This window comes from Dermacentor andersoni, chromosome 1 (assembly GCF_023375885.2).
Source record: "Dermacentor andersoni chromosome 1, qqDerAnde1_hic_scaffold, whole genome shotgun sequence".
Taxonomy (NCBI): Eukaryota; Metazoa; Arthropoda; class Arachnida; order Ixodida; family Ixodidae; genus Dermacentor; species Dermacentor andersoni.
This window is the reverse complement of record NC_092814.1, coordinates 292,485,689-292,754,877: the sequence shown is the minus strand read 5'-3', so window position 1 is coordinate 292,754,877 and position 269,189 is coordinate 292,485,689. Positions and strand designations below refer to the sequence as shown.

Here is a 269,189-nt window from a genome sequence, read left to right as displayed (position 1 = left end):
GTGTCACATTACCAAATTAAATGGTAAAATGAACTGCGAGATGGTGCGTGCAAATTACTCTTGGGGTGTACCTTTCACGTTAGTGGTCCTTACCTTGTCACTTAGCCTGTGACAACGGACCTATAACCAACGCTTCAAACCCTCACGCTAGGAGCCATAGTTAAAGATATGATCCCTCCTTGTAACGTTGTACTCCGTAACTGCTGCCTGACCAGTCGAACAAGCACACCATGCTTATGCAGACAAGTAGCATAATGGTACTGCAACGGGGGTGTTCACCTAGCAAAAGGGTCACTAGTTATAGGTTGTAGCGCTAGGCTTAAAACAGGTCGGCGCTATATCGTAACAGGGAAGCAAGCACTTCTCGTCGTCTTCTTTTTCACAAGCACACCAGCACCATGCCCACTGCCCAGTGCCTTCAGTACAATCACTCCTCACCGAAAGAGTAGCCATCCTGGCGACCTAAGGACAGGGGAACCCGGGGGGGTCATGGCACTGCTTGAGCCGGGAGACGTGGACAATTTCCTGGCCCCGACGACGCTGGTCGGAAGGCGTTTCAATTGGCTCGATGAGGTAGTTGACCGCGGATGTTTGTTTCAGTACCCGATAAGGACCGTGGTACTTGGAGAGCAGCTTGGAGGAAAGGCCTGGAGGAGTAGAGGGCACCCACAACCAGACCAGCGAGCCAGGCGCAAAGCACGTAGCCGTAGTGGATGAATCGTGGCGAAGCTTTTGGCGCCACTGGTCCTGGGATGTGAACGAACGAGCGAGCTGGCGACATTCTTCGGCGTAAGCAGCCGCTCTAGAAACAGTCGTCCACTCCGAGGTATCTGGCCGATAAGGTAGAATCGTGTCCATTGTGCATGAAGGTTCGTGTCCGTAAAGGAGAAAGAAAGGGGAGAACCCAGTGGTGCTTTGCGTGGCGGTATTGTAAGCGTAGGTGACGAAAGGTAGAATGCGATCCCAATTCGAGTGGTCAGATGAAGCATACATGGCCATCATGTCACCAAGGGTGCGGTTGAAACGTTCTGTCATCCCATTAGTTTGAGGATGATATGCCGTGGTAGTGCGGTGAATGATGCGACACTCCTTTAGCAATGCTGCAATGACGTCTGAGAGGAAAACGCGACCGCGGTCGCTCAGTAATTCGCGAGGTGCTCCATGGCGTAAAATCAGGTTTTGCAGGATAAAACTGGCGACGTCTTTTGCTGTGGCAGATGCTAGGGCTGAAGTTTCAGCGTACCGCGTGAGGTGGTCGATAGCAACAATAACCCAGCGGTTGCCGCTTGGAGTGTTGGGAAGCGGACCGTATAAGTCAATGCCGACGCGGTCGAACGCGCGCGCGGGGCACGGTAAAGGTTGTAAGGGGCCGGTGGCATGTTGAAGTGGCGTCTTGCGTCGTTGGCATAGGTGGCATGACCGGACATACTGGCGAACGAAACGGTACATACCGCGCCAGTAGTACCGAAGCTGGAGGCGAGAGTATGTCTTTAATACACCAGCGTGGCCGCATTGTGGGTCGTCGTGGAACGTGGCGCAGATGTCGGAGCGTAGGTGTCGGGGTATAACAAGCAACCACTTACGGCCGCTGGAATTGTAGTTGCGGCGGTACAGCAGGTTATCTCGAATGATGAAGTGCGTGGCTTGGCGACGAAGCGTCCGAGAGGTCGGTGCTGGCGACTGGCTGGACAGGAAGTCAATAAGCGAAGAGATCCATGGGTCTTTGCGCTGCTCTGACGGCATGTCGGAAATGTTGAGGGCGAATGCACCGCAGGTAGAAATAGACGAGTGGACAGGACCAGAGGGCAGGGGTGACCGGGATAGAGCGTCTGCGTCTGAATGCTTTCGGCCTGAGCGATAAACAACGCGGATGTCGTACTCTTGTAGGCGCAATGCCCAACGGGCAAGCCGACCAGTTGGATCCTTTAGTGAAGATAACCAGCATAGGGCATGATGGTCGGTCACGGTGTCAAATGGACGCCCGTACACATAAGGACGGAATTTGCCGATAGCCCAAATGATGGCCAGACATTCCTTCTCAGTAACCGAGTAGTTCGCCTCGGCTTTGGTAAGGGTGCGGCTGGCATACGCGACGACGTACTCTTGGAAGCCATCCTTGCGTTGTGCAAGAACAGCGCCGAGCCCGACACCACTAGCGTCCGTATGGATCTCAGTTGGAGCAGAGGGATCGAAGTGTCGCAGCACTGGAGGCGAGGTGAGAACGCGTCGCAGTTCTTGGAATGCGTCGTCGCACGCCGAGGACCAGGCTGATAGGTCAGAACTGTCGGTGAGAAGCTGCGTCAAGGGGGCAATGATAGAGGCAAAGTTACGGATGAAGCGACGGAAATATGAGCACAGGCCGATGAAGCTGCGAAGCTCTTTTATGGTGGTTGGTTTAGGGAACGCGGATACGGCGCTAAGTTTTGTGGGGTCCGGAAGGATACAGTCTTTTGACACTACATGGCCGAGAATAGTAAGCGTACGAGCGCCGAAGTGGCATTTCTTCAAATTTAGTTGCAGTCCTGCAGTGGAGAGGCACGCAAGTACTTGCTCGAGGCGGTTGAGGTGCGACGCAAAGTCGGTGGAAAATACCACAATGTCATCCAAATAGCAGAAGCACGTTTTCCACTTCAGCCCTCGAAGAATGGCGTCCATCATTCGCTCGAAAGTGGCAGGCGCGTTGCAGAGACCGAACGGCATGACAGTAAATTCATATAGCCCATCAGGCGTTACGAAGGCTGTCTTTTGACGATCGGCCTCTGCCATTGGCACTTGCCAGTAGCCGGAGCGCAAATCCAGCGAGGAAAAGAATTCCGCTCCCTGCAGACAGTCCAAGGCATCGTCGATGCGCGGCAGAGGATAGACATCCTTGCGCGTTATTCGGTTAAGGCGGCGATAGTCGACGCAGAACCGAATGGAGCCATCTTTTTTTTTAACGAGGACAACGGGAGATGCCCAGGGACTGTTAGAGGGCTGGATGATGCCACGCTCCAGCATGTCGTCAACGTGCTGGTCGATGATACGGCGTTCAGCAGCCGACACACGATACGGACGCTGGCGCAATGGTGTTTGTGGACCGGTGTCGATACGGTGAACGACTGCGGACGCTCGGCCCAAGGATGGTTGGTCAATGTCAAATGAGGAACGAAAGCGTTGGAGGAGCTTGATAATTTCTGTGTGCTGCGCAGGTGTGAGTTCTGCGTCGACGGCACGAGCGAAGACGTCTACAGGGGCATCAGTCGCGGCGGGAGGAGTGACGGAACAAATCGGAAGTGATGCCGTATCACCAAACGTGGTGGCCAGGAGAACGCTATCGAAAGCTTCAGCGGTACCCAGGCACTCGCCGCGGAGTAGGGATGATGGGCAGGCGGACGGATTACACACGTAAAGGGCGGCAGAACCGTCGCAAAAAGTGACGACAGCAAACGGAAGCAGAAAGTTCCGGCGGCGCGCACAAGTGGCCGACGGTGTAAACAGAACAGATGAGTTTGCAGCAGAGTTACATGACACAGGAACCAGAGCGACGGACAAAGGTGCGATATCGATGTCAGAGGCGGCAACAACTTTAGGAGAAGAATGGTCGTCAGGGTCGAAGCACGGCACTGATAATGTAAGTTCGGCACGAGCGCAGTCGATAAGTGCTTGGTTGACAGATAGGAAATTCCATCCAAGAATAACGTCGTGTGACGAACGAGATAAGACGACAAATTCTATAACATACATAACGTTTTGAATGACAACCCGGGCTGTGCACGACGCTGAAGGCTGAATGCGATGCGAGGTTGCCGTACGCAGAGAAAGAGAGGTAAGGGGAATGGTTACTTTGTTCAAATTGCGGCAAAGCTTCTCACTAATAATAGAAACGGCGGCTCCGGTGTCGATAAGTGCGTGTACGGTGACGCCATCTACGGAGAGTTCAATTTCGTTCGCCGGGTTAGAATGAGGCCTTGAAATGTTCGACGTAAACGCAGTTCTTGCCTCTGGAACTGCGACTGTTAGTTTTCCTCTCGGGCTGGGCTGGGTCGGCGAACCATCGGGGAAATGGATCGGCGACGTGGGGAAGGTGACCGACGGGCATCGAAAGGGAGGCGACTGTAAGATGAGTCCGGAGGAAGGCTAGATGGGTCCTGACGCGGAAGTCGAGCAGGCCTGTAGCTTGAGGCGCCCCCACTGTTAGGTAAACGGGGGCTGCGACGGCGGCAGAATCGTGCTACGTGGCCCGGAAGATGGCAGAAATAGCATATTGGCCGGTTGTCAGATGTACGCCACGGGTTGACGACAGGGGCTCCAGTGGCCGAGTAAGGGACGACCATCGGGCGTGAAGGTGGCGGCGGCACATGGAAGGTGCCAGTGGCCCGGTAGGCATCAGCAGCCGGAGGAGCGTAAGGCCGGGCGACAACGTCAGCGTACGTTAGCGGCCCAGCTGCAGGCTGCGGAGGAGGGGCAGATGGCAGCGCCGCGGCAACTTGGGTCTGAATGACGTGGCGAAGCGAAGGAGCCAAGGTTGTCGACGGCTCGGGTGTGCTGTTCGCCAGAGAGAGTTGGCGGGCAACTTCCTGACGGATAAACTGCTTTATCTCCGGCATTAAGGCGGAGATGTCGGCAGCGTCGCGGCCGAAATTCAACGGAGATAGATCCGTGGTGTCCTGCTGAGCAGCGCGTGTTGATGCACGCTGCTTGCGAAGCTCGTCGTACTGCTGACATAGCTGTATGACTTCGGCAATCGTCCGCGGATTCTTCGCGACGAGCATCTGGAAGGCATGGTCATCGATGCCTTTCATGACGTGCTTGATCTTGTCAGCTTCGTCCATAGATGAGTTGACGCGCTTGCATAGCGAGAGGACGTCTTCAATATAACTGGTGAAGGTCTCGTCCTGGCGTTGAGCTCGACCACGCAAGCGTTGCTCAGCGCGAAGCCGGCGAACGGCGGGACGGCCGAAGACCTCTGCCAAAGTCGCCGTGAAAGCCGACCAGGTGGTAAAATCGGCTTCATGATTGCGGAACCATAGGTTTGCCACGTCAGTCAAGTAAAAGATGACATTTGTGAGCTTGGCCCGGTCGTCCCACTTATTATAGGCGCTTACACGATCATATTCGGCGAGCCAGTCTTCCACGTCGTGGTCGTCTGTGCCGCTAAATATTGCCGGATCGCGCTGGCGGATCACGCCAGAACAGACGATGGTGGGGGGCACGGGAGCAGCAGCATGGGACGGTCCTGGTTCATCCATTGGAACAGCTGGTGGTAGCGTTCGGCTGCGGAGTTCCAGGATGTAGAAGAGAAACCCAGCACCTCCACCAAATGCAACGGGGGTGTTCACCTAGCAAAAGGGTCACTAGTTATAGGTTGTAGCGCTAGGCTTAAAACAGGTCGGCGCTATATCGTAACAGGGAAGCAAGCACTTTTCGTCGTCTTCTTCTTTTTCACAAGCACACCAGCACCATGCCCACTGCCCAGTGCCTTCAGTACAGTACGTATACATTCAAGCGAATTGACCATGAACTGAAATATTGGAACAAGGGTCGTACAGCACGATAAGAGACAAAAATGAGCGCACCAAAAGTGCGCGTAATCTGTGAGCGTGCCTCCTTTATTCGTGAAGCGTTACGCGGAGCGAACTTGTCAAATCAATTTAAAAGGCATGCGCTAACACAACGCGTTCTTTGCCAGCGCCCGTTCCCAAGTTCCTACACGCACTCCTTCCTCTACCCTCCCCATCCCATCCCAACAAGTGGCGCTAACAAAAGTGTGATTAACAATTATTGTAAAGTTTTATATATGGGTCATTCCACGCCAACTGTCCCAACCTTGGCGCTCGACCATCAGCGATTTCTTTGAAAAAAATTGAGGACTATCTATTTAAAGCAACAAGCCTTTCTGTGAAACATTTTTGTGGAAAACAAATTTTCAGCACCGCTAGGAACATGTGAAGTTTTTTAGAAAGCTCGAAAGTATGAGTCGTAAAACGCACTGTCAAAAAATTGTTTTCTTCTTAAATTAGGCGAGCACACGATTTTTCCTTGAGAATAAAGATAGGCTTTTCACTTAAAAAAGGTGTTATCGATATTTACGCTTCCGTGAGTTTTTATACGGCACTAAATATGCAAAATTTGGTGCATATTGGGAATTTTTTTGCAGAAAGATAACTTTTACCGAAAAGTTAGGTAACTAAAGCTAAACTAAAAAACTAAGAAATGTTTCATAGTAACTAATTGCCAGCAAGTTGTACTGTAAGTGAAAAATAATTTAGGACGAACATAACGTGAAATAGCCTGTACAGCTGGCGACAAAGTTGCAAGAAAGTTAGTTTCGGCCTAATTTTTTAATTATGGGGTTTTACGTAGCAAAACCACTTTCTGATTATGAGGCATGCCGTAGTGGAGGACTCCGGAAATTTTGACCACCTGGGGTTCTTTAACGTGCACCTAAATCTAAGTACACGGGTGTTTTCGCATTTCGCCCCCATCGAAATGCGGCCGCCGTGGTCGGGATTCGATCCCGCGACCTCGTGCTCAGCAGCCCAACACCATAGCCACAGAGCAACCACGGCGGGTAGTGTTAGACTACGTTTAGTCGTAAATTTAGCATTGAGGTGGTCGGGGTAAAAATTCGCTAAATAGCTTATATATTAGAAACATTCATTGTGTACAAACTGAGAAAATCTTATTAAATTACTTTTTTGCTTTAGGTAAGTGAAATATTTTTCAATTTGTGTTATACCGGCCTCGGTGCTTGCACGTGTCTCCCCTTCGTAGGAAAGTGTCCTAGCGGTAAGTAGAACTTGCGCGGACGCAAAATTTCCTGAGCCGATGTAGGAGCATCTAGACAAGATAATCAGCTCCTCAAGTTTTTAGGTGAGTGCTCTATTAGAAATTATTAGCCTAGCCAATAAGCCCCAATAGAGCGAATTTAACCGGATGTCGCCGTACACCGACGGCCTGCATAGGGTCCTCATGTGGCATCGGAAAGTTACGCCGGTGAGTACAGAGTGCAGTTACGTATACTAATATTTAGAAATGGGCGAAAACTTTGTGAATGAGAAAACAATCTGTTGCTTTATGACGGAAAATATGTAGCAAATATCAGCCAACACAATCGTGTTTTAGCGACCATGTTATCAATGATGTTAGAGGAGTGATGTCGACTGGTCATTAAATCTTTTGGCATGCTTGAGTTTCAACGAATGCATTTAAAAAGATGTCGGAAAGAAATAAATACGTTTAGTTGCTCGCCCTCTCTGTCTTTCTTGTAGTTAAATGTTAAATTCGGACCGAATGAGACAGTCCGCTGACCTTTGTGAAGCGCAGGATTTGACATCCAACCTGCGATAACTGAAGAAGAAAATGGGAAGGCTCGTTCGAGTTATCGACTGTAAAAAGGTTGCGCCCCGAATCAGCGGTTCTGCAGCTCGCTGGAGCAGATGGGCGCGAAGTTTGAACTTGCATTGTTACGAGCCACCGGAAGTGTGTGCTGCCGACGCGCGTCAGAAGAAAGCCTACGAAACTTCTGTAGCAGCTTTAGCGAAGCAGACGCGCTCCTGTTTTTTCCGTGGCACGTTGAAGAAGACGGCGAAGACCCGCGCCGTGATTGCTTGAGTGTATATGTTGCTGGCTGACACTCACCCTCACAGGCCCAAGCAACTTTCAGTCTTACACAGCACACTCCAAAGTCAGCTTTTTTCGCGGACAAAATGTGCTGCGAAAAAGACACCGGCGGAAAAATCTCGTCTCACTTTTCAGAGACCGAGAGCAGCAGCGAAAGCTTCGTGAGCGCGGTCGCTGTGGCAATGTTGACATTTGGGGTACCCGTCCCAGTGCTCCTTTGAGAAAAACAGCACGTGATTTCCACCACACTCTCTCCAATACGTTCGTGGTGGTCGTGACCTGTCCTGGGTTTCCTTCCTCCATGTCGGATGCAACAAACGTGTGCAAAATCAATAGCATGCGTTTTTTTATTCATGCGTTCCGACAAATGAAAGAAGGAGTGCGGCCACTCTAAACACGCATATAAAGAAAGGCTATTGAGCACAACCGCGAAGAAAAGTATCTGATGCCCTTCTTATTCTATAACGCAAAAGTGGCACAGTCAAAACTGTAATCATCTAGGCGGATCTGGATGAGTCTTTCCACGCTTCAGCATATATAGTCTGACTTCTCTGGCAGATATTACCAATAAAAGTTCTGCTGTCTTGCTAGAACCACTACAGAAATACATTGTAGCTGTAGGTACCGGAAATATTTGCACTTAATATTTCCCTCCTTTTATTTAAAGCAATTATTGTGGCCTGTTAATGCCTAAGAGACCTCATTGTTACCTTATTCTGAACATTGCTGCAAGAAGACCACCAGGGGAAGTGCAAGCATTGAAACATACTAGGTTTTGTGTGAAAAAATATAATGCATCTGAGGAGCATAAGAACGCGTTTTAGGATCATAGCCACAACCTTTTTACAGTCGATAACTCGAACGAGCCTTCCCATGTTTTTTTTTCAGTTATCGCAGGTTGGATGTTAAATCCTGCGCTTCACAAAGGTCAGCGGACTGCCTCATTTGGTCTGAATTTAACATTTAACTACAAGAAAGACAGAGAGGGCGAGCAACTAAACGTGTTTATTTCTTTCCATCATCTTTTTAAATGCATTCGTTTGAACTTAAGCGTGCCAAATCATTTAATGACAAGTCGACATCACTCCTCTAACATCATTGATAACATGGTCGCTAAAACACGATTGTGTTGGCTAATATTTGCTGCATATTTGCCGTAATAAAGCAACAGATTGTTTTCTTATTCACAAAGTTTTCGCCCATTTCGAAATCTTAGTTTACGTAACTGCGCTCTGTACTCACCGGCGTAACTTTCCGATGCCGCATGACGACGCTATGCAGGCCATCGGTGTACGGCGACATCCGGTTAAATTGCGCTCTATTGGGGCTCGCGTTTTTTATTGGCTGGGCTAATAATTTCTAATAAAGCATTCAAGTAAAAACTTGAGGAGCTGATTATCTTGTCTAGATGCTCCTACATCGGCTCAGGAAATTTTGCGTCCGCGCAAGTTCTACTTACTGCTATAGGACACTGTCCTACGAAGGGGAAACACGTGCAAGCACAGAGACCGGTATAACACACATTCAAATGTTTTTCTTGCCTAAAACAAAAAGTTATTTGATAAAATTTTCTCAGTTTGTAGAGAATAAATGTTTCTAATAAATACACTATTTAGCGAATTTTTACCCCGACCACCTCAATGCTAAATTTACGACTAAACATAGGCTAAAACTAACTTTTTTGCAACTTTGTCGCCAGCTGTACAGGCCATTCCACGTTATATTCGTCCCAAATTATTTTTCACTTACAGTACAAATTGCTGGTAATTAGTTACTATAAAATATAGTCTTTCGGTAAAAGTTATCTTTCTGCAAAAAATTCCCGATTTGCACCAAATTTTGCATATTTAAAAAAAAATTATGAACTTTTACGTGCCGAAACCACTTTCTGATTATGAGGCACGCCGCTGTGGAGGACTCCGGAAATTTCGACCACCTGGGGTTCTTTAACGTGCACCTAAATCTAAGTACACGGGTGTTTTCGCATTTCGCCCCCACTGAAATGCGGCCGCCGTGGCCGGGATTCGATCCCGCGACCACGTGCTCAGCAGCCCAACACCATAGCCACTAAACAACCACGACGGGTGTCTTTTTTTTTTGCATATTTAGAGCCTTATAAAAAAAAATCACGGAAACGTAAAGATTGGAAACAGCTTTTTAAGTGAAAATCTTCGTTCTCAAGGAAAAATTCTTGGGTGCGATTGAATACCATGCCTTTCGAACGCAAAACACCAATGACCCAGGCATCTGCAAATGCTTTACGCGACGCTGGAGCACCGCTCGATACGAAGGGACGCCGCGCGGATCAACTGGGTAAATGTTGTTTGTAAAAAAAAAAAAAAAAGTCGCAGTTTCGTTCGAAAGGCGAAGCATCGATTGCGATAGCAAATTATAAGACAGCTATACGAAGTAAGGATAGTAGTTTTATAAGGCGCATAAAGTTGTAAACATTCGCTTACTAATAGCGTCCTCGATCACCCGCACCGGTGCGCACCGGGGCGCCTTGGTGCGCACTTTCATCCTCGATCAACCGCACCGGTGCGCACTGACCATCCTCGATCACCGGAAGCGCACCCTGTTGGAGCGGTTTTCTGTTGCCCCGTTTCGCACCGAGAAAATCGGCGGTGCGCCGGGGTGCAATCCCAGCAAGCACTGCGGGACGCGCGACGTGCGTGCGCACTGCCGACTGCAGAACCGCGGAGGCACTGGCCCGATAGCTGCGGTTGTTGTAACGGAGTTGACGGAGTTAGCTAGTGGAGATGTCGGCAATGAGAAAGGAAGCGCTGCTAGTTGCCGCAATCGATGAGCCTTTTTCAAGTTCGTCTGACAGCGAAGATGACATGCTGCTCGACCTCGTCCAAAAACAATGTGGTGAAGAGCGGCCGAAACTCGAAAGGGGACAGGTTCGTTGAACGAGTCGTCAGGATTAATTATAAGATCTATTGGTGTTTGCTTGCAACCACGTATGTCGGAGCACGCAGGTTGACAAGGTTCGAGCGCTTGCCGCAGATGCTCAGCACCTGCAAACATGTGCGCGCGCACGTTTTGCGCGCCAGGGGCAAAGTAGCGCTGCATGCAAGCACCCTGCACGGGGTGCAGTTTTGTCCTCGATGTTGACCCTCCGCAGTGCACCACCACCGCGGTGCAAAGCGCACCATTCTGGTTTCGGGGCAACCCCGGGGCAAGGTAATCGAGGACGCTGTAACTAAACAAGTATGGTGCCACGGGTGCACATGTGAAAATGAAGACATCGCGCTCGATCACCGTGAACCTCGCTGTCAAAGCCGTGGAGTGAGGAAACGCGGCAGAAGCAGCGAGCGAATTGGCCTTCGTGTTGTATATCGCTTCAACGCGAACGTCAAAAGCACAGCGCATACGAAGCTACCGGCACTCGGTGCATGCACGTGCTTTGTCCACATCGCAGATCGCTTTGAAGATGAGGCCCGCGCGGGCGCGCACTCGGTCCACAATGGAGATCGCTTTCAAGGTATGGCGCCCGCGCGGCTGCGCCGTAAGCACCAGCTGCCAGAGTAGAACGCCCCTCGCCTCCACCCCCGCACCTCGCGCGCAAAAGAAGACGGCGCGCTCCCGCCCCGCCTTCCTCCCTCGCGCGCACGAGATTGAGCCGCGATCGCCGGCTGACCCTCGCAAGCTTTCACGCGCACATACGGCGTACGGCGCAGTCGACGATGTTATCGTGTTTGGACTTTACACGAAACATCGCGGCGACGGCAGAAATGCGCTTGGAGTGTCCATATAATTGCTATCATAACAAAAACAAGCAGCGAAGAACCGAAACAGGCGCGGTCTAAAGGATATCGACAGAAACCGTCAACTGGGCAATGGTGCCACGATGATGATGATGATGAAAACGTTTTATTGAAAGGAAAAGGGGATAGGAGTTAGGAGAAGGGCAGTCGGATTCTTATTCCGGAATTCCGTTGGCTAAGGCCGCCGCCCTAGCTCTTTCCACGAGGGCTCGCTGGTCCCCGAGGGTTGAGCTGGACAGGGCTGCCTCCCATCCTTCCCACGTTGGCTGTTGTATAGATTCTAAGGCACTATTATCCTGGCAGGCCCCATACCATATGGTACAAATCTGCTTTCTGCCCGCATAATTTACACTCGGCCGAAAAGGATTGTGGCTCAATAGCATGTAGCTTGACTGGGTTATTAAATGACATGGCTTGTAATCTTCGTAAAATACATTCTTCTGATTTATATAATCCCTTGGTCGGGCACGGGTATTTTCGTCGCGATAAGCGCAAATGATGTAATACATCTGCATAAGTTATTAATGGCACTGGGAAGTCCGAGTCTTCGGGGATGGAGGAGGAGGGACCCCGGGGGAGAAAGCTCGGGCGGCAGCGTGTGCATACTCATTTCCCTCTACACCCTCGTGACCTGGCACCCAAATCAGCTATTTGCGCGAAGCGAAGACCCCAGAAGAAAACACTCTAAAAAGTTTCACGCTTAATCTCACGCTAAACTCTAAGTTTAAGCGTGATACGCATGTAAATGAGGCACGGATGACGTTTCAAGTACCACGTGACCGAAAATAAGCGTGGCATTCCTTCATGTAAGCGTGAGGACAAGACTGCGTGCCATGGTTCGGTCGTGTGCGAGCGTGAACCATCGCGCATATAAAACAATTGGCTGAAGGCTTAGCTTGGTTAAGCCTGGAAGATTGAGAAAGCAATACCCTTAGCTGCGCCTTGGTTCGGCTGATGGTGTGGAGATGGTTGCCTTTGTTAAACTTATGGCTATACATCATCCGACATAGCGCAAGGCAGCGCGCCGACCACTGCGAGGAGCCGAGCTGTAGCCCCATTTATCCACCTAGCGTGACGTCACACCAGCGAGCGCCCCCTCTCTGTAGCGCCGCAGCAGCGGCGCGCAAGGCTTCGCCTCCACCATGCGTGCGTCTATTTGTCGTACAAAAATCCCTCACGTGACCTGATCCTAGGTGCCTAGGGACAGCATCGTTTAAGGATTTTTGAGAAGGCGCGATGCTGCCGCCGAGCGACGCCGTGGCGTGTTCGTCCTCGGCGTGATCGTTCTCTGGGCCGCGCGTTGTTCAACATTGCTCATGTGATTGTACGTGCGTTGCTTGGGTGTTGGTTGTAGGTTGTGGGGATGCGCGACTCTCACGCATCCCCTGATATGTTGTTTTCCCGCACGGCTCGCGTGGCCTGGCGCCCGCGGCGGTCGGAGTGGTACAAGCGCGGTGCGAGAGATGGCGCGAGTGTCGCGCCGCTGCGGGGTTACTTGGGTGCGGAGAAGACAAGGCGCTCTCTCTTGGATTCGGGACAGCGAGCGGGATGGACGTGCCGTGCCGCGCGTGCGCCAATCCATGCTTCTGCGAGACCGTCTCGCGTGGCCGCCTTCGAATGCGCCACCATTCGCGTGACCGTACACGCGAACGACCAGGCGTTGGGATCCAGCATGGGGCGAACATATTCGCTCGCTATCCGGTCGCGGTTAGTCGGACTTCTAGATTCGTCGCGCGCCCATCGGCATGTTTTGGGGATAGCAACTCGGCTAGCAGGCATTGATCTATGAAAGGTGCAATAAATGCCCTTGTGATTGTTTGCACTACTGTGTTGTCGTTCCTTTGTCCCAAGAGCACGGAGGAGAACCCCACAAGGTTCTGTGTTACTTGGCGGAAAGCCGTCAGTAGTGGCGGTGCGGCTTTGGCCTCGGCGAGCTCTGGCAGTACAGAATCTGCGTTGCGTGACCCGTGCTTTCTTGAGAACCCGGCGGTGGTGACAATTGAAATATCGAAGTGGCCTAGCGCCTCGGCAGCGAAGTTCTGCGAACCGCGATGTGGCGTCGCCGTGTCCGACTTTGCTTAACGGACATCGAGGGATGTGCTGCTCGCTGCAAGTCATGTAAATGCAACTGCGTCGACCTCCCACTGTTCGGCGCTGAATGTGTGTTTAAAAAGAATTAAATTATGGGGTTTAACGTGCCAAAACCACTTTCTGATTATGAGGCACGCCGTAGTGGAGGACTCCGGAAATTTTGACCAGCTGGGGTTCTTTAACGTGCACCTAAATCTAAGTACACGGGTGTTTTCGCATTTCGCCCTCATCGAAAATGCGGCCGCCGTGGCAATGTGTGTTTGGTGTGCTGTGCTTGAAATGAGTGGTGCAGCGGGGATGGCGGAGGAGCAGAGTTTAGGGGCTCCGTTTGCGCGTTCACAGACGTGTGCTCCCGTCTTGGTCTCATTAGCGGCTGTCGCGGGATTGTGGTGTGCTAGCTCCTTGCCTAGAATGAAGTTTACGACGCTAACACACAGCATGTTCACGTTTTTCCGCGCTATATGTCATTTGCATGACGGCCGAGTTGAAAACGAGACATATGTCTGTCTTCTTTGCGTTTCACAGTAAAATATTTAGCGCGCACAATTGACAAGGACAGAGTGAAGGGGGACACACGAGCGCACTCTGTCCTTGTCAATTGTGCGCGCTAAATATTTTACTATGAATTAGTACCAACTCGCCCAACTATCAGTTCTGCTGCAGCTCTTTGCGTTTGTGTGTTGTAAATTACTTTCTGTTGTGCACGTTCTGGGAATCTTATTACGCAAGGAGTGCGAACGTAAACATAAACACATATGTGTGCTGAAATTTTGAATTACCCATAATACCCTTTACGACTGATAAGTGGGCTACACGGCTTGTGTGAATCAGCTACCGTATGTTGCGATGCTCTTCCGTGTGGTAGACTGATGCATGATGCGCGTTTATTGCTGTACTGTTGTAAAAAACATTTGTTTATTCACTCAATACAAATGTACGGCTTCTTCGCCGCAGTAGATTTTAGTCACGCGGTGAAGCATACTAAAAGTGGGAGGGGGCCGCTATCAGCCAGCATAGTATGTACACTTAGGCGACCTGAGAGGCGGCGGGTACGCGAGTGTATGATTAAAGAACCCTTATTTTGTCCACTGACAGTGGCCCATTTTCACTTTTAGTATGCTTCACCGCAGTACATTGCTTAGGCTTCACCGCGAAATATTTGCGTATTGCGAGAAAGGTAATCATAAAAAGCCTAATTATGCAACGTTTCTTTTGTAGCTTGCTACACCGCAATACAGGGGTGTAAATAAGCATCGTGCAGTAAAGCATACTAAGAGTGGAAAGGGCACATAGGTTTACACTGTGCTCATTATTTTCAATTGTGACATAATTTGCAAGTGCATCTGTGCTCGTGGTAACCTTCATTACAATTCTTTGTACATTACAAATTCATATTGCAGGGAAGCTTACTAAAGCACATTCGACATTATGGTACGTGTTATTCACCTTCAATGCAGGAGCACAATACGGATTCTTGCCCCTGCTTTTGGCTGGACTGCACATGCTCTTTGAGAATTGATTCATTTCATTGATTCATTGTTTGATTAAGCGCGAGACCCAGCAATGGGTAGCCCAAATATAGATTTGAGAAAACCAAAACGAATTCAGCAGTAAGAAGCTAAAGGGTTGTTTTGGTGCAGACCAGTGACCAAGTCCGGATATGAAAGAGGAGGAAGAAAGCCGAGTCTTTCCACTTCAACACTGGGAGGCACAACTCCCACAAATAAATACAACTCTTACTTATTTGACTTTTTTAAGGAGATTACCGACTTGCATTGGCAAGTGTTCACTTCAACAAACACTGCATGAAGTAAGCTTCCTGCGCATATTTCACCAGCTACTGCATCATTGTTTCACATTATGAGTGAAACTGCAATTTTCTTTACGCCACAACTTGCCCAATTTTGTGTTTTGCAGTAGGATGTTAGCAGTGCTATTAAGGCACTGAAATACTCATGAATAGTAGAGAGAGAAAAATAAAAGAAAGCAGTGGCTTTTTGTGCATAGACTATGCATACACCTGGTGCTCTTATGGTCATTTTTTCCGTATCCGCTAAACCATTCTAAACAAGGAAAGTTTATACACAATTAGTTTATACACAGACCACAACTAAACCACAGGCATCGTTGGTAAGCAAAGTATATTTATTCGGTGACATTTTCTGCAGCCCTGCTATTGAGCTTTTCTTCCTTCCTTTTCAGCTGTGCAGGTTCATTAAGAAGTGATGAGAAAGTTTGACAATTTTAATAGTTGCAAGACTTAGCGAAACCTTTTTCAGGTTGGTTTTTCTTGGTTATCAGACTCCGCACATTGCATTTTAAGGCGTGTTTTCTGTGTTTGTTGCTTTCTCTTTATGGGTAGGGCATGTCAACATTTTTTACACCATGTCAAGTATGTGGTGCCATAGACTTGTGGCGACACACTCCGCGCATATTTCTGCGCACCCTCCGTCTTATCATCTGGCCCAGCATAACACAGCTGCACGCTGGACTGCATGGTCGATAAAACAAAGCGCCACCGCCACGTCACCCGAGGTATGCGTCACCGACGGTGGCTATAAAAACAGGCTGCCTGGCTGAGAAAAACCGCTTTTCTACCTTCCGCTACTGGGACGAACGTAGCGTTGGTATGCCCGTCCGCTGCCATCGTTAGTCGAATAAAGAATCGTTACGTTTTTATGTTGGGATTCGTCCTTCGGCAGACACGACATCCCACAGACTGTTCTTAGATTCTTTACAATATGATGTCGGTTTTTGTGTCCAAGGCCGTTTTACAGCGTGAGTGTAGCATTTTGCTAAATTTTGCTTCTGTCACCCAAGCTTGAAAGATTGCTACTCACTGCTGGTGGCATGACACATGTGACATTTCTTTTTCAACAAAAGGGAGTCTGTCACTTATTCTGTGCACTGGTTGCCTTTTGTCTCTTTGAATTGCAATTTGTTGCCTATATTTGCTCTTTTGTTGCATTTTACATTAAGAATGGCTATCATAATTGCCATTTAACCATATTGCACACAATGTGAATGATATGTAATTGCACTATAGGGCCACCATAAATATAACAGAAGTTAATTCAAGAATGGTGCCTTTGCATGGTGGTGCAGCCATGAATTGTGGCTATAAGGTACCAGCGCTGCAGGTAGCACTGCTTCTGCAGAATATAGTTCAACTCTACTACTTTCAAACATCATTGTGTTTATCTGCATTTGTATAGCTCCAGTTCCTGTGAACAACACACATCTGGTGGAAGAGTGGCTTGCACCTGCAGTTGGGTCCAATGAATAGCCAAATTTCTGCCCGTTTTCATGTCATTAGCATATTAGTAAAGGCAGTCGTTTTTATAGTAGCCCGTTTGCCCAGTGTAGAAGCAGCTGCAGGGTGTCAGGATCTCATACAAATCTTCAGCTTTGCAGGGGACACAGCATCTGGCACACAGTTTGTCACTGGCCATGTATTCGGAGCAAGTTGAGTTCTCACTAGCAAAGGGAGAACCAAGCTTGTTGGATATGAAGTAAACGGCCTGTATACTCGGTGGCCTTCTTCATTTCGTGCGACATATGTGGTTATAGCGACCCTTGTTTTAAGCACTTCTTGTCCAGCAGCGGTCGTTTGCTTTTTAAACACTCAGGGTACCTTTCAGCAAGCTGGACAGGAATAACACTGAAAAACCAGCAGATGTTAATTGTCCCACTTATCTTGCGAAGCTTCGTACAGTATGATGAGGGCGTAAATAAATGAGGGTGTTCCTCAAGGCCTTGTAGCACATGTCACGAGTTTGGAGCAATATGATGTATAGCACTTTTTTGATCGCATGCTATAGTTTTAGCAGGTGTGGCCATGGTTGAAGTGCAGTGCAAGGTCAAGAAAACAGATATCTATGAGCAGCAGCCTGGTAAAGGAGACTCTGGGAAAACTAGTGGGAAGCCTGTTGAACATCTGGTTGACCCACTTGCTGGCTCCATCAGGCAAAGTATGATGAAGAGAAGGAAGTCATCAACACATCAGAAGGTTTTTACATATAAACACTGTGCTAAGGTCATAACATGCCAACAAGTCTTAGTGCGCAGGCTATGCACGACCAACTACATATGCCTTCTGCTCGGACATTGCTCATTGTAACTAACCAGGATGCAGTGGACAAAAAAAAAGAACAGCAGCTCCATTAATTTGGTTTCACTGGTATCAACAGTGTTTTGTAAGTGTACATTGCCATACTCCCCAATGCCTTCTTGGGTGACATCAGCAAGGACCAGCTTGAGGCAAGGGGTAATAGACGTGTTTACAAGCTAAAAATGCATGCATGCATGGAGAGCACATTGTGTCCAAAAAGTAGGCACTTCACAGGGGCACTGGAGAAGGAACAGATTAGTAACAGTGGGCAAAGACAAGCTACTAAACACCCAACACTGTTGCCATGTAACGACCTCTGAAACAATCCCTCTTAAAGAGGAAATCATCTTTGTGCATCTATAAAGAGGGCAGATGGGCAAAGCCCCTTCAGTAAATCTGCCAGCTTCAAAAGCCCACTTTGCACATTCAGAATGCTTCCTTATTACGACTTTGCTGGGTGCAAGCATTCTACTGTCCAAAAGCTGTCATTGAGAGCACTGTTGGTTTGGTGGCAATACAGTTCAGAAGCGATTGCAACAAACCTCCCTTCCTAGTTGGCCTGGATGCTCACGGTGCTTATGAAGCAGCACCATGAGGCAAGCAAGGTGAACGGATGCCTCCAAGCCCTTGTTCGTTTATCCCGCTGTTCTGTTAGTAACAACCACGAGACTTGAAACCAACAAGCTCAAGTTCGGCATTCGCGTGGTTACTGCAGAGGACTCCATAAAAAGCGCAAAAACAGAAAGCTCAAGGGAAAGAATAAAGCACCATTTAACACTTAGTATTGCTGCAGCCCACCCCCTTCTCTTATTTTGTCTGGTCATGCTACATCTTTTTACTATAGATAGGCATGAACTTAGGTGATGTTCCCAATCAGTGTCCAATTTTTATATACACTATGTGCTGGTTCAGAGAGGCTCGAAAAACTGCAATGGAAGCTTCAAGTAGAAAAGGTGCCTAGAAGAAAAAAAAAGTTGTGCTGCAACCATCTCGGCAATATCTTGTCCCCTTCATAAAAATTGTGCTTTCATATCAACTTGAGCCCTCCAGTTTAGAGTAAAGTACCAGTGCACTTATGAACAATGAATCAATTCTCATAGAGCATGTGCAGTCCAGCCAAAAGCAGGGGCAAGAAACCGCATTGTGCTCCTGCATTGAAGGTGAATAACACATACCATAATGGCGAATGTGCTTTAGTAAGCTTCCCTACAATATGAATTTGTAATGTACAAAGAATTGTCAATGAAGCTTATCACGAGCACAGATGCACTTGCAAATTATGTCACAATTGAAAATAATGAGCACAGTGTAAACCTATGTGCCCTTTCCACTCTTAATATGCTTTACTGCACGATGCTTATTTACACCCCTGTATTGCGCTGTAGACAGGCCGCCATTGGAATATGAACCTGGCAACGTTTAACGCTAGAACGTTATCTAGTGAGGCGAGTCTAGCACTGCTATTGGAGGAATTAGAGGGCAGTAAATGGGATATAATAGGGCTCAGTGAAGTTAGGAGGCCAAAAGAAGCATATACAGTGCTAAAAAGCGGGCACGTCTTGTGTTACCGAGGCTTAGCAGAGAGGCGAGAACTAGGAGTCGGATTCCTGATTAATAAGAACATAGCTGGTAACATACAGGAATTCTATAGCATTAACGAGAGGGTGGCATGTCTTGTTGTGAAACTTAATAAGAGGTACAATATGAAGGTTATACAGGTCTACGCCCCTACATCTAGTCATGATGACCAGGAAGTCGAAAGCTTCTATGAAGACGTGGAATCGGCGATGGGTAAAGTCAAAACAAAATACAGTATACTGATGGGCGATTTCAATGCCAGGGTAGGCAAGAAGCAGGCCGGAGACAAGTCAGTGGGGGAATATGGCATAGGCTCTAGGAATAGCAGAGGAGAGTTATTAGTAGAGTTTGCAGAACAGAATAATATGCGGATAATGAATACCTTTTTCCGCAAGCGGGTTAGCCGAAAGTGGACATGGAGGAGCCCGAATGGTGAGACTAGAAATGAAATCGACTTTATACTCTGCGCGAACCCTGGCATCATACAAGATGTAGACGTGCTCGGCAAGGTGCGCTGCAGTGACCATAGGATGGTAAGAACTCGAATTAGACTTGACTTGAGGAGGGAACGGAAGAAACTGGTACATAAGAAACCAATCAATGAGTTAGCGGTAAGAGGGAAACTAGAGGAATTCCGGATCAAGCTACAGAACAGGTATTCGGCTTTAACCCAGGAAGAGGACCATAGTGTTGAAGCAATGAACGACAATCTTATGGGCATCATTAAGGAGTGCGCAATAGAAGTCGGTGGTCACGCCGTTAAACAGGAAACCAGTAAGCTATCGCAGGAGACGAAAGATCTGATCAAGAAACGCCAATGTATGAAAGCCTCTAACCCTACAGCTAGAATAGAACTGGCAGAACTTTCTAAGTTAATCAACAAGCGTAAGACAGCGGACATAAGGAACTATAATATGGATAGAGTTGAACAGGCTCTCAGGAACGGAGGAAGCCTAAAAGCAGTAAAGAAGAAACTAGGAATAGGCAAGAATCAGATGTGTGCGTTAAGAGACAAAGCCGGCAATATCGTTACTGATATGGATGAGATAGTTCAAGTGGCTGAAGAGTTTTATAGAGATTTATACAGTACCAGTAACACCCACGACGATAAGGTGAGAGAGAATAGTCTAGAGGAACTTGAAATCCCACAAGTAACACCGGAAGAGGTAAAAAACGCCTTGGGAGCTATGCAAAGGGGGAAGGCAGCTGGAGAGGATCAGGTAACAGCAGATTTGTTGAAGGATGGTGGGAACACTGTCCTAGAAAGGTTGGCCGCCCTATATACACAATGCCTCATGACCTCGAACGTACCGGAATCTTGGAAGAACGCTAACATAATCCTAATCCATAAGAAAGGGGACGCCAAAGACTTGAAAAATTATAGACCGATCAGCTTACTGTCCGTTGCCTACAAAGTATTTACTAAGGTAATCGCAAATAGAATCAGGAATACCTTAGACTTCTGTCAACCAAAGGACCAGGCAGGATTCCGTAAAGGCTACTCAACAATAGACCATATTCACACTGTCAATCAGGTGATAGAGAAATGTGCGGAATATAACCAACCCTTATATATAGCCTTCATTGATTACGAAAAAGCATTTGATTCAGTCGAAACCTCAGCAGTCATGTAGGCACTACGGAATCAGGGTGTAGATGAGCCATATGTAAAGATACTGGAAGCTATCTATAGCGGTTCCACAGCCACCGTAATCCTCCACAAAGAAAGCAACAAAATCTCATTAAAGAAAGGCGTCAGACAGGGAGATACGATATCTCTAATGCTATTCACAGCGTGTTTACAGGAGGTATTCAGAGACCTGGAGTGGGAAGAATTGGGGATAAAAGTTGATGGAGAATACCTTAGCAACTTGCGATTCGCTGATGATATTGCCTTGCTTAGTAACTCAGGAGACCAATTGCAATGCATGCTCACTGACCTGGAGAGGCAAAGCAGAAGGGTGGGTCTGAAAATTAATCTACAGAAAACTAAAGTAATGTTTAACAGTCTCGGAAGAGAACAGCAGTTTACAATAGGTAGCGAGGCACTGGAAGTGGTAAGGGAATACATCTACTTAGGGCAGGTAGTGACCACGGATCCGGATCATGAGACTGAAATAACCAGAAGAATAAGAATGGGCTGGGGTGCGTTTGGCAGGCATTCTCAAATCATGAACAGGAGGTTGCCGCTATCCCTCAAGAGGAAAGTGTATAACAGCTGTGTCTTACCAGTACTCACCTACGGGGCAGAAACCTGGAGGCTTACGAAAAGGGTTCTGCTGAAATTGAGGACGACGCAACGAGCCATGGAAAGAAGAATGATAGGTGTAACGTTAAGGGATAAGAAAAGAGCAGATTGGGTGAGGGAACAAACGCGGGTAAATGACATCTTAGTTGCAATCAAGAAAAAGAAATGGGCATGGGCCGGACATGTAATGAGGAGGGAAGATAACCGATGGTCATTAAGGGTTACGTACTGGATTCCAAGGGAAGGAAAGCGTAGTAGGGGGCGGCAGAAAGTTAGGTGGGCGGATGACATTAAGACGTTTGCAGGATCAACATGGCCACAATTAGTACATGACCGGGGTAGTTGGAGAAGTATGGGAGAAGCCTTTGCCCTGCAGTGGGCGTAACTAGGCTGATGATGATGATGATGATGATGATGATGATGATGATGATGATGATGATTGCGGTGTAGCAAGCTACGAAAGAAACGTTGCATAATTAGGCTTTTTACGATTATCTTTCTCGCAATACACCAATATTTCGCGGTGAAGCCTAAGCAGTGTACTGCGGTGAAACATAGTAAAAGTGAAAAGGGGCCACTGTCACTGGACATAATAAGAGTTCTTTAATTATGCACTCGCGCACTCGCCGCCTCTCAGGTCGCCTAAGTGGACGTACTATGCTGGCTGATAGCGGCCCCTTCTCACTTTTAGTATGCTTCACCGCGTAAGTAAAATGTACTGCGGCGAAGAAGCTGTACATTTGTATCGAGTGAATAAACAAATGTTTTTTCCAACAGTACAGAAATAAACGCGCATCGTGCATCAGTCAACCACACGGAAGAGCGTCGCAACATACGGTAGCTGATTCACACAGGCCGTGTAGCCCACTTATCAGTCGTAAAGGGTATTATGGTTAATTCAAAATTTATGACACACATATGTGTTTATGTTTACGTTCGCACTCCTTGCGTAATAATACTCCCAGAACTTCCACAATAGAAAGTAATTTACAACACACAAAAGAAAAGAACGCAGACATATGTCTAGTTTTCAACTCGGCCGTCATACAAATGACATATAGCGCGGAAAAACGTGAACATGCTGTGTGTTAGCGTCGTAAAATTCATGCTAGGCAAGGAGTTAGCACACCACAATCCCGCGACAGCCGCTAATGAGACCAAGACGGGAGCACATGTCTGTGAACGCGCAAACGGAGCCCCTAAGCCACTCTGCTCCTCCGCCACCCCCGCTGCACGGCTGCACCACTCGTTTCAAGCACACATTCAGCGCTGAACAGTGGGCGGTCGACGCAGTTGCATTTACATGACTTGCAGCGAGCAGCACCTTCCTCGATGTCCGTTATGCAAAGTCGTACACGGCGACTCCACATCGCGGTTCGCAGAACTTCGCTGCCGAGGCGCTAGGCCACTTCGATATTTCAATTGTCACCATGCACCACCGGGTTCTCAAGAAAGCACGGGTCACACAACGCAGATTCTGTACTGCCAGAGCTCACCGAGGCCAAGCCGCACTGCCGCACCGCCACTACTCACGGCTTTCCGCCAAGTAACACAGAACCTACAACCAACACACAAGCAACGCACGTACAATCACATGAGCAATGTTGAACAACGCGCGGTCCAGAGAACGATCACGCCGAGGACGAACACGCCACTGCGTCGATCGGCGCCAGCATCGCGCCTTCTCAAAAATCCCTATACGATGCTGTCTCTAGGCACCTAGGATCAGGTCACGTGAGGGATTTTTGTACGACAAAAAAGTCGCGACTGTGCGACCAACCGGTTGGTCGCAGCCTCGGGGGGTCGGCACTGCGACTGCGATTTTCATCGCAAACGACGGAAATCGCACTTCCGGTGCGACGAAAATCGCATCATGTGAAACAGGCTAAACGGTAGTGATCGCGCGAAACAGCGTGCCCATATTAATTTTAGCCGGGTTTCGTGAATCGCAAGACCTTGACAGCTTTTTTCGTGGAAAGAATTTGGAGAAAGGAAGTCGTCTATTTGAAGTAGGGCACGTGTACGACGTGAGGGAAGTGCTGAACTCGCACGGATCGGAAGTGACTGCTAGGTGTATTCGCAAACGAAATTTATGACGTTTTTCACTGGTCGATTCGGAGCAGGATTTCTTGCTCCGCGGCAACGAACCCGAATTTCACTGGTCGATCTGGAGCGGGTTCGCGCGTTCCACTGGTCGTTTCGGATCAACTCGCTCCGCGCCGGATCGCTCTCACTTGCTCCGCCGCCGAGGCGCGGATTCGGGCGGAAATAGCTCGCGTCACTTCCGTCTTCAAGCGAAATCGGTACCCGGTTGGTACGCACAACATTGTGTTGCTTCGCAAAATGGCTGCGTTCGGTGCTGCTGCAGTGCTCGCGTTTAGCGATGATAGCTCGGACGACAGCGATTACGAAGTGACGCAGGTGCTGTACGAAGCCTTCTATGCACGTTGTCCATGCACAATCCTTGCGGGCGCGACATGGAAATGACGGACTATGCGACTGCCACGGTCAAATTACACACGCGGGACGGCGAGTTTGGTTGCCGTGGAAACGTACAGAACGGAAGTCGGGCATGGTTTTCGGAACCGGTTCGTGCGACGCGTGCGACGTGTACGCAGACTTCCTGTGTGATCTACCGCGGAGCGTTTTTGCGCTCCGCTGGCCGATTCGGATTTGTGAAACCCGAGCCCTCGCTCGAGGATTTCGGCGGCCGCTCCAGATCGACCAGTGAAAAACGCCATTAAATCACCGCATCAGCGAGATGCGTGAAGCTCAGCGTAAGTTACTTCGTTATATACGTTGTGGACGCATAAAATTATAGGTGACATTGATTCTTGCAGATCGGCGACAGCAGACAAATCTTAGCGGGGAGCTGCGATTGCCGTGCTGGCATCGTAGGGAAGTGCAAGCACGCCGCGGTAGTTGCCCTGTACATACAGGACGGCAAATGCGACTCCAAAACATCTCAACCAAGGACGCGGGGCGTACCAACGTCTCGTGAGACCTAGCCGAGGTATCCTAACGTTGCTCTTCCCAAAGGCAAAAAAAGTGAGGAACTTACCAGTTTTGTTAGACTACGCTAGGAAAATATTTTCGCCCAAGTTACTGGAAGTCCGACACTTTTTATGTTGCGATTTTTCAGTGCGTGCAAAGGAGGTTCCCATAAACCACGTCGTCAAATATTTTGGTGATCTCAACTGCCCTCTAGTTGATATGCTGGGCGCAGAAGGGTGTATGCCAGCTGAGCCAGCTGCAACCCCTCCTGTAGCTCTCAGCAAGCCCTGGCGATGTTTGAATGGGAGAGGATTGGGAAAGAGTTCCACAGCTTTACTTCGGTAGAGTGTGGAAACAAATTACTTTGTTTGTTGCGTATGCTGGTACGCACTACAGGTGTCCCGTTGCTGCCATCGTTGCTGTAAAAGCAACGAATTCAGCGTTAACGCATTTGGCATAACGCCGGAACATAAAACAGTCTGCCGTCGGACAAGCGCGATCCAGCATTGACGCCGTTCTACTTCATACGGTCGGCTCGGAAACTTGCAAAACTTTGTTCCTAGTGATTTGGTGTAGGTGCTGTTGCAGCCCACTACGCAACAGCTCGGGTTGCACTTCAATATTGCTCAGAAAAAGCAACAGCTACGCGCGAAAGAGTGCACAGACAGGCATTCCGATCGCAAGCGGGCCGGTCGTATCCTGCCGGGTGCGCGCTCGCCGCCGCGAGGGGCGCCCTAGTAGGCGCGGGAACTACGTTACAGTGCTCTAGAATATTCTAGAGCACTGTAACTACGTTCGCAACCTGCCTATACTGTTCACAAACTATACCAAAATGCAAAAAGCAGTTAATGTACGTGCACACTGCGAGACAACACAATGACGTTTGTTGAGGGAGGGATGGTGCGAAGTGCATGCAGATGAATGAATGACAAGAGCTTATGCATTTATTTATTTAAATACCTCGCAGGCTGCAAGGCTGTAGTATTAGGTGAGGGGGAATAAAAAAAGTAGTTACAAAAGGAAGAAGGGCACAACATCATAAAATACTGAACAAGCAATAACAGAAAAAATTGCCGCCCATGCACCCCGTACAGATGGCAAGCCCGTGAAGCTGAAATGTGCAGGTCCACTGTTTATCACTGGGTTAATTCCAACGGTTTATTAAAGTCTTTTTCAATTATTCGTTATGCCTGTTTCTTAATGAGGTTACACACACGTTTGGCTTGGGTTTATCACATTGTGTATTTGAAATGCCACACATCACGCTTCGCATAATTACCATCGTGGAGGGTGCAATGAGTGGTTCATTGTATTATTCCAGCGGGTTCATCAAAGTCTTTCTGAATTATGTTACGCATTTGTTTTTGTAATGCGTTAATCATAGTATTTATGACCCGTTTATGCACTGTAGTTACCAAGTGACACACCGGGGCCGCACATTTCATTTAATTAAATACAGGGACACATTTTTGAACCTATTGCGAAGTCGGAGAGAGAATGCTGCACGCGCGCTCTGCTAAGACAGAGAAACGACGTCACTATCAGTGTAGCCAATGGCCCATCACACCTTTGCTGCAAGATAATTATGTCATCATGATATTGTCATAACCCTGTCCCCTTCTGTGTCCTTTCCCTGCAATAATACATAGATAAATACATATATTTTGAATTCATAAGCATTTCTATGTCTACCCAACGAGAAATTTGTCTATCCGTCACGTAAGATGAATGCAATGGCTCATAAGGGCATACTAACTTCTAATTAAAACGTTTATTGTGAGAATGCAGTGATTTATCTGTTTTCTTTCTGTAACACTTATTTATGTTTGGTTGCATCAAACGCCAATTTTTGCCTTACCTTCTTGCTGTCTTTCTTTTACTGGTAAACTGTACACATTGCCTCATTTTCACAATAAATCTTAGTTGGAATATAGCCCTCATCCCTCTCTAGTGTCATCCTGTTGATACTGCTTCATGCTATGCGCCCTTGCAACATTAATGTGTATGGGTGCAATAGATTTGGATGTGAAATCAGGGCCTTGTGTGGGGTCATTGTTCTGTGCAGCCTCATGGATTCATTAAAATGGATTCATTTATAAAGGTTACCAGAACGTAGCGCCACAGCAAGAAAGCCCGATAAAAAGCAGTGCCTGATGAAACCGAACAATCAAAAACAGGAGATAAAAATACAAATAAATATACAAGTTCAGAGAAAAAAGCCATATGATCACCAACTGTGCATGCGACTACCTTCCAATAAACAAGTTTTTTTTTTTTTTTTTCAATGGCATGGAACTGGAAGATTGCGCTTGCATAAGCAAGCTGTCAGTCTGTCGGTTGGAAAAAGAACAGTGTTTCTTGAAAGGTGCTGGCATGCATGATTAGCGATTGTAATTTGATTTTTCTTACACACGGAATTTTTATCTGTTTTCTTTCTGTAACACTTATTTATGTTTGGTTGCATCAAACGCCAATTCTTGCCTTACCTTCTTGCTGTCTTTCTTTTACTGGTAAACTGTACACATTGCCTCATTTTCACAATAAATCTTAGTTGGAATATAGCCCTCATCCCTCTCTAGTGTCACCCTGTTGATACTGCTTCATGCTATGCGCCCTTGCAACATTAATGTGTATGGGTGCAATAGATTTGGATGTGAAATCAGGGCCTTGTGTGGGGTCATTGTTCTGTGCAGCCTCATGGATTCATTAATTACAGCGCAACAGAAAGACAATAGACAAGAACGAAGTGAATGTACAGAGTGCTTTGATCTTGTCCGTCGTCTTTTTTCGCTGTAGTTAATAATGAATCCATGCCAACTCATCCAGTTTTCATGTCTTGGGCTCATGAGCCCAGTTGTGTCCTAGAATATGTGCATGGCTATGTATTGTGTAATTTAATTTCTTGGCCTCCTGGTGCTTGCAAGTCGCATGTCAACCTCCCAATGTTCCCCGACAACCTTGTGTGATGTGTAGGCCCCAACAGTTTCTGGTGAATGCATGCAGGCATGCAGAATGTTGTAGTCTGCAAATGTGCACTGCAAGTGCTACTTTGATTGCTCTCAGTTCAGCTTTTCTGGTTGTATGGTATTTAATCTTATGTAGTATCATACTACTGTTACACTGTTATTGCCACATCAGTGTATTATATGTGCCTGATGTTTCTGTCATGATTAGCAACCTCTTCTGTGTTTGGCAATTGAAGATAGTCTCCTGGCCTAATTGTTTACCCCCATATTGCACAGTATGGGCCTGTTATGTTTCAAGTTCAGGTGCTCCCGAGGTTGTTTCTGAAGGGAGTGGTAGATATCTTTGCATCTCACATGCTAGCTGGCATAGTATCTTGCAACCAGGTTTTGAGGCAAAGAATTTGGGCCGCAGACTGCAATTCTACTCTGTCTACGTGCTTGTTCGTTTGCTTTCTTGTAGAGGTCTTCAAGCATGGTAAAGTTGGAAAGACCCGTCAGTACCTAATGCTTGTATTCAATGAGTTGTCTTTTTTGTGCACTGCTGATAAATCATACCGTACAATGCCTTAGACACAAGTACAGCATCTGCGATTTTCCACAGTATCCGCTCGTCCACCACCCATGATATTCAGTTATTATTTTCACTGGGTGTAGAATTTGAGTCCAGGCATGGCATAATTGTTTCGCCCATGTGCTGGCTCTGCCATTTTGGTCTTACACTAGCCAAAGATTTGGGGCTGTTGACTTGCGGATATATTTGTCCAGCTACGTGAAGCACAATGTGCAATCTGGGGTACTTCTTGATTCTGGTCTTATTACTGATGTCGATGTAAGCTGACTTATCAGAAAATGAGAGGCCAGACTGGCTAAGGAAGTCTGCCATGTTGTTGAGAGCTTGTTGCATCATGATTTCTGTATAATATAGCTTTCCCATTGACTGTAGTACACGAGAGTCTGTAGTACTTCTTGTAGTATGCCTGTGTTGGTACAAGTGGGCGAAATTTACCTCCAACCTTCACCTGAAACTTTCTAGTCTTTCAAAACGTTACAGTTTAAGTTACATGCCACCATTTTTTTTTTGCTCATCGTTCCTCCTATTTACAGTAGCATGAGGTACTATATTAAAAGCCTCTTCACTCTCTTCATTCATTCATAAGTGGTATAATACAATGCCCTCTAATAAAATTATTGCTGTTTATGGCCCACTCATATCTAGTATGAGCATTCATGTCTTTTGACATTTGTACATCTGTAGAACCAGCTACCTGACAGTGTTTACTGTACTTGACCATGTTTATTTGTGCAGTGCTGTTGAACAATAGATATTGCAATGAATGTTTACACATTCGAAACATCAGGAAAGATGCTTGTTATACAATTGTGCCCTTTGCTTTCGACTGGTGTTAGATTTTGCATATGCATGCCCCCTTATGCAATAGTCTTGCAAAGTTTAAGGTTCAATAAATGATGAACTAAATAAAAGCACAAGAGCTTTTTTTTCACCTATGACTCCCATAGAAATGCGACTGCCACAGCTGGGAATTCAACCCCTCATCTTGTGTTAGCAGCAGAATGCTATAGCCACAGTGGCAGGAGAATAAATTGAACAATTTCTTTGTCTATAGATGTTTTTTTCTTGCCTGTATGTAGGTAAAACTTGCAATAAGTGTGTCAGTGCAAAAAAAAAACTGTTTGTGGTCGTTAACTGAATAAATTGCACATTGTGTATATTGAAATGCAGAAATTTCTTTTAAAATCCCACGATTATATGTTCTTGCAAGTAGCATGGTACTTTTACTACTTATAAAGGTAGCAATCACAGAAGATATTGTTATAAGGGTTTACACACTAATAAATGTGATCACAAACTTATTAGAAACATGTAAAGCATGGAAGTTTCTGCACACTTGATTAGCTGTGGACGTGCAAGAACCGTTTATACTCAAAAACATTCACAGAAAGGGATGCAACTGGCTGACTTCACTGCAGTTTTGATTTACTTTAGCGTGTCGTCTTGTACCGTTTCGTCTACACAAGAACAGGCTGTTTGCCTGCTTTTCGCATTGTTGCACAAGTTTTACATGATGGTGCAGGAGGCTGCGTTGTCACTGTGCCACTACAGCAAGCCAATAATTTATTACTGTAGAGTTAACTACCATTCAAAGCAAATGTTAATACATGCAAGTAAGGATACAAAGTCCGCAATATATTCAAGATTTATTGGTTTGTGTTGTTATGATTGGGGGCTCGATCCCATCGCTTGTGATCAGTTGTCAAGATTGGAGTCGGGCATGAATTAGAAGGTAGCTGGCCCATGCCGTCGTCCAACTTATCCACGCTGAGGACGTTGATGAAGGGAAGGACTGCTTCTCATCGAGAACGAGGAATATGGGTTTATTTACAGTATCTACATCAGTCTAGCATGACTGCTTAGAAAAGTACATCAGCCTAACATGACTGCTTGAGAGAGTGCATCAGTCTAACATGACTGCTTGAGAGAGAGTCAGTCTAACATGACTGCTTGAGAGAGTGACCTGAGCAGCCGCACAACAGCGGTTTAAAAACACTCGGTCCTCCCCCGATACCCAGGTGACGGAAACGGCCGTCCAAGCACCGTTGGCGAGTTGACCAGGCACCGTAGGGGAGACGAGGTACCGTAGGAGAGACGACGAGGCACCGTAGGCGAGTTGACGAGGCACGGTAGGGTAGACGACCCGGCACCGTAGGGGCATTTATTCCCCGAGCTGCAGAACGCCCGCCGGCTGCCCATTGTCTGGCGTCTTGGTTGGCGCGTGGGAAGGGGTCTCAGTAGACGTTCCCGCGGGCTCAGTAACACTAGTTGGTCCGCCGAGCCCGTTTAGTCACAATGGCGACTTCTTCAAACTCGGCTCCCGCGACGGAGAGTCGAGGACGCACGTATTGTTGTTCACACACAGTCGACTTAGTCACGCCGTGGCTAGAGGTTTGCGGCGACGCTCCAGGAAAGTTGCCGCCACTGTCGCAACTGGCCGGCAAAACTTGCACTGCAGCTGGCCGTTCTTAACAGTGTGCAGGAAAAAATATTCTCCAGAGAAGAGAACGTGCATGAAACATTCGAAAGCAAATTGATGGCGCTGTTTATTCGAGCCATTGAATTAATGCTATCGCAGCAAATTTATTACGATAGCCTGCATGTTTGCCATCTCAAATTTAATAAGTGAGGTAAGATGATAACCTTTCAAGATGCATCGGGAAAGTCACGCTTGGAAACCAACAAGAAAATGCAACTCAACAGTACAGCGTTCAGCACAATGTTGAAAGTTCGGGTACTTTGCTGCCTTGTCATTGCCCTTGCCGAGGTTGAAATTATTTAAGGTGCTCCGTACGCGCGATTTTTGTATGCTACTCAACAAACGAAAATTGTGATGACCCCAAAAGGCCATGTCGTCTCGTGGGGATCGAACACCCAACTCGCAAAGGCGTACAAAGCAAAAATGAAAATGCACTTCATTTGCTGCGTAGCGTGTCAACGAACGCATAGAAATGGGAGAATGGAATCTGCGGTACAAGTTTTTTTATTTTCCCTTCGCGTACGTATCGAATTCGGCAACCACGTCTGCGCACATTGCACTTGTTGAGCGAGACGCCATTTTCCAAAACAAACCGGCGAAATAGCTCAGCACAATTTCGACGGAAGATCGCCGCGACTCATGCAGTTACTCTAGAGGACAAGCTACCCATAGGACCCAGCATAGCGTTTCTCACTATAACACCTAGAGGGTAATCTGGCGCCACCGTCTGTGGGAGTTTCTTAAGGGGGCACCGTGCCGTCATGGGAATGACGGTATATGTGTCTGCGAGGCTCGTGTTGTAAGAGGCTTCGTCTAAAACGTGGATATGGCTACGCAAATAGCGCGTTCTTGAAGTAAAATCTTCATAAAATGTTTCCATTCACGCATATTACATCTTTACTCACCCACGATGCATGACCAAGCGAAGAAAAGCAAGGACAGACGACCAACTGTTTCAAAGCGAGCGCGAACCTTGTCGTCTGTCCTCCAACTTTAGCGGCCCGCTGATACTTTTTACGTAACATGTAGTCGTACACACAATAACAAGTTCTCATAGTTAAACGAAACATGTTTTCGCGTAATAATAAAGCTAAAACAGCTTTTCACGTGCTGTTCTAGTAGAAGATGAATCATTGTGACAGACGGAACGGTACTTGCCAAGCGCGTCTTCAAGGTGTCCTGTCTCTACGAGAACGATGCCAATCCGAATCCACAATATACCGGCATTCCCATGCATACCACAGCGCAGCAGCGCCAGATTTCCCTCTAGGTAATGTAGTGTAGCGCAGCAATGTTGCCATGCGCTGAGGTTGCCAACTCCCGAGATGCTTGCTAAACTTGGTGACAGTAGTCAGTTTTAATCTGGCAACCGTAGCAGCACGGCGTTTCGCGTTTCGCTTGTGTGTGATGTGCTGTACGTGCAGCAGTGTGTTCGGGCTTTACAAGTTGATTTTTTATTCTATGTAGCGGGATGGTGTGGGTGTGATCGATGTTGGCTGTGCAGGTGGCAGTTATGCAACCGAAGGATGATTTTGTTGGAAGTTTCTGGCGGTAGGCGGTGTTCAGCGGTCACGCCTGTTGCAGGAGTGTCACTCGACGAGGTTACGAGTTAGGAGCTCGAAGCTGTGATCAGATTCCTCGTTGGCATTCCATAATTTTCTTCGCACGGGCGTGGTATGTTGCAAAAAACGCTGGGCGCTTTTTTCGTTGCAGGGTGCTTTTCTTATCGCGACAATAGATCCCGATAAACGAAAGTCTCAGGAGAGCACCTGAGATTATAATAAATTTGGCGGCGCAGGAGCTCCAGGGTACCCAAGGGACAGCGTGGGGGGGGGGGGGGGGGGGGGGGAGGTCAAAGCACGAAGCAGAACGGTACGTAGGTGGGGTCCGCCGAGGCAGGTGTGCCAGGGAGTCTTCGCACGGACAGCTCCCTTGGCACGCGCAGCAGTGCCTCGCAAGGTCGAGACACTCTAAAGGCACTCGCGCCCATGATCTTTCTTTTACCTCGGTGCAGTGAGCACGATTAAACAAAATATGGAGGGCATCTGGTGCAGTCGCGAATGCGAGTCATGGCATATGTAGCTCGCGTCGCCTGGCATAGTACTAATATCAGAGTTTGTTATATGAACTTTATACATAATAGACTTTGTTACAGTATATTAAAGGAATGGGTCTAGAGGACGGTGTTTGTACGTTTTTTCGTACCACCCTAATCCTATACCCCCCCTACACACACACACACACACACACACACGATTGTAAGTCGACCTCATTTATAACATTTGAAAATATGAAGATGGGGGGGGGGAATCGACTTACAATCGAAACCAAAACCTCGCATCGCAAAAAGAAGCGATACCAACGGGATATCAGGGGAGCTAACACGTTGTTCCAATTTTATGTAGCTTTCCGCTATCCCACGCGTTTTTTCGCTTTTCGGAAGGGTTTTTCAACATTTGTTTTTGTTTTACAGCGCACACAGCAATCATGTGGGGGTGTCGGTAGTTCATGGAAGTGCCGCTGTTCTATTTGCGGGGGCACCCCCAGAACGGCGGCGCTTGCGGGGAGTATCAAAGCCTCGACCCAGGAGAGGACGCTCCTGTGTCGAGGCTTCAGCGACTCCGTTTGTAGCTAAGTGCTCTCTTTTCTTTTTATTAGCTGATGTTTTTGAAGTTTTTTTTTTTTTTTGCATGGAGCAGGAGCGCAAATTTTGAATTCGTACCAGCTTTGTCTAGGTCTGGCGGTTTCCCTCGTTAGGCCTAGGTGCTAGGCGGGACCTATTTGATAGGCTTATTTAACTATCTCAGCTAGCCCTTCGAAGTGATTTGGCGGACTTGCTCGTTGAGCCTAAAGCCCAGACCACACGTACGCTTGCGGACGCGCGCAAGCTCGCGTTCACGCGCCCACGCATGCGCACACGGTGCGGCATGGCTCGTACGCGTCGAAACGCGGCGTGATCTCGGGGAACAGCTCCTCTCTGTTATCGCGCGCTCATGGCGCGCTTGGGTTGCCTCGCGTCGGCGCGCCTGGCTACGCAGCTACGGCGCGGAGCGCTCAACTCTCAGTGAAGCAGATTTATATCGTACAAGAATGTGGTTCTTCCTTCCTTTTTGCACTGATCTAACAGCTATAAAAATATAACAATTACGTTTATAAATATCGAAGCATCTTGAAACGCTGTCAGTAACAAAGTACGAAGCGGCGACTGCCGAGGCGTCTGTGAGTGAGCGCGCGCTATCGCGCGTCTTTGTGGATGCAAACCACCATATTACTCGCGAGGCGCGGCAGGCGCTAGGCGCGCGGACGCGAGCTAGCGCGCGTCCGCAAGCGTACGTGTGGTCTCGGCTTAAGGACGTAGGCCTAACGATGAAACCAAAGAAAGGGAAGGCCGCGGGGGACGCGGAGCAAGTGCAGTGCGACGAGTGCCTGCGCTGGTGCTCCCTCGATCGACGAGACCAGTTTCCAGAGCTTAGCAGACGCGGAGGAGCTTTACGTGCAGGCTGTGCGAAGGGGTCAGGGACGCAGTCCAAGAACTGGAAGGAAATCGGACAGCCGAGTTCGAAGAGCTGAAAGCAGACCTGAGGGAGGAGCGGGAGAAGCGGGTAGCTTTGCAGGCGAAAGTCGCCGAGTTGGTCAAGGTGGAGGCGGTCCAGGCCGCGCAGTAAGAACCGTGGCCGAGCTTGGAGAAGAGAAAGGAGAGCAGAACTGCGTAGGCGGCTCGATGCGCTTGAGACGCGGGCAGCGGAGAATGATGGGTCGGGACACCAAGCCGGTGGCAAAAGCACAGAAAATAGGGTAGACCCTACAGGCGAAATGGGAGGCAGGGAGCCAGAGCAAGCGGGAGTCGGCTCGCCGCCGGTGAATCGGCATAGCTAGTTATAGTGAAGCAGCGCAACACGCCCCGAGTGAGGCGACGCTGCAGCCACAGGGGCGCCAGCGAGCGCGAGGAGAGGAGGGGAACAAGCTAACCCCAAGGAATGAGCTCATAGCCAATGATAAGCATAACCTGTAAGTTAGGAGGGAGGGAATAATAATAATAATAATAATATTTGGGGTTTTACGTGCCAAAAGCACTTTCTGATTATGAGGCACGCCGTAGTGGAGGACTCCAGAAATTTTGACCACCTGGGGTTCTTTAACGTGCACCTAAATCTAAGCACACGGGTGTAGGAGGGAGGGAAAGAATGCCCTAGTACTTATCGGTGGTGATTCAAATATGAGGAGGGGCAAAAGAGCTATAATGGAGCGTGCAAAGGGTGATAAGCGGGTAGCAGTCGGGACGTCCCCAGGCGGGACAATGGACTCAGTACTGAAAGAAACAAAAAGCGAGCTTTCTGAGAATGTTGCAGAGCGCAATTTGGTAGTGGTAGCGGCGGGGCTAAATGATGTCTTGAATGGTGAAGCTGCAAAAGTAGTGGAACGATTAGCGGAGGGAGTTGACGATGTGCGATAGCACAGCAAGTCCAGATCGTGGTATGCACAGTGCCGGAGGTGCAAGGAAGGAACGGAGCAATTGCCAAGGACGTTGCGGCTGTTAATCGTGAGATAAGAAAGCTAAGCCAGGAGAAAGGATTTGAAGCGGAGGGAGTTGACGATTTAAGGGCGATAGCACAGCAAGTCCAGATCGTGGTATGCACAGTGCCGGAGGTGCAAGGAAGGAACGGAGCAATTGCCAAGGACGTTGTGGCTGTTAATCGTGAGATAAGAAAGCTAAGCCAGGAGAAAGGATTTGAAGTGGCAGACAAACAGAGAAGTGCATAGAGCAGGCTTTGGCAGAGGCTTTACACGAGATGGCATCCACTTTAATGGAAGGCTAGGAGCCGAGATCGGCTGGCGCCTGGCAGGTCGGGCAGTAGCTTCTTTAGGGGGTCCACTGTGCCTCAGGGCGTAGGGGTAGGTAGAAACAGTGTACAAAGTGCAAATAGAGGCTGACGCCAATAAAATGGCCACTAGGAGGTCCCGGAAGAAAACTACAAAGAAATTTAACACCAGGATCAGGTACATAAACATGCAAGGTGGTAGAAAGAGAGCGAGGTGGTTAAAAATAGAACAGCAGTTAAAGGATGAAGAAGTGTATACGTGCTATGCGAAACACATCTCAGGGATCTAGAAGACCCACCGTTTATTGAAGGCTACGTCTGGGAAGGGAGCAATAGAACAACAACGGAGAGGAAGGGAGGAGGAGTAGGTATGCTCATACACCAAGGAACAAATTGGCAAAGAATAAAGTTAACTTGCAAAGAACATGTCTGGGTATCTGGTACAATTGCCGGTAAAAAGGCATGGCTAGGAGTAGTTTATTTAGGGACAGGGGACAAATGCAGGCAAGAGAACAAAGATCTAGTGAAGTGTCTCGATGACGATGTAAAGCAGTTTGGAGAAGGTGCCGATATTTGTCTGCTGGGTGACATGAATGGCCACATCGAGGATCTGGATGGATACACAGATTGTAATGGGAAGTTGATGCTAGACTTCTGTGAGCAACACAACCTAGGTATAGTAAATAGAGAAACTAAGTGTGAGGGACAAATCACGTGGGAGTCCCGTAACAGACAAACGACCATTGACTACTGCTTAATGTCGTAGGGGTTGTACAGCAAGCTCGCAATAATGGAAATAAACGAAGAGGGGAAGTACAGCCTCGGAAGTGACCATAAGCGTATTAGTCTACAGTTGGGAGCCCTACTCAAACGAGAAATGCACGGAAGTCAAAAAGAGTACGCAAAATTAAATGACGCGCAAATAGCGGCTGGCATAGAGGAAGCAATAGAGAAACATCCCATGGAAAGGTGGGATTATAATCAGTTAGAACTACTCATTAGTACAAAACTAAAAGTAAAAGGAGTAAGCCGCTGGAGAGGAAAGAGGAAGCCACGAAGTTGGTGGAATAAGGAAATTAGAGAGGCCATCAAACGACGACGGTGGGCATCTCGGGAACACAGAGAAGCAAAGAAGGCGCAGTTATCTGAAGAAGAAATAGGCCAAAAATGGGAATATTATCGACAAAAGAAACAACAAGTGCAAGTCCTCGTCCAGGCTAAAATAAAGCAGTCCTCTGATCGCTGGCTGGTTTAAATTCGCGATGCAACTAAAGGGGGTCAAGAAAATTCTGGAACCATATAAGCTGGCTGGGTAAAGCTAATCACAGAAAACAGGAACAGATTTACGATGGCGAAGGAAATTGTTTAGAGGGAGATGACGCTGTGAACTACATTGGTTCAGTTATAGCAGAGTCATTTAGGAAAGACGATAGAGCAATCGCCCCAAGTGAGGGAGCAACACAGAATAACGTAACAGAAAACAGCTTAGAACTGACCAATCTTAACTGGAAAAAGGCGGAAGCAATGTTCCAAAATGCACGTCCGCGGGGATAGACGAAATTCCAATCAAGTTAATTAATGAACTTGGCCCAAGAGGCAAGGAAACGCTGATAAAAGCATTGGAGGCAGGCATAACAAATAAGCAAATTCCGCACAGCTGGAAACAGAGTAAAATGAATTTGATTTATAAAGGGAAAGGTGATAAGAACATAAAAACCTTCCGACCAATTACGATAACATCAGTTATATATAGGCTGGCGATGCAGGCGGTGAAATTAAAAATGCAGTCATGGGTAGGAAGTAATAGCATACTCTGAGAACTTCAGAACGGGTTCAGAAGTGGTAGGCGCTTAGATGATAGCCTGTTTGTGCTTACCCAGTGCATAGAAATAGCTAAGGCGGAAAATAGACCTCTGTATTTAGCCTTCCTGGACATAAGTGGTGCGTACGACAACGTGAACAGGGAACTCCTGTGGAGCATATTAAAAGCTGAAGGTATCGGTCATGAGGTAATTGATTTTCTACAGGAACTATATCGAGAAAATAATGTTGAAATAACATAGGAAGGAATTAAGAGTACGACAACTGTCGAGGTTCACAAAGGATTAAGGCAAGGTTGTCCTCTATCACCACTGCTGTTCATGCTTTATATGATAAGCATGGAAAGAAGGTTACAACGAAGCAATCTAGGGCATAATCTGTCGTACAGATTAGGTGAAAAGGTTGTTGAGCAACGACTACCGGGTTTAATGTATGCGGACGATATTGTACTGTTAGCAGATAGCCAGGAAGGTTTGCAAACTCTGGTTAATTACTGTGGGGATGAAGGAGACAGTTTAGGTTTCAGTTTTAGTGCAGCTAAGTCCGGTGGGATGTTTTTCAACGATACAACTGATCAGGAGCTTACAATACAAGGCCATGAAATAACCCGAGTGGCCGAATACAAATATCTCGGGGTATGGATAAATAAAGGGCAGATGTGCACGGAAAAGCACGAACAGTCTCTCATAGCAAAAGGGCGAAGAGATGCCGGGATAATGAAACATAAGGCATTGTGGGGGTACAACAGGTATGAGGTACTGAGAGGTATTTGGAAGGGAGTAATGGTGCCGGGGCTTACTTTTGGGAATGCGGTCCTGTGTTTAAGGGAAGAGGTTCAGTCGAGACGAAGTAAATCAGAGAGCTGTGGGAAGGTTAGCACTAGGTGCCCACAGGAAATCCACAAATGAAGCAGTACAGGGAGATATGGGCTGGGCATCGTTCGAAGCCCGGGAAGCTCAGAGTAAAATCCTATACGAAAAACGTCTGAGGAAATTGGACGATAACAGGTGGGCAGCTAAGGTATTTAAATACCTATGCAGAAAGAGCGTTGACTCACAATGGCGGAAAAGAACTAGGAAGCTAACCAGTAAGTATGCCAGACACGAGGACGAAGAAAGACATAGCATTAAACGACAGGTTAAAAACGCAGAAGGTAAAAATTGGATAAATTCAATGGAAAAGAAGCATAGTGTGGAACTATATCGATACTGGAAACAGCAGATCAGGAAGGAAGCGTTTTATGATAACTCAAGAGGCAGTGCCCTACTCTTTGAAGCTAGATCAGGATGTCTTAGAACGCGGAGCTATAAAAAGAAATTTAACGAAGAAGACACATGTACTGTGCGTGGTAAATATGTAGAAACAATGGAACACCTCATACTAAAATGTGATGGTATCAAGCCCGATGTCAATGCGGCCACAGTCACCCTTCCTGAGCCCCTAGGGTTCAGAGATAATAATAGTCAGGTAAATAAATATGCGGTGGAAATTAGCAAAAGGCGATTGGAGCATTGGTGGCTCAAAAGCAGAGAGGTGACATAAGGTTAAAAGGGTAGGAAGACGTATTTAAAGAAAATCGAGAAATTCAATAACTCGCAACACAGATAAAAATAAAAGGCAAAATAAAAATCTGAGCATGGTGGCAACTGCCATCGCCCCGTTTCAAAGGGGACGCTCCTACCTTCCATCCATCCATCCATCCAATAGTTCATGGAACAGCAGACACCGCTCGCGGCTCGCGTGTTTCTTTCCCTGTAGCTCTTTAGTTTCATCCGTTCGATTTGACTGCCAGCCATGTGCTACTTGCATGCTTCCTCAGTCATCGTGAGTGCTCCGAGCCCACTAAACATTCGGCACTCGTTCACAGCGGTGTTGAAGAGGGCTGCCATCCTTTACACTGAAGAAACAAATAACTGCGCAGCAGTCCGCAAGTTTGATGTTTCTTAATGGGTGGTGAGAGAGTGGCGACGGCAGTGATGCAAAATTTTCACCTGTGAAGGCAAGCGTAGAGGTTTCCGTGGGCAGAGGTCGGGACGCTTTCCGGAGGTGAAGGCCAAGCTTGTGCTGTATGTCGCCAAAATGCGTGATCGTTCCCTGCCAGTGACGTGTGACATGGTCATGAGACAAGCCTGGATCTTCGCCTTTTAAGGACCTGCTCCGCCGAGTACGAGTGGCTAGCGGCAGAAGACCGCGAACTTACAACAACCGGGCATGTCAAAAGAGCCTCCTTGACGGCTCTGTGTGGTTGGGTGCTTTTGGCGTGGACTTGTGTATGTATGCAAATGCGGAATTTCGCTGGACGGCGGTGTGCTTCGGAACCGTAGCAGCAATGACGATAGCAGCACTAGCGAGCAGTAGTCTAGTGACCATGCCAGGTACTAATAAATTTTCGTTATGGAATGCGCCCACAGTTATGCTTTTCTTTTTTTCCCTGACACGCGATATGGGGGGGTCGACTAACAGTCGTGTAAATACGGTACTCTTTTTTTTTTCTACATGTAACATACAATTCCTTCCCATGACGGATTGACCAGTTCAAGCTGTCATTTTGTCAATAACTGTCATAGAAATTACTGTAATAAACGCAATTCCACAATGGGATTGTTTACTTTTATTTTTTATTGTAACACTGAAAACTACATAGAACCTTATTTTGTATATGTGAGAGAAGTATAGGCCTTTTGCACATGTGGATATCACAAGCTTAATCCAGTGTGCAATACACAAAGTAGCTGCTACAACATGAACTGCATTGAGGGCCACACAGCACATACACAATTAAAGGAGAAAATATAGAGGGAAGCTTCAAAATACACTCTGTAGCACTGCAAAGTATAACATATATTGTATGTGTACACTAAATATTCAAAAAAGCAATGCATCAATGTCCCATTTGCCTTCAAGTTTATTTTCAAGTTTAAGTTTACTGAAGTTTATTATGAGCATATGTACAACAGTAATCTGCTGACACACCCGCTGTTCGAGGTGTGCTGGCTGGCTGCCTCAGCGCAAGAAAAAGAAAAATTGGGTGAATGTCGACACTAGTGCCACTGCTTCTTGCCTCTGACCTGCACGTGCCTCCACAGCATCTTTGTTGGTGAAGTCTGCACAGGTGACCAGGCGTGGCGAGGCATAGGAGCCATCCTAGAGAAAGAGTATCATTTACACGAAGAAGTGGCAGTTCAGATTGCCTGTCGCTTTCCCTCAAATGCTTCCTTAGCAACTAGGGTGACACACCTGCAGTCAAGGTGGCTGTTCCGAGGTGTGCTGGCTGCCTAAACGTAAGAAAAAGAAAGATATTAGATCAATGACGATACCAGTGCTATTGCTTCTTGCCTCTTACCTGCATATGCCTCCAAGGACTCTTGGCTTACGGAGTCTGCATGAGGGACTGCTGTGGCTAGGCGTAGGCATTGTATAAGCAAAAAGAAAAGGCCATTCAAATGGGGAATTATGGAAATAAATGCAGTTCTTATGTCTGCTTCTTGCACTGTTCTCGCCTAAAAGTTTTCAAAGATAGTGTCCAGAATACACCAGAACTTCGACTGCTTTTGCTTTTTACCTGCAGGTGCTGCTGTGAAATCCTTAGTATGGCTGCGTGCAGCATTGTAACACTTGGTAGAGGCATTTGAAGTGGTAGCCAAAAATATAATGAATCATCCTTGTCTGCATGAATGCTTTCAATTTCTATATGCAGAGATAACTATCACTATTGGTGCAAGGCCTCCCACATCTATGCAGCAAGTGCCATAGCTCGAAACTGAATTTTTCCTTTAGTGTTTAGCAAGGTGTCTGATATGTCCACATTAGATGTGATCCATTTTGATCCACGATACAAATGCGTACAAAATTTCAGCTATTCCAACTTTACGCAACTGTACAATTACTCTCGCAATCGCGGTTACACAAACAAAAAGCAAACAAAGCTGAAACAAGGCTATTCTGGACAGTGTGTGTCGGGAATACTTATTATTAATATTAATTTTATTATTCACCACTGTTCAGGAAAGACAACGATAACTCATCCAGACCCATCCTGTGGGCTACGTGGCAGTTAGCGGTTCTAGCTTCACACTCATAATTTTCTTTTTGGTGGACCTCAGCGCTGCGCAGAAACAATATAGGACAGAGTAAGCCCAGAAGTTTGCAGAAAAGCAGTACGATGCGACCAAGCTCAGCACAACGGATGGTCAATCACCGATTGATGTCACCATCGCCGCAAAACATTGGGATGTACGATGCCTGTCATTCAATAATGCACAGACACGAGAACACTTCAGTCAAAACATTGCAGGGCTGCTAATAGAAAAACACTGACTTCATGAACTGTCACTTACCTCTTGATAGGCATAAGACGTACAGGCGCCGCGGAGATGGAACTCCAAAGCGCAATGGCGAAAACGTTCACCTGGAACTGACAAACGTTCATGCTGGAACCATAAAGAAAGAAGCTGGAACTCGTGAGCACATAAGACCACCACGTTCAGAGAAAATGTGCCAACTGAGTGCAGGGCGCAGCACGAGACGTTCATTTGAGGGATCGCCAGCTGTTTGTGCGCAGGCATAAGAGTGGGCGTGAGAGAAAATCTGGGGACTTTTGCTCCTTGAATATGATTCTGCCTAGGCACTACGGAGGTTTCTATGTAGGCGTTTGTCCCTAGGCGTGCCGGCGTTGCGGAGTGGGGTCGTTTGTTTACGCTAGGACGCTGGCTGCCGGCGTGGTAAAATAGGTGAAGCAGTGAAGCAGCGGGCCCTGACGGACGATTTGGCAACCGCTATGTCGGACAGACTGTCTCGCATCTGTGGCGCTCATGCTAACTCAATCGTGGCGGATCATAGCTTTCTCGTGCCTTACGCAATGTACCTTGTAAATAACATCACAGATGTTTCTGTGGGAGCAGTAGCAACTGTAGTAGAGCTCTGGCCGCATATATTGAAAATCCAGAAGGCAGAGCGCCTTAGCAACCACAGTTGAATGCAAGTGGGTGAAAGGCCGCCGGTGATGATGACTTACTCAGCACCAGCTCCGCAGGCGCAAGAAAGTCTGTCCGACGTACCTTCAGAGGCGAAGTTCCGACTGATGCTGCAGAAGTCACGGGGTGCGGTAGTGCTGAACTTAGCATCACAAGTTGGCGGCTTGATGTAATTATATTTACTCAATCGTGTTTTTTACCAACTGTAACAATGTGTCATTATTTCACATTATTGGCGGCGCCTCCAGGACACCAAAGCGGCCACGGGGACACCAAAGCTAGAACCTGGACTGGTCCGTGGATTGGGGCTTGCAGAGGCCTGCAAGCCCCAATCGAATCCAAGCACCCCCAGGGGTGCACAAGATCGGCTGTCCACTATAGCAGACAGCCAGTTTTTTATGTGAACACGCCCTGGCACGCTTCGGCCTCCGCGGCGCCAACCCTCGGGCCGCCCTGCTTTCACCTTCGATACCCCTGCTACCCCTTTGGGTGCCCTGAATATCATGCGCCGCCTGCTTTATTATAACCTCAGCTGCTCTCCTGAGGCATCCATATGCCGGTTACATGTGCCCTCCTGGAGCAGTGCTTGTAAAGAATGCAATCTATCGTCGCGATGAAAAAAGCAACCCGCGACTTATACAACACCACTCAGAACCTTGCCCCTTCAGACACAGTGATGACCAAATGGGGCGTCCGTGCCCCCTGCCTCAAGCCTGTTTCACATGCAAGCTAAAATGCTTGCAATTCCTGCCACCGCGATGCAGAAACAGCGGCGGCACTAGCGGCTGGAGTGGCGAGGATCAGGCAAAAAGAACCGTTCTGGCAAGTTTGAATTTCATCATGGCAGCACTGCTTCCGAACCAATGACAGCTCGCCTCGCCCCGTGACCAGCGAAGGACTAGTGCGAGAAAGCCTGCACATAGGAAGATGTTTACTTGCTACACGTGGTACAGGCAGCATGCCAGGATAGCTTTTCGACGAATTCCTAATCAGTGAGGTTTCAAAACGGCCACGGCTGTGGAATGTGAAAGACAACTTTCGCAATAGGGGAGTCCCTTTGGGAAGAAGTCGGGAAACCTTGCTAAAACACTGACACCGGTAACCAAAAAAGCCAGTTGAACTGCGAGACTGCCAGTGTTCTTTTATTTAATGCTGCGGACTCTTAAACGGCATGATGATGCTTGTGTTAAAAGTAATTTTTCTTGACTCTCTAGCGAAACACTGAAGCTTGTCGAAAACTCGATCTTTTTCGCCGTGCTGACTTCGTGTGGTTGCCATAATTCGCACAGAAGCGCTCTTCGTCTGGCTCCTGCGAGAACGCGTTTGTATGTATTTATTGCACTGTTTACGCACACATCACACGCTCCTTGGATTTTTTCTTTATTGCATGCGGTTGTTCTGCGCAGTCGAGTTGTGCAAGTATTGTTTTAATTATGCAGCTGTGAGAAAAAGAAAGCTGGCATTCCTTTAGTTAATTATGCGGAAGCTTTAGCTCGGGTGCTCCTATCTAAATACATGTAAAATATGCGTGTAAGAATCATCGTGTAGCGCACATAAATCCATTTCCATCAACACGCTAGCATCCATTATGGCACAGTACCGAGCTGCTCGCGAGTTAGTGCGCTGCATATGTTCCTATTTTTACAAAAACAATACAAAAGATAAAAAGTAAGCATGATTTAGATGCTTCAAGCGCAGGATATGCATCTATAAAACAAAAATTTGAAAAGCAGGGACAAAACAATGCTTGTGTTGGTAGTCGCAATGAAAGTCCCATGTTTTTTTGCCAGCAACATTGATATTCGCAGCGGCGAAAATCGCGCGGCCGCAATCCATGCGAAACAAAACCTCGCAAAAAGCTTCACAGCAACGCGCCGCTGGTCGCTCAATCGCTTACATGTGAAACAGGTTTCACCGCGTGGGACGCCATCGGCGGATCGTAAACAAACTCGACCGCACTCCATAATGCCGGCATGTCTAGGGGACAAACGCATACAACACGCGCTAAGAAACCTCCTCCGTAGTGCCTAGGCAGAGCCGTATATTCAAGGAGCTAAAGCCCCCAGATTTTCTCTCTCGCGCCTGCTCTTACTCACGCCTGCGCGCAAACGACTGGCGATCCCTCAAATGAACGTCTCGTGGGCGCACCAACCTTCAGGCATTCCGAGCCTAGAGAGAAGGGCGAAGAGATCCAATAAAACGGCGGCATTAAGTCACGTGACCGACTACGTGCAAATCAGCGCAAAGCGTGTATGCAACAGACAGTGGCGATTGGACTGGGTAAAGGCAGCCACAGCTCAAGTCTACGGCAGTGGTTGCAGCCGTTGCAGAGGTTGCCGTACTCCTCCATATGTTCAGAGAGCGTAGGACACGATTGATTCGGTTACGCCTTGCGGTATGTGGTAATGCATGGTAATGCGCAGCTGTTCTGGCGTTCTGCCTACTGCTCTGCAACGTTTCTTCCTGATATGCTCGTGCAGTTTCGGTCATTCATTGCAGCTTCTCCATTTATTGTCTGCATTGCAAGTTTGATCCTGAATGCAGCAGCCCCATGTTGCTGGTTGCCATGTCTTTCGGAACAGCATGCGCTGAAGGCAGCAGTGGAAGAGACTTAACATTCCGTGATATGATCATGTAGTATGTGTTTGACTGTGTTGGTCCCAGATATGGCTGGTATGGGACATCCCATTGACAACCTCCTACGGACATCCACAGGATTAAAGTTTTGGAATTTTGTTTAGATCCCAGAAGTCCAATCGTGTGGATGTCCGAAGGATGTCTTAAATAGGACATCCCAAAATTAATGTCATTATGTTATCCACTGGGTGTCCTGAGCGGGACTTCGACGCTCATATCTAATCAGGATGTCCAGAGGATATTCGTGGTCCAATGGGTAATTGTTTGCGAAAAACCCCTCATTCCACTGAAAACGCGCAAGCTTCGCATGGCGGCCGCTTGGGGCGTTAGTTGGTACGTGTCTGGAAAAGGTGGATATGAGCACGTGTGCGTTTCCTTCTTATTACTTTATATACTGTAATAGTATATGTGTATATATACTCAGGGTGTCCACCAAGTTGACATTGCCAAATTCCCCAAGTTTTCCAGGTTTCCCCTGAGTGCCTTTGCGAAATTCCCTGAGTGACCCAGAAATTTGTTTTATGTGAAGATGGGCTGATACCATGTCACCCGATGCTGTCACTCTAGCAAGCATGTTAAAAAAGAAGCAACTTAATCCAGTTTGAATAGTAAGGAGCAACGTTTACTTTGTTCCAGAGGAAAAGAGAAGGCAGGTGTTAGTAAAATGCACAGCGAATAAAATACCTTAGAAAAAAATGGTAAAACCCATTGCAAGTTGAGTCAAGCATTCCCAAATACGAATAAAAAGGAGATGCATAGAGAAGCAAATATTTTCAAATATGAGCTATTTCTATAAACTTATAGCAAGCTCATTGGCATGAGGCCCGAACTTTATAACAAGTGAGATTCTCTCAGCAGCTGGAAAGTCGACTTCAACTGACCAGACATTCTCTCAGCCCGTGCACAACGCCTCAGTGTTGTGTTTCACTGCTTTAAAGTGTTTATTTGGTTTGGATGATGGTCACCTGCATCTTGGCGTCAGCCACCAGTTTCTTGAGCTCAAGCTCCTTGAAAGAAGCAATGGCACACTTACTTTCCCGTTCATTCCTCATAGCGTAGGTACTTGGTGTTCTCATCCTCCCTCCGCGCGTGTTCGCCCCACTGACCATTTGAAGCATCCTCTTGGTCAGTTGTACAGTCAACGTCCGATTTTTCTAAGTTCCTAATGGCCGCGAGAACGTCAGAAAAATTGGGCAGTTCAAAAACAAGAATACGTCTTTTATTGCCCTTATGGGCTTAAATCGCCACAGGCACATCCAAAAAAGCTCTGAAGGCCTGCCAGTACACTTATTAGGCATATCGGTGCTCCTATTGTGACAGGAGATGACGGGTGCATGCGTGTATAATTAATACATAATGTGTTCAAGAGAACAGACTGGTGGGCTAGTTGGTACTACATAACTAGCGCTGCGTCTTCGTTTTCTTCTCTTGTCCTCGCATTTTTTTTTTTTGCTTTGTCTAAACATAATGTGTCCCGTAAGAATTGCCCTTCCCACACTTGTTATGCTTCACCGCAATGAATTTGCGTATGCTTCACCGCATGGCACGATTGTACTAAGGCGAAACTAAGTTTTGGAAACGGGCTTTATGCAACGCATCGTGCTTTCTGAGCATCGAAGCCATGGAATCGCGATGACCACAAAGGCGGAGTCGGTGCCATTGCTGACAGCGGCAATTCTTTCAATGAAAAACACGGCACCGAACGGCAAGAAGCTTAATAGCGAACATCGAAGCAGCTAGGCCTAGCGTTGCAGCGGTAGTGGCTACGGCTGCCATCGGATCTGCGTACGAGAGCGCCGGTTTGAGGACGCGAGGCAATCGAAACGGCAGCGGTGCTGGCTTTGATTGATGCCGTTTTGGACCTTCAGTCAGGGCAAAAAGTTCGGAAAATCGGACGGAAAAGGGTTCTTGTGTGCAAAATTTCAGATTTCAAGACGTTTCAAAACTTCAAGACTTTCAAGACGAAGTTTTCAGAGACGTTCATGGAGTACACTGGGGGGTGCCGCAAAGCCGTCCGAAACTCCTCCAGCTGATGACACGGCGTCAAAAAACATTCGTTGCGATTCCTCTTTTTTACTTGAGCCAGCATTACAGCGACTTTCGTTCACTTTCAATAAAATTGCAGCTAATTTTCCTTAATAGAAGCACAAATTCCCCGAGTTTTCATTTAGTATTTCCAGACTACTAAAAATCCTTGAGAATTCCCGATTTCCCGTTTGATAGACAACCTGATACTGCTTATACAGGATGGCCCACGTAACCAGAGCCAAGATTTTTAAAATTAAAGGCACGTCAGAAGCGAATTGAACCGAACACATACTATTCGCACTGGCCTACAGTGATTCAGGCAATCTTTTCTTTGCCCCATAACTCACCAAGTTTAATTACCCAACTTTTAAATTATTGGCCGAGGACCCGAAATGTGATACGCAATTTATAGAGCACCTTCAGAAACCACCGACTGAGCTGAGCTGTTCCCTGTACGATACGTCTCATGCAGTCCTTTTTTTTTTCCGCATTGCAAAGAAAGCCCACGAAATATGGAAAAAGCCACGTGACGAAGCGCTTGCCCAGTGGTATCGTGCTGCTCTTAAGAGTGCGTTTGGTGAACAAGGTCAGCTGCATCATGACTGGTGACGGGGAAGCGGGAGGGCATTCTTCATCTCCTCAGAAGTGCTCGGCCAGCAGCATGCATTTGCGTCGTCATCCAACGGAAGCTGCCGGCCCAGCTGCCTACAACCATCATAACGCCCTGCCACTTCCCCGTCGTCAGTCACGATGCAGCCGACTGTGTTTACCGAACGAGCGCTTGAGAGCAGCATGATACCACTGTGCAAGCACTCCGTCACGTGGTTGTTTTTTTTTAAATATTTTGCGGGCTTCTTTGCAACCCGGAAAAATATCGAGAGACGTACGCATGAAATGGCTACTGGCAAAGCAGATTGGTTGGAGACGATACCAGCCACAATATTAAAATGGGTGTAGTGCATGTCCACAACAGCACACCACACCACGCCATACTGTGCACTGGTCCATACACTCTTAGACAAACGTAAACCCTTTAGGATGCATGTTTGCCACACAATGATAATCGTCACCTGCACTCTTACACAAAATTACACCCTTTGGGTGGTACCTTGCCACACAACAATCGTCATCTGCCTTGTCTGCATTTCCTTTCGTTAACGCTGCGAGCCTGGTACTTCCAAGTCACGAACGGCATGCGCATTATCAGCATGACAGAGCATTCTCGACAGGAAAGTGGCGAGCGCACTGTTTTCAAGAAAGGAAACGCAAGCAAGACAGATGACAATTATTGTTGTGTGGCAAATATACATCCCGAAGAGTGTACATTTGTTTAAGAGTGTGCCTTGCTTGCGTTTGCCACCCTTCCTTCTGCCATGTACAAAATCACTGAAGCACTATACAGTGTAAAATAACACAAAACATAGTACAGCATGCACATGGCACACAACACACCAAGAAATAGAAACAGTGAACAGATTTATTTGCACCAAGCCAATTATGTACAAGCTGACTTGCGACTTGTAGGGCAAAGTTTGTAATGCAGAGATCCACTCGTTTTTTGAAAATGTCCACATTACTGACAGCAAATAATTTCACATAGTGCACAGTGCTTCTCTGAAGCAAACCTATCAGAAGTAAATGGTTCCCAATTGTTTCAGTCAACTGCGTTTTTCAAATAGTAACAAACACCTTTTCTGCATTTGACTTTTGCACATTCCCTCGCAAGCACCCCATTTCATAACAATTAAATCAATGAACACCATGAAACATAAATACAATTGTGACTAGTAAGGCACTTTTGCCACAAAATGGATATGAGATTGGATGGAATTTGCATGAGTAAATTACTGCCAATCAAGGTATGTATTAAAAGCTGAACAGTAAAAGAAAACTCTACAACACTGGTGCTTCATAAAACAACCCAAATACAGCTGAATTTTTTCATGCTTTCTCGTGCACATAGAATAAAATACCTTCGAGGGCTGTGAACAATGGAAAAAAGGATGCTAAACTAGGAAGCTGCCTTTATTAAAGGCAAATTAACCAGAGGAGAAAAAAGATGTGATAGCAACATTTCTTCTAAATGATTGCCTTACATGGGGAAAATGTAATGAAAGTACTTGCAGAACAAAACACAAAAGCTGAAAAACATGGCAGTAATGTACTGAGCACAGGGGGGTACTCTCGGGTCTCTTGGGAATTTTCGCATGAAACTGTGGCCTTCACAAGTAGAAGAGGCGGTCGCAGAGCAGAGGGCTTGGTTCCTTATGGATGTTATCACCAACCAGGTTGGCCAACTTGTGAGCATACTGATGAGAAAAAAAAAGAGCGAAATGTTACCATACAGTGAAGAAACGATGAATGGATGCGATTTGTGCGATGCAAGCACTTGAACACCCCGTCACTGGTTTTGCCTCTGTGGCGTGGCATGCTTTGGACAAACACTCAACAATCATACCCAACCTGAGCATACGAAAGCAAAATGGCGACAGAAGGCCAGAAGCATTGAGACTACTGCTGTACTGCTAATCAATGTGCGACTTAATGATGATGATAAGCAAGCGGTACTTTTTTTAACTGGTGGATGTCGGATGCTACAATATGAAATAAAAATTGTAGTGCCCTTTTCTTATTTACAGTAAAAGCTCGTTAATTCGAATCCTGCAGGAATGCTACGAAAATTTGAATTATGGAAAATTTGAACTAATGAAAGTCAGAGAAAATCAGCCATATTTGGCATGAAAACATCAAACCTTTATTGCTTAAAAAATTCTTGGACATCTTTTGTTTTTTTTCTTCTTGATAGCAATGGTGCAAAGTTCCTTATCCAATGCACGGACATAATGGAATGTATCTCCTTGGCCTTTCTGACAAATTAAGTACAGTCGCACAATGTTTAGAGCACCCATGACTTGCGATGCTGACTGCTGCACTGGTGCTTCCTCATCATTGTCATTTTCTGTGACACCTTTCATGGTGCCTCCCTCGCCTAGCACTTACGCAACGGTGTCATCATTAGTCAGCACACCACAGGCAAGCGCATTGCTGTCTGCATAGACAGTCCCTGAAGGTCACATCTTGCAACAGCTCATGCATTTTTGGAGAAATGGCCTCCTGCACTTGAGACAGTAAAGCCAGAATGATGAAAACAGTTCGCAACTGCAGCCACTGAGAGTTCGTCCCACGCAGCTAGCAACATGCGCTGCCTATAGTAACGCTTCACTGTCTTAATGACACCATGGTCCATTGGCTGAAGGACTACAGCAGTGTTGGGCGGAAGAAACGCATGCGTGACTGCTTTCAGCTTGATTTCAACTTTATGAACTGAACAGTTGTCAATAATCAACAAGATCTGACGGCTGCTCCATTCAAACTTTCTATCGAGCTTCCTGAACCACTCCTTAAATATATCTCTAGTCATCCATGCCTTCTGGTTGGACGCATATTCGGTTGGCAGGGTTAGACTATCTTTAAAGCAACGAGGCTTTTGAAATTTGCCAACGATTAGCAAAGGTACTTTTTGGTGCTGGTCACGTTGGCAGCAACCATGACTGTGACCCACTCGTTGCTCTGCTTACCGCCTGTGCAGTTGTCTCCCTTATATGTAATGGTCTTGCTTGGCAAAAGTTAAAAAAAAAAAGAACAATGCTGTCTCATCCACGTCGAAAATGTCGCTCGGTGAATACTTGCAGAGGTAGTCCAGTAGGACTTCACTTTTCACATCACTGATGTTTCGGCGTTGACAGCTTTGCTTTCACCAGAGATGGCGCAGAAGAGGAGATTATATCTGTCCCGGAAACGGTGAAACCACCCCTCACAGGCGGTGAAGTCGTCCTTGCTCATACGCAAAGCAAAGCCAGCTGCATTCGACATAACAACTGGACCATTCAATGGGAGATTGTGGCTCCTCGTTTCTTTAATCCACGCGATCAGCACATTCTCTACATCTGGATACTCTACTGGCCGATGTCTTTTCCTGTCGCCACTGAAAGATTTGGCTTCGTATGCCTCTTCAATAGATTTTCAGTTGCATAGGTACATTGAGAATGTGCACTGCGGAATGTCAAATTTCTGGGATACTTGAAGTTTGCTAACCCTTCCAGCATCAACTTAACGCAATATTTCAACTTTTCCCGTAAGTGTCCTGCCCAACCGACGACATGGTACAGTGGAACCTGCACGGTATACGCTGAAATGCTGCTCCTTCCACCCATCAATAAGAGAACAAAGAAAAATGCACTCGTGAAATGTGCCACAACCTCCTGCGACACTGGTCACTGAAGTACTCTTGTAGCTGCGCCAGCTGCGCGCTGCCGAGTTCCACAATATAGGTGGAGTCCGAACACATATCCCAAGTATCACAGAGATGCTTTCATTTGAGTAACAGCCACAAATCTCAAAGGCTATGCTTTTTGGTACTGAGCGCTGATAAACATCACGGCCGCCATGTTTCAGACATTGCCTGGCACTGCTTCTAGGTAGAACACCTCGCAGAGAAAGAGGATAGCCTCTAAGATGTAACATGAGAAGAAACATGCAGTTTCGCACCCGCGTTTTATCCTGAAGGTATTGAGAGATGGAGAGAGAACTAACCTGCAACAGAAGCATTGGCCATATACTGGCCAGGTGCAAACGCACCTCTCTCCTGTCAGGCCTAAACATAGGGCCACAGATGGAAAAAGCAAAGCTGCGCGGCCAATGCAGCGACATCAGCACCGTCAACGTGCTCCCGCGCATTAGCACTCTCCCCATCCATGATGGCACGGAGTTAACAAGCTTTTACTGTATTGTGTCAGTTCTGTGGGTTTAACCTTTCCCTGAAACACTTTTTTAGTTAATCATAGCATGGCCTCACAGCTTTCTCTCTCATCTCCACAAGCACACCAAAAGCTACACAGGGAGGATGGCAAGTGGGCAAGGCCCTACCTAGAAGTTCTTTCCCCCCCCCTTTTTTTGTAACGATGCTACTGCCAGTGCTTCTTTTGACACAAGATGGGCACTTGGGGGTGCAATCAGTGCACATGGTTGTCAGATTGTCTTGCCAACGAGCACCCTGTGGCAGCCACAGTATCTATGCTATGTAGCATGCCAGTGTGATCTCGGAGGCCACGCTCAGCAGACACAGCTATGTTCAACTGGCAAGTGTAGAACGAAAGTATCTATGCTGCGCTAATACTTTTTATGGTCTTCTTGATATCACAGACATTAATTTTCCATTTATTTAACTAACAATGAACAATTATAGTCTAATGTTCTTGGAATCGCAAGATCAGCCTATAACTGTTGGTGAGCTTGGCTGCTTGTGACGTGGCTGCTGATATTGCGAAGGAGAGAGCAAGCGACCTTTCAATGTTTTTGACACGAGATTGTTAATTCCCTGCTGCATGCGGTGCAATAATACTTGGCTCACATATTCACAGGAGCTTCGTCTACAGATTGGCAATGTTTTCTTATGTTCCAAAAAGAGAAACTGCTATTACAGCAACCTAGTATGCACTATTTCCAATCACGGAGGCCATGATGGCAGCCTTTACTGCAGCTGCAACGCTGCCTACATGGCGAGCCCCTGGTTATGCCTAGGAGCTGACATTTGTCGCCCATGGTAGCTTCACTATTTAAAAATATTCACCAGACACACTTAAGAATGCTTACATGAGGGTATGCGAAAGCCCTATAGTCCCTTCTGGTGAAGTGCTTTCAATTGATGTTTTCAACTTTATTTATGACACGACGCCTCCTTTCCACTAGGCCACACTTTTAGTCAGCCAGATGACGACGTGACGTGCACAATAAGGCACACCTTTAGTCAATCAGAACGGTAGAGCCATCATGGCGTTGGGGAAGCATACTCGTCTTGTACCCCGGAGGCCCGGGTTCCAAAGCCATCAATTTACTACTTTGTTTACAGGAACCTCCTTGAGAAATTCGACGTCAACCGTAACATTACTTTCTGCGCCATCAGCTATTTTTGGTACCGTCACTTGGTCAGACCGCTGCCACTGGATTTTTGCAGAATGGGGCTTATAATGCTTTCAGATTAAGATTCAATTTCTTTCAGAACACTGCTGCGCAAGATTTCTTGTACTCGTGAAAAAACAATAATAAAAAAATGCACATATTGTCGTGCTAGCCTGCATATTTTGTAATGCAGGGTGTCCCATGGAACTTTAGCCAAACTTTAGATATATGCAAATGCTACATAGCTAGACAAAACCAAGGTGAGGTTGTTTGCCATCGCTTGGAGATGCTCAGATTACTTCTGGCATTCCACCTAATTATATAATTAGTCTAAATTATTCAACTTCTCAAATATAATTGCATGAAAAGTGTAAATGAGAAAATTGCAGAGCAACAAAAAAACTCCTGATACAGTTTTCTCTTCCTCAATACATGCTACATAAAGGTGTTTTTCCGAGTGTGAAAGCAGCCCACAAATACACGCAAAGTGCCTTGAGCGGCCAGTTGCACGGCAATTTTGCATTATTCACAAGGTTCTTTCACGTAAAAACATTTATGTAGCACATACTGAGCAACACTATATCGGGGGTTTTTCATGTTGCTCTACAATTTTCTCGTTCACATTTTAAATCTAATTATAGTATTTGAGAAGTTGGTTACTTAAGACTAATTGTGTAATTAGGTGGAATGCAAGAAAAAAAGAACTACAGATCTCCAAGCGACGGCAAACATTACCATGGTTCTGTCCAGCTATGTAGCATTTGCATATATTTAAAGTTTGGCTAAAGTTCCATGGGACACCCTGCATTACAAAATATGCAGGCTAGCATGACAATATGTGCATTTTTTTTATGAGTTTGGCTAAAATTACGTCGGACACCCTGTACAAGACGCACCGTTGCATAAAAGGCACTGATAAAAATTTGGGGGGAAAGAAAACTCTTATACACCGGAAACTACGGCACTTTGTTACAACCATTTTGCCTATTACCTCAATATGTGGCCAATGACGTGCACATAATTAAACATGCAAAGACAGGCAGTATTGCCGTCTGCCAAACTGTTATGTGGCTGTGTATGCGATTAAATTCAAACAAAACAACGAAAACATTTTCAGTGTCTATGAGCAACAGCATTCTTGGCACAGTTTCAAGTGTGCTCCCTTATCAAAGTGCCATCAACACTGTTGTCCTGTGGAAGTTGATGCCAGATCATCACTCCAAAATGTCAAAAGTGTGACTTATAAAAAATAAAGCTTCCATTATCTTTCTCAGGCACTGGAAATACAAATGCACACATCAGGATAACAACCCAGAATCAGCAGTAAGAAAATCATCACATTAAAACTTGCTGCATTAATAAGCATGACATATGTTTGAAAACTATCACTAAATCATGGCTTCGCACCAGCATGGGCCAATTCTTGTATTTCGTGACTAAGTTAACAGCACGCAAGCTTGCGAAGGAAAAGACCCAATATTGCAGCATTTACAATCTGACCTGCACTTTTCAACTAACACAAGGTACAGTTACACTTCATTTTTTTCCCTGCTATGATATATCTTATTACTTCCTGAGCTCGGCCACTAATTCTAGCAGAGGAACCAAAGCATACGAACTTTTCTCTGCAGTTCTGTAACTTCCCTCAGTTTAGCATGCACATATTGCAAGAATTATCTCGATGCCTGTCATGAAAAACAAGCAGCTACACCAATTGAGATTCCCTCACCTTACCAGCAGGCTGACGTTTAAATGAACAGTTTACCTGGCAAGGAGCAGGCACACGGACACAACCAGGCCAGTTGTAGTACAAGTGTGTGAGCTTGTAAGTGAGCCGCTGCATCTGGTCAGGCGACAATCCAGTAGTGTTCCGTAAAACTATGTAGTGTGTAGGTGCCACTGTTCCCTGCCGTACCTTCTGAGACACCAAGAAGAAGTCGCACCTATACGAGGAAGATGGGCAGTCATAGTCATACAGGGACACTCACACTAAGCTCAGCCCATGCAGATGCAATTTATTTTAGGGTAAAAATGTAGCACATGAGATACTTCAATTTTTGATTAAAAACAAAGAAAGAAGTGCATCGGTGGTGCACTGACCTCATTGTATGAGTTGATCCTGGATATATAAAATGCAGGCATATCAAATTATTGTCTATACTGATCAGTCACAACAACCCCTTCAGAATCCCATGCAAAAGCAAAGCACGTCTATTGGATTCGAATTAGCTAGCGTATTCATAATGTTGAATGCTGTGCCATGTCTCTGCAAGTGCACTTCTCCTAACAGGGCAAGATCACCCGCGAATGCGGTTTAGTGGCGAAAAAAAAAACAACCAAGGCTACGCTTCACCAAACACAAGGCGTCGCAGTTAAAACTCGCTCTAACGAAACCTGATTTTACGGTAGCTTTTCTGCGTCGCTATGTTACAATTTACAGGGTGTCTACGAAGTTGACATTTCCAAATTTCCAGAGTTTTCCAGGTTTTCCCCAAGTGCCGTTGTAGAATTCCCTGAGCGACTGAGACATTTGTTTTTGTCAAGACAGGCCGACACCACGTCGCCCAATGCTGTCACTCTCTAGCAAGCATGCGAGCTTGAATAGTAAGGAATAGCCTTTATTTTATTCCAAAATAACAGAAGGAAGGGGTTAGTAAAATGCACAGCGAATAAAATGTCTTCGAAAGAAACGGTAAAACCCATTGGGTAAATAGAGTTGAACATTCTCAAATACGAACTATTTCTACCAACCGATAGCAAGCTCATTGGTATGAGGCCCAAACATTGTCACATGTGAGATTCTCTCTCAGCAGCTGGTAAGTCAACCTCAATTGTCCTGACACTCTCGGCCTGCGCACAACACCTCAGTGTTAAGTTTCAGTGCTTTAAAGAGTTTATTTTGGTTTGGATAAGGGACAGCTGCATTTCGGTGTCAGCCAACACTTTGTTTTTTGAGCTCAAGCTCCTTCAAAGAAGCGGTGGCAGACTTCCTGTCCAGTCCTCAATGCATCGGTCCTTTTTGTTCTCATCGTCCTCCTGCTGTGGATCCGCCCCACAGATCATTTGAAGCATCCTCTTGGTCAGTTGCACAGTTGACGTCCGATATTTTGAACTCCCTAAGGGCTGCAAAGATGTCCGGAAAATCGGACACCCCAAAAAAATGAATGTGTGTCTTTTGCTCCCCCAAGGATTAAAATTGCCACAGGCACGTCCAAAAAAGCTCTGAAGGCCTGTCAGTCCACTTATTAGGTGCATCGGTGCTTGTGCTGGGACAGATGGCAGGTGCATGCGTGTATAATTAAGGAATACATACTGTGTCCCGTGGCAGTTCCCCCTTCCCACGCTTGTTATGCGTCACCTAACATTGCTGTACTGAGGCGAAGCTGACTTTCGGGAACTGGCATTCTGCAACGCGCTGTGCTTTCCGAGCTTCGGAGTCAATCGAGAGGATCACAAAGGCGGAGTCAGTGCCACTGCTGACAGCGGCAAATTCTTTCAATGAAAAACACGGCATAGGACAGCAAGAAGCTTAATAGCGAATGTCGAAGTAGCTAGGCCTAGCGTTGCCACAGTGGTGGCTACGGCTGCCAGTAGATCTGCGCGCGAGCGCTGGTTCGAGGCAGCGAGGTAATCAAAATGGCGGCGATGGTGGCTTTGAATAATGCCATTTCAGATCTGCGGTCAGAGCAAAAAATCTGGAAAATCGGACAGCGAAGGGTTCTCGAGTCTGATATTTGAGACGTTCTTATACATTGATTCTACAGGGTACGTGGTGGTGCCGCAAAGCCATCTGAAATATCGGGAGTCCGGAAAGTTGGTTGTTGACTGTACACTGGCAACTCCTCCAGTGGGCAAAGCATCAGACTATTTGTTACGATTCCTCCCCATTACTCGGGCCAGCATTACCGTGATTTCCCTGATAGATGTGCAAATTCCCCGAGTTCTCCTTTAGTGTTTCCGGGCTATTCAAAATCCCTGATAATTCCGTTTTCTTGGTTGGTAGACACCCTGGGATAACATGCAATCCCTTCAATGAGTGGCTCTGGTTATTGGATGCTGCATTGAAGTTGTCTTACCACCAGGGGTGCGATCGGAGATGGTTGTTCGGCGCGTTCGTTCGGTTACCGGCGCGCGCGATTGGCCTACTCCGCGCCGACGTCGCCAGCCGCGGGGCGCCGCCCCGTTTTTGGTGACGTCAAAATGACGACACGCTCCTGTCAATCATCCGCCCACCGAGCATTTCGTCCGAACGCGACGGGAGTTGAGAAGTTTGGAGCGATCATACGGCTTCGCATGGCGCGTCTGGTGGATTGGATTGGATCCAACAGGCGGCCTTTTCGGCTTTCTTTCGGCTGCGGAATAGCACGTTTGAATCCAATCCATAGTTTAATTCGAGAAAATGGCGCTTCCGTTGGGAACTTTTGTTGTTGCGCTGGCGTTTCTAGAGGAAGGAGGAGAGCGGGTGGCGATGCGAAACGCGTTTGAAGAAATGGCAGAAAGTGAATTCCGGCGTCGTTTTTGTTTCTCGAAACAAATAATTCGTTGGTTGTACAGATAAATCGACAACATCATTGGTGCCAGCGAGCCACTGGAATGTTGTCGCTGCCCCTTGAAAAGTGCGCCACTCCTCCCGTCGTTTTCTTTTTCTTTTTTTCTTCTCGCTGTGCGCGACACCACCTAGGGACGACGCAAAGAACCTAATAGTTATAAATTGCAGTAGTGACACGTACTACTATTTGAAAACGTGTTTGGGCTTGAGAAGATAAAATACGTTTTTTTAGGTAACGATTTCATTCATTTGGAAGACGAGAAACATTTCGTTTTGTAGTATACTGTCTGCAAGCAGACGACAAACGACGGAAGTAAACTTCCGGGGAGGTCACCGCTTCCTGATTGGCTGCTCTCTCCGCCCCGCTGTCACAAATTTTGCATACTGCAACTTTGTGACGTTGCAGCAACTGAACAGAACGCGTATCGAACAAAATATCTCCGATCGCGCCCCAGGTTCCACAAAGAGTATGTTAGGGTTCCACGAGCAAGTAAAAACGAATCTGACCTCAACCCCATTTGAGCAAGGATCTGATGCAAACCACCACATGCCACTCCACATTTTGGAAGTCTTCATGGAAAGACCACAGCAGTAGCTGTTGTGAGGCAGTGATTGGTCATTGTAACCGAATATATTTTTCAGTAAAGTAATTGTAATCAGTTCCTTTTTTTTTTCTTTCTAATCTAATTTACAGAATGCTATTCTGAAACTCTACTGCACTGCACTTAAACATCCCCATCCAGCATTACGAGTGGGCATACCACTGAGACAAGCATGCTCTTGAATCACCCCTCGTGGAGTGTGCCATCTGCAAAAAGAGTACAATCACTCACCACTCTGTCCGTGTAACTGTATGGTCCACGATTGTCCCAGGTGTTGGGTTGTCCAATTCTTTCGCGTTCTAGGAAAAAGTGAAGGGGAGAGGGGGTTGATTGTTGGGGGAGCAGAAGTGAACATAATGCTGCACTAGTGTGCTATAGCATAGCCCATGGAACTACATCCCCATGTGCCTCGGTAACAGAAGGATACCTTACAGCTAAGCCAATGCCTGTCAAGCAAGCACTGCAACGAATGTTTGGCCACCAAGGAGGCAACATTCATCCAGTGTCAAGTTCCTCACAGCCAAATACATTATTCTGTCTCTAGTTCATGGGTGATAACACCTGTCCCATCAAATCAAATCATGGGTTTTAACGTAACAAGGGAACACACAGGATATAAGACATGCAGAAGTAGGGGGCTCCAGATTAGATGGACCACATGGGTTTGGTTGGAAGTGCACCCAAATTTTGGTATCACAGCATTTTTGCATTATGCCACCACCAGAATGCGGCTTTCATGGCCAGGAATAAAACCTGCAACCTCAAGCTCAGCAGCAGGATGCTGAAGCTGCTTGGCCACCATGGTGGGTTATCTTGCACTGTGAAACAAGCATTTTCTCAATTTTGCAGGCAGTTATATCCAAGTTAACATGCTCTTGAAATGCTGGACAAATCTATGCAACTGTTTTCATGGGTATTAACTAACGAGAACACTGAATTACTGCCAATTTGCCAATATTGACAGCCCGTAATGGCAACACTCCAACACCTTAATTCCAGGTTTCCCAGACATGCAGCCCACAAATATCTTTTGAGCAGCCAATGCAGCCAAATTCTGCAGTGCACTGCTTTAAAAACACTTGATAGTACTTCTACTGTTTTGGCATAGCAGCCCTCACACACCAATGTTGAACAGAGGAACCAGAGCGCTACCACAAAGGATGAAAACATGGAGGAAAAAAAAACGCAATAACAATGTGCCATATCATAGGCTTGTTCAAATATATAATCGTAATTCTTGAATACTCAATTTAATATTATATTATTCGATAATCATTTTGCCTTGAATTTCAGTATTCGGAGTGTTCAAATTGAACGAATATACTGTTTATGCATGTAAGCCACACCCGGAAATTACAACACGTCGGAAAGAAAAAAGAAATTTGTTCATATAATTCATGAAGGTAACTAGATAGAACGCCTAAATTCTTTTTAAAAACAGTCTCCATTTACAAATGCATGAATTGTGAACCTCGTACCTTCGGCCAGCCATTGCGCCCATACCTCTTCGTCGCCGCATATGGCTAAGTTTGCCTTAAAGGCAGTTTCACAGCAGCACAAGACGCACTGCCGTGAAACCACACCCCTAGGCAAAATTTGCGGTGCCATGAGGCCACACCAGTAAGTTATCATTTGCATGTAACCCACACCCAGATTTTATTAAATTTTAAAAATGCTCTTCATCTGTGCGTAAAGGCTTTTCATCTGTGCACTTGCCAAACAGACTGGGTTAAGCTCGCATTAAGCACAACACAGCATAAGCTGCCGGCATCATGCAGTCAGTCACACTTCACAACATTGCAACAACGTTCGACAGGCGAACAAAACATGCTCCTGCAGTCTCCACCACAAACTTTTATATTGACAAACACAATTAGCAAGAGCCTGTAAATGAAATTTTGAAAGAGTTGGAGTTGTAAGAAATGTTGAACTTGCATTTTTGCATGAAAATATCTGAATAACAACACTTTGAAAATAAGCTGACTCCAGAGATGAACTCGTTCCCTTTAAACGAGTGAGGAACTATTTTTCTTAAATTTGTCAACATATGGCTCTTATGTCGAAGTTTTATGCAAATGCAAAACTATTTTCTTCGAATTTATTTGACACTAGTAATTATCATTCACTTTGACTTTCCTTCTAAACAAAGTATTGGTATTCGCAGTAGCCTACCATATCACAATAGAAATAACACACAGACACACAAAGAAAGAAGCTTAATGACAATAGTGTTTAGTCCAAAAGAATGGCACAGTTAGGCATGCCTCATGCACACTTGCATAGTGGCAAGTGCCATTCTGAAAAGCACTGGGTTTTCGACATCGCAGTTTTTACCGGAAATGTCTGCCAAGTGCGAGGCAAGTAGTGCATAGGGTCAAGTGTGATTGCGGCAGGTTTTGCAAGCTTTCCACATTTTTGAAAGCCAACAGTATAGTCACCCAGAACATTGAAAATTTGTACCATCTCCCAGTAAAAAATTCTTGATTTTCATTTTTTTTTCTTTACCTCAATAGAACAAGCCCTCGTTGTGGTGCGACTACAGTGGACTTTCGTTAATTCGAGCCTGACGGGGCCGACAAAATTAACTGAATTATCCAGTGGGCAGATTTAAATATGCAGAAAAAACGTCAACACACTTAGCTGATTCACTGGGCAAGAGTCTAATATGGGTTGCACAATGGAAGGCAGTTTCCTAAAGTCTGCTTCGCCGCACGATCTTGTAAAGTAAGTTTCACTGCAATACATCCCGTTCGCGCGGTAAATCATAGTGATGCTGCAATGGCAATTTTGGTTTTGTATCCGACTGTACTGCACACACAATTTGCAGATAATCTTCTTTTAGGAGGAGGGGGGGAGGGGGGTATTACATTTGAATAAGTACTGTAATCAGACATTGCGAGATACAGCTATTGCTTGAAAACATTCTTTGAGCAGTGTCTGAAAATAGAAGTTTTCAACGGGAGATGATGTGTGTTCAACGCACTCGCATGCTCCACCGAGATGGATGCTGCCATTAAAGGAATCCCTATTGGGGTCACCATAGGGGTCAGGTGTGTGCATGCCGAGTGCTGCAGCAAAAATCCGAAATCAGCTCTAATAATTCTGATGGAATGCGAAGGTGTTCCCTCAGTGAGACATATAGGCAATGTACACCTTCCAGAAGTGCTTGGATTTATAGTCAATGGAAGCATCAACTGGTCAGCTATCGAGATGAGCAAGACATGTTTGAAGTATTGGTGGGGAAAAAAAAAAAGTAGGAAAGAGAATGATAGAGCTGGATCCCTTTTACAGGCATAGGTAGTGGTACAAGGTTATGAGGGTCTCATCCCTGCTCTTGGGACTAAGTAACGACAACACAGTGGTGTGAACTTTCACAAGGGCATTTATTGCACCTTTTGTACACCAATGCCTGCTAGCCGAGTCACTCTCCACAAAACATGCCGATGTGAGCGTAACAAATCGAGGAAGTCTGACTCACCACTACCAGATTGCGAGCAAATATCTTCGCCCCATGCTGGACACTCACACCTGGTCATTCACATGTACGGTCATGCGAAATTCGCGCGGTGTTCGGCTCCTAGGCCTCGCAAAATGGTCTTGCAGAAACATGGATCGGCACACGTGTGGAATGTCTGCGGCACTTGCCAACCCCGAGCCAAAGAGGAACAGCCTTCTCCCTTTTGTACCCAAGTAGACCCGCTGTTAGGTGGAGTTAGCATTGCAATGCTCACAACATCTCTCAAACTGGAACTCTGCAACCACACCGACCGCCGCCATAAAGCCGCATGGCGAAGCCACATTACAGGAGACAGGAGCCATGCGGGGAGAACATCATGGGACGTGTGAGAGTCACGCATCCCCACAAGGTAGATAGACAAGTTTGGAGGATGAGAAAAAAGTTGAAGACAATGTATACAAAAATGCTAGGATGAAAAGCATGTATATCATACATGATTAACTCAAGCAAGCTAGGCAACTTGTCACCGTCCCATTTCAAAGGGGGATGGCAATAAATCAACATCACTAGCCAAGTCAATTATCCATCGAAGGCTAATTTTAGGATCGAAATAACAAAAGTTTGCACAGATATAAATGCATGGGCATTGCCCAGGCACTTTGGTTAGGATTGCATTAACTGAAAAATTGAATTAACCAGAGTCAAATCAAGGGAAGTTTACTGTAGTTGCAGAACAAATTTCCTGCTAAAAGAGCTCCAGTCAACCCTTGTTCCATCAACATTGGACATGCAGCTTCTTTTAGAGGGACACTAAGGAGACGTATTAGTAGATTAGCCTCGTGCAAAGCCAAGAAAGGCCCTCTTACAGTGAGAAGAGGCTTGGTAAGCCAGAAAAGATACAAAAATAAAAGTGTGGTGCCACCACCTTGATGTTCGTGCACTAGCTCGCCGTGTCTGCAAGGTCTAAATTCTTTTTTTTTTTTTATCGGTAAAGATGGACTACACTGCATCCTAAAGGAGCCAAAGACAAACTTTGCAAGTTTAAAGGATCTCACTGAGCCACAATAGCTTAAAAGGGGCCCTGAAATTTTTTTTTTGAAATCGAGAAATACATTTATTGTTGAACTAGACTATTTCAGAAATACTTTGCAGCAAAAGGTGCTTCAATGCGTTCAGAAGTGGAGTTTTTGGCAATCAAAGCTCACCTTTGATCCCCTTCACGGTGCTCCCACTCATTCAATACATGGTACTGTGAAGGCTACAGCAGAATGGGGCATGCCCAAAGTGTTCCGTCTACTGAATGTCACCGTGGCCCCTGTTGAAATTTGATTTTGGATGTTCACGCAGATGCCACTACTTCAGATTTTGACACTTAAAATGTGCCATATATGGATGTCCTCAGTCAGCTGCAGTGTGCTCAGCGAGTGGGCGTGTCACTGCACCCCACGGCAGTTGCAGTATCTATGCTACATAGTAGGCAGAGCTACATGCAATTCCTGTGCGTGTGGGCAGCGTTTGCTTTGTGCCGGACAGAGCTGGAATGCACGCTCGCTCTCATGTGTTCCAGTCTGACCGTGCAACGTGGTGCAGACCGACTTTGTCCTGCAGATAGAAGTCACATCCAACTTGTGCATTTTGAAGCACTGTAAATAGACAGAGCCCCGTACGCAGCACGTGAGGTCGTGTGTACTTAGCAAAGCATACGCGCATGGGATGGCTATAGTAGGCCGGACGCAATAGTTGAGAAGGGGATTGCTGACTTGAGGAGCCGGTAATGTGCTAATCAGCACCGCCATATGCCAGCTTCTGAAACTGTGTAGCCAATATATGCCGCCATGAAGTCAAACCACAAGCCAGAGTCACATCTTCAGCAAGAACCATATTGAAAAATTCGCTCTCGTGGACACGCGAGAACATCCCACAGAGCCCACAGCAAACGCTACGCAGCTTTAGAAAACCTGTGGGCATATGCAAGAGACTGTGCGTGCTCCAGTGTACTGCACATGCGTGCTGTCGCTTCCGCGGGTTTCCTGCGTATGCATAACTGCTGTGGATGCCCAACTAAAACTGTCTAATAGACCACTACGAAGCTATGTCTGCCAAGGTGTCTAGCCAGGTACGGCCAAGAGTGAGCATGCGCTGGCAATCATACATCTGGTCTGAACTTGACTCATTTGTTACAACGCCTATCCAGATTGATAACCGCTGATCAATGCTTTAAAACGGCGATCGACGTGTTGGAGCCATTTCTTATGCACTTAACGTCACCCAGTCAGGCACTGGACATTTAGTATCAGTTTAAGTTCTTTGATGGACGTTTGTCAACTAATGTGCGTGTGTTGTCGTGATAAGGTAATAAAGGTAATAAAGTAGGTAATAAAGACCACCATCTGCAAAAATGCAAACAAATATGCTTGGATGCATAATTCTGGAGTCGCTCAGCTACATTGATAGAGATTGGTCCTGGAAAAAGGTGACTCCTGGCAAACTGGTGAAGTTGATTGGACTTCTCATCAGACCATCCTCAAAAGTTGCCCAAAACACAAAACTGCAAAATGTGTTACGAGGACTGCAAAGTTGAAAAAAAGAACAGACATTTGGTGCGAAAAGTGTGAAGTGCACCTATGCTTCACAAAAAAAAAAAAAAAAAAAAAATAACAGAAGCTGCTTCACCGCATGGCATGAGCAATGAAGCAGTTCCTGGTCAGTTTCTTTTTTTCATCTGAAGAACGACACTGTACTCGGCTAATATTTTCAGAAACTATGACTGGGTTATATATCTTTGAAATGCATACTTTAAGTTTGATATTAACGTATTTGTAGATGTTCTTTTGTTGCTCTTTTTATCAGCTGGCCATAAAAATGGCACATTCTAGAATTTTTGTGTTACCTAATCAATTTCTTTGTTTTGCAATGTATGTTTTTGGAAAAAGCATTTGATTATGCACAATTTGCTATGCTGCAATATGCACTGGAATATTATTTGTGGTGTAAAAAAAAAATTCTTTATAGGACCCATAAAGAATACAGTCGAACCCCGCTACAATGAACGCCGCTTCAATGGGGAATTGGAAATATTTCCAATTCCCCGTCAGCTAGCAATAGAAGTCAATGCAAAAAAGTTCTCGACACAACGAACAATTTTTCAGGCTTGTTTTCACTTCAACTAAATTTTCGCTCGGTTGAACTGGGCTTTAAAATTTGTTTTCGATAAAATAAACATAACCCCAATCATCTGCAATTTTTCATACATCCATGCCGCTTAGGTTTACCGAAAACGTGCGCCCAGTGCACCGTTGCCGATAAACAAACTCATGGAGGGGCGCCATTGTTTGGTGGTGATGACAATGTGGCTAGCCGCCTTGCGACAAGGGGCAGGCCCACTTTGCCAAGCGGGAGCCACAGCCAATCCATATCCATCCCAGGTCACGCGATCGCTGGCGCAACGCTGCAATGCAGATTTTCATTTGTGCTTGTGCGCTTGGCAGCATGGCGACAAAGTGGAAGTTTCTTTCCTTTGAGGTGAAGGCATGAATCATCAGCGAGGCTTTGAGCGGCAGAAAGAAAGGAGACGTTGCAGCAGAGTTTGGCATCTCCAACAGCACGCTGTCGACAATTTTGAAGTCGAAGGACGCAATCACCAGTTCTGCGGGGGCATCCGCCAAATGGAAGAAGTTGACTCAAGCTGCCCACGAGGATCTTAAGAAGGCGTTGTTTACATGGTTCCTCGACATGCGTGCCAAAAAAATGCCAATCAGCGGAAGCGTGCTGCAGCGAAAGGCACTGAACTATGCTTGCATGCTCGGCATTGACAATTTTAAGGCAAGCACAGGTTGGCTGACCCGCTTCAAGACCCGACACAACATCGTTGCGAAAGTGTTGTGCGGCGAATCTGCTGCTTCAGATGCCAATGGTGCAGCGACTTGGGTGTCATCTGCTTTGCCGGACATAATGAAAGAGTATGCCCCGTCCGACATCTACAACGCAGATGAGACGGGACCCTCTTATGAGCTGCTGCCCACAAAGACGCTAGATATGAAGGGCCAACCATGCAGCGAAGGAAAGCACAGCAAGAAGCTTGTGACTGCTTCTCTGCACTAACATGGATGGCACCGACAAGCGCTGCCCACTCGTTATCGGCAAGAGAGCGAGGCCTCACTGCTTCAAAAGCGGTAAGAGCTTGCCGGTAAGTTATTTAGCAAACAAGAAAAGAAATCCTGAATTATGCAGGCCATCTTCCGTGATTGGATCATAGCTTTCCATCATAATATGAAGGTCCAAAACCGCAAGGTGTGCTTGCTTATTGACAATTGCTCAGCGCATAATGTTGAGGACGTTGAGTTGGAAAATGTGGAAGTTCGCTTCTTCCCCCCAAACTGCACTGCTTTGATTCAGCCGTTAGACCAAGGCATCATTCACAGTGTGAAAAGTGCTCATCGGCAGCGGTTGATTCAGAGACTGTTGCTGAATGTTGACACCGGGCAGGAGACAAAAGTGGACTTGTTCATGGCCCTACAAATGATTGCTGCGGCGTGGACGGCAACCCGGTGCAGCATAATTGAAAATTGCTTTGCGCATGCTGGGTTTAAACCTAGCCTGAGGCTGAAGAGACGGCCAACTCGACAACGGACGAGGAAGACTACCATTTTGGAGTGGAGCCACCCGCTACAGAAGTTACTGCGGCGTGGGCAGCCCTTCGAGACACCGGAAATGTACCAACGGACATCAGTATAGATGAGTACATCGCCGTTGACACGGATGTAATTGTTCATGAAGAGTTGAACGACGGGTCTATCATTGAAGAGGTTCGCCGTAACGACGAGTCGTCGGACGATGAAAGTAATGCACAAGATGCATCGGTCCCGCCTCGTGCACTGGATGTAATGGGCGCTTTTGACGTCATTCGTAATTTCATTGGCGCCCACGATGACGACGTCGCAATGCAGCTGCTGACCGAGTGCAAACATTGTACCACAGTGATGATGACCAAAGGACGTAGGCAAACAAAGATGACCGACTTTTTTCGGAAATGAATGACGTTTTTGAGTGTGTAGTCAAATCTGACAGTGTTTTGGGTCAGATATCGTCACAACGAAATTTTTCGCACGTCCCGTGAGTTTCGTTGTAGCGAGGTTCAGCTGTAATCATTTTCTTGCGGTAACTAAAGATGTATGTTTCACATGGTTGGAGGCTAGTTGAGTGTTCAAAATTAGCAAGACCGAACGGCTACGTCACCTATAAGCAGGGTGGCCAAAATTGAATTCCTACGCAGATGGCCACAGCCAAGCATAAGCAGACGATAGTTTGCTTCTTCCAGAAGTATGCAAGTCTTATCCAAATTCGAAAGCAGATGCTTGCTCACTTCAGCCCATTTATTAAACTGCATCAATAAACATACACTCAACTGTAGGAAGAAGCGGACTGATCCAAGCACCCTTTTTGATTGATGTTTGCTATCAGCCAATAGCAGCTGTCTATGGGAATCTTGCATATGACAACGTAAGCAAGCCACCAGTCACTTTGAAGTTGGTGAGAAGAAGGCCTTGTTTGAAAGAGTGGTTGAGAAATATGAGACTTTGTGCACTGTTTGTGAGCTCGAAGTATCACACACGACTGCAAAATTTGGCTGAGATGTTCACAGCAATGTATGCTATGCACAGACTACGTTTCTTCACCAGGCCCGAGGGGTATTTCAGACCCCTTTTAAATAGCAAAATACACTTTCAAATCCATGATGTCACAGTGAGATGCCAAATAAAATTTAACCTTAGAACTTTGTTTTCTATTCTGATATTGAACTTGTTAACATAAAATTCACAAAAATATGTTTTGAAAGAATATTTTATCTGTCTAAACTGATTTAGTTTTTCTCTTTAGTGTCCCTTGTAGCCCTTTCCTAAGTCACTTGAGAGGGAGCCCCACTCACCAGCTTGGCAAAGATGCGGGTGTTGATGCGCTTCTGGACAACCACTACAGCAACAGATGGATTGTAGTCTGGGCTCACGCAGCTGAAAGCACTTATCAGTTGCTCAATCTCGTACTCGCTCACATAGTTCAGCTGCCCATCACCCACACCATCACGAAAGATGAAGATGCGATCTGGACGACGGTGGTTCACCTCGTAGAACTTCACCAGAGCCTCAAGGAAAGCCACTTTGAGGCAGTTGACGAGCTCTTTGCCAGGCTCCTGAAAGGCACACTTGGAGAACCAGCGTGTCATGTTGTGGTTCATGCTGGCCACAAAACCCAGCACAGACTGCCTGCCACGAGTGAGGTCATGGTACACGTCCACACCTACCACCATCACATTTTGCTGCAAAAAGAAGGGGAAAAGAGAGTCTCATGGCCTGCATGTTTTAAGAGACCAAGCACTACAAAATATGTGGCATGCAACTAAATTTGTCAATAAAAAAAGTATCAATATTGAAAAAAATTTTTGCTTCCGATCTGTAACTACAAAATCTAACATTGCCCATATTGCTTTTAAGCAGTATCATAGTTTTCAGTGCACTTTTTCAATGAGCCCATTAAAGGAGTACTGAAATATTTTTAACTTTTCTTTTTTGCTTTAAATTAAGGTTCCAGATTTCTATAGAAAAAATAATGGGAAGCCTCAGAGCACTTTAAGTAATTCAATACATAATAGCTTTTCTCCAGCTAGTTTCCGTTTCATTTCCCAGAAGGTTACTGTGTTGGAATATCATGACATAGAAGGAGTCTTAAGGGATCGGGACATTGCAACGTTTTGGCACTCACTCAGGCTCACTCGATCGCCTCCTATGCTGCTACTTGTTGTGAGGCCCAATTAGCAGCAATTAGAGCGAGCGAGACGAAGCAAGTGTCAAAATGTTACAATGTGTTGCTCCCATGTGACCACCTTCTGCGCCATCACAACACAACAAAGCAGAAACTAAACCGAAACTGGCTGTAGAAAAGTCATTACAATCATCGATCAATTACTTGGCCACCAATAATTCAGACAGGCACGACAGCTCCGTGCCACCGCCACTGACCCCATACGCTCAACATAAGAACAACCAAAATTTCAGACACCTGCAGCACGTCATTTGTAGCTGTCTTTCATCGGCTAAGCGCTGACTTTCTGCTGCTTCTTTGGCTGCTTCGCGCTCAGCTGCTCATTCGTCCTGCTGCCTAGCCTAACTGTGTTGCAGTGGTGGCTAACTTGTCTAAATCCATATTGGTCGTCTAGTGTTGCGTGTATACATCAGAATGCCGGTCTCAGTGTTTGGGATATTACTGGCGGATCCTGGCAGGATCGCCAGATTGTGATAGAAACAAACTTGCTATTTCCGTTGGGCCCAGGATCCTTTTAATAACGACACGGCAGACAGGAGCTTTTTACATGCAACACAGACTTTATACAGACACGCTCACACAATACAGACGATTTACATACACACAGACTAGAATTCGGAAGTCGTTTGTCCTTCTATATAAGGATGCGCCTAGCACTCGTGCGTTGTCGTTGTGGTGACCAAGACGGTTGTCGTTGCGTAGTGCGTCACCGTGTCGTCTGACACTTGAAGACAGCTGGTGTGTTGCTGGCGACGGCCACGTCTTGCGCGACGTCGCCGTTGCGACGTGGAAGCAGGGGAACAGCAGGCCGGCAGAACACCAGGCCACTGCTGTAGCTGGCCCGTAACGCCTGGCCTGTAACGCCTTGGCTGCTAGAATGTCTGGCTCGGTCGGCAGACAGGTAGCTCAGGCGTCCCGGTCCCCAGCAGGAAGCACTGCACCAGGCTTCTATAACAGCAGATCGCTGGTACGCAGGAGAGCCCAGCCACGAGTGGGATTTCCGACTAGGTCCGCACGATAGCAGGACACCCGGTCGCCGGTCATCGAGCCTTAAACCACCATTCTGCCAGCTGCCGTTCGAGACTTCCGCTCGCTCTCACGCTCTGCGCACTCTGCATGCTGCTTCCTTGTTGGTGGCACGTGGTCTTCTTCCGCAATCACCATCACCAATTCTCTTCTTGTTGTTGCCACAACATAATCATCATTCCAAGCTGGTCTTGTCACCGCCACACGCCACTATCCACATCATCACACCATCTCACCAAAAGATGTCGCCAGGAGAAAACATGGCGCTCCACGTTTCGGAAAAGGTCCATTGGCCGCTAGCGATGATTTTGTTCTTTTGCGTTGCACATTTGCAGCGCCCTGGCCGCACTTCCAGTATTGTCCGAACTGGCGGGTGCCCAAATAAATGCGTTCGAATTAACCATAGCTTGATGCCGTTAAATGATGCATACATCTGCCGGGACCAAAGGAAGAGTCGAATTATCAGTTTTTCCAAATTAATGAAGATCGCGTTAACAAAATTTTACTGCAAGTGCCTTAACAGGTTCACTGCAACAGCACTTTTGCAGTCCGAGAATATGCCACCCTTTCTAGGCTACTTGCGAAATAAGGATACTTAATTTCTGGAGAATTCAATCCAATTATTCCAAATTTTATGCAGCCCTATCCAGTCCTAATTATTCCGCATTCAGCCACCATCAAAATGTGGCCGCCACAGTTGGGAATGCGACCCTGTTAGCAGGAAACCGCCATAGTCATTGGAGGTGGATAAACACAAAATATTTAAAAATTATGGGGTTTAACGTGCCAAAACCACTTTCTGATTATGAGGCACGCCGTAGTGGAGGACTCCGGAAATTTCGACCACCTGGGGATCTTTAACGTGCACCTAAATCTAAGTACACGGGTGTTTTCGCATTTCGCCCCCATCGAAATGCGGCCGCCGTGGCCGGGATTCGATCCCGCGACCTCGTGCTCAGCAGCCCAACACCATAGCCACTGAGCAACCACGGCGGGTGAAAAACACAAAATATCCCAATGGTTTAGACTAACATGAAATTTCATGTAGATAAATATCAAATTGAAGCAAAATGCTAAGCTAAAATGAGTCTTTAATAATGCTGGTATCGTACAATTCAATGCAATTGAGTTTGCCCACCGTTTTCTCACTGTCATATTATTCAAACAGTCCCATCGTCCACTCCATGATTGGACAAAGTTGTTGGTGGCTGCAGAGCAATATTTGACTGGAAATATTCAAAAAGCCCAATAGTCACATAAGCTTACTAACTGGCACAGGCGCATTTCATATTCGCCCAATGTGCTCACCACGTGGTGCTATCCCGTACACCTACATTACAGTGCATTGTGCATTGTGTGTGTTGTCATTGCACTATCAAAACAAGTCTGCAACTAAAACCTACCTTTTCCAGCTTTTAAATGTTTTATAGTAATTAGGGGTGCTGTGATGATACTGACTCATGCCATTACAGAGCAGCTTTTGGAGCAGCCAAAATTGCATTTTGCAGCAGTAATTGGACTTTTGCTCCAAATGGACTTTTGGAGCAAGTTTATGAAAGCGATTGCAAGCTATATTAGTATATGGATCTTTTACAGTTGGCAAGCTATGTGAAAGCAGTATGTGCTTGCTGGTTCATAAATTAAACGTGACCTGGCTGCTATAAATGTATCCTTTAAGACAGTGCTCTGTAAAACATAGGTATGTTGATAATACAGCAGAGCCTAATGTGATAGGTACACCCTCCTTTACCTCCCTAATGGAATGCCAATATTTTATACCCGTCACAAGAGCACTTTGAGTAAGTGCACTTCGCCGCTAGTGTCATTCGCAGGGTGCCACACAGGAACGCTTAATGACACTTACTACAGACACACTCATCGGCGAAGCGTGTAGCCTCGTTAGCAATGAGTAACAAAAAAGTGATATTGAAGGCAGAGTCATGAGTTATTTTCAATAACATTTTTTTTATATTCCTAATGTAACAAGGTAATAAAATGTGCCACACTGAAAAAAAAAACAGCAAAAAAAAAAAAATACTCTCGCTCTCTGGCTGTTTACGGCCACGCTGCACAGTTGTTTGGCGGAACCAGTCATTTGAACTGGTACTGGTAAAGTCACCGTCGCTGCTGTCGCTTGTTTGTAAATGCTGTTTTTTACAATAACAAAGCGCTTTTGGGCACACATTTTTAAGTTAACAAATATATGGTTTGCCTTCCGACTCCCGATCACCACCGCCACCAATTTGAAAGACCACTTTTCTTTCTCGTATAGAAGCGCAGCACCAAAGTGACACTCAGCATGATGAAGTGCACTTGCTCAAAGTGCACTTTAGTTTGCTGGTGTGACACGCGTATTATTCTTTAATTTTTGAATTGTTCCCACAACACCATTATTTTCAGATTATACAAGTCTGCTAATGTTAAAATATTGGCAAGTTTGACAAAATTAATGCTATCTGCACAAATGCAGTGAAACGTCGGTGATACGATCATGCCTGGTATTTTGGGGTGATACGAATTCGCACAATTCCCCAGCCGAAGCGCACTGTATACTATGAGCTACATTTCAGATGTCTCAAACGCTCCCCCGAGCCAGTTCGGGTGATACGAATGACAGAGCTGCGACAGCTGCGACCACTAGCAGCCTAGCATGCCAAGGCAGCTCGGCAGGCGGACCGTGCACCTGGTGCACGGGGGGAGGCCAGCAGAAGGCAGCCGATAACACAGCAGCAACTGTGCGCACAGTACGGAGTGGAAACGAACCAGCGAATAGCGAGCCGTGACGGCTGCGACTGCCGGCAGCAAAGTGGTGAGGAGGCTGCGCTGAGCATGCCGAAGTGCAAGCTTACCATTAAACTTCTTTAGAACCTCATTGGTATTCAGTACAATAGACCGTCACTAATTGAGTAGTTTTGGAGGAAAAAAAGTCAATTGATTCTATTCAACGAAAATTCTATTGAAAAAAAAAAATTTTCCAGACCTTTACTTACTAGAACTGAGCTGAACTGAACTAATCAGTGCTGGCATGCCAACTTAGTCTTCCCTTTTGTAAGAGTAGACCATACTGTATATCTTGATTTCTATGAATCCGAGTTACTGATAGCTTGCGACATTCTTGTTATGCAATGCTAGGAGACTGCCGAGCTTGTGCAGCACCATATTTACGTGGCCAAAATTTGTAACAATTAGGAGGGGACGTGGCTTTGAAAATCAACTTCCTTATTTCTTTATGGATTTTGATGAAAATTGGCATAAATGTTTAGGGTGTCTCCTTGATGCTTCCATAAAAGTTTCAGAGCGATATCTTGAGAACATTTTATTCAATTTGTTGAGCAGAATTTTTCTCCCTCTAACTTTCTGGAGAGCCTGGGGAACATAAAAAAATGTGATAGAAGGCTTGTTAAGTATTGACTGCATAGCTAAATGCGTGCTGAAGGTCGTGACATTCTTGCATTTTTTTTTTCACAGCACAAATTTTTTGGAGTGCCATATTTTATGTTACCTTCGCATCAAGCACACTTTCGGGGTAGACGAATAGCCATATCGTAAACTTACAAAGGGTCAAGATAAGAAAGCGAGAATGTCACGACCTGCACTTTAGCCCAAGGAACGTGACAAAAAAAAACGGAGTCAAGATATGTTAAATGGTAACAAAGAAATCAGCTCCAGAAACTGAGCAGAAAGGCAGAAAAACAGTTTTGAGAAAACGGCTCTCAAAGTTTCACCTTCTCTTCAGTCCTCTAAAAGGCACCAAATTTGTAGTCCTTGGGGTGTTTTGTGATGTAGGGCTTGTACATGTGGCCTCTAGTCTGGTGTGTTCCCCCCCCCCCCCCCCACCCTTTTCTTTTTATAGGGGATTCTTTGCTGCTGCTGCTCTACAAAGAGCATGGTGCCTAGCTTTCAAACCAAGTGACGTGCAGAACTCGTATGTGGGCATGAATATAGTTCCAGTGTACATTCAGGCAGCCTGTACCCGCAAGGCTGCCCGATTGATAGCAATCTCCAGTACAATTAGTGAGGCATTTTTTTTTCTTTTTGGCAGAACTGATCATGTTACTGAATGAGGGCTCTGAGGGTCAGCAGTCATTGTCACCTGACAATGGCTGTGGAACTTAGGATCAGAGAGCCAGTGATAGATATGCAGCTGCTAGGTGCTTTCCAGAATTTTACTTTTGTATGATGCCTCAATCACTTCTGCAGCCAGGTGTGTGCCAGCTCAAGGGGCCTAGTGAACAGAGCTCATGATGAGGTTCTCTTTATGAAGGGGTGGTATGATAGATATTGCTACGAGCTATCGTGACAATATGATAATAGAGTGAACGTGCAATATGCTTGGTTGCGGGTCCGATGTGCCGATGTGCGAAACGCCTAGCCACAGATAGAAGGAGCCGACGCGCGATGTGCTTAGTCGCGCAGTTCGAGGTGCCGACGCGCGAAATGCCTAGATGCGGGCTCCAGGAGTGGACACTCGATCCGCTTATTCGCGCAGTCCGAGGTGCAGACGCGTGAAATTCCTAGCTGCGGGCTCGAGGAGTCGACACTCGATGCGCTTATTCGCGCAGTCCGAGGTGCCGACGGGCGAAATGCCTAGACGCGGGCTCGAGGAGTCAACGCTCTATGTACTTAGTCGCGCAGTCGGAGGCGTCGATGCACAAAATGCTTAGGTGAGGGTTCGAGAAGTCCACGCGCGATCTGCATGATCGCCGAGTCGGAGACTCCCTATGCGCGAAATGCTTAGCCGCGTGTCCGAGGATTGCGTGCGTGATGTGCTTGGTCACGAATTCCGAAACACCCGAGTGCTGAAAGGCTTAGCCACATGTCCGAAGATAGCACACGTGAATCTCGCGAAGTCCGCGTCGCCGATGCTCGGTATGCTTAGCCGCGAGTCTGAAACGTCCACAAGCATAGGGATCGGCCAAGCTACTGCGCTTTCCGCGTAGCGCCCGTTTTCACACGTCGAGATTACGGCGAGCGGAGATGTCCAGACTCGCGAGGTGCAAAGAGCCGTGCAGACGACGCGAGCGCCGGACCAATGACGAACTGCACTGGAGTCACGTAGCGGGCGCGGCCAATCGCAGACTGCGACACGACCTTCAGTCATTTGCTTTTGTGTGCTTGTTTCTGTATGGAGGAGGTAGCTGAAGCGGCATATTTGAAGACGAAGAAATGCGCTTTCTAACGAGACCAAGATGGTGGCGCTTGGTCGCGCTGTTCCGGAGATATTGTGGCTTTAAAAATGCTGTTCTTTTTTTATTTCCACGAGATTTTTCGCCACCTTGGCTGATAAAACAAATATTTTAGAGCACTTCTAAGTGGTTTACAGTGATGATATTTGAGTATCAGATAGAAAAAGGGTTATAGAAACTGAAAATGTGATATTCAAAAAATCAACTTTTTGGCAATTTTTCGCGATGCCAAAGCCCAACTCCCCCCTTAAATATTTAAAAGATTTTCTGATATTCGATTTGATATTTGGCTTTTCTTTCATGATTAAATCAGATATTAAATTTGAAACCTATTATTTGGTATTTGCCCACCCATAAAAGTAATGTTTAACATTCACAAAAATCATCTCAAGCATACTCTGCAAGATTTTCCTGCACTGCAGTTGAGCAAAACATTTGTCTTTACATTGCGAGCTGCAGTAAATTATCATGCAAGTAGAAAGAAGGCACATGCTTGCATGCCCACCATGGGAATGTCCACTGCCCAGAGCTCTCCGCCAAGCTTGCAGTTGATCTGCAGGGCAACTTTTTGTGTGACACTACGCAGCTTTTGCTGCTGTCCAATAGTGTTAGAAATGATGACTTGTGATGGCACAGGCATGTCCACACAGCACAACCGTTTCACTGCACTGTATCGGTCATCTCGTGATGTGGGAAAGATGATCACAATGATCTGCACCTGCACAAATGAAACAGCAGCTTGTGTACAAACCCATGACAAAAAGAAAAATACTACCATCACTGCAAATCTGCCAGGCCTGATTGCATCCCATACAAGATTTTGAAGCGTTATGCCAAATGAGTAGAGATAAATGCAGTATTTATATACAATCCTTCCTTTGAACAGCAGTGTTTGCCACCTGATCAGTTAGTGCAGTGGTGGAACACCCATTTGACCTTTTGGCTCACATCCTGGCACAGGTAAAACAGTGATTTGGCACAGTGAAAAGCATTTTTGGCACAGTGGTCCATACATCAGATGGTCTCAATTTTAACTGAAATAGTCAATTAATATAACGGAGCCAACTTTATGCACATTACCAAGGCATATGAAATAAAAATTGCCATACTAGTTTCTATAATATGTAATAATATGAATGACTTTCCCTGTGCGAATTTTGCGGTATAAAGATACTTCTATTTCTCCTTGCAACAGGCATTTGCATATACGCGGCGCTTCAAGCGAGCAAGAAAAAAAAATATGAAGAAAAGATTGTGAAGTAAAAGCATGTAAGGACGCCCTTGAGCATGCACTACTAAACCGAAATTAGTTAAAAGACAGTTTTTCTGACAGCTAACATACAAAGTCTCTCCTGCATAACTGTGCCATGGATCACTAGAAAGCTGTTTAAATTACAACCATGAGAATCTGCACTTCCGACCATGCACGGTTGCAAGAGAGGTCCCCCTAATATGCAAATTATGTGTCAGCAGTTGAGTATAAGTATTACGAGGCACTTACGAAGCACAAATAACCACACAGTGGCAGTACATTGCAACTTATGCTAAAGCGAAATGCAACAAATGAGCAAAAACTTACAAAAACCACAAATGGAGGAATGACGACATTGACATTGACTATATCCATCGGCTACAGCCACTCCAATGACTTGCAGGATGATGATGATAGCATAATTTAGGTTTTGGTTTCAGTTTTCATTTTTATGTTTTCTTTGGAGCAGGTTTGGCACAATTTTGCTCTAAAATGCCATTTTGGAACAGGAAGGTGCGAGGACTGCTCATGGTGCAATTTTGGAGCAATTGCTGTAGCTGTTCCACCACTGGTTAATGGCTAATGTTCAGAAGTTTGGAAAAAGAATAGTGTCGTAAACTACACGCAAACTTCAGATCCCTTGTAGTTGCGGTAACATACTCAAGCGCTATGAGAAGACTTATTTAGCTATACCAAGGCATCCAGTATTACTCCGAATCAGCATAAGCTCTATACTTAAGTAATCCCCTGTTATCCAAATTAAGCAGTTTATTTTTCAGAGGTAAGGAATGCCCCTAAAAACAAACATATGCCTTGACATGTCATGTCCAAAATGTTTTATCTTCCACACTTCAAGCTTGCCAATGAACGGCAGTAGAACACCACTGATATGTTCCACATTTGCACATTTTCTCTCGGTATAATGTCACTAAAGCCCTGTCCCAGCAAAGGGCTCCTAGATGCCAATTTCTGACAATAACCTTTGATATGTCATCGTTACCACACAATACATTAAGACTCGGGCGTATAATTACAAGAAGAACATCAAGTTTACAATGTATAAATAAATTATTTATCAAACAAAAACGTCAACGGCACTGGACACCTCAGATGCACACTTCAGACTACCACAAACGTGCACTTTCGAAACGCCACAGTCTTGCCAGGTGTAGTCTTGGCATAAATTTCATAAATTTTGTAAACCTTACAGCTTCGTCGATATTCAGTTGGTCTGTATTCAGACTCTGCTTTAAACGACTGCATGCCGATTTTGCCAATGACTGCATGCCAACGACTGCATGCCTTCAATGCAAGAGCGGCTAGAACCCAGCGCACACAAAGGTATCAGCTGTCTGCAGATCCCTTTCAACATACAGCGCACGCGACCGTGCAAAGTACGCACTTCTTGGCGAAGTCGAACCCGCCCTCCCTCCCTGCTTTCCTCCATATATGGCGTGTGATCGTCAGTTCCCCTTGCGTCCAGTCGCGAAGTGCGCAGTTGCTGCCAAAGCAAAGTGGCGCCTCTCTCCCTCTCATCGCCTCCAAAGGTTTTCGCGTGACGGAATACGGCGCGGTTTGCTCTCTGCTTTCTCTTTTGCACAGGCCACATTGAACCACGATCGTCGGCTTCCCTCGCCTGCTTTCACTCGCACATACAGCATACAAGTGGCAATGGTGTTATCAGCCTTGGACTTTATAGGGAACATCATGGCGACACCAACAGCAAAAATGCACCGGAGTGTCCATATAATTGTTATCACAATAAAAGTATTTTGAATTGTGTGTGTCTGTGCGTGCATGCAGTATGCACTCGTTACAACGGACCCGTGCACAACATACTTTTGGATATAATGGATCTTATTTCAGCCTTAGTTTGTTCTATGTATTTTATTAATGCAACAAAGTTAACTTCCAACAGACCGCGCTACAATGAAATATCGGCTACAGCGGACAAAATTAGCGGCAATTTTCGTCAAATTCGTGTGTATAAAATGGACGTTTTCCATATCGACATGGGCTGACATCAGATTTGCGAGGGTCGGCCGATTATCGTGGCTCAATATCATGCGCGCGAGGGAGGAAGGCGGGGCGGAAATGCACCGCTTCCTCCGGTCTTCAGGTGGCACGTTTCCTCTCCTCCGGCAGCTGCTGCTGACGGCACGGGCGCCTATCTTGAAAGCAATCTGTGATGTGGACAAAGTGCACGCCCACGTGGGTGCCGTATCTTTAAAAGCGATCTGTAATGCAGACAAAATGCGCTCAGTGCCAGTAGCTTCATACGTGCTGTGCCTTCGGCGTTTAGTTCGTGTTGAAGCGAGAGACAGCACGAAGGTCATTTTCCTCACTGCTGCTGCCGCACTTACGTGGATTAATTTGCTATTGCACTCGATGTTTCACCTTTCAACGAAACGGCAACTTTTTTTTTTTACTTTGGATGTTCATCGCTCACTCATTGCAATAAGGTTGTTAGACATTGCGAGAAAAGTTTCGGAAGTGAGGTGTTTCAGATATTACGGACTTCAGATAAAATGGTAGTCTTTTGTTGGATTATAAGAGTCCCTTGTAACGAGAGTCGACTGTGTGTGTGTCTACGTACACACACACACACACACACATGTTGAATTCCAATGGCGGAGTCGGAGCAGCCGACGGACTCCGCGAGCGAGCACTCGACTCTGGCGCAGAGCAACGCCTCCAGATCCGCGAGTGGAACACAACCTGCGCTGCCGGAGCAAGGCGGAGCAAGGCGGAAGCGGAAGTTCTATCACAGAGTTACCCAGGATACCTTGCGTGTTGTCATTTCCTTCCACTGTTTGCTCCCAGCACCGCCGCACCGGTCACTTGTCTCTTCAGCGCCGTTCACCGTTGTTTTTTTAAAAGTGCGGAATGGATATCTCGCCAAGCGTGCAGCAGCTTTTGCTTCCTCACAAGTCGTGACCGGTGGCGCCTCCCAGCAGACAAGCGTGGTAAAGGAAATACGTCACACAGAGTTCCGGTCCACTCCGCCGATTTCGGCGGAGCATCTTTTTCTGCTCCACGGACCGACTCCCGCTCTGAATCCCCTCCGACTCTCTCATTGGAACACCTTACTCCTGCCCTCACTCTGCCATTGGAACAAACTTGCTCCGAAACGAGCAGAAAAACTTGCTCCGACTCCGCCATTGGAATTCAACAACACACGCACACACCCAAAGGCCACATTCAAAAGCCATTTTTTGCACAAGATAGATTTTTGTTTACGTTTTACGTATGCCAAAATATTCATGAACATCTTGCAAAATAAATTCTATTCCTATCATCATTAGTTTGAGAGTTACAGCGAGTTTTCCAACCCATACTCCCAAATTGTGAAACCGAAACCACATTGCATCGGTACCGAAATTCAGCACTATTTTGCGCATACACACACACACATGCATTATATATATACAGTGCAGTCCACTTATAACGATATCGAGAAAGACGAAAAATATGATCGTTATAACCGATGATCGCTATATCTGGACTGCAGTTATTAAAAAAAAAAAAACGCGGAACATACCTTTGCAGCTTCGAATTCGCTACTTGCTCTAAAGAATAGATGATGTAGAAAGTAGGCCGTGAAAAACAAACTTTATTTCTAACGCCAATGACCGTGTCAAGGGTTAGGCGCGCCGAAATAGTCCAAAATCGCACTTGCTGTTGCAGCTGCTTCAGCTTCACAACCGCGGTGTGCATGGATTCCAGCTGCTGCGCGAACACTGGCGGCAATCGTTCAGCATGCATAAAATCAATTAAGGAGTCGATCGACGACAGTGCACTTTGCGTGAACATCGAGGTCGGGTCAAGGAGCCACTGTCAATCTCGTCACTGTCGCTGCTGCCGTCGCCACCGTCGCACAACTTTGCCGTCTGTCGAGACAGCACATCGGCGATCGCCTCGTCGGTGACCTCATCGCAGAACGAGGCAGCACTGTCTGCAGTCAAAAACTCCACCATCGACGCACCACCTGTGTCACCAGTAGGAACGAGCTCCCAGAGCTCGGTTATGTCAGCGGCTTCCACCGTGTTGGTCTCAGTGGGTTGGGGAAGTTCGTCCTTACGCACAAAGCCCGCATTTTTGAAGAAATTGGTGATGAACCACTGGTAAAGCGCCTCTTTAACATTGGCGTACAAAGGGTCTCTAACCCCTTTTCCGCTGATCGGCATGGCCGCTGATAGCTTCTGCCTTCACAATCGCGGTGCTCCTGGTTTTCAAGATGGTTGATATCGTTAACTGGGCGAGCTCATACTTCTTCACAAGGACGCTCACCTGAAGCCGCATCGAGAGTCCTGCAAAATATCCATCTTCGTGTCAAGCGACACAGCTTTGCGCTTTGTCGGCGCCATCTTCGAACTGGGTTGAACCGTTGGTTGCCCGCTGCTTCGGTGGCGTCAGCCTCCTATCGCGAGAGAGAGAGACGCGAGACGGGCGCCACCGCGCCGCATTGCTTGTCGCTTTTTGTTTTTGTTTTTTCTCTCTATCTTTCGGAGCGACTGTGGCCGACGCGCATGAAGCAGCTAGCGCCATCTTGTGGCGCGCTGCGCCTACTCAGCTATTCTCCGGTGCGCCGGGGCGGGGCGGGACGCGCTACGCGGTAATGGCGGCAGATACGAACTTACGGAGGTAAACATCGCCTCGTCTCGACATCGTTCGTTTCAGGGAACTAAGCAACGCAAATGTTACGATTATTTGGCACGGAAAACGCCGTCCAGACGGCAAAATTTTGATCGTTATATCCGATATGCGGTGAATAACCTATCGTTATAAATGGTTTTTTTCCCCATAGACCTAATGCATAAAATGACACTCTCATGTCGACCCATCGTTATAACCCATATATCGTTATATGTGGTATCGTTATAAGTGGACTGCACTGTATATTTGAGTATAGGTTGGAAACCTTGTTGTAACTCCCAAACTAATGATGATAGGAATATAATTTATTTTGAAAGATGTTCATGGATGTTTTGGCATACATAAAACGTAAATAAAAAGAATCTATCTTGTGCAAAAAAATTGGCTTTTGAATGTGGCCTCCCACCTTAGGCTACCTCAGTGCGTGTGAAATTTGAGCTTAATCTCTACGCAAACACTAACACACTAACAAACGTGATCGTACCATGTCACCATTCATGCAAAAAATGCAAGCGGATATTACAGCTACAAGTTATGAAAGCAACTCATTAGGCTAAGAAAGCGCAATTACGTTGTGTACGGGTCTCGAAGCTCATGCTACCGGTATACATGCAACATGTGCATCACTACGTGGAACGCGCGTCTCGGACAGACAGCTCGTTATATCTAAAAATGTCACCATCTAATTGCGCACATCAAAAAGCAAACATTCAATCTTGACAACAGAATTAACACTTTAAGACAGCGCATATATATACCCAGAAAAAAAATATAATTTCTAACTCAATGTGAAAAACACACCAAGAATAAACATAATCGACAAAAAGAAACTTTTGCAGACATTTTGTTCAGCAATAGGGGAACACCCCAGGCAGGAAACTGGTAGTGGGCTTCACCCCAAGCCACCTCAGGCTTCATTTTGAATTTGTGCAGGCAGCTCTCGCAATATGTGAACCATAAGTGTACATTTCATTTGCTTTATATCTCATGTGTGACACCATTGCAGCCAGATATTTTACATTCGTCGGTCTCATTTGACCGTGCTTTCAAAAGAAAGTGAGTCACGTGCCAAACTTCTTATGCTTGCTACCTGTCACTTCTTAAACGATGCTTGCTACCTGTCATTCAGTGTTAGCTGAAGACATCTAGTCAGAAGCTTTATACTCAATACTAAAACTCTGCAAGCTTTTTTTTTTTCCTGGTATGTCGCACGTAGGCAACACTCGTCAATAAAGGGTTAAGGGATCAACATATGTGAAAGGGAATTGACCAAGCTCCAATTGTATATCACCCAAACTACTGGCGAGAAACAGCCACATGAAATATGATATACTTCTTTGCAAGCACATTCATTCACATGAAAGGCGAAATCCACTTTTTCACTACACCCAGAAAAGAGAGTGACAGATTTCGTGAAACGCATCAAAAAAGAAGAAAAGCAAGCATATGGCCTGATCGCTGTGCTTGTCTCCTAAAACAAAAACACGAAAACTCAAGTAGCAGCAATTACATGGCTCATGAAAAGCTTGCATGATGGGACAGAAAGCACGAAGTAACAAAAGTTATAGCTAAATGCACAATATTTGCAGTCTGGAAAGTGCAATGTATGCAGAAGTGCACGGCATCTTTCACAAAACCGTAGCAGACTCCACACATCTTTTTCAGACAGCCAATCTGCTAGCGGCTAGCACTGGTCCAATCTGTTCACAGCTCAGAGAGCATGCGAACAGTCCGCAACTTCCGGTCCCTGAAAAATCAACGGGTTTCTAGTTGCTCTCAAGACTGATGGGCAGAGCTTCCGAAGCTGCCCGCAAAAACTGGATGCAGGACGGCGGTCCTAAGCAGCCCAGGACGATAAGGGATGGATAATAGAAAAGGTCTACTGTTTGCCACAACAGCTACGGAGAAAACCACAGTAACAATCGACGCGATCATAGATGGCAACTACACAGCTCTGAAGGCACACGGCCAACGCGGCGGTGTCATGCACAGCGGTAAACACAAGAATAAAGCTATAAATGCTCAAATTGGCATGAATATTTGATTCCCATACTGTCTCTGCTGATGACTATGGCAATGCTGACTCCCAGATTCATTCCAGTAAGATGCTAGCACAACTTTCACTCTTTTGCATCGCATATTTTTGGTGCTCCGCACTCACCATGCTTCGATGATTGTCCGAATTAACTGCCGTATGGCTGAATACGTCTGAATTAACGAGTTTCAGGCCATTATATAATGCATGCACCTGCCGGGAGCAGCAGAAAAAATTATCCTGGCCTGCCTGCCAGCAGCGCTTGCTCAGACAGCCAATCAGAGGCTCTTGTGCCCTCGTCGTGCAAGATGGTAGAAGTGTGAGTGGTCTCAAAGCTTTTCTGGTTCATTGTGTTTGGGCCTTGTGGACCTTCTCCTGCAGTGCTGCCGTGATTGCTAGTGCGAAGCAACAAAATTTGCCTTTCGCTGTGAAGCTCGAAATTATGAGTAGAGTCGAACGTGGTGAGAAGTTGGATGTCGCCGCAGTGTGCAAGATTCCGAGGAGCACTCTCAGCACAATCTTGAAAGAAGGAATGTTAGGACTAAAGCAGATAAACTCGCAACTTGTTGCCTGTCACACCCGACGCGTACGCACAGCGTCGTCGAGGTGGCTGTGTGCAAGTGGTTTATCCGAAATTGATTCAGAAGTGCCGGCTTCCGCGTGCCTGGTGCAGACTCTGAAAATTCTGATGAGTGCGAAGAAGCCATTGCCAGTGTCGCCGTAGTTTGGAGCGAGCTGTCAATTTCTGGAAGCCGTTGACAGATCAACAGTCACGAGTGTGTGAGTGCGGATCATGGTGTCGCGCCCACGGGAGAGCCCGAAAACGAAAACTACAATGCCGACAGCATACGGAGCACAAGTGATAGTGGACACAATGAGGAAAGCAACAACGATCCTTTGCCAACATCATCCGAGGTGATTGGTGCACTCGCACTAGTCCAGAGCTTCTGCGCAAATGTGGAAGGTTGTGGCCTCAGCTGCTTTGACTCTTTAGACAATGTGGAGAAAAGCATGCGTCACAAGCAGCAAAATTACCCAAGCAGAGGAAAATACAGGACTATTTCATGCGAAACTAAGCTAGTTTCATCAATAAAGTGCTTTTATGATGCCCAATTCTTTAGCAGGCTTATACTGAATTATGCCCTGTATCGACTTATAGGCGTTTTTCTTTTTTTGGCAAGTTCAATATAACCGGGTTCAACTGTACCAACATGTAACCTAAACACCCTGCATGGCCTGCCCCACACTGCCTGGCTCACCATAGTGTCAGATGATTGCTCATTGTAAGATGCCTATATGCTAGCATGCTACTAAAGCACTGATAGCATACAATGTCGACCGTTGAACTTTGAATTAGCCATAACACAGCGGTTATGGCAACACAGAAATGGTGCTGTGTACATACCATCTTGCTGAGCACGTCCTTGATGGCACGAACATATGAATCAGTGCTGTCATTGGGCAGTTCACGAAACTGTGGTGGCCGCACACTAATGCCCATAGAGGGGCACACCTTGGACATCATTTGTGTGAATCCCCGTGTACGCTCGCCGTCACGCCTTACGAAGATCACGACCCAGTTTTCAAGATGCACCTGTAAAAAACCAGACACCAGTGAGCAGGAGGGCTTAGTTTGAGTATTGTGCCTTATGCTGTATTGTGCCTTATAAATTAAATTGTGGGGTTTACCCAAAACAGCACAACGGATTACGAGGGACACTATAGTGGAAGGTTCTGGATTAACTCTGACCAACTCTGTAACATGCACCCAAATTTAAATACACAAGCGTTTTCGCATTTTGGCCCCATAGAATTGTGGCCAGGAATTGAATTCACGGCATGTTATGCTCAGCAGCAGAATGCTTTAACCAAAATGCTTGGCAACAAGCTTAGCCTACCGTGCCTCTACGCTGTTTTGTTCCTCATAATCTCATCAAGCTGTGAAAACTTTTAATTTGGCAAGGTGACTTTAACCAGCTTCGTAAAATTAATATCTCATCAAACGCCCAGTAATATGTGCAAGTGCAGATTAAAAATTAAATTCTGGGGTCTTACATGCCATAACGATTATGAGGCGCGTGTAGTGGAGCACTGCAGATTAATTTACACCACCTGGGTTTCGTTAACATGCACCCAATGCATGGTACACAGGCATTTTTGCATTTTATCCCCATCGAAATGCAGCTACTAGGGCAGGGATTATAAGTACAAGTTGTAGCACAGAGCTAATGAAATGCTCTGAAATATCAACTTTGGTAGCATACCAGCACACGAAACAAGGTGGGACACAAACAAGCACTGAACTTCCAACTGATCCCTTCACATTAGTGCACAATTTATAGTCAGATTGTATGATTCATGTATGTGCACAATTTATCGCCACATCAAGTTGACTTTACTTAAAACTTACTAAGAGAAAACAAAACAAATGCACGAGATAGTGCATCGCCAAGTACTATACCAACTACAGGTAAAAAGAAAATAAATTAAAAATAAAATAACAGTAAAACCTCATTAATTTGAAGTCTCCTAGACTGAAAGAAGAATTACTTTTAAGTGGGATTTCCAATTATCCGTAAAACAAGACATAAAAACCAGCCATAAACCATTATACAAAGGTGGCACACCTTTATTGACTGATGCTTACTACAAAGAACTACCATAAAATCAAAATTTCATATGCCACATGGTGTGCTGCTAAATTTTTCGGACTAATGTGCCCGCATGCAACATGTCGTAAACATAGCTGCCGCGAATAATGTTAATGCCGTTTATTCTGTCGCTTGTGCCCTCACTTTTGTTGAAGAGGCGGTTCCTTATCTTCCAAATGCTGTATGGCCCATGCGGCCACTGCAAGAAGTTTTGTCAACTTAGCACCAGACTGCAACTTTGGCCACCGACTCCCAATAAAGTCATGCTGGCTAGGCCAGGCTGGCGAGGGTGATGGGAGGGAACCCGTCATAGGAATTTTGCCCTTAATATGCTTGTAGACTGCATTGGAGATCGGGCGTGAGGTGTACACAGGCTGAACTGACAGCCTCAATGCATGAAGAGGAGTTTGGTTCAGCAGGCGATGAGTCGGCCGGCATAGTATCGGGAACACCTTTGCATGTGTGTTGGACAGAATGGCATAAGCTTGCGTGTGGAGTTGGACAAAAAGTCGAACCCACTTATAACAATATTCAAGTGCCACGAAGATTCCACTGTTATAACCGATAATTGTTATAACCGGGTTGCATGAAAAAATCTAAATAGGGGGATGGTAGAGCTGATGTGAGAAAACTATATAGGCGGGGAGGCCAGTGCCCCTCCCCACCACCTTCCTCTACCCGGCTTCTGATTGTGTTTAATCATTTTAACTGCTTCCTGGGCGCTTCGTTCGCATGTAACAAGCCGCGACTGTCGGTGTCAAAGAATGGCACTGCTTTCTGTTCTCAACGCAGTAAGCTTATGGTGCTCATCCTGGTTAATGTCATTAAACGTTTCTAAAATAAAACAGATATCTTTCACTCGTCGCACAGATCGCATTCCAACCACTTATATACTTAACGAGAATACTGTAGACCTAACAACAACATACAAGTACCTTGGTGTGCACCTTCAGTTTGACCTATCATGGCATCACCATATCGACCTAACCCTAGCATCTGCTAACCGCTCACTTGGTCTTCTCAAACAAAACCTCAGACACGCCCCTATGGACGTCAGACTCTGGAGTTTTGCGAGACGCGTAGCGCCACCTGCCGTTGCGAAGAGGCAGTAATTGAGTAGTGCGATGCCCGACTCTCTTGCTAAGTTGCCTATGCAGCTAGCGACTGCGAAACAACGATTTAACTAGATTTTGGTCCATATTGCGAGTGTTTTGCGCATTTAACACCCAGACAGAGAGCTATGGATTTCTACGACAGTCGGACGGGCCGCGCTTGCTGGCTCACTCTTCAGACTGATGGCGGAAACGACGGCAACCGGGATAGCTCCGCGCGCTACGAAGAAACGCCGCAATCGACGCTACTGTTGTGTTGTAAATTGCCATGAACGTGAAGGACGGAATAACAACGTTCAGTTTTGCCGATTTCCATCGCCATCGTATGAAGGGGAAAGGCGAGAGCGCTGGATACGGGCCGTTCAACCTGTTGGGTAATCGGATTACTTGCATTCCCCACAACAAAGCGGCTCGCATGAGAAAGTGCGACAATTTTGTTCTTCTGTAATTGTGTTGCATAGCCCTGACGGAGGACCGTGGTAACCAAGCGAAAACTCAAGAATCTGCAGCCGCCACTTCGCTGGTAACAGAAAAAACAATGTTGCGAACCATCCTGCTCAAGTGCTATCGATATCTCAACAAGGGGAATGGAGAGATTTGGCAGGTCAGCTTAACCAAACATTTTGGTTCGTTTATGAATTCAAAATCCTGTTCTAGAGCATCGTTGTATCGTGAGCTCATTTCTACTTTCGGTATTTTGTATGTTCTGCGCCGATACAACAAGCACGCTTCGCAATGGGCTGAGCCTGTTCGACTGCGTTTTTCAAATGTGAGCAATAAAGTTGCTGTAGCAGCACAGGATGTGTAATTGCGAAGTAACGCACGTGTGTAAAGAAAAATATTTCGCGTCTATTTACGTTTATTTGTGCGCGCTTGTTGCTCGAAGGGTCTGCGAAAAGTTCAAATTAAGGTACTGAGCGATTCTGTAGCTCCTGCGAGAAAAAAAGATGCAGCGCGTAGGCACTGTAGGAAGCTTACTTTCGTTATGATCGCGCGCTGTTTGCTGCCTTGGAAAACGTTTTCTGTTTGCTATCCTGGAAAAGACTATGAAAGGATTTACTCTGTAAATAATTGCGAGACAAAACATTAGTACCACCTCACCCCACGCAAGGCAGTGGGGTGAGGTGAGGGAGGAGGGGCGTTCTTCTCCGGCGGCTGCTAGGGTCCCTCAATGTCCTTCTTGCCCGCCGCTTCGTACAGAGTGGAGACAACCGCGGAGTCTACTACGGCGTTGGCCACGCAAACCGCGGACGCCATAGTAGATGCCTGTAGCGGACGCCGTAGGGACGCGTTGCCGGCGCTTGTGTGTCTTGAAAGCGGTCTGCGACGTGGCTAAAGTGCGCGCCTACGCGGGCCTCATCTTCAAAGCGATCTGTGATGTTTGCAGAGTGCGCGTGGTGCCGGTATCTTTGTATGTGCCGTGCTTTCAACGTTTCGTACGCTTTGAAGCGACATATGCATGGAAGTCAATTGGCTCGCAGCTGCTGCTGCGATTCCTAGCTAACTCCAGCATTTTCAGACAGTTTCCGCAGTCATGGAGTGATGTGTGTTCATGTTTACCTGTGTAGGCGCGACACTATGCTGGCTAATTTAGTTAAAACACGTTGTCGGGCTAGTTGGTTTGAATCCATAATAGAATGTGTAAGTGCAACTGAACAAGGACGTAGAAAGAAGCAGACACCCAAAGACAGCGCTGTCTCCGTGTGTCTGTTTCTTTCTACGTCCTCGATGAGTCACGATTACACATTCTATCATTTTTGATTTAGTTAGTAAGCAAATGTTTACAAGTTTATACGGCCGATAAAACTACTATCCTTACTTCGTACAGCTATCTATTAATTTGCTATCGCAATCGGTGCTTCGCCTTTCCGGCGGAACTGTGACTTTTTTTTTTATCGACAGAATGTCTGTTAAATAGAATGAAGTGCTTTTTTTCCCTCTGAAGGTGAAGAAATAGCAAAGTTGTTCTAAATATCAAGGGGGATTTTCTGTTTAATAGTTGGCCACACTGTGGTTAATAGCAATTTTCTATTGCTTAGGAAGTTTCTTCCAGATAACAAGAGGGATTTTGCATCTTCATGGCCAGATAGTCTCTATGGGTTATTGTCATCTACATGACAGACAAAAGTAGGGAACGCACATCATGTCACTCGGCACCACTCACGCGGTCATCAGCGCCGCATGGGTCAACCGCAGTCGGCGCTCACGGTAAACAGCTCTCAAATCAGGAGGCTCACAGCAAGTTTGCACAAAGGTCATCCATGCACCCGCTTTCATAGGAGAGGCGGTTTGTAGGCTTTCTGAGGGTCGTGCAACCAACCACTGTGAAACGATGTATGTTGATTTGATATGAATCCGCAACTTTAGTCAGTAACATCCGACGACACGTCTCCGATTAGGCTTGATGGAGTACACTGTGGATAATGGTGTAGCCATAACGAAAATTTGCCGCCGGCCGATGTAAAGCAGGCTGCAAACTGTGGGAAGCTCCTATAGGTAGCTCATCGGTGATCGGTCGCGAGACCATGCATACGGGTTAAACTGATAGACGTTAAAACGGCAATCGGGTTCGCAGTTGAGCAGCCGGCAACTACCGTGAGCATGCATGCAAAGTTCGCCTGTATTTTCACACATGGGTAGAAAGCTTCGAACTGTGTGAATCTGCATACGTGAACACTCTGAACTGTGAACATGTGAACTCGTGTATCTGATGCAATCACGTGCTTTCAAATGGTTATTTGGCCAAATCTTCACACATGCTTCCACACTTTCCACATACACTTCTTTTGTTGCTCCCTCTGTCCGTGTACCATTAAACATTTCGATCAGACCAGTCGACGTGGTCGAAGCTTGTACCAATGGATATCGTGCACCATGGGAATGCTGCCCATATCAAGGCACCGGCCACGGCTGTCTCATTCATCATAGGTACAGATTATTCAAGAAATTGAATCTAGATATTCAATGCAGACACTTATTCACATTCATTATGGGTGCCATCTGGTTTCAATTGTGCAAACTGCTTGCAGCAAAGCATCTATAGCGCCTTCCTCTGTGCCCGTTGCCAGGGGTTGCAAATTTGAAGGTTTTAATGTTCTTTTATATGATTATCTGCCCACATATTTTCTCCTTTTCAAAGTATTCTAGGTAGAGGCCTAGGTTATTTGCAGAGGCAGGCAGCTTGCATATGCAAAAATACAATCCAGTACAGAAGACCAAGACCTTTTTTGAAATCCATATGAAATAAATTACCAAGAGGAGCATTTACTACTTACAGGTTTGATCACAGAGTCTTGTGAGAGAAGACGGCCCCAGTCTGCTGTGCCATTATGATAGTGAGTCTTGGTTTTCATCATAACTTTCTCCTCTGGCAGGATGCGGCCTTCAAGCTACAAAAAAAGGGGAGTAATGGAGGGTCAGACACAAAGCTGCATATTGAATTTCACTCAGCTTTAGTGAGATTAGAAGAACTGGTGAGGCTTATACATTGCTGAATAACAGCCATGTCCTCTGCTATAGAGGTCTGCCTGATAAGAAGCAATACAGAAGAGGATTTTTAATCCATAAGGACACAGCGGGCAACATTGACGAATTCTACAGCATTAATGAGAGGGTAGCCGTAGTCGTAATCAAACTTAATAAGAAGTATAGATTAAAGGTAGTACAAGCCTACGCTTCAACATCCAGCCACAGCAATGAGGAAGTACCGTATTTACTCGCATAATGATCGCACTCGCGTAATGATCGCACCCCTGAATTTTATCGTCAAAATGCGATTTTTTTTTTATTTCCCGTGTAATGATCGCGCCCCCAACTTGCCGCAGCGATATGTCGTGTGCCAAGTCTAGCTAATAATGATCGCGCTTACTATCTGTCGTATGCTACGCGAACGACTCTTCAAGACAACCAAGCGGTCTGCACGCACCAAACATTCTTAAAGGGACACTAAAGCTAAACAATAAATCAGTTTAGACTAATGAAGCATTGTTTGAGAACCCTGCAGACAGTCATTTCAATAAAATAGTTTGATTATTAGAAGAGAAAATGAAGGTCCAAGTATCAGTATTTGAATTTCGCGCCGAAACCCCAGCGCCGGTACGTCAACGTGATGTCAGGGATTCCAAAGTATGTTTTTGCATTTGGGCCGCGTTGGCTGAATAAAGGTTCCCGAAACTTGCCATGTTTAATATTTGGTTCCTTTAGAGCACAATGTAATCAATCTCTACCGCTATATGTAATTAGCAGGCCCTAGAAGATGCCACCAAACTCCAAGACGTCACAGCCTCCAGGTGCGGGAACTTAAGTAGGCGTCACCACCAGTATTTAGTTCTTGCTCTTATTCTGGCTTACCAAACGTCTTATCGTTGTAAGAGTGGTGTTTTTGGTGTTGTAGAACGGTAATTTACTGATGTAGAAGAAATCATTTTTCACTTTAGTGTCCCTATAAGTAGATGACTCATTTCATCACTTTCCGTACTTCAATGACAAAAAGAGGTACAACCAAACTTTCCATTATTATGTGTAGGCTTCATAATGATTGTGGTCAACAACAAAAAAGATGCCTTTCGATTCTTCTCATTTGCACTCGTGGGCACGCAACAAATCGCGAGCAGCAACGATAGTAGCCATGTTTACACTGATACATTAAAAGTGTGCCCTATTAATACGCCGATGCTTGTAACACAGCTAAGATATTCGCCCACCCTTAGCAGAAACGTGTTGTACTAGGATAGTAGTGAAGACAGATGCCGCAGTTTCCGCAGCATGCCGGCCATGTGTTTCTATGTCACTGGCAGCTAAGCGCACCCATCTGTTTCTGTCCCCTCAAAGTGGACATGGCTACGTTATTGCCACAAACTTGCCGATATTAACGATATCATTCATTACTGATACGGAAGAAACTGTTTCAATGCACGTAATGTACTCACGAGAAAAAAAATAATAATGCGTTCGGCCTTGCTCCGCCGGCCGCCATTTTTGTTTTGGTGTCCCGCACCCAGCATCCCGCAGCAAATGCGGGACGAAAAAAAAATTTTTTTTTTCGCGGGAAATTTAACCCGCGTAATGATCGCACCCCTGAATTTGTGTCAATTTTTCTGACAAAAAAGTGCGATCATTATGCGAGTAAATACGGTAGATCAGTTTTATGAAGATGCTGAATTAGCAATGAGAAAAGTGCAAACTCGGTATACAGTAGTAATGGGTGACTTCAATGCAAAAGTGGGTGCAATGCAAAAGTGACTTCAATGCACAGAGAGTGTGTAAGAGTGGGGCTGAAGATTAATATGCAGAAGACAAAGATAATGATGAATAACTGAGCAAGGGAACAAGAATTCAGAGTGCCAGTCAGACTCTAGAGTCTGTGAAGGAGTACGATTACCTAGGTCAACTAACCAGAGGGAACCCCGAACATGAGAAGGAAATTCGCAGAAGAATAAAAATGGGTTGGATCGCATATGGCAGACATTGCGAGCTCCTGACTGGAAGCTTACCGTTATCATTGAAAATGAAGGTATACAATCAGTACATTTTACCGGTGATGACATATGGGGCAGAGACTTGGAGACTGACAAAGAAGTTTGAGAATAATTCAAGGACTGCGCAAAGAGTGATGAACGAAGAATGCTAGGCATAACTTTAAGAGACAGAAAGAGAGCAGTTTGGATCAGAGAGCAAACGGCTATAGACGACATTCTAATTGACATGAAGAGAAAAAAATGGCACTGGGCAGGCAATAGCTAAGAAGCACTAGCTGCTGCCACCAAAGGGGCAGATGGAGTTGCTACAGGACCACTGACTGTGACCCCTGTAGACTCCCGAGACCGATGTGGTGCGGCCCCCTGCCGCGCCACATTGGCATAGCTTACTTGAGGTAAGAGTGAAAGCCTCTTCCTTGCTTCGAAAAATGAAATCTTTTACTGTTAGAGCAATCACCCCCTTCTTCTTCCAACAGGGACATGATCGTGAATACGCTGGATGATCCCCTTTGCAGTTTACACAGCGTGGGGGAGCATTACAGTTTTCAGATGGGTGATCGTTGGCACTGCATTTCAAGCATGTTTCTTTGCCTCTACATGATTGTGATGCGTGACCAAACCTCTGGCACTTGAAACACCGCCTTGGGTTCGGTATGTATGGTCTGACATTTATCTTTAGGTATCCTGCGTCGAGAGAGGTGGGGAGAATACTAGTACCAAATGTAAGGATCACATGTTTGGTGGGAAGTTGTTCATTGTTTCTTCGGATTGTAATTCTTTGCACTTTGATCACATTTTGTTCTTGGAGCGCCTCGAGGAGTTCCTTGTCACTCAAGCTGAGAAAATCTTCCTCTGAGATAACGTCCCTGCAGGTGTTTAGGGAGCTATGGGTAGAAATCGTGACTGATTTCACCAATACTGGCGAGTTCGGACAGCTTTGCCACTTGTTCTTTGTTTCTCAGTTCTATAAGCAGGTCTCCGCTGGTTATTTTCGAGGCTTTATAGTCTTTGCCAATTTTTTCGATCAGGCATTTTGCCACCAAGAAAGGGGATAGCTTACGCATACTTAGTGTTCCTTCACTATGCAAGACGTGGTAACGTGGGAAGTTGTCTAGGTCGATTCGGAGGCTAAATTGAAAAGGTGCATCGGTGCGGCTTCTTTTCAGAGGCCGATCTAGAAGTCGCAGGAAAGCTTCTGCCATAACATGGCATAAAATTGGGTGGCGGTGGTAGCCACCCACCACCGAGACAAACAAGGGGACGCTACAGGTTCTGAGCAACCTGCAGACGCCCAGCTATGCACCCCCACTATAACCTAATGTATATAACCAAGACTGGATATATTACACACAATTAACCCTTGCCGCCAGGAAATTCGGAAGTAAGAAGAAGTGAGTAGAAGACAGGAAAGATTGAAAGTGAGAGAGAAAGAAAAAGATTCAAGAGGGGGACAGGAAAAGGCGACTGCCGATTTCCCCCGGGTGGGTCAGTCCGGGGGTGCCGTCTACGTGAAGCAGAGGCCAAAGAGGTGTCTTACCTCCGCCGGGGGGCCTTAAAGGTTCCAACACCCGGCATCGGCTCAACCCCCAGGATCCCCCTTTCCCCGGACACGGCTAAACCGTGCACGCCTACACGCGGGAGGGTCCAACCCTCCTGTGCTCGGGTACATGGTGTCGCAACACACCAAACGCCTGCTGACGCAGATGCCCCTATGGCTTCAAGTACATTTAAGCACATCTGCTGCACTGCTAGCAGGGATGCTTGAGGCCTCCTACGAGTATGCTTCATTTTACTTATGTGTTGATGTAATGCTTCCAAAGCGTTACGGCGTGGCTTTGCACTTACCCATATTGAGACACTAGACTACAGCCAGGAAGCAGCAACCTTTCCTACCACAAGTAAGTTTGTGTTCTCAAAGTCCTAAAACACGCATTTCAATGAGCACATAAACGAGCAATGCATAATGAAGCCCTCGATAAAATTTGATTGTCAAGCCACTAGAAGTACAACTGTCTATGTCCTGTGTCAGTAGTACCTTCTTTTTCCTATTCTGAAGTTTCATAAACCACGTAATGCTACAGCACCAACCTAACACACTTAACCAAGGTCCAAACGGTCAAAACATGTTCTTTCAACGTTTACGATGCCGTCACAGGGCTTCGACACTACACCCCGACACAAACATCATCCCAGCCACTGGCCCAGTGCACTATCGCCACTTCGAGCAACAAAACGAAGGCAGAGAGCTTTGCGTTGCACTGTCCCACTGCAGGTTATAGCAACTGCTCTTGGAGTGAAATCAAAACTGCCAGAAAATACTTGTAGACTAGTTTGCCAGTCAACAGAATGGCACTCCATAGCCTGTACTTCCCATAATTCCCATGATGGTTGAACGATCGCAGCGCCAGATTTCCCTCTATAGTTATACTAATATGAAACTCTACGCCACGGAGAAGGAAAAGTTGAGAGAGCACTGTGCAACACGATTGAAGCCAAAACGTATTGGCCCAACATGCGATCGTTAGGTCAGAGCACGCAGCAGGTTTTAGTGCTCCTGCTGTGCAGGCAAAGCCACAGCAGCGTAGCCTAACAAGCACACGTAGATTAGAAACGACTGGAAACCAAACATTCTCTGCCAATACACTGTTGTAAGAGGTCACACATGGTAGCAATATTGCAAGGGAAAAACGAGGAGAAAGGCTTCATGCAGAGTTCCCTATCTCAGGCTGGCTGTGCAATGTAATGCTCTCGCCTAGTTTATTTCCTTCCTTCATGCTGTCGCATAGAGACGGAGATGCATTCTGCAACGACTTATACGCAATTTCACGAAGATGATTGTATCAACACAGTCACCTGTAGAAACCGATGCGTCTGGTGCTGAGCTACATGAAATCTTGCAAAAGTTATTGTGCAAACTTCGTCGCCCATAGACCATCCACACGTCTGGTGCTGAGTGACGCAAAATCTCACAAAAGTGAGGTTTAGTTTTGCAGTGCATTTCCCATCTACGCTGTCATTTTGCTAAAACGAAATTCCCACAAAAGAAATTTTTTTCGTTTTCCCCATCGATTTTGTTAATGCAGGGTTCAGCTGTACAAACAAGAGCGTGCTGCCACCTTCACTCACATTCAAGGCACAGGACTGCAGCGTGACGCCCCAGTCGCCAAGCACCTTCATAGCATCCGGGCAATCATGCACTCTCTTCACATACTGGGTCAGGGAGTATTGCCGCTGATTTGGGTTCACTCTTGTGTGGCCTGCTATGTCCTACACAAAGAAAAAAGAATGCAGACACCGGTGACTGCACTGTGTCATGAGGCACTATGCTCTAGATCACATTACACAAGATTGGTGCATGCAGTACAACAAACATCATCAATGCACTGGTGCACAGGTTTTTAAAATTTGACAGATAAAAAGAAATGAACATGCAGCGCTTTAAGAAAATTTTTTTATCCTAAAGGCTCAGGTTCCACTAGGATTTGACAATGGTTAACTGAAACTTTTTTTTAATTCAAGGCACAACAACGTGGAATCTTGAACGAGGACACAAAAACAAAGCAGACAAGGACAAGTGCTGACTTTCAACTGGGAATCTTTATTGCCCACAAAATATATATGCATGTTATGGAGTTTAAAGGTGCCCTGAACCCCCTTTTATATAAGTCGAGAAATGCATTTGAAGTTAAAATGGACTATTTCAAAATTAGGTTGCCGTAAACAGTACTTCAGTGTCTTTAGCAGAAGCGAGTTACAGTCAACTCCTATTAATTTGAAGTCATTTCATTGAAATTTTCAGTTAATTAGAAGTGGTCCCACCAGTTTTGCATGCAACCCTACAAAAATATTGCTGAACAATTCGAAGTTAAAAGTCGCCCATAATATTGGTTAATTAGGCGTTACTTACCAATCAAGAACCTCAAGGCAAACAATTTTTTCAAATGCCAAAACAGCTCCCTGTACTGCACTGGTGCTGTCACCATCGCAGCTGTTCGCAGCACCATAACTAATCAGTAATGGAATGGCAGGCTAGTTTGTTTCCTTGTCCTTCGTCAAGTGTATGTCAGCTATACTTGGGTTTATTCCACAGGTGTTTATATGCTTCCCATTTAGAGTGTAGTCACGACGTTTGGTAGTGACAACTCGCGGCTCCTACCGAAAGTTTGACCTGGCGACAAAAGTGGAGGTTGTGAAAGATGTTGACAAGGGAGGCACCACCAAGCAAGGCATTGCAAGGAAGCACAGCATTAAAGTGCCCCTGAAATGGTTCGGACAAATTTTGTAGACGCGTAGGGTACAGCTAAAGTTAATCATTCGCACCACAATTTGTGTGAAACGTCTCATATTAAGAGAGCCACGGACGATTACGTTACCCTCCTCCATAGTCATGCATTTTCTCCTCAACTCGTTCGCCGAGTGATCACTGGCTCTGCGTCATGATGGCACGTCGTGTCGTCAACTTTCGGTTCTCTAGGAGCAAGCGCGCGAAGCCTCTCCAACCTCTCCGCCAGCTGCTTGGCAGTCGACCCCGAGCGACAGCTATCGAAGCAGCGCGCGTTGCCAGCATACAGTAACACAGTAATACCTTGTTTACTCAAAGTAGTAAAAACTGGAAAAAACTTGCAGATAAGCAAAGTTGAAGTAACTGCAGTGAAAAGTGGAGTTCTTCCAAAAACAATTCACCGCTACTCACCAGCTTTTCAACAAGAGCTTCTAAATTGACTCTTCGTAAAGGTTTCACATAAAAAAAAAAACATACCAGAGATATCAACCAGCTCCGTTTCACGGAATTCATATTTTATTCAGGGCAGAAAAACTGTAAGGATGGTGTGCTTGCGGTAGCACTTGGACCTAGAAAGGAGTCTTCTAACTGCTTCACACATCGCATGAGCCAATCCATAGCCGATCGTTCGAGCCACTGCACTGAATTTTATTTCGCCGAAAGCGAAGCATGTTTCTTATTTCAGCTGATGTCGGCACCTCTGGAGGCCCTTCATTGTCGTAGATTGTCTTCCCCGTCCCCTCCATTTGTAGCCATCCCAGCGATTTCGGCATCGGTAAATTCACATGTTACCGGTAAATCCTGCTCACATAGCAAGTACTCGTGAAAGCTCACGTCACTTTCTGTGGCACCGTTCCCGGTAAGTTATATTACTTGGCAGCGCCATCCTCGCCGCACTCATGCTCAAGTTGCCTGCACCACACAGTCAACGAAAAAATCCGTTCTGTGTGCGTTGAGTAGAACAAAATTAAAACAAATTACACCTCTGATGGTAAATCACGTGCATTGCATAAAGCAAACGAAACGACTTGCGTCAAGCGTGCTATTTTGCAGGGCCTGCCTCTATGCACGTTTCTCCCGTCACATGTCGTGCCACATGGTTGCTTGACAAAGTTGTTATGCCACTAAGTTCTAACTTCACACACGGGGAAAGTGTCCGCTTTGTGGTAGGCGTGGCAGCCGCGATCGTGCAAAGCTTGTTAATCAGTCCGGCAGCAGAATTTTTGTTCAGTCAAGATTTCAAGATATCCGCCATTTAGCTCAAAAATACTTCAGAGATAAAAGGCAATAAATACATGGCACGTATGGGAAATGGCCGATTTTTCAAGATATGCAAGTTCAAGTTAACAAGGTATTACCGTATGTTATATGACGAAATATAGCACACGAAAAGAGTGAGGAGTAGGCTTCTGCTGAAAAGAGCGTTTGAAAGGTGACTGTGCTCCATTTGCAAGCTTCACACGCCGCGCACGACTGCAAAATTTGTCTGCGACATTCACAGCAGCATATGCTAACCGCAAACTGCATTATTTCATTAAGTCCAAGGGGTGGTTTAAGAACCACTTTAAACAATTAGCATAGAAATAAGCAAGAACCACAACATTAAAATAACACTGAACAACATTTTAGCCTGTGTGGCTTTCTCACTTATTTGTTGTTTGTTTACCTTTGCAACACATACAGTTAAAGCTCGATATAACAAGCTTCAATATGGTTGATCCCAGATATATCGAACTCTTACTGTCCATATCAAACACTTGTAAAATTTTCTTGAAAATACCATACAAATGTATAGCGATGTTCTAAGTGGGACTGAATTTGAAACGGCACTGTTTTGGCAGATGCTGTCAAACAAGAGATTGAAAAGGGCAGTACATGCTATGAAGGAAAAATTAGCAGGGTGCTCTCAGTTTTGCTCGGTGCGCATATGGAGGGTCGTGCAAACTGCAGCCACTCATTATGAGCAAGATCAGATCGGCACTCTGCTTCAAGAATGTGAGAGGCCTCCCGGTCCGATACGCATTCCACAAAAAAGCATGGATGACACTCAATCTTTTCAGAGAGATCTTGTAGACAAAGGGTTTCTGCAAATGTCACTTTAGGCTTCCGGAAGCGGCCAAAACTAATCCAACCCCAACCTCTACTTGCAACAGATCTTTACATTAAAATTGTAACAAAACAATTGCAAAAGCCCCATCCACACTTAGCGTATGTGGTGTGAGTAAGCAAGTTTGCACGAAGAAGCAACTTTCCACAAAGAAGCAAGTTTCCGTAAAGAATCAAAAGTTGGTTGCAGGTGAATTTTTGAAAATCAAGTGTGAAACTATCTACAATGACAAATCTTATTTTAGAATACTGAACTTCTGTTGTTCTTTCATGCTACATCATAAGTCAATGAATTTAAGAATTTTTCATGCTTAATTAGCTCAATGAAAATGCAAAAAAGAGCATTTTCAGAAATTTTATGCTAAATGTCCTTAATGTTTCAGCCACCACAATATTTTTTCTCTGCTTTCACCTGTTGCTATAGTTTATGCTAAAAATATTTGAGGTTATTAAAAATGACTTACCTTGCAAGACAATTACTTCAAAATTTGGCAGAAATGACTTTTTTAATTAAGCATCAAGGCTCTCTGAATACAGTGGAGTCTCGATGATACGATCACGGCTAATACGAATTTTTCTGTGGTTCCGGCCGAGCCCCATTACTTTGCAACGTGCTAGAGAACGGTTGCTACGAATCAATTTTCGACCCGCGTTGGTTGATACGAAAATTACCGAAGACACTGTAAATTCTAAAGTGTGCTTGGCGAAAGCCAGACGCTGCTGCTGTCTGCGCTCTGCTTCCCTGGCTTTGCTGTTCAGTGACATAGCCAGTCGCTGCTGCCGTCTGCGCTCCAATTCATTCGCTTTGGTGTTCGGCGATATCGCCTGTCGCTGCTGTCGCTTTCGTTCTGCTTCCCTGCCTTTGGTACCCAGCGATCTAATTAGTCGCTGTTGGTGTTTCCATTCTGCCTCCCTTGCTTTCGCATCTGGTGACATGTTCAGTCATCGCATGCGCATTCGATCCTTGTTCTTCTGGCGTTCGCCGTTGGGGGAATCCGGCGTCCGCTGCAGCTTCCCCGAACCGCTTGGCGTGAAATCACTGGGCCGCTTCGGAGCCATGTGTCTCACTCACTCGACTGCAACGAGACGTCTGTTGAAGGAGCGGTGGTGCAGCTGCCACCGCCGACGCATGGCCGACGCGCGCACATGCTCATGCACAGCGGCACCCCCACCGGCGCGCTGGTTGCTAAGGAGGGGAGGAGGTTGCGCGGAGGAGAGGCCACAGTTGGCACGATTCCAGTGCACGGACGGACGCGACCGCGAGCATGAGCCGAAGCTTTCGCCTTAATAAACGCCGCCCCACCGACTGCCGCGAAAGACAACAGCGCGCAGTCACACGATTTCTCCCCTTCTCTTTCGGTGCGGAGACGCGGACGCGGCGCCGGACGGCACGGAGGCCGCGACTGGGCGCGAAGAGTTTGAAGCGGTGGCGCTTTTGTTGCTTTTGTGCTTCTCCATGTGCCATCGGACGGAGTAGCTGCTGTGCTTCGGACCGCGTTCTTTGTGTTAGACGTGGACAACGGCGAAGGTCCACCACCGGCAGCTGAAACGCTGCACGCGCTCGAAGTTCTGAGGCGTGCTATGGCCGCGGATGAAATCAGCGACGACACGTGCACGCATATTTATGGATTTAAACAAAGTCTGCTAAGTGACCTGACAACAAAAAAGAGGCAGAATGACATTAAAGACATTTTCTTCAAGAAATGAATACTTTTTACGTACGTGCGCCCGAGTGAGTTCACCTCTGACTTTAATTTAGCTAGTTTTAATTGTTTCGATGATACGAATTTCGGCTAATACGAATATTTTTCGTGACCCCGCGAGATTCGTATCATCGAGATTCCACTGTAGAAATATGTCAGACAGCTCATTATATGCACTAACCTCTCAGCTTGCAACCTAGAAATAATTCGAGTAAATTATGTACTACGAAGCAAGAAAAAAATTTTTGGTACAACCAATCTCACTGGTAGGTACTGTCGAACTGTGCTCACTGCAGAACACATACAATTTTCCCATACAAGTGCAGAACATGAAAAAAAATTGTATACTACAGTCGAACCCGACAATATCGAACCCGTTTACATCGAATTATTCTATATATCAAACAATTTCTGGTCACGGTATAGTCACAATGAGTATATATAGCAAAAATTACGCTTACATCGAACAAATATTGCAGTGACTCCCGATATATCGAACGTCAAGCGGCGGAAAAGTGCCCCCAGAAGTTGGCTTTCCCTCGCGGTAGCGGGGAAACCCAGCGGCGCGGCTCCATCCAACTGCTCTCCCTACCGTGACCGCGCTGCCTCGGGCTGTTCGGGCGAGCCGTCGACACTCCCCCTGTCGCGCATAGTGGAGTCTATTAGGCCACATCCTCCCTCTTTCTCTATCATCTTTCACTTGCCACCCCCTCTCCCCTGACGACGCTTCGCCGTGCTCCCTCACGGGTTGCAGAATCAAGCGTCCTTCCTTTCTTTAGATCACTATCTAGCGACACTCCCCAGCAAAAAATGATCCTGGCCCGCCTACAGCACTTGCTCAGACAGCCAATCAGAGGCTCTTGTGCTCTCTTCGTGCAAGATGGTGAAAGTGCGAGTTGTCTGGCTGCTTCTCTGGTTTATCGTGTTTGCGCCTTGTGGGCCTTCTCCCGCAGTGTTGCCGTGATGAAGTGGCAGAATTCGCCTTTCGTCGTGAAGCTCGAAATCATAAATCGCGTGCCGGTTTCCGCGTGCTCGGTGAGGACTGTAAATTCTGATCAATGCAACGAAGCCGTTGCCGGTGTTGCCGAAGTTTGGAGTGAGCTGTCAAAATTTCCGGGACATTCGAATCAACGGTGGACGAGTTGGTGAGTGCAGATGATGCTGTCGCGACCACGGTAGAGGCCGGAAACGAAGACTACATCGCCGACATCGTACCGAGCACAAATGAAAGCAGGCACATTGAGGAAAGCAACTACGGTCCTTTGCCCACATCCTCCGAAGTGATTGGTGCACTCGCATTAGTCCGGCGCTTCTGCACGAATGCGGAAGGTTGCGGCCTCAACTGCTCCGACTCCTTTGACAACGTGGCGAAGTGCGTGCGTCGCAGGCAGCGAAATTGCCCAAGCAGAAGGAAATGCTAGAAAACTAAGCTAGTTTCGTTAATAAAGTGATTTTATAAATGGTATGTGCCTTTATGACATCCAATTATTTAGCAGGCTTATATCGAATTATGCTCTATATCGAACTGACACGCGTTTTTTTGAGAGTTCGATATAGCCGGGTTTGACTGTATAACTGACACAGTAAACAGCTTATGTGCCATTGGTAGGCAATACATAATCAAGTGCCACTGAAGTGGCACACACAGCTATACAGAAATTTAGCTGATAGAGCTCCATTTGTTTTGGGCAAATGACGGCAAATGCCAAGAATGCTCACCTTCATAATCCGGAAATCGGCACGCATCTCATCTGTCAGGCCCGTCAGTGTGCAGAGTTCAGGCACCAGGCACACCAACCGTGGCTCCTCAGACTCCTGCAATAAATGAGGGGGGGGCGGGGGAGCAACATAAATCTGTTTCTTGCTTTTTTTTTGCATAAAACTCTGCATATTATGTGTTTTATCATAATTTGACATGCGTAATCTCAGTCTTGTACAGTGGAACACATATTGTACTACTTTCTCGGGACCATGTGAAAATGTCATAATCCAACCAACAAATTTCAATAATGCACGGCTTTGTATGAGAGAGCTGCACGGATCTTCCATTTGAACTATACCTAATACTCTGCAGGACTCTGAAACCAAAACCGCCAAAGAAGCTAATGCAAAAAATATTGCAGTGCAGCTTCCAATCATGCTTTATTGGAGAAACTTAGCATACTGTGTACCGCATTATGCATCCACCAGCATGCTAGAACATTCTTTTCTCACCTACGTACTTAAAAAATATCGGTCGGTTTCTAATTGACTTTCTTTCGAGACACACAGCAAGAACTTTTCGCATGGGTTATCGTGTGAGACAGGACGTGCGTAATCTCAGGTCGCATAATTGAGGTTTTTAATCCAATGATGAGGAGCAGACGCTTATCGGAGCTGTCCACGTTCGCGCAGAGAAGAATTGTTATGCGCTTCTTACTCTGCTTGCCTCCGTGACATTTTTGGCCCTTCAAATCTAGCGTCCGTCATGGAAGCATCTCGTAAAACAATCTCGTTTCATTGGCGTTGTATACGTCGTGGGCTTCGTACTCATTCGTGATGGCTTCCAGAGTCTCGCATCCAGTTTACTGTGCCTTCCTTGTTACCACTTGTGCATTTTCCAGAAGTCACTTTGGCAGCGATGTTGTGTCTTGCTTTAAAACGGCTCAGCCAGCCGGCGCTCGCTTTAAAGTCATCGTGCCCCAGTAGGCGTGCAAAGTCGACGGGGAGTGGCCACAGTCTTGTGCTCCCCACGTGCTCCATTCTCCAGCGCACCACCAAGGTGCTGTCTTTCGATTTTAAAATGGTTGACAGGGAGCTGTATGGTATCCCAAACTTGACAGTGATAACAGTTTATTTTTTTCCGGGACTACACTAATTCGGTGTAAAACTCGGGACAGCAGAAAATCTAGGGACGCATGCATAACCGAGGTTCCACTGTATTATATTCGGGCATCAGGACTTTATCCCATTATTTTGCACACCTAGTCATGGTTTCCATTTTGAAACATGGAGTAAGCAGCAGGCACCTATTGCCATCAGGCGGTGCAGCGCAAGTGGAAGACTAAAACCATGAGCGGCCATGTCCGCCATGCCGAAACATTTGCAGAGGTCAACATACATATCACAAGAACCATCAACCCGTTTCCCCAGTGTCAAGCTGCACGATGGCAGCCAGATTTTGGTCTATGGGGAGAATGACAGTGCCGCGAAGCAGTCCGAATGATCAAGCATGTCCTAATTTTTGGAGCCCGAAAAATCAGTCGGCGACTATTTTTTTCATAACCTCTTGTACATACAACGCCATGTAATTAGAACCTAATGTAACGAAGTGTGTATGCAATTTCAACATACCAAAATTTCGCTTCCGCAGCAAAGGACTATCGTTACAATATATGGACACTTCCGTGGGCGCAGATGGTCAAATGAGTGAATTACATGCGGCTCCTTGCAAACATACCTCTCAAATCGCGTGCAGCATGAGTGACCACTGAAGTGAGCCCGCATCATGTTCCGTATAAACAAGTGCGATAAGATCTTATCGCACCCCACACACTTTGTGCTTTAGGTGCGAGTGAAAGTGTGCAAGGGTACGAAAGAAAGATGGTGGCTTCACGCACCAGTGCCCACGCAAGCAAAGGGAAAGAGGGGGAAGGAAGCGAGCTCACGGTAAGGTGATCAAGCATGTGCGAGGGGCGGGACAGGACGGGGGTAAGTTGGCACATGCATATTGTGATATCTGGCAAGCGTCTCGGCCGTGGCTGCGCATGGCTGTAAGCATGGCTGAGTGCATATGCAGCCGTGCACCCTGCTTTAGAGGTAATCGGCCACATGTGCAAAGAGTGAGTGTGCCGAGATGGCGTGGCATCATGTAAGCTGTCTTCCCACGCGTTTAGTAATAAAGGTTGCATAATCTTGAGTTTCAGTGACCTGCTGGAGCGAGAGGCAGATGAAGCATTCGTTCCCTGCTGCCGGTGCTTTTCACGATAGCATCGTCCCAGTGCAGGTGATGCTATCAGCCGCGGGGACGGAGTGCACATGAAAGTGTGGCTGGCTTCACTTAATTCATACCGCCTATGTGAAGATATTGTCAACGTGGCACAAGACCATATGATTTGTTGCTGACTCTCAAATTCATCAAACTAAATAGTTTTCTCATTCAAATTTGCTTTTTTAGATTGCCCAATAATTAAGCAAATTCTGCAGCCCCTTCCCATGCAAGAAAAATAGACTGGTGGCTGTACTTATTTGCATAAAAGGTTGAATTTCAATACAACGAAATTTTGATTTAACAACGTAAATTGCCGATTTTACCTACTTCGCTATACCAAGGTTTAACAGTATTCAATTCCCGAATCAAATTATTCGAACAGCTACTAATCGATTCGAGTATTTGTACATCTTTAAAACCCTTTGTACCAAATAGGAGATAAGTGTCCCACTTTGTTATGTGCACAAACATGCTTCTCAGTGGCAAATGGGCACATTTAGCTCATTTGTTTGATGTTGCCTTTCATCTTAATATTTCAGCAGTTCATGCGTGAATAGTTTTCGGGGTGGGTACTAAGTGGCGACAAGCATGCAAGAGCTAGAATAAGCGTTTTCATCTATGAAACGAACACTAAATTTTGCCCACATCTGGTCACAAGAAGGAAGTTTTCAAGGTACCCGACAAAAAAAAAAAATTACGGGGTTTTACATGCCAAAACCACAATCTGATTCTGAGGCACGCCTTAGTGGGGGACTTCGGAAATTTGGACCACCTGGGGTTCTTTAATGTGCACCAGAATCTAAGTACACGGGTGTTTTCACATTTCGCCACCCCTCGAAATGCAGCCGCCGTGGCTGGGGTTCGATCCCGCAACCTTATGTTTAGCAGCCCAACACCATAGCCAGTAGGTAGCCACGGCGGGTGTGCCCGATAGGTTATTCCTCTTTGCTGCATAGAGATTTACACTTTTAGACCCAATAAGCACCCACTTTGGTATCAGACAATAGCTGGTCCGCAAAACACGCCCTTGCGAATACAAAAACATGCTCATGCAGAAAGGCGCTGATGCCATTGGTGTTAGACGCATGGGTGAAGTACACACAAACATTTTCTGTATGGCCTCCGCTGTACCATGTTGTTCATCATGTTTCGGTCTATTTTATGAGGGAAGTGTTTACATACCATTTTTCATGGAGAGCCTAGAAGTTCAAGAGTACAAATGAGTACCACTTATTAAAAAAATGATTTAGTGTCAGTGAGACACATACGTCACACTTTTTAAAAATAAATCGATTGTAAGGAAGTGTAGTTAAATATCACTACTAATTTCCTCATTTACTCATGCCACACTAAAAATTTCAAGTGTTTGTTACGAATGGCAACAAGCCGACACCTTCGTCGCAAGCATTCCCTTTATTACCGCACTCCACGACTCTTCCCCCAGGCTGTCCACATGCTGTCCATCCACGCACACCACACAGAACACATGCACACCTTGCACCATTCAAGTCTTCCTTCCTCTGTCGCAGCCACACTCGCACCAGGCAGCACGAGTGCGGTGCCACAAGTTTCATTTTACAAAGGAAGTAGTTGGAAACAAATTTGCACTGAGACCCTAGAGGGCCAGTGGGCTGTATGGATCCCACTTTCTGGAAGACTGTTTAGTGTCAGTGGGACAAATATGTCTCAATCTTTTTTTAACAGACGACTTGATGTATAGAAGTCAAATTGGTTGTAAAATTTCTACTGTAGTACACCACACTAAAGGCACCAAGCTCTTTGTTGTCACATATTGAATAAATAACTATTTTTAAACACCTCATTTACTCATACAACAAATATTTCAAGAATTTCTGGAAGAAATTGCACGTCATCCTGCAAAGGGTTAATAATAAAAAGATTACGGACAATCAAGCATAAAGAATAGCTACCACATCCTTGTTATTAGCTAACACTAGCCTTACAAGTTGAAAGGACCTCATGGACCTCCACAAACAATTAAAAAAATAAAATGCCGTGACAGCTTTTGGCAACTCTTTCTAGCTGCTAAAACTCCTAAAAAACAAGATCCACAAAATCCAGAAAATGCGATGTTTTCTTGTGCAGAAACAAAAGTTACTGCCCCTCTACAACTGTGAAGAGGGGTGGAAGCGAAGCTAGGAAACCGCAACTCTTTGTTGTAACGCCTCGGCCTCGCGCTCCCTCACAGAGAGGTCTGCACGTCGACGAGCCCTTTCTCAAGCGATTCATGGCTCATGGCTCATTCATGGATCATGGCTCGCTCCTGCTGACGTTCCTTCAACACAGCTTGATTTTCGTCAAAACGAACCAAACGTAGCCTCCCTATCTGACCACCGGGCCTGAACTGGCGAGCCTGAACTGGCGAGTAACGGCGGGCACGAGGCAAGCGAACATGTGATCACACCCTTTCCCTCCTCCGGATTGGCTCACGTTTTGCGCTGCGTCTACTTCTTCCTGCATATAGAAGCCCACTTTAAAGGGCACGTGTGATGAACCAACAGTGGCTGAATCTGTCAGCGTGGTGATCTCACAACCCGGAGGTCGGTGGCTCAAATTCGCAGCCCGACACACAATTTTTATTTTTGTGCTGCTTGAGTTTTTTCATATGGCAACACGAACACTGAAGCTGACACGAGTGAGGCAATACAAGCTCCACTTGAAAAAGAAACCACTTACCGGTGCATTCTTCCTTGGCTTGTCCCTGTGCAAAAGCAGTGGCTGATCAAAGTCCTGAACCTCAATGTTGTAGATACGCCTGCAGAGTTGAACAAGAAGAGGCAATGTGTACAGGTCAGGTTTTTAAGGTGCCTTTGAAACAGGAAAGATCCTATTGTTCAATTCCCATTTCAAAGCTACTACAATGCTGAAAGGGCTACATTATTCTATTAATGTCATACACGAAAGTAAAAAAAAAAAAAAAATTAAATTATGGGGCTTTACGTGCCAAAACCACTTTCTGATACACGAAAGTCATCCAATAGCAAGGACAACTCCATTTTCCAATACAATTCAAAACAATGAGTGGGTATCCATGGCTGCAGTGGTTCTTTCCAACGGTACCGCAGGTAAGCAGCCATTGCGGGCACCTACCGCTCTCTACCACACAAGCCTTGCACCTTTTCCTCGTGGGATCTAGCAGCCCGAAAACGTTATCATATGATCGTAGTTCCATTTGTTGATATACTGAACATTAGTGCAGAGAGATTAAGTGGTAGAAGTGTAACTGTATTGGGTCAGTTTAGGTGTTCTCGATCGCAAACATTAGTGCCAGGAAATTGTATGATCGTGTCGATAAGGTTCTACTCTATTCAATACAACCAATTTACTTGACTTTAGGTCAATTATTGGCACAGGCCACTTACTTGTAGTAGTCAATGTAGCTTATGACCTCTCCGGAATGGAATGTGAAAGTAGAGGTTGGCTTGAGGTCCCAGGCAATGTCGTCCACTCGGTATGTGCGGTAATTGTACCGTGTCATCACAATTGCGCCCACAATTGCATGCACAGCCCTGGCTTTGTAGTCTGTTGGGTACGCATTGTACACATCAAACCTAAATAGAGAAAGAAAAGGGTAGGACACCCTTTTCACATTACGATACTAGGAAACACTACTAAAAAGAAGTTCGGCTTCACAAGCCATAAGTGCAGCAGGAATGTAAACATTGCACGAGGTTACAAGCTGCATAGGATTAAAATGAACACAACAGCATGCATTACATTCAGTTTTAACTGCTTCACATAAGCTCATACATGTGCGTTGGTTTTTTCCCTCTTCTCATGCATGGTCATGTAACCACTCAGTCTGTGTTATCACCAAGAAACATAATCACACCAAACACCGAAGTAGTATACAAAATAGCTTTGCCAAAAGTGTGTGCTGCCAAAAGTATGTTTGTCTTAAGTGTGTGCGTGTGTATGTGAATTGCACATGTACATTTCAACACGAGTTTACAGAGCGTGGGTACCGTGGCAAATGTGAATTTTTACTTTATAAGGCATAGTGCTTCTGGGATCCCCATTTAGGTTGCAAAGGCATTTAGCACATTGAAACTTTGAATTCAAGGCACCAAGGGTTCGCAAGAGTTAGTTTATTGCAAATTCAGTCTCCCTTAAAACTATTGTGGCCTAGTGTACATATGTTGCGTGTCTTCAAGATCTTAAGCGTTGAAGTTTACTTGGTGTGAAGCAAGGGGGTGAAAAAGACATGGCACTTAAGGGAGGATGCGGGTTTCGCATAGCGAAAAATGGCCAAAAGGCCGAATTTTCGAAAATCACATTTTCAATTTCTATTACTCTTTTTCTATCCGATCCCGAAACATCATCACTGTAAACCACGTAGAAGTGTCCTAAAATATTTGTTTTATCAGCCAAGGTTGCAAAAAATTTTGCGGAAATAAAGAAAATACAGCATTTTTCAAGCCACAGTACCTCCGGAACGGCGCAACCGAGCGCCGCCACCTTGGTCTCGTTGGAAAGCGCATTTCTCGGTCTTCAAATTTGCCGCTTTGGCTACCTCCTCCATACAGAAACACGCATACAAAAAGCAAATGATTGAAGGTCGTGCCGGATTCAGCAATTGGCTGCGCCCACCACGTGACTCCAGCACGGTTCACCATTGGTCCGGTGCTCGCATTGTCTGCTCGGCTCTTTGCACCTCGCGAGTCTGGACTGGAAGCCTCCACTCGCCATAATCTCAATGTGTCGAAACGGACACTACGCGAACGTGGCAGTAGCGTGGCCGATCCCTACGTTTGTGGACGTCTCAGACCCGCGGCTAAGCATACCGAGCATCGGCGACGCCGACACCGCGACCAAGATTCGCGCACGGAATCCGGACACATGGCTAAGCCTTTCAGCACTTGGTGTTTCGGAATTTGTGACCAAGCACATCGCGCACGCAATCCTCGGACCCGCCACTAAGCATTTCGCGCATAGGAGTCTCCAACTCTGTGATCGAGCACATCGCACACGGACATGTCGGACCCTTGCCTAAGCATTTTGTGCATGGGCGCCTCCGACTGCACGACTACGTACATCAAGCGTCGACTCCCCGAGCTCGCGTCTAGGCATTTCGCGCGTCGGCACCTCGAACTGCGCGACTAAGCACACCAAGTATCGACTCCTCAAGCTAGTGACTAGGTACTTCGCACTTCGGCACCTCGGACTGTGCGACTAAGCACATAGAATGTAGACTCCTCGAGCTCGTGGCTACCAATTTCGCGCATCAGCACCTTGGACAGCGCGTCTAGGCAGTTCACGCGTCAGCACCTCGAAGTGCGCGACTTAAGCACATCGAGTGTCGACTCCTCGAGCCCGCGACTAGGCATTTTGTGCATCGGCATCTCGGACTGCGCAGCTAGGTACTTCGCATGTCGGCACCTCGAACTGTGCGAATCCAAAGGCAAAGACCCAAAAAGTCACCTGTAAGCAAAGACAGCAAAAACTACAATCCTGGTGCATTTTGCGAGATGTGAACTGCTCCAAGAACTTTATGAGACATTTTCTCAAAAGTGTGTTTTGGGCATTCTGTGTTGCCTGTGGAAAGGGTAGCATTGGAATGCCTGGACCAATTTTGATCCTGTTTGTTTTTATGTATTCCCTGAAGTGTGCTTGAGGGTATGACAGTCTTCAATATCTTGCCGAGGGCATAGCTTTTTTTTTTTTTTTTTCTTTTCTGCATGCCAATTTGTGAATGACAAGTTCTGGTACAATTAGTAAAAGCGAGCATGATGTTCTGTGTAAAAAAAAAATAAAGCAGTTAAAACATTTTTGGAACTGTTGTACCCTGTAGTGCTTATTTGTGCAAAGATTAAAACTACTGGCAGCTCCCTGGCATGTTTCCTTACAGTGCCAGGTTTTCCACAAGTGGAACACATGTACCATTTTGTAACTTGAAAACTAAAGGTATCGTAATGAAACTGCACATTTCTTTATTTCAGAAACTTTTGAGTGTGGCTGCTAAATTTCGTTGCTCTAGGTCAAAGAACAAAAAAGTTAGGTCTGATTCCCCCCTCCCCCCTTAAGGGAACAGACTTTGCATCAAGAAATATCCTAACATTTCAAGAGATGAAATTTCTATGTAGTGGGGAAGCTTTATAGCATTCCCCCAATTTCATAACTTTTCCAGGGTTCCCTTGCCCTTTCAGATGAGCTTCTAGACTAAATGTTGCAAGAAAACATAGCATTCAAGAACATGAAAAACGGAGCACTAGCCTCCTCTATTAGGTCGATGTGCAAATATCTGAAACTTCAAAAGTATTGCGGTGAAATTAATCTGCTGTGCAATAAAGCATATAAAAGTAAAAAGGGGGCATTGTCAGCGGGCCTCTGATGGTTCTTCATGCATCTCGACAACACTAGCCACCAGGTGGAAAACTGCATCCGCTCAATCTGGTTAAGCGCCTAAAAACACGGCTTCTGAAACCTGGCTTATGAAGAGGCTCCTTCTACGTCAGCACTTTTGGAAAGACTTTGATAAGCTCATCAACCAGCAAAAATTTTCACTGCCACAAGTACAGGTTGAAAGATAGGTGCGCGATGAAGTGTTGGGCCAAAAAGAAGATCTGTGTAAGTGGTGGTGAAGCATCGTGCCTACTGTTGACTCGGCTCACAAAGAGATACCTGCCAATACCAGACATTAGTGTGTCCGGTGAGCAGCTCTTTTCGGTGCCTGAAGGAATTGCGACATGCAGGAGGGTGTTGCTGCTCCCGAAACACGTCGAGCAGCTATCCTTCCTTCATGACAACATTAGGTAACTGCAGTAATGACAATGTCAAGCAAAAGTTTTGTACTGGAAAATTTTGTTGACCAGAAAGCATAATTTTTCTTTGCATTATTTGCTGTGCAATAAACCTGGTATTTTTCTTCGTACCTCTGGTTGGTGAAAACAAACAAAATTATAGTCAAACCCTGCAATAATGAAAGCCCTCAACAATGAAATTCTCGCAACAATCAAATATTTCAGAGTTCCTGGCGGAGTTACACAGAGTACCATACCTGCCAACCTGGCGAGATAAAAAATCGGGAGACTTCTTATTTGCGCCAACAGGGGGGAGGGGGCTGTTTCGTTCAAACTTTCAGGCAATGTTCGATGAGTCCTTTTGCAAGACCTTGCAGTAGTAGACTTTGCTCACTTCAAAAATTTGTCGGAGTAGCTTTGCTCAAAACATGGTTCAGACTGAGCCCTTCACTAGCAGCAGGTGTTGGAGGGTTGTGTTGCACATTGATGAGCGGAACTCAGTCCTAGTTTATTGCGCCGTGCTAAAAATACTCTCACACATTGCGTAGCTATGCGGTATCACGATTTAATCCAGCATCACCTTAGCAACTCGGTGAAACATGTTTTCCCTCAGTGTGTTTCATTTTTCCAACCATAGACCACTGCACATCCCACTTTTCTTCATTCAGAATGTCCTCTGGAAGGCTGTACGCCTGTAGAGTGGCAAACTCAGTTTCGAGAGCATCTAAAGCGTCTTCAGGAAATTCATTGGAAGCTCGGGGCAGTAGCTGAGGGAAACTATGAATAAAGAAACGAAGACTCGAAAGCGATGCTTGTGAAATAAATTTCAAGTTGGCCACCTCCACATTCTTCAGAGTTGCGTCCACATCCATAACGCTTCGCCTCGTCGTATTTCGGAAACATTTTCCGTAGAAGAGGCCCAACGTGGTCGCTGACACTAAGGAGTAGGTTGCGTTCGGCGAGGAATCCTGTAAACAGGCACTCCACACGTATGACACTGTCGTCGCAGTTGTTCCGGAGAAAGTTCACTATGTTGTCTTGCTGCTCAGGGGTGCGAACATAGCTTTGATGCTTCGCCGTAGAAACGTGCAGTTTGAAGTTGCCTTTGCCACCGTGAGGCACGCTGAGGTCGCATCCACACGTTGTATAAAATGCAAGATGTTCTCCTTGATGTCATAAAGCACGGAAATTCAGAAGTGTAAGATCGCAAAAACGTCTGCAAATACCTTTTCTTGCACTTTGATAGCGCCATGGCATCAAGCACACGAGGTTTTTAACTTTACATGGTGCACCGCACACACGGGCTAGCCAACACTAATCGTGCACACAAACAGCAGTAGCAATGCACCATGAAGGAACGCATGCATGAAATGCAAGAGCCAGGTTGGCTCTGGCCGGCTTACTAGGCACCGTAGTCGGCTGCTTAGTCGATGATACCGATGGCGCTAGTGCAGCCGTTGGTGATGCTGACGATTACGATGTGGCTGCAGATTCCGCGGTGCCGGTTTCGCAAAAACCATTATTGTGCGGACAGAGACAACTTTTCGGGAGATATAAGACAGTCATCGTACAATCGTAAAGTTCAGTAAAAAATCGGGAGTCTCCCGGGCGAATCGGGAGGGTTGGCAGGTATGGAGTACATGTATTTCATATCCCTCAACAACGACACATCTTCAACTGGCAGCCCCGCGACATGCGAAAATTTCCGCCATGGCGGGTCGCGAGTTTTCTTCGCATGGTCTCAACATAACATCAATAAGTGAAATCCTGATCAAAAATGTGCTGAAACATGTTCTTTAATCACTTTAGAAACTTGCCTGCTGCCACCTGTTGTTGCTTGCTTAGAGGCTAGTTGGAGCGCATAACTCGTTTTTGCTGGCAACCATATGATGCCGCTTCCGGTATCTGGCTGCGACTCTGGCAGAAGTGGCCAGGGGACTTGCTTCGTACCACTCGTTCTCCTCGTCGTGCTTGGTCGTTGTGTGCGGCAGTAAGCCTTAAAATGCCTCCTCCAGTTAAGAAATGCAAGTTTCTCACACTTTTAGAGAAATCTCAAATCATCGCGGAAGCTGCAACCGGAAAAAAATCAACTGATATCACTATCAAGTTTGGGATACCATACAGCTCCCTGTCAACCATTTTAAAATCGAAAGACAGCACCTTGGTGGTGCGCTGGAGAATGGAGCACGTGGGGAGCACAAGACTGTGGCCGCTCCCCGTCGACTTTGCATGCCTACTGGGGCACGATGACTTTAAAGCGAGCGCCGGCTGGCTGAGCCGTTTTAAAGCAAGACACAACATCGCCGCCAAAGTGACTTCTGGAAAATGCACAAGTGGTAACAAGGAAGGCACAGTAAACTGGATGCAAGACTCTGGAAGCCATCACGAATGAGTACAAAGCCCACGACGTATACAACGCCAATGAAACGAGATTGTTTTACGAGATGCTTCCATGACGGACGCTAGATTTGAAGGGCCAAAAATGTCACGGAGGCAAGCAGAGTAAGAAGCGCATAACAATTCTTCTCTGCGCGAACGTGTACAGCTCCGATAAGCGTCTGCTCTTCATCATTGGCAGGAGCAAAAAGCCACAGTGTTTTAAGGCACATGGCAGGCTGCCTACACGGCCAACCAAAAATCGTGGATGACACCTACTATCTTCACCACCTGGCTGGAAGCCTTTAACGTGAGCATGCAAAGGGCAGGCAGGTCTGTGTGCCTTTTCCTGGACAACTGCACTGCCCATTGTGTTGATGCCACTTTTACGAACGTCCAACTGGTATTTTTCCCAGCGAACTGCACCTCGGTCCTTCAGCCTCTCGACCAAGGGGTCATCAGAAGCTTGAAGTGTGCCTACCGTCAAAGGTTTATTCAGAGGATGCTGCTGAACATCGAGTACAAATGCACGACGGAGGTGGACCTTTTCATGGCCCTAGAGATGGTTGCTGCAGCATGGATGACAATGAAAGCGAGCGTGATCAAAAATTGGCTGAAGGCTTAGCTTGGTTAAGCCTGGAAGATTGCGAAAGCAATACCCTTGGCTGCGCCTTGGTTCGGCTGATGGTGTGCCCTTTGTTAAACTTATGGGTATACATCATCTGACATAGCGCAAGGCAGCGCGCCGACCACTGCGAGGAGCCGAGCTGTAGCCCCATTTATCCTCCTAGCGTGACGTCACACCAGCAAGCGCCCTCTCTCGGTAGCGCCGCAGCAGTGGCGCGCAAGGCTTCGCCTCCACCATCGATGCCGCGAGCTGGGGCCCCGTCTCTCGGTCTGGCGTGACGTCACACAGTCACGTGACGCACAGCTGTGTAAGGAGGCGCCACGACCACCGATGGGCCGAAAGTGCGAGCTGTATTGCTTTCCCAATAAAAACTGCTTTGAACACTTGGGCTTTAATAACCAGCAGGTGTCAGCTGCATCGTCCGAGTATGAGCGACCAGCAGAAGGTGGAAGTGTGTCTGCGGACTTGGGCAAACTTTTCACTTTGAGCAAGGCATGGCTTCAGTGTGTGGACGAAACTGTGCCCGATGGCTTTGGTCTACATGACTTCCTGTCTGTCGACGATGACTTGGTCGGCCACGAGGAACTAACCGATGACGCCATAGTCCGCAGCGTGCGCGGCGATGATGACAGCGATGATGACGACGAAACCGCGACCAAGCAAGCAAGCCTGCGAGATGTGCTCGACGCACTCGGCACCATGCAGTCATTCCTCACGACGCATGATGACGACGTGGTCGTGCAATATATTCCGAGTTGTGAGGATAGAGTATTAAAACTCCTCGGAGGCAGTGGATGGCAGACAGAGATTACAAATTTTTTCAATAAAACGCGAGTCCAGTTATGTAGTACCTTTTTTGTCTGCCTTCTCTCATTTTCACAATAAAGAAATTCTCGCGAGAATGAAAAAAATTGCTTTCCCCGCCGATTTCGTTATTGCAGGGTTCAACAGTATTCGTATCAGAAATGTATTCTATTTGCACTTGCTTTTAATTTTTCAAATTCACTTTGAAATTGAAAATTTCGTATTTGCATACCCCTATAAATTAGGCATTGCAGATGCTGAAATGAATGTTTTCCCAAAATTGCTCCCCCCCCCCCCCCTTAAATTTTCAGCCTTCTAAGAACCACATCTCACTAACACTTAAGTTATCTTACTGGAATTTTCCTGACACTTCTTGGTCTTGAAGTCACTGGATGCCCTACTACTCACAGCACTTCACGAACAACACTTTTTGGTTTTGAAGTCACTGGACACCCAATAAAATAATGCCCTACTACTCACAGCACTTCACGAGCAGTGATCGTACGCAGGACACGAAAGGACACATCGCAGTTTAGCATGAGCCCTCCTTCATATTCAGCCACTGATTGTACATAGCCAGGCCACACCTCCAGCCTGCAAAAGAGAAACAAGGTAAGATATTAAGCCAACATCCCTCAAAAAGTCTGCTCAAATCGAAAAGCTTGCAGGTCGCATTCCTATCTGCCGCTGGCTTAGTTCAGATAACCTTGAGCTCCCTACAAGAGCTGCCATTTAGCATAAGCTTTAATGATATTCCAAATAAAATGCACTTGGTCCCAGCATACACCTGTACACTTCTATGGGCAAAGACTCATTAATTCTGTCACAAAATTGCTCCTCGCCACATAATTTGAACTTTACTGGTGGGCAGCCCGTCTCCAACGGTGACCGCAATGGCTGCAGCATCTGCTGTCAGCAAATTTTAAGATATAACAGCAGCTCATAATGCGCCACTACATATCCACTGAGTTCATGCCGTATTTGTTTTTTTTTCTTTTAATTGGTGTGAAAATTGCCTGTGTGCTACAATCAGATACAAAACCGAAACAGGGTTTGCAGTGTTAGCAACAGCCTGCAGTCATTGCCATTGTTATCACAAGATGGAGACAGAACAAGTTTTTGCATAGGTATAGTGCCTAGAATATATATTAAGCATAAAACGAAACCGTAGTTGCAGCATTGACTGGCTCCGACAGGCTACTGTCAGAGCCAGTGCCGTAACCTCTGTTACCACAATATGGTGACAGACCAGGTTGGTGGTAATTTTCACATTGGCACAAACAATGCACCGCTTTCATTATAAAAGTGACAAGCTAGCAGCAATGAAGCCACATTAAGTGTTTTCAGCATGTTGGAGTCTTGCATGACATGACGAACTAACTGTCGAAATGGTTAGCCTAGAAGTGTGCCACCAGAGCATTTGCAATGGTTGCACAGCCATTCACGAAATGTGAAATATCAAATGCATACCGATTGTACAGAGGTCCACATGTGGCCTGCAGAATAAACTGTCTGAGAGTAACAACAATTGATACCAAATTTCCATTCCATGAAGGTAAACCCAGCAGGTTCCATCTTTTTCCAATTGCCGGAATTGAAAGTATGCTATATATTGTTTTCTTATAAAATGGGGTTTGCATTAGATATGAGTACCCACTGTTTTCTAATGTGAACCTGTTAAACAAACACTAAAGGCTAATATGTTAACGTGGACTAAACACCATTCAAGAAACCTCACAGTGCATACTTTGTGCCAAGAAAATGCCTAGTTTCAGTGGAAATTGTGCGTGAAGGGTCTGCATTCTTTTAGCGCAATTGAAATCACCCGCCACAAGCGAAGAGGTGTGACACATACATCACTGCCATTTACTGCCATCGGCAAGTAAAAGAGCACAAAACAGCTGGTGTCGCACCTTTTTTCCACTTAAAATGCGATAGCACGCAAGGCCAAAAATCGAGCGAAGACACTGCCGACAGCATCCCAAGACATCACACGAATGCTGCATGTCCTGCTGCTTGCAGTAATTTCGCTAGGCACCCAGAAGTTCTTGAGATGGCCCACACATTACCACGCAATTGCATAACATAGCAGCAACCACACAATGCCCACTTTAAATCAAATTCATTCTTGCTACTTGCTCTCATCATGATAAAAGTTCAAATGAGCCTTCGCTTCATCTCATCTTACACGAGTACAAAGTATCAGAAATTGTACATGCACAATCACGAGGGTCATGCAGTCGGTAAATTTTTTTAAATTTCTAGCTATCAGATGCACCTCAGCATTACCACTGGCAGCATGGAACCAATTTTTTTTCTGGCAATACGACATAATAAAACTAGATCTAGTACCCTCTGGTTAAAACATTGGCCTTGCCGCACGTTTTTCCACCGGTGTAGAATTGTACTTATTCAGACAACAATGAAAGTTTGTTGCTAATCTTTTCGCAATGCCTATACAGTAAAACCTAAACAGGCACCAAAAAAAATGTCAGACTTAGCAAACTGTCGAATTGTTGAGGGTATCAAGAAAACATAAATGTTTACTACATCAGTCCGCTTATATTTACTGAATAAATCCGCAACCCTGGCTTCTATTTAGCACAAAATCAGTGCAGAAAGTACAATTCTCGTCCTCTTTTGACTGGATTAGCACTAGCAATGGTGAGGGGCCTTGCAACTTCCTTCGCAGTGCAACTCGTTCAGCCATGGTGCGACATCCACAGCATGCTTTTCACTGCCGCACGCACTGCCCGGTTATCTTTTTAAAGCGAAGCTTTTTTTGCCTTTTCCTCCGACTTTCCCACTGCTGCTGCTGCTGCTGCTGCTGCTGTGACTGCTGTCTAAGACACAGCAGCCACAGCACACCATGTCTAAGAAGCATTGCAGAAACTGCAGCGCTTCCCTTTCTACTAACCTGCAAGTCCAGAGGGGACCTAGATAAAACTGTAGAGGGAGGAGAAGAGGCAGCTCCCATACAAGGGAAGGCGGGGGATTAGGGAAGGAGACGTCAGAAAGCAAGGAAACCCTACCACCATACGACAGCAGTCGTGGGGAAACTGAATAAGCTTAAGTTCCACATACGGTACAGTACGTCGCTGCTATTTCTGAAAAATAAACACCATGCAAATATGTCAAGTGGACAAACTGCGCAGGGTGTGTAGAAGCAGAGCCGCATTAATTAAAGCACACCGCAGGGTCCAGGAGACACTATGGATGCGGTCGACCGTCAAATCAACACTTCTGTGCCCGCTATGGTAGCTTTGCGGCTATGGCATTGCTAGGGGCTGCGGATTTCATCACAACTGCGGCAGCCACATTTCGACGGGGACGAAATAGAAAATGCACGTGCACTTAGATTTTGGGACATGTGAAAGAACATGACAGTGTCAAATTAACATGGAGCCCACCACTACGGCATGCCTCATAATCTAATTTTGGTTTTGGCATGTACAGCTCCAAAATCGAATTCAAGTTTAATACTTCCACCACGGTGGGATGTGCCATGTGAGGCAATGACAATGCTCAACCCTCTCAGAAGTTATGAGATACTACCGCACAACAACGCCTCAAGCAAACACCTCTCCCAGTGTGTTCTGTGTACTATGCAGACAAACTGCAGTGGTGCACGCAAGGTAATGTTTAACGTCAACTCACCGCTCTAGTGTTAGACTAAACGTTGAAGAAATTAGGCTTTAGCCGTCAACATCCCCATCAGTTATCGTCAATCAAAGCATCCAGCAAGGAAAGCTTTGCTTATATCGATTCCCACAGTGCGTGTGATCTGCATAATTTTTTTTCCCCCTAGTGGGCTGGTTGGCAACAGATCATCCGTGCACTGCGATTTCACCAGTGGGTTTGATGCCAGCATGCAAGCCAGGGTAGAATCACTCTTGATCCTCAACAGCTTATTGCCCACAAATTGCATTGAGTCAAAATGAAACTACTGTTTGGCACAACCGCTGCAGACAAAACCGTCGATATCAATGTGATCATGCACGGCAACCATGCAGTTCTGAAGGCACACAACCAATGCAAGCATTGAGCTAAAATTAAACTATTTGTTGCAACCGCTGCAGACGAAGCCATAGTTGCTATCGACGTGATCATGGATGGTGACCACGCAGTTCGGAAAGCACATGACTAACGTGTGCACTTAGTGAAAATGAAACTATTTGCAGCAGCCGCTACTCAACAAATGGGCACAAAACAAGGAGGCACAAAGAGTTAATTCCTGTCGTTGCCTTATGGTTTCCACTGATGCAGTGCTGCTTCGTTCCAGTTGGGTGCTAGCGCCATTTGTGCTCTTTTTCATTGCATATCTACGGCACTCCATGCTCAAAGAGTTGTCCTAATTAACCAGTACATGGACAAATACGTCCGAAATAACAGTTTGATGCCATTAATTAATGCATACGCCTGCCTTCAGGGACCAGAGTACAAGTCCGAATTATCCAATTTTTCGATTCAGCAAGGGTTAAACTAGCAAGGTTTTACTGCTGTCCCACAGCCAGACATGACAGGACAGCCAGTCTTGCTACTGTCGCTTCATTATCATGTGCATGTGGTTGACTCTTTAGTGCGAGCTTTGTGAGATAGCAAAACAAACGGAACACTAAGAAAAGCGCAGCACTAAGGAATACAGAAACAAAAGCCACTAAAGAGAGTTGGTTGAGCAAAAAAAATCTTTTGATCATCCGCCGCGTCATCATCAATGGCAACAAATAGCATTTTCTTTCGTTTTATAATGCAATGCAACGATTTATCAATGGTTTAGCACTAGCAGGGGTGGGACAGCTTTTTTTGGAGCAGGAAAATCTTGCTTTTGGAGCAGTATGTTTTGAATTTGGAGCAGGTTATCGGGGGGGAAAGCTATTTGAATTGCAAATCTTAAATTTGGGGCAGCTTATTTGGAGCACAAATTTCTAAATCTGGAGCAGCTCAGTGATCACAATTTTTACTCTAGTCCTTCCTCACTACATGATACGGTACAGCGATACGTGGCATGTTAGGAACTGTGCACGTGCACATTGTATACCGAGAATTACTGTGCCAGTTACCGCCGGTAACCATAATAACCCCCAAACCGTCATCACCTAGCAACATGGCAGTGCTCATACAGCACCAACCACCCGCTTCTATCTGAATTTGCACTTGTTACTGGCTCTCCACCCTGTCAGCAAGAAATAAGCGACAAAAGCAGACATTGCTAAGTTCATCTCAAGCTGAAGTCAAAGCATTAGTTATGTTCTGTCGTAATTATTGAGATCAGTTTGTGTTTCTTTTGCTAGGACTACAGACACTGCGCCAAGTTGCAAAACTGGTTTGATTTCTAATTACAAGATGGCACCACAGCATTAGCAGTGGTGGTGCACTTGCAACGTGGAATGCTAAAAAAAGCATAGTTGTTCACTGCATCATTACTTTACTACCCCACTCTAGCATGGTTCATGATAATGGTAGCGAGAACGACGAGAAGACAGTATGCACAGGTGAACATTTATAAGGGCATTCACCCTTACTACTTCCTAAGGAGGCTGCAGGGAAAGCGCACAGGTGAAGCGAAGCCCCGCTGTCACATGTACGCAAATGCAGCTTATGGTTACAACGTCAAAACATTTTTTGCGTCAGTCCACCAACCATGGAGCATATACTGACAGGATGGCAAGCAGATGCTGAGCAGACGATGCGGCATGGATGAGCACATCTCGAGGGACATTCAGCTGTCCTATTGGCTAATAATTCGTGTAGCTTCCACAGTACTACAAGGAACTACCGAGATAGAGCATAAGTTTACAAGATGGTATTTTTCGGTCACCATTCTGCATGTGATTTGTCCACAGAGCAAGTCTGTCCGAGGCATTGTCGCATCTTTGTGTATGTTTGTGCGGCTGCACATTTGTGCACTCAGTGCCACCACCTATGCCTTCGCGAGAGCCATGTGATCAGAAGAAAAATGGCTCATTTCTTCAATCTCAAGGGCTATCTCCATTGGCGAAGATCACCAACGTGGTGACACTCTTGTCAACTATATACAGAGATGTCACTCTCGCACAAATCCTAGCAAATTTGATCGCCTTCAATTGCAGTATGAGGCAGGGCATTGTTAGATACTTTTTAAGCCACTCTAAGCGAAACAAATATTTCTTTTGGCTGAACGAATTTTTCAAACTATTCAATTTGTTGGAAGTATTTTTCAGTCCCTGAGAGGTCCGGAAAATCGGTCGACGACTGTAGATGGTTGTTCCAAATCGTTAAAACAGGCGTAATGCACATGGTGCCACCCGAACAATTGCGTAAAAACAAGAGTGACACCGTCGTGGAATCCGATATCACACCGGTGCACGCGCCTGTGCATGCACCCACGCATGCCCAGCACCATGCTGTTTATGCTGTACGTGGCACACCTCCAGCCTGGAGGCGTGCCTTGAAAACGCGTGACCACTGGTGACCGGCTTCACGGCTTCCGAAATGCATGCGCGGCAGTCGCTTGCTCATCTGGAAGGTCATATCATCGGCGCAGTTGGATTGGAGCAGGGCACGTGCGGCCATGCTTTTAGTTTGGCTGCGTTTCTGTGCTTTGGCACTTCGTTGTGTGCCCTCTTTTTACTGCGACCGACTTCGACGGGTTCATTGTAGCAGCACAGCGATTTAAAAAACTTTCATTATATCTGGACGCAGTTTCCATATGGAGGGCCGGAAAATCGTAAATGCACTGAAACGGGGTCATTATACAGTTGGAACCCACTTATAACGATACCGATTTTAACAATATATCGATTATAACTAGGAGTGTGCGAATATACAAATTTTCAAATATGAATCGAATACTTAGCATCGAATATTGAATAATAATATGCACACGCATTCACTAGCAAGTTGGTTCATTTTAACATGTTGGAACATTGCAACTCCACTGTCACTGGTAAAAAAAAATTAGACTAGTAAGCCGTTATACTAAAATAGTGTGTATTTGGCTCATATTAGCTTTGGAAAATTGAGCAATTTCCGCTAGTTGTCTGTTCTCGCCAACCTGTGCTTTATTATACCGCATCAATTTCCCGTTGATCCCCTCCCAAATGATTCACCCACGGCCCTCAGTCCCCAGCAGCTGCGGAGCACTTAACCAAGGCGGCGGTCAGACCTGTAACGCACCAGAGGGTGCCAAGAATCTCTGGGTCCGGACAGGCCGCCAATGGAAACAGACCCTGTCAACCTTTAATTACCGAACTCTGTCGAGTGAGGCTAGCTTAGCAGGTCTCTTTCAGAAACTATCAGACATTGTCTGGGATATCATCAGCCTTAGTGAGATTAGAAGAACTGGTGAAGCTTATACAGTTCTGAATAATGGACATGTCCTCTGCTATAGAGGTCTCCCAGATAAGAAGCAATATGGGATAGGATTCCTAATCCATAAGGACATAGCAGGCAACATTCACGAATTCTACAGCATTAATGAGAGAGTAGCTGTAGTCGTAATCAAACTTAATAAGTGATATAGACTGAAGGTAGTACAAGCCTACGCTCCAACATACAATCACGATGAAGTAGATCAGTTTTAGGAAGATGTTGAATTAGCGATGAGAAAAATGCAAATTCAGTATACTGTAGTATTGGGCGACTTCAATGTAAAAGTGGGGAAAAGGCAGGCTGCAGAACAAGCAATTGGCAACTACAGCGCCGATTCTAGAAACGCTAGAGGAGAGATGCTGGTAGAATTCACTGAAAGGAATAAGCTTCGAATAATGAACACCTTTTTCAGGAAACATAGCAACAGAAAGTGGACCTGGAAAAGCCCTAATGGTGAAACAAGAAATGAAATTGATTTCATACTTTCTGCTGATCCCAGCATAGTGCAAGATGTAGAAGTGATAGCTAGGGTAAAGTGCAGTGATTATGGGTTAGTGATCGAGGGCTAGGATTCACCTCAATTTGAAAAGAGAAAGAACAAAATTGTTCAAGAAGAAACAGGTCAACCTAGAGGCAGTAAGGGTCAAAGCAGACAAATTCAGGCTGGTACTTGCAAACAAATATGCAGCCTCAGAACAGAGAGATGAAGATGACATAGAGGCAATGAATGAAACCGTAACTAGGCTGGCTTCAGAGGCAGCCATTGAAGTGGGAGGCAAGGCTCCAAGTCAAACAGCAGGCAAGCTCTCCCAAGTAAAACAGCAGGCAAGCTCTCCCAAGTAACGAAGAACCTAATAAAGAAATGACAAAGAATGGGAGTGGCCAACTCAAGAGATAAGATAGAATTTGCGGAACTGTCAAAACTGATCAAAAAGGCGAAAATAAGTGATATAAAAAATTATAATGTGAGGAAGAGTGAAGAAGGCGTAAAAAATGGACGCAGCCTGAAATCAGTGAGAAAGAAACTTGGCATAGGACAAACCAAGATGTATGCAATGAAACATAAGCAGGGTAATATCAGCAATCTCGAAGATATAGTAAAAACAGCAGAAGAATTCTATACTGACCTGTACAGTACCCAGAGGACTCGGGAGAACTCCATTCAGAACGATAATGAATAGGATACAGAAACTCCTCCTTTAACTACCGATGAGGTCAGAAGGGCCTTGCAAGACATGAAACGAGGAAGAGCAGCAGGAGAAGATGGAATAACAGTCGATTTAATCAAAAATGGAGGAGACATAATGCTTGAAAAACTGGCGGCTCTCTATACAAAATGTCTATGAACTGCAAGGGACCCAGAAAACTGGAAGAATCCAAACATTATACTAATCCAAAAAAAGGGAGACATTAAAGAACGGAAAAATTATAGGCCTGTTAGCTTACTCTCAGTATTATATAAAATATTTACCAAAATTATTTCCAATAGGATAAGGGCAACACTGGACTTTAGTCAACCAAGGGAACAGGCGAGCTTCAGGAAGGGATTCCCTACAATGGATCCCACCTATGTCATTAATCACATTATCGAGAAATCCGCAGAGTACAATTATCCTCTCTATATGGCTTTAATATATTATGAAAAAGCATTTGATTCAGTAGAGATACCAGCAGTCATAGAGGCATTGCATACTCAAGGAGTACAGACCACTTATGTAAAAACCTTGTAAAATATCTACAGAGATTCCACAGCCACCTTAATTCTACACAAGTAGGAAGATACCTATAAAGAAAGGAGTCAGACAAGGAGACACAATCTCTCCAATGCTATTCACTGCGTGCTTGGAAGAAATATTCAAGCTATTAAAGTAGGAAGGTTTAGGAATAAGGATCGACGGCGAATATCTCGGCAACCTTCGATTTGCCGATGACATTGTTCTATTCAGCAACAATGCAGACGAGTTACCACAAATGATTGAGGACATTAACAGAGAGAGTGTAAGACTGGGGTTAAGGTCAAGGAAACAAGAGTTCAGGATAGCCAGTCAGCTTCTAGAGTATGTGAAGGAGTATCTTTACCTAGGTCAACTATTCACAGGGAACCCTAATCATGAGAAGGAAATTCATAGAAGAATAAAAATGGGTTGGATCGCATATGGCAGACATTGTTAGCTCCTTACTGGAAGCTTACCATTATCACTGAAAAGGAAGGTGTACCATCAGTGCATTTTACCAGTGCTGACATATGGGGCAGAGACTTGGAGACTGACAAAGAAGCTTGAGAACAAGGACCGCGCAAAAAGCGATGGAACGAAGATTGCTAGGCATAACGTTAAGGGACAGAAAGAGAGCGGTTTGGATCAGAGAGCAAACGGGTATAGACGATATTCTGATTGACATCAAGAGAAAAAAAATGGAGCTGGGCAAGTCGTGTAACGCACCGGTTAGATAACCGGTGGACCATTAGGGTTACAGAATGGGTTCCAAGAGAAGGGAACTGCAGTCGAGGAGGGCAGAAGACTAGGTGGTGCGATGAAAGTAGGAAATTGGCAGGCACTAGCTGGAATCGGTTGGCGCAGAACATGGGTAATTGAAGATCGCAGGGAGAGGCCTTCGTCCTGCAGTGGACATATAACCGGCTGCTGCTGCTGCTGCTAATGATGATGATGATGATGATGATGAAGTTCCCGTAACTCTGAGTCATTTTACCCTGTAACAGCCATCACTCATCACATTTGCTGTCAAGCAATAAGCTCAGGACTCAGGGTGGAACCCTCAAATGAGTGTACCCTCGCTCTTCGCAAACCCATGCCCTTTGCTACTGAGAGGCTGGCTTTCCTGCACAGCTTAGACGTACAGTGGCAAAGCTTGTTTTACAGGCACAATTTCGCCAACAGCATGAAATTATCGCAAAATTCAGCACAAAATCAGACATTTTCTTAGATTAGTAATAAAAGCTAAGAACCACGTTTGCTCCTGCGCAGCCAGCAATATATTCGATTTGTTTCGAATATTCGAAAATTTTCGACTAGCCAGTTTTCAAAATGAATACGAATATTAAAAATATATATTTCATAACATTCAAAATTTTCTAATATTCGCACACACCTAGTTATAACAATGAGAAGCTGCTGCACCATGAACTTTTGTATGTTTTCTAAGGTAAAATAACCAGTTTACTACAGTGCCCCCATGGCGCATTATCGGTTATAACGATGGAGTCTGGCTGCTGGGTGTCCATGCCGGAAGGTAATGGAATGCGAAAACCTTGACAAGAAAAAAGAAGAGAAACTCGGAGTGGTTTCTCAGCCTCGTTTGACTCGCTGCCGAAACGGAAGATGGCTGATCCACCCGCTGATCCCCAGCAATGCATGATATTGCCAGTGAAAAGAAAGCACACGGCTATAGATTTGGAATTAAGAGCTTCTAACCGAGGCGATCATCGTGAACGTGCTTGCAGGCTGCCTCAACGTTGTCCTCAGAGGAGACCCTGCAGGTAATTCAGTCCCTCCAGGGCTTAGTTTTCACGAGGGACCTTCCGTTGCACTACATGGAGCACCTGGTGCCTTGGAGAAGGATGCTGGCAAGCTTTGCATAAAGCAAGCAATGCCGACAGACATGGGTCTTCCTCGTGCAAGCCAGTGAGAAGTATGTGGCAAGACGCTTGTGGATTTCTCAAGCTAAGAGGCTGAGAGGCAACCTTCTCGCATGTTTTAAAAGGTCGCTTTTGGGGCTACAAATGCAATGCCTCGGTGGAGCTCGCATGTCATTTGCCGTTCGTGACTCCTCTTTGCAGTTGTTATAGCAGTACCATTCCTGCCATTCTTGCAGTGCCATGTTTTTCATTGAAACAATTCGCCGCTGTTAGCAATGGCACCGACTTCGCCTTTGTAATGCTACCCAATGGCTTCGACGCCTTGCATTATGCCAGTTCCCGAAAGTTAACTTCGCCTCAATACAGCAGTGTTACACGGTGAAGCACATGTGTAGTATTGCGGTGAATCGTGCGAAGAGTGGGAAGGGGCAATTCTCACCGGACAGTCTAGTTGAATGTCCATAATTCGAACTCAAAGGGGCCCGAAAATGTGTTCAAATTAGAAGGACTTGTTTTTGAAGTATTTGTGCACCTTAGCACGCTGCAAGAATGGTGCAAGTGGTGAAATATCGTGGCACGCATGCACACAGTGCGCGAGGACCACGAAACAGCCCCCGCCGGCCAACGCTCGCTTCCCGATAACGGCAGAAAACGAACTTCAAAGAGCGGGCTAAGCTGGCGCCGGGCCGGCGAGGCCGGCGTGGAGACCGTCGAAGATGAGGAAGTTACGAGGGAGTTGAGAGTGAGGGGAGCGTAGTTGAGAGGAAAGGCGGGAGGGAAGCGGATTTGCTTTCCCGCCAGTTTGCTGGTTGGTGCTAACTACCTCTTCCACCTGCCACCTACAGCCACTGAAGCAGCGGAGTTGCAGAGGCTGGACTGGGCCTCCGCTGCTGCTACCCTCTGCATACTCACGTGTTTTTTACTTTGTCTGCTGACAGAACGGCACTGTGTTTATCTTCTTCGTGCTGCGTTCTTAACACGAGTCATGTCTTATAGAGAAGACGAAGTCATTGCCACTAATCAGAATCATGTTGGTGAGCTTCCTTCTGTTGCGGCGGCGCCGCATGCAAAAGACAAGGAGAATGAGCTACTGGGTGTCGCCTTCGTGTCCTCATATTCAGGGTCTGTGTTGTCGTGCTGAATCGGATATGGCACACTGTCTCCAACAACCTTTCCAGCGAGATGTCTTGGTTTAGATGCATCATTGTAAAAAACCAAGCGCGAACGAGACCAACCAAGCCAACCAAAGCAAGCGCGAGCACGACCTGACGCCAGCAGACGACAGTGCGAAACAAGCAGTCTGGCTGACGCAGACATGAGTGCAATAGAGCAATCGGGCGGGTCCGCATGATACCAGTTTCCCGCGCGTATGTCACTGTAGGGGCCACTCTTTTTGGTCTTCTCCGCCGCGGCTCGCTTGCCGCTGCGGCGAGCCATGAAAAACCGGCCCAGGTCAGATCCCCTACTGTGGCGCGCATTTTACCGCTACTGTGGCTTGGGCATTAAGCTACTTCCTTTATTGTGGAAATAAGCGCGCACAAGGCGGCGCGCTTAAAAACGCACGCCGCGAAAGGCGCTTTCGCGGCAAGAATTCTCTGCCGCACGAGGATGGTCCCGAACCCATTTTATAGCGGTGCCGCGTTTCCGGAAACCCGAACGAGCCAATCACAAGCGCCGAAGTCATCACGTGGGCGGCGAGGTCAATGCTCTCGCCAGCGAGCCCAACTGGCGAGCGCGCCATGTTTTCTTAGCGGGCTTCATTCTCGCGCTGTCGTTTCAACATGAGCCTGGCTGATGGCGCGCTTCATAGAGACGGTGAGACTTTTTCATTTTCTTGGCAACAAGTTGCATCCCGAACTTAAAGATAAGCAGGCGAAGATGAACCAGTGGGACATTATTTCTCACGGGCTCCCGAGGCATCTCGAGAGAGGGCGACAACTCTCGCCTGCCCGCCGTTCTCCGCGACCGCGAATGCGCAGTGGTGTGGCCTTCGGAACGCGGCGTGTGTTTTTAAGCGCGCTTATTTCCACAAGTGAGGACGTACTTTTACGGTGCGACGCAGAATTGCCGACCTTGCCATTTGAGAGAACGTGAAATTTCCGCCACAGTTCCTTATTTTTTTTCTTTTGCATGCGATGTTGAAGGGTTTCTCCTAAGCCTTTCTTCTACGTCAGGGTCAGAGAAATGCTGGTCGGAGGCGCCGCCACGTGATTTGGCGCGCTGCTGAGAGCATTGTCGGGGCGCGGTATGTCCGAATTACCGTCGCATATACTTGCACGTTCGAATTATCAGGCATTTTAGCACATTGGAATACACAACTCCGACAGGACCACGGCGCCAGTTTGAAAAAACTTCAAGTTCGAATTAAGCGTGTTGGAATTAAACAGATACGACTATATGTATTCCTTAATTATACACGTGTGCACCCGCCGTCTCCCGTCGCAGTACGAGCACCGATACGCCTAATAAGTGTACTGGAAGGCTTTCGGAGCTACTTCGGACCTGCCTGTGGCGGTTTGAGCCCTTGGGGGCAGTGAAAGGCATGCATTCGTTTTTTCGGACGTTTTTGCGACCTTTAGGGAGTCCGAAAAATCGGATGTTGACTGTACTGGAATTTTTACTGAAATCATACAAATGCTGGGGATTTCCGAGAAGTTTGTTGATCTGAAAAGTTCGTTAATGTGGAGTTCATAGTAACGAGATATCGCTGTAATAGCTACCCATCCATTATATAAAGGCTGCTTTTACACACACTCCATACACTACGTAATACACAATAGCAATCATTAGTTATACAATGAAACCTCAGTGCTACCTTTATGGCTAGTACGAATTTTTGGGTGATACGAATTCGTACAATTCCCCAGTCGAAGTGCGCTGCATACTATGTGCCACATTTCGGATGTGTTAAACACTCCCCCGTGCAGGTTCGGGTGATACGAATGAGAGAACTGCGACTGCCGCGACCGCCGGCAGCAAAGTGGTGAGGAGGCCGCGCAGAGCACGCCGAAGCAGGCAAGTAGGCGGACCTTTTCCACGGTCGCAGCACGTGGGGAGGCCGGCAGAAGGCAGCCGATAACACAGCAGCAACTGCGCGCACTGTACGGAGTGGAAACGGTCCGGAAGTGGCAGTCTCTCCCATGTTGTCGCTGGTGAGGCTCGCGCTTTGTGCTGTATCGCACGTTCTCGCAAAGCCGGTTTTATGAAGTTTTGGTACAACTTCCAGAATTACATGCTAGTTGACCTGGCAAAGAAAAAAACCTGGAAGGACATCCGAGACTTCTATCATGAATAAATTTCTAAAAATGAGTTTCTCATTCTTTAACACGCCGATTTCATTTGCTTTATGGCTATACGAATTTAGGATAATACGAATATTTTAGGCGACCCCTTGAGACTCGTATCACTGAGGTTTTACTGTATTCACTGAGTGGTACCATACCTAGGAAAGTATCAGGTACTTACTTATGCTGAGGCACCACAACAGCGCCCTTGCGGTCAAAGTAGTTACGGCCAATCTGAGTCAGCTGCAGGCAGTGCATCACCTTTTTGAAAAGCACATTGTACAGGTGCAGGCACTGTGATGGTGGTGTCTTCTTTACAAACTTGATGTTCACTGTCACAGGAGTGCCATCTGAGGCCAGTACTGTTGGTATGCTTGTTACCTGTAAGAGGCATACATTCATTTCAAAACACTCATACAAATGCGTCACACAGGCTTCTCAACCCCCATAGCATCATTCTTTTGAGTAAAAACGCTCCTTTATACACATGCATGCAAATGCACTCTCCACCTCACACTTTGCTCCACTGTAAGCAGCGCTTAAAAACTATCTTGCAAATGGGATAATAATGGCCGATGCAGAATGCACAATGGCAAGCGGCAGTTGTTTGTCGTCACTGTGGCACACGTACCGTATTTACACGATTGTAAGTCGACCCCTTTTTTTAAATTTGGAAGTCTGAAGTTGGGGGGTCGACTTACAATCGAAACCAAAACATGGCCCCGCCAAAAAAGCGAGACCAACGGGAGCTACAACGTAGTTACAATTCTTTGTTTGCTCTATGGCCCTACCCGTATCTTTTCGCTATCCTGCGAGTTTGTTCGCTTTTCGGAAGGGTTTTTCAACATTTTTGAGAGTTTTACAGTGCATGCAACACTCATGGGGGGGGTGTCGATAGTTGATGGAAGCGCCGCTGTTCCCATTTGCGGCGGCACCCTCAGAACGGCGGCGCTTGCGGGGAGTATCGGTAGTTCATGGAAGAGCAGACACCGCTCGCTGGTTTCTCTTTCGCGGTTTGAAGGCATTGGTATTGGCATGGTATTGGTTTGACGCGTTCCACTTGACTGCCGGCTACGTGCTACTTCTATGCTTCCCCAGTCGTCATGAGTGCTCCAGGCCCACTAATCGTTCGGCACTCGTTCACAGCAGCGTTCAAGAGGGCTGCCATCCTTTACGCCGAAGAAACAAATCACTGCACAGCGGGCCGCAATTTCGATGTTTCTAAACGGGTGGTGCGAGAGTGGCGACTGCAGCGAAGCGAAATTTTCACCTGTGACGACAAGTGAGAAATTTCCCACGTGCCAAAGTCTGGACGCTTTCCAGAGCTGTAGGCTAAGCTTGCGGCGTACGTCGCTGAAATCCGTGATCGGTCCCTGCCAGTGAAGTGCGACGTGGTCATGAAACAAGCCCGGACCTTCGCCTTAATTTTAAGGTTCTGCTCCACTGCGAGTACAACGAGTGGCTGGCGGCAGAAGACTGCGAAATTACGCCAAACGGACCTGTCAAAAGAGCCTCCCTGACGGCTGCGTGTAGTTGGGTGCATTTGGCGTGGGCTGCTGTTCTGCAATATGTCCTGGTGCGGTCGTTTGCCAAATTTGAAATTTCGCTGGACCACGACGCGCTGTGGGACCGCAGCAACGATGACGATGGCAGCACTAGTGAAGACGAGTAGCCCAGTGACCATGTCAGCTACTAATAAATTTTCGTTATCGAATGCGCCCTCGGGTATGCTCTCTTATTTTTTTGTTTTTTTCGGTCACGCGATATGGGGGGGTCGACTTACATTCGAGTCGACTTACAATTGTGTAAATACGGTAGCATAAGGTTTGCTACTTTGCAGTGCATTTCCAGCGCTCTGCCAGTGCCACGGTTGTCGACGACGAGAGAAGTCCGTGCCACATGGGCACGCTCTCTGTATGTCTCCCAGCCATGAACAAGAATGAATATTTCACAAAAAAACGAATTCACAATGACAATGTATCATTACTCGTTAAAGTAATTACCACTAAAGTGCATTGTTCATGTTTGCAAACTGTGGCTTCAGAGTGATTTTGCCATGCATCCATGGAGATTAGATTAACCTGTTTACTGTGAATCTGCTCTCTGCACACACTATGCAAGTGACTGGCAATTAGTAAGGAAAGTTAAATGACGTATTATCAAAAATAAACATCACGCAAGACGACCTTCACACAAAAGTGTGGCAGGCGTATGTGGATGCTGGCCACTATTCACGGCGCACAGGTGACGAGGATCAGCGTCATTCCCTGGCATGAAAAATCTGTGGCGAACCTTGAAAAAGCAGCACACATGGATGCGAATAGCTGTGTGAATAGTCAGTGAGCTAATATTATTAGCTTATCTTCTGTGTTAAGACTATGTGCCTGGCACTTGCTAGGCTGTTTCAACGGTAAATATGTCAATGAATGAGGTTTAGTTTCTTTTTCTTGTAGCGCAGAAGACAAACACTATAGTGGGCCATCCTCTCCAACGCTTTCTAGTGGGTCGAGCTCTGCAGCGTTCGTTCGGGAGGAAGTTGCACGCTAGCCCTCCTTGATATCCTTCGCTCAGCCGCCCCATCTCCAACAGCCTGGATCGAATTTCACGCATCCCCTCTGTCGCGCGATCGAGCAGGAAATCGCCGAGGTCTTGCCAGACCAGAGCCAACATTCTTTTGCAGCTGCACCACTAAGCTACGCTGACGTCATTGCGCCACCTCAACAGGTTCCGGCAGCTGCACTACTCAGCTACGCTGAAATCGCGAGGACCCAGCCACTCTCTTCAAGTATGTCTCCCTGTTCTGAAAACTTCATGCCTACAAACCGACTGCCACCCGCCATGCAGTTATGTCAGAGGTGGCCCTGTACAATGCGTCCTGTGACATGGATGGGAGCTGCCCCAGCGAGCCGGTGGCACACTCCCCACAACCAGTGTTAAGAACAGCCCAGCTGAGGTGCAAGTGTTGCCAGCCAGTTGAGACGACGGCGGCGTCAACTTTCAAGAAACGCCACCGTTACGCTCTAGCCGCGTCGCCGTTGTGACTGAAGGAGTTCAACGAAGCAGGCTTTGTGCCACAACACAACACCGCCAACCGGGTCAGCCGCGAGCGGGGGAGTTGCCGCGGGACCGTCGTCGGGGACCCCTTCACACGCGCCGACCAAGACGCAGGACAATAGCTACCCGGTCGCGCTGCGAGGGTCAGCTCCGAGCTCAACGAAGTCCATGTGACGTCAGTTCCGGAACGGACCGTGAGCCTGTGTGTGTGTGCGTGGGTGTGTGTAAGCCGTCCCGGAGAGAGGCGGCGTGTGTTTACAATGACTGAATGAACGTTTCTGTCCCCTTGGAATCAAGGGGGGGACTGAGTGCTTATAAACCGCTGTTGTGCGGATGCTCGACACACTTTCTTAAGCAGTCATGTTACGACTGATACACTCTCTCAAGCAGTCGTGTTAGACTGGCGTACTCTCTCGCAGTCATGCTAGACTAATGAATTGCATGTAAATACTGTAAATAAACCCATATTCCTCGTTCTCGATGAGAAGCAGTCCTTCCCTTCATCAACGTCCTCAGCGTGGATAAGTTGGACAACGGCATGGGCCAGCTACCTTCTAATTCATGCCCGACTCCAATCTTGACAACGGATCACGAGCGATGGGATTGAGCCCCCAATTTTGACACCAGCCAATATGCTTTGTGTGCAGCTACACCAGTCACATCACACGTTTTTGAAATCGTGTGCAGCCACCTAGCGCCGCACCAGCTGTGAAAAGCCAGTCCAACCATCCACATTATGGCTATGTGGTGCAATGTGGCTATGTCGCCAACATTGCACCCGACCTTCCCTACCCCATCACTCACTGTCGCTCGACGTTGCCCCGTAACTCGGGACGAGGAAAACTAATTGTCGCAGTCCAAGAGGCAAGGGCTGCAACAGCATAGAAATGTGGAAGTCCTCACCGCAGTCCCTCGAACGTAATCGAAGTGTTTGTTGACAGTGTTCGCACATCTGCACTCGTGGACACTGGAGCCACCGTATGTGTTATGAAAGCTAAGTTTTGTCACTTACTTCAGACAGTCACAATACCCCTCTGGACTGCCTCTCTGCACAGTCATTGCTCAGCATGTTCCCCCTTGGCGGCTTGCACTGCTCGTGTTGTCATTGACGACGTTATATACGCTATAGAATTCCATCATCCTTTCCTCGTGCTCTAATGACGTTGTCCTCGGCTGGGATTTCAGCTGGGCCGAAATAAGAGCTCTCACCGCTGTTAAATTTGTCGCTCACCGACAATTCTTCGCTTTCGAGGAAACGACTTGTCCAAGCCAACACCCACATACCTCCAAACGCCTCAATGGTTGTGCATATGTCCTGCAGCAGAATCTCAGACACTGTTGCATTACTGTCTCCATCTGACTGCTTTCTCATTCAGAAAGGTCTGCTGCTGCCTTTTGCGACAGAGGACATCATACAGGGCTACAGCACCATTTTTGTTTGCAACCTGTTTCCATACCCTGCGTTGTTCCTGCTCCGAGGAATGTCTTGGCAATGTAGAAACGATTGAAGACGTGCTAGTTATGGACGTGCCCAATGACAATTACTGTGCTAGTTCCAGTGTGCTCAGTGCTGTTTCTATGTCTGACCTATCGCACAATGATGTGTTCGGTTCTTCTATTGCCGATTTGCAGCTCGGCAGCTGACAATTCTAGGTTACGTCGTATCCAAGGATGGGATTCTCCCCGATCTAGCCAAACTTCAGGCCATCGCCGAATTCCCCAAGCCAACTTCCGTCAAAGAATTGCACAGTTTTATCGGTCTGTGTTCCCACTTCAGATGCTTCATTCGCAATTTCACCGCCATCATATCCACCCCAGATGAAGCTACTTAGAAGCAACGGGCCTCTCACTTCGTGGTCATCAGAATGCGACGAGGCATTTACAAAGCTGCATCGTTTGCTAACGCCTCCACCAATTTTGCGCCATTACGATTCGACAGCCCCTACCTAGGTGCACGCAGATGCCAGCAGCATTGACCTTGGCGCTGTTCTTGCCCAGCGCAAACAGGGGTTTCCTAAATATGTCGTGGCTTATCTATCTTTATCAATCTTTATTTCACATTCATTCATATACAAAAAATGAAAGCTGGGACATGAACTCAAATCTGCTTTTTTGCAGCTTCACAAGGTTCTTGCCTGTATTCATGACAACAGGGACATAATAAAATAGTTTGTACACTTCAGTGTGTACAGGGTCGTCCAATCATAGGGTGAACACGGCTCACCGTGGCCGCGCTCCGCGTGGCGCCAGTGCGTCCGGCGTGGCGGCGCATCTAAGCGAAGCAGCGCAGGCGCACAGGGACCTCGGGGAGGCGCTTGGCGTTGTCTGCTACAGAGCTGGAGCGCGCCACTCTTTGCTGTAAAGCACACTTTGCTAGGCCTAGGCAACTGAGCGCCCGAGGCGACGTTGCGGGAAAGCGCACTTCACTAACTGGAGCATTTTCCAGCTGGTTCTGTAAGCTTTTCACCACATAAATCACTTAGCATTTTTTTTTATAAGTGATGAGGGTAAAAATAGTCATTTTTCGCGCTCTTTACTAGGCTGGGGCCATTTTATTTTACTCTCACAGCACTTGGTGCAGTGCATACCGAGAAACCTATTAGGCGCGCTCTTCTTGGTTGGAGTCATGCCGTGATGAGCCTAGCGCGCCGTTTCGTGCATGTCTTGATGCTAGAACGAATTTGCTTATTTGACTTAAGAAAACGACCGAATCCTGCAATAAATTTCTTAGAAAGTTAGAGAGCGATTGTTCAATCATGCATCATCATGTTTGCCATCGATTTTGCCATTAAGGAATTAAGGAAGGCAATAATATTACTTCGACAGCAACTAGGAAGTGACATCCGCTGCTTCGCGACTCTCTTATTGACGCATCAATGTCGCTGGTAGGAGTGCATGGAGCGCTATACGCGATGTACGAAACTGTTCTCCCCGGCATAGCAACTGATTTGGGCGGCAATTCCACCTCCCCCTTTTCATCTTTCTATATGCGATAAGAAAATAAAATTCATTTTTGTTGTAACAGTTTGGGTAAAATCACCGAAGCGGTGCCGGTCTTTTGACGGCTACCTGACACGAGAAGTCACATTCTAATTTAGAGGAATCGTCGGTCAATTATTTGATCACATTGATTAGGAGGAGTAAAACATGAGGCGCCGACGTTTTTGACTCCAAGCATTGACTCCTTGGAGTCAATGCTTGGAGTCAATGCATGCACGGAACGAAGGGGGGTGGCGGTTGAGCAAAGCAAAGAGGGGGGAAGGGAAAGGGATACGGCAATAAACGGCAGTAAAGAGAGACGGCAGTAAACGCAAGGGAAGAAAAAACATTGTGCAGAAACCCGCAACGATGATTGTCGATGTAAGTAAATAGCCCAAACAAGCAAGCGGGTGGGCAGCTGAGTGAATGAACAAACATGTGACCCCTCCTCCTCCTCCTCCTCCTTCCCACGCCACCTCTCAACTCTTGCGCGAGAGCTCACACACGACAGTCCCCGACCCCTCTTCGCAAGTTCGTTGTGCAAGAATCCACTCTCTTTTCCTCGTGCTTTTGCATCACAATTTCAACCACCAACCGTCAACCACCAGCGACCACAGGCCACTTACAGGCACAAAAATGTTGCTGTTGTGCCTGAAAGGGCGAAGCATTTATTGTGATAGTAAATTATTACAGCTATACGGAGTAATGTTAATAGATTTATGGCCTCTATAAACTGCTGTAAACATTCGCTTACTAACTAAATGAAGAAACACGGTGCCACACGCACACAGGCAAACATGAGCACATCTCACGCGATGGCCACAGACACTCATAGTCAGAACGCTGGTGTGCTCAAGGGTGGCAGCAGGGGCGAGCAAATTTTTCGTGCTGCCTCTCGCTTCAACATGAACTAAGTGCACAATAACACACACAAACCACCAGCTTTCTGCTGATGACTAGCCTTCAAAACCATTGCAGATTTCCTCCAAGATAAAACATCAACAACCGCAGCCAGATAAAAAACAGAATCGCGCACTACTCTGCCCCCCCCCCCCCCCCTCGGCCCTCCTCCAGTGAAACCTCGTTAAAGGGGCCCTGAACCACTTTTCATCGAAGTGGAGAAATGCAGTTGAAGTGAAAATAGCCTATTTCAGAAATACTTTGCAGCAAAAAGTACTTCAATGCATTCAGCAGAAGCAGAGCTATTGGTAATCAAACTTGGCCTCTGCTGTGCTCCCGTTCCGTCTTCAATGCTTTGCAATGCAAAGGCTACGGCGCAGTGGGCTGTGCCCGAAACGCAGTTCAAATTTCATTTTGGATGTTAAGTAGATGCCACGACTTCTGCCTTTGGTGCCTATGACGCGCTAAACATAAGGCAAATGCGGTTGTCCTCAGCAAGCCACAGTATGCTTAGCCAGTGGACTCGTGGCAGCACCCCGCGACGGCCACGGTATCTACGCCATGTAACCGACCACAGCTTTATGTCAGCTATCGGCCAATAGCAGCCGTCTAAAGGAATGACAAAATAAAGCTTCCGATGATGAAATAAAGCATCCAGAAGAGAGTGAGGACAGGGCCGTCTGCTAAAAGAGCGCTTGACAGAAAGGCGACTTCGCGATCTGCTTGCGAGCTTAATGCACTGCGTACAACAACAAAACTTGGCCGAGATGTTCACAGCAGTGTATGCTACCCACGGACTATGTTATTTCACCAAGCCTGAGGTATGGTTCAGGGCCCCTTTTAAAACGTAGTTGGCCGGAGCTCGGTAGTGCTGCTTAAACGAAATAGCACAAGATCGCCCCCTTACCTGTCAAAAACGGAACTCGGAGAGAGAGTGCAATGAAAGGACAAAAGACACGCAGTATTTATGCACTTCGAGCGACACAAGTCTTATTTTTGTTTGATGCCGCGGCGGCCTAGCAGCGACGACAGCAACCTCGAACTCGTTTAAGCTGTGAGCCAGCTTTTCCACCAGCCCCATCTTCTCGGCAAACAGCCAGATGAGGCTGATGTAATGCACAGCTTCTGCAAATGTCGGGCCTGAATCGCCCATGCTGTCACTTTCCGTGTCATTCGCATCACTGTCATTAGGCAACACTTCGGCAATAACAGAGGCAATGATGGAAAAAAGTCGTGCCTCGAAAAGTCGGAATTCATAGCCAACATCTTATCGCGGTTGCAGGAGTACTGCCGAGCAACTTCTCCTTTACATTCCAATGCCAAACCCTATTGTCAACAGTAGATCCCTCTCGCATGCCAGCGCTGACTTCTTCGTGCCATGTTCGATAGCACGAATGATATCCAGTTTTTCTTCTATGCTGAGCAACCGGTTTTTGTCCGAGCTTCAGCATGACACGAGTCCTAGTTCGCACGATGCCACAACACAGGCCCCAATGCCCTCTGGCCGTGTTCCAATACTCGCCGTAGACAGCCATCTTAAGTCTCGTTCCAATTCTCATGAAGACATCAAAGCAGACAGCATCGAAGCCAAAAGCAATGCAGGCTACTTTCCTGTCGAAATAATATGGCAGCTGAACAGGACTCTTGGAAACTCGAAGGGAAGATCGTCTGTCCACAAGAAAACAGACACGCTTTCCTATGCCCTTCGCAGGCGCAAAGATTTGAAATACACAAATAATCTGTACTTTTCTCAACTTTTTCTTTTTCACTGCATGGTGGTGTCACGTCGAAGAAGCATCTTCCAGAAAGCTCGAAACGAGTTCCATTACTTGGGCTCAAAGCTGTATCAGCTGTCTCCTTAGCTGTCTATGTAAACTGTCTCTGATGCTGGCCAGAATTGGAACACACCCTACAACTCTGGCACGGCGCCAAAATGATGATGCGGCTTCACCCTTCCAAGCACCTTCTGCATTTGCACTTGGAGGCCATTCTGATCTCTGAAGCTCGTAGTTCTGCCTGGCCGACTTACCATCGTGATTGCATGACGAAAAGTGGAAAGGATACCTGTAAACCGACACGTATGCAATAACCTGGTACGGTTTATGCGGATACAAAATGCATTACCTTCAATGGCCGCCGAGTCTGGGATTTGACTTTACTACTTTTAAAACAAAACTGCTGTTTAAGCGGGTACAGGTTAATGAGGTTTTACCGTAGAACATGCGTATCTCACTGCTCCCCCCCCCCCATGGGCGCACAAAAAGATGCGCACCCTCTGCACCTTCCTCCCAAGTGCGCTAAACGTGCCGCTGCCACATGACACCCTCTTTCTGCTTTCCCTTGCACCTACAGCGCACAGCCGCTATCTTATCGCCCTTGGACTTTACAGTGGAGCCCACATCTAATGATACCACATATAACGATATATTGGTTATAACGATGAGTCAGCTTAAGAGTATCAACTTATGCATTAGGGCTATCAGAAAAAAAAAAAAGAAAACATATACAGGGTGCTTTTTTTAGCTGTACCAAATTTTTTAATATTGCCTATGGCAGAAAGCACAATTCTAACCCTTGATCTAAATTACTCGATGAGGCGGTGGCCATTACTTCTACGAGAAATCAAAATGGTCCATTTGAATCACTAACGTAATTACACTAACTAACTTTAATTACTTCACACCACATATTTCATTCTATGAATTATACCCGCTGAGTTCGCACGATGTATCCACTTGGAACAAATTCTTTAGACAGCCCCAGTTCAGAGATATTAATTTTCAAGGAGTCCGATGAAATGCACCGACGTTAGCTACTTCTTTAAAAGGCCCCTCACTAGGCCCCATAGCCAATGTTGGTTATACGCTGGAAATTCCTACATGTCCTCTAGGGAGCGTTCTGCCACAAAAATTTTTCAAATCAGCTCATGAATAGCCAAGATATATTTCAGTGCCGCAAACCCATCATTTCAGCAGGCGAGCTCCACTGACAAGCGAGACGCTCTCCACTCGCCCTGTCTAGCTTCCGCAAGCAAAATACCTTCCCTCCATTCTCCCATACCAGACCTCGAGGATCGCGTGACGCATATGTCACGGGCCCTGCCTTCATTATTTTTTCTCGCTGCGAATTTCCGCTGATGGTGTCGCGTGCAAGCTGTCGTGATTGTCTCGTTTCGCACTGTGCACGAGGACACATGACTAGTGGTATGATTCAGTGCTACATGAATGCTGAGGCAGAGACACAAGCGGACCACAGAGCATGTTTACGCGCTGGAATAATGTAGAAAATGGCACAGTTTCGGTGCCTGCGCACGTGACTGCACGACCATGGGACCAAGCAGACAAAGCGGAAGTACACCTCACTTGCTTAGGTGCAAAGTAAAACAAAAAACATGCAGACATCCCGTTTGTGTGTTTTATTATTTCTCTAAACTTCAATTTGTCAATTCAAGCAACAGATCATCCAAATAACAGATGTTGCCTTGAATAATTCTCGAAGTCACGTGTCTCAATGATTGACGTCACACTGTGAACATGAGTACGTAGGCGCAGGAACAAGTGTACATCACCGTCCAGCTCGAAGCGCGGTCGCCGAAAGGGAAAACGGTGTTCAGATTGAAATTTCAGACTTTTCCGTGGCGCGTAGTGATGCAATACTTTGCAAACACAATCGTTAGCGCGCATAGTATGCTCTGCGCTTTTCAGATCAAAATGGCCAGACCTGGAGGCGCCCTTTAAAAAACCATTGTTTTACGCATTGAAGCACAAAAGTAACAAACACCAACGCTTCTCGCTTTAAAAATGCGAGAAGCGAACAGCCCCTGTGCTCTCTTTCTATAATCTCCCTCTCTCTCTCTCTCTCTCTCTCAGCGAGCATGTAGATGTGCCGTAGAATCAGCGGTAGGTGCACCGACAAAGCACAAAGCTGTATAGCTTGAGACAAAGCTGCAAATTTTGGAAAACTCGAAAGTACAAGCTAAAAACAGACAATTCTGAAAACCGGGAGCGCCACGATCATGAAGGCTAGAACCAGTGGCCATGCCGATCAATGGAAAAGGCGGGCTTAGTGTGCCAGGGCGAAACCCCCATAGGTGAAACCAACACTGCAGAAGCCACTGAACTCTGGGAGCACATTGCTACTCACTATGAAATAGGTGGCGCTTCGATGGAGGAGTTTCTGAGTGCAGATAGTGCTGCCTTGTTCTGCAGACAGACCTCCGACAGGGCAATCATTCTCGTGACAGGAGACAGCATTGTTTGATGGAGGCAACGATAGCAGCGGCAGTAACGACAAGATTGGCAGTGGCCCGTCCTTTGACACCGACCCCGAAGTTCCCCCACAGTGCACTGGCAGCGATCGAGCCGCTCATTGATTTCGTGCACGCTAAATTACAGCAGCCAGTGTTCACGCCGCAGCTGGACGCGATGCACACTGTGGTTGCGAACGTGAAAACTTTCGCAAAAGCAAATGCAGATTTCCGACTATTTCAGCACGCCTAACACTTGACACGCTGTTTATAGGTATAAATTAACGTTTTACTTTTCACGGCCTACTTTCTACGTCAATTTTTCATCATAAGTGGCAAATTTTGTTTCGGAGCTTCAAAGGTATGCTCAGTAACGGCAGTGCTGATAAAGCGATGATCAGTTGTAACGATCAGATTTGTTCTTGATATCGTTATAAGTGGACTGCACTGTATATGGAACATCATGGCGACGACGACGAAAATTTACCTGAAGTGTCCATATAACTGCTATCCCAATATAATAGGTTAAAGAGGCAAAGAAAGCTATTGAGTTTGGAAAACTAGGAGGGAGTCCGGAAACCAGTCTATGAAGAGGCGCTCTCCCCTTCCTGACGAAGGAGATGGTGTCGTAAGGGTGCAGCCGGAGGCTGGCAGCAAATCTCACGCATACGCCATTGGGTTCGCAGTTTCGCACGGGTAATCAAACGAGATGGGATGTGCGCCACTTCTAGTTGTATAATCAACATTTTTTTTAATGCACTGTCTCTGTGAGAAGTTCACCATGACTGAACTAATCTGTCGTAAAAACGGGAAACGCATAACCGGTGTTCCACTGTTTGTAGTTTATTATAACCTACTTCTAACAAGTTTGAATGCACAGCTGCAACAAAATAAGATTAGCACAAGTGACTGGTGACTCATGCAGCAATCCTGCGATAGGCGGCGCTATTGTTCCCAAGCACGCCAATAACAAGAATGCCAGGCATAATCCATGTTTGAAAGCAAAGGTGGCCGAAAAGTGATGCATAAGATAGCATTAAAAATGCAGACTTTAGGACGGACTTCTTTCTGCTGGCCATCTCCACGTTGAAACATGGATCGTGCCTGGCACTCTCATTATCGGCGTGCTCGGGAACAAGAGCACCCTGTGTTGCAATCTTGCACTCCAGTCATCGATTACTTGCGCTAATCCTTTTCTGTTGCAGCTGTACAGCAAAACTTTAGAGGTGCCAACGGTACACATCAGGCTACATGGACAAGGTGGTCACATTACAAGAGAGAACAAGAAATGCTGACCTGCTGTTGCAGCTGGTGTGGAAGGTAGAGCTTCATACCATCAAAGACGCGGGTCCGTCCAATAACTGCCAGCACTGGGTCACTGCTAAGAAGCTGGCACCGCGTGCGCTTAGAGTCGATGACAGGCACATAGTCAGTGTGGTACTCATACACACCCATCCCTTGCTTGGTGTTAAGACGAACATAGTTCACCTCCAGAGGGACACTATTGTTGCATGAACGAGAGGGCAGAAAAAAAAAAGATCACATCATCACCAGAAGCCACCAACAGGGTATGCTGCTAGCAAACTTGTACACTGACAGCTTGTAACTTTGTGTTTCACGGGACTGCATTTTCATCTGAACAAGCATAGCTTTTCTTTTCACAACAGAACATATCTACCGATAATTTTGACACCAGTGAGCCAGCTCAACTGCCGCAATGTAGTCTACAGGTGGATCTCTTCAGTAACAGCAATACTGTTGTCGCTTGTAACTGCCATCTTGCACAACCCTCTGCACACAGCCATGCCTCCCCCATAGCAGAGCACCCCAATACAGATGCACGTTAGATGCACGTCTACCTTGCTTTCGAAAAGTGCATCTGCTTGTCGCTTCAAAAATGTCCCATTCAAACTGTAGCATGCCAGAGTTTGATCTGCACACCATCAACACTACAGAAAACACTGACCGTCGATGAAGCCTTAAGGTAACTGTTGGCAATTTTCATAAAATTTGTTAGACAAAAGAGTACAGTTCATCTAGGGTAGTGCCACACCCACTCAATGAAAAACAGTAGTAACGACACTGAGTGACTTATCTTAGTAATGTTTACAGTGCCCTAGGCTGCCTGACAATACGACCAGACAGGGTAGGGGAAAGCAGAACTGACATCTGCAGCTGCATCTGCTCGAAGAGGTTCACATAAAGCTTAAGTTTTAGCATGGTCTATTGCTTTCTCCAAATGCAATACAACACACACATTGCTATGCGTGTACAGTACCAAAGCTTTTCAATAAAGACCACATCAGAGTAAGCATTTTTAATGACCTTTGCCAAAATATCTTCCACGCAGATACCCTGTAGCTTGCATCTGCTGTGGTATGCATTTCAGTCATTGTAAAAGCTTTGTCATGTTGGCTTGAAACTGACGCTACAACTCCATCACACACTTTCCTGAGAATATGGCATAAGCACATTCCCCAGTGCGGCCACTGATTGTAATGACATTCTACATTTTCGAATATTCGATTGAATAATATGCTAGTCAACATTAACTTCGGGTCTGAATTTTCTAAGTACTTGAAAGAAATACTGTATTTATTTGAATCTAGGCCAATAGTTATTTTTTTTTAGTAATCATACAGTCGAACCCACTTATAACGATACCGGTTTTAACAATATATCGGGTATAACAATGAGAAGCTGCTGCACTGTCAACTTTTGTATGTTTTCCATGGTGAAAGAACCCGCTTACTACAATGTCCCGATGCCGCATTATCAGTTATAACAATGAAGTCTGGCTGCTGGGTATCTGGGCCAAAAAGTAGTGAAATGTGAAATCCTTGAAAAGAAAACAAGAAATGAGAAATTCAAGGTGCTGCACGATGGGCCGCTGCTCCATCAGCCGCCGCGCTTCATTTTCTATCCATCTTCACATGGCTCTCTCCCGTCACCCTTCCACCCCTCCAAACACGAATGCACCACGCCATCTGCACTGTTCGCATGTTGCTCGCTGGCTCCTGATTCAACGCAGTTCTGCAAACAGCTTAATCGTTCATGTTCGTCTTTGTTGGTTGCATCAAAATCGTTCCTGGCCACACGGTTTCTCATCTCAGCCTTGCTTGACTCACCACCGAAACGGAAGATGGCTGATCCGTCCGCTAATCATTGGCAATGAACAATGTTGCCGATGAAAAGAAAGCGCACAGCTATAGATTCAGAAACTAAGTGCTTCTAACTGATGAGACGATCGTCATGAACGCGCTTGCATCACATAGCGACAGTGACAATGGCAGTGATGGCGCGGTAGGGCAGGCTGCATCAACGTTGTCCTCACAGGAGGCCCGGCAGATGGCTCAGTCCCTCCGGGGCTTCATTCTCGTGAGGAACCTTCCGCTGCACCTGGATGCCTTGGAGAAGGATGTCGGCAAGTTTCGCATACAGCATGCAAGGCTGACGGACATAGGCTTTTCTCGTGCAAGCCAGTGAGAAGTACAGTGAAACCTCGTTGAACCGCAGTTGGCCGGAGCTTGGAAAAAGTATGTACTAAACAGTAGTACTGCTTAACCAAAATAGCACAAGACCGCCCACTTACCTGTAAAAACCAGAACTCAGAGAGTGCGATAAAAGGAGAAAAAACATGCAGTATTTATTTACTTCGTGCAACAAACGTGTTATTTTCATTTGATGCCGCGGCGGCCAAGCAGCGACGACAGCGGCCTCAAACTTGCTGAAGCTGTGAGCCAGCTTTTCGCCTCTTCTCGGCAACTCGCATGGCAGATTCCTCATTGGCGTTGCATATTCTCCGTGCACAGGCGCGGTAGCGTTGCAGAAGTCGTGGGGCACCTTTTCATTGCGGGGTGCTGTTCTCGTCGCAACGATTACATTCATGAGGCTGACGTAATGCGCAGCTTCTGCCACTGTTGAGCCTGAATCGCCCATTCTGTCGCTTTCCATGTCGTCCTTATCACTGTCGCTAGGCGACACTACGGCAACAACAAAGGCAACGATGGCGAAAAGTCGAACCTCGTAGCCAACATTTCGTCGCGGTCGCAGCAGCACTGCCGAGCAACATCTCCGCATTCCAAATGCCACACACTGTAGTCAACAGTAGACCCATGTCACATGCCAGCACAGACTTTTCGTGTTACGTTCGATAGCACGATGTCTAATTTTTCTTCTATGCTGAGGACACACAGTCTTTTTTATCCGAGTTTCGGCATGACGCAAGTTCTCGCTTGTACGATGCCACAACGCACTCTGGCACGGCACCGAAATGATGTTGATGTGGCTTCATGCGCAAACGCACAGGGCGCTTGGAGGCCATTGAGCTGATCTCCGAGGCTTGTTGTTCTAACGAGTCGCCCAATGGAGACGACGTACCGCCGTGTTTGCGCGACGAAAAGTGGAAACACTACGTGTGAACTGATACATACACAATAGGCTGGTACAGTTTATGCGGATACAAAACACATTATGTTCAATGGCCGCTGAGTCGAGGATTTGACTTTACTACTTTTAAAATGAAACTACTGTTTAAGGGGAGACGCGGGTCTTGAAATGTCAAAAAATCGCAAGAAAGTCGATTTTCGAAAAAGTGCGTTTTCGCTACGTTTATACATTCAAGAATCCCTCCGCGAAATATAGAACTTAAATTTAATCGGAAAATAATAATAAAAAAAAACTTATACGGGCCAGGGTGGCCGCAGAATTAGCAAAAAAACCGCCACAAATGTTCGAAGTTTGCGCCGTCGTCATTTGCGAACGCGTTGGCCGGCGGGCGCCATTTTGAGCTTGTTTGGAAGCTGCTTTCTTTGTGCGTATTTTGCGGCGGTTCAATATGGCGTAGGTGAGGAGGAACCGACGCTATCGCGTCATTTCTGAAGGATGCGCCCGTGCCGCTGATTGGCCAAAGCACGCACGCCCCCCGCGCGCCTCGCTTCTATTAGTCTGGCGCCGTTTGGGTGCCGATTCCTGCGTTTCCGACAGGCTGGTCGCTCTCGTGCGCGCTGCGTGTTTGTGTGGTTTCATCGCGCCACTGTGAAGGTTCGGCCGCTCGCTTCTCGACAACGTTCGATAAAGTGTCTCTTTCGCTGCCCAAATGGCTGGAGGAAACTGTCGTATGAAGACTACTACGCGTCAAGCGTTCGGCAAGGCGCGAAGGCGGCCGTGGAAGGCGCGACAGAAGACGGATAAGCCTGTCGTGTACCTGGAGTTGCCGGCTGCTGGTCTGCCTGAAGATTCTGCTGGATCGAGTTCCGAGCTGCAACCCAGTACGTCTAGCATCAACACTTCGTCCACCCACGCCTCGCGTGTTGGCGCAGACCGTGTAGATACCGTTTTCTTCACGACCGAAGAAAGAAGCAAGCGCGCAGCGATCGCCGATAAGGCGAAAACGCGCCTGGCGTCGCAGTCTGCAACGGAGCGAAAGTTTGAGCTGCTGGGTGTTGACACGAAAGAGGACGTCAGCGACAGCGGAACGGAACTTGCGATCGTGGATTTATCCGTGGGACAAGACTTTTTTGGACTTATGCCGTGTCCCGTGTGCGCCAAGAAAACGCTGATGCTTTCGAAGGACCTCGCCAAGGAGTACGAGCTCTGTGCCAAGCTTGTGCTGGAGTGCTCCACGTGTGGCATGCGCGAAAGGATCGTCGGAGGCTTCACATGTCCAACAAGGATCACACAAACAGAAATGCTTTGATAAACAAGCTTGCAAAGAGGCACAAGCCACCAACAGACTCTGCCTACAGTCCTGGGCTTCTATAGGTATAGGTGTGACCTTGTGCTGAATGCACAATTGTGGGTGTGCAAGAGATAAATTTTTTTTTTTTTTTTTTTTAAGTTTGAGTTCTGGGATTTTACGTTCCAAAACCGTGATATGATCCTGGACCAATTTTGACCACTTGGGAAGCGCTACAACACAAGCACAGGAACTTTTTTGCATTTCAGCTCCATTGAAATATGGCGACCACCACTGGGATTTGATCCAAATTTTTTGTTGTAGCCATAAACTTTGTGGAAAGGACATATTTTGTTGTGGCCATGAACTCTCTGCAACTTTATTTGCATAGGGATGCCATTTGTGTGCCTTCTGTACAACAAGGAACTAAAATAGGAATGTGAAGCTCGTGGTGCTAGCTTTCTGGCATTGCTTTCAATGACTATGCATGATTTTGCAACCAATATCTCAATGTTATCTTTGCAAAATGGCCATATATATGTCATGAACTTGTTGCTGAAAGACAGGGCTACATGGTGGTGCAATTTATATTGCCATATTGTTAGTCCATTAAAAGTAAAGTTATAGTGAACTGAAAGTTCAAACTCGTTTTTCTCAGCTTCATTTTTTTGGACACCGCACACTGGGGGATCTTCATATGTTCTTTCTAAGTACCAGCAAAATGTTTGGTATCAATATATTTGTGTCGAATGGATCTAGCCGGTGATGCTATTTATTTATTTCTAAAGTTGCCGGCTAAATTTTAATTGCCACTAAATACAAATGAAAATTAGCAAAAATATTGAAATTATGTTTACATCTGGTATTTTTGCATTATAATTGCACTGAGAACAATAAAAATAGCATCACCGGCTAGAGCTACTCTCTGGCGTTCTGGCCGTATACTTTGTTTTTCCTTTTGACAAAGTTAAGTTTTTGAAAAGTCCCGTAAGAAATTGATTGAATTTCTGTATTAAAAACTTTGCATCATTTGTTCTAATGAAGATATACAATATCTAATTAGATATTTGCAATCAGCAGAAAAAGCTGAACAATACTGTTAAATATCATCCCGTTCACACTAAAATTAACAAAGTTGGTTTTGGGACCCACGTCTTCAGCGGGTATGGTTTAATGCGGTTTTACTGTACGTGGCGAGATGGTTGTGGCAATCTCTCCTCAGCGTTTCTTCTGGATTTCTCAAGCTGACAGACTGCCGCGGCAGCCTTCTCGCAATCTTTAAAAGGCCCTTTTTAGGGTCACCAAAGCGATGCTTCGGCAATGCTTGCATATTAGTAGCAACCCGTGAAACCTCTTTGCAGTTGCTATAGCAGAGCCATTCTTTAACGCCGACAGCTGCGGCACATGCGATCGGAGCGCCTAGGAAGCAGTTAAGGGGGGAGGTGGGTCCTAAAAATTTTTTTCTTATTTTTGGGTGAATCTTTAATAAACTCCACAGCCTGGGGTAATTTCTCATGCTGATTTCAGATCTGTAATTAGATTTTTGATAGCTGTAGCAGTTCAAAAAATATTGAGGTCTGAAGTCAAATTAATTTTAAACTCGTTACGGGGCTTTTTGACGATTCCGTCTTGCTAAACCAAAAACTAGATGCATGACACCATTGCTAAAGACCTACTGTAGGGGGTGATGCTATTTTTATTCATTTGGAAGCATTTTGCAGACAAGAAAACAATCTTGCATTTATTATGAACGTTTTTTTCTAATTAGCAGCAATTACTATACCTAAATGTAATTTTCATGATGGTGCAAGAGTAATAAAAATAGCATCACCCCCCAGATCATTTCAATACGAATAAAATGATACCACCCTTGTCATTTTTGGCCAAAAACAACCCAGAAAAAACACCCGTAAGGCGGAGTACAGTGTGCAAAAACATCGAACTGAAATGAACGCATTTGAAGTTTCAAACAAATGTAGCTTTTTCTGAAGTGAATCTACAGCAATACAAATGGCACCATTTTGAAGCTCTATGTTTTGTAAGAATGGCCATACTAAATGCGTGACTGCACACTCTCAAAATAATAGCACACTGGCCACTGAACTAGCACAAGAAACTTTATTAGGCACCATGCTCTACAAAGAGCATGGTGCCTGGGTTTCAAACCGAAGTGTAGAACTCTGTGTGGGCATGAATATAGTTCCAGTGTTGTACATGCAGGCTGCCTGATTGATAGCAGTCTCCATTACAATCAGTGAGGCATTTTTTCATTTGGTAGAATTGACCATGTTACTGAATGAAGGCTCTGAGTGTAAGTAGCCTTCCAAATCATCTTCACCTGACAGTGGCTGTGGAACTTACGATCAGAGAGCCAGTGATAGATATGCAGCTGCTAGGTGCTTTCTAGAATTTTACTTTTGTATGATGCCTCGATCACTTCTGCAGCCAGGTGTGTGCCAGCCCAAGGGGCCTAGTGAACAGAGCTCATGATGAGGTTCTCTTTATGAAGCGGTGGTATGATAGATATTGTTACGAGCTATTGTGACAATATGATAATAGAGTGAACGCGCAATGTGCTTGGTTGCGAGTCCGAAGTGCCGATGTGCAAAATGCATAGCCGCAGATACAAGGAGCCGACGGGCGATGTGCTTAGTTGCACATTTCAAGGTGCCGACGCGCGAAATGCCTAGTCACGGGCTCAAGGAGTCGACCCTCGATGCGCTTATTCGCGCAGTCCGAGGTGCCGACGCGCGAAATGCCTGGTCGCGGGCTCGAGGAGTCGACACTCGACGCGCTCATTCGCGCAGTCCTACGTGCCGACGCGCCAAATTCCTAGCCGCGGGCTCGAGGAGTCGACACTCGATGCACTTATTCGCGCAGTCGGATGTGCCGATGCACAGAATGATTAGGTGAAGGTCCAAAAAGTCCGCGCGCGATGTGCATGATCGCCGAGTCGGAGACTCCCTATGCGCGAAATGTTAAGCCGCGTTTCTGAGGATTACGTGCGCGATACGAATTTGTCACGAATTCGAAACACCGACTGCTGAAAGGCTTAGCCGCATGTCCGAGGATTCCGCGCGCGAATCTTGGTCGAGAAGTCCGCGTCGCTGATGCTCGTAATGCTTAGCCGCGCGTCTGAAACGTCCACAAGCGTAGGGATCGGCCACGCTACTGCGATGTCCGCGTAGCGCCCGTTTTGACACGTCGAGATTACGGCGAGTGGAGACGTCAAACTCGCGAGGTGCAAAGAGCCGAGCAGACGACGCGAGCGCCAAACCAATGGCGAACCGCGCTGGAGTCACGTGGCGGGCGCGGCCAATCGCAGACTCCGGCACGACCCTCAATCATTTGCTTTTTGTGCGCTTGTTTCTGTATGGAGGAGATCGCTGAAGCGGCAGATTTGAAGACTGAGAAATGCGCTTTCCAACGAGACCAAGATGGCGGCGCTCGGTCGCGCCGTTCCAGAGATATTGTGGCGTGAAAAACGCTGTTCTTTCTTGATTTCCGCGAGATTTTTCGCCACCTTGGCTGATAAAACGAATTTTTTAGAGCACTTTTAGGTGGTTTACAGTGATGATATTTGGATATCAGATAGAAAAAGGGTTATAGAAACTGAAAATGTTATTTTCAAAAAATCGATTTTTTTGGCCATTTTTCGCGATGTAAAACCCGCGTCCCCCCTTAAGGGGGGAGGCTACCCTGGAGACCGAACTTTTTTATTTTTTAAGATATCTAGATGAAACTTTCAGGGTACGTTCACACCACCGAACTATGAGGAACCGCAAAGTTTCATGTAGATATGTTTATTAGTTCCAGAGTTATTGAGGTCTAACTAGGTGATTCATGTATATGCCTGAGGAAGAGCCTGGAGAAATGCCAAAACATCGTAGGAAGCTGAAATTCAGTGTGATGATCCCTTGACAGATATCCCAGGGGGCTAAAGAGCCCTTTTCTTTAATTTCCCCTCCAAAAAATTTTAACACAACTTTGAATTTGATGTAGCCAATAATGACCACATTCATCAAAAATTAATTGCTTATTATAAATTAACTGCACCAGCTTTCAAGAAAAGGAGCCTGTTACCCCCTGGCAAAGTCATTCAGGAACAGAATAAAAAAAAACGGCATACAAATCTGAAGAGCGGTTCTTGAGATATCGCCTTCCCCAGCACCACTACTAGCGAAAAAATCCATTCCGAGAAAACAGGCCTTAAAGTTGAACACGCGTTTTTTTTTTTTTTATTAGAAAGCTCCTGCGGAGCTTCTAATTAGCTCTTGCTGCTCCAGGCACATCAGTGTGTCGGATTTTCGACTGGCGACAGCCGAAAGCACAGTTCCGCCGCTGAAAAGCGTCTATGCAGTCGGCACTCGCTACGGAAGATCGGAAGTTCGATGCTCGTACAAGACTCATATCGCGCTCCCGCGCACCCAACATCTGCACTGGCTTGGGCTTTGCCGGCATCGCGTGCAGCGAAGAACTAGCGAAAAAAAAAAAAAAAAGCTTTGCAAATAATCTAAAAGATAGCGCAAGGCGATGAGCAGCTCGCAAGCTCATGTTGAGGCGGACGGATCAAGGGGCAGCAAGGATGCGAGCGCGGCGGCCGTGCCATCAAAGGGAGCAGCCGCCGCCGCCCGCGCAGCAGCCAATGGCGGGCACGCTTTAGCCCGCGGGATTTGAACGCGCTGCTCCGGCCAATCAGCGCTCCGCATCACATTGCGGGAAAACGCCAATAGCGCCTCAACCGCGCCGATGATGCCATTTTGCAAGGCGGCAAAATAGAGACAAAGAATTCACGTTCAAAACGACACCAATATGGCGCGGGCAGGCCGCATGGGCCGGGAATGGCGCGCGCGCGCGCGAAGTTTGACTTCATTTCGGCATTTGCGCGTGTCTTGTGGGCCGCGGTGGCCTCAAAAGTAGCGTTTTTTTTTGGTACTTTACGGTTGAATTAGGTGCTGATAATTACAGAACAGGTAGTTTATGAGACATACAACTCAAAAATATGGTTTTTCAAAAATCGACTTTTTCGCGATTTTTCGGTTTTCAAGGGCCGCGTCCCCCCTTAAACGAGTGAACAATATCAGCAGCTGGATGGAGGAAGGTGGTAGGGGGGCACTGGCCTCCCCGCCATTATAGTTTTCTCACATCAGCTCTGCCAACCCCCTATTTTGATTTTTTTCATGCAACCTGGTTATAAGAATTATCGATTATAACAATGGAATTTTCGTGGCACTTGGAACACTGTTATAAGTGGGTTTGCCTGTATACCAAACTCTAGGGTGAGCTTAAATTCAAGGATTTGAAGAAACGCACCAGTTCGTAATTGAATATGATAAATATCATGCATAGCTAGTGCTATCTAGACCTCTCAGTATCCGCAGCCGCTACTAGCCGCACCAGTAGCCAACTGAAGTACACGAGCGATGTCGCCATTTTGACCTGTGTAGTTTCGGCATACGGCGTCGCATTATCGTAATGCCACGAAACAGGCGATGCCACTACAGTGCCGCTTTCAAATGAAAAGTTGTGCTAGCCGCAGCAGCGTCACCAAATATTCAAGCGGGGTGGGACTTCAGCATCCATGCGAAAAACGTCCGTCATTGAAGGGTGCAACGGGAGACATTTTTTGCGTGCGCTCCAACGAGGAGACGACAGCAATAAAGAAGGTAAGCGCATGTAAAGAGACAGGAGCTGTTAATTAAAATCGTGCCGTGTTTTGAAGCGTACCAGCCGTGCTGCACTGTCAGCGCATACGTGTGCACGCGGACGTGAGCTCGCGCACATCCGCAAGCGTACGTGTGGTCTAGGCTATAGTGACGAGGCTAGCAGCTATGATGACGCAGAGTGAGCTCGGCATGTTCATATTAAATAAATGCTGTTTTCATTTTGCGAATGCTGTCCTTACTTTTTTGTTCAGGCTACATTCGAGGCAAGTTATTTTCTGACTTTGGACATTCAGGGGTTGGCTTGGAATCAGGGCCGGCCTAGATTCGAGTAAATACAGCATAAATTTAAAGACATGTACGATCGAGAGTTTCGGTGAGCAAGACGTGTTGCCATCAATGTATCGATTATAGAACGTATAGAATGTACAGAATATTATACACATTATTATCAATGTATAGAATATAGAATATATGATGTATAGAATGATTTCCTCAATCATTCTACACATCCCTGTGGCACTGTCACCACCTTCTCCAAAGAGGCAATGTTTAACAACGACCAAAGTTTCGAACAGCAATACAATGTTCCACTCAATTTTTTCTGACATTATCGGCATACATGGCAGCCATGAAAAAAGTTAAAATAGATTAATTAAAGTTATTCATTAGTCACGTGTACATGATCAAATGCTCCGGCCATGGTATGGGAGAACGCAAGGAAGGTATTTTGCTTGAGGAAGCTAGACAGCGGGCAGCGGCAAGTGGCAGGAGTGTCGATGTTGGCAGTGAAGCTTGCCTCCTGACATGGGTTTGGGGCACTTCAAATATTTCTATCTCTGCTATTAACTCATTTGAAAAATTCTTGCAGTAGAACACTCCTTAGAGGGCACGTAACAACTTCCAGCATATAACCAAGTTTGCTATATGTGCTATGTGGCTTGGTGAAGGGCCCTTTAAGTTTGTGAACATCTGGCACATGTGTCAAGGTTTTATGCAAAACCCACAACTATTTGAACTATTCATTTCAATATTCTTTGACACTAATTACCGCATTTTTACATGTATAACCTGCACCATAAATTTGAAGAATTTAACACAAGTCGAGGTGCGTTATTTTGGAATTTTGCTTTGAGGTATGGCTTCACGGCAGCACGTGATACGCTGCTGTGAAGCCACACCTCAAGGCAAGGTTCTCACCCATTCAAAGTTGGTATTTCCTAGGGAACCGCAACACCGTGCACAGGTTATACGAAAAAAAAAGAAAAAGGTTCACTCTCTTTGATTTCTCTTCAAACTAAAAAACTGATATAACCATAAGCGTACACACAATTAATTGCAACTGCCTTCAAGCAAATGCACTTTAACATTAGGCAAAGCTAAAATCTGCAGCTCTAACATCAAATGCTAGCGGCATCAATGACTCGCACAACTTTCACCACAAGAGGCGGTGACACTGTCTTTTTGTACTGCCTTGTGCACAAGTTGGCATGGATGACCTCAGCTTGTTCTGGGGTTACATCAAGAGCTTACACCAGGCACAGTCCCATATTATACAAAAAGCTCAACACACGATCAAGCCAGTAGGCACATATTGCAGCAAAACAAAGTAGTGCACTTACGGCTTGCCAGCACTTCCCCTGAACTGCTTGACACACAGTTCTGCCATTTCAGCCACCAGAGGCTCAACACTGCAAAACACACAAAATGTAAAATAAGTGGTGCGCAATGATAATACAGCATTGGAACAATGGCCCCTCCAATAGCAGGGTTACCATCTTACAAGGCCACTTGCCACTATTAGGAATCATGAGGCTTTCACTGTTGACTCAACACGGTCAGATAATTCTTTTTAAATTATAAGTTTTGCGGTTTTGCACACCAAAACTACAATCTGACTATGATGCATGCCATACTAGGGGACTCCAGATTTTTGACCCTACAGAGCTTTTTACCAGGAATCCAATCAAAAAGCGGCCTCTACTACCAGGATCAAATCTACGACCTTGTGCTCAGCAGTAGAATGCCACAGCCACTGAGCAACTGCAGTCAGCGATCACACAGCTTTTGCAATAACAAAGGTTCACTGGTTCAGACATTGTGTTCAAGTTTCGCATAGTGAAAAGTTTATGAAAATCAAGCTAGGGTTACTATATACAGTATAACCTTATTGTTATGCATTTTGTTATTAAACACATACTCCTAACAAAAAGACACCAAGAAAAACATAGGGGAAATTACATGTACTTAATAATTGAATTATAGTAACAATAAATTAATGGCAACGAAAGTGGATGTAAAAACAACTTGCCACAGGTGGGGAACAATCCCACGTCTTCGCATTACACGTGCGATGCTCTAGCCAACTGAGCTACCGCGGCGCGGTTTCCTCATCTGCTTTCTTGGGTATTTATCTGTTAGGGCTAGAAGTAACCTTGGGAGTGTTAGCCAGCACCATCACTCACAAACACTCCCTCATTGTGGGTCAGCGCAGTATGCGTGACAAATGCACAGATGGAGCAAGAGTCATCTCGATATCGGGCACGTCGGACCGCATTGGCCACGTCTGGTTACGTTGGCTACACCAGTGCTTCAAACTATAGACGTTTATGCTAACATGACACAGTGTGTTCACGCTATGTCGGACTATATATGCACTTAACCGAGCTATTTTTTCTCCGACTGTCAATAGTTCGAATTTTCATAGCAACCCTGCAGAATTCGAATTAGCAAAGCTTTTACCGTATCAGTTCTCATGTGTCTCGCAAACCAGAGATACTGCCGCCTGTGTATCTTCTCATAAAAATAGATACACGGTCGGCAGTATCTCTGGTTTGCGAGTGCATGCCTGTAAAACAAAAATACCGTATTTACTCGAATCGAACACTCACTTTTTCCTTGATAAAATGGGTCCCAAAATTGTGTGTGCATTAGAACCAAGTATGACCCTAAATATGCACCATTGGCATTTCAACGTGGCTGCCTCGTATGTGCTTCAATCCTAGCTGCCGTAGCTTCCTCCATGTGCTGTAGTACATGTGCTTAGGTTAGTCCACCATCTGTCTTCCCATTTTCTGCGATTGCGCTATCAGCATGGAAGTACTGACTGCGAAGACATGCTGAGTTCATCACGATGCCGCAATTAAAAGGAAAGTGATCACATGTGCAGAGACAGATGGAAATCGGGCCTCATCATGGGCGTTAGATGTTCCCGTAACTGGCTTGCGGGACGACCGCAAACAGGAGAGACGTTCTACTCCGGCAGTTGCTGTGTGTGGCCCCTATCTTGAAAGCGATCTGCGATGGGGACAGAGTTTACTGTAAGAGTTAGGGTCAGGCACGTCAAAAGGGGTGGCTGGCCTATGCCATCATCCGACCCATCCACGCTAACGACGTTGTTGAAGGGAGGAATGTGTTCTCATCAAGAACGAGGAGTACTGGGTTTATTTACAATATCTACATGAAGAGTAGAGAACGTTAAGTCTCATCAGTCTAGCATGACTGAATTGAAGCACACGGAGGAGCCGAAGAGTTTGCTTAGATCCCCTCTGTCCTCCCTAGTACCTAGGCCAGGGAAATCTGCTGTCCACCTTCCGTCTAATCGGAGCGTCCAAAGTCGTGGAAGTACCCGCGTTCAGGGCGAGGGTTCACACAATCACTCCTGCACCTTTGTTCACTGAACACGCAGAAAAGAGGGGAGCTTCATAGACAGGGATTACCACGTTTGACTCAAATTGGCACGTCTTGGTTCCTGGGATGACTCAGCAGTTAGCTGGAGCATCTGTCAAACGACTGTGACGGTTACCGGAGTCTGTGAGGAAATGCCACAGAACACCCTTTTCCAAGAGTTTCTTGCTCCCGTCATCCATGACGACGACAGTGAATTAACAAACAACACTCGATCTGCCAAACGTGTCTTGCTTTGCTGTCGCTGCAGGTCTGTCCGAGGGGACGCATTGTTGGCTTCATGAAGCGATTCATCGCAGTGGTGCAGGAGAGGCTAGACAGTCACTACGCCCGCTGGCCACCAGTAACAATATGCGTCTAGGTGCATCGTGTTGTTGTCTCACCGCTTAATTCACATTAAAGCGAGAGGGAGTAGAAGGTAAATTCACTCACTACTGCTACCACACTTCTTCACTCTAGCATTTTGACAGAGATTTTCCTCGGTCATCGAGTGAGACATGTTTGCTTGTGTGCGTGTGACACCATGCTTGGTAACTTGGTAAGCGAATGTTTACAAGTTTATACGGCTGATGAAACTACAGTTGACTCTTATTACAACGGACCCTGATAATCTGACAAACAACTTCAGTTTTATCCGAAGTCCGTAATATCCGAGGTGCCTCACTTACGAAACTTTCGTCACAATGTCTAGCAACCTTATTACCAAGAGTGAGTGATGAACGTCCAAATTAAAAATAAACAAAAATAGTTGCAGTTTCGCCCAAAAGGCGAACTATCGATTGCGGTAGCAAATTAAGATAAGCACGGCAACCGCAGCGAGCGAAATGACCTTCAAGCTGTCTCTTGCTTCAACGCGAACTAAACAATGAAAGCACAACCCATACGAAGCTACCAGCCCTGGGAGCATTTTTACAATTGCTAGTAGGTACAGCGGGGCGTGGGGTTTCTTACGGCACTTGATGTTTCTGCTCAGGCGCGATGAGTAAGAGCGGGTGCGAGAGAGAAAATCTGGGGGCCTTTGCTCCTTGAATATGCGACTCTGACTAGGCACTATGAAGGAGGTTTCTTAGCACGTGTTGTATGCGTTTGTCCACTAAAAAATGCCGGCCTCTCGGAGTGCGGTCGAGTTTGTTTACGCTCCGCCGCTGGCTGCCCGTGTGATGAGGCAGTGGACACGGCCGCCCCATTTGGTGATCGCTGTGTCTGAAGGGGCGAGGTTGTGACTGGTGTTGTCTAAATCGCTGGTCACTTTTTTTCGTCGCGACAATAGATTGAGTTTTTTACAAGCACTGCTCCAGGAGAGCACATGTAACCGGCAAACAGTGGCCTCAGGAGAGCACCTGAGGTTATAATAAAGGAAGGCGGTGCAGGATCTCCAGGGCACCCAAGGGGTAGCAAGGGGATCAAAGGCGGCCTGTAAGTTGGGGCCGCGGAGGCCGAAGCGTGCCGGGGGTGTTCGCATAAAAAATTGTCTGTCGGCGATAGAAGACAGCCGATCTTATACACTCTTGGCACGCGCAGGCCTCAGCGAGCCGCAACCCATGGACTAGTCCGGGTTCTAGCTTTGGTATCCTGGAGGCATCACCAACAATGCGAAATAATGACACATTGTTACAATTAGCAAAAAGCATGATTGAATAAATATAATTACGTCCAGCCACCAACTTGCGGTGCCAAGTTCAGCACTACTGCAACCCGCTACTTCTGCCAGCATGCCTAGGGACAAACGCATACAACACGTGCTAAGAAACTCCTCCATAGTGCCTAGGCAGTCATATATTAAAGGATCAGAAGTCCCCACACTTCCTCTCCTGCACCCGCCCTTACTTACGCATGCGCGCAAACGTCCGGCGTCTCCACAAGTGTCACGTCCTGCTGTATCTACTAGCAATTGTAAATACGCGCCCTGGGCACGCTTTCGTCACATCGCAGATCCCTTTGAAAATAAGGCCCGCACGGGCATGCACTTTGGTCATATCGCATATCACTTTTAAGATACGGCGCCCGCGTGGCTGCACCATTAAGAGCAGCCACCAGAGTAAAACACGCCCTTTCCCTCGCCTCACGCACAGAAATGGCAAGATATTGAGCTGCAATCGTCGGCTGACCCTCGCAAGTCAGTCGCCAGTGCGTGTCAACATGGCAAAAGTCTGCTTCATACAACCGATTTTGACAAAAATTGCCGCTAATTTCGTCCGCTGTAGCCGATAGTCCATTGTAGCGTGGCCCATTAAAAGCGAACTTTGTTGTATTAATAAAATACAAGGTTGAAACTAAGGTTGAAACATTGTCCGTTATGTCCGAAAGTCTGTTGCACGAAGGTCCGTAGTAACAAGCGTAGACTGCACTATCCTTACTTCGTATAGCTAATTTGCTGTCACAATTAATGCTTTGCCTTTCGGGTGAGACTACGACTTTTTTCATCGAGACTTTTGTGCACTGGGAGTAAATCTTCGTTCATCCAAATGAGAGAAAGTTGTATTTCTTTATGAAAGAATGAGGTGCGCAGTAATGTAAAGGATATGTCTTCTTTTAGGTCACAGCAAATGCGTGCACGTTACAATCGAGGGCACGTTTGAATTAAGTAAATACTGTAATTGCACACCTACGGGAGAGTTCCGACAGTGAGCAACTAGCAGTAAGGTTTCAAGTGATAGAAGCAAGATAAAAATGGCTTTTCCCAACGCTCATAATGCTAAACAGCCCATGCGAGAATGCCGTTTACAAAGTGATTACAAAGCAAAGTGAGAATACCTCCCCCCCCCCAGCTGTGGCGGCCCCCACAGAGCAAAGCGTAATATCACTTGCGGCAGATGCTGAGGGGCGTCAGCACAATAAGAATTTTTTTTGTAGAAGCCGTGGAAAGTTGCAGCACCTCCAATGCAATGCTTGGTGGCATTTCGTTGTCTCCAATGTGTTACCAATGCGATGTCGCCCTATACGTATTCAACGGTTCAACAACATGGGGCACCAATTTGCTTTGCTATCGTTTTACTGCCAACGGAGTACGGGACTGCACGACGCATTGCCCCTCTTGTTCAGTATGGCACAATCCAGTCATCTATTTGTCCAATTCTTACAATAATCGCCTACTCTTTCTAGCCGTAGAAGGCAGAGAAGGCTTTCACTTTCGTTTCGAAGCGCAGGTATGCTTTCAAACTTTTTTTTTCTTGAAACGATCATTAATTCACTACATACAAACAGTTTGATCAACACAGAAGCGGCAGCATCAAAAGGTTTTCGCAGCAGACCTAGTAGACCAGTACTACACTATCAGCCTGTAGGCATGTTGCCATAGCAACAGCCAATCGCAAGGCGGCTCTCAGCATGCTGGCATACTAAGCCAATAGGAGGGCAGCATGCATCACGAACTTTGTCAGACCGGCTCGCCCGACTTCTGACATTTGCACTTTTCCTATGACATTATCACAGGCAAGGAGGACACGAATGGAAAAGTGGAACTTGGAGCTGCCTAACCATACCAGGAGGGTGGCACTCGGCGGCAGGAAAGACGAGATGACTACACAGACTTCAGTGTTTTACACGATTTTGAGCTACTTTCTTAACATCCGCACTTACAAAATTATTTTTTCAGGTACTTAGAGTGCGTTTTCAGCTAAATCATTTTGGTACAGTGTAGATAGCGCATTGCAGATGCCGAAACGAGTGGTTTCCCAAAGTAGCCCCTGCATATGAGTGAGGCAAAAACTTTGAATTACGTACCATGAAATCAAGAAAAGTAGACTGCACCAAACCTCATCTCCCATACTGTTTAGACAACATAGAGGCGAGACACATTACCTCGCTTGAGCAGCCGTAGAAACTGATGGTGCCACAACTTACGATGGTGTAGCTCGAGCTTGAGGTGGTGCAGCTCGAGCTTGTGGTGGCACAGCTTGTGGCGGGACCACTTGTGGTTGCTGCGCTGTAGCAGCTGGCATCTGTTGCACGCCTGGCGGCAACAGAGCTGCTGCCATGCCCCTCCCAAGTGGTGTGTGCATAACACTGCGACCAAGTGCTGCACCTCTGCCAGCCATCGGATGCGCCCCTACAGACACAAAAGTAGCCACAGCCGCACACTTGTAAGTGGATGCGAGAGGACACTTTTTTTCAAAGCAATGAATACTTGAGACATTGATTGGAATTTGACATATCATTATGCAGCAGGTTTTCCCGCTGGCAATTAACCTGTAACTGCTAGGCGTCATGGCAACACAATACCAGAGCAGATGATGCACAGTGCGACTAATGACAGCACCCATTCAAACAGGGTGCAAGGTTTTCCATGACTTCAACAGTGAAAATTCCTTGACTAAGCAACTTCAGAAAACTGCAACCAGCTTTTCACTAAGATTTTTCACACAGTCAAAAAAATTAAGCAATTCAGAAAAAACAAAACTTAAAGGGGTCCAGAACCACCCCTCGGGCTCGGTGAAAAAAACAGTCCGCAGAGAGCATATGCTGCTGTGAACACCTTAGCCAACTTTTGTAGTCGTGCGTGGCGCATGGAGCTCACAAGCGGTGTGCGAAGTCACCTTTCTCTCAAACGCTCTCTTTTCAACAGAAGCCTGCTCCTCGCTTATTTTCTGGATGTTTTATTTCGTAATATAGCAGATTCCCACAAAAGTTGACATCAATCAAGAAGGGCGTTTGAATCGGAGCGTTTCTTCCTACTGTTACTGTGTGTATTTGTTGACGAAGTTTAATACAGACTGAAGTAAGCAAAAATCTGCTTTCAAATTTCGACAATAATTGCATATCTCCGGAAGAAGCCAACTATCATCTGCTCACGCTTGGCCGCACCCGAAAGAATTACACTTCAGCCACGCTGCTTACTAGCGTCGTAGCTGTTGGGTCCCGCTAATTTCAACTACCTTTGAATGCTCAAATAGCCTTGAGCCATGTGAAACTTAAGGATGGACGCAGAGATCAGATCGTGAAAATCGCGAAAGAAAATTGGTTTTTGGAAACCATAAACTTCGGTATCTGCAATGTTTAATCTACGCTGTATCAAAATGGTTTGGCTGGAAATGCACTAAAAGTTCCGGAAAAATTTTAATTTTTCAGTGTGCAGGCAGAGAAGTCTGCTTTAAACCGCGTAATTTCACTGCAGTTTGTGGAGCCACATCTTGTCTTTCTTGCCGAGCGCCGCCTTCTTGGTATCATTCAAAGGTCAATGTTTTGCCCTTCCACTTCATTCCTCGGTCTTTGCCATCTTGTAACAAACGCTCAAACACAAAAGAAGCGCAGGTCTGCTGGAGGTTGTCATATGGGCGCTCCGATTGGCTGTCGTGCTGAAAGGAGTCTTCCCAATGCTTGCTGCTGAAGCAGTGGGCAAGCTGGCAACCGCAGTTGTCTGCTTCGCAAACCACGCCGGCATCTTTCAGCAGTGTTACCAGATCGGGTTATTTGGAGCCAAATTGGACAACTTAAATTTTTATTTTGCTGTGTTTTAGATGAGTTGTCTGCTTCGCAAACCACGCCGGCATCTTTCAGCAGTGTTACCAGATCGGGCTATTTGGAGCCAAATTGGACAACAAATTTTTATTTTGCTGTGTTTTAGATGAGTTGGCTATGGGGCTATTTTCTGGTTATATCATTATGTAAGTCAAGAATTGTAAAAGAATGTGTTTCAAGCTGCATTCGTGCCACGCCATTCCGTACTTTAAAAAAAAAAATATTTTCCACTGTTGAATCACCGCGCAGCACGTCAACCTCACAAAGCATGTGACCGTGCAGGTAACATACCTGTCTCTTGAAGTAAGCGACAATGTGAATGAATTTTGGCAAGCTGTTGCAGAGAGCCCTAACAGTGTAGGCAAATCGCTCTTTCCTAACTTTTCAATGGTTGTCTTTGCAATAACTACTGTGCGTGCCCGTGTCGAATGCCACAGTAGAAAGGGTATTCAGCCAGGTTATCGTTACAAAAACATACCACCGTAATAAACTGCATGGCTACACGCACTTTGGAAGAAATATTGCATGTGATATGGTATGAAAGAGCACTTTGGGTGTTGCAACTATTTCAAACCAAGTCTGCCTTCTTGGATAAATTTAATAGTGTTTTTATGTAATGAACCAAATATTTAGCAATGTGGTAGTCTGGGCACATTGGTATTCCATTTTTAAGAACTGGTTCAAACGCACAGAAAAGATGGATGAATAAAGGTGCACGCACGCGCGCATGTGCAGCTTCGAAAAACATGGACAAATAAAGGTACACACACATACACACACAAAAAGGCGTAACTTCTATTGAAGTTGCACCTATGTGTGCATGCGTGCCTTTATTTCTCCACGTTTTCGGTGCACTTGAATCAGTTCTTAAAACCAAATATTGTTTTTGCTTATCTCTCATTAGTCAACTCACTTGGCCAGAACTGAATTATGCGATATCTTTTACCTTTTTATGTACTGTTTGGTCTTATATTGGATGTTTACATACGTGATAATTGATGGGGTTTCTGATCCCTAAGCTTCAAAGTGTGATTGAAGAGACACTATTGTAGAGCTTTAAATAATTTTTTACCATAGCCACCAAGAAACCATGGTGAATGATTTGCTTCTGACATTTTTTCTACGTGTTTTACCTGTTGTAGTGAATCCCTTTGCTAGGGCGTGTGCTGATGCATGCATATGTGGTATTTTTTACTTTCTCTGCTGTCTGCTAGCCTAATCAAACAGATGGTTTGGCCGTGTATTTGATGCTCACATTATACTTGCAAATAAAAAAAACATTACTAGTTTGTTTCCATGCCTTATTTCCCATTCCCTTCTTTCCCTTTTTTTCCCATTTTACGCTAGCATAAATTATGGCTACATTAGGGCTACAAGCTACCGAAGCCCGACTGCACGGGTGGCTACATTTGGGCTACAATATCCATCCGTTCTGGCTACGTAACTCTGTGCCATCTGGAAACACTGCGTCTTCACTTAACACACAGAATTTGGATTTTTGAAAGCTTCCAGATTAGTGATGGAGCATCACTTGCTTGCGAAGAAATTTTGCAAAGAAGCAAGGCTTGGAAAATGAAAGCACAAGCCTCCTACAGCAAGAAAAATACAGCAATTAGTGGGAGAAGCAGAGCACCCAACTGAACATGGGGATAATATGCCGTGTCATCTTGCACCGCGTGACTCCAGCAACGAAGCCGACAATCACCCTGTGCCATCGACACCGATAAGCAAGACGCACCAACGGAGGGGAGGCTCCCGTGCTTCGGTGTACAGCTGCGCAAATCAGTAGCAGAGATCACATCGTTGGAGGCAACACTGGTCGAACGTCACCATTGCCGGCAAAGACTGTGCACTCTGTTTCTGATGCATCATGCGACACAGTCACGCAGCCTGCAAGTGAGCCCCAACCCCCGACGAGCTACAGTGTGATAACCGAAGATTCACCAGACGAATTGTCGCCCAAACGTCGCACTATTCAGACGCACCTCAAGCCGCGTTTCATGTCAGCGGCGACGGATAAGCGCAAGCATGCAGCATTCGCAATTCCTTTCGCGCAGTGTTCGCAACTGAATGGAAGTTCAATTTCATGGCCCAGCAAGGCCAAGAACTAATTTTCAGAGCCCACTAAATGAGACAAAGGTGCAAGAAGATGCCTAACAGCTATGATGTCGAATATTACAGCGCTCGTACGTAATAAATCTGCACTGCTTTAAAAACTTTGCAGCCAGTTTTCTTTTTCTTCTTGTGTTGTTGTTGCTGGTCACCTCACTCGTGGAAAGCATAGCATAACAATGGCTGGACCGATTTTGATCCAGTTTGTTTTGCTATGACCCAGAAGCTGTGCTGTACATCGAGTCTTGAAATGTCTCTTTCGTTTACATGGCTCTATGCAGTGAAGCACTGTTACATGTTGAGCAAAATTATTAAAGCACAAAAAAAAATCTAACAATGTCTTCAGTAGATTAGACCTTTCAGCAACCATGCAAAGTATTCCCAGTTCCCTAATATGTTGTGTTATTGTGCCAGGCTTTCAACATGCAAGAAAGTTATAAATTCTAATAACAAATACTGACGAAGATATCTTGATGAAATTTTAGACTTGCTCTTTATTGCAATGGGCAGTGTGTGCCAGATTTCAGCCCTTTCTGCCAAAAAACAAAAAAAAATTATTTCTCACCCCCTCCTCCCCCTTAAAGGGCCCCTCATCAGGTGTGGCCATTTTGAGCTGACAAGCGCAGAGCATACATTGCGTGATAACGATTGTATCTGCAAAGTATTACATTGTTACACGCCGCGGAGAGATCTGAAATTTCAAACTGAACGCCGTTTTTCCTTCTCGCGGCCGCCGAGCTCCAAGCCAGAGGATGACGTATCGTGTCCCTGCGCCTACGTACTCGAATCCGCAGTGTGATGTCACTCGTGGTGCCACGCGACTTCAAGAATTATTCAAGGCACTATCTGTTATTTGTGTGATCTGTTGCTTGAATTGACGAATTGAAGTTTAGAGAAATAATAAAACACACAAATGGAATGTCTGCATGTTTTTTGCTTTACTTCGCACCGAAGCAAGAGAGATGTACTTCCGCTTCGTCTACTTGTTCCCAGTCATGTGGTCATGTGCACATGCCATTTCACTATTTCATGTTCTACTGTGTTCCAGCGCGTGATCACGCTCTGCAATCCGCTTGTTATGCCTCAGCATTCGTGTAGCACTGAATTGTACCACTAGTCATGTGTGCTTGTGCACAGCGCCGCTGCACAAAACGATAACAGCTCGCACGCAATGCCGCCAGTGGAAGTGCGCATCACCGGAAAAAAAAAGCAAGGAGAAAAAAAGTGAGGGTGGGGCCCGTGACGTATGTGTCATGCAATCGATCCTCAAGGTCCAGCATGGGAGAACGCAGGGAAGGAATTTCACTTGCAAAGGCTAGACGGGGCGAGTGGACAGGGCTTCTCGCTATGCAGTGGAGCCTGCCTGCTGAAATCGTGGGTTCGCGGTGCTGAAATATTTCTATCTCGGCTATTAATGAGTCGACTTGAAAAAATTTCGCAGCAGAACGCTCCCTAGAGGACACGTAATAACTTGCAGTGTACAACCAAAATTTGCTATAGAGCCTGGTGAGGGGGCCTTTAAGGTTAGCATAGATACACGCTTGCCAGCACGCGCTCACTCCTGGCCGCCCCTGGTTAGATGCCTTGGCAGACTACTATTCATCGGTCAAACTGGTGAAGGACAAAGCCAGTCCGCACTGCATAGCACAGTCAGACTGGAGCACATGAGCACAAGCATGCACTCAAGCCCCATTCTGCACAAAGCAAACGCTGCGCATATGCACTACAGTTGCATGCAGCTGCGTCTGCTACGTACCGTAGATACCGCGACGACTCCGCTGGCTAAATGCACTGGGGCTCGCTGAAGACGGCCACGTCTGGTTTACCTTTGGCACGTCATAGGTGTCAAAATCGGCACCGTAAAACCTCATTAATTCGACCCCTGTTAATTCAGAAAATCATATAATTCGGACTCGTCCTTTGGTCAGGGCAGGCGTATGTATTTAAAGGTACACTAAATGGAAAAATGATTTCTTATGCATCATTAAATTACCCTTCTACAACACCGAAAACACCATTCTTACCACGATAACACGCTTAGTAAGCAAGAAAAAGCGCAAAAGCGAAATACAGGTGGTGACGCCTCCTTGAAGTTCCCTGCACTAGGCTGCTGTGACGTCATGGATTCTGATAACGTCTTCTAGGGCCTACCTACTTATTTAGTGGTACGTATTGTCTGCAATGTGTTCTAAAGGAACCAAATATTAAACATGGCAAGTTTGGGGAACCTTTACTGAGCTAAATACGAAAACATACTTTAGAATCCCCGACATCACACTGACGCACTGGCATCGGGGTTTCGGCACGAAATTCAAGTACTGATACTTTGACCATTTTTCTCACGTAATATTCACATTATTATTTTGAAATGACCGCCTGCAGAGTTATAAAACAATGCTTTATCAGTCTAAACTGATTTATTGTTTTGCTTTAGTCTCCCTTTAATGCAATGAAACTCATTAATTCTGACGTATATGGGAGCACATAATCTCATTCAGACAACTCTCCGAGCTTGGCGAGCGCGGAGCACCGCAAATGTGCGATGCAAAGGAGCAATAACTGCATTAGCGTCCACCAAAATGAAGCGGCGGAGTTTGCATTGTCATAGTCATCAGTGGAACTCTCACGTGAATGACAGCCACACCAGAATGCTTCGTGCCTTGTAAGCCTTTATTTTTTCGTATACTTGCATATGTTTCATAACCGCGTTGGCCACGTGGCTTCATGATTGTGTAGTCTCCATCCCCAACTGTGTCAATGGCGGCCGCGGTTTCGTCCGCAGCGGCTGAGGCAAACAGTAGTTTCGTTTTGGCTCGGTATGTGCGTCTGCAGCGTGCCTTCGTAACTTCATAGTCGCCATCCATGATCACATTGACAGCGACGGCGGTATCGTCTGAAGTCGCAGCAAACGGTAGTTTCGTTTGGACTCAGTGCGTGCACCAGCCCCATGCCTTCAGAACCGCAAGGTCGCCATCCATGATCGCATCAGCTGCAGCCACAGTTTTGTCCGCAATGGTTGCAGCAAATAGTAGTTCAGAGTGTCTACCAAGTTGACATTTCCAAATTCCCGGTTTTTCAGGTTTCCCGTGAGTGCCTTTACAAAATTACCCGAATGACACAGAACTTTGTTTTATGTCAAGACAGGCTGGGACAATGTTGCCCGATGCTGTCTCTCTATTAATCATGTTAAAAAATAAAAAGACTGACTTAATCCAGTTTGATTAGTAAGGAGTACTGTTCACCTTCAAACGGAAAAGAGAAGCTAGGGGTTAGCGAAATACACAGCGAATCAATTATCTTCAAAAAAAATTATGCCAATCCCACGCACTGTGGAAATCGATGGAAGCAAAGCCTTTTGTGCTGGTTGCTTTCATTGACGATAATCAACAGTGATGTTGATGGCAAAAGCTTAATTTCTTAACGTTTAGTCTAACATGAGAGTGGTGAGTTGATGATGTTAAACGTTACTTTGCGTGCTCCACGGCTTTTTGTCTGCATAGTACACAGAACAGACTATCTTTTATTCTACGCATGTTCTTCGGAGGAACAAGGATGAGAAAGCGTGCCAGGCAGCGGAGGTATGCTAGATTTAGAAAAAGGACTACAAATGCACAACCGAGGCATCAATAGCACTAACCACCAAAGAAATACACTTCCTGGATGCATACATGGATTGAACTCGCTACATTGTTTATGGTGGGCCATTATTATGGCTTGCAGTTCTTGGGAGTTTTTTTTTTTTAATTTTGTTGGGTTGCGCATGCGTGAGTTTTTTCCCTTTATATTTGGTTCACTAGCAATAAACTTTCAGCATGAGCAAAAATGTGTTGTGCGTAAACAATGACTCTGATACTCACTGCAAGCAACCGTCGACCTGCTAACACAGAAGGTTCAGGTGACACACAGGGAACAGGGAGCCAAGGAGAACCTGACAAAGATCCCTTTGTCAAACCATTGACTCTGGGCTGAGGTTTCCCTTGTATGCCCACAATTAACTCTGTAGTTGTAATGTTAAACACAGCCGTCGAGATAGATTGTTGTTTTTACAGTCAAATGCCTTCTGTTGTGTGAAAACTTCGTGTTGCAATAAAGACTTTCTCCAGTGCTGTATGTTACTGTTGTGAAATAAATGTCTGTTCTTTGCCTCCATATCTTACTTTGTGATTGCATGCTTTTCTTAAGGTGCCAATTCTGCTGACAACACAAAGCAAGTCAGAGACTTCTTTCTAAAATATACTTTCTCGTCTTAATGACCCGATTCAATTACCGTATTTACTCACATAATGATCGCACTCGCGTAATGATCGCACCCCTGAATTTTGTTGTCAAAATTCAATTTTTCTTATTTCCCGTGTAATGATCGCACCCCGAACTTGCCGCAGCGATATGTTGTGTGCCAAGTCTAGCTAATAATGATCGCACTTACCATCTGTCGAATGCTACGCGAACGACTCTTCAAGACAAACCAAGCGGTCTGAACGCACCAAACATTAAGTAGATGCCTCATTTCAGTACTTTCATCACTTTACGCACTTCCATGACTAAGAAAAAGCTGCAACCAAACTTGCCTTTATTATGTGTAGGCTTTATAATGGTTGTGGTCAACAACAACAACAAAAAAGGCACCTTTCGATTCTTCTCATCTGCACTTGTGGGCACGCAACAAATCGCGAGCGGCAACGATAGTGGCCACCAACGATAGTAGCCACATTTACACTGATATGTTAAAAGTGTACCCTATTCATACACCGATGCAGCTAAGATATTCACCCACCCTTAGCGGAAACGTGCCGTAATAGGATAGTAGTGAAGACAGATACCGCAGTTTCGGCAGCATGCCGGCCATGTGTTTCTATGTCAGTGGCAACTAAGCGCACCCATCTGTTTCTGTCCCCTCAAAGTGGACATGGCTATGTTATTGCCGCAAGCTTGCCGATATTAACGATATTATTCATTACTGATACGGAAGAAACTGTTTCAATGCACGTAATGTACTTACGAGAAGAAAAAAAATCGCGTTCGGCGCATCCGGCTTGCTCCGCCGGCCGCCATATTTGTTTTGATGTCCCGCAGCAAACGTGGCACGAAAAAAAAAATTTTTCTTTTCGCAGGAAATTTAACCCACGTAATGATCGCACCCGATATTGCGTCAATTTTTCTGACAAAAAAGTTTGATCATTAGGCGAGTAAATACGGTAAAAGGTCTGCAATAAAAGGAGTACGATTGAAAAAGATAGGCAGGCTTTGATAAGAACCATAGCACTGTTAAGTACTGGCAACGTCAAGAACAAAAAACAACATTCCAGAACACACTAAATGTTCTGGAAGTAAGCGCACTATAATCTTGAAGTAAAGGTACAAGAATATTTTATAAAAAGCACATTCGTATACACATTTTTATGCCCGTATAAGAAAACAAGCTTGCATCTCACGTGAATGAAGAGCTGTTAATATTATAACGTGGAGCATTGTGTTCAGAGGGCTTATTTGACAAATCAATGAGAACATCACAGGCACACATTCACAAATACGCTAGTAGCCGCAACACACGAAGTTGTCGGCATGCTGCGGCTACTGGCGTTTTATCCCCGATACGTAAAGGGCAACTTTAGAAATCAACATAAAAATTATTGCGTACACTTTGCTCCAATTATACAAGTCAATCAGCCCAGCAGTAAGCAATATCTACATTTGCTTGCTTGTGTACTTTGAAACTGAACACCAACTACATGTTGCATACGGCGTCAAGCTGCACTCTTTAGCACAAGCACAACATCAAGGCCCATTCGGCAAGTAAACATTTTAAGCGAATTCATTGAGCGCATGCAAGTAGTTTGCAGCTCCCTGCACATAGAACTTCCATGAAGTGACACGGAGAGTTCACGAGCATCGAAACCGTCACCGCACATTTTATGCAGTTCCGTCGCTTTCCACACAGTACGTCCATTACCACCTATATCTCGGTGTTACTTGCGATATCCACTTGAAGAAACGCGCAAAAATAATCCAGTTTCACCAAATGGAACACAAAATTCAGAGGGGAAATCAGTCTCCTACTCAATGCACGTTGGCAGCGCATTGGCTGTCTGGAAGCGATATGGCCGCCGCCACCCACTGTTGCCAGCATGCTGCGTACATTTGCAGTACTCTGAAATTGTTTACAGTGACTCTAAACAACGATCCCCGATCGCACCCCTGGCAATAAAATAATCAGGATGTGTGCGTGGTAGTGAAGAGCGTGTCTCAGATGAGTCACACCACGGCTGCACTGTGGAAGAAGTCGCAAGGCTTTCACCGCTACGAGCGTTAACAATTTACAAAATAACGAGAATTGCAGCTTCCTCTCTGCTTTTGTGTAATATATGAACAGGATGTACCACCACAATCAGTAAATAAAAGCGTGTTGACGTAGTAAGGAGTTTATTGTTTTCTTGATGATGATGATGTGTTGTGTTTAGTGGCGCAAGGGCCAGGTTTGGCCAAAGAGCGCCATGACAAGTGTTAATGTTGATTTATTATGGAAGATGTGACTTGGCTGTAAAGTGGCCTAAAAATAGTCGCTGTAAACTGCGTAAAATCTACGTGCTATAAAATTATGGCGATGATTTATGAAGAAAACCATGACCATTAAAATCCATCGTAGGAGAATGATGCAAAATGGAAAATGTATAAGATAGTAAAATTACTTGGAGCACTGCTGCCTCGCCAGAGCCCTTGAAACACAAGGGCCTAGAGGCGCGTGCTACACGAAATTGCTATCACAGCGGTATCCTCTGAAGAGAGGACCCGCTACGAACATGTGGGGCTAAGAACATGCAAGACAACATCTTTCAGGAAGCCCAGGACTGCGCTGGAGTCAAACAGCGGTTCTGGGCCGAGTAACATTACTGGATGAAGGGGGATGTGCTGGCGGTATGCTAAGGGAAAATGTTTCTTTCTTTCAGATTCGGCTGCCCGACACTCCAGAAGGACGTGGAGGACGGTCAGCCTCTCCCCGCATCTACCACAGGTTGGAGGCTCGTTTCCGGTGAGTAAAAAGTTATGTGTGCCAAATGTGTGTCCTATTCTTAGACGACAGAATAGGACATCTGTCCGGCGTGATTTTGTTACGGAAGGCCAGAGTCCTAACTGTGGCTTTATTAGGTGGAGCTTATTATCTTTTTCCGCGTCCCACATGCGTTGCCAGTGGGCACGCAGCCGCCTTCGCAAGAAAGGCCTCAGATCTGTGACAGGCACCTCAGCGGTAGGGTTAACGGCTTGCGATGCTATGGACGTAGCCATCTCGTCCGCCAGTACGTTGCCCTCGATGCTCCTATGGCCAGGCACCCAGCATATAATGATATGCTGGTTAGATATGTACGCTTTACACAAGACGGAATATAGTTTATTAAGTACTGGATTTTGGTGTCTATAGGGTGACATCAAGGCCTTCACGACGCTTAGGGAGTCCGTATATATCGCTGATTTTTCAAGTTTCGATTTTCTTATGTGATTTACAGAAGACAGTACTGCGTAGGCCTCGGCCGTAAAGATACTTGTTTTCGGATGCAGTACACCAGATTCTGAGAAGGATGGGCCGAAGGCAGCATAAGACACCCCGGCATTTGACTTCGAAGCGTCTGTGTAGAACTCTGCGCAGGAGTGCTTGTGCTGGAGTTCAAGAAAATGCATTCGGATTTCTATCTCTGGTGCGTGTTTTGTTACTTCTAAAAAGGATATGTCACATTCAATCAGCTGCCACTCCCAAGGTGGTAACACCTTGGTTGGATGCATTAGGCGAAGCTCGAGGAGTGGGACATGTATCTCATCACTAAGCTCCCTCACTCGAAGCGAGAAAGGCTTTCTTACAGAGGGGCGATTATGGAAAAGTGTAGTGCAGGTCATATCGTTAACAGTGTTGAAACATGGATGTTCATTATTGGAGTGCACTTTAAGGAAGTATGTGCAGCTGATGTAAGATCTTTGCAGATGGAGTGGCCACTGATTCGATTCTACATACAAGCTTTGAATGGGGCTAGTTCTGAATGCGCCTGTGGCCAGACGGATACCCAGGTGGTGGATGGGATCCAGCATTTTTAGTGCACTCGGGGCGGCAGAGCTGTACACTATGGCGCCATAGTCTAACCGAGATTGAATAAGGCTCTTATAAATATTTATTATACATTTCCTGTCGCTACCCCATGTTGTGTGTGATAGCGTCTTTAGTAAGTTCATAGTTTTTAGACATTTAGTTTTGACATATTTTATGTGCGAGATGAAAGTAAGCTTAGAGTCAAGTATTACACCTAGAAATTTCTGTTCTTTGTTGACAGGTATTTGTTGTCCACCCAGCGCCATGCACGGGTCTGGAACCAGGCCTCTCTTTCTTGTAAAGAGAACACATGAACTTTTGTGGGGGTTGACATTAAATCCATTTTCGTCTGCCCACTTTGATATCTTGTTCAAACTCTGCTGTACTTGTCTTTCGCACACTGCAAGGTTACATGATTTAAAACCTATTTGTATGTCATCTACGTACACGGAATAAAATATAGCTGGTGGTAATGAAGCGCGGAGTGTGTTCATTTTAACTATAAAGAGCGTGCAGCTGAGGACACCTCCCTGGGGTACACCAGTCTCCTGTATAAATGGACGTGATAGTACATTCCCGACTTTCACGCGGAAGGTACGGTTGGACAGGTAACTTTCTATCAGTTTTAGCATATTGCCATGGATTCCCATTCTCGACAAGTCTCGTAAGATTCTGTACCGCCACGTTGTGTCGTAAGCCTTCTCCATATCCAGAAATACCGATAGGAAAAACTGTTTGTGGATGAAAGCGTCGCGAATATATCCTTCAATGCGTACAAGATGATCGGTTGTGGACCGCCCTTCTCTAAAGCCACACTGACAGGGATCTAGCGCTTTCTTCAGTTCAAGGAAGTGAATTAGTCGTCGATTAATCATCTTTTCAAATACCTTACAAAGGCAGCTTGTGAGGGCTATCGGGCGGTAACTTGCCACTAAGGAAGGATCTTTGCCCTGTTTCAAAGCAGGGACAACAATGGCTTGTTTCCATGCGGTCGGAAGGTACCCCACAGCCCAAATAGTGTTAAATAGTGCAAGTATTGTAACTTGCGTGTCACTGTGTACGTTTTTAATCATTTCATACATTATTCTATCCGGTCCTGGCGCAGAGCTCTTGCATGCGTTCAAGGCAGCTCTCAACTCTGCAATACTAAAAGGACGGTTGTATGGTTCGTTCTGACGACATTTTCTGATTAGAGGCTTACATTCTTCTATTTGTTTGTGTTTGAGAAACGATTGTGAATAATTTGTTGAGCTTGACACGTTCTCGAAATGCTCCCCAAGTGAGTCTGCCTGGTCTTGTAGTGTATCGCCCTGTGTGTTTACCAGGGGGAGTGAATGTGTTTGCCGCCCTCTAATCCTATTAACTCTGTTCCAGGCTTTGGCCTCATCCCTAAACGAGTTAATGCTCGATAAAAACTTGTGCCAGCTTTCTCTTCTGGCCTGTCGGCGGGTTCGCCTGCCTTGGGACTTTATTTTTTTAAAGTTGATAAGATTCTCTGCAGTGGGAGAAGCGCGTAGCAACCCCCACGCCTTGTTCTGATTCTTACGGGCGATCCTACATTCGCTGTTCCACCACGGTACACGTCGTTTGCATGCCAGACCACTCGCTTCGGATATGCATTTTGATGCGGCATCTATTATGAATGATGTGAGATACTCTACAGCAGCATCAATTTCTAGAGAAGACATGTCGGCCCATGAGATGTTAGTGAGAGTTCGAAATTTCTCCCAGTCGGCTGTGTCTATCTTCCACCTAGGAGCTTGCGGAGAATATTCGTTTTCTTTTGATGTTCTTATCAGTATGGGAAAGTGATCGCTCCCGTAAGGATTCTTCGTAACTTCCCATTCAAGTTCGAGCAGTATAGACGGGGAAACTATAGTAAGATCTATTGAAGAAAATGTTCTGTTTGCTAGAGAGTAATATGTGGGTTCCTTTTTATTCAGCAAGCACGCACCGGAAGAAAAGAGGAGCTGTTCAACAAGACGACCTCGCGCGTCTGTACGAGAGTCGCCCCACAGGGAGCTGTGCGCATTGAAATCGCCAAGAACAAGATAAGGTTCTGGCAATTCGTCTATAAATGACTGAAATTCATGCTTGTTTAATTTGAAGTGTGGGGGTACATAAAGCGAGCAAATGGTGACGAGTTTATTTAAAAGAACAGCTCGAACCGCCACTGCTTCAAGGGGCGTTTGTAGCTGTAAACGCTGACAGGAAATATTTTTATGAACCAAAATGGCAACACCGCCTGATGATACGACAGCATCATCGCGATCTTTGCGAAACGTGACATACGGTCGGAGAAAGTTTGTGTGTTGTGGTTTTAAGTGTGTTTCCTGTAGACACAGCACTTTTGGATTGTGTTTTTGGATAAGCTCTTGCACGTCATCAAGGTTCCTGAGAAGTCCTCTGACGTTCCATTGAATTATTGGGGTATCCATATTGGTAGTAAATAAGTGCTGTGTATACGGAAACAGATGTATTAATTACAGAGATTTCAGAGCTTAGGTTCCAGAGCTCTTTCGAGGCCCTGTAACCGGGGTTTTACTCTTTTTGAAGCATTCGAGAGAACCTCGACGCTCCTTAGGCGCTTGGTGCGCCTTGAGGATGGGTGTAGTGTCCATTGCCTCTTGTGAGGCGCCGGACACGTGCTCTTGCGAGCGAGATGTTTCCCGAGAGAGTCCCGCCTTGGAGGGCAAGACCCCTGCGCCCACCAGCCCGGAGGTCGATGGGGCTCCCTGAGGGATCTGGCTGCGCCGGCTGTTGCCAGCGCTGGAAGGGGCCGGGGAGGTTGGGACAGCCTCGGCGGCGGCCACCTTCGGGGTCGGTGGTCCCTCATTCTGCGTCGACGGAGCAGCGCTAGCTGCAACCGCCGCGGGGGCAGATGGCGTAACTGCCGACTCACTGCCTGTGGGTCGGACAGCCGCCGGAGGCCGTTGTGACGCTGCCCCCTGACGCGCCACATCGGCAAAGGTTTTCTTGGGCAGGTACGATACCCGCCTGCGTGCCTCCTTGAAACTTATGTTTTCTTTTACTTTAACTGTTACAATTTCCTTCTCTTTCTTCCAAGATGGGCACGACCGCGAGTATGCAGCGTGCTCGCCTTCACAGTTTACGCAGCGGAGAGAGTTTTCACAAGATTCAGAAGTGTGCTCATTAGCACTGCATTTAGCGCAGGTTTGGCGGCCTCGGCAGCTCTGAGAGCTGTGACCGAAACGCTGACATTTGAAGCAACGCAGGGGATTAGGGATATATGGCCGAACACGGAGCTTGATATACCCGGCCTCGATGGACTCGGGCAGGACACTTGTGCCAAAAGTTAGTATCAGATGTTTGGTCTGTATTTCCTTGTTGTCACGCCTCATCTTAATTCGCTTAACGTTGACGACGTTCTGCTCACTGAAGCCCTCCAAGAGCTCAGCCTCAGTCAGCTCCAAGAGATCATCATCGGAGACTACGCCACGGGTGGTATTCATAGTACGATGCGGAGTTACTGTCACTTTGGCGTCGCCAAATGATACTAGGTTCGGTAGGTTCTCATATTGCTTCTTGTTTCGGAGCTCCAAGAGGAGATCACCGCTTGCCATTCTGGATGCTTTGTAACCTGTACCAAAAACTTGGGTGAGAGACTTAGACACGAGAAATGGTGAGATTGTTCGTACGGGTTTGTTTGGTGTTTCGGAGTGGACTACGTGGAAGCGTGGAAAAGTTTCTTTTTGACGGGCGAAAAATTCTAAGACATCATCGGTGCGCCCCCTCTTCAGGGAGCGATCAGGTAGTAGGGGAAAGGAAGTAGCCATAGGAGATTGTAATTTCGGCAGTAATGCCAGCCACCCACCGTGGAGTCCTACAAGGGGGCGCTGCAGGGCGTGTGAGACACGGCCTGCAAGCGCCAGCTGTACATTACCACTATAACCAAATATGAAATAACCTAGGTTGGCTATTCACACAAGGTTAACCCTTGCTGCCTGGAAAAATTGGAAGTAAGCGGAAGCTAGGAGGAGACAGGAAAGACGAAAAGTAAGAGAAAGACGAAGATTGGAGGGAGAGAGAGACAGGAAAAGGCAACTACCGATTTCCCCCGGGTGGGTCAGTCCGGGGGTGCCGTCTACGTGAAGCCGAGGCCAAAGGGGTGTGTTGCCGCCGCCGAGGGGCCGTAAAGGTCCAAACACCCGGCATTGGCTCAACCCCCAGGATCCCCTTTTCCCCGGACACGGCTAAGCCGCGCACGGCTACACGCGGGAGGGTCCAACCCTCGTGTGCTCGGGTACGTGGTGTCGCAACGCACCAAACGCCTGCTTGCGCAGACGCCCCTGCGGGGTGTTTTCTTGATAGCCTCAATAATTCGACATTCGGTTAATTAGAACATTTTTTGCAGTCCCATGAAATCCGAATTAACAAGGTTTTACTGTAGTGGAGTCTACGTTAACTTTCAAAATCAAATTTGAACTGCGCGCCACTGTGACGTTCAGCAGGTGGACTTTTGTGGGCACGCCCCGCTCCTCCATAGCCTTAAAGGAGTAGAAGTACTGCGTAGTGCAAGATATTGCCCATAACTTCGCTTCTGCTGAACACATTGAAGTACTCTTTGCAGCAAAGTATTTCTCAAATAGCCTGTTTTAACTTTAAGTGCATTTCTCCACTTCAATAAAGAAGTTTACAGGGCCCCTTTAAGCGAAATTTTGTAGCTCCCACCAGCAGCAGGAAAAACTTAACAGCCTTTTACACAGCCTCGCAGTTTGTGGGGATGCACGACTAACACGTCCCCTGATATGTTGTTTTCTCACGTAGCTCCCGTCTCCTGTAATCCGGCTTTGTCGCGTGGCTTTACTGCGGCGGTCGGTATGCTTGCAGGGTAGTACGAGAGATGGCGTGAGTGTTGCTCTGCTAACGCCACCTAACGGCAGGGTTACTTGGGTGCAAGAAGGAGAAGGCTCTTCCTCTTTGGCTCGGGGTGGGCAAGTGGCGCGGACTTTCTGCGCATGCACCGATCCATGCTTCTGCAAGACCATCTCGCGAGGCCTACCCCGGAATGCGTGACCACAATCGTTCGAACGTGCCACCATTTGCGTGACCGTATGCGCGAACGACCAGGCGCTGTTGTCCAGCATGGGGCGAGCATATTCAATTGTTATCCGGTCGCGGTGAGTCGGACTTACGAGATTTGTCGCGCACCCATTGGCAGGTTTTGTGGATAGCAACTCGGCTAGCAGCCATTAGTCTATGAAAGGTGCAATAAATGCCTTTGTGATTGTTTGCACTACTGTGTTGTCGTTCTTTTGTCCCAAGAGCACGGGTGAGAACCCCACAGGTTCAACATAATATTTACTCAAAAGGTGACAGTCATCCAACCATGTGTCAACTTTAGTACCCCAAGCAACTCACTCTTCAATGAGCACCTCAAGCACACACCTTAGAAAACCTTTGTGTTATCTATATCAACACCCCCCCCTTTCCATACAGTGTGCCAGTACCTCATCAGCCACACCCCTTCAACTGCCTCTTCATGCATATATTGTGTGCAGCTCTTCAACCCCACATGGACATTTCAGGCAAGCCTTGACGTGTTAGTTTCTTTGTGTAATTGTTTCAGTCAGTTCACATCTATTCTCTCACAGCAGTGCAACACTCCTCGGCTTTCTAAGCACCAGTAAGCTGATGCAGAAAGCTGAAGAAATCACTACTGCATCATCACGATGACAACTCTGTTTCTTATGAAGGACCATTGCTGCCTAAACGTGAATGAGAGTTGGACAGCACCTTATTGCAACACTCATAGAAATTGAGGTACACTAAAGAGACAAATGATCCAAGCTTTATTAGTAAATGACTCTTCTACAATACAGTTGAACCTTGCAATTTGCTTTCGCAAGAATTTTGCTCGTACAAAATGAGACAGCACAGATAAGTAATGCGTCGCAGAAAGAAACTTTGCTGTAAAAATTCCGTTAGCCTACTTTGGCAAGCTTGCTCGAGGATATAGAATCGCAGTACTCACAGTACAAAGTGCACCGCATGTGTCGATTGGCAGTGGCAGCCCTGTTGTGGAGCAGTATTCTCGGCCAGTTGCTTTCGGAGATACAATCAATTTTGCGAGATTTTGCGTAACTCGGCACCGGATACAGAGCAACAGTGCTCCACGCATTCATCAGCATTCCTGCAGCGCACGCTGTCACCCAAAGGCGCCGACACCTCTGGTGCCAAGCACGAAAGTGATAGTATCTCGTATACCCAAAGGCAATTGATCGAGTTCACGGCGCCTTCACACTAGTCTACGTCCGGCGTGGCATCCACAAGGGATGCGCATTCCCAGACAATCGCTCAATCACACCCCGATGCATGGCACTCCATGCTGCGACCACCATCTCAATCACCATAAACAATTCCACATTGGTTGGACATGGATTTCTTTGTTTTTGCTGCATTTTTCTCACCGAGGCGTACATTATGCCCTGCACTATTATAAGTGCACAAAAACCATTGTCACATGCAAGTAGTAACATGCCTACTACTTCAAACAGGCTGGCGGCCATGATGTGTTTCCTTCCAGCGCTTGGTTGTTTTTATAAACAAAAATGGTGGCGCCCGCACAAGTGTTATGGGCTGGTATTTTACGAAATTTTAGTGCAACGCAATCACATTTGAGCACATTTTGGAGCCTGCTAGCCTTGCCCGAGTATTTAACCCTTTCGCTGTCGGACCTTTCTGGCCGTGACGCACCCCCAGTGTCGGCTTGGTTTCAGGGAACGAGCATAGCAGGGAATGAACATAGCAATTTATTTTTGACTATGATTGGTATACAAATAACATAGTCAATGCAATATGCACATTTCAATGTTCTGCAGCTGTTATTAGTAAACATCATCATCATCATCATCAGCCTGACTATAACATCCGAATCTGACGATGCGGAACTCATCTCTTCGTCGCGTTAGACTCTGTCCGAGTCCAAATCTGAGCTCGGCTCGTATTCTGAATTGTAAGAGCCACCGCTCCAATGAACAGACGGTCTCGCGCCGCTCAGCTATCCGAAAGAAACCGCGCACAGGGAGGATGCGCTTTCAGTCGCCCGCGCAAAGGAGATAAATGGGACGTTGCGTGATCAAGAAGAGGGAGATGGAAAAAGGCTAAAACAAAGTTCGAAGGGCTTTACGTTTACTGCTGCAAGTCGGAAGCGAGGGTGCGGCGAGAGAGCGAAAGCAGCAATCGAGTCACCATTTTCGGAGAGGCAACGGCGACGCGTGCGCCTGAACTTGACGCGCCGTAGCAGACGCACCAACAGAAGAAAAATAAAAACCTTCAAACCGGTGGAGATGGCAGAACAACCCTTGAACCCATAACCCCACGCGCGCGACGCATGATCCAGCAAACATGGTATACAGCATACATGGTACACGGGTGTTTTTGTATTTAATCCCCATCCCCATTTTTTTGCATTTCATCCCCATTAAGGGTTACGGACTGGATTCCAAGGGAAGGGAAGCGTAGCAGGGGGCGGCAGAAAGTTAGGTGGGCGGATGAGATTAAGAAGTTTGCAGGGACGACATGGCCACAATTAGTACATGACCGGGTTAGTTGGAGAAGTATGGGAGAGGCCTTTGCCCTGCAGTGGGCGTAACCAGGCTGATGATGATGATGATGATGCCAATCTTAGAGGCTTTGCCTGACTTGTGAGGTCACATCAACATCGTGACCATCACATCCTTTTTCGGCATCCCCACGCATGGCCCGCTATCGCCATTCTGTTGAGTTTGCCTTACAGACAGCGTACCGCCATGCTGTGCTTGTTTATTTAGTCTGCGTTCCAGACAGCACTCTGCTAGCTCCAAGAAGCTTTTTTCGTGAAGTTATAGATAGGCCACGTCTAATGGCACCAACGGTGCCTTCGCAGTGCAAATGAGCCCAACTCCGCAACTAAAGAGGCTGAACTGCCACCTACAATAAGCTCAAATGCTGACATCATTGATGACCTGCTAGGCAGCAGTGTGCCGATTCCTGCCGCCCTTAGGTTTGACGATTTTGCAGACGTTGACAGCGCGGTTCCGTCGTATGCCGAACTGAACAATGACGAAATAAATGAGCAATTCCTCCCAACATCAAACAGCGACTCTGGCTCGGATGATGATGTGCCATGTGTTCCGGAGCCTTCCACGCGCGGATCTGACTCAAGCCTTTGCAAACTCAAAACTAGCATAAATACAGATGGACTTGGTTGCACGTAAGCGAAAGTGCATGCAGTAATGCATCGGCCACTTGTTCCTTGCACACAGGCCTTAAAATGTAAATAAATTGATCCTTTTTGGATACATTCGTTTTTTCGGACATTCGATAATTCAGACGTTCCCCGTGGAGCCCAATTTCCAAATCGGTTGTCGACTGTACTGGTTGCATTACTGCCTCTTCCGCCTTCCCCTCCCACCCACCCCCTTCGTCATGTGGCTGCTAAACAACATCAGCCCAAGCAAAAACTACTCAGTGCTCAGTTCCAGGATGGGGCGTACCCAGCGTGTCAGGTTTACACCAGCCACTATCAGTATGCTTCCCAACATACAAGATGCTTCACTGAACAGCGAGCACTACGTGTTATCCCACTGGCTTTCCAGTGCTGCACGTAATTTACGCATCGATCCTTTTCACATGCAATTGAGCCCAATTATCATGCACGAAAGCCGACTGGGGTCGCTTCAAAGAGCCCAAAAGCTTTGCAGGGAGCCTGACCAACATGTATTTGCAACTTGAGCAATTCTGAACATTTGAGCCAATAGACTACCCTTGTTAAAGGGCCACAGTCATTATCAGCACACATTGAAGAACACTGGCTGCGCAAAAAAATGACATTGCAGTACTGTACCTGCTCTGGCTCCTGCTTGCTCTGAAGGGCTTGGAGTCAGCTGGCGCGCCATCATGCTCCCAAGTATGGCACCACGGCCCATCACCGGCACAGGAGACACACCAGGCGTATCGAGTGTGGGTGACAGTGATATGCCACTTGATCTACCTGAATCTGGGCTCGATGATGATGCACCGCTTCCACGGCCTGAATCAGGGCTATCAGCCTGTGATAAGCAGACGAGATGGAAACAGAACTGAAATAATTTTCTCGATGGAAATTGTAAGGGAACAATCCACTTTCACTTAAAAGAACAGTGCATCACACAAAGTTGTTTCTAATCAACCCCACAAATATGCACTGCAACTCAAGCACCTTTCGATCTTGCTTGTTCTAATTTCCACTTTCTCACTCATGTTTCATTCATCCACAATGCCACACCTGGTCACAAAAGTGTTTCAAAGCATGGAAACCTACTGAAGCGCTAAACTTAGTCATTGCCAAGGTACACAACTAAAAGTCGTGAGGGCACACTATCAGGGATGGAAGCAGCCAAGGGAGTGTTGGAGCAGCTCTGGGAGCAGCAAATTTGGCACACTCGAGCAGGTTTGGAGCAGGGATTGTTTATTTTGGAGCAGAAGATACACATTTTGCAGCATGCTAGGCAACGTCGTGGCCACCACGTTGTGGCCGCCATCTTGTTTGTTGATCACACCTCTAAAGCAGCAGCATGTTGCTGCCGATTGCGAACCACTTTCATTCCTGACTAGACAGGTCTAAGTGCTGACTATGCAATGCTTCCTTCAATTCCAACATCTGAGACCAGACTGAAGGAACAGAAATTTAATTTTTCACAATTCCTGCATTCTGAAAACATTTTAGGGCAGTATATGAAATAGGGTTGCCCGCTCAATCGATTACTTTAGGAATTACTAGTTGTAGTGCATGGTAAAAATACACAAGCTAGCATGCCTGTGTCGGGTCACTCCGTTTGCCAACCAGTGCTTAAGCCGAAATTACACCTACAGGCGAGGTCCACTGAACTAATACAGTCAAACCCGGCTATATCGAACTCGTAAAAAAACGCCTATCAGTTCGATAAAGAGCATAATTCGATATAAGCCTGCTAAATAATTGGATGTCATAAAAGCACATACCATTTATAAAATCACTTTATTAACGAAACTAGCTTAGTTTGGCATAAATTAGTCCTGCATTTTCTTCTGCTTGGACAATTTCGCTGCCTGCGACGCACGCACTTCCCCACGTTGTCTAAGGAGTCGGAGCAGCTGAGGCCGCAACCTTCCGCATTCGCGCAGAAGCGCCGGACTAATGCGAGTGAACCAATCACTTCGGAGGATGTGGGCAAAGGACCGTAGTTGCTTTCCTCAATGTGCCTACTTTCATTTGTGCTCGGTACGATGTCGGCGATGTAGTCTTCGTTTCCGGGCTCTACCGTGGTCTCGACACCATCATCTGCACTCACAAACTCGTCCACCGTTGATTCGAATGTCCCGAAAATTTTGACAGCTCGCTCCAAACTTCGGCAAGACCGGCAACGGCTTCGTCGCGTTCATCAGAATTTACAGTCCTCACCGAACACACGGAAACCGGCACGTATGAAGAACCCCTCGTACACGGCCGTGCGTACGCGTCGGGCGCCATGGGCACCGGGTTGCGAGTCTGGCCACTTTAGCCCTAATCGTGCCGAGAGTGCTCCTCGGAATCTTGCACGCTGCGGGGACATCCAACTTCTCATCGCGTTCGACGCGATTTATGATTTCGAGCTTCACGACGAAAGGCGAATTCTGCCGCTTCATCACGGCAACACTGCGGGAGAAGGCCCACAAGGCGCAAACACGATAAACCAGAGAAGCAGCCAGAGAACTCGCACTTTCGCCATCTTACACGAAGAGAGCACAAGAGCCTCTGATTGGCTGTCTGAGCAAGCGCTGTAGGCGGGCCAGGATCATTTTTTGCTGGGGAGTGTCGCTAGATAGTGATCTAAAGAAAGGAAGGACGCTTGATTCTGCAACCCGTGAGGGAGCACGGCGAAGCCTCGTCAGGGGAGAGGGGGTGGCAGGTGAAAGATGATAGAGAAAGAGGGAGGATGTGGCCTAATAGACTCCACTATGCGCGACAGGGGGAGTGTCGACGGCTCGCCCGAACAACCCGAGGCAGCGCGGTCACAGTAGGGAGAGCGGTTGGATGGAGCCGCGCCGCCGGGTTACCCCGCTACCGCGAGGGAAAGCCAACTTCTGGGGGCACTTTTCCGCCGCTTGACGTTCGATATATCGAGAGTCACTGCAATATTTGTTCGATGTAAGCGTAATTTTTGCTATATATACTCATTGTAACTATACCGTGACCAGAAATTGTTCGATATATAGAATAATTCGATGTAAACGGGTTCGATATAGTCGGGTTCGACTGTAATACCATATTTATTCAAATCTAGGCCGATAGTATTTTTTTTCCAAATAATCATATACCAAACTCTAGGGTCGGCTTAGATTGGAGGATCTTAAAAATGTGCCAGTCTGTAATTGAAGATGATAAATATGGTACATAGCTAGGGCCCCCATCTAGAAAAATCAGTATTGCAGCCGCTACTAGCCGCGTCAGTAGCCAACCGCACAAGCGACATCGCCATTTCTACCTGTGTCGTATCGGTATGGTGGCTAAGTATCGGCAGGCGGCGTGGCGTTATCGTAATGGCACTAAACAGACGATGCCACCAACGAAAAGTTGTGCTAGCCGCAGAGGCATCGTCAAACATTCAAGTCAGGCAGGACTTTAGCCTCTATGAGAAAAACATCCGTCGTTGAAGGGGGCAACAGGAGACTCCTTTTGTGTGTGCATCAACAAGGAGATGATAGCGATAACGAAGATAAGCGCATGATAACAGAGAGGAACTTATCAGCGAGATCATGCCGCATTTTGAAGCGTACGATGCACTGTCTGCGCATGCGTGGGCACGCGGACGCAAGCTTGCGCACGTCTGCAAGTGTACGAGACTAGCAGCGATGATGACGTAGAGTGAGCTTGGCATGTTCATATTACAAAAAAAATTAAATTATGGGGTTTTACGTGCCAAAACTGCTTTCTGATTATGAGGCACGCCGTAGTGGAGGACTCCAGAAATTTCAACCACCTGGGGTTCCATGTTCGTATTAAATAAATACTGTTTTCATTTTGTGAACGCTGTCCTCACTTTTTTGCTCGGTTTACATTCGAGGTAAGTTTTTTTTTTTCTGGCTTCAAACATTCGGGGGTCGGCTTAGAAACAGGGCCGGCCTAGATTCAAGTAAGCGCACCATTCACTTCAGTATATTTTTTTCCCAGCTCTCCAAAGTAGCATTGGAAGTTGGGCGAGTTGGTGTTGGTTCATTCTCAGATGAGCACAAAAAGACGGGACGTGAAGAAGAAAAAGGCAAGACAGCAACGACTATGAAATGATTTGTTATTTATCCCAATAGCTGGTCGGAAGGCTGTTGCTCTGCCAGCACTGCCACACAAGCTCTACAATCGTCCTGCACCTTGAGCAGTAGCTGTTGTGGGACCTTGAACCTCTTTATTTTTCAGACGATCTAAAACAGGGCACGGAACATATGAAATATTGCTCCGTCATCAGGACTGTTTTCACGAGCGTGAGTATATGAATGCTCCTTAAAAGCCTTGCCCTTGACGCTACCCCTACCACCACACACCTGTATTTTTTCATGTAGTTTAATTGCTCATGTTTCGAGCATAATTCTGTTCCTAAATGTTCACTGAGCAGTTGCTAGCCAGCAGGACTGTTTTAGGAACCTATGCAGTCAGATTTTTACTGCTGGACCATAGAAATCCCAGCTTAACAGAATGGACAATTTAACCAAGTTCGCAACTGCAAGGACAACTTTGTTAAATAGAGGTTCGATTGAATCTACTCGTGAAACTGAATCGTGGGAAGGTTTATGCGGGAAGTCAGAGGGCGATGGTCGACGTTTCGGCTCAACTACTATTTACTCGCATAATGATTGCACTTTCTTGTAAAAAAAATTGATGTGAATTCAGGGGTGCGATCATTACGCGAGTTAAATTTTCTGCGAAAAGAAAAAAACAATTTTTTTCATCCCGCATTTGCTGCGGGATGACAACAGGTCAACAAACAAGCAGCTGCCACTGTAACAGTGCAGGACATCAAAACAAAAATGGTGACCAGCGAAGCAAGCCGAGCGCAATTTTTTTTCTTCTCATGAGTACATTACACGCATTGAAACAGTTTCTTCCGTATCAGTATTGAATATCGTTAATATCGGCAAGTCCGCAGCAATAACGTAGCCATGTCCACTTTGAGGGGACAGAAACAGAGATGGGCGCGCTTAGCTGCCAGTGACATAGAAACACGTGGCAGGCATGCTGCGAAAACTGCGGCATTTGTCTTCACTACTATCCTAATATGGCATGTTTCCGCTAAGGGTGGGTGAATATCTTACATGTGTTACAAGCGTCGGCGTATGAATAGGGTGCACTTCTCACGTATCGATCAAAACGTGGCTACCATCGTTGCTGCTCGCGATTTGTTCCGTGCCCACAAGTGCTGACAAGGAAACGAAAGGCGCCTTTTTTGTTGTTGTTGACTGCAACCATTATAAAGCCTACAAATAATAAAGCTAAGACAAGTTTGGTTATAGATTTTTTGTTTTTTCCTGGAAGTGCGGAAAATGATGAAAGGAATGAAATGGGGCATCTGGTTAAGAATCTGTTTGGTGCGTGCAAACCATTTGGTATGTCTTGAAGAATCGTTCGCGTGGCATTCGACAGATGATAAGCGCGATCATCATTAGCTAGACTTAGCACACACCATATCGCTGGGGAAAGTTCGGGGTGCAATGATTATGCAGGAAAGAAAAAAAAATTGACAACAAAATTCAGGGGTGCGATCATTATGCAAGTACATATGGTACAACATGACACAACAAGAAGAATGCATTGCTGAAACACTGAAATCGGACCAGGGAAAAGTCAAATGTGTATAACACCAGCACGCAGAGTGCCATGCCTTCTTGTATGTTTGCTTTCGTGTATGTTTTTACCTCACTGTTTGCCCAATATTCTAAAATGCTGTGTGATGGAGCAAATAAAATACACAAGTACTTTTCTCATGCCCTAATAAAGTTAAAAAAAGAAGTGTAGGGATCAGAAACTGCATACCTGGGGAGCCGCTTCTGTGGCACCATCAGATCCAGGGCGCCTGGATTGCTTCTGCAAGGCAGCCAAGAGAAGTGCTCCACGGCCACCACGACCACAGCCAACAAAGGGCTCATCCTCATTGGAGGCCTGCATAAAAAAAGCCAGAGTATAATTATGACACAAAGGGTTCACACCCCTTGCACCATCTGCATGTGGCTAAAAGATAAAAAATAGGCTACAGCAGTTTTGAATAAAACAATGTTTAAGAATGGGGGGTGAAAAAATGCGAAGAAAAAGTGTGCAGATGCAATAAAGAATTATCAAATTAACCCCCCCCCCCCCACAACATGGTGTATCATATATATATAACATGCATAAAGAAACTGACTTTACGTAGCCGGAAAGAAAATGTTAGATAATTACTCAGAATCTGTGTCATGTATAACAATAATATGCACAGCAACCCTAGCTCCTAAAAAAAGTTTTTGTTGAAAGCACTCATGAAAATAAGTGCTGATGCCAGAATACCTGGCAGCAGCACTTCATTTACTAACTTTTTGTATGTTGTGTGAACAGGCTATTTTGATAATTTTTACCTTTGAAATTGGCACACAAAAATACAAGGGTGTTTGCCGTTTATCAACCTGTAACATACTCAACAAGAGAATTGTTCAGCTGGTTCTGTGAGGCAAGCATTAATTGCTGTACCATATATAATACAGCATGCAGTTACAGCTTTTGTACGAGAACAAATTTTGGATGCTAAATATGTTTTACTAACCATACCGTTTCTTAGCACCATTCCTGAATACGTCAGAAAATGAAAAGCTAGGAGGAATTTCTATAAACATAGCATGGGCCCTGCTGTGGTCCCGAGCTTACAACAGCCACAACAACAAATGCACTAGGGAAGAGGAAGAAGGCATCCTTCACGCTTACATCACTCTATAAAAGACTATGTAAAGAAAAAAGTCACAAAATGAAGCAATGTAAAGGTTCCACTCTCAATAGTTAGGCTACCAATTAGTCAAGGATGGCATCCCCAAATTAAAAAAGAAAAACTACTAGATGGGGTGGTGAGAAATTTGGTTTATATTTTACAACAAAGTTTTAAGTTGTTTCGATGGCTCTGATATTTTCTTTTTTTTCAGGTTTTCGTGCAATTTAGTTGCCTTTCTCTTATGGTCACGAAAAATACCAGCAACTGCATCATTTATACATATGTGAAAACTTTTGGTCATAAAATCGCAACTGTGCATTTCTTTAAAGGACCCCTCATCGGGCCACACAGCAAACTTTGATTATAAGCTGGAAGTTGTTGCGCGTTTTCTAGGGAGCGTTTTGCGGCAAACATTTTTGATATTGGCTTATTAATAGCCGAGATATAAATATTTCAATGCCGCGAACCTATGATTTCAGGAGATGAGCTTCACCTCAAACATCTACGCTCTCTCCGCTTGCCCTACCTAGCCTCTGCAAGTTTAATTCCTTCCCTGCATTCTCCCATACCACAGCTGGAGGATTGCGTGACGCATATGTCACAGGCCCCACCTTCATTTTTTTTTTTTAATGAGAGCTTTACTAACCTCGTAGAGCCAAGTTTTGCCATCACCGCGACTCTGACCTTCATTTGACCGCAGCTGTGCCATAGCCTTGGCAACGCATCACGTGACTCGCCGCGCCTAGCTCCATCGCAGCCGCTTGTGCTAGCCACCACCGCCGGCTTGGCGCATGCACTCTCCGCAGCTGGGGTCGCCGCCTGACCATGTGACTCGCCGCGCGCCTGGCTAAGAGGAGCGCCACGCTCGCCTAGTCAGTGCGAGCTTGGCCATGGATGACAGTGAGGCTGGGCCGTCTTCTCTGAGTGTTGCATGGGAGCAGGAGGCTTTGTGCCATCGTCGCCAAGCGGCGTCTGACCACCCTGCAGATATCGCCCAGCGAGCTGCTTCACTGGAGAGGGTCCAGAATGCAACAGGCGTCGCACCATCGAGATCAAGGTAGCGACCGCGTTCGCGCCCTGTCCGTTCGTACTTCAACGCTGCGCATGTTCGCAGCATCTTTTTGCATGTCTAGCACTTGCGCTTTCCCTGTGGCACAACATGCGTCGCACCATCGAACGATGCATGTCTACCCAAGCCTAATCACAGTCATGCCTAGCCACAGAACTAGGGCACAGCTGTCACACCTTGCTTAACGATGAGTGTATACGTAAGTATAATAATTAGATAAATCAAAGGTTAGCCAAGTGAAACCAAGATTTAACCAGGCTAAGCCAAGCTTTTGCTTTGCATAGCCAGGGTTAGCTGAGCTAAGCCGCAGCAATTTTTTTTTCTCCTCGCTTTTTTGCAGTGCGGTGCATTTTCGCTGACGGTGTCGCGCGCAAGCTGTCACGATTGTCTTGTTTCACGCAGCGCACAATTTTGCACACTGTGCACGAGGACACCTGACTAGCAGTATAAGTCAGTGCTACACGAATACTGAGGCAGCCACAAGCGGATCACAGAGCACGATCGCACGATGGAACATGGTAGAAAATGACAGTTTCGGTGTCTGCGTGCGCGACCGCAAGACATGGGAACATGCAGACAAAACAGAAGTACATTTCTCTTGCTTCAGTACGAAGTAAAACAAAACCACGCAAACATTCGGTTAGTGTTTTATTATGACTCTAAGCTTTAATTCATCTATTCAAGAAACATTGCACAAATAACAGCTGTTGCTTTAAATAACTCTTGAAGTCACATGTCATCACGAGCGACGTCACAGCACAAACACGTGTACGTAGGCGCACTAGCACGTGTACGTCACCCTCTGGCCTGGAGCACGGCCACAATGAGGAGAAGGGCAAACGGCGTTCGGTTTGAAATTTCAGATCTTTCCGCGGCGCGTAGCGATGTAATACTTTGCAGACACGATCGTTATTGCACGTTGTATGCTTTACACTTGTCAGCTGTTGAGGGGCCCTTTAAACAGCTTTTTTGTTTAGGCCTATCTGGCCTAAATAAAAGCTTATTTTTTTTATAAGAAAAATAACTCCTGCAGTAAGGGGTCAAGCATGGCTGCATAAGTCACTGGGTGGCAACATACAGCCAGCCTATAGTACACAACTTCAGCTACACAAAGTATAAGGAGGCAAGGAATGCTGCGAGCTCATTCTGCACAAAGCCTGCATTGTACAAATCGAATAGCAACACGTAGATGCTGCCACGTTGCACTGGTGAAATGAATAGAGAGGTGCGGTTATTTCCTGAATCCGCCTTTTTCATGGTGCGACAGCGCATGCACCATGCCATAGCGGATTAGTCGCATAACGTTTTGGAAGGGACGCGAGCGGCCGCACAGCCTGATATCGCAGGAAAGTCCCCTGAAAGAAGTGCACGGACGCGCACTGCAGCAGAGACTCGTGCCGTGTACCGCGTTGGAACTCCACTGGTATATAGTGGCTCAACGTCAGCGTGGTGCCGAAAGCATGCGTAGCATAGGACTGCAACTCCACTTTAAAACAGAAAGCGGACAGGGCTTCGTCTGGACTGCACCGTGAACCACGTAGTTGCCGCCTTGTATTGATAACTAGCATACTTATCGATAAGTCCCTGCATTACACTTGGGCGACACTTGAAAAACATCCCGTTGCTGGCGAAGTCTTCTTGCAGAATCGGCCCTCTCTTGCTGGTGGTGGTAGCGCATCTGACTTCATACTCGTTTAATGCGCGGTAACACTGGGTCGATACGAGACCGACAAGATGCTGATGCCAATTATTCTGCACAGTGCGTCGCTGAGACCATTTTATCACAATAGGCCGACAACGACACAACCGACAGGCGCGAGTTGTCACGCGACAAGCTTTCTTGTCGACGGCGGCGACAAAAGCGTACGGACCATGATCGCTCGAGTGAACCCCCCGCCATAGGCGCTGACTAAGGGGTTGTTCCCTAGCCCCCTCCAGAGTTTTCTGGGGGGGGGGGCTGAGCCACCACCCCCACCCCCCGGCGATGCTGAAGCCTTCCCCCACCTAACATGTCATTGTCAGAGTTTTGTCACCCACATCATTTGAGGTTTCTTTTGACTTGCCTCGACCTTTTCACTTAAGATTTTATTGTGGCTAATTGCTTACTGCATCATTGTTGGTGCGGACGTGCACAAATTTTAATACATACTTTATTTATTTCTGCAAATCCTGACAATAGGAGAACAAGCGCATTAGAAGTACCAGCGGCGGCTGCCTCGTCCACATTTTTTCACTTCAACATTGTTTTAAATTTACACAGTAAACATCATGCACATACACATTATCTTTAAATATAAAAACAGGACAAATGTTAATATATTTTGAAAGAGAAAGAGGTAGCTAATCAAGAAATAATTCTAATGGTATGGATAGCTTATGCCTAGAGAATGAATATGTTGCTGTATGTTCACCTAGCTTCAAAATGTTTTGCATGCTTTTTTGACCCTGAAAAACACCTGTAGACTTTAGTGACCCCTTCGGCAGTCTTTTATTAACGGTGTGTGAAATACACGTGAATGATATGGGCCTCAGTATATCGCTTCTCTTTCCAGTAAGCAAAGCTAACGGCTCATTAAAAAAACACTTCTAATTTACAGCATTTATTAGGGGTGGAAACATCGTCACTTGCAGGCAGAGGTCATAAACATATACAGGGTGTTCCAATTAACTATTATACACCGACTTTTAAAGAAACAGCATTACTCGAAGAAAACCTAGTGCACATTGTCTCCATTAAAGTGAAGTAGCTGCCAGTAATCTTTTCATTACTGAGATTTAATTAGGTAATTCTAAATAATTACCCAACTCGACATGTACCATCATAATTATCAAAATGTTAATGAGGCATTTGTAGGCACACCCAAGGGACATCCAACTGCGGTATTTTCAGCAACGTACTAATTGCGTATTAATATTTTTCTGACTGATAACGCTGGAAAAGATGCCGAATACCACGTGACTGCGCTCCCACCTGCATCATAAAGCAGCGCTCTTGAACAGGCTTCTTCTGAGTTAGCCAGAACGAAATGAAGGAAATAAAGAAAAGGAATTCACAGCCCAAGCCCTCCATACAGATGGTTAACCAGCGAAGCTGAAACGTGCGGCACCGGTGTTTATCCCTGGGTTAATCCTGAGTGTTCATTAAACGACGGCTTGGTAGGTGGTATGGACCTTCGGTACACAGTTGCTGCTTGCGCTCGGCTGCACGAGCCACTTCTTGTGCCTGGGCTGCAGCATCGAGACGGCGTAGATGAGCTCATTGCCGTTTCTGCTCGCCGTGTTGCTAATCGAAAGGTGTCTGCTCCTCAGGAGTATGACTGACGCGTGGCCTACCCATTCTGGAGCCGGAGAGAAACTGCTGAGCGCACGTTCTGCTGCGACGGAGAGCAGCAACATCACTACTGACGCAGCCCATCACGAGCCTCTCTTTTGCTTCTTTGTTTTTTTTTTTTCGTGCACTCTCATAAGGTTGCACCGGAGCAGTTTTCGGCGCACAGGTGACAGACGGACGAACAGACGAATTGGCTAGCCACATACAGCTTCGCTGTAAGACGTCGTGCTTGAGCTAGGGCCTTATCTGCCGTGCCTCGGCCGAAATAGCACATCGCATTTGGTGTTAGTTGGAAACAAGCTGCGATAGCTGTCTTGGCATAGATAAATTGAACAAATTAGGTGTTTTTGTTTTTGTTTTTTTTGCCACAAAACCTATAACCACAAAAGTGAATTGACGTCAGTGCAAATTTTTAAAGGTGCATTTTGTTTCATCCCAGTCGCCATGTATTTCTCTAATGAGCAGAAGGTAAAATGATCTTTGCCTTAGGAGCTGCAAATGACGAGAAAGGCCGCAAATATACATCAGTCATGAAAATGTGGCGGTAGACCAAACGCATCGACTATCATCACAAATGATGAAAACCTGAGACAAACTGGAAGCCTCAAGAAACAGCGGCGTAGGACTCCATCTTTGAGTCCTAGCCTACGTACGGATGTTTCAGCAATTATAGCCTCACCCCCTCATGCTAGCATGTGGGACGTGGCCACCCAGGTACCAATTTCTAAATTATCAGCTTGGACGATTCTAAACAATGGCCTTTCACCCATACCACCTTAACCAGCACCAGTGCCTGTAGAATCACCTAGATTTCTCGAATTAGGTCCTCACAAAAGCCAGAGTCACCTGACTTTTTGAGCAACATCGTGTGCACAGATAAACCAATTTTCACAAAAACGCCCAGGTAAAATTGCATAATCCACACTATCGGAGTGACTACAATGTACACTGGGTAAAATGCAATCGGCACCAGTACCTGTGGTCGTTCAATGTGTGGTGCAGAATTTATGCCGATGCTATAATCAGTTCCATCTTGTTCGATCACACACTGACTGGACAGCGTTACATGGACGAAATCCTTGAAGGAGTGGTGGATGAGTTTCTCAGCAAAGTCCCACTGTCACGTCTTCCACTTCTGTGGTATCAGCAAGATGGAGCACCAGCACACAGCAGCAGCCGAGCATGAAACTGGCTGGATGAGACTTTTCATGCGCGATAGGTTGGAAGGCACGGGCCTGTAAATTGGCCGGCTAGGTCACCTGTCCTCTCACCACTCGATTTATTTTTTGGGGGTTATGTGAAAGATTGTGCTTACATGATCAAGACGGACATCAGATTAGCTCAAGACAAGGAAAACGGATGTCTGCGTAGAATTTGAGCGTTGGTCATCAAGAAATCTACTGAAGATGTGATAAAGCAGATTCAGAACTGCGTAGCTGCAGGAGACCTATTCGGACATGTCCTGTAAGCAGCAGCTGGCGTTCAACGGCGCTTACTTTACTGACTACATGGTTTACTTCCCGGTCTGTTTATTTCGCTTTTATGTATGAACCTGTTTTTGCAGCACGTATACACCCTCATGAAAACTAAAACCGTCACTTTAATTTAGATTTGGTCCAAAGAAAGTTTCTGGCGCGAAATATAGGTGCGCGCCACGCACTCTGTTTATACGGTTCGAGCAAAGCTGGTATTTTGAAACATGCTATGCCTATTACATTGCTTTTCGCGCTTCGTGCGTGGTGAGAGTGGCGCTTCGGCGCGTTATCAAAGGGCCTTTGTTATCAATGTGATTGGCTGGACTTGAGAGATGGATAATAGGTAAGTTTGACATAGAGGGGAAGGAATAGCTGCAAAGGTGATGATCATCAGGTGATGTGCTGTGTCTTTGGGTTTGCAACAGGCAATGCAGTTGCTTTCAATCAGCTTATTTGAGGGCGCTGCTTAATGATGTGGGTGGGAGCACAGTCACGTGGTACTTTTCATATTTTGTGAGGTTTGCTTGCCAGTCGAAAAAAATTGCACGCAATTAGTAATCTTTGAAAACACAGCAGTTAGCTGTCATTTGGGGGTGCCTGGGGGTGGCTACAAATGTCTCATTGACACTTTGATAATTGGGAGAGTACTTCTCGAATTAGATAATTCATTGCATTCGTTGAATTAAATTTCAGGAACGAAATAATTACTGGCGGCTACTGCCCTGTACTGGAAACAATATGGACTAGGTTTTCTTCGATTAACGCAACTGCTCTCTTTTTACATTTCAGTTTTGGAGCATGATAAATGTGGCATCCTGTATAATTCACTCAGTAACCGAAATGAGGCCAAGCCAGATTCACTCAAAATCAGAATCAACAGTAGCCATGCGCAGGAGCACTTATACTCGGACTCATAAGAAAAAAAAAAAAAAAAAGAGGCTGCAGTTTCGCCGGAAAGGCGAAGCAGTATTAGTGATAGCCAAGTATATAACAATTACATGAAGGAAGTTTACACCACCGAGAGGTGCCAGATTCCCGATGGTGGGAGAGGACTCAAGCTGTGAAATTCAACTGTCTCCTACTATGAGGTCTTTTAAATTCTCATATAAGGTCGTCATTTCAGTGAATAATTCTTCGAGGTCACACGAAGTTTCTTCAAGGGCAAGAAATAAATAAATAAATATATAAACAAATAAATATGTGGGGTTCGGAAAGCTGGTTGGGCCCCAGCGCCCCCTCGAAAAAATGAAAACTTTCCGCCTATGCCCCACGCAATCGGCCGTCGAACCGACAATGCGATAACCGCAACGCCTTTAGACAAAACATGCCTTTGAAGTTGAAATGCCCAAGCTTCACTCCTGTCAAGCTGTACACATTAAGCATGAGCCAATGTTGATTCTGTTTAGCGAAGGCTCGGTTAGGCTTGGCCCCATCGAGTTCATGCACCCGCTACCGATGGGCCTGAACTTAAAAATGTGCAGTTACGATGACGGAAACTGCTCCTATAGTCTAATTGTGGCCATATAGCGATTAGATATCAACTATTGCTCGCTTGGCATGGCGCGTGCACAATAAGCGGAAAGTGCCGACACAGTGCTGTGCCAACCTCTGTATGTACGTCACGGGCATTCTCGAAGGCTGCCGGCTGCATTCGCTACGTAAATGGGTGTGTGTGTGTTTACTGTAAAGTTATCACTTTTTTTTTTAATTCCAGGAAAGAACTGTTTACCTTTCAGTCAAACAGGAAACAAGAGGCAGTGCATTCAGTACAGCAGCATAAACAACCTCCTTGCTCAGTTATCGACGGTGTCAGCGATGGCATACACGTTTTCTCGAGACAAATACACGGCCTGTAAGTGAGTGCTTATGCTGAGCACAGTCTTATCTACTGATACTTGATGGCACACGCAAACTGTAAGCATGATGAAGTTAAAGAACAAGAATCAGTAATAACAGCTCGTAATATATGTGTCTGGATCACAGTTGTCATTTAAGTGACTCGGCCACTCATATTGAGTGGTCTCTGGGTGGGACAACGCGGCTCGTATGCACAGATGTTTTGCTACGTTTTCACATTATTCCTTATCAGTGAGGCGCTGGTTCCACAATACCCGAAGCAAACAACCATCTGTGGCTCTATATGTCGATGGAAACAAATGCACCGCTTTGGCAAATATGACACGGAAGGTTGCTAAACTAGGCACGTCAAAAAGGCACAACATAAAGAAGCAAAATAAATGGACAAGACAACTGCAGTTGTCTTGTTCGTTTATTGTTTCTTTTTGTTGCGCGCTGCTTCAGATGGTCTCCAACTTGCCCAACTGTTTTGACATTGCTGAATGTCACAAATTGCAAATTTCGTTATGCTTGTTGCTTTCCTAGCCTTGCTTTGCATCCCTTTAAAATTTTTATCTGCCACGGTGGCTTCACTATAGCCAGCATGGTGCTCGTGTTTCACTGTTACTCCGCCACAATCCACTTCTGCAATTTATGTGCCATCCATGTGTTTGAACATTGTTTGGTCAGGCATAAGAGTTATGCAAAGTTTGCTTGCACTGCACTTCCTGAAGTAATCCGCCTCTTTCATGTTCCTGTGCTGCCCTCTGCCACACGCTGCTGGAAACGTTTTGGAAGGGTGCTGGGGCTTTTGCCGGTGGATTTGTGTACCTGCATCCATGTTGACTGTGCGTCAGTTGTACGTTTTGGGGATCACGATTTATCATTGACGGCTTCTCTGGGGCAGCATGGCGCTCCTGGAAGTCATGTAGCACTCATTAACTACTGGGTGATGAGGCCTGAGAGCTAAGAGGGATAGCCAATATTCTAATTGACATTAAGAGAAAGAAATGGAGCTGGGCTAGTCATGCAATGCGTAGGTTAGATAACCAGTGGACCATTAGGGTTAGAGAATGGGTGCCAAGGGAAGGGAAGCACAGTCAAGGACGGCGGAAGACTAGGTGAGGTGATGAAATTAAGAAATTCGCAGGCGCTAGCTGGAAGCGGTGGGCGCAGGACAGAGGTAATTGGAGATCGCAGGGAGAGGCCTTCGTCCTGCAGTGGACACCAAATAGGCTGATGATAATGATATCAGGCCCAACGTTCTTAGACATACTTCAGTTTCGCAGCTCCCTATGCGAGCCCATCGGCCGACGTGGCCGCAACGGTTGTCACTGAAACTACCGGCGCTGCAGTCGCGTCTTTCGTCATGCGCCGTGCGTCGTCTGCTCCTGCTGCGACGCGTCATTTGCACCAACAGGCCTGTAGGTACTTATCCGTCGCTAAATGTAGTTTAGATACGCAGTCCGAGTTTTGTGACAAACCTGCCGCGCGTAAGTAACAGGGACTTCACGGTGTCTGTGCACTATCGGCGCTGCAGTGATGTATCTCTCACGCAGCGCGCATCGTCTACTCCTGCGATGTCACCTCTGCGGTGGGTCGTTTTCCCCAACTGGCCTGTGCCGTTCACTCTTTGACGACTGTGTTTTGCCTGCCCGAACAGTATTTTATGCCAAGGACCTTTGAATGACATGTCTAGCTAGTCTTTAGAGGCTGCAAATAAGCGGTCGTGCACTGCGATTCCGCTTTTCAACCAACTTTTTCCCTATAAGAGCGCCACGGTGCTCCCTTCAGCGGGGGCTTTGTTTTTTGCTGCTTATTCTTAAGATGTGCTTTAATTAAAGACGGCGAGCGCCTGTGCAGACGTTGGGACATTAACGCATCACGCCCAGCAGTCGCTTGAGACAACACTGTGGTGGATTGATCCACCCCCATCAACGCTTCTTCGCCTAATAAATTTAATTGAAACATGTATTTTTTATAGTCATTCGCGGATATTATGGGACGTGCAAATGAGTTGGAAGTGATCTGTGAGCAGTGACAAGGACGAACTTTAATACTATGAACATATTTATGTCAAAGCTTAATTCATTTTCTTTTTGACAAACAAAACAAACAACAAACACAGTGACACTTTTTATTTACTTTGAGCACAAAAAAGTAATGTTGAGCTACTTTTGCTCAAAGCAATTTTGCCCTCTTTCTGGCTGCTTGCACCTGATCTGTCAGCGAGTTATCGACGCCAATCAGCAGAGGTTATATACGAAATAAACTACGCTAGCTCACTTGTCCATATTTGTGCTTGAGCAAATGGTTGCGTACACACTTCAGGGCATGTGGCACATCACACAGGAAATAAAGGTACGCGCGCTCAGGCAGGCATGGTTGTGGAATCTTGTGAGAAGGTGAGGTTATGCTGCCGCTGATTCCTATCAGCTGCCACATCGAACGATTGTTCCCAGCTCCGTCACTGACTACGGCAATCACCATAGCACCATGTTTATGCAATTGCATTACTTCTTGCAACACCAGCTCTGCTAAACTCCTGCCAGGCGCAGCACCTTTCATGGCAAAGGCGGCAATCGGTTGCGCCCAGCTCTCCAAAGTGGTGCGAACATCAGCACAAGTGCATGATCTTCAAGTTGGTCAGTTCCTTCATTTGAAATACCACTGTAGTCTACAAAACCATCAAGTTTGAAGGTTGACTTGTTGAAATTGTACGCCTGGCGTAACTTAATTTCATCCAAAATCAGTGTGCCAAATTTCTTCCCATCTGCTCTGTTGCCCAGCTGTTTTCCAATAGCTTCCATACAGAGAGGATTGAAACCATACTTGCATGGTATTCCTTTCAGAATTTGTGTGAGACGGCTCAGGGAGGGCAAGGGCAGCATATTCATGTCAGATAGAAGCTTATATGCTCAAGAGCTCGCTATCCTCAGCATTAAACAATTCAGAAGCCAGCCCGCATTGTACCGCGCGCCACACGGAGACTTTGCTTTCAACAGTTTAAACGATGTCAAATATGCAAATAAGTTCAGCCAACGCTTCCTCGATTCTGTTATCAGGCATTTCAGAAAGCCTTTTCTTCAGAGCCAAAATTTCATTCTTTTGCTTTTGATGCGCAGCAGTCGCCCTAAGCAGCCTCTTCACATTGCGTAGTTTCTGATATCGCTTGAGCGTTGCGCTCGGAGCCTTAATGCTAAGTCGAAGTTTCCTCTGTAGACGGAGACAACGGGCGCAGACTAGTTGCTTTGTAAGTACATTGCACTGCTTGTGGTGCATATTATCTGATTTCGCCGTGTCACGTTGGCCTGCTTTCACGCCCACACATATGTTCAAGCTGTCTGCTTCTCTCAGCATTCTTTCCACACTTGCAATGCTAGTCGCAGCTCGAAATAGCCTCTTGTGAATTTTGCTGTAGCCATTTATGCAGCAAGTACCATCCTCTGCAAGCACAACAGTTTTCATTACTCGCAGATGCCCAGCTACCAGTTGCCTCATATAAAATACTCCGCATCGCTTCTGTGTTGCGTCATCCTCAACAATTTCTAACTTCCAGAGCGCAGAAGGCAGTGTCACGTTCGTGAGCTCGTTGAGCACCAAGTGTGTAGCGCATATTTCTCAAGTTCCTTCTTCCAAGCCCAACAGCAGGTTTGAAGTTTAAGTGCTGTCACTACAAGCTTCGCCCGATGTACTTGCCGGCACTTGCGCTCGTTCTTTTGGTGGACGTCGCTTTCGCTTCACATTTTTTGGCTTTGAGATGTGCTCAGGCAGCCCAGGAAAGAACCGAAGAAGTGGGCCGGGAACAATCATCCATTTCCCACGAGGAATCAATATTTCTTTGTTACCCACAACATGCTTGTAGTATTTCAAAATGTCGTCGTCCTCAAAGTGGCGTTCACACACTTTTGATTTGTTTGCGAGGCGTTTGTCTTTTCCGTGTAGCATGCGTTTCCAACTTTTAAACTCTCCAGCGTCTTGCGGCGGTGTGAAAAAATGGTGACCAGCGGCATCGTGTCTCAGGCCGCTGGTACAGCCGGGGGCAAAACAGCACGGCATAGGGAACTTCTTGCTGTCATGAGACGCGGAAACGCTTCTTCAAGAAGCTTTTCAAGAGAGCAAATCACGACACATCACACAACACCTACAAAACAGAGAAGGATAACGGCAGACGATGCAGCGCAACCAACATGAAACCAGAAGTGAAAGCAGAAGTCCAAGTATCAAGTTCATTACCAGAAACGCATTTACAATACCTAGCTCAGATATGACAAATATTAGACAATATATGACAAAATTACTTAGGACAGGTAGTGACTGCTGATCCGGATCATGAGAGTGAAATAATCAGAAGAATAAGAATGGGCTGGGGTGCGTTTGGCAGGCATTCTGAGATCATGAACAGCAGGTTGCCATTATCCCTCAAGAGAAAAGTTTATAACAGCTGTGTCTTACCAGTACTCACGTACGGGGCAGAAACCTGGAGGCTTACGAAAAGGGTTCTACTTAAATTGAGGACGACGCAACGAGCTATGGAAAGAAGAATGATAGGTGTAACATTAAGGGATAAGAAAAGAGCAGATTGGGTGAGGGAACAAACGCGCGTTAATGACATCTTAGTTGAAATCAAGAAAAAGAAATGGGCATGGGCAGAACATGTAATGAGGAGGGAAGATAACCGATGGTCATTAAGGGTTACAGACTGGATTCCGAGGGAAGGGAAGCGTAGCAGGGGGCGACAGAAAGTTAGGTGGGCAGATGAGATCAGGAAGTTTGGAGGGTCAACATGGCCACAATTAGTACATGACCGGGGCAGTTGGAGAAGTATGGGAGAGGCCTTTGCCCTGCAGTGGGCGTAACCAGGCTGATGATGATGATGATGATATGACAAATTTTCACAAAGAGGCTCAAAATTAAGAACTGTGAAATAACTACTTCTCAAAATGGAAACCGGAAATCTGCCAGAAATGGAGCAACTTCTATCAGAAACGAAACAAAAAGTGACGAAAGACGCGATCGCAGCGCCGCTAGTTTGCGTGACCACCACTTCGGCCATCTCCCAAGCGGAGCTGTGACACTGAAGTATGTCTAAGAACGTTGACCAGGCCTGCGTGCGCTATTCTGCTAACAGCGCGGCCGATAAAGACACGCTGAGTTCCGTCTACCAATGCAGCTAGCTTGGAGTTTGGTGCCGCTGATGTCTGCTCTTGTACCTCGCTTTTTGTATTCCCTTTATGCGATCATTAGACATTTTGCATATTCAAGAAGTCTTCGAATGCAACCTTCCGCGTCGTATTTGCCAAAGCGGTGCATTTGTTTCCATCGACATATACAGCCACAGATGGTTGTTTGCTTCAGATATTGTGGAACCAGCGCCTCACTGATAAGGAATAATGTGAAAACGTAGCAAAACATCTGCGCATACGAGCCGCGTTGTCCCACCCAGAGACCACTTAATATGAGTGGGGGAGTCATTTAAACGACGACAACTGTGATCCAGACACATATTACGAGCTGTTATTACTGATTCTCGTTCTTTAAAGGGACACTAAAGTGAAAAATGATTTCTTCTGCATCAGTAAATTACCTTTCTACAACACCAAAAACACCACTCTTACAACTATAAGACGTTTGGTAAGCCAGAAAAGGCGCAAGAACGAAATAAGGGTGGCGACACCTACTTAAGTTCCCGCACCTGGAGGCTGAGACGTCTTGGATTTTGATGGCCTCTTCTAGGGCCTACTAATTATATATAGTGGTACAGATTGACTACATTGTGTTCTAAAGGAACCAAATACTAAACATGGCAAGTTTCGGGAACCTTTACCTGGCCAACGCGGCCCAAATGCGAAAACATACTTTGGAATTCCTGACGTCACGCTGACGTACCGGCACTAGGGTTTCGGCGCGGAATTCAAATACTGATACTTGGACCTTCATTTTCTCGTCAAATAATCAAACTATTTGAAATGACTGCCTACAGGGTTCTCAAACAATCCTTCATTAGTCTAAACTGATTTATTGTTTCGCTTCAGTGTCCCTTTTAACTTCATCATGCTTATAGTTTGCGTGTGCTATCAAGTATCAGTAGATAAAACTGTGCTCAGCATAAGCACTCACTTATAGGCTGTGTATTTGTCTTGCGAAAATGTGTATGCCATCGCTGACACCGTCGATAACTGAGCAAGGAGGTTGTTTATGCTGCTGTACTGAATGCACTGCCTCTTGTTTCCTGTTTGACTGAAAGGTAAACAGTTCTTCCCTGGAATAAAAAAAAAAATGTGTTAACTTTACAGTAAACACACACACCCATTTACGTAGCAAATGCAACCGGCAGCCTTCGAGAATGCCCGTGACATACATACAGAGGCTGGCACAGCACTGTGTCGGCACTTTCCGCTTATTGTGGACGCGCCACGCCAAGCGAGCAACATTAAACACAAGTAATTTTCCATATGTTTTCCTTGGTGTCAGTGTTTGTTGGCTTCTTATGATATGACTAATAAAAGCCGGGCCCCTCGGTTAACCTCCTTTCTTCTCGTTTACTACATAACGAGGATCTCGAATCCGGCAACATTGATGCCTTCAGGTAGCATGTGTGGGTTTATCGACCGGTTGCCTTCACCCAAAAAGATCACATTCTCGTGACGCCTGCAGCAGAAAGTATGTTCCACGTCCGCAGCCAAGGTCTGTGAGTGGTGGCAGTGGCTAACACTCCCAGGGTTCTACTAGGAAAAATAAATAACCAAGGAAGTGGATGGGAAAACGGCGCCACAGTAGCTCAATTGGTAGAGCATCTCATGCGAAATGCGAAGGTTGTGGGATCATTCCCCACCTGCAGCAAGTTGTTTTTTCATCCACTTTCATTTCCATTCATTTATCGTTTCTTTATTTCGTTTATTAAACACAAGTAATTTCCCCTATGTTGTCCTTGGTGTCATTGTTTGTTGGCTTCTTATGATATGAGTATCAATAAAGACTTATATGAAGCCAACAGATAATGAAGCCAAGGAAAGCACAGGGGAAGTTATCTGTAGGTTTCATTAAAGTGTACAAATGATAAAGGGAAGTGGATGAAAGAGCTTGCCTCTAGTGCCTCTAGTTATGGATTAGGGGGCCCCAACGCTTGCGCCATCTTAAACTCTCTCTCATGCTTGCATTTCACTACCAACTTTCCTATGCCGTCGGCCGTTCCCATGTCCACATTCTCGAATATTTATGTATGTGTAACCCTGGGAGTGTTATCCAGCACCACTCAGGCCAATGCGGCAAATGTAGAACATCCTTTTTACAGACAGTGCCACATAGTATGTGTGCTTTAGCAGTAGACAGCTGAATAATAAACCATTGTATGCTACCTGAAGATATCAAACCTGCCATAGTGAGGGCCTCAAGTGAGTTGTGATTAACAAAAATATCTCTCCTCGGTTCCCCTTCGCATTCATTGCAGTTCATCATTACAGTACCCATTATAAGCATTATTAAAATCAGAAAGGGAGCATTAGGAACAACTAAGCAATTTGTAAATTTGCTGTTCTTCAAACCATACATAGTGAAGCATTAGCATATAACATTCAGTAGGGCAGGTGTGTGAGCCAATTAACATGCATGAATAACTTTACGAAACTAACAATAAACATTTGTCCTTTGTTGCAATGGCAGATTTTTTTTTTTTTTGCAGTTCGAATGGTCGCAGCAGATGGTGCCACTATTGTATCAAATATGTTGCAATTAAATGCCTTCAGATTTCATCTAATGAGAGGACACTGATGCTGCATCTGGAAATAGGACCATACAATAACCAATGCTGAATTGCCGTGGTTAACAAATTTAGTTTCGAGTGATAGTACTTTTGCAGGAAAGCGAGCTCTAGTAGGTTATGCCCACTGCGGGTAGGATGAAAGTTATCGTACTTTTTTCTTCAATCTTGTATCGTGCACAATCAATGACGTGAAGTATTCATATATTATTCAAATCTACAAATAGTGACTTCGAATCGAGGTCCGAATCAAATAGGGCAATATTCGATTCGTTATTCAGAAGTTTCGAATATTCACACTTTTTTGCGGAATGGTAACGCACCGTCTCGTTTGCTTCTTTTTAACCAAAATCACAATTTTGTTATGTTGCTAGCAACAAGCGTCTAATCGCCTCAATGCCAACACACGGGGTGTTTCAAAATACTGTAGCTATCCCGGCTTTTCCACATATGTATCAAACCCCGTATATAACAAAAGTTATCCACATAATTTTATTTAAACATGCGTCTTTCCACGTTCGCCTCTACCATTTTGCAGCTAAGAAACCCCTTTGAAAAGACGGCACTTCGCAGTCTCAATCTTACGAAGGACAGTTTTCATCGACTTTTCCGTTCAGATTTTAATTTATGCTGACAAGCAACCAGATAAATTTTGTTCGCGAGTAGCACCTGCACAGTCAGTGCACGTTTCAAGTGTTGCGCACCTAACGCCACTCAAGCTCGCAGCCAGTCCAACACTTAAACAAGTTTGGGCATCGGAGTCTGTTTACTCGAACACGACTCAGTACCTACAGACAACTATATAACTGCTTTAAGAACTGGAAGCCGCGCCTATAAAATCGTACGAACACACGAAACCAAAGCTAGGCCTAATGCTTTCTTTGCTTGTCCATGGTTTGTCAAATTGCGTCAAACCACGCGGGTAGTATGGACTGAACGCGTGCGAACTTAGCGCAATTAGTGAACACTAAGCACACTACATGCACGTGTAATCAAGGACAAAGCAGATTTTAAATATCTTCATTTTTAAAAGTCTTTTATAACTGAAAACGTATTTGCCACACTTGTCCCGCGTTCGCCATCGGCTGCATGAGCGCATGTCAGCAGACTAAGCGACACGAACGGAGGCAAAAATAATTCAAAATATGCAGAACAAAGATCGCTATGGAGTTAGCACACGCAGCAAGCTAAAAATAATGTATGCACAAGTAAACACAAGAATAAAGCCCTGCCTAAACAGGGAGTCGTGCCTTGCGTCTCATGCGCTACGGTAGGGACCGCCGTCAAAGCGACGTTAACTTCCGTGAACCGCTACGAAAAAATTCAGCCTTACCATGGTAATTCACGCTGAGGCTGTCTTTACGACAGTCTGTCTTTTCCAGCAGTGATGCCGCACAGCTGATATTCTGCGCTTTAATCACTGAAGCGTTCGAGATACGCGCCCACCGGCACGTGCCGCAGTCAACAAGCGTGCAATGCTGTTTAGTAGCAGCGCGACGCGCGGCTACCCACACGACTCCACACAGAACCAACGGCAGCGCGGAAGTGACGTCACTTTAATAAATTAAACTAGCAACATTTGAAATATATCAAATCTAATCAAATCTTACTAGACAATCTGTTTAACTAGCAACGATATAAAAGAAGGTTGTCTTACGCTTTAATTAAAGTACACATTTTTATTAATATTGCAAAATGTTTTAAAGTAGTTGGTATAGCAGTTGGCAACCAAGGCAAATGTTTGTGCGCAGGCGCGCATGCAGGCGCGAGGCGGCGCGAGGCATGGCGAGGCACGGAGCACGGCCGCTCGATGAAAACGCACAGGTGCGGCCTGCCGTATGCGGCGGAGACGGCGTAGCTCGCCTAGTGTTCCGGGCCACCGCAGCGGCGCCACCAGTAGGGGAGAGCAGCCGGAGATATTTGCGGCGGATCGCAGCGTGACAGCGCAGCTCGCATGCTCTCGCCGCTATTTAAAGGGCGATAATAAATTTTTAATAGTGTTAATCATATTAGTAAGCGTGACTATCGAATGTACCAGGTCGGCGATGTTTCCACCAAAATATAGCAACTGTTCGTTTGTAACTAAAGTGGTTGCTTGAGCTAGTTCGCATTGTGCGCGTCTCTCTGTTTCCTCCTTCCTTGCCGTTGCGCTGTACACTCTCGAAGATGTTCGTTTATGCAACAGTTATTTCTGCAACAGCACAGCCGCTTGTTGACAAGTGTGCTTGTATTTACTGAAGCATTGTGTTTTTCACTCTAGAAAAAAGAAGACGAGCTAGAGCAACGGATAAGTTATAATTGCTTTGTTGTCCGTGTAGGAAAAATAATACTCTGTGTTGTTGTAATCACAGGCGCAGTACTTTCCTGGCGAGAGGCTTTTGCGCCAGGCGTACAAGTCGCTCAACTGAGAGGTTAATATCTCCTGCCCAGTTTGCATGGGACCGGTCGCAAGAGCTTTCTCAGGAAAACGTTGCACACTTCCATGGTACGGCCCTCCGCTCTGCAAGTCAGCTCACGGCATTGCAAAAGGTGCTGAAGAAAAAATTCTATACACCGCCGCTCCTTTATCATCGAAGTGACGCCAATTTCACCAGTTGAATGGCCAACGTACATATATATATCTTTGCAGTGTTGAACGGCAAGGAAGCTTAGAAAGATTTCTGGAACTTACATGGTCATATATCCTTTGCTTGAGCAAGCCTTCCAAATTACACACTCTCTTAGAATGACGTTGCCACATTTAGGCTTCTTCATGGAGATACTGCGGACTTGGTTCCTAATGAACTCGGCAGTCTTGTCGCCTTGTGCAACACCATCGAGTACCTTCGTAAAATAGGCAATGTCCTTGTTCTTTTCAAAAAATTGTGCGCGCTCCTCAGCTCCATCGACCTTCTCTTGAAGTGCCTGCAGTGTAGCGCTCCTTTAAGACGCGCGGCCTTCGCTTGTACGCGGCGCGTTCAAGCGAAGGCCGTTTTTTCAAACTTGAGAGAAGTTTGGCATGATGCATCTGCAAATGATGCAATTTCAGCACAGGTTTCAACCACTGGCTCGGTGTTATTAGACATTACGGTTTCATTGCTGTCAGGCAGTGAGCCGGTCGTTTTGACTAACAGGCTCGTCATGTGAAGCAACAGTGCCCGCACATTTTGCCCGTGACTGCGGATCACCCTATCTTCTTTCATAGCGCGGCCACTTCTTCCTTGGAGCTGACGTGGCCCTCGTGCTCATGTAGCTGTGATAACTGGGGAACACTGTCGGCACCGCACTTGGCAAAAGCACCACTTGGCGGTCGCCTTGTAGTGGCGCTCTGTAAAATGCAGAGCAGACACCAATGACCTGTCATTTGGCTGCTATATTGTTCCTTTCCCGCCAGGTCCCTCCCGGGAAATGTTTCGCAGCCATGCTGCCCTGCGTTCTGAGTCGCTAGGGAAACTCGTGGTAGCGGATTTGGGTGTTCTTCGAAGCATTCGTCGTACACAGCGGCACGCAACAGTTGCGCGGCATTGTGCCGCAAGCATAGAAGATCACGCAGGCGTGAACTATCTTGAGTGACACTAAACAGTAACGATGCGCGCGAATAAACGATGCGCGCGAATAAAACAAAAAATTAAAACCACTGAGCTGCGCGCCCTTTTTAATGCTCGCTCCTTCCCGCCAGTGCCTCGCGCGGGCTCTCCCCGACAACTAGCGCCTTCCTCGCGAAACGCGGCGACAACTGTAAACTCCGCTTCCACGCTCTCGCCCATAGACCGTGGCGCGACGCGGCGGGCCGCACCTGTGCGTTTTCATCGAGCGGCCGTGCACGGAGTTTCCTTCCTCCATGGGGCGAGGTGAACAATGGTGAATGTATGATCACGGCCGCTAGAACGGCACCGAGAGCGGCGCTGCTGCGCCGGTGTTGAGAGCACCGAATGCGAAGCAAAATTCTATTAGCGGGTGGTACCCCTCTCCCATCTCTCGTTCGCGCCGCCTTGATTGCCTCCTGCACTGCGCGTGTTTGGGCACGTTTCGCGCCGCGCGCGGTGTGTGCCTACGTGTGTGCGCGTGAAGGGCGGTGTACAGTCTGTTTCACAAGGGGAAAACTCGGAGCGCATTGCATCGCGATGCGGCGAGCGCTTGAGTCAGGCGGCGGCAGCAGCTCGCGCAGGTGCTCAAGGGGCGGGATCTTGAACGGCGTCGTCTGCAACGGCGGCGCGCGCTGGCCGCATTGTTGCTAAACGTTCTACTATCAGTTGCAGGGCGCCGATCTCATCGTTACGGCGTGAAATGAGCCGGTATTCTTTACTATGCGTTGTGCGACGCCAACTGATATGCCTCGAAGGTAAGTTCATCGCTGCAGGGCAGTCAGAGACGACGTACTGATTCCATACATTCTTGACGGCCCGTTTCTGGAAGGCGACTATATATTCTAACGCGGTAGGTCGCCTATCCACACTGCTCGTGTGGTGCAACAACTGCTAGAAGAGCGCACAGTCACTCTCTTGGAGTGGCCGCCTCAATCCCCGGGCGCCAACATCATTTAAAATGTCTGGGGCTCGTTGAAAGTATCGCTGGCGCACCATCCCCTCTATCAGTCGCCCGAGGATAGGCTTCGATCCAACATCGTCAGCGACTGAGACGTGCTGCGAATGAACACATACCTGATCAAGTCATTCTGCACTTCACTTCCTTCCAGGATGAGCGCTGTCATCGCTGCCGCTGGGGACATGACGAGATACTGAAGTTCCGTGCGTGACGTGTCCAATTCCCCGCCGGCGGGCAGAGTCTGTCTGGTGTAGCGAATGATTGTCGAGAAAAATCATTTCCAGCTCATTGTCTGAACCTAAAACATTCATTTAATCGTATCCGTTTGTTTCATCGTGTTCGACTCCCATAGTTATCATTGTTGAGTGCTTTGTTTTCCTTTCGAGTCAAACAAAGACTGAACACGTTGCGCGCACATCTTAGTGCGTCTTGTCGCTGCTTATTACGGTAGCACACACAGTGAAGAAATATACGTGCATTGCCCCTGACAGTAGCACGCTTCCCGACAATGCGGCCAGCGCGCGCCGCCGTAGCAGACGACGCAGATCACGACTCCGCCCCTCGAGCGTCTGCGCCTGCTCGAGCTGCTGCCACCGCACGACTCCATTGCTTGCCGCATCGCGATGCAATACGTTCCGAGTTTTCCCCTAAGTGTGAAACAGACTGTACACGCTTCTATTTGCCTTTCAGAAGATCGGTACGCTTGACGATTGTTTTTATGGCTGCAATGCGGCGAAAGGGCAGCGTCTGCTTAACCATGTAAGTGACGCTGAGCAGGTGATTGGAAACGACATCGTATGTACCGCCGGAAAAATCGTCAGCACATACGATGCGGCACATACATACGGCACATACGAGCTAAAGTCATTTTTGCAGTTTCTCACAATATGTTTGCTACAAATCCGTGTTGTCTCTGATGGCGACAACGGTCTTCCATCGACACTGTGCGGAAATAAACAAAATATTAAATGATATTGCGCGACAAAAAACGACACGGACGTGAGAGACGACACACCAAGCGCTTGGTGTGTCGACACACCAAGCGCATGTCATCGATACACCAAGCGCTTGGTGTGTCGTCTCTCACGTCCGTGTCGTTTTTTGTCGCGCAATATCATTTAAGTAATGGATTACCAACTTGCCCGGAATGCTGCTCTCAAAAATATGTCGCTGCATAGCACAAGTATGACATGCGAACACAACTTTAACTAGTGCGTCCCCTACAATATGGAATAGAAGCAGCAGTGTAGACAGCTTGGCCATTTTTTAACAGTGCTCAAGAGACGGAAGTTGAAAGTATTAGTAATCATTCCTGCTTCAGCAATGCCGGCGCGACCAAGACGCGGGCGTGTATCGTCCAGCAACTCGATCGATCGGTGCAGTGGTGAAGCGGGAATGAACTCTGGTCATGCTCAATGCATCGTGCACATATTCACTTTCTCGGCACGCGTGAACTTCGGCCACTGCTAGCGCATACAACAGAAGTGGTTTCCATTCTTGGGCAGCGCACACATAAACGAAACACGAGAAAGACGAAAGGACAAGCGCTCGTCGAACAACTTAAAAGTTTTTATATGAATAAAAGGATTATGTACCGAGTAATTATTAAATTCATGTGGGTTACATATAAAAACTGTCATACACTCAGGAGTGATCAATGAACGAGCTCGCTTCGTTTTCCAGTTGTTTACTTCGCTCGGCGCACCGCAGTAATCCATGTGTGTCGTCTGCTTATTTCGTACCATTTTCTTGTGAATCGGCAGAATCGTGTTTACATTGCTGTCGTGACAGTTAACAACACAATAATAATTTCCGGTCATCCGAAGAGGCGCCGTCGCAAACAAGAGACGTTTCGCGCGCAGCGCGAACTGAACGCGGGCGCGACCGAGGCAAGCGGCGGCGGAAACCTACACCCGTTGGAGATGAAATCGTTCCGCCAGGGGAGAAACGAGCGCTGGCGTCTAGGATGAAACTTGGCGTGCGGTCGTCTATGCGCACTTGGTCCATTCAGCGGCCGTGATATGACTCTGCCTAGGCACTACGGAGAAGGTTTCTTGCGCGTTGTAGGCGTTTGTCCCTAGGCGTGTCGGCATTGCGGAGTGGGGTCGAGTTTGTTTACGCTCGGACGCTGGCTGCCGGCGCGGCAAAATAGGTGAAGCAGCGGGCACTGCTGACCTCCGATTTGGCGATCGCTGTGTCGGACAGACTGTCTCGCACCTGCGGCCCTCGTGCCAAGTCAGTCTTGGCAAATCATAACTTTCTCGCGCCTTACGGCGATGTACCTTGTAAATAACATCACAGATGTTTCTGTGGGAGCAACTATAGTGGCGACCGTGGTAGAGCCCGGGCCGCATATATAGACCTCAGACTCTGCCCAGGCGGCGCTGCGGAAAAACCCGTCACCAGCGCCCCCATCGCAGCCTTGGCGCTAACTGGGTAGTGCAAGAAAAGCTGTCCGCAAGCGAAGGTGCATAGACCACAATGGACCCTTCTCTTTCGTTTGTGTTGAGGCACGGTTTCCTAAAAATCAAGGACCTGGAAAACTTCTTCCGCCTATCCACGCTTCGGAAAGGAAGCTCAGCAGGGCGAAGTACGTGTACAATATAAAATAAAGTCTCAAGTGTTATTTCGGCGTGCTGCAACTCGCAAGTACGGAGAGCATCAGGTTTGTCTATAGGCATATCAGCATAAAAATCTAAGGATTTCAAATTGGTTCATGTTGAATATGTCCTGAACACAAGACTTAAGTATCTCCTATATTTTTATGTATTTTATTGTAATGTTTTGTCTCGCAATTATTTACAGAGAGTAAATCTTTTAATAGCCTTTTCCAGGGCAGCAGACAGAAAACGGTTTCCAAGGCAGCGAACAGCTCTCATAACGAAAGTAAGCTTCCTACAGTGCCTACGCGCTGCATCTTTCTTTCTCGCAGGAGCTACAGCATCGCTCAGTACCTTAATTTGAACTTTTCGCAGACGCTTCGAGCAACAAGCGCGCACAAATAAATGTAAATAAACGCGACATTTGTTTTTTCTTTACACACATGCGTTACCTCGCAATTACTCATCCAGTGCTCCTATACAGCAACTTTATTGCTCACATTTGAAAAACGCAGTCGAGCAGGCTCAGTACATTGCGAAGCGTGCTTGTTGTATCGGCGCAGGACATGCAAAATACCGAAAGTAGAAATGTGCTCGCGATACGACGATGCTCTAGAACAGGATTTTGAATTCATAAACGAACCAAAATGTTTGGTTACGCTGACCTGCCAAATCTCCCCGTTCCACTTGTTGAGTCAAGCGGACGCGGACGTCTGTTAAAAGGTGGAGATATCGATGGTACATAAGCAGCCCAATGGGCATTGAAACTCCCTCGGACGTCCGGATAAGATCCTGACGTCCAAGTCCTAGAGCAGTCGTCCTGGGGACATCCAGTGGATATCATTATCGGACTAATTTCAACATCCAGTTCTTATCCTCCTGCGGACATCCTTAGGTCATTCGTGCTGGACATTTCGCCAATGTCCCGAGCAGGACTTCGTTCGGACTTGAGTGACGAACTGCTCTGTTGCTGAGCATTTCTGCACTTGCAAATATCAACGTAGAACCGGCCTTGAGTTCATTCAAGCTAACTACAGCTAACTTTGTTCAGTAGAGGCATCAACGTTTGTCGGCGAAATATCAATGAGTCCTCAAACATGCAGCATAAAATAAACCAAATTCGATCGAATTCTACCTGCCCATGGGATTTTTTTCTTCTGGTGGAGAGCATACAGGCTACCACGGAGGCAGGTTATAGTGGACTGGTTCTAAAGCACAGCGTGATCGTAAAAGCTACCAAGCTTGTGTGACCGTCTCATTATTATTGCTTGCAGAGCCACAGAAACATTTCTGTGCTTAGAGTGCTTACGCGTTATCAAACATATCCTTTTTGCACCATCACGCTCGCCAGATATCGATGTGACCAGAGACCGACTGTCCCATTGTATAGTTGACGTCCATTTACGACGCTTTTCAAATAATAATTAACAGCAGCCTCTCATTTGGAAACTTCAGAAATATTTCTATCATCCCTAAAAACGCAGAAAACGCGTCGCAAGCGTACCCATTATGCTACCAGCGCAATCTTTTCTGAAACTTAGCATAGCCTGCATTCTTTTTCGCGGGAGACTATTTCTATTTATCGTTTGGGGCATCCTTCTGGCAGTATTTTTGAAAGTGTGGATGGGCAGAATTTCACTGATGGCATTAACCCTGTTTTTGTATACACTGCTGTTGTGACAGTTAACAACACAATAATAATTTCCAGTCATCCGAGGAGGCGCCGTCGGAAACAAGAGACGTTTCGCGCGCAGCGCGAGCTAAGCGCGGGCGCGACCTTGAATGGAAGCGGCGAAAACGTGCACCTGTGGGAGGTGCAATCGTTCCGCCAGGAGAGAAACGAGCGCCATGCGAGCGCTGACGTCTAGGATGAAACTTGGCGTGCGAAAAAGGCGCGAAGGCGAGCGTTTCGCGCGTTTATTGTGAGTGCATAGGCGCCATTTTCAGTTGTCACTACGGCTGCGCAAGGTGCTCAAGGATGTTGTTTCTTTCTCCTGGGCTCCTGGCCGGGTTGGCCCCACAGAAAAGGTAAGCTGAAGCGTGCCTGGACTTTATACTATACTATGTGTTGTCGGTATGTTCTACAGGCCACATATGCGCAGTAGTTCGCGTGAGCGGCTTTCTTTTAGTCGCATATATGCAAGGAGGCGCTGCTGTACGCGATTGTTTGCGGTCGCATACGTCGCTGGGAGCTGCTACTGACTATTAATACTCTGTAGCGCACGCAAAGTATGCAGAGAGCTCGCAAGAGATTTGCTGAAGAGACAGCGGCACGGGAGACGAAGAAATCCTTTCAACTTCTCTATTCTCCGTGCACCGGGCAGGAGTGTTCTCCGACCAGTCCATCTGTTGTTTCGCAGTCCTTGTGCAAACGGTTGGAAACCGTACCTTGTGTTAACGTGAACGAAATCGTTCAGAAACCCGAGTCGTCAGAATATGACACACTTTCAGGGGACTCCACATTCTGTGACCGCGACTACTCCGGGCGATTGAGATTCGGTGCGAATGGCTTTCCACTTCGTGAGTCAGGCAGCAATGTATGCATATTTAATTTCTATAGTAACGCATGATAAAATTGAAAATTTTTATATTAGCTGGTGAGATTGTAAATGTGGAATTTAATACAAGTAATACTTTGGGATCTCCTAAACATAACTACTGGCTTGTAAATGCCTAAACATACAGCACAGCTGTATAATTGAGCCTTTACCCCACCGTCAAGGTATCTAATTACTAAAGAAATCCTAAAATTAGCAGCTTTGTGACCTAGGCTAATTTGGAGCAATATATTAAAATATGCGCACTGTATTGCAATGTCAGGTGATTGTAAGTTTACACTATTCACATTAAACAAACTATTCTCATAGAGTAGTGTTTGCAGTCTTTTGCTTCGTAAATTGGTAACTCGTTCCATGGAAGAAATGTTTTTATTCTTGTTTTGGCGTGGCTGTTGCAGGCAGGTAATTTTTGAGCTGACAGTCAGGTTTGTTAATTTATTATGTATCTTTCCTAGTACAAAATAGGAGGTGTTTTGCCATATTGTGGTGGTAACAACATTGAGATTTTATTACTGGTCACAGTTGTCGAACTTGTTCAAGCATGGGTTCTTTCTTCAGATGCGTTATGCCACTGTTGAATTCACCAAAGCTGAAGAAGTGGAAGTTGTTCTTACAAGTTGGATCTCCGACAACAAGTGTTGGTGGCCAGCTCACGCAAAGCCCGAAAAGCTTACGTCAATGGTGAAAAAAATCACACCCGGTGGAATCAACGTGGAAACAGTTTGACATTTCTGTAAAAGGGTTATTGGTGGGAGCCATGTTTTGGCATGGTGATTTTTTAGAACAAAATGAGAGTAAAAACTTGACCATTGCATTGTCATTTCTTGTTCAGCCACATACGATCATGCACGTAAAAAGCTGAATAAAAGTCAGTTCACATCGGACCTGAGCAGTGACCCTGACATGGTTAAAAAAAGACGCTGCCGAGCACCATTTGTACACACAGACTCGGATTAAAGTGACTCGCAACCTTCTCCAAGCTCTCTGAAGCAGCTGCGAATCCCAGAGGTTCCCGAAGATATTCCGCAGAGTGAGGTAAATGTGGTCACTACAGCTTTGTAATGCAAAAAATATAGCTGCTGTAAATAAAATATAATGATTACTTTATTTGTACGATGGTGCCCCTTTAAAGCTTTCTCTTAGTTTATGATTGCTTGCTCTGTCTAACATCTGTGAATGTGTCCCATGTTTTGTCCATCTGTGCAAGAGAGCTCCGTGGGGGACAACGGTGCCATTCCGGTTCTATGAGCCTGAGTTCATTTGCTGTTTCCAAGGTATTGCTAGATAAAGCTGCTTGAAAAAAGGCATGGTCCAAATAATTTAGGTCTCAGCTGTGTGATATTTTAGGTGTGAGTATTGCCAGTACCTTTATGTTCCTTAGTCATTACTGAATGTAGTGAAATGTGATAGCGTACTGATTGCCAACTTTTTTTCTGGGATTCGACGAGCCTCACCTCACGATTCATTCACGCTAATGAAACAGTCAATGCCTGTGCTCTCTTCATGTCTCGTATTCCATGTGGCATTCTGTGCTTCTTTTTTCATGTTCCCTGATGTTAAGGTGAAGAATAAGTGTATTGCAGTGAAAGAAGTGTACCATGCTTTTGAAGTACACTGAGGGCTACACCTGGTCCTGCCTACCTTGATGTTTCTAAATATGTATTATCGCGATAGTGGTGCTTAGTAGACGTTCTTATATTATGTGATCTCATTTCACTCTTGTAGCACTTGGGGGCTGGAAATTTTAATGTACTGCTGTAAAAGCTGTCACCTGCAGCCTTTGTCTTAGTTTGTGGTAATAAGTTGTTGTCATTTATTATAATGCAGGACTGTCATATGCATTCTGTCTCTGAATCTTATAGGTTTGCAGTATCTTGTCTCGTGACCAGTTCTGTGTTTGTATACTTGTAACACTTGCATTACTAGCGACTCTCTGTATTAAATCGAGCTTTTGTAATAGAAATGAATAAAAATATCTGTGAAAGTGATTGTCTCTCCATTTTATGTAAACTTAGCTTGCTTTGGAGTCTGCGTTCCATGGGTGCAAGTTGTATTTTCATTAGTACATGTCAGTACTGCATCATCTTAGCAGCACAGATTCTACAGAAGGCCAATGTTTACGCTAACTGTGCTGTTTAGCCCATTTAAATAAAAATGAACATCCTGCAGACATCCCTTAATGGTCCACGGTTCGTCGTACGGATGTGTGACGGACGTTTAGCAATGAAAACGCAAACAAATTCTTGCGTCCGTGGAACATCCGTATATCCGTTCTAGACATCCGCGGGACACCCCTCGGACTGCCAATTAGTATGCGCCTGGTAGTCCTGTGGATGTCCGCCGTACGCCCTTAGGCGATCTGCGGACGTCCTATGGATGACGAAGATATCCAGAATCGGTAGTCCAGTGGATGTGCAGAGGAGTTCACATGCCCATTGGGAGGATGGTTCGCAACGTTGTTTTTTCTGTTACTAACGAAGTGGCGGCTGCAGATGCTTGAGTTTTCGCATGGTTACCACGGTCCTCCGTCAGGGCCACGCAACACAATTACAGAATAACAAAATTGTCGCACTTTCTCATGCGAGCCGCTGTGTTGTGGGGAATGCAAGTAATCCGATTAACCAACAGGTTGAACGGCCCGTATCCAGCGCTCTCGCCTTTCCCCTTCATACGATCGCAATGGAAATCGGTAAAACTGAACGTTGTTATCCTGCCCTTCACGTTCATGGCGATTTACAACACAACAGTAGCGTTGATTGCGGCGTTTCTTCGTAGCGCGCGGAGCTATCGTGGTTGCCGTCGCTTCCGCCATCAGTTTGAAGAGTGAGCCAGCAAGCGCTTTATGGCACTTCGGCGGCGCGTCCGACTAGCGTAGAAATTCATAGCTCTCTGTCTGGGTGTTAAATGCGCAAAACACTCGCAATATGGACCAAAATCTAGTTAAATCGTTGTTTCGCAGTTGCTATCTGCATAGGCAACTTAGCAAGGGAGTCGGGCTTCGCACTACTCAATTACTGCCTCTTCGCAACGGCAGGTGGCGCTACGTGTCTTGCAAAACTCCAGAGTCTGACGTCCATAGTAAAACGTCGCGGGGCGCGGTAGTGCTGGACTTAGCGTCACAAATTGGCGGCTGGACGTAATTATATTTATTCAAGCGTGTTTTTTACTAACAGTAACGACGTGTCATTATTGCGCATTATTGGCGGCGCCTCCAGGAGACCAAAGCTAGAACACGGACTGATCTGTGGGTTGGGGCTCACGGAGGCCTGCGCGTGCGAGGGGTGTACATCGGCTCTCCGCGATGGACCACAGGATGGATGTCCGCACGCGAAGTTTCATCCATTTGGATGGATGGACGTTATGAGCGTCCCCTTTGGAACGGGGCGGTGGGTTGCGCCACCAAGCTCTTGCTACTATGCTGCCTAATATCCTACCTAGGTTAACCAATGAAGAAAGAAAAAAAAAACACTATGAACTACCACGGCCAAACTTTCTGATCCCCTATTGCGAATTGTGCTTTTGTACGTCTCCGTCTTTTGTCGTTTCCCTACTTTTCTTCCACCAATCCTCCAATCGCCTCTTACTAATGTCTATTGCGGACCTGTTTGCTTTACCACTGCTCCCGCTGAGGGCTTCAAGGAGGCCAGTGGTGCCTAAATCGACCGCTGGGTAGACGTCTTCACATTCTAATAAAATATGCTCCGTCGTTTGTTGTTGTTGTTGTAGCCTGTGGCACGTGTGGCTCCTACCCACGATGGGGGATTGGCCAAGAAATGGGTGGATTATTCCAAAATTATATAGAGCATAAATTTCCTAATATCTATGGGAATAGCATTGAATAGGGTTGAATTACCGGCTAAAATAAAATCAGGAAGGTGCTGTTGAATGAGTAATAATTAATTTAAAAGTAATAAAAAAATAGAATTTAGCAGGGCATTCGTTTAGATTCTGTAAGGAATGTTTGGACAGCGAAGCATGCATCCCTGTGGCTGAATCCCAAAGTGGACGCCCCGAACGAAAGAATTGCAGGTTCTGTCAAGTCCAGGCCAATTCTTCGAAAAGGTATCTCCAATAATCTTTTTCTTAACGCAGCGGCGACAAGATAGAAGAAAGTGCTGTATCGTCTCCTCCTCCTCACAGAAAGAACAGAGGGGAGAGGGAACCAAACCCGACCTGTGTAAATAGAAATTTAGGGAGGGAATGCGGCAGCGTAATTTGGTGAGGCAGACCTCAAGCACCTTTGTGTAACAAGATTCGCTATGCCAGGGAAATACCAGGTGTTTATACTCTGGAAAATCTGTCAAATGTGGGTTTGATAAGGCTAATCTAATTGATCTCATCCGAAATCTTGCCGCCGTGATCTGTGCTGTCACTGGTAGAATAGGAAGAACAGGGCCGGATAGTGATGCATTTGCCAGTGAATCGGCAGTTTCATTAAAAAACAAACCTTTATGACCAGGCACCCAAATCAAATGAATACATTGCACATGGGCAGGAACTAGTAAGTGGAAGAGTTTTAGCATATGGGTGACTCATTAGTAGCGGTAAGGCAAGAGCATACAGAAAGGGAGTCAGTAAGAATAGCAGCCGTTGTAATCATTTGGTCTAATTTACGTAAAGCTAGGATTACTGCTAACAACTCGGCCAGAAAAATAGGCACAAAATCAGGCAATCTTAAAGAAAAAGACCAGTCGAGCGCAGGACAAAATATTCCAATGCCAGCTTTTTCCTCACACTGTGAGGCATCTGTTGCAATGATAATGTTTGTTTCTAGGGTGCTTAGGTGGTCTTGCAACATGGCGTTTAAGATGCCGTAAGGGAGTAGTTTCGCATGGTTCGGGAAAATGTCGTCGAACCTGATCTCTGGGTAACTTGAATGCGTATTATTAGGAAGCACATCACGAATTTGCACATTTAGTGGTTCAAGTAATGTTTGCACAAATATAATCTGTGGTCTATGAAACCTGGGCCAATGAACAGGAAAAAATGATTCTGGATCGGAGATGAAAATAATTTGAGGACGGTTTAATGGTGATTCATATAGCCTTAAGAAGGTCTGAACGGTCAGAAGGTGAAATCGGCATAATATGGGTGGGATTCTTGCTTCCATGTATAATACGGCATTTGCAACGTATTTTGGAAGGCCTAAGCACAGACGTAGTGCCTCTCGTTCTAACAAAACTAGCGGCCGAAGCTTGTATGATGTCGTTCCCTAGCTTTTCCGCAGCAAGCACATGCTTCTTCTTCCTTCTTATATCTCGCTTTATAGGTGCGTGTTCTAAGGCATCCCGATCTCGCTTCGAAAAGTAATGAGCTTCCCTTTGAGTTATCATAAATGGTTTCTTTCCTAATTTCGTTTTTTCCTCTTAAGTAGTTACTCATGGCAGGTTTCTTTTCCATTGCCGCCACCCATGAGATTAATTCAGCCTCTCTGACTTTCCGCTTGACCTTCCTTGTTGCTGTGTTGCCCACCCCACAGGCCGCATACTTGCTGGTGAGCTTCCTAGTTCTTTTCCTCCACTGTGAATCCCCCGCAGGGGCGTCTGCGCAAGCAGGCGTTTGGTGTGTTGCGACACCACGTACCCGAGCACACGAGGGTTGGACCCTCCCGCGTGTAGCCGTGCGCGGCTTAGCCGTGTCTGGGGAAAGGGGGATCCTGGAGGTTGAGCCGATGCTGGGTGTTTGGACCTTTAAGGCCCCCCGGCGGAGGCAACACACCTCTTCGGCCTCGGCTTCACATAGACGGCACCTCCAGGCTGACCCACCTGGAGGAAATCGGCAGTCGCCTTTTCCTGTCCTCCTCTACATTCTTCGTCTTTCTCTCCCACTTTTCCATCTTTCCTGTCTTCTCTTGACTTCTAATTACTTCCGTATTTCCGGGCGGCAAGGGCTAACCTTGTGTAATATATCCAGTCTTGGGTATATATATATATTAGGTTATAGTGGGAACGTACCGCTGGCGTACGCAGAATAGAATTTTTCTAATCCTGTGACGTCCCCAGGTTGGGCTCCGAGGTGGGCGGCGGGCATTCCTTCCGAATACAGTAATCCTATATATGGCTTCAAATTTCCCCACACTCCCTGATCGCTCCCTGAAGAGGGGGCGCACCGATGAAACCTTCAACTTTCTCTTCAAACCAAAAGAAATATTTGCCAAGTACCACGTAATACATAGTCAACACGAAACCAAGACAGTCCGTACAATATCCCCGTCTGTGGTCGCAAAATGCCTGACAGAAGCAATCGGTTCTGGTTACAAAGTAACTAAGATGGGAAGCGGCGACCTTCTTCTGGAAGTGCGTGACAAGCTCCAATACAGCAAACTGACGAAACTTGTTGCGTTTGGTGACATTCCTGTATCTGTGGGCCCCCACCGGTCTATGAACACTGTGCGTGGTGTCATTTCTGATGACGACCTCCTTGATCTTAGTGAGAGCGAGCTGTTGGAAGGATGGCAAGACCAAAACGTGGTAAAGGTGCAACGAATTAAGTTAAGGCGTGACGACAAGGAAATTCCAACAAAGCATCTAATAATAACATTTGGAACAAGTGAACTACCTGATTCATTAGAGACAGGATATTGTAAACTACGCGTACGACCGTACATTCCCAATCCGCGCCGATGCTTCAAGTGTCAGCGTTTTGGACATGGGTCTCAGAGCTGCCGAGGGCGTGCCACTTGTGCAAAATGTGCATCTAAAGACCACTCTTCAGACAACTGTTCTTCCACAACCCACTGCGCTAACTGTGACGGAGACCACCCCGCCTATTCGCGATCGTGCCCGTCATGGAAGAAAGAAAAACAAATAATCGAGCTGAAGGTAAAACTAAACATCTCTTTTCCAGAAGCGCGCAAGCGTGTTAGTGTCAACAACCAATCGAATCCGTCCTACAGTGATGTGACGCGCCGGGGGGCAGCGCCACATCTTCTGGCGGCCGCGCAAGTCACACGGAGTGTGACGGCGGTTACGCCATCAGCCCCCCTGGCGGGAGCAGTCACTGATCATCCGCCCCCTACCACGAAGGGCCAGCAGACTTCCGAGCCTGCTGGTCCCAGGGCCACTGCTCGTGCAGACAGGCCCGAAAAACCCCCGCGCGTGCTCGCTGAGCGGGCGTCATCCAGCGCCTCTGACGAGGCGATGGATGTCACAAAAACTTCCCCGGCGTCTCAGACGCCGAAGGAACGGCGTCTGGAGTGGCTCCCTGGAGCGCGCCAAGAAAAAAGAAATACCCCGCATCAAGGGGCCTGGAAAGGTCCCTTGAGCCAACCTAATTGATCTCTTGACACACACCATAAAACACTTCCAATATGGACACACAGATAATGCATTGGAATGTGAGAGGTTTATTACATAATCTTGATGATATTAAGGAACTCCTGCGCAGGTTTTAAAGATCGCAGTGACGCTCTCGCCTCGTCAGGCGGTGTTGCTATTGTAGTTGATAAAGGTATCGCCTGCCAACATTTACATCTGCAAACGTCCCTTGAGGCAGTGGCAATCAGAGCCGTGCTGTTTGATAAGTTAGTAACAGTTAGCTCTCTGTACATCCCTCCTTGCCATAAACTTTCCACAATAGAATTCCAGAGCTTTATCGCAGAACTCCCCGAACCTTACATTGTAGTAGGTGATTTAAACGCACATAACACCCTCTGGGGAGATTCTCGTTGTGATACGAGAGGGCGCTTATTAGAAAAGTTCCTTTTATCCTCCAATGCATGCTTACTAAACAAAAAAGAACCCACATTCTACAGCGTGGCTAACAAAACGTTCTCATCCATTGACTTAAGTATAACATCAAGTACACTAGTTCCATACCTGGAGTGGGACGTGATTAAAAATCCATATGGGAGTGACCATTTCCCAATTATCCTAAGAATAACAAAAGGCGATAAGTGTTCCCCACATCTGCCACGTTGAAAGGTCGACTGTGCTGACTGGAAACGATACAGAGAGCTCACACATTTGACCTGGGATGAGATCTGTACTCTCTCAATCGATGATATAGTATCTTATTTGACGGCATTTATAACTGATGCTGCATCAATATGTATCCCTCAAACGAATGGATCACCCTCTAAACGGCGTATTCCTTGGTGGAATGAGCAGTGTAAGGAAGCCCGCAAAAATCAAAATAAGGCTTGGAGTCGCCTTCGCGACTGCCCAACTACCGAGAACTTGATTAGCTTCAAGAAAATAAAATCAGAAGGTAGAAGAACGCGCCGCCTTGCCAAAAGGGAAAGCTGGCAAAAATACATCTCTAGTATTAATTCTTATACAGACGAGGGAAAAGCCTGGAACAGGGTAAACAAAATAAAAGGCCGCGAAACTCATCCTCTACCATTGGTAAATACACAAGGAGATACACTCATTGACCAAGCCGACTCTCTAGGGGTACATTTTGAAAGGATTTCTAGCTCATCCCACTATTCAGACACATTCCTGAGATACCGGCAACAAGCGGAACGACTGCCTCTGAGTCGGAAAGGAAATAGCAACGAACCTTACAACCGCCCATTTAACATGGCGGAATTTCAGGCTGCTGAATGGCTGTAACAAGTCCGCTCCAGGAAGTGACAGAATATTGTATATAATGATCAAACACCTACACCCTGAAACCCACAAAACACTACTGTCACTCTTCAACTCTGTGTTCTCTGCCGGGTACATTCCATCCGCCTGGAAGGAAGCAATAATTGTTCCAATACTAAAAGACGGCAAGGACCCAACTTCAGTCAACAGCTATAGGCCTATAGCGTTGACAAGTTGCCTACGTAAACTCCTTGAAAAAATGGTTAACCGGCGTCTCCTTCATTTTCTTGAAAGTAACAAACTATTAGATCCCCTACAGTGTGGTTTCAGGGAAGGTAGATCCACAACTGATCACCTTGTCCGCATCGAGACGAATATTCGCGATGCTTTTGTACATAAGCAGTTCTTTTTGTCAGTATTTATTGACATGGAGAAGGCTTACGACACGACGTGGCGGTTCGGAATTCTCCGTGATCTGGCCGAAATGGGAGTCCGAGGTAATTTGCTGAATGTCATCCAAAGTTACCTGTGTAACCGCACGTTCCGCGTCAGAGTTGGTAATGTGCTATCTCGTCTATTTACACAGGAAACAGGTGTACCACAAGGTGGCGTGCTTAGCTGCACTCTATTCGTTATAAAAATGAACTCACTTTATACTATCATACCACGTACAATGTTTTATTCTGTGTATGTAGATGACGTACAAATAGGTTTTAAATCATGTAGTCTTTCCATCTGTGAGCGACATGTGCAGCTTGGGCTAAACAAATTGTCAATGTGGGCTGACGAGAATGGGTTTAAGTTAAACCCGCAAAAAAGCACGTGTGTTCTCTTCTCGAACAAAAGAGGTATATTACCTGAACCCACTATTTATCTTAATCGACAACAGCTCCCAGTGAGCCATGAACATAAATTTTTGGGCCTCATATTAGACACTAAATTAACATTTATCCCCCACTTGAAATATCTGAAGGCGAAGTGCATGAAGACAATGAATCTTCTGAAGCTCTTGTCCCGTACATCCTGGGGAAGTGACAGAAGATGCCTTTTGAGCCTGTATAAAAGTCTGATAAGGTCACGCCTTGACTATGGTGCTATAGTGTATAGTTCTGCTACGCCTAGTGCCTTGAAGATGTTAGATTCGATTCACCACTTGGGTATCCGTCTTGCTACAGGTGCCTTCAGGACTAGTCCTGTAGAGAGCCTGTACGTTGAATCCAACGAATGGTCTCTTCATCTACAAAGAGCATATTTATCTTTCTCTTACGCCTTGAAAGTTAAATCAGATATTCAGCATCCATGTCATTTTGCAATTAGCGACTTGTCCACTGCCAGGCTATTCCGTAACCGCCCAGCCATCAGGCCTCCTCTGTCCCTCCGAGTGGAAGCACTGTCAGAAGAAACAGGCGTCCCTTTTGTAGAAAATATCCCAATGGCTCCTATTCGGTTCCCACCGCCTTGGGAGTGGCAAACTATCCAATGTGACATATCTTTCCTAGAAATATCGAAACGAGCGCCTGAGGCTCACATAAAATCACATTTTCTTGAACTAAAAGAGAAGTATTCCTGTGCTGAATTCTGCACGGGTGCTTCGAAGTCTGCTGATGGTGTTGCTTACGCAGCTCTTGGACCATCATTTTCAATATCTGGGACACTAAACCCACACACAAGCATCTTTACAGCGGAAGCATACGCTATGCTCTCGGCTATTAAACACATCAGCCTCACAAACATCGCTAAGGCTGTTCTCTTCACAGACTCGTTAAGTGTCGTGAGAGCACTAATTAGTTTACAAAAACATAAGAATTCCGTTTTGAATGAGCTGTATCACTTATTGTGCGCCCTATATATGTGCAATCAAGTGATTGTCATATGCTGGGTACCCGGTCACAAAGGTATAAAAGGGAACGAAGCAGCTGACGAAAGCGCTACATCCGTAACTTTTAACGACAGAGATGGAAATATTCCCATCCCTGCGACAGACCTAAAGCCTTTTCTACGCCGTAAATTAAGGAATCATTGGCAAGGCAAGTGGGATACACAAGTAATGAATAAGCTTCACATAATAAAACCAAAACTGGGGAACTGGATCAGTGGGAAAACAGCACGTTACAAGGAAGTAATTCTTTGCCGACTAAGGATAGGCCATACATACGGTACTCACTCTTATCTCTTGACTGGAGGCGATCCCCCGACTTGTGGTAAGTGCGGCAATAGTCTCACAGTACTCCATGTTCTTACTAAATGCCCTGCAATATAAACAGAGAGGAAAAAGTATTTTCCTTCTGCATATCGTGAAAATACACCTCTTCACCCTGCATTTTTTCTTAGTGATGAACCGCTTTTTAACATGAAATTAGTCTTACAGTTTTTATTGCAAACAGATACTCTCAAAATCATTTGGACAGGAAATTTTTAGCACACGACTAACAGCCCTTCTAATAAAAGGGCTCTCTTGAGGTTCTACTATCACTGTTATGTGTTGCCTTGTACCATCATGTTTTTTAACGAAACCCAATTGCCATCGTCCATGCCCTAATCAGTGTCATCATTTTAGTACCTATTTATTTTACGCCATTTACAGCGACAGTTTTTAGGCCTAATTACAGCCATGTCACATTTACCATGATAAATCCACTATCCACTGCATTCACAATACATTGTTAAAATTACCTTTTGGCATGGCGCTCTTTGGTCATACTTGGCCCTTGCGCCATTAAACACAACATATCATCATCATCCACTGTGAATCAATGTTTTGCCTGTACAGATACCTGAACACTCTCCCAGCCCATTTACTTTCTTCCATATTCCTCAGCCGTTCTTCATACTCAATTTTACTGCGAGCTTCCCTCACTTCAAAACCAGTCCAGCCCATATCCCCCTGCACAGCTTCATTTGTAGTCTTCCCGTGAGCGCCCAATGCGAGGCGACCCACTGACCTTTGGTTCCCGTCGAGTCCTGATTGTACCCCTGATTTAAAGCAAACAACCGCATTTCCAAAAGTAAGTCCTGGAACCATTACCCCTTTCCACATACATCGGAGGACCTCCCTATTGTATCCCCATAGCGCTCTGTGCTTCATTATGGCTGCATTTCTCTTCCCCTTGACTGTTATGGTTTTTTCCTGTGTTTCCATATATCCATTGCCTTCGTTTATCCATATACCAAGGTATTTATATTCTGTTACCCGAGGTATTTCTTGGCCCTGTATCTCCACTGTCTGTTCACTGTTTTCATTGAATACCATAACACCTGATTTTCTAACACTAAATTTCAAACCTAAATTGTTGCCTTCCTGTCCACAGATATTAGCCAGACGTTGCAAATCGCTCTGCTTGTTAGCGAGCAACACAATGTCGTCCGCATAAAATAAACCTGGGAGTTGCTGCTCTATTACTGTACCTGCCTGTTTGTATGAGAGATTAAACCCGATATTACTTCCTTCTAGCGCCCTCTCCATCCTCACCATGTACATCATAAACAGCAGCTGGGATAAAGGGCACCCTTGCCTCAGTCCCTTGTTGATATGAACTTTCTCCGCGCTCCTCATCCCTTCCCATTCAACGCAAACGGTATTTTCTAGGTAAATCTCTCTCAAAAGCTGTAGACAATCGTTACCTAAGCCTTCCCCTTCCAGAATATCCCACAAAATGTTGCGGTCTACGTTGTCGTAGGCTCCTGTAATGTACAAAAAGGCCACATACAACGGTCTGCTTTCTGCTTTTGATATTTCAATACACTGAGTAAGAACAAACAAGTTATCATCCAAACGCCTACCTATTCTAAAGCCATTCTGAAGCTCTCCCAAAATGCCATTATTCTCTGCCCATGCTTGAAGCTTTAATTTGATTGCCTGCATTGCTAGCCTGTTCATCCTAGAGTTACTGTATATGCTACCACAGTATGCTACCTTTGGTAGCATATACAGTAACTCTAGTTCATCCTAGTTCATCCTAGACGCCAGCGCTCGTTTCTCCCCTGGCGGCACGATTTCATCTCCAACGGGCGTAGGCTTCCGCCGCCGCTTCCCCAGCTTCCCATCGCGCCCGCGTTCAGTTCGCGCTGCGCGCGAAACGTCTCTTGTTTGCGACGGCGCCTCTTCGGATGGCCTACAATTATTATTCTGTTGTTAACTGTCACGACAGCAATGTAAACACGAAATGGTTGATGTCACCAATGAAATTCTGCCGATTCACAAGAAAATGGTACGAAAAAAGCAGACGACAGACATGGATTAGTGTGGTGCGCCGAACGAAGTAAACAACTGGCAAACTAAGCGAGCTCGTTCATTGATCACTCCTGAGTGTATGACGGTTTTTATATGTAACCCATACGAGTTTAATAATTACTCGGTATATAATCCTTTTATTCATATAAAAACTTTCAGTTGTTCGACCAGCGCTTGTCCTGTCTTCTTTCTCGTGTTTCGTTTGTGCGTGCGCTGCCCAAGAATGGAAACCACTTCTGTTGTATGCGCTAACAGTGACCGAAGTTCACGCGTGCCGAGAAATTGAGTATGTGCACGATGCATTGAACATGACCGGAGTTCATTCCTGCATCGCCACTGCACCGATCGATCGAGTTACTGACGATACACGCCCGCGTCTTGGTCGCGCCGGCACTGCTGAAGCAGAAATGATTACTAATACTTCCAACTTCCACCTCTTGAGCACTGTGGCCAAGCTATTTACATTGCTACCTCTATTCTATATTGTAGGGGACGTACTAGTTAAAGTTGTGCGCGGATGTCGTACTTGTGCTATGCAGCGATATATTTTATTTCCGCACAGTGTCGATGGAAGTCCGTTGTCGCCATCAGAAAACACGGATTTGTAGCAAACGTTTTGTGAGAAACTGGAAAAATGACCTTAGCACGTATGTGCCGTATGTATGTGCCGACGATTTTTCCAGCGGCACATACGATGTCGTTTCCAATTACCTGCTCAGCGTCACTTACATGGCTAAGTTGACGCTGCCCTTTCGCTTCATTGCAGCCATAAAAACAATCGTCAAGCGTGCCGATCTTCTTGAAGGCAAATAGAAGCGTGTAGTACATCGTCCTTAGAATAAAACGTCCACGCACACACACGTAGGCACACACCGCGCGCGGTACGAAACGTGCTCAAACACGCGCAGTGCAAAGAGGTAATCAAGGCGGTGCGAACGAGATGGGAAAGGCGTACCACCCGCTAGTTGAATTTTGCCCAGTTATTGCCCGGCGCTGCGGTGCAATAACGGCACCGCAGCGCCGCTTGCGGTGCCGTTATTGTCTATTGTATGAGGAAGCGTAAAAAACAGCGCAGTAAGCGCGCTGGCTCTGCTGCCAGTGCCGCGACCACGCAGCGCGCGTCGGGCTCGGACGACAGTGGATCCCCATATGACTCGGAGCCTGGCGCTCCTGAATCCAAGCGCACTGCCGTGGACCTTTCCGATTCCGAGTCGGATACTTACATCCCTTCGGACATGGAGGATTCCACTCCTTGTGTGCATTGTGAAGGGGTTCGATGCGACTGCTCCGAACTGTCAGACAGATAATATGATTCTACTAATGAGGGGTCTCCAATTTCGGAGACTCTCTCATAAGTAGTTCTAGCTTATATATCTTGTGCGGCTAGTATTACTCGATACTAGCCTGCTCTTCTTTTTCTTTCTCTAGCTTTTTCCCCAAGCAACCCTAGCCGACTGCCGATATATGCTTGGCCGATTGTTGAGAAATGGTCGGAAGCCAGCTTCACTAGCCACCCGACTTCCGAAAACAGTCGGCCCGACGTCTCCTTCCAGCTACATCGGCACGTGGCCGGCCGCACGGGCTGGGCCTCCGTCAGAGCACGACTGGACGCCTAGCGCGCCAAACGTTTGTCGGTGCAACAAGCCGGCAATGCATCGGGCCGGCTTTAGTTGCCGAGTGAACTTTGGGTCCACGTATTTTTTTGTTTGACAGCATAAAATATGTTGCACTAGGTACATAACTACAATAATAACAAGCATTTTGCATGCTGCCACAGCTGATGCACCAGACTGCGACTATGGACTTCTCTAAATTCTTTTTTAATGACTTTGCTCGTACTGCTGCTTGGTTTCAACTCACGTTTCGCTAAAAGGCCGCATTTTTTATTTGTCCGCATTGGTAAAACGCTTTGCATTGCTGTTAAACTAGTTAGTTCGCAGCTGGTCCGGTTTGACTGGGTAGGAGGTGCCTTTCCGCATGAACCATGGCAAGCAGAAATACTAATTCAACACTCTGTGAAAAACGCAAGAAGAAAGAATACGACCTCATTGCGAAATTTGAGTGCGAACGAACAGCAATGTAAAGGGTTCTTTTAAGCTTGTTAGAGCAAACGTGCATGCATCCAACGACAAGCTCGACTCGGGCTTAGCGAAAAAAAAAAGTTAAGTAATACCGCCCAGCGGCGGGGAAGAATGCGGGCAAGAGGGGAGAACCGAGCCCAAGGCCGGTAGTGTGGCCGGGTAACCGCAGTATAAAGCTAGGAGGGGAAGGTGGTGGTGGTGGTAAAAACTTTAATTCGTCAACAGAAAATGATTTATGAGATTAGATGTGGGAAGTCATGATGGCTTCGTGAGGTGGCCGTCAGACCGTGTCTTACGGCGACTTCTAAAGCCCAGGTCACGGCCTGCAGTTGAACCGCGGGTTCCGAGCTGGTCACCGCAGCCTCCCACTGCTCTCGGTTGGATAGCTGCCATTCGGCTCTAGGTTTGAGCTCAGGGCATCCGTGTAAGATGTGTGCTAAATCGGCTTTGTCGGCCTCGCATAGCGTACATTCGGGGGAGTGTGTCCCTGGGTAGACTATGGATAGTTTGTACGGGTTGGGGAAGGTGTGTGTTTGGAGTTGCCTCCACGTCGCCTGCTGGTTTTTGGTTAAGGAATTGTCAGGGGGTGGGTATTCGAGTCTTACGTTTTTATAGTATTGCGTAATTTCGTGGTAGGTTATCATGCGCTCTTTTGCTCCTCGCAGGATCGGTTGGCTCACTGCCCGGTTGACGAGTCCTCGGGCGAAATTGTGAGCCGCTTCGTTCCCGGGATGGGACGAGTGCGCAGGGATCCAGATGATTTTGATCTGGCGGGGCGTGAAATGTACTTTCTTTAGGATTTGTAGCGACGGTTCGTGGGTTCTGCCTTTGGCAAAATTACGCACTGCCGTCTTGGAGTCGCAGAAAATTATTTTGGCTGCGGTATTTGTGATAGCTATTGCTATCGCGCCTTCTTCCGCTTCTTCCGCGTGCCTTCCAAAAATGGTGACCGCGGTGATTGGTTTGAGGTCGTTTCCTACTACCCCTGCGGAGAAAGCGTCGCGTTCTCCGAGTTCGGCTACGTCTACGTAGACCGCCTCCTCGTGGTTTGCATAGTGTTTCTGGAGTGCTTTGGCCCGGGCCTGTCTCCGTTTGCTGTGATACTCCGGATGCATGTTCTATGGGATTGGGTTAACCCTGAGGCGATTGAAGATGTCTCTGGGTATGGGCCCGACGTTTGTTTGAGTGCTATGGTACGGGATGCTTAATTTCCTTAGGATGTGTCTTCCCGCAGGTGTCTTGGTTAATCTTCCGTATTGGGCTGTTCTGTGTGCTTCAACTAGTTCGTCCAGCGTGTTGTGGACGCCCATTTTCAGGAGTCTCTCGGTGGATGTGTATCTCGGCAGGTGGAGCGCCGCCTTGTAGGTTTGTCTTATCAGGCAGTTTACCTTTTCCTTCTCCGCTTTATACAGGTTGAGATATGGGAGGGAGTACACGAAACGGCTGAGCACGAAAGCCTGGATTAGACGCCTAAGATCCACTTCCTTCATCCCAAAGTGTTTGTTGGCGATGCGTCGGATCAAACGGTTGGTTTGGTTCACGCATGCCGTAAGTTTGCTGATAGTCACTGTGTTTTTGCCGTTGTTTTGTAGGTGCATACCTAGTATCCGGATCGTTTGGACCTCGGGAACTAGGGTGCCGTCCACGTATACTTCTATAGGGACTGAGGTTTTTGTATGGCCTCGTGGATTATATCTCATGACGAGAAGTTCAGATTTTTGCGGGGAGTACGATAATCCTATCTTTCTGGCGTGTTCCGAGACTACGTCTGCTCCATTTTGCAGTAGGTGCTCGATCTCTCCGTCGTTCCCTTTGGTTACCCAGAGTGTAATGTCGTCTGCGTATAGGGAATGCGATAGGTTTGGTATTCCTTCGAGCAGCTGTGCCATGGATATGAGCGCGACATTGAAAAGGAGGGGTGAGAGTACCGATCCTTGCGGCGTTCCTCTGCTTCCCAGTGTGAAAGGGTCGGATGTGAGTGACCCGAAGTGTATTTCCGCCGTCCTAGCGGATAGGAAGGCTTTGACGTAGGTGTGGGCTCGCTCGCCTACTCCTAGATTTGAAAGGGCTTCCGTGATAGCCTCGTGCTTGATTTTGTCGAATGCTTTGGTTAAATCCAGAACTAGGATTGCTTTGGTTCGTTTGCTGTGAATAGGGTTAATGACCTCCTCCGATAGTCTAAGCATGAGGTCTTGTGTGGAGAGGTGTTGTCTAAAGCCCAACATTGTGCTGGGGAAGAGTTCGTGCTTGTCCATGTGTTCTTGCAGGCGACCTAGAATCACGTGTTCTAGCAATTTGCCCAGGCATGAAGTGAGGGTAATAGGTCTCAAATTTTGTATTTGTAGGCTCTTCCCTGGTTTCGGTATGAAGGTTATCTTTGCGTGTTTCCACGCTGCCGGCAGCTTGCCCTTTTCCCAGCATTGGTTGAAGAGTTGTGTGATAGCTTTGATTGATTCCTCATCCAGGTTTCTCAAGGTTCGGTTTGTGATTCCGCCGCTCCCGGGGCAGAGGATGTGCGGAGTTTGTGTAGCGCCGCCCTCACCTCCACCGTCGTTATTTCCTCGTCCATTCCTGGATTCGGAGGTCCTTTGTATTCGGGAAGCGTTTCCTTGTCGGAGGTATCTACATATCTACTCCTGAGTTCGTCGAGGAGTTCGTCGTCTTGAAGGGGGTGTTCGTGTATAATGCGGCTGATGTTCTTGTTATGTGCCGTCTTACAATTTTCAGGGTCTAGGAGATACCTGAGTAGGTGCCACGTGTCTTTTAGACCCAGTTTTCCATTCATCTGGTCGCATGTTTGACCCCATTGTTGTTTGACCAGCTCCTGTGCGTGATGTTCTATTTCTTTAACTAGGCGAGTAATTTTGAGCTTCAGTCTTCTGTTGTGTTTTTGTTTGAGCCATCTCTTCTGAAGGCTTTCGTGTGCTTGCCACATGTGTAGTAGTCTGTTGTCTATTGCATGTGTTTCTGCTGTGACTGGTATGCTTTTGGTCGCGGTTTTGACGTCCTTGCCTAGCTGTTCAACCCATTTGTCGAGGTCGTCTATGGTGGTGGGTTCGTCTCGTGCTCTGATGAGTCTAAATTTGTCCCAGTCGGTGATCGTGATCTCTTTCCGCCCTTTCTTCTTTAGCGATGTGGCCGGGATGGTGGTTTCGATTATATAATGATCGCTGCCTAGGCTACAGGCGGTGTTCCTCCATTTCCCTTCTCCCACGTTCTTACTGATCGTGAGGTCGGGGCTGGTGTTCATCTGCACACTGTTTCCTATTCGCGTGGGTTGTAGCGGATCATTCAGTAATGTTAGGCCTTCGTCTTGTATGTAATTCCATATGGCGGTGCCCTTCTTGTTGTTTATTTTGTAGCCCCAGGCCGTGTTCCTGGCGTTAAAGTCGCCTACTATTAATAGCGGCTTGTGTCCACAGAGCCTGAGTGTTTTGTTAACTGCCTCTATTATCGGGGGGTGGTTCGATCTGGGGGCGCTATATATGTTGAGAAGAAATAGGCTCGCTTGTCCTTTTTTCTGTGGAATTATTTCCACGAGGAGGCAGTCCGCGTCCTTCGTGTCTATTTCGTGTTCGACAGCGGTCAGGTTTCTGTGGACCAAGACGGCCGCACGCGGGTTCTGCGCTCCCGTTTTTTCGTACGTTTTATAGTTCCTGAGTTTGGCTTTAGTTAGCGTTTCTTGCAGTGCTATGATGTCCGGTATTTCCGGCTTGTCTAAGTTTTGGATGTGGAGTTGTAGGTTCTCCCGCTTTGGGCGGAAGCCCCTGCAGTTCCACTGCCATATTTTGATTTCCTTAAGGTTTCCCTCCATATTGGTTTGATCTTTGTACCTGAGTGTTGATGAGACCGGATTTGGATAGTGAGATCGCTGCAAGTTGCTCAGCATGATCTGCGAGTTGAGTTTGTATCGTGGCTACGGTAGCCTCTGTTTGGCTTAGTCTGGTCTCGAGGGCGTCCATGCGTCCGTTTAGCTGCGTAGCTAATGCACCAATTTGTTCCTTCATGTCTGCCCTGATTCTGTCTTCGGTTGCTGCCATCTTCTCCTCCATGCGATCAAGTCGGGTGTTCATGCCTTGGATTAGGTGAATTACATCGTTTAGGGTGGGGCTTTCCACGTCTTTGACCGTTTCGATCGTTCTCTTTTTAGCCGGGGGGCTTCGTTGTGGTGACGAGGCACGCGAGGATGCCGCGGAGGGGGGTACTGAGCTGTTGGGTATCGTAGAAGGGGTGCGTTGTCTTGAGCTTTGTGTTTCCTTCTGGGGGGAGTTTCTACCCTGTAGGTTTACAATGATTTCCTTAAGCTCTTTGATTGTTTCATTTTGTCTTTCAATCATAGCCCTGAGCTCTGCGTTGCCATCTCTTTCTCGGGAGGTCTGCGGTTTCCAGCTCACCTGTTTTGGGCGTCCTTGACTGTCGGCTTTCGGGAGGGGAGGGAAGGAGATGGAGCGGCTCCGGCTTCTCCAGCTTCTTTGGCTGGAGTTGGACCTTTCCCGGCTCCTGGAATGGTGTCTTCCGCTGTCTTGTTGTCCGCGTTGCCATTGGCTTTCGGTGGGTTTTCTTCCCCTGTAGTGGGGTCTTTCGAAGCGGGCCTTGCAGCTTCTGGTGCCTGTGAAATGATCTCCGTTGCACAGGATGCATTTTGGGGTGCAGTCCGGTTTCTCCTTTGCAGGGTGTTGCGTCCCGCAGCGGTTGCATAGGTTGGTCCTTTCCCTCGGGCAGACGTCGGCTATGTGTCCGGCCCATCGGCAGTTAAAGCAGGCTTCCGTTTTGGCACGGAAGGGGTAGCACGGGTATAGTCCTCCGAACAAACGGATTTGGCTGGGTACCTTTTGGGTTCCAGTAAAGGTTATTAGTACCGATGAGGTCTTGCCTAGCCTTCTTGCCTCTGCAATTTGGCACCCTTTGTTGAGGTCCTGGATGTCTTCGAGGATTTCCTCGTGGGTTTGGTCTTCGAGCACGTTGTAGGCGATTCCCTTGATGGCTTCGTCCGGGGCCGCAATGTAAGCATTGACAGGGTATATCTGGTCGATGATTCTGAGGTTTTGTAGACTGACAGATTTCTTGACTCTCTCCGCCGATGGAGAGCTCACGGTGAAAGAATTATTGGTTGGGTTGACACGCACCTGGTCTTGCTTTCGAGCTGTAGCGATGTCCGTGTCGGACCCCTGGCATACCGTTTGCAGGAGGGTGGTGGCGGTGTGGAAACGGAGATCGAGGCCTCCTTTCGGTCTGAAAACCACTTTATAATCCGTGGCCGGGAGGCGAGGAAGCGGTCTCCTTCTTCTGATTGTTGGTCGGCCAGCGGCCGATTTCTCTTTCTCGGCGGCCTTGCCGTTGCCGTCGTCGGTCGTGATGGATGACGCAAGCGGCGTCGCATTCTTCTTCCTAGGGTGGACGCGGTCGTGGGCCTTGATGGCAGAGGTCCAGAGCTTTTCGTTGTTGTATTCTTCCGGGGAGATATCCTCCCCATCCACGGTACACTCCATTCGGGCTCGGCGCCGGCGGCGGCGGTCTTCGCCGGCGGCGGCAGGGAGAGGCCCTAGTCGCGTTAGGCCTAAAGTAGGCCCAGCACGACTACGTGCGGCTCGGGGGAGAAGTGCCCGAAATCTGGCTATGAGCAGGTCTTGTCTCCAAAAACGTAGCGGTTAGGTGCACAGCACCCTCACTGACCTCGGTGTGATGTTCCCGGGTCGTCGTAGTCCGTAAAGTTGCCAAAAATCGGTCGAAAGTCGGCAGCCCATGCGAAACACGTCCGCACTGCTCGGCGGCAAGAATTCGGCCCTAGGAGGGGAAAGAAAAAAAAATGCGGGCCACCAAGGAAGGCAGGCGGAGAAGCGCGGGAAACTTTTCTTTTCGACCGTTGTTCTTTTCCCTCCATGTTTTCGACTATATTATAGTCTCTGCAGCTGGGTGACATGGCCTGGAGCTGTACACTGCGCTTGCGGCAGGGAAGCCAGCGGTGTCTGCCGTCAGTAAATTTTGAATAAACGGTGCGATCTATCTGAGCCCAAGATGAGAAATTCAGAAACACGCCCAAGGCAGCACCACAAAAGCACTTGCACGCGGAAAAAAATAACATGGAGGCATATGCTATAGTGCGTCGCAACAAATGTACAGACTATTTGGAATATCTTTTTTTTATTCAGTATAATTTTTCCTATACAGCTTTACCTAACATATATACCCGCCGTGGTTGCTCAGTGGCTATGGTGTTGGGCTGCTGAGTACGAGGTCGCGGGATCGAATCCCGGCCACGGTGGCCGCATTTCGATGGGGGCGAAATGCGAAAACATCCGTGTACTTCGATTTAGGTACACGTTACAGAACCCCAGGTGGTCGAAATTTCCGGAGTCCTCCACTACGGCGTGCCTCATAATCAGGAAGTGGTTTTGGCACGTAAAACCGCGTAATTAAATTTTTATGCCTAATATAGTTATAAATTTGTCTGAAACGATGGAACGGCTTACAATAGGCAATATTATATAGGTTTCTCTTTTCTTGTCCACCAAAGCTGCTGTCAACTTTATATGCTTTCACGTATAGCGCTTTCATACATCGCTCTTGCGCAAGACTAAGGAATGACACCACTTCCCAAATAGCAGACTGCGTGCTGCATGTAGGCGCCTACGTAACCTAGCTCCCACGCAACCTATAGCTCCCATCCCCGCAGGGGCGTCTGCGTCAGCAGGCGTTTGGTGTGTTGCGACACCACGTACCCGAGCACACGAGGGCTGGACCCTCCCGCGTGTAACCGTGCGCGGCTTAGCCGTGTCTGGGGAAAGGGGGATCCTGGGGGTTGAGCTGATGCTGGGTGTTTGGACCTTTAAGGCCCCCCGGCGGAGGCAACACACCTCTTTGGCCTCTGCTTCACACAAACGGCACCCCCGGACTGACCCACCCGGGGGAAATCGGTAGTTGCCTTTTCCTTTCTCTCTCTCCCTACAACCTTCGTCTTTTCCTTAATTTCCACCTTTCCTGTCTTCTTCTGGCTTCTTCTTATTACAATTTTTTCAGGCAGCAAGGGTTAACCTTGTGTGAATAGCCAACCTAGGTTATTTCATATTTGGTTATAGTGATGACGTACAGCTGGCGTTTACAGGACCTGTACATACAGTCCCTGTAGCGTCCCCTTGTAGGGCTCCATGGTGGGTGGCTGGCGTTATTGCCGAAAATTCAATTCCTTTATGGCTATAGCTCCTTCCCTTCGCTTCCTGATCGCCCCCAGAAAAGAGGGCGCACCAATGAAGTTTTCCAGTTCCTTGGACGTCAAAGACCGAACTTCCCACGGTACCATGTGATCCACTCAGAAAAATCCGATAAACAAGTACGAAACATTTCCCCTTTTCTAGTTTCCAAGTCCTTAACTGATGTCCTTGGTCCAGGCTACAAGGTATCAAGGCTGGCAAGTGGTGATCTCCTGTTAGAGCTGCATGATCAGAAACAATACGAAAAGTTGCCAAGTCTAGTATCATTTGGAAATGTTCCATTGACAGTAACTCCACACCGCACTCTGAACACCACCCGCGGCGTTGTCTCGGATGATGATTTGCTCCAGCTGACAGAGGCTGAGCTCCTGGAGGGCTTCAGTGAGCAGAATGTTGTCAATGTGAGAAGAATTAAGATGAGAAGGGATGGAAAAGAAATTCAAACGAAGCACCTAATACTCACATTTACTTCAAGTATTCTGCCCGAGTCTGTAGAGGCCGCGTACATGAAGCTCCGTGTCAGACCATATGTGCCGAATCCCCTAAGATGTTTCTAATGCCAGCGTTTCGGCCACAGTTCGCAGAGCTGCCGGGGCCGCCAAACATGTGCGAAATGTAGTGCCATTGAACACGCCACTGAAGCTTGTAATAACTCTCTCCAATGTGTAAACTGTGACGGGGATCACGCCGCGTACTCGCGGTCGTGCCCCTCCTGGAAGAAGGAAAAAAATTGTAACGATAAAAGTAAAAGAGAATATATCGTTCAAAGAGGCACAAAGGCGGGTAGCATACCTGCCAAAGAAAAGCTTTGCCGAAGTGGCGCGTCAGGGGGCAGCGTCACAACGGCCTCCGGCGGCTGTCCGACCCACAAGCACTGAGTCGGCAGTTACGCCATCTGCCCCCACGGTGGTCGCAGCTAGCGCTGCTCCACCAACCGAGCAGAAGGGACTATCAACCCCGAAGGTGGGCGCAGCCGAGACTGCCCCAACCTCCCCGGCCTCTTCCAGCGCTGGCAACAGCCGGCGCAGCCAAATCCCTCAGGGAGCCCCATCGACCTCAGGGCTGGTGGGCGCAGGGGTCTTGCCCTCCAAGGCTGGACCCTCTCGGGAAACTTCTCGCTCGCAAGAGCACGTGTCCGGCGCCTCACAAGAGGCAATGGACACTACACCTATCCTGAAGGCGCACCAAGCGCCTAAGGAGCGGCGAGGCTCCCTCGAACGCTTCAAAAAGGGCAAAACCACGGTTACAGGGCCTCGAAAGAGTTCTGTAATCTAATCTCTGAAATCTCCGTAATTAATACTTCTGTTTCCGTATACACAGCACCTATTTACTTCAAATATGGATACAGAAATAATTCAATGGAACGTCAGAGGTCTTCTTAGGAACCTTGGTGACGTGCAAGAGCTTATCCAAAAACACAATCCAAAAGTGCTGTGTCTACAGGAAACACACTTAAAACCACAAGACACAAACTTTCTCCGACCGTATGTAAAGTTTCGCAAAGATCGCGATGATGCTGTCGTATCATCAGGCGGTGTTGCCATTTTTATTCATAAAAGTATTTCCTGTCAGCGTTTACAGCTACAAACGCCCCTTGAAGCAGTGGCGGTTCGAGTTGTTCTGCTAAACAAACTTATCACTATTTGCTCGCTATATATACCCCCACATTACAAACTAAGCAAACATGAATTTCAGTCCTTTATAGATCAATTGCCAGAACCTTATGTTGTTCTGGGTGATTTCAATGCACACAGCAGCCTGTGGGGAGACTCTCGTATTTATGCGCGAGGTCGTCTCGTTGAACAGTTCCTTTTTTCTTCCGGTGCGTGTCTGCTTAATAAGAAGGCACCCACATATTACTGTCTTGCAAACAAAAAGTTTTCTTCAATTGATCTTAGCCTAGTTTCCCCGTCACTACTGTCTGAACTTGAATGGGAAGTTAACAACAATCCTTAAGGTAGTGACCACTTCCCCATACTGCTAAGATCACCTAAAGAAAAAGAATATCCACCACAGGCTCCTAGATGGAAGATTGACAAAGCTGACTGGCAGAAATTCCGAACCCTAACTAGTATATCATGGGATGAGATGTCCTCGTTAGGAATTGATGCTGCTGTTGAGTATTTTACAGCCTTTATAATAGAAGCCGCATCAAAATGCATATCAGAAGTAAATGGCCTGGCATGCAAACGGCGTGTCCCGTGGTGGAACGACGATTTTAGGATCGCTCGTAAAAAACAGAACAAAGCGTGGGGGTTGCTACACGCCTCTCCCACTGCGGAGAATCTTATTAACTTTAAGAAAGTAAAGTCCCAAGGCAGGAGAACCCGCCGACAGGCTAGAAGAAAAAGTTGGGAGAAGTTTTTATCGAGTATAAACTCCTATACAGATGAGGCCAAAGCCTGGAACAAGGTTAATAGGATAAGAGGGCGACAAACATATTCACTCCCTCTGGTAAACACACAGGGTGATACACTGAAAGACCAGGCAGGCTCACTTGGGGAGCACTTTGAGCGAGTGTCGAGCTCAACGCACTATTCCCAATCCTTCCTTAAACATAAAGAAATAGTAGAGCGTAAGCCAATTATACGAAAATCCAGTCAGAATGAACCGTATAACCGGCCTTTCGGTATTGCCCAGTTGAGAGCTGCCTTGAACACATGCAAAAGCACTGCACCGGGACCTGACAGAGTCATGTATGACATGATCAGAAACCTACATACTGACGCACAAATTACACTTCTTACACTATTCAACACTATTTGGGCTTCGGGATACCTCCCATCCACATGGAAAGAAGCGATTGTGGTTCCTGTTCTAAAGCAGGGAAAAGACCCTTCCTTGGCAACAAGTTATCCTCCGATAGCTCTAACAAACTGTATGTGTAAGATTTTTGAAAAAATGATAAATCGCAGACTTATACATTTCCTTGAGCTCAACAATATGCTCGATCCTTATCAGTGTGGCTTCAGAGAAGGGCGGTCGACAACCGATCATCTGGTGCGCATTGAAGGAAATATCCGCGATGCATTTATACACGGACAGTATTTCCTATCGATATTCCTTGACATGGAAAAAGCGTATGACACGTCATGGCGTTACGGGATCTTGCGAGACCTGTCGGAGATGGGCATCCGTGGAAATATGCTGAACATAATTGAAAGCTATTTGTCGGATCGTAGCTTCCGCGTGAAAATCGGCAACGTATTGTCGCGACCTTTTATACAGGAAACAGGTGTACCCCAGGGAGGAGTACTCACTTGCACTCTCTTTATCGTTAAAATGAACACACTTCGTCCTTCACTGCCACCGGCCATTTTTTATTCCGTCTACGTAGATGATATACAGATAGGTCTCAAATCTTGCAACCTTACAGTGTGTGAAAGACAGGTACAACAGGGCTTAAACAAGGTGTCCAAGTGGGCAGACCAAAATGGATTTAAAATCAACCCGCACAAAAGCTCTTCACAAGAAAGAGAGGCCTGGTACCTGATCCCTGTGTAGAACTGGGTGGACAACAAATTCCCTTCAAGAAAGAGCACAAATTTCTAGGTGTTATTCTCGACTCCAGGCTCACTTTCATTTCACACATAAAATATCTTAAAGAAAGATGTCTAAAAACCATGAACTTAAAGTTCTATCCCACACTACAAGGGGTAGCGACAGGAGGTGCCTCTTAAATCTTTGCAGGAGCCTAGTTAGATCACGACTAGATTATGGTGCCGTAGTATATCACTCTGCTGCACCGAGTGCGCTAAAGATGTTAGACCCCGTTCATCATCTGGGTATCCGCATGGCCACTGGCGCGTTTAGAACAAGCCCGGTGGAAAGTCTATATGCAGAGTCAGATGAGTGGTCACTACATTTTCAGAGAACGTACATCAGCTTTACCTATTTTCTCAATGTGCGCTCCAATAAAGAACATCCGTGTTTCAAAACTGTTAACGACTTGACGTGTGAAACACTTTTTCATAATAAACCCTCTATGAGACTTCCTTTCTCACTGCGTGCAAGAGCACTTAGCACGGAAATGGGTGTCCCTGTTCTCGAACATCGCCTAATGCCTCCAGCTAAGCTATTACCGCCCTGGGAGTGGCAGGTGATAGACTGTGACGTATACTTTGTAGAGGTCACAAAGCACGCACCTGACCTCGAAATTGCTATGTATTTCCGTGAACTTCAATCGAAGTACAGCTGCTCCGAATACTACACAGACGCGTCAAAATCCCATGCTGGTGTATCTTATGCTGCTGTTGGTCCCTCTCTTTCTAAATCTGGCTTATTGAACCCGCAAACAAGTATCTTTACTGCAGAAACCTATGCAGTACTGTCTGCAGTAAAACATATATAGAATTTAAAACTCGACAGAGCAATTGTATACACAGACTCGCTAAGTCTCGTAAAAGCATTAATTTCATTACAAAAGCTTAAAAATCCTGTTTTCATTGAACTTTACTCCCTATTATGCAGTATTTATCTATCACATATACATGTAGTGATATGCTGGGTACATGGCCATAGAGGTATCGAGGGTAATGTACTGGCTGATAAAATGGCCACATCACTCACATCACTAAACATTTTTCCTACAGCTGCTGTTCCTGTCACAGATCTGAAGCCTTTCTTGCGCAAGAAACTGCGACAACACTGGCAACGCATGTGGAACGCAGAAATAAACAATAAACTACACGTTATAAAGCCACAGTTAGGTGTTTGGCCCTCCCCAACAAGATCACGGCGAACAGATGTCCTTTTCTGCCGCCTCAGAATAGGGCACACATTTGGTACTCACAATTTTCTGCTTACTGGAGATGAACCGCCAACCTGTGGTCGATGTGGTGAGAGGCTGACCGTCCTCCACGTCCTCTTGGAGTGTCGCAAAGCCGAATCTGAAAGAAAGAAACATTTTCCTCTTGCATATCGTTATTGCATACCTCTTCACCCAGCTATGTTTCTTGGTAAGGAACCATTTTTCAACACCAATGTAGTCCTCAATTTTTTAAATGAGGTTGTCCTACATGTTATGAGCCCAATAAATTCGTAGCGCATCCTCTTTCCAGAGGATACCGCTGTGATAGTTGTCTTATATAGCACATGCCTCCAGGCCCTTGTGTCGCAAGGGCTCTATAACGAGGCCATGGTGCTCTAGTGAATTTGAGAAATTTATGCAATTTTTAATATCATATAATTATTTTGAAATGCACCTCAACGCTCATAGTACGCGTCATTTGTCATCGCCATAATTTTATTACACGTACATTTTACGCACTTTACAGCGACTATATTTTAGGCCCCTTTACAGCCACGTCACATCAACTCCATAGAACCCATCACTCCACTGCGAAATCATTAACACTTGCATGGCGCTCTTTGGCCATACCTGGCCCTTGCGCCAATAAAAACCACACATTCATTCATTCATAGCTCCCATGTTAAAGACAGCTTCGTCATTAGAATATCTGACTCATGCATGTACTGCCTCAGTATACGAAACCGCATCCGTCGGAAGTCTCATTGTGGATATTTTATATATGAAAGACGTCCCGTAGAGTATTACCCTGCACTTCTTCAGGCACATATACACGAAAAAAAAGAGTCGTTTAATGTGATCGAAGTTTCAGTTTCCGCGTTAGAATATATATGTTTTCTGGTTCGTATATGGGGCTATGATGTCCTATCTTGCTCAATATGAGCTACGACGTGAATGCGCGAGGTAAAGCGGTCGCGCGCGTTGTAGCTCGCACTGAGCGCCATGGTACATGTCAAATTGAGACAACAGCACGTCCGAAATAACGTCTACTTGTTAAAAACATATACCATAATTCTTAAACGGATATTTACACCCAATTGAGCATTTGTAGTTAATGACATAATGTAGCGAATGGGTACAACCACACACAGAGACCCAGGTAGCTGGAGTGCCTGGATGCTGGCGTAAGTTGGCCATTGTTGGTGTTTACTTTGTACAAAAACAAAATAATAATAATAAAATACCAATACTATAAAATGAGGCGGTATTTACGTGCTGCTACCAGTGTCACCGGCTATAGGAGAGGTTGTGCAGCGTGAGAGCACGTGAGCCACAGAAGAGGCGACACACGAGAGGTACGCACTTAATATATTTGCACGAATATAGCGCGAGTTCTTTCCCCGAAATTTCCAGCCTCAGAACGCACCTCGCATTATATTCAGGTCCGTGGCATAAACATAACGTGTTCTGTTTTTCCTTTACTTTATCTAGCGCTGAGATTTCACCGTGCGCAAGAGCACGCGAGCTGGGAGTCGCCACTGTGCATTTCGCGCTGCCTTTATTCTCCCCACTTTAAAAGGTTCTTAGTGCCGCATCAATGTGGTTACGGAGTATTAATCGGAACCTTATGCAAGACAATCGGCAGTGATGTGTAGGCGCGCCAAGCGAGCGGCCTTCGTCGCACACTGCGTGAAAGGCTTTGCCGTGTTCGATTCTATTGCGGGTATTTCTGAAGTGCTGCCTGTGGAATAATTTTGGTCGCATGGTGCGCAGAAACCGTTCTCGCCGACGGTGACAAAGAAGTCAGCAGTAACAACGAGTAATTCTGCAAGCACTCGTCCTTTCACTGTATTTTGCGACGGCAGTTCGCAGTAACGAAGAATAAATTGCGTTTTGCGAGCACCCGCTTTTATGCGTCGTTTCCTGTTTCCTTGCGGCATCACTTCGCGTAATATATATATATATATATATATATATATATATATATATATATATATATATATATATATAGTTTTTTTTTTTCTGAGACCGAAGGTCCCTTCTCACGTTATATTTGTGTTCGCGTAATATACGCGGTGCATATACGGTAAGTGTTTAATTGGTTTCTGAGTGACGTGTCACACGGGACCATGCACACAGTCCGACTGCCGCTGAGCCGATTCTTATTTAAGAAGCTGTGCTGCGTAGGTGCAGCTTTGTCTTGCAGAGGTCGCCAAATTTAATGTCTTGTCATCGGTCTCAAGAAAAGCGAGCATAATAAAGTAACGTGGCACGAAAAGTATATTCACGAGTGGTTCAGGCAGCAATTGAACAACACTTTGAAATTGAGCCTTCAGGCCATGCGTTCACACGCGCCAGTGCGTTCCGAAGTTCCGTTCCGCCAGTGCTTTGAAGAAGTGAGAGGCAGCAATTCTGTGTTGCTTTTGCGTAACAAACGTTGACGGACGAATATATATAATGACGGAATATAGACCAGCTATACAAAAGCGATGACGGCGGTTCATCACACGGGGAAAAACAGCAACCATCACATACAGACGTTAGTGACAGTTCAGGCTGGCAGTTAGATCAGCTTCTGGCTAAAGCATGGTTCTGTGTTTTGTTCTGGACTGATCGAACTCTAGTAATTAGAGCGAATTATGAAATCAGATTCAAATTTAGTTTCGCCATGTATGCGGGTGCGCATGCAACGACCACTATTATGAGAGCAAGAGTACGTGGAGACCAGTGTGCAAGTCGCAAGAAGAAGACATATCGCGGAAGTATTGCATTTCCTTTACCAAAAAGCACAATATTTCAATACTTCAAAAACGGATATGTTTGTAACACTATTGTATCGTTCATTATTGCTTTCTTTTTTTGTAGGTAAACTCGAGAAAATAACTGTTTAACGGGGAACAAAATTTTATCAAGTGGATACTGGGTTAGACAGTTCTCGTAATAGTAACAGTCGTAATAGTACAGCGGAAATAGTCAAGCAATATTGTTCGCGAACGGCGTGTTAATTGTAAACGGCCCTGTCGCATCACAGCAAAAATCGTCAGACGATATAAGCGCAGGCGACTCGCGGACTGTACAGTTCAGGAAAACATTTCGGTTGGATGTTTTCACTGGCGAGTATGAAAGAAGTAATTATACGAAGCCAAGAATTGTCAGAATCTGCCATTTTTGTAGCTATTGTGAATTCGTCTACGAATAATTAAGGCTGCATGCCAATCAATGTCAGTCATACAAATGGAGCATTTCTGCTGTCGACGTGTATTTGATTGGGAAGTTAGATCAAATTATTACAGCCTTTGCACAATGAACTAATGACATTCAACAATCAAGGAGTTGAGAATCAATAAATTTATGGTACATCATGAGTGTTTTTTCAAGCACCATCTCCTGTGAGGCATATCTACCATTTTTGTGCAAAGCTCGCCTAGAAGGCGTATTGACTGTGCATGCATGCACACACATATCGAACTCCGTGCACATATAGACGCAATGCATTGAAAATGAATATTTATTAAAATTCAAATTAGTTATTTCTGCCTTGGTAAAGGTACAGACAGCGGAGTCGCAGAAAAAGCTGTCAGATACAGTTCGACAAAGCCTCAGCCCCCTTTCGCTTGGCAGCATCTTCACAGCAAGACTTTTAAAACAAAGGTAATTGCACAGTGTAACAACAGTTATACAATAATGAGCAAGAACAAAAAGAAACAAAACAAGATTATACAATATTTAAACAATATTCACAAAAAGGAAAACAGAACCTACATGGTAACAAACATAGCAACCAAACTACTGTTTGACGCATTGAAGAGGTCAAAATTATTATATATATTAGCTATTACATATTCGTATAGAGCTACCAATCCCTGCAAAATCTAGATCACTGGTTTTCATTACACACACACACACACACACACACACACACACACACACACACACACACACACACACACACACACACACACACACACACACGCACACACACGCACACGCACACACACGCACACACACACGCACACACACACACACACACACACACACACACACACCAAGAAGGAAACAGCGAGAAAAGAAAAAAAAGAAGGAAAAGTATGGGGAACCGCGGTCGTCTTGCGCCGTCGCATCTCCCTCGCCCAGGAGGAATAAAGAGGTTTTTGGTAAGCAGGGATGGGCGATTCTCTCCGTCAGCATCAGCTTCCACCAGCGAGGACGGGGCGAGGAAGCGAAGCGGGGCTTTGCTATTCGTCAGGCGCAACGCCGCCCGCTCGCGGGGCCGGAGGCAGGGCGGCAAGGGTGCGAGTTCCCGCCAAATGCTAGCCCTGAATGCCAGCTCGTTTCGCGTCTCGACAGCTTAGTGGAGTAGTTGGTGCATTTCTGTTATCATGGACTGCGCATATAAAACTACACAAGGTAACATGGACAAGAAGAGCGCAAGCCCTTTCCATGCAGTGGAGCCGCCTTGTCACGTCGTTCAGAATATGCGTACTCGTAGGTGGCATTTTAATTTTATGTTGTGTAGTACATGACCGCCTTTGTCAAGTGAACAAAACTCGCTCTGTATTGCGCAAATGGTTTTGCAATGTATGATGAACTCCTTGTTATTGTGTTGTTGTCTTTCTGGCAGGAAGAAAAAAATAAGAGCTTTATATGAGAACGGATCAAGCGTTCTAGAGTTGGGACAAGGAAATGTGAGACGTATACTTTCATATATATTTTTTCATATGATTTTTTCGTCTTGTAAGCGTGGCGTATTTTCCTTTATTTTTTTTCTAGGAAACATTGGAACGACACTGCTTAAATTGAAGCATAGTGTACGAATGACCTGCTACGCTCGGTCGGGAAGAAATCAGGTAACACGCTTGTCTGGTTGTCATTGCGGAAAAGTCATAATCAATTCGAAGTCGCTTTTGTTCCCACAGATGAAAAAAGAAAACTGTAAATACCCAGTACTGTACGATATACGTCTGGTTCATTGCAGGTAAGAATGGATTGTGTGTGGCACTTCTCCACATATGGACTTGAGTAGATCTAGGAACATCAGACAAAAATGCATGTACGTGAAACACTGTGGACAACCGATATGTAAGTTGTTCCTCAATTGTTCTGTTGTCACATCTTCATAGTTTACGTGTGAAACTTTGGCACTGCAGTCTCGACGTTGTGTAAACCTATACACTTTTATCTCGTGGCTCTTTGCGTGCTACTTTGTTTGTGCAACCATGTGTTGTGGTATTCATTGATCGCGTTGCCTGGGTGTATATTTTTTGGAACAATATTCCGAGCCAAGTCAGTAAATCGATCCTTCCTGTCCTCATGTTTGCTTGGGCGGTTCTAAAGCGTGAATCACGTCGCAGAAGTTGAACGCACTAATTTTCACTGGAAGTGCACAGTATGTGTCTATACATACATGTGCCACGACAAAATAATTATTTTGTGTGTGGCTGTGTCAAGATCGGGATTTCTCGCACACGACTGTGAAAAAAGTCCACTATAAATCATCTGCATGGTTCACAGAGTTATTGATTACTATATTATTTGTTTGTTCGTTTGTTTCAGTTTGTATGAGCACTGTAACTATCCAAGATTCACTCTCGACGGGGACAGAGAAATACCGGATGCTGTACCGTTCAGAGCCAAGAACATGTAATGGCTGAAAAAGAGACTTCCAGGCAGTATGCAAAACTCTAGCTCACAGCAGACCAGCACTGTCCTTTAGCTGTATCGTACTATTTCAGTGAACAAAGACTGCTTGCAAATTGTTAACACTGCTGCACGAAAAAAATAATGTATTTTATGATTGCAAAATAAACCCCTAAAAAATAAAACATTGCGTTCACGTGTTTCTTTTGTTGAGTGTTACGTATTTATACTAACGAGTACAGAGAATAATTAGTGGCATTTAATTATGTTTCACATGTAACTTATACGAGCATGTCGCGTATATTAATTGTCAGCGCGATTTAAACGCCTCTAATAAACTGTGTATGGTTGACCTGAAAACGTAACACGCAGAAAAAAAAAACCTGATGTGTTTTTCAATATAATAAAAAATAAAGAAAAAAAACGTCCGCACCCAGCCGATGGCCAAAGGCAAACCGGTGCTTACGAAATGTTGGGTCGTAGTCGGCCCACGTGCAGTGTGCACTCGGCCGCGTCGGCTGCAGTGGTCGGGCCGTCGCTTGCCGATGGTCGTTAGACGTGAGGCCAGTGTCAATCCCCGATGCCGGCCCCCCATCGGGTGCCGAGGTTGGGCCAACCGTTTTGCAGTCGGCCAGAGACGTTGGGCCGATTTCGTAACGGGGACTTTCTGCTGCTTGGGTTCTTGTTTGCTTCAATTAGCTTTCCGCTAAATTTTCTCTCCCCCAATTAACATGGATATCCTTCCCTTACTATAGCTTCTGTCAATTGTAGAGGTTTGTCCCGAGCTTCCAAACAGTTGGAGGTTGTCAACTTGGCTAAATCAAAAAAAGGTAGGTATTCTCGTACTTCAAGAGACTTATGTCCATAGGTTAGGCCAGATCAGCCACTTTGAGAGGATTTTTCGCACCAGGTCTTTCTGGAGTTATGGCGAGTTGGGCAGCCGAGGTACGGCCATCATTTTGAAGGCCGAATTCGGCGGCCTTGTTCTTCGTCATGCCAGGGATGCTGAGGGCCGTATCTTGTCGGTGGATCTTGATTGTGGCATTGCACTCGAATTGTTAATGTTTATGCTCCAAACCAGTCTAGAGGTCAGAGAGTTTTTCGCTGCATTAGAACCTCACTTGGTAGGTCCCTCTCGGCTTATTCTTGTAGGCGACTTCAACTGTGTGTTAGAACAGGTTGATCGCGTCTCCCGTAGAGGGACTCCAAAGGTTAAAGATATGCGTGGAAATGCTGTACTGCGAGAGCTCATCGATGGGCAGGGACTGGTCGATGCTTGGCGCGTGCGTCGCCCTGGACAGTAAGGAATGACTTGGACAGGAAGGGGCATGCAGAGCCGCATCGATCGTTTTTACATCTCATCGCCACTAGCTTCCAGTATGCATTCTTCTTGGCTGCTTCCTTCTACTCTTAGCGACCACAGCTTCCTAATTCTGCGGTTTGCCGAGTCTAACATAGTCTCGCAAGGGAAGAGACCATGGCGCCTAAATCCATGTCTCCTAAAGGACAGGCAGGCAACCACATAGGTATCATCCATTCTCTTTCGATCGCTGCACAACAAAGAAAATCTAGGTGGCACAGAATGGGATGACGAGAAGGTCACAGTGCGTGAGTGCTTCAGGTCTTGGGGCAAGCGTCCAGCGCGCGAGGAGCGTGAGCAGATTAAAATCGTCTCTGACGCGATCCTCCTGCTCTCGAGGCCACTGTCCGGAAGGCCTGGTGTTGCTCCAGCGCTGACCTCACTCCGAGAGGAACTTCAAATTCTCCTGCAGCAACGCTGGGATGGCTTGAGAGCCGCAACACGAGCAGAGCAGTGGGAAATGGAAGCGTGGTGCAGCAGAAATGTGCTACGTAGGCATATCCTTCAAGGAAGAGCACAACTCTCTCTTCCCTATTAGAACCAGGTGATGGAAGCATAGTCGATTCACCAGATGCAGTTCTTGCACTGGCGAGGCAGTTTTACATGACCTTGTATGCCGAACCAGTAGCTTGTCCAGCTGACTTTCTATTTGCTTCACCAGCTGAGCCGCCGCAAGAATGTGACTCAGTCATAGATGAGGACGAGCTATTTTCGGCTTTGAAGTCTATGAAGCATAATCGCAGTCCAGAATACGATGGTCTGACAGTCGAATTTTATGTGAAGTTTTGGACACTGTTAGGGAAGCTGTTCACATCACTGGTGAACAGGCTACTCAGTGAAGGCACTTTGTCAGAGTCTCAACCGGCAGCGAGAGGGGCTAATCACATCTCCTTTGTAAGGACGAGTCGAGAAGATCCGATCTGAGAGCATGGCGTCCTATCACACTTCTGAACTGCGATTATAAGCTCATAGCAAAGTGCCTGTGTATGCGAGTCACGGCAGTACTCAACACTGCTCAAGTAACCACGGATATCCGTGGGACGTCCACCATAAGTCCCAACGTCCATCCATCCGGATATCCAACACGGACGTCCATGGGACGTACAGGAGAAGTCCATATCCTGTTTGGATGTCCAAGGAATATCCCAACGGGATGCCCATGGGACATCTCGTTTTGAACGTCTGCTGGCTGTCCATAAACAGGCATGTCCAGGATATATACACTATATGTTATAGTTATGTAAACTAACATAAAAATATTGCCGGAAATTTCAGTCTGTTCATATAATATATTCTTGCTTTTGTTCTCTATCGGACACAGTCCATTCTTTTTGCAAAGCAAAATAAATATCTTTCCACCAGGCACGTGCCCAAGGGGGGGCCCGGGGGGGGGGGGGCGGCCTCCCCCCCTCTTCGCCCACGCCACCACTTCTCACACACATTCCTAAAGGGCCGCCAAATCGATGTTGAGACTTGACAGCTATTCGGCGGTCAACATTTTGTTGCCTTTTTCACTACTTTTGGATGGCGGTAGTTATCGGCGTCTCCTGGGATGTGAAGGCCAGTTTCCTCATCAATTCGGTGCCCGCGCGATTAATTCGAAATGCATTCGGTTGTCACTGTCTATTCAACGGTCACGCGCATCGTTGTTGCTTCGTTAGTTCAATCTTCTTCATCTAGGCTGATCCAGAGACCAGGAAAGGGATTTAGTTCGTGGTCAGCTGGTCTGTATGTACGCGGAACGAGTTGCGGCCATAGAAAATGCCAATTGCGTTTAACTTTTCTTTTTGTTTCATTATTTCCTCTAGTGACGGCTCGCCGCGACGCTGACAGATCCTCGGAACCATATACCCGTGATATGGGTAAGATACGGTGGAAAATAAAATAATGCGAGACAGCGTCCATCATCAAACCCTGCAATAACCCTTAAACTCATAGGCAATATGACTGTCACCCGTTAACTCGTCTGGTTTTTCCCCCATTGTACAGCACTTTTCGTGCGAAATTGGCAACTGGAAAGAAGAGTCTCAAGGAGTTGAAAAATTAAGCGATCTACTAAGGGAGAGGGCCGATCGAGACAACAGCCAAACAGGAAGGAAAAGCGAAAATTCACAAATTTAGCCATTCTTTATGAAAATATTTATGGATCAACATCTCTTTATCTAAAAAGGAAACATAAAACGCCGCCGGAAGTGGAGGACAATTCCGTGTGTTCTGAATGGCGCTTCTACAGTTATCATTAGAGCCGCCTAACGTAGCCATTTCTCTGCTGTGCTTATGTATGTGTTTTCTAACCTTCCGCGGTGGGCGCAGTACGTCTAGAATCGCAGCTTCCTACTGTTGTGACTTCGGGGTGGAGGACGAAAGACGTACTCGTTCCGTAGACGAAGAAGAAACGAAAAGCTTTATATACAATATTTACAGATAGTGGATGATGGCGTTCAGGTAGCAGTAGGAGCGCCTCGGACCGATTGGGCGGCTGCAAGCGACTCTCTCTGTTCACAATGGGCCGGTCCGCCCTTAATCCCTTCGGCGAACCATCGTCGGCAGGAACCGGGCGGGGCAGGGTGATGACCTCGCCTGCGTCGAATTCTCGATTCGTCGCGGTGATGACTGGGCGCCGCGGAGATGGCTTGGCGCTTCTTGAAGTCGCCTCCCGTGTGGAATGCTTTATTCGTCTTGGAGAAGTGGGCGCTTTCGTCGCCTCGTGGCAGCCACGTGGTGCAGGTATTAAGGCCGCCTCGTGGTCGCCACGTGGTGCTCGCTCGTACTATGGCACAACACTACGCCATACGCGGTTGTACGCGATTGGCGGCCACGCATCGTTACGTAACTTCCCAAATAACAATACGAGTCAGTTGTGGCACTTGTTAGAGCAGTAAACGAGGGATCCAAACGAACTCGATTGTTCCGCAAATATATATTCCATACAACTTGAGTCTGCAATGAAGCCCAGCCCACGCCCTCATAACCGCCAGCCACTGTTCCTCCGCGAGGCTGCAAATAATTCGTACTTCAAACTTTTTATGTCACCCAAATAAGGCGGTAACTACAAAAATAAAATTATTAGTGCGTAATTTTTATACATTTTCCCTCGCCTATTATAGTGGAATGGCGATATGCCTAATTCTTTATTGAACTGAAATAACATGCTTGCTTCGCTACAACTATTTGTTGTGAAGTTTCACTTCAGTTGGCAGTGAAGTTCCATGAGTAAAGCGGGTGCAGCAGTGAAATGAACTGCACCGCAGACTTTTGAAGACTCCATACATTTTGTCCATGTCTGTTGCACACCTCATTGCTTCTGCTGATGAAAAGACTCTTCAAGAACAGCAGACGCTCCGGTGGTATCAAAGTACGACGCCATTTTGAAAAGGCCGCATGACGACGATTTTGTTTGTTTCTGTGATTGGCTTGCGGAGTAACCTAACTCCGCGCGGTCCGTGTGCCTTTGTTGCCAACTGCTGTTCTTTTTAAGTTCTATTCTAATAAAGTAACCTTTATTTTACACTTTTGCTTCTTTATTTGTTCTTAGCAGTGTTCTTCTTGCGCTTCTTTCCTGCGCGAGTCCATTTGACGTGGTTCTTTGTTTGCGAAGTAAAGGAGAGGTGTATCGCACAGGCGTATGTGTAAAATACACCTTATTTCATTTCTCTTTTGTGGGTTTACGCGTTTTTATGGCGAATGGTGGGCGTTATTCACATTTGTACTAGTAAAGGTACCCCCCTCATTTGCATAGAAAGGTTACCTTGGGTTCCCCCCCCCCCCCCACTAAAAAATATCCTGGGTACGTGCCTGCTTTCCAACATGATATAAATTCTGCCCACTTCAACATCGTATACTATAGTATTAAAATACGTTTCTTTTTCTATCGGTGGGCCATACAAACAATTTGGTGTTTGCTTTAAAAAATGCTTGTGGACGACTAGCAGAATATATAAACGCTCATATGAAGCCACTTATTCGACCTATAGCCAAGCACTCAAGTTATCCCTCATTATGAAAAGGTCCTGACCTCCGAACATGTAACTGGGACTTTTGCTGCTATGTAGGTTCAGGTGTATAATTCAAACAGGAAATAAAACACGCTGTTAGGCTAGTTGGTGCATTGTATTAAGAAAAAACCAGCCCCCAAAAAATGACGCATACAGGAAACATACACAAGACCGGAAAGAGGCTGGTTCCTGTCTTTCCAGCCTCTTTTCTGTCTTGTATGCTTTCTGTGAGCGTCTGTTTTTGACTGGTTCTTTCTTAAAACAGGAAGTAGTCTACTGTGTTCAATTTTGCATACAATTATATAATTGCACGCTAAATGTGAATTTTTATTCCGTTTCACTTTGACGCCTCGATCACTATGTGCAACCAAACAGGTCTAGTAAAACTTTTGTAAAGAACTCTAGTAAAACGTTCCGTAATTCTACAAGACTTTATTTGCGACTTCTGTACACTTATATTAGCAACATCTTCCTGGCTCTGCAAGAAAGAATGGCCTGGTTTCTCCGCAGCATCTGAAAGAAGCAGACAACTAAACTCCATTTCAAGCATTTCAGCAGACATTTTCAACCATTTATCCATGTGCAAGGCACGACCTCGACTTCCTCCGTAGCCGTAAACTCGACAATTGCATACATCTGAAACGACGCCACCATGCGTATCTTAAAATAGAGAACCGAAATATACATTTTTAAAAAGTACACTATATTCCCGCGCCCTACACCATCCCAGCCAGACCGGGCCACATGCACGCTCATTGTTGTCGAGGCGGATTAGCTGCAGCGGGCCTGGTTGAATAAAAATAGCAATAATTTATTTGTTCAAAGACATGACCCCCCCCCCCCAAAACGTTTGACCAATAGCCGAGGGCTATTGCGAAAAGGTGTCGAACCAGAAATAACTATTTCTCTTTTGTTTGGTCAAATCATGCATAATAAGCGTGTACTGTTGCATCTGGGTCGCAAGCCCCAAGGGTAGCGTTGGCCTGGCGGCCTGGGGCACAGCTGGAAGCATCCGAAGGTCCTGGCAAAGGATGAGTCGACTGCTAACAGAACAACTTGTTTATTCTAGCATCGCAAAAGAGCGGCCGGTCAGGTCGATCGACCGAAGTGGAGAAACGGGAGACCACGTTACTCGACGGAAGAAATCGAAGCCTCTCTCTTGGCGCCTGGGGGCAGCTGCTTTTATACTCTCGGAGTCGAGGGCAAGAAGGAACGGCTCGGCAGAGGCGACCGTGACGGCGGCGCACGGACACGTTGAGACAAGAAGTGACGCATCCGCCGGGCCGGTGCCGGTCAGACCTCCTCGCTTCACAGTTGGGGAGCTCCTCTCCCCGGCTGCCGCGCTTTGACAAGCGTGGGCACCAACATGCACACACACACACACGCACACACGAAGACACGTGGCATTGAAACATGCCTGGACGCGCTTGGCAGAAGGCGTTGCGGCAGCGCTGAACTGGCCAAAATGTCCGCCGCTTTGAACGAAGCCCCGGCGTCGGTTGCATCCGCGCCGGCTATACCGCACGTCGGAGGCGAAACGTAACAGACCGCCCCGCCGGGAGAAGGAGATCCCGATGGTCAGGGGACTGCATCCGCTGTCCGGAGGGATGTCGCTCGATGATGCTCATAACCGAAGTCGGTCGTCCCTTGGCGTTTCTTGAGCGCAGCGCACAGAGAAGGCCTCGTTCTCACGTTCAGGTTCACACAGGACACTGCAAAGTGACTTCGGGAGAGTTGCCTTTTTTTTTGTTCTCGTTCCCAGCAAGCGTTAGAACTACGCCGAAACTCAACCGCTCAGTCAGCAAGCACGACACAACCCTCACTAAGTCATGCCAGGCTCTTTCCCCTTTTATACAACTGCCTAGTTCCTTACAGTAGTCTAGCAGCACTCAGAACGCGTCCACAAATGGGAAAATTGCACTGAAAGCATGTCATGACTTTGAAACACTAAACAAAAGCAATATGTTAAAAATCCTGCCTCAGGAAGAAAAACATCAGTAACAAACAACTTTGAGGCTGATTCCTACGTTAGGGGCCTCGACTTAAGCCATCGGCGTTACCGTTGAGACTCCCCTTTTTGTAACGCACCTCAAAGGAATATTGTTGCAAAGCGAGGCTCCAGCGCAGGAGGCAGCCATTTTTGGGAGAGATGGTCTGCAGCCATTGGAGAGGGCAGTGATCCGTCTCAATGATAAACCTCGAGCCGGCTAGGTAGCATGACAATTTCTGAACGGCCCACACGAGACACGCACACTCTTTCTCGGTGGCGCTGTACGCCTGCTCACGACTGGTCAGCTTACGACTAGCATACAGGACGGGGTATTCCACTTCTCCATTTTCCCGTTGGCACAGTACAACGCCCATGCCTCGCTCAATAGCATCGCACTGAACAACGAACCCTTTTGTGTAGTCTGGCGATCGTAGCACAGGCTGGCTTGTTAGGGCGCTCTTTAAGGCGCTAAAACCTCTTTCCTTTGTCTCGTCCCAGACGACTGTTTGGGGCTCTGTTTTTCTTAGAGCATCCGTCGGGGGAGCCGCGATATCAGAGTACCTGGGGATGTACCTCTGATAGTAGCCGGCGACACCTAAGAACGACCGAATATCGGTCTTCGTGCGCGGTTGCGGGAAGTCTCGCACAGCGGCCACCTTTATTTAAGAGGGGCGGCGACGACCCCGTCCAATCACGTGACCGAGGTAGACAACCTCGGCCTGTGCTAACTGGCACTTGGGAGCCTTGACTGTCAAGCCCGCTTCGCGCAGCCGGGTTAGCACTGCCCGCAAGTGTGCCATATGCTCAGAACAGGATGCGGAGAATATCGCTACGTCGTCTAAATACGGTAAAGCGAATTCTTCCTGTCCCCGCAACACTTTGTCCATGAGGCTTGAAAAGCAGTATGGCGCGTTCTTCAAACCAAAACTCAAAGCTTTAGGACGGAATGTTCCCATTGGTGAAATGAACGCCGCATACCTACTAGCCTCTTCTGTAAGTGGAACCTGCCAATAACCCCTGACAAGATTTAGGGTGGAAATAAACTGAGCACTACTAACTTTCTCAAGGCGCTCCTCGATGTTAGGGATCGGACAAATTTGATCCTTAGTGATGGAATTAAGCCTGCGGTAGTCGACGCAAGGACGAGGTTCCTTGCCAGGTACCTCAACTAAAATCAAAGGGGAGGTATAATCACTCTCACCCGCCTCAATAACACCGAGCTGTAGCATTTTCTTTACCTCAGCCTCCATAATATCGCGCTGGCTGGGTGACACCCGGTACGCCTTGGATCGTACTGGATCTGGCGAGGTATACGTTCTATTTCATGAGTAAGGACAGAAGTCCTACCAGGCCTCTCAGAGAACTGACCTTGAAACTCTTGTAAGAGCTGGTGTAGTTCGGTTTTCTGCTCAGGCGACAGCGGTGCTTTACTGATTAAGTCACTAATGACTTGATCGGTGTCTTCCCTGTTTGTCACTGAGCCTAGTCCCGGAAGCTCGACCGGAAGCTCTTCGGGAACGTTTACCATCATACAGACCACTGCTTTCCGTTGTCTACAGGGTTTGAGCAGATTACAGTGGTAAACTTGCTGTGCTTTCCGTTTTCCTGGCAGACTCACCACGTAGTTAACGTCCGACAGTTTTTGAACAACCCGTGCTGGGCCCTCCCACTGCACGTCGAGTTTGTTTTTTAGCGATGTGCGCAATATCATGACCTCATCGCCCACCTCAAAACGACGGGCCCTGGCTGTCCCATCACAATAAACCTTCGCCCTCTGCTGGGCCTTTGCCACTGCTTCACCTGACAACTCCTGTGCCCTTCTTAAGCGTTCGAGGAGCCTAAGCACGTACACCACCACGAGTGGGTCGTCGCCCCTGCCTTCCCACGATTCTCGAAGCATGCGAAGCGGAGACCGCAGCGAGCAACCGTACACCAGCTCAGCTGGCGAAAACCCCGTAGCCGCATGCGGCGCGGTCCTTAATGCAAACATCACCCCAGGCAGACACAGCTCCCAGTCAGTTTGTTGTTCAAAACACAATGCTCTCAACACGCGCTTCATGACGGAGTGGAGCTTCTCAACGGAATTCGACTGTGGGTGGTACACTGAGCTGTGTAACAGCTTTACCCAGCACCTTTCGAGAAAGGCTGTCGTCAAAGCGCTAGTAAACACTGTGCCCTGATCTGACTGGATTTCCGCAGGAAAACCAACTCGCGCAAATATGGACAGTAGTGCATTAGCTATCTCAACTGGGCTGAGTTCTTTAAGTGGCACTGCTTCAGGGAACTTTGTCGCTGGGCAGATCACAGTCAAAATGTGCCTGTACCCCGTGGTTGTTACCGGCAGAGGTCCCACTGTATCAATAACGAGCCGTCTAAAAGGCTCCGTAATGATAGGTACCAACTTCAACGGCGCCCTCGATTTGTCCCCTGGTTTGCCAACCCGCTGACAGGTGTCACATGTCCTCACATAGTGTTCTGCGTCACGAAAACACCCTGGCCAATAGTACTCTTGCAAGAGACGGTCCTTAGTCTTCGTAACTCCTAGGTGTCCGGACCACGAACCTCCATGCGACAAGCGCAACAGATCCTGACGGTAGCACTGAGGCACGATCAGCTGATCGAACTCCACTCCCCTGTGGTTTAGATACTTCCGGTACAGGACCCCACTTCTTTCCACAAAACGAGCATTTTTCTTGGCGATACCTTCCTTGACATTGCAGCGCATGTTTTCTAGGCTGCCATATCCTTTTTTTTGCTCGGCTATCAAAGCCGACCGGCTGACTTTTAGCAATTTAACTTAGACGTTTAACTTAGAAAGTTAAACGCCGATGTCACGAATCTTGTGTCTTGGTGTAAAGATAACTTGCTAAATGTAAACCCTGTTAAAACAAAGTTTATGTTATTTCACTCGTCCCAAAAAACGCCTACAAGAACCCCTGAACTATACATTGACAACTACGTCATTACCCCATCTAATTTTATTACTTTCCTTGGTGTTACATTAGACCCCCAACTTAAGTATAACATTCACGTAAACTCTGTCACTAAGAAGACTGCTTTCGGCATCCGCGTGCTCATTCGAACAAGACACTGTTTTCAGCAATACATACTAAAATCACTTTACTACGCTTTCATTAACAGTCACCTTACTTACTGCGTTTCATCATGGGGCAACACATATCTTGCACATCTGACAACCCTCATTCACCTTCAGAACCGGGCGGTCCGAATAATTACCCACAGTTCATACATCGCGTCAGCAGCGCCCATTTTTCGCACTCTTGAAATTCTACCCTTAACTTGCACATTTCAACTGAAACTATGTCTTATATTGTATAGAAGTAGAAACAGTGACATTCCAACTGAGTTACTTCCCTCAACGCAACTTTTCAATACAAATAACACGCGGTTTTCTGGAAATAATAATCTCTTGCTTCCTAAAGTCAACACTAACTATACGGTAAAATGACAGCCTTCTTATCCGCAATTTCATTTTGGAATTCACTGCCATCAAATATTAAATCATGCTCTTCATTACACTGTTTCCGGCGGCTTCTAAAACAGTTCTTATTAACAACATACCTTACCTGATTATTCGACAAGTGTACATACGTTTATATGTGTGTCTATATATAGGTATGTATCTATGTATGCGTGTGTGTATACATTTATTACTGTGTAGCCACGTTTCATTATTTTTCTCGATTTATGTTGATGGATTATCAGCCGTTTGTAAATTAATTTTGTTGCACTGTTGGATTGCGCACTTTTGTTCATAATCATTATACTTCTATTCAATTACTGTAATGATAGTACCTTCATGTGTATTTCAAGATGGAATTATTTTTGCTAATTTTTGTGTAATCTTCAACTACCCTATGTTTCAGTAATTACTTCTAATATGTTGATTGTATTTTCACGCTGTTCTTACCCTCGTTGCTAATGCTATATTACATATTTTGTACATGTTGTAACAGGAGGTCCCCCTGACAGTTTTTACTTTGGGACCGCCTTCTGTATTACATTTTCTTTGTAGTTGTATTGTCTAATAAATATCAGATTTCTTTCTTAAAAAAAAACCTATTAAGTCCATCTGACGTAGGCGCGATGAGCAAATCTGCAGATAGCTCTTCTAACTTTCCCGTGTCGGGCATTTCCTCTCCAGTATCTGGTGCCTTCAACGCTACAGGCTCAATTTTATTCAGTTCGGACGTGCTCTGAATATCAGCTTGCTGCGCCTCCGACCCTTTCTCATTGTTCGACAACGTCGGCCCCGCAACTACCGCCTTTGCAGCGAGCTCCCGAACTCTCGATCTGGTTAAGGCCTGAACGCTAGCCTCACCAAACAAAAGCCCCTTCTCGCGCAGGAGGTGATCGGACCTGTTCGAAAATAGGTACGGGAACTGGGGGGGGGGGGGGGGGGGAGGGGGCAACATAGATGACACTGCGGCCTCCGTCTCAAGTGCTCCGAAAGGTCCTTCAATAAGCACTTTTGCTACGGGTAGACACACGCTATGAGCTTCCACGGCTTGCTTGATACATGCGCACTCGCCCGTGAACATACCGGGTTCTACGTAAGAGGGGTGAACTACATCCATTGTAGCTGCAGAATCACGAAGCACTCGGCACTCTTTCCCGTTCACGAGGAGGTCTCGCATGTAAGGCTCGAGAAGCTTCATGTTCTCGTCAGTGCTGCATAATGACAAAAACACGACTTTTGTTTTTGTTTCTGGACACTGCGCCGAAAAGTGACCCGGCTTCCGGCACGTATAACACACGCGCGCTTGCCTCGTCTCGAACCGCTTTCTGCGTTCGGCTTCGGCTGCCGCCGCCTCCTTACGTTCGGTCGGACTTCTTTCACTCGCATCCGCAGTACATGTGTCCCCCCTTGCTCTCAAGGGCGTGAACTTCGGCCTCTCAAACTTGGAGCCAAATTCACCCTTTTGACCGTCCTTAGCTCCGCGAGCCCGACGCGTCACAAACTCCTCGGCTAGCTCGGCGGCTTTAGCTACCGTACTAACGTCTGGCCTATCCAAGACCCAGTACCGCACGTTCTCAGGTAACCGACTATAAAACTGTTCCAGCCCGAAACACTGCAGAACTTTCTCGTGGTCACCAAACGCTTTCTCTTCTTTGAGCCACTCCTGCATGTTTGACATAAGCCTGTAGGCAAACTCTGTATATGACTCACTTCTGCCTTTCTCATTTTCCCGAAACTTCCGACGGAACGCCTCCGCTGACAGCCTGTACTTTTTTAGCAGACTCGATTTCACTTGGTCGAAATCCTCTGCCTCCTCTCTCTTCAAGCGAGCGACTACGTCCGCCGCCTCGCCGGCAGTGGCGTAGCCAGAAATTTCGTTCGGGGGGGGCTCACGTTGCAGGTGGACCTCCTCCTTAAGAGGAAACATTAGGTCGGATGCTCCTATCTAAATACATGTATGAGGAGAAATCGTTTTTCTCGGCAACCACTGCTCCGAATTTGACGAGGTTTGTTGCATTTAAAAGAAAAACTTAAATTCTAGTGACTGCTTGTTTCGAATTTTCGATTTAGGTCGTCAATATTTTATTGAAAAGTGGCAAAAATCGAAAATTTTCAGAAAACGAGACAAGTATACAACTCTGTAAATCAGCAATGATAATTGATATCACAATTCTGTGAATTGCACATAATAGTACATCTACAGCGGACAAAATTGATATGTTACACATGAGTCTCAAAAAAGTTAAGTATTATGGAAATATGGCTTTTGCAGAACCCTTGTACATAACATAACCAATTCACGTAAGATACACATTGACATATCGAATTTGTCCGCTTTGAATGGCATACATAACATAACCAATTCACGTAAGATACACATTTACATAACGAATTTGTCCGCTTTGAATGGTGTAATGGATGCCGTTTACAGAAACGCGATATCTGTTCTTGATGCATAGCTATTATTATTTAAACTTCGTGCTTCTATTTTTCTCGCACTTTCGAATTTTTCTAAATATTTTAAACAGAGTTCAGGCCCTAAATCAAAATTCCGCTTCTAACAGACACTAGAATTTAACATACTCTCTCAAATGCAACAAATTTCATTAAAAGCGATTTAGGAGTTATCTCAGACAACCGTTTCTGCGTTTTACATGTATCTGAATAGGCCAGGTCGGAGTTGGGCCCGAGCTAAAGCTTTCTCTTAAACAATTTGCCTAGGGATCAAATACACAAATAATAACTGCATTGCCATTGCCAAAGATGCTGCAAACGAATTGTTGAACGCTACGCACTGTCAATACAAGTAACATATGTATTTTTTCATAGAAGAATATACTCGTATGTGCCAAAAATTGTGCCCAACATAACTGATGTCAATGCTTCCATGTATTTTGTCTATTTAATAAGTAAAGATAATATCACACGAACTTTAGAACTACATCAGTTCGAAGCCAGCAAAGCAGTGCATGCCGCTGATATGAAAAATGTCAAGGCCATAAGATGAACCAGTTGAGGACAAATATGTTAATGACACTTTGTCATTCAAGATCCTTGTTTACATTCTTGTACATATGCAACAGCCAGTGAAAAATCTCAATGACGCTTCCAATTGTTCCAGTGTATTACGCAGCAGCAGCTGTCACCGGTCGTGTATCGTGAGTAATTGCACCGAAATTATAGTCGCAACAGAGACCACGTATAAAAAGCATGAGTTCTGCAGAATATACGAGGGCGAGTCAAATGGAAGTGAGCTAATGCGAATATATAACAAACGGGGTACTTTAATTAAAAGTAGCCCCCATGAGCATTTAGACATTTGTCCCGATGACTAAAGAGTCGCGCAATTCCCGTCTCATAAAGCTCCTTGGGTCGCTCCTTCAAAACGTCTGCAACTGACTTTCACGACATCGTCCGAGACGAATCTGGTCCCCTTGAGCTGTTTTTTCGGTTGCCCCAAAATGTGGAAGTCGCAAGGCGACAGGTCTGAGCTGCGTGGCGGATGTTGCAACGTTTCCCGCTTGAACTTTGCCAGTTTTGTATTAACCACATCAGCGACGTGGGAACGTGCATTGTCGTGGAACAAGATGACCCCATTCGTCAATTTTCCACGTAGTTTGTTCTTGATTGCGACACGCAGCCGATCCGGCGTTTCACAATATCGGAAACAATTGATAGTCTCTCAAGATTTAGCAGATACTATCAGTAATGGCCCCCGACGATCGAAAAATAAAAGTCAACAACACCTTACTGTTGGAAATGACGGCCTTTGCTTTCTTTGGGGAAGGTGAATTTGAATGTTTCCATTGTAAGCTTTGCTGTCCTGTTTCAGGCTCTTAGTAGTGGCATGATGGTTCGTCTCCGATCACAATTGCAGACCAGAAATCGTCACCTTTATTGTGATACCGGATCAGATCAGTAAACACAGCACTGATCTTCTCCGTATTCTGGCGGTGGTTCAAAATCTTGTGCATCCATTGCGCACACAAGAACCGATAGCCGAGATGTTCATGAATTATGGCGTGAACCAAACCGTGACTGATGTTCACACGTTCTGCCAGTTCATCTATGCTTATCCTCCGTTCTTGTCTCATCAGCTCATCAACTTTTGCAATTTTGTTACGGGTGATTGCACGATGGCTTTGGCCCGGTCTGGGGTCGTCTTTACAAATTTCACGTCCTTCTTTGAACCGTTTGTTCCAACGCTTCACAGTGGCCAATGAAATGCAATGTTCCATGTACACGGCAGCCATACGGTGACTAATTTCTTTTTGGGAAACACCTTCAGCTGTCAAAACCTGACGGCACCACGCTGCTCAACTTCTGGAGAGTCCATTACGGCACGCAACCATGTTCAACCCAGTGTATGCGAGCATTAAAGAACATTTATCCTCACACCTGCGTGTCACTTTTGTAAATGAGATATGCCTGTGTGCTACGCGCAGGCCTTGCAGATAATGAACAGAAACGTAATTGCGCAGGGTGGGTAGGCTCACTTTCATTTGACTCGCCCTGGTACATTAGAAATGCGAAGAAGCAATGGAATATACAAATGCGAAGATACAGCTTGATAAAGGGCAAAAAGTGCCGCTGGAAACGAAGTTCACTGCACGTATACACAAAACCTCGCAACAAGATATTTAAACATACGTATAAGTAAGTCTCCAATAAATCTATGTATCTAAGAAAAAGTTACGGTATATAATGCGTCACATAAGGCAAATAAACATGTTGCGCAATCACAGATTCACACAATCCTAGATCCTGCCCCCATTCCATCCACTCCCCCCGATGTATCGCGCGCGACGGAAGGCGGCGCGCTTACTCCTCACTTTTCTCCCTTGCGCCCACAAGACTGAGCCACTATAGTCGGCTCACCCATTTCCCGCCACCCCCCACACGCTTTCACTCGCACATACAGCTTGCGGCGCGGGGTTACGATGTTATCGCACTTAGACTTTATGCGGAACATGATGGCGACGGAGACAGCAGGAATGCGCTTAGAGTGTCCATATAATTGCTATCGCAATAATATAATAAGAGTATCCGGCAGCTTAAGCGTCCCATGGCCCATTAATTTCCGCAAAAGAAATAACAAAATAGCACTTTCACCGTACGACAATTCGCTGCACCGCAACAACGCTTCTTTTTTCGTTTTGTAGTGCGGGGGCACCGTAATGAAAAAAAAAACGCAAAGTATGTTGGTCACAATAGAATGCCTACATTGGGCAACTGATATGGCTATTAAAGGAATATCGAAGAAAACACGAGACGCTTGGTCCACCAAGAGCCAGGCGCATACTGCTCGGCGTCTTACACCGGCGAGACAAGACTTTCTGGAGAGGTTGCGCTCAAGCGAACGCGGTGCAATCCGTCGAGTCCCCACAGTGATGGCGGCTAGCGACCATTGTTTCTTTTTCTCGTCTGCTAGCTATAAAGCGTCCAAAGCTCTGCCAGGCGAAAATACACTCGGCCAGAGAAAACCGAACGCGCACCGAAGTGCGCCGCGCGCTGGTCGGGGCAACACGAGAAAAACGCATGCGCTCTGGCTGGCTCTGGCAGCGCGCGGGTAGGGGAGCGAGAACAAAAAATAAAATGAAGAGGCTCAATGTGTCTTCGCGATTAAAAGTCAAAGTAGAAAAAACCAAATAAGAACGTAGTTGCCTTGGCTGGCTTTAGTGTCTTCACTGGATGCTTTGGCGCAGGTGAAAAAAAAAATATTTTTTTTATGTGACATGACGGCACGAATGAACCACCACAACGCTTCGTCTCATCGGGCCTCGCTACGGGCTTTGTCAACTTGTCTGATAGCGTGTTGATTTGACTTGTCTCGTTGCATGGCCCGATGTGCGACTTTGGAAAAGTCAATGCACCTTTGGCGTCAAATATTTATGGGAGCATTAAACTTACAAAGTTCCGCAATTGAAAATCTAAAGCACACGTTTGGAAGTGTCAATGTACCTTTCACATCAGATGTTTATGAGAACTTTATACCCATAAAGTTTCAGAACTGATATCCACGCGCTCCGTTAATTCCATGATAGAGTGTAGATTCCGCGGCCTCCGCGAAATGCCGCGGCGAGCCCGTTCGCCATGAAGACACCCTTGAAACTTTGTGCTCGGATGGGGCTGCTTGCGCTATGTGACTCCCAGTGCATGGGCGTTGCCGCAAAATTCAGCCTGAGTTCGCAATTTTCGCGGTGAAATGGCTCTTCGAGCGTGAAAAAGACGCTCTAGACAAAATCCAGAATGATTTCCGGCGCCGGGGGTTGCTTTTGTCGGCGGTGCATGGACAGCACGAAAAAATTTCGGGGGGGGCTGAAGCCCCATAAGCCCCCCCCCCCCCCCCCCCTGGCTACGCCCCTGCTCGCCGGGTAACAAAGTGAGCAAGCGCTGGGGCCACGTTTCCCGAGAGAACCCCTGCTTCTCGCACGTTGGCTCAAAGTTAACCAGGAACAAACCAATGTCCTCTCCAAGCTTAAACGGCCGCATCAGGTCAGTCATTTTGAACGATACTCGTTCTCCTGCACCGTGTGCCTGACTTCCATTACGAGCGCGTTCCATCTCTACCTCGAGACGCTTCATTTCCAAAGCGTGTTGACGGCCGCGCTCCTCTTTTTCTTTCTCTTTTTGCTCTTTGCGTTCGCGCTCCTCTTTCTCATCTTGCTCTTTACGTTCGCGCTCCTGTCTCTCATATTGCTCTTTACGTTCGCGCTCCTGTCTTTTTGCCGTCTCCCTGTCCTCAATGGTCTCAAGGCATTCCGACAGCTCGTCATCCTCAGCTTCTAACTCAAGAATAGCCCTTAGCAGTTCTGGTTTTCTGAGTTTGTCTGAGACATCCAGACCCAACTCTCTTGCAAGCTCCAGCAATTTCGGTTTGCGCAACGACTTCCAATCCATGGATGCTCTGAATGCTGCTTTCTCTACTGCCTACTATTGTCTTGCCGCAAACTAACCCGGCAGCAACGACAACCACAATTACCAGCTCTGTTTCTGACACTAACAAAAGCCTGGCAAAACTCAGAAGAAGAAAGTCCCGCACTCACCAAACCTCGCAGCCAAGAATTCAGCGCAGTCGTTCCGCTGCAGGCAACCAGTCATCACACAGGGCTCGTTGCACTGCTCCCGGATGGTGGTTGTGCTGCTCAGCATACAGTCGACCGCATATCTTCGCTGCTGGCCTCCGTTGTCGCGATCTCACCGCTGGCAGGCAGTTGTTGCATCTGGGTCGCAAGCCCCAAGGGTAGCGTTGGCCTGGCGGCCTGGGGCACAACTGGAAGCATTCGAAGGTCCTGGCAAAGGATGAGTCGATTGCTAACAGAACAACTTGTTTATTATAGCATCGCAAAAGAGCGGCCGGTCAGGTCGACCGAAGTGGAGAGACGGGAGAGCACGTTACTTGACGGAAGAAATCGGAGCCTCTCTCGGCGTCCGTGGGCTGCTGCTTTTATACTCTCGGAGTCGAGGGCAAGAAGGAACGGCTCGGGATGAGGCGCACGTGACGGCGCCGCACGGACACGTCGAGACGAGAAGTGACGCATCCGCCGGGCCGGCGCCGGGCAGACCTCCTCGCTTCACAGTTGGGGAGCTCCTCTCCCCGGCTGCCGCGCTTTGACAAGCGTGGGCACCAACATGTACACACACACACACACACACACACACACACGAAGACACGTGGCATTGAAACATGCCTGGACGCGCTTGGGAGGAAGCGTTGCGGCAGCGCTGAACGGGCCAAAATGTCCGCCGCTTTGAACGAAGCCCCGGCGTCCGTTGCATCCGCGCCGGCTATACCGCGCGTCGGAGGCGAAACGTAACAGTACACGTCATATCAGATGGGGAGCTATCGCGGTTCTTGTGACGTCACGTGACAAACAGGTGAAGTGGGGATGGTCCAAAAAAGTTTTTGACCAATGGCGGAGGGCTGATTGCAGAATTGGAATAGAAAAGTTTGGAATAGTTTTACGTTATAGCACCCATGGTTCCATCTCACCCGGGAGCGGCATCACTAGGGCGACAAGAAATTTCTCGAAGTGATGGGCTCGTCCTGCCGTGATTTTTGATGAGTCAGGTGGAAAGCTCTCAATTAAGTTATGTTGCATGCTGCTAAGGTCGCTCGATTGGGCCGTGTGTGCCAGTCGATCTACGGGATTTTATTTGGCTCAGTGGAACCCAGAGCCGGAACCGGTCGTGGCGCACCCTCGTGCGGTCGCGCTGCTCCACGGATGGCTTTGGTGGCCTCCATGGTTGTATGCCTTCACCTCTTTTGCGTAAAGGCAGTCCGAGGGTCAGTCAGGCTTATGTCTTGTAAGACCGACATGGTTGTTTGTGTGTTGAGTGCAGTAACTCAATTGTGCTGCACCACAGCAGCCCCCTTGTCCGGGAAGGACCATCGGCCCGAACCAAATCCCCCCGCCCAGTCAGCCCGGGTAGAGGGGGAGCACCGGGGCCAATGTAACGGATGATGTTGGGTTGATGAGTACATGTAGGCTCCGGGACGCGGGACCTCCGGGTGCCAAGTCCTCTTCCCATCTGACAATGGCGCCCTCGTATCCATGATTATCTTTGCATGTACACCTGGCCACAAAAGTTTACGGACCACGGCATCTCAGAAAACGTTCAATTCCCGAACAGTCTGTAGCAGTAGCCAGAACTGTATACGAAAATGTTGTTAGCATATTCTAGTCGAGAGACGAAACGCAAATACCGGGCTATATACGTTGTGATGTTGCGGAAATATTCAGCTTTTTTTCAGATTTCATGGTCCGTAATATTTTGTGGCCGGGTGTACATATCTCATAGCATCGCAACAAAACTATGTAAAGTCACATCATCATTGTACATAACTATTGTGTACACTGCATATATTGAACATCATTTTGTGTAATGTGAAAATTAGTTTATGTGTAACTGCGTTTCCGTGGGTCATTACCTGCCGGCCTCGCGCACGAACTCCCATAAAGAGTTGATAGTTCGCTGGGCGTCGAACTGAGGGAGCGGCGTGGTCCATGCCTCCAGTGAGGTAATGTCGCATCCTTTGTGTTTGTCTCTTACTATCGCGAGTCCGGGACAGTCCCACATTAGGCGCCTGACTGTCGGACGAGCACCGATGTCGCACATACTGCGCGTTACTGGTAGCGACGTCATGTTCGGCTCCGTTTCTTCGTCCTCCCCGCACCAGGCGTTGTCTCTGATGTCCTCGCGTCTTCCTTGAAGCGGCGTGCGCGCGCCACTTAGCGAGGACGTCTTCGGTGAGTGCTGCGCCCGTCCTGGCTTTGTGCACCAGGACTTGCGCGGCCCGAGGAAGCCCCTTCGGCAAAGGGTGGGCATTGTGTAGTACCTTCGCCTTCAGCTCCCGTTTTGCTTGCAGTTTGAGTCGCTCGCGCTCCTCCTCCGGGTCCCCGCGCACAATAATGAGGGGCTGGGCCCAGGGGAGATGAGCTGGAAAATAACAGCTCGCTTGCTGCACTGTGGCCGCACCGTTGCCGATGTTGCCCGAGTGCCCCGGAACCCAGTATACTCGTATGCCCATGCCGTAATCCTGATGAAGGGATGCGCCTGCAACCTTAATATCATGCGTCCACGTTCCGACTCTAGGCGTCCACGTGAGCGCATTTAGGGCGTGTAAGGAGTCGGTTAATATTGTGAACTCTTTGTGGTCTTCCGCACTTATATTTCCGCCTTTCTCGTCAGCCTCTCCATGGCAAATAGGATGGTCTGCAGTTCAAGTGACTTAATGGTCGGTTCTTGTTGGTGTTGGTGGATCTGGACATCTTGCTTCTCACCATCAATGACTGCCAGCGCCGCTAAGGAGGTAGTAGGATCCCAGGCCGCATCTGTGCAAATGACATTTTCCTTAAAGTCAGCACGCGTTCTGAGAGTTTGGCTTTATAATCGCCGTGGTACTTTTTCGTTTGCCGGCGAGTGGTCGACAGGTTTCGTGACTCGAACCTGCCCGTCGTCCCAAGGAGCGACAGCAGGAAGCACAAAAGCTTCCACCTTGTTCGACGAACATTCTCCGGTTAACTCCAAGAGCAGCTGTCCAGAGCGCGTGTAACGGCGACGGCGGCCCCTTGCGTTCGAAAATGTCCCTGAGTGGAGGAAGTCCCGCATACCGATGCAGGTCTTCCACTCGCGCATGGCGGGAAAGACCCGTGATCACTCGAAGACACCCTCGGTGCATCCTTTCGAGCTTGTTGTATTGTGCTTAGCCGGACCGGATTAAGAAAAATGGGGGTCCTGGGCTAATGCGCATGCAGGCCCCCTTTCCCTATACTGACCCCCCCTGTCGCCTGCTACGCTACTGGAAATATGCCATGTTTCATTTTAATTCCACCAAATTAAAAAGAACGAAGTGCGATCAACGGGATTATTATTATTGTTATTATTATAAGGAAAACAACAAAACTTCCTTGAAACGCGTGCTGTTGTAAACACCAACACATATGTTCACTTTGTGATTAATCTGCATTCTGTTTTCAGCAAAAGCTAGGCTTTAAGGAAAAGTTTAGTGCACTCAAGACGAACAAGAACGTAGAAAAGACAGCTCAGATGTCGCTCCTTCTGAAGCTAGGCTTTGTTTGCATCACTAAGTTTAATCCCGTGAGGAGACGCATGGTTGTATTCAAAACATTCTTTATTAAAATTCAAGCATCAGACTGCAGTAATCGTTATACACGTTACTCTATAAATATGCAATAGATATATACAATACTTAAGGCAATACAAACACCATAAAAATGCACTAGAATATAGATGAAAATTACCAACTGTAATAACAAAATATTATTTGAATATATTTTCGTTAAAGCTAAGACAAGCAAGGACGACACCAAATAAACGTGGTACTGTCAAAAAAAAATACAGTTCTTTATAAGCACGCTGATTGATTGATTGATTGATTGATTGATTGATTGATTGATTGATTGATTGATTGATTGATTGATTGATTGATTGATTGATTGATTGATTGATTGATGTTTTATGTTTTATAGCGCAAGGGCCAAGTATGGCCAAAGAGCGTCATGTCCGTGGTAATGAGTTCGCAGTGTAATTATGAGTTCTATGAAGATGGTGTGACGTGGCTGTAAAGGGGCCTCAAAAATGGTCGCTCTAAAGTGCGTAAAATCTGTATAATAAGATTATGGCGATGAGGTATGACGTGTACTATGAACATTAAGATGCATTTAAAAAGAATGATACGACAGGTAAAAATATATCAGGCTATGAGATATGCTACAGCACTACTGCCTCCTTAGAGCCCTTGAAATACAAGGGCCTGGAGGCATGTGCTATGCAAAACAATTATCGCAGCGGCATCCTCTGGAGCGAGGATGCTCTACGAATTTAATGGGCTTATAACGTGCAGAACGACATCATTTAAGAAGTTGAGGACTGCCTTGGTGTTAAAAAGCGGTTCCTTACCAAGAAACATAGCCGGGTGGTGTAGAGGGATGTAATAACGGTATGCAAGCGGGAAATGTTTCTTTCTTTCAGATTCGGCTTTCCGACACTCCAAGAGGACGTGGAGGACGGTCAGCCTCTCACCACATCGACCACAGTTTGGCGGTTCATTTCCAGTAAGCAGAAAATTGTGTGTACCAAATGTGTGCCCTATTCTGAGGCGACAGAATAAGACATCTGTTCGCCGAGATTTTGTTGGAAAGGGCCAAAAACCTAATTGTGGCTTTATAACGTGCAGTTTATTATTTGTTTCTGCGTTCCACATGCGCTGCCAGTGTTGTCGCAGTTTCCTTCTTAACAAAGGCCTCAGATCTGTGACAGGGACAGCAGCCGTAGGAAAAGCGGTTAGTGATGTGAGTGATGTGGCCATTTTGTCAGCTAGCACATTACCCTCGATGCCCCTATGGCCAGGAACTCAGCATATTACTACCTGTCTATGTGATAGATAAATATTGCATAAGAGCGAGTAAAGTTCAACGAAAACAGGATTTGTTTGTTTTTGTAAGGAAATTAACGCTTTTACAAGACTTAAAGAGTCTGTAAATACTATTGCTCTGTCGAGTTTTAATTTATTTATTTGTTTTACTGCAGACAGTACTGCATAGGCTTCTGCAGTGAAGATACTTGTTAAAGGATTCAATACGTCAGATTCAAAAAATGAGGGACCAACTGCAGCAAAAGATACGCCAGAATGTGATTTTGACGCGTCTGTGTAGAATTCGCTGCAGGAGTACTTCGATTGAAGTTCCCGGAAATGTATAGCGATATCGAGGTCAGGTGCGTGCTTTGTTACCTCTACAAAGGATATGTCACAGTCTATCACCTGCCACTCCCAGGGTGGTAATAGCTTAGCTGGAAGCATTAGGCCATATTCGAGAACTGGGAGATCCATTTCCGGGCTAAGTTCTCTTGCACGCAGCGAGAAAGGAAGTCTCATAGAGGGTCCATCCCGAAAAAGTGTTTCACATGTCAAGTCGTTAACGGTTGTGAAACACGAATGTTCCTTATTAGAGCAAACCTTGAGAAAATACGTTAAGCCGATGTATGTTCTCTGAAAATGGAGTGACCACTCATCTGACTCGACGTATAGACTTTCGACAGGGCTTGTTCTAAATGCGCCAGTGGCCAGACGGATACCCAGATGATGAACGGGGTCTAACATCTTAAGCGCGCTCGGTGCGGCAGAGTGATACACTACGGCACCATAATCTAACCGTGATCGAACTAGGCTCCTGTAAATGTTCAATAAACACTGTCTGTCGCTACCCCACGTTGTGTGGGATAGGATTTTAAGTAAGTTCATTGTTCGAAGACATTTTTCTTTAAGATATTTTATGTGAGGAATGAAAGTAAGCCTGGAGTCAAGTATAACACCAAGAAATGTGTGCTCTTTGTTTACAGGAATTTGTTGTCCGCCCAGTTCTACGCAAGGATCTGGGACCAGGCCTCTCTTTCTTGTGAAGAGAACACAAGAACTCTTCTGGGGGTTGACTTTAAATCCATTTTGGTCTGCCCATTTGGACACCTTGTTTAAGCCCTGCTGTACCTGTCTTTCGCATACTGTGAGGTTGCAGGATTTGAAGCCTATTTGTATATCGTCTACGTATACGGAATAAAAAATGGCCGGTGGTAGTGAAGCACGTACTGTGTTCATCTTAACGATAAAGAGAGTGCAGCTGAGCACGCCTCCCTGGGGTACACCAGTTTCCTGCGTAAAAGGACGTGACAGTGCATTGCCGACTTTTACACGGAAGGTACGACTGGACAAATAACTTTCAATTATTTTCAACATATTTCCACAGCTGCCCATTCCCGACAAGTCTCGCAAGATCCCGTAACGCCATGTTGTATCATATGCCCTCTCCATATCGAGGAATATCGAGAGGAAATAGTGTTTGTGTACAAATGCATCGCGGATATATCCTTCAATGCGCACAAGATGATCGGTTGTCGACCGCCCTTCTCTGAAGCCACACTGATAGGGATCGAGCATATTGTTGAGTTCAAGGAAATGTACGAGTCTGCGATTAATCATTTTTTTCAAAAAGCTTACACAGACAATTTGTAAGAGCTATCGGACGATAACTTGCTGCCAAGGAAGGGTCTTTTCCCTGCTTCAGAACAGGAACCACAATCGCTTCTTTCCATGTAGATGGGAGGTATCCCGCAGCCCAAATAGTGTTGAAAAGTGTGAGTAGTGTAACTTGTGTGTCAGTATGTAAGTTTCTGATCATGTCATACATGACTCTGTCAGGTCCCGGTGCAGTGCTTTTGCATGTGTTCAAGGCAGCGCTCAACTCGGCAATACTGAAAGGCCGGTTATAGGGTTTATTCTGTCTGGATTTTCGTATGATTGGCTTACATTCTTCTATTTGTTTGTATTTGAGAAAGGATTGGGAATAACTGATTGAGCTCGACACACGCTCAAAGTGCTCCCCAAGTGAATCTGCCTGGTCTTGCAGGGTATCGCCTTGTGTGTTTACCAAAGGGAGGGAGTATGTTTGTCGCCCTCTTATCCTATTAACCCTGTTCCAGACTTTGGCCTCATCTGTATACGAGTTGATACCCGATAAAAACTTCTGCCAACTATCTCTTCTGGCCTGTCGGCGGGTTCGCCTGCCTTGGGATTTTACTTTTTTAATGTTGATAAGATTCTCCGCAATGGGGGAGGCGCGTAGCAACCCCCACGCTTTGTTTTGTTTCTTACGAGCGATCCTACAATCGTTCCACCACGGGACACGCCGTTTACATGCCAAGCCATTTACTTGTGATATGCATTTAGATGCGGCATCTATTATGAAGGCTGTAAAATACTCCACAGCAGCATCAATTTCTAACGAGGAGATGTCATGCCATGAGATACTAGTGAGAGTTCGGAATTCCTCCCAATTAGCTGTATCAATATTCCACCTAGGTGCCTGTGGTGGATATTCGTTTTCTTTAGGTGTTCGTAGCAGTATGGGGAAGTGGTCGCTTCCGTAAGGGTTCTTTGTAACTTCCCATTCGAGTTCAGGTAGAATAGAAGGAGAAACTATGCTGAGATAAATTGAAGAAAAGGTTCTGTTTGCTAGAGAATAATATGTGGGTTCCTTCTTATTCAGCAAGCACGCACGTGAAGAAAAAAGGAACTGTTCAACAAGGCGACCTCGCGCGTCTATACGAGAGTCGCCCCACAGGCAGCTGTGCGCATTGAAATCGCCAAGAACAACATAAGGTTCTGGCAATTCGTCTATAAATGACTGAAATTCATGTTTGTTTAATTTGTAGTGTGGGGGTACGCAAAGCGAGAAAATCGTGACGAGTTTATTTAGGAGAACAACTCGAACCGCCACTGCTTCAAGGAGCGTTTGTAGCTGTAAACGCTGACACGAAATGCTTTTATGAATAAAAATGGCAACACCGCCTGATGATACGACAGCATCATCGCGATCTTTACGAAACGTGACATACGGTCGGAGAAAGTTTGTGTGTTGTGGTTTTAGGTGTGTTTCCTGTAGACACAGCACTTTTGATTGTGTTTTTGAATAAGCTCTTGTACATCATCAAGGTTCCTAAGAAGACCTCTGACGTTCCATTGAATTATTTGCGAATCCATATTTGAAGTAAATCGGTGCTGTGTGTACAGAAACAGAAGTGATGCATTAGGTTACAGAGCTCTTTCGAGGCCCTGTAACCGGGGTTTTGCCTTTTCTGAAGCGTTCGAGGGAGCCTCGCCGCTCCTTAGGCGCTTGGTGCGCCGTGAGGATAGGTGTTGTGTCCATTGCCTCTTGTGAGGCGCCGGACACGCGCTCTTGCGAGCGAGAAGTTTTTCGGGAGAGTCTCACCTCGGAAGGCAAGACCCCTGCACCCACCAGCCCGGAGGTCGATGGGCCTCCCTGTGGAATTTGGCTGTGCCGGCTGTTGCCAGCGCTGGGAGGGGCTGGGGAGGTTTAGGCAGCCTCGGCTGCGCCTACCTTCGGGGCCACTATCGGTCCTGCGGGATCGCTGCGTGTAGCGCAGGTTGCTGCAGATAACTCTTGTGTGGCCGGCAACCCAAGGGTAGCCTGGTCTGTTTGCTGGTTGAATGGAGTAGGCTTACCTACTTCCACCCTGGGGGCAGGAGCCAAAGGTACCTGCTCGCTGCACGCGGGCAGGGCACTTGGCATTGGCCGCTGCGTCGCCGCCCCCCGACGCGCCGCATCAACATAAGGTGTGCTG

At 46.5% G+C, this 269,189-nt stretch overlaps 1 protein-coding gene, 3 long non-coding RNA genes and 1 other non-coding gene across 5 annotated transcripts; 2 read left to right on the top strand and 3 right to left on the bottom strand.

Moving 5' to 3' along the window:
• Positions 1-39,938: 39,938 nt before the first annotated feature.
• Positions 39,939-43,649, bottom strand: LOC129380957 (uncharacterized). The gene is made up of 2 exons (XR_008609190.1): positions 41,389-43,649; positions 39,939-40,451 (listed from the first exon to the last, which is right to left on the bottom strand). It is a non-coding gene; the product is annotated as an uncharacterized lncRNA (long non-coding RNA).
• A 4,499-nt stretch (positions 43,650-48,148) lies between these two features.
• Positions 48,149-202,094, bottom strand: LOC126548564 (piwi-like protein 1). The gene is made up of 19 exons (XM_050196791.3): positions 201,917-202,094; positions 184,195-184,320; positions 179,020-179,224; positions 158,375-158,579; positions 152,467-152,535; positions 140,801-141,005; positions 128,507-128,706; positions 114,577-114,690; positions 106,911-107,099; positions 106,225-106,303; positions 101,277-101,372; positions 94,593-94,733; positions 89,265-89,378; positions 83,632-83,820; positions 74,789-75,001; positions 67,182-67,568; positions 58,030-58,097; positions 54,413-54,590; positions 48,149-48,998 (listed from the first exon to the last, which is right to left on the bottom strand). The coding sequence occupies exons 1-19, from the start codon at positions 201,917-201,919 to the stop codon at positions 48,912-48,914; spliced, it is 2,868 nt and encodes a 955-aa protein (XP_050052748.1). The 5' UTR covers positions 201,920-202,094; the 3' UTR covers positions 48,149-48,911.
• TRNAT-UGU (transfer RNA threonine (anticodon UGU)) lies at positions 153,153-153,225 on the bottom strand. The gene has a single exon. It is a non-coding gene; the product is annotated as a tRNA-Thr (tRNA).
• Positions 202,095-209,275: 7,181 nt separating the features above from the next.
• LOC140215327 (uncharacterized) lies at positions 209,276-212,249 on the top strand. The gene is made up of 2 exons (XR_011892286.1): positions 209,276-209,735; positions 210,824-212,249. It is a non-coding gene; the product is annotated as an uncharacterized lncRNA (long non-coding RNA).
• A 28,429-nt stretch (positions 212,250-240,678) lies between these two features.
• On the top strand, positions 240,679-243,482 carry LOC126548617 (uncharacterized). The gene is made up of 3 exons (XR_008609327.1): positions 240,679-241,913; positions 242,042-242,145; positions 242,620-243,482. It is a non-coding gene; the product is annotated as an uncharacterized lncRNA (long non-coding RNA).
• Positions 243,483-269,189: the final 25,707 nt, after the last annotated feature.

Bases quoted from the DNA above. Each gene is read 5' to 3' on its own strand.
- LOC126548564 (XM_050196791.3), bottom strand. The intron at 179,225-184,194 runs GTATGCAGTTTC...TGCTTATCACAG, and splicing joins CCACAGAAGCGGCTCCCCAG to GCTGATAGCCCTGATTCAGG. The intron at 83,821-89,264 runs GTAAGTAGTAAA...GGTTTTTTACAG, and splicing joins AAGACTCTGTGATCAAACCT to GTGCATCTTGAAAACTGGGT.